Source organism: Tenrec ecaudatus, chromosome 18 (genome assembly GCF_050624435.1).
Source record: "Tenrec ecaudatus isolate mTenEca1 chromosome 18, mTenEca1.hap1, whole genome shotgun sequence".
In the NCBI taxonomy this organism is placed as follows: Eukaryota; Metazoa; Chordata; class Mammalia; order Afrosoricida; family Tenrecidae; genus Tenrec; species Tenrec ecaudatus.
This window is the reverse complement of record NC_134547.1, coordinates 64,070,337-64,300,711: the sequence shown is the minus strand read 5'-3', so window position 1 is coordinate 64,300,711 and position 230,375 is coordinate 64,070,337. Positions and strand designations below refer to the sequence as shown.

General features: G+C 50.6%; 8 protein-coding genes and 2 non-coding genes across 16 annotated transcripts; 5 read left to right on the top strand and 5 right to left on the bottom strand.

The window, feature by feature from the left end:
• The first annotated feature begins 15,253 nt into the window (after window positions 1-15,253).
• Window positions 15,254-53,769, top strand: PDPR (pyruvate dehydrogenase phosphatase regulatory subunit). Its single transcript, XM_075537743.1, has 18 exons — window positions 15,254-15,411; window positions 22,460-22,748; window positions 27,818-27,951; window positions 33,136-33,217; window positions 33,311-33,474; window positions 34,132-34,253; window positions 34,907-35,024; window positions 35,842-35,991; window positions 36,817-37,009; window positions 38,412-38,536; window positions 41,643-41,798; window positions 42,002-42,135; window positions 42,479-42,627; window positions 44,517-44,629; window positions 45,440-45,534; window positions 46,672-46,761; window positions 47,820-48,002; window positions 48,534-53,769. The coding sequence occupies exons 2-18, from the start codon at window positions 22,525-22,527 to the stop codon at window positions 48,936-48,938; spliced, it is 2,637 nt and encodes an 878-aa protein (XP_075393858.1). The 5' UTR covers window positions 15,254-15,411; window positions 22,460-22,524; the 3' UTR covers window positions 48,939-53,769.
• A 12,954-nt stretch (window positions 53,770-66,723) lies between these two features.
• LOC142431781 (C-type lectin domain family 18 member A-like) lies at window positions 66,724-77,595 on the top strand. Its single transcript, XM_075536736.1, has 12 exons — window positions 66,724-66,844; window positions 67,299-67,390; window positions 69,082-69,321; window positions 73,510-73,607; window positions 74,013-74,134; window positions 74,320-74,427; window positions 74,907-74,999; window positions 75,307-75,413; window positions 76,062-76,191; window positions 76,334-76,433; window positions 77,053-77,144; window positions 77,558-77,595. The coding sequence occupies exons 1-12, from the start codon at window positions 66,724-66,726 to the stop codon at window positions 77,593-77,595; spliced, it is 1,341 nt and encodes a 446-aa protein (XP_075392851.1).
• Window positions 77,596-78,808: 1,213 nt separating this feature from the next.
• On the top strand, window positions 78,809-89,375 carry LOC142431850 (uncharacterized). 2 transcript variants are annotated; one of them, XM_075536816.1, is made up of 6 exons: window positions 78,809-79,154; window positions 84,591-84,666; window positions 87,539-87,586; window positions 87,669-87,814; window positions 87,896-88,009; window positions 88,211-89,375. In XM_075536816.1, the coding sequence occupies exons 1-6, from the start codon at window positions 78,914-78,916 to the stop codon at window positions 88,375-88,377; spliced, it is 792 nt and encodes a 263-aa protein (XP_075392931.1). In that variant the 5' UTR covers window positions 78,809-78,913; the 3' UTR covers window positions 88,378-89,375. The 2 variants fall into 2 exon arrangements, with proteins under 2 accessions (XP_075392931.1, XP_075392930.1); XM_075536815.1 differs by having other exon boundaries at window positions 87,536-87,586.
• Window positions 86,404-86,474, bottom strand: TRNAG-GCC (transfer RNA glycine (anticodon GCC)). Its single transcript has one exon. It is a non-coding gene; the product is annotated as a tRNA-Gly (tRNA).
• Window positions 89,376-90,041: 666 nt separating the features above from the next.
• On the bottom strand, window positions 90,042-91,308 carry EXOSC6 (exosome component 6). Its single transcript, XM_075536333.1, has one exon. The coding sequence runs from the start codon at window positions 91,263-91,265 to the stop codon at window positions 90,447-90,449; it is 819 nt and encodes a 272-aa protein (XP_075392448.1). The 5' UTR covers window positions 91,266-91,308; the 3' UTR covers window positions 90,042-90,446.
• A 933-nt stretch (window positions 91,309-92,241) lies between these two features.
• On the bottom strand, window positions 92,242-109,447 carry AARS1 (alanyl-tRNA synthetase 1). Of its 3 annotated transcripts, none has more exons than XM_075537719.1 (21): window positions 109,352-109,447; window positions 106,449-106,612; window positions 105,997-106,185; window positions 105,530-105,675; window positions 102,920-103,111; window positions 102,042-102,186; window positions 101,575-101,720; window positions 100,886-100,994; window positions 100,614-100,764; window positions 99,517-99,641; window positions 98,881-99,025; window positions 97,848-98,026; window positions 97,183-97,296; window positions 96,264-96,470; window positions 95,713-95,897; window positions 94,604-94,712; window positions 93,989-94,102; window positions 93,482-93,601; window positions 93,317-93,403; window positions 93,108-93,221; window positions 92,242-92,786 (listed from the first exon to the last, which is right to left on the bottom strand). In XM_075537719.1, the coding sequence occupies exons 1-21, from the start codon at window positions 109,362-109,364 to the stop codon at window positions 92,601-92,603; spliced, it is 2,940 nt and encodes a 979-aa protein (XP_075393834.1). In that variant the 5' UTR covers window positions 109,365-109,447; the 3' UTR covers window positions 92,242-92,600. The 3 variants fall into 3 exon arrangements, with proteins under 3 accessions (XP_075393834.1, XP_075393833.1, XP_075393835.1); XM_075537718.1 differs by lacking the exon at window positions 109,352-109,447 and adding an exon at window positions 109,239-109,335; XM_075537720.1 differs by lacking the exon at window positions 109,352-109,447 and adding an exon at window positions 108,613-108,765.
• A 4,909-nt stretch (window positions 109,448-114,356) lies between these two features.
• Window positions 114,357-141,541, top strand: LOC142431439 (ATP-dependent RNA helicase DDX19B). Its single transcript, XM_075536372.1, has 12 exons — window positions 114,357-114,559; window positions 123,781-123,829; window positions 125,240-125,293; window positions 126,197-126,332; window positions 128,885-128,977; window positions 130,571-130,673; window positions 131,234-131,348; window positions 137,251-137,428; window positions 137,835-138,072; window positions 139,620-139,782; window positions 140,191-140,382; window positions 140,671-141,541. Exons 1-12 carry the CDS (start codon window positions 114,386-114,388, stop codon window positions 140,730-140,732), a joined length of 1,557 nt encoding a protein of 518 aa, XP_075392487.1. The 5' UTR covers window positions 114,357-114,385; the 3' UTR covers window positions 140,733-141,541.
• Window positions 124,173-124,293, bottom strand: LOC142432943 (small nucleolar RNA SNORA61). The gene has a single exon (XR_012781021.1). It is a non-coding gene; the product is annotated as a small nucleolar RNA SNORA61 (small nucleolar RNA).
• A 4,809-nt stretch (window positions 141,542-146,350) lies between the features above and the next one.
• Window positions 146,351-160,724, top strand: LOC142432428 (ATP-dependent RNA helicase DDX19A). Of its 2 annotated transcripts, XM_075537631.1 has the most exons (12): window positions 146,351-146,512; window positions 147,460-147,508; window positions 148,461-148,511; window positions 149,957-150,092; window positions 152,494-152,586; window positions 153,368-153,470; window positions 153,729-153,843; window positions 156,573-156,750; window positions 157,119-157,356; window positions 157,712-157,874; window positions 158,282-158,473; window positions 158,762-160,724. In XM_075537631.1, exons 1-12 carry the CDS (start codon window positions 146,456-146,458, stop codon window positions 158,821-158,823), a joined length of 1,437 nt encoding a protein of 478 aa, XP_075393746.1. In that variant the 5' UTR covers window positions 146,351-146,455; the 3' UTR covers window positions 158,824-160,724. The 2 variants fall into 2 exon arrangements, with proteins under 2 accessions (XP_075393746.1, XP_075393747.1); XM_075537632.1 differs by lacking the exons at window positions 146,351-146,512; window positions 147,460-147,508; window positions 148,461-148,511 and adding an exon at window positions 150,415-150,475.
• ST3GAL2 (ST3 beta-galactoside alpha-2,3-sialyltransferase 2) lies at window positions 150,118-184,031 on the bottom strand. Of its 3 annotated transcripts, XR_012780887.1 has the most exons (9): window positions 183,932-184,031; window positions 176,304-176,617; window positions 173,249-173,442; window positions 170,160-170,339; window positions 168,446-168,491; window positions 168,116-168,235; window positions 166,627-167,417; window positions 152,568-152,711; window positions 150,118-151,731 (listed from the first exon to the last, which is right to left on the bottom strand). XR_012780887.1 is itself a non-coding variant. In XM_075537633.1 (7 exons), the coding sequence occupies exons 1-7, from the start codon at window positions 184,014-184,016 to the stop codon at window positions 167,244-167,246; spliced, it is 1,113 nt and encodes a 370-aa protein (XP_075393748.1). In that variant the 5' UTR covers window positions 184,017-184,031; the 3' UTR covers window positions 165,104-167,243. The 3 variants fall into 3 exon arrangements, 2 of the variants coding, with proteins under 2 accessions (XP_075393748.1, XP_075393749.1); XM_075537633.1 differs by lacking the exons at window positions 150,118-151,731; window positions 152,568-152,711 and having other exon boundaries at window positions 165,104-167,417; XM_075537634.1 differs by lacking the exons at window positions 150,118-151,731; window positions 152,568-152,711; window positions 183,932-184,031 and having other exon boundaries at window positions 165,104-167,417; window positions 175,288-176,447.
• Between the last annotated feature and the right edge of the window lie 46,344 nt (window positions 184,032-230,375).

Here is a 230,375-nt window from a genome sequence, read left to right as displayed (position 1 = left end):
CTGTTCCTGTCTCGTATTGAAAGCACGAATCGAACCCCCAGGAAACAAACAGCAGCCAAGCCAAACTAAAGAACTGGCCTGAGCTCGAGCATAAAGACAGGAAGACAGGAGACCCAACTGCAAGGTATGGCCCTGGACGAGAAAAGGTTTTCTTGGTCTGCTCTAAAAAGTAGGAAAGGACAACTGGTGAACCTGGAGTGAGATTGGTAGATTAGGAAACATTGTACCCGTGTTAATTCCCTGATTTTGTCCAATGTCATATGTTTGGGAAGAACCTACTTCCTAAAATACTTAGGGATTGGAAAAAAGAAAAAAATAGCAACATCAAGAATGCAATTTAGAGTTTAAAAAGGACCAACATAGGCAAAGTGATCAAACTAATATGCTCTCATATTAACATTTGGGGAATCTGGGTACAAGGAATGCAGGAATTCCTTGTCATATTTTTGTAAATGTAATATTTCTAAATGAAAGGTTAAAACAAAATCAACAATGAGCAAAATGGCCACCAAAGGCCTCCAGTATTAGGTCACTAAGAGACACACTATCATGTATGTCCTGTGGGGTGTAGTCAGAACACCCTAAGCTGAACGCAAACGTCTAGGCACCTGAGACAGACCAGGTGAGGAACAGTCTCTAAAATTCCTGGCCTGTATGTTTGTACAACTGTCCACGTCCCAAGAGACAAAAGATAAGGAAGCGTCCCAGATTAAAAGAGGCCAAGGAGACATGACAACTAAATACAGTCTATAATCCTGGGCTGGATCCCATGCCAGGGAGGATTTTAACGTCCACTCCGGGCTAAGTACAACCAAGCATCCATTTCAGCTGGATTACATAGCAACTTTTAGAAGGTAAAACAATAAAAGTTGTAAGAGGGGGGAAATTCTTTATGTGTGTAAGATAAAGATTTCTTAAATACAACGCCAAAAAGATGAACCCTAAAGGAAACCAGTAGCTGGAATGACATGGAAATCAAGCGGCTAGCTTCTGTTCTGAGGGTGGCACGAGTAGCTAGTGGAAAGATGGTCGATAGCTGCAGTGACCTGCTGAGGGCTTCTATTTAGACGGAAATGACCTAAGACTCAGTCAGGACAGGTCGAGGAAACCATAGAACGAAGGAGTTGCACAGGCCTCCACGAGGACAAGCCGGTCCACCTTTCCTCGTCAGGAAAAGCTCTGCCACGCGAGACGACAGTGAGGTGAGCTACACTCTGCAGAGGCTAGCGTCGGAAAACCATCCCTCGTTTGGGCAAAGACGGAAAGCAGCCGGAGTCCTCATGCTCAAGGGAGCATGGTCTTTACATTCCAGAGTCTTGGAAGGAAATACATGAAACAAAGTAGCCTGAGGATCCAAGAGATCTAGATTGCAATCTCCCCTTTAAGTGCTCGCTTCCTGTGATAGTAGCCCCATCAAATGAATGGTTTTGCATTTTTTACATCAGCCCCTGCACCCGCCACAGACAGACACCAGGCCCTTTCAATGGCTCCTCCCCATTCAGCTTCAGCTGCTTGGACTTTGGGCAGGCCTGACCACTTGCTGCCCAGAGCCTCCTGGCTTTTCTCCAGACTACTCTGTTCTCAGCCCCTCCAATGGCCCAGTCTTAGTCCTGGGCCCCTCTCCTGGGACAAGGGGCAGCTGTTGGGTTTCTCTGGAACAAGCGCCATTCCCTGTCTTCAGGTCTCAGCAGCCTGCGCACACACGTGACGCCTCTCCTCAGTCTCCCAGTCACGCACTCAGCACCGAAGCCACCTGAATGCCCCTTCAACCCTCTGACTACTTCGGACCCCCTCCTGCCTCCTCCATCCTACCTTCTCCCAGAAAGGACCGTCTTGCCCAGAGTACCATTTTCCCCAGGGCTTTAGTGCCTCTTCTGTCCACAGGGCTCCATCATCCCTATCCTGGCTCCCACACCTTCCGGCTGTGTGAGTTTAAACATATTATTTTAGCCCGAGGCTGCTGTGTCCTGACCTGAAAAGTGTGGAGAATCAGTCCTACCTCAGACTCATTACGGATGAAAGAAAACCGTGCCTGCTCCTGGTGACAACTTCATCCATCATACTGGACACCACTGCACTGGGGGGTCACCACCACCTTGTCCCTGTTGCTGCTTCTCTACCTGTGTAGTCCTCCCATCCCTTAGACTCCCTTCTTAAGTCTTCCCTGTCCACCCAGGCACCACCCAAGGGTCCTGGCCAATGAAGCTGTCCCCCTCGGATCACCCTCCTGTGCTCTTCATGGGGGACACTGCCTGTCCTGGAGCCCACGGCCTCTGGTCTGCCAAGTATCCTCCCCAGCCTAAGACACCCCTGTGCCATGGACTCCAAAACCAGAATTTGTCTATTGGACATCCCCTTTCTCTGGTGTGTACACCCACACACACCCCTACTTATGGCCAAGGAGAGCAAGACCTTGGGTCTGGAGGATGGGTGCAGGCAGGGCCTTACCTGAGCCCACAAGCAGCAGTAGGGCCCAGGCAGAGGTGAACGCTCTGGCTGCTCTCAGAAGCCTGCTTTGGGGGCCATCTCCGTGTCAGCCCAGGACAGAGGGTGCACCACTTCTCAAATGGCACCCAGGATCTAACTCTTGGTGTCAGCTTCCTCGCTAGATGTGGATGATGGGGGACAGATGCAGGCGCAGTGCATTTGTGAGCCAACCCCAATATCTGGGTCTCTTGGAAAGTCCCTAGCTTCTGGGTGGGAGTGGCCTCTGGGTGCCGAGATGAAAGCAGAGGACCCCTTCAGCTGCAAAGAACAGAAACCCACCTGCCGCATTTATTGACCCTGGAGAGCCCTGGAGATCTGGCTTCGGACATGGCTGGACCCCGAGGCTTCAACTGTCAGAAGCGCGCCCCCTTCCTGCTCTGCACTGTTCTCCGCTATTCCGGTCTCGGGTGGGCGCTGCGCATTGGGTGAAAAGCTGTCTACCAGGCCCTTAGGCCTCACATCCGTCCACTTAGCCAGCTCAGCAGAGAGCAAAGGACCCAGGCTGCTGTGCACTGGACTCCATGCTGTGCCTGGATCCCGTGTGAGCCCCTAGGTGCGCAGACTTACCTGAAAGAGACGTCCTCAGTGCAAGCCAAGCCCTGGTCAGAGGACTGGCCCAGCCTGCTCACTGGTGCCTCTGGCGGGGGTGTCAGTGGTTCTCTGTGGACTCTGAGATGCAGCCTGGCGGTTCCTAGGGAAAGGCTGGAGTAGTGTTTCCAAAGAGATGCTAGACAGGACAAATGCAGGCAGGAACACGGGGTCACCAACTCCCACCCAAGCAGCAGGAGGAGCTAGAGCCCCTGTGCTGGCCCCTCACTGCCTCTCCATGTTGTTCTCCAAGGGGTGCCTCCTTCCAGAAGTGGGAAGCCCCCGGCCGGGCCGCCAGCAACGATGTTACATCCCTGAGGTCCTGGTCTGAAGGACCAAGTCTTGATGGCTCTGTGCTAAAACTGGAGATGAGAATTATGAATAATCGACCAGCTCTTCACCCTCCCTGAGCTCGCCATGTGGGTGACAGCACCGGATCAGCATGCGCTCGGCGCAGTGTGCCCAGTTTACTGCTAACATTTGAGGTGAAGTAGACTGTGTTTTCCAAGACGGCCACTGCACTAAATCCCCACCCACGTGTGTTTTGTTTTTTCACCCTAATATCTGATTTGGATAATTGAGGTCTACTTAAAATATGGACGTATACAAATAGATACATTTTGGCAGGTGCAAATGCCTGTCAGGTGATCACAACCATGAAAATACGGAATACATCCATTACTCAATGTGTTCTCCTGCCCCTCTGAGAGCCTCCCTATCACCCCACCCACCCCCAGGCAACCCCTGGTTTGCCTTCCCTCAGTGGGGGTTCATTTGCATTTTTCAGGCATTACTCTAAGTTGAATTATACTTTTCTCTTTTTTTAATTATGAGACCATTTTATAGGGGGCTCGTACAGCTCTGACAACAATCCATACATCAATTGTCATCAAGCATATTTGTACATGCTTGCCATCATTTTCTAAACATTTACTCTCTATTGAGCCCTTGGTATCAGCTCCTCTTTTTAACCTCATCCCCCCTCCCCAAGCTCCGTGACCACTTGATAAATTATAAATTATTATTTTCCTGTCTTACACTGACCACTGTCTCTCTTCCCCCACCGTTTCTGTTGTCACCCTGGTGGGTGGGGGAAGGGGGGCTATGTATTGATCACTGATTGGTTACCCCTACCTCCCCTTCTCTCCGCACCTTCACCCTACCCTCCTGGTATCGCTACTCCCACTCCTGTTTCTGGATTCCGTAGGTGGAGAGCTCCGATCTCTTATCTGTACCTCTGCACATGCTCCTGTCTGCTGAATTAGTTTTCAGTCTGGCTTCTTTGACGCAGCATTAGAGTTTGGGGGTCATGCGGGTTGTGGCAGGCATCCACAGTCCATTCCTCTCTATTGCTGAGTCATATTCCGTTGTGTGGATGCTCATTCGTTGACCTTTTGATGGATATTTGAGCTGCTTTTTTGTTTTGATTGGTTCAAGTAAAGCTGTTACCAACAGCCCTGGGCAAAGCTTTAGATGGACATATGCTTTCATACCTCTTGGAGAACTATCTGAAAGTTATATGGCTGGGTTGGATGATAAGCATATGCCTAGCTTCCTAAGAAACTGTCAGGCCATTTTTCAAAGTGGCTGTATGACAATATACTGGACAGACAATACAGGGTCAGCCAAAAGCAAACCCACTGTCCGTGAGTTGATTCTCGTGATGCTACAGGACAGAGGAGAGCTCCCGAGAGAGCTCACAGACTGACCACCACAAGGCAGACATGGCGCCCTTTCCTCGTTGCCCTGCTGGAGAACAGAACACAGGGTTTCAGGTTCTACCGCTGCCTGCTGCCTGTGCTGCTTGTTGCAGCTGCTTGTTATCAAGCTAAGAAGTTGCCGGTTCTTGAACTCGCCGGGCCTCAGCGGGTGGTTATGAGGCTCATAAGGGATGCAAACAACCTGGCCAACTTGGCCTGGCAATTACTCCTCCCCTTTCTGTCCCCTCCACCCCCACCCCTCTGTGATGGGTAGGTTTATTGTGCCAACCTGGCCAATAAGAACTTGTGGGATTATTAAGGCCGCAGTTTGAGTGGAGGGCAAAGAGATTAATGGCTCGGCAAGCCTCACTTCTGTCTCTCTTGCTCTCTGGTGATTGGACTGGTGTGCAGCTGCCTTAGCTAGTTCTCTGCCTCAACTTGTGAGCTACACTACCTGTGGGACACCCAAACCATGGATTGTGTCCCTAGACTTGAAGTTCCTTTAAGGCCTGCTTTGTCACGCTGATGGTGTATATATCACTTGAGCTTGGGATTGTTGGATCCTGTTGTCTGGCTGACTGTTGGAGACCCGCCCTTCTGTTTGCTGCCTGTGGCTGGACTGCCGGCATTGCTCCACAGAAGACTCAGCTGTCTGCATCCTTGACCTTGGACCCAGCAGCCCTCTAGAGTTGAAGGACTTCCAGTATATCAACTGTTCCACGAAAGTGAGTTGAACTGAGCCCTCTGTACTGCTGTGTGGACTAATTAGCTGTTATATTCCTTCATGCTCTATCTATCTATCTTTATAAAATCATAAGTGTCCAGATTTTGTTTCTCTAGAGAACCCTGTCTAACACACCCTCCAGGCTCACCTGTGCAGCTTCAGGGGTAAATGAGAGGGGTGACTGACTATTCCAGGAAGGTTACAAACAGGGAATCATTTGGGTTTTCCATCTCGGCATTGCTCCTGTTAAGTGTGGATTGTCAGGCTTCCCTGAGCCTGCTTCCTGCTCTCCAGGACAGGGGTAACACTGACTACCATGCAGGGGTCAATGCAACCCTGTAACAAGGCTCCATCCTGGCACTGAGTAAGGCCCCGATACATAGGAACAATTAATATGCTGATGTCCTTTGCCCAGTGATGGAGCTGGTAACAGGCACTCTGGTATTAGGTCCTCAAGTGCTTGAGGAGGACACAAGGCACAATGGTGGAAGGATGGTTTTCTTTATAATTTCAGAACTTTGAATGTGAATGTCCTTCTCAAAAGTTAAATTCAAATGTTAATTGTAACTCATTTAATACTAGTGAGTCAACTCATACATAAAATGAAAATGTTAAATAATATATATTTTTTCAGATAAAATTTTCTGATCCGACTTTATCGATGAGGAAACTGAGTATCAAAATAGAATGAGCTCCTTGGGATCAGAGGTGGCAAGAGCCGGGAATGGGAACAGCGCCCAGATTTTCTTCCTTGTCCTGCCCTGTGCCGGCGGCCTGGTTGATGGTTCAGAGCACTGTGGCTGTCAGGAGCAGCAGCCATGAGAGGGGCTTCTGGAAACTGGTTTCCCTGGGTGAAGCTGGCCCATGCTCCACGCTCGCAGACTTCTGAAATGGGGTACCCCTCTGGAAATCTCCCAGCTGGGTCCTGGTCTCTCCCTCCCAGTTTTCTCCAAGGGGCCCTCACCCTGAGGCAAAGCTGAGGGTCAGGGAGGTGGCTTCTCCCGGGACACACCTTCAGTCTGCAGTAGCAGCTGTTCCTCTCCAGGTCTCCCTGAAGGTCCCATTAAGTGTGAGGCCCAGGCCTCAGGCAGGGGATTAGAAAACAGCTGCTAAAATAACCGCTGCTTCCTGGGCCTGGGGCTGTGGCCCTTCCTGCCCCAGGGCAGAGCAGGGAACCCAAGTTCACGCCTTAACAAAGCCCTCCACGTGTTGTAGGAGGAGCCCAGGCTCCAGCCATAAAGGATGTCGCCTGTTTTTACAACAACACAACAAGAAGTGCATTCTTTCCAGATAGGGGGCCTGGCACCCAAAGAACACAATTCCCTGCCTCTTGGCCTCACAGACTGACACCTAGTCGGTTTAACAGCTCTACTGAGCTATCCTCTCGACACCAGACAATTCACCCCTTTAAAGTGTACCAGCCAATAGGACATAGATATCTTCCAAGTTGGGCAGCCCTAACCACATCCATTTTAGAACAGCGTCCTCATCCCAGAAAACACCCCGGACCCAGGGAACAGTCACTCCCATGTCTTCCCCACCACGAGCCCACTGTCTGTCGCTCGGGACGGTCCCGGTCAGAAGACTCCTAAAACATGTGGTCTTTTGTGACTGACTTCTTTGACATTTTCCAGCTTTGTCTGTGTGGTAACCTGTGTCCGAACACTATGCTTTCTTTAGTTGCTAAATAATCTTGTGTGTGTGTGTGTGTGTGTGTGTGTGTGTGTGTAGATAGATATCCTGGGATCGACACACACAGAGACCACATTTTAATTATTCATTCATCCGTTGAAGGATAGTTGGCTTCATTCCATTATTGTCAATAATGCTGCCGTGAACATTCACCTACAAGTTTTTGTTTGTTGGTTTGCACATACAAGCTTGGGGACCTGGTGTTTTAATCTGTTTGCAGCTGCTCTGTGACTTAATGCTGTTCCTGCCAGGGAGCGGGTTGAGTCACAGTCAAGCACACTGCTGCCTGGCATGCTGCCTGGCATGCTGCAACTCCCTGCCCACAGGCAAGCTGGTGAATCAGCTTTCCAGGAAGCAAAGAGAATGCATGGAAAGGCTTGCTGACAGCTCACTTCAGAAGTTTTCTGTGGCTTTTACTCTGCTGTGGAGAAAAAGGAAAACTAAAAGCAATTTGTAGATGGATCCCAACTGTGAACTTGACAGAGCCTCCAACAAGAACTCTCTCTCTCCCAGTTGCTCCTTCACCAAACACCAGCCAAACCCACCTACCACCATGGAGTCCATTCTGACATGAGCTTCCCTACAGGACAGAGGAAACTGTTCCCTGGGGTGTCCGAGACTAAATTTTTAGAAGAGTACACAGCCTCATCTCTCGCTCTCTCAGGGACTGGGGGGTTCAAACCGTGGACCTTGAGATTCGCTGCCCACTGCATAACCCACTCTGCCACCAGGACCCTTGAGCTGCTCCTTACGGATTGTGAAAATGCCTGTCAGCTTGCCATTTCCCAGACACAGTGCTGCTTGGATTTCTTTCCTCACTTACTGTTCTTTAGAGTTAGTTGCCTCTTATAAGAAAACATACACATTTTATCAAGCCTCCTCCTGCCCCGAGAACAAGTCATCAGGCACAAACTGACCAATGGACAGACCGATGCGAGATTCAGCGAGTTTGAAGTGTCCACCCAAGGATCTGCGGTGTTGTGATGGGGGTGGAGGGAACAGAGTGTGTTTCAGATATCCTTGGCTGGAGACAGAGTGAGGGGGTAGCCGCAAGGCAAGCTGGAGCTGCTGGTGGGGAGCGTGTCGGATCCAGGGCTCGGCAGGAAGTGGCACCGGTGCTTGGCGATGCTGTCATGAAGCTAGGTACTGAGTTTGGATTCGGAATTATTTTCGCCTTTACCTTCTTTAAAAGACTCTGGCATGGAAGTGGGGATGGCCTGCTCCAGGTGTCAGCACGATTTCCAGGCTTCCTATCTTCTTCATGGAAAATGTGTCAAAGAGCAATGACCTGAGACCATCCCAGTGGAAAAAAAAAAGAGAAATCATGTTTATTCCTCCGGAATATTGGAGTGCCCTGGAGTCAGCTGACATTCTTCCGAACAATGTGATCAGTAATGCTTTATACTCCAGCACACGTTTTATGCCTTTGAAACTAAGTCTGTTTCTTGTTTTATGTTTTCTCTCTGGAAATTGCAAGGAGGTGGTCTTTTGATCTCAGAGGAACAAAACAAAATAGGAAGCGAAAAAGAAATAAATAAAATAGGGTATTTCAGCAGTATCTGAGTCATCTCAAAAAAGGTTAGAGCTACTTAGACATGCACATAAGAGACAGGAGCAGACACATAGCCCCCTACAGCTTGAGGATTAAGAAAAAGATGTTTGGCCTGGTCCAGACTAGGCAGCCCCCATCTCCTCTCAGGCTTCTCAGGAAGATAGAGCTTCAAGGCCCCGATTTCCAGCCTCTCCAGAAGATAAATGACCTATTGAAGTCTGCATCTTCGGCCTCAACATTCCAAGGAGCTTATCTCTCCAGACTCAAGGTCCTGCAGTTGCAAGCAAAAAATCTCCCTTCTTGTGAATGCATACCTCCCTAGCTCGAGCCCTAAATATATCCCAGCTCCGCACCGACAAACTGCGATTTCTCTGACTTAACTTGTTGAGTCTCAGAACCTACCCAGGAGCTCAAGATGCTCCTGTCCCTTTCTCTGCTCTCCCTGCCCTCCAGGGAGCTCTTTCCCTGCCCTCATAAAGCAGCTCTGAACCTCAGTTCTTTGTCTCAGTTCTATCTCTGTTCAGTGTCTCAGTGTTGACCTCTCAGGTGTCAAGTCAGCTGCAAGTCCTGGATCTGTGCAGGTATCACAGTGGATCTGTGCTCTTTAAGGTTGTCAGAGACGGGTGTTTTTGTTTGTTTGTTTATTTTGTTTTATAACTCTGTAAGCCTAGCTTGGCTGGACTCAAAGGAACCTCCACACTTTCCTTTCCCAGTCAAGCACGTAAACCGGTTGCATGCCACTCAGGGTCTCCATCGCCCTGCGAAAGGAAGGAGCTGCTTAATACGAGTGGGCTATCCGTTCACTGATGGGAGCTGGCAACTTCAAGGCAGAGGCCCCCGACCCCCCCCCCCCCCCCCCCGATTTTATTTAGTTACAGGACATCAGCAACGCTGTCAGAGTGCCCCCAGGTGCTCGCAAGAGCAGCACTGAGAAGGATATTCTGAGAAAGGACCAATGCCAAGTGTGAAGAGGAAACCCACAGCCCTTTTAACCGATCCATGAGCAGACAGAGCTAGAGTGGCTTAGTGTAAACACTCCATTAGAAAGCACGCAGCCAGCCCCGAGGGAGGGGAAGGAGAAAAATAAGAGAGAGAGAGAGTAAAGTTTTCATTCTTAAGTAGGCTGATCGTAAGAGAACCAAAACCATACCTATTGCCAACAAGTCGATTCTGATTCATAGCAAGCCTAAAGAGGGCTTCCAAAGCTATAAATCTTTACGGGACTGGAGAACCCCAGGTATTCTGTGTCTGAACTGCCCACCTTGCAGTTGACCAGCCCACGGTCTAGCCCACAGTCCTACTAAAACCAAACTCACTACCAACTAATTGATGCTGACTCATAGTGACTCTATAGGACAGGGTACAGCTGCCTGCTGGGAACTTCTGAGTTGCATCTTTAAGGGAGTAGAAAGTTCTATCATTCTCCCGAGGAGTAGCTGGTGGTTTCGAACTGCTGATCTTGTGGATCATAGTCCAACTCACAACCGCTGCTCCACCAATACTATCAGGACTCCTTATTGTAAGCTCAGTGTTGCCAAAATCTTTTGTATTATAATGGAAATGGTATACTAAATATTTGTATTTTTATGCTCTACCCCCCCAAAAAAAACAAAAACAATAAGCAAATGTTTAACTCTAGTTAATGATATGAAAGCTTAAATATATGATCAGTGGAATTACCCACTTCCATTAGGGTGAGGAACACTACTAATAAACCATTCTCCCCACAAATAACAATTATCAAGCTAATTCTTTGAAAAGATCCACAAAACTGAAAATCTCACACTAGTTGATCAACCTAAAACAGACAAAGCATAAATCACCAATAGAAGGAATAAAAGACACTACTGCCACAAATTATAGATTCAAAAGACTTAATATGCACAGCATTATGGAACAAATTAAATGATTTTTATGAAATACACCAAATCCTTAAGAGATACGATAAAGTGCACTCCAGAATAAATATTGCAAATAACCTTAGTTATTAAAAGGCAAAAAAAAAAGTAGCTCAAAATTTTCCCACAAAGAAACAAAACCAGAAATTCCAAGCCCAATGGCCTCACTAGCAAATTTAAAGAAACATTTGAAGGAAAATAATGCCAATTCTGCATAAACTTTTAGAAATTAGAAGAGGAAGAAACATTTCTCAACTCGTTTTATTTGTGGACTGGTATCAAAATCACTTCAAAAACTGTGTTTAGGGGAGGTGTGCTGATGCTTGTAATTTTTGTGCCAAAACCAAGATGGATAAATGCTGGCTATAGGAAGATCATGAGATTGTAAATAAGCTTAGGTGAAGAGTCCTAGAATTTGGGTGTTAGTATATGGGTAGTCACTAGATAATTACTGGTATGTCTATTTTGCTGTTTGGGGGAAATGAAGTATGGTACCTGACTTATACTGAGAATAGTATTTACACAATTAAAAACAATGAATACTGATTTAACAGCAACAAAAGGATATAAAACCAATGAGAGAATGGCTGACGGGTGGGAGGAATGCATGTCTGTCTGTCAGTAGAGAATACCTGACACTTAAAAACCAGGAGTAGTACGGCCTTTGAGACACCCTTTAAGCTTAGAAGTGAACTCACCCCTGTGGCTCAGCTTTTAGCCAGACTGTGAAGTGAACAATAACACAAGACAGGTTTACATTCTTTACAACAAACAACTATAAGAGATCAAAAAGTCAGCATCTGCCCGGGGAAAGGTTCAGAAGGCCAGACAGGAGAGATGGAAACAGTGCACACAGTAGGGAGAACGCTGTCACATGGTAGAGAATGCAACGGCTGTCACAAAACACATGTTGTTTGTTGCATGTACACCAATCTGCCCTGTAAACTTTCATCCAAATCACAACAAACGAAACAAACACCAAAAGTAGCAGAGTAATACTGAAGATACAGCCCAGGGAGAGGGGCAGGACTGCCCAGACCACAGGGGAGCAAACCAAGAAGGAAAGAGAGAGAAAGGAAGAGAGAGAGAAAGAAAGAAAGGACAGCATTCTGGACCACCAAGCTTTTAGGATGACATTACCTCTCAGAGCAGCCAATGCACAAAGAGGACTGTAGGGTTGGCCTCACCAGGAGACATGACATCCCCTTACTGACCCACAGTGCTGGTGGGGGTGGGGGCGAAGGTTAGCACCTGAGACAGTGTGGGAATTGTGCTCAGTCTGACACCCCACCCCACTACCCTACCCTGCCAGGGCATAACAAGAAGGGAGCGCAACAGAGCAGCAAGGGGAGCAAAGCAACAAAATCCCCAAGGGATTCTGGAAATAGACTTTGGACTCATGAGGCAGGGTTTGGCACTGCATTAGACCGATCAGAAAACATTCATAAGGGTCAGCAGACAGACCTAGAACTGTTCATGGGCTCCCCCACTTTTTTCATGTCCATGTAAGATAAGCAGAATAAACAATCCTGAGGAGACCGATGGTTCCAGGGGCTCCGGGGAGAGGAGGAAGTGGGAGAAAGGGAAGGGGGAGCCAACAAACCCAGGGACAAGGGAACAACAAGAGATCTAAAATCGATGGCAAGGAGGGCATAGCATGCCTGGTGGGATTGGATCAAGTGCAATGTAGCCGACAGGAGTTACTGAGATCTGAAAGAAGGTCGAACATGACAGTGAGAGGATGAAAGTAAGAGGAAAGAACAGTGAGGTAAAAGACATTTATAGCAGTATAAACATAGGCAAGTACATATGTACATATATTTATAGGTTAAGTATGAAGGTAGCAGACAGACAGTGGGTCTTAATCCAAAAACACTTTGTTCTAATAGACTGGCATTCTGTGACGCTCACCTTCTGGACACATTCGCTGAAGACAAACCGGGTGCATAAGTTAACGTGGTGAAGAAAGCTGATGGTGCACAGTTTTTATAAGACATAGCATTGGGGTCTTCAAGGCTTGAAATTAAACAAGTGGCCATCTAGCAGGGAAGCAAACAAGCCCACATGGAAGCAGCACACCGACCCGTGTGATCACGAGGTGTCCATGAGATCAGGTATCCCGTTTCAATGTGAACAAAGCAGGTCAGAATGGAAACCCAAAGCCCATCTGTAGACAATTGGACATCCACTCACAGGAGAGTCACAAGGAAAGGACGAGCTAGCCAGGGTGCAGTGTAGCACCAAGGAAACACACCGCTTCAGTTCTTTCCTGCTTCCTTCCCACCACCCCACTATCATGACCCCTGCCCTTCACTGGGTTGGATGATTAGCTAATAGCCCATAGTTGCCAAAGCTGGCTGGCAAGTCCCTGCTATGTCACCCTCTAGACTCTACAGCAGTGGTTCTCAACCTTCCTAATGCCGTGACCCTTTCATACAGTTCCTCATGTTGTGGTGACCCCCGTACGTGGGTGGACCCGCTTGGAGAGGGATAGAGGATCAGTGTCTTGGTTCCTAAGACCATCAGAAATATGGTCTTAGGTGGTCCCTAAAGGGTCATTCATCCCCCAAAGGGGTCTTGGACCACAGGTTGAGAACCGCTGCTCTAGAACCTCTCAATCTTTTTCCTGGCTGCGGGCTCTGGAGCTGTATCCCATCTGCTTCTCTTGCTCCTTTTAGCTCCTGACCAGCTGGGCAACTGGGAGACAAAAATCCCATCAACCTGCCTAGAAGAGGAAAACATGGTCTGGCTCTCCAAAGAGACTGCACACCTTGGGTGAAGTGTGGAACCAGACATTTATGAAACATTGTTTTAATTAAAAGATCATTTTACAACTTTTTAAAAGATCATCCTAACAATCCATACATCAATTGTGTCAAGCCTATTTGTACATATGTTGCTGTCATTCTTTTCTACTTTTACTTTCTATTGAGCCCCACCCTGACCCCCGTTATCAGCTCCTCTTTCCCTCCCCCCTCTCATGACCCCTTGATAAATGATAAATTATTATTTTCAGATCTTACACTGATTGCTGTCTCCCTTCCCATAGGTTTCTGTTGTTCATCCCCCTGGAGGATGGGGGTGTGGTTATGTGTCCATCATTGAAATCAGTTCTCCCTCCTCTCCTCCTCTCCCCACCACCCCCTACCCTTTAGGAAACATCTGAGATGAAAAGGCAGAGCAAAAGCCAGCCAGAGGGCTGGCGCGTAGCTGATGTGGAGAGGAAAGTGGGAATCTGACTTTTCACTGCCCAAATCCTGGTGCCCCACTGGAGCTGCCACTGGGACATCCCCTTCCTAAATTCAGGAGTCAGGAAAGGGTATGAAGGAAACAGATTTTCTCCCTGTCTTCCTTAACTGCCACATCGGGGCATCAGGAAAAGCTTCCTCGAGGTTATGCTTCAGATCTGTTAAAGTAGCGGTTCTCAACCTGGGGGTCAAGCGACCCTTTCAGAGGGGTCACCTAAGACCATCAGAAAACACTTATTTCCAATGGTGTTAGGAACCAAAGGCACCGCTCCTCTATCTCCAGGCGGGCCCGCCCACATGCAGATAGGCCCACATTCGAGTGCCCGGCTGAAGACTGTTACCCATGCTACACCATGCTTCGAGACAAAATTTCATTTGTCATTAGAAATAAATATTTCACAATATATAATGACATATTGTTTTGTGATGAATCACTATGCTTTAATTATATCCAATTTATAACAACGAAAATACATCCTCCATGTCAGATACCTACATTATGATTCCTAACAGTAGCAAAATGACAGTTATGAAGTAGCAACGAATATGTTATGGTTGGGGGGGGTCACCATCACATGAGGAACTATATGAAATCGTATTAAACACATGCCTCGGACTTTTATGTGTCAGAATAGCAAGCAGCAGGTGGCTAGGGAGGGGGCACCTGGTGAGCGATGTAAACCCGATGGAGGCGGCGGGTTGGCATGACCACTTCCCGAGGGCAAGTAGCCTGTCCTGCCTTGTGTACTGAGGGACACCATGCTGCTGGCCCCCCGGCAGCCAGCAACGAAACACGAGGTCAGCTTGAGTGGTGAGACAGGCTTGAATCTAAGGAATAACAACTGGGAGGCGGGTGCAGAATTTCCCGCCCGCTGCGAAGGTGCGGGAGCCGAGCCGGGCCGCGCGGGCGGAGCAGTAGACACCTGCCACCCGCGCCTGAGAGGCCCGGCCAGTGCGACTTCCAACTGCAGCGCAACTGCCGGTCCCGAAGCGTTTGACTGGAACGTGCCCCGGCCGGGACTCTGAGGGACAAGCGCCAGCCAACGGCTCCGCGGGGGGCGAGAGCCCCCCACTCCCGAGGCTCCGGCCGCCCGGTTCCGCGTACGGAACTCCGCGCCGCGCCGCGGCCCGGGCTCTGAGAAACGGCCTGGAGGGGTGAAGCGGCCACGCCGCGCCGCGTGGACTCAGGCCACGGGCGGGGGCCTCGGCGAACCCAACCGAGCCCACGTGCCGGGGGCGGGCCGCCGCGGTGACGTCACGCCGCGCTCACGCCGGGCGCGCTCACGCGCCGCGCGGCCGTACCCGGGCTGGGGGAGGGGCCGTAAAGCGCGGAAGGTCGCGGACGCCGCCTTCCCCGGAACTTTGACGGCCATCCGCCCCGCCCCCTTCCCCATCCCGGCGCCCGCACTCCCCTTCCGGCGCCGGCGACGCCCCCGCCCCCGCCCGACGACCGTTGTGGCTGCGCGCGGGCCTCGCCTCCGCCGGAGCGTTGCCGAGCTCGGAGCCCGGGGGTGAGTGCGAGGTAAGGAGACCGTTGCTGGGCCGCTCCGGCCTCGCGTCCAAGCGGGCCTGCGTGTCCCCGCCGTCCCCTCGGCCCCCTTCCGCTTTGCGCTCGCCCAGGGGGGCTCCCATGGTCACCGCCTCCGCTGGTCCGGCCTCGTCGTTTCGGCGAGGTGCGTTCGGGCTCCCGGGCTCGCTGGCCCAGGCCAAGACGGCCCCGCTCGCCCGGCCGGCCGCCCACCCTTCTCCGAGCCTGTTGCGTCCGGGCCAAGGGGACCCTCGCCCGGCCGCCCGGGGCTGGCCAGCTGGCTCTGTCAAGTGCCCGCAGTGCCGCCTGCGCGCTCGGGGCAGTGCGGGTGACCTCGCGTCGGCTCCCTCGCCCTGAAGTGGCACCTGCCGCGCTCCGCCCGCTCCCGCTCCCGCTCCGTCCGACCCGGCCGCCCTCCCGGGCCGGTGGAATTGCTGCCCCAGCGCCACCCCGCCCGCTGCCGGCTGCGGGCCTGCAAGGTTGCCTTGAAGAGTCCTTCTGCAGTGGACCCCGTCCCACTCAGAGCAGCCACCGACCGCGTTCCCGCCGCCTGGCCCCGCGCCATCCTTACCCGCGTCAGGTGTGAGCCCCCTGAAAGTGTTCTTTCCCCCGTTCTCTCTGGACGGCGATGCTCTTCTCCAGGGACACGTCTGTTTTCTGGTCATGTGTGAGTATTTGACACAAAGTCTCACCGTCCTCGCTTCTCAGGAGCATTCTTTCCGGCTGCACTTTGACCAAGACACAGGTGTTCATTCTTTTGGCAACCCGTGGTATATTTAATAATCTTCTCGAACACCATAATTCAAAGGCATCCTTCAGATTCCTTGTTCGTTGTCCAACTTTCATATGACAGGAGGTAAAACAGACTCACCTTAGTCCTCGGTGACAGCTTTGCCTTTTCAACGTTTTAAAGAGGTCTTTTGCCATAGATAGCAATATGTCATTGGTTTTCTTGATGCCACTGGGCCCATGGGTGTGCCCCATGGATTCAGGTAAAATGAAATCCTTGACCATGTAAGCCATTTCTCTGTTTGCCATCATGTTATTTGGGTTCAGTTGTGAGGATTTTTGTTTTCTTGATGTTGAGGTGTAGTCGGTACTGAAGTGTCACCCAGTGCGTCAGGTCCTCTTCCCTTTCTGGAAGCAGGGTTGTGTCATCTGCACGTCTCAGGTTGTTAAGGACGCGTCTTCCCCCAGCCCTGATGCTGTGCTCTTCATAGGGGGCTGCTTCTGGACTGTTTGCTCAGGAGACAGACGGGAAACATCAGCCCTGACACGTGCTCCTCTTCTGATTTCAAACCAGACAGACACCTTTATTCTGTTCAAACAGCCACCTGTGCATCTATGTTCAGGCTTCTCAGGAGTACCATGAACTGTACTGGAATGTCCATTCTTCCCAAGGTTACCTGTCGTTTGCCATAATCCACAGGATTGGATGCCTTTGCACGGTTGATAAAGCACAGGTAAACATCTTGCTGATAGTCTCTGCTTCCAGCCAAGATTCATCTACTTTCAGCATTGATAGTCTTCCTTCCGAATCCTCTTCTGAATCCAGCTTGAATTTCTGGCAGTTTCTCGTTAATGGACTGCTGCAATAATTTCTAAATTTTCTTTAATATAATTTTACTTCCATATGATAGTAATAATCTTATTCAGTCATTTCCACATTCTGTTGCTCCACCTTTCTTTGAAATGGAAGCGAACATGGGTCTCTTCCAGTCAGTCGGCCAAGCTTCTTGGCACAGACAAGTAGATGCTGTGCTGCATCCACTGGTAGTCTGTCCATTCCTAGAGTCTTGTGGTTCAGTGCAGCTTGGACTTCTTCCTTTGTTACCATTGGCTCTTGACTCTATGTGAACTCCTGAAATGATTGAACGTCAGCCAGTTCTCTTTGGTAGCGTGACTCTGTGTATGCCATCTTCTTCTGATGCTTCCAGTATCATTCGGTGGCTTGCCTGCAGAATCCAAGAGGAGCTAGCAGCTAGCTATTCCGGTCTGAAGTTCCGTGTTGATGTTTGTTAGTCCATCAGTCACGGTAGAGAATGAAATTCAGAGAGAGAATGTAGTACTCACACCCTCTCATAAGAGAAGCTGGCCTCAGATGGAGTGCCAAGCAATAATGACACGTGGGTGATCAGAAAGACCAGAGAGAGGTCCACAAAGAGTTAACTAGGGATGTAGTTGTGAAAACACAAACAAGCTTGGGAAGAGAATGTAAAGATGATCCGAGGTTAGTTATTAACTGCTCCTGGGAGGTCAGAAGAGATGGTGCCTAGAAATAAGAGCATAGCGCTCTGGACTAGAGGGTCAGAGGTAGGGTTAGGGGGGAGCCCGACGACTGCCGGTGGCTCGGCAGAGAATAGGAGGGAGTAAACATGGAAAGCGGAAAACATGACCAACTCTTTCATCACATGAGTAAACCAAACTGCAGCCCATCAGGTCAGTTCCAATTCACAGCAACCCCCCAGGACAGAGCTGAGCTGCCCTTTCGGTTTCTGAGGCTGTAGGGGGCAGAGAGCCTCATCTTTTTCTTGCAGAGAGACTGGTGGATTCCCACAGCCCACCACAGCGTGCTCCACTACACCACCAGAGCTCCCCAGCGCCTGCCCTTTGAAGTGAAAAAGACAAGTTGTGAAGTAACTGTGTAACAAATTTTTGTTTGAAAACATGTTGACCATCGTTTTGATGTTTAGGATTTTATAAGTTAAGATGGCTGTTTGAAGAAAGTTGTAGCGTTAGTATTTTAGTTCTTAAATCATTTGGAACTTATACTGAAGTATGTTAAGATGTTGGTGAAAAAAAGCCACAAGGAGAGAAAAGTTGAAGGATAATTGGGGGAGTTAGGTTCAAAAGAAGGAAGGCGGGAATTGGAACGAGCCACCTGGGGAGGACTGGTTTTGAGCAGGTGAAGGGTGGAATGTCAGGGGTGCGATGAGGCAGGAGGCTGGTTTGCCAGTGTGGGTGATAGCGTCCCCTGCAGGGTGCTGGAATGATCCAGGAGGTCGAAAAAGCAAATACCTACACTTTATCTTAAATGATGGGCTATAGAGCAAATGTTTTTCATTGCCAGGGGGATGCTGAGTTGTTTTTCTTTTTGTTTTTCCTTTTTTTTTTTTTCCTGCAAAGGGAGTGGTGGTAACCTGCAGTCTAGAATGAGGGCAGTGAGGAGGTGGTGGTGGAGGTTGAGAGAGGGACAGTGTGGTAGCCCCAGAACTTGAATAAAGAACTGATTTTCTTCAATCACACGTAGTAGTCTGGAACATAGAAAGAGGGGTGGTTAAACCACAAAGGAGCAGGATCTTTTAGAAGTGTAACCAAGTGCTGGTGATGCTTTGGAAGCAAGGAAGATGCTTTTCTTTCGACCTCTCTTCTTTCTTTGTTTCTTTTTTTAAAATCATTTTATTGGGGGTTCTTACAGTTATCATTCCATAGTTAAGTCACATGAAGCAGTTAAGTCATAGTTAAGTCACATAGTTAAGTCACATGAAGCAGTGTTGTACAATTGCAACCACAATCAGTTTCAAAACATTTTCCTTTTCCTTGAATTCCTTGATAGCAGCTCCCTTTTATCCCCTCCCCCCCCCCATGTCTCCCAGGAACCCTTATTCCTTTTTTTCTTCTTCCTATAATAGGGTTTTTGGTTGGGTTTTTTTTTTTTTTTGTTTTGCCGTACCTTACACAATCCAATATATCCATTCACATACAGTTCTGTTGTTCGATCGCAGATCCCATCGAGTAAGGTTATACAGCCATCAAGCTCCCCATTCCTCCTATTACTGTTTCTGATGGGTTATCTATCTTGACTTGCATGTACCGAACCATCTTAAATATACAAATGAACATATGTAAACCTAACGTGATTAATGAGATAAAACAAATAAAAACCATAATAGCAAGGGGAGGAAATACTAAAGAACTAAAGGGTAGCTATGTGGTTCATGCTTGCCATGCCACACCCTGGCTTTATCATCCCTTCTGTGGTGTGGGCCTTCTAAGAGGGACTGGCTGACCCTACCTCTTGGGGTCTCTAGAGCAAGGCTGAAAGAAGAAAAGTTGATTCCATGAATACGATGCAGAAAGAACTAGCTGTGGGTGTGCTGATGAGCGACCTGTGGCAGGCAGGGTTAAGTCTTGTTACCTGTATGACCCTTCCTTGATGAACCTAGCCTCTCTCCTTTTTGTCTTTCTCTAGCTTGTCATGTTTATTGTCCCACAGAAATGTGTGCTTGGCTGCATTCTCCCGTGCGAGAGCAATGAACCTGAGCAGATTAACAGGCGCCTCCTCTTGTACTTGAAAACCTCCAGCGCAGTCCCTGTTGAAGTGGGAGGCATGCATTACTTCACCGAGATTCTGCATCCCACCTCTTCTTTCCTTCCCAGGGACATCCTTCTCTGAACCCTTGCCTCTCTATCCTAAGTCTGGACCATTCCCACTGGCAGTCAAATAGTCCTAATCTCCCCCTTACATATAAAACAAACCACTTTGCTTCATACCCCAGTCTTTAGATTTTCCCCCATCTTTCAGATCCCCTTCAGAGCAAAATGTAGTTTGCTGTCTCGTCTCCCTCGTTTCATGCATTTTCTGCAGTTTGGTCTGCTCTGTTTGTCATCCCTACTGCCCTCCTGAAAAACATTCTCTCCTAGGTCACCCAGGATCTCTTATGCCATTAGAGTCCTGAGGACATTTGTTTGATCTCATAGCACTGTCTGCAGTTGACCACTCCTTTTTTTTTTCTGCAGTTTTATTGGCACATAATCCACAGATCATGTAACTCAATAGTTCAAGCATATCAAGAAGCGTTGTAAAAATAATTACAATAAATTTTAGAACATTTTCTTTTTTCTAACAACAGTGAGTCAAAAGGGAGATCGAGTGATAAGGTGTTAAATTTTAACCTAACTGCATCTGCAATAATCCACTTCCCAAGGCACTCTGAATGGTGGCGAGACTAGTCACATCCCTGGTCTTTGTCCAGGGCATTCCCTGAACTCTGTGTTTGCCCTTCTCTCTTTCTCTCTCTTGATGGAAACAACTGTTAAGTGGGTCAAAAAGGAGATTAATAAGATGATACATTTTAACCAAACTACATCTGCCATCATGGACTTTACAGTGGTCTCTGTGTGGTAACAAAGCTAATCACATCCATGGATGATGGTCAGAGGGGACTCACCTGAGGCTTAATCTGTATATGGACCCTGTAAATTATTTGAGGCTTCTCTTGTCATCCATAGCCGTCTACAAACCAGGTTTCACACGTTAAGCTCTAATCCCCTTCCCTCCTTCGGATCTGGGTTTTATTGTTCACAATGCTTGGCTCACGCGAGCTGGTGTGCCTCTTGCACATGGATTTGATTGGCACCTCAGCAGTTAACCACTGCTTGGAAAGCTTTGCTCTCCTGGTTTCAATGCCACGCTTGCGCATGGCTTCCTCTCTGCCTCACTGGCCACTCCTCTGTCTCTGTGACAAGTTCTCTAGTGGGGTGTCCTCTGCTGAACTGCCCCGCCATCTGTCCTGATCTTGCTTTCCATTAACAGCGCATGAAAGGAGGAGGCCCCACTGGAATAGACTGAGGGATGCGACTCCAGCTCTGAGTGCCTCAGATGGAGGGGGACACTGGACAAGGACGGCTTGTGAGTCCAGGCAGAAAGGAGACCAGCATGCTCACAGCACGGCAAGGCAGGGGCAAGGAGCTGAAACCGAGCTGGACAGGCAGTGGAATCCAGGGAATTCACCACAAGGAACTGGCTGTGGAGCAAAGGCATGAGATGGTCAGACAGGTTTTTCCACCAGGAGTCTGGTTCCTTGTGACCAATGAGCAAAGAAGTGGAGCTGAGCTCGGATGCTTACTGCTGTCATCTGGAGCGGCTCAAGACCACAAGACTTGACGGAATTGCAGTTGGAGGTGGAAATGGCGGTCTTCCTTGACATTAAATGTTAAGGTAAAGGAAAAGGGAGAAATACAAGGATGCTGTCCAAAACCAATGAAGTGACACAAAGGCAGTCTTTTTTAACAGATGGCACTGGCAAAGCTGGATCTCTGCAGAAAAATGAAGCAAGAGCCATCTCTCACCATCCACAAAATGAACTCAAGGAGCAGCACAGACCTGAATGCACACCTAACTCTGTAAAGCTCATCAGAGAAAAAATAGGAGCAAACTTAGGGGCCCGATACATAGCATAAATATGACCAAGCATCCAACAAGCAAAACAGGGGATGCCCCTTACAACCAACAGAGGGAGAAGACGGGGGTATGTGTTTGCACAGAATCAGACTCTCCAAACCCAGAAGTGCTACGTGAGCTATCTGCTAGGAGTCCCAGGGAAAACAACAGGCAGTAGTTGGATAAACAGGTTTGAAACCTGGGGAAGAGGTTTGCAATGTGGTAGATGGATGGACAATATCTGCAGCCCTGCTTTCAAAGGAAACAAGACTCTGAGGGTCCCCACCATTAACAGCTGACGAGTAAGATCAGGACAGATAGCGTGGCAGTTCAGCAGAAGACACCCCACTAGAGAACTTGTCACAGAGACAGAGGAGTGGCCAGTGAGGTAGAGAGGAAGCCATGCGCAAGCGTGGCACTGAAACCAGGAGAGCAAAGCTTTCCAAGCAGTGGTTAACTGCTGAGGTGCCAACCAAATCCATGTGCAAGAGGCACACCAGCTCGCGTGAGCCAAGCATTGTGAACAATAAAACCCAGATCCGAAGGAGGGAAGGGGATTAGAGCTTAACGTGTGAAGCCTGGTTTGTAGACGGCTATGGATGACATTGTATTGAACCAATGCCCCTAGTTGCTCTATGACATTCGCCTTGTCTGTTTTATTTTTGTATGGGTCACCCCCACCCCACACACTAACTCGCACAGGCAAATGTAAAGGCCGAGATCGCTCCTGTGCTGCTCTCGACACCTGGCAGCGTGTCTGGATCTAAGTAGGTCCTCAGATAGATGTTAAATGATTACTCTGCCTTGTTGCTCCCTTTCACCAGTAACCCTGGGCACCAAGTTAAGTGGAATTAAATATGTCCGCTTCTCTCTGTCTAGTGTGAATTCTTGGAGTCTCCCTTGCCGAATGTGAGAGCGCACCTCCCGAGTCGCTGACGGACGGGATGCTTTACCGGCTGCTCTCCATCGTCCGCCAGCAGCAAGCCCGCCCAGGATGGCAGAACTGGCCCTCAGCACGAAGCAGCACGTCAGCGGCCGAGGCGCATTCCATCACGCTGCCTGCCCAGGCGCAGGTGGTCATCTGTGGTGGTGGAATTATGGGCACCTCTGTGGCCTACCACCTCGCCAAGCTGGGCTGGAAGGATATCGTGCTCTTGGAACAGGGCAGGTAAGGAGCTAGACACGTGGCATCCCCTCATACCCCCTCCTTTCGGTGATAGTGATGCCGTCCCAGCCACAGCCACCATCCTTGAGCAGGCCACTGCTGTTCCCACCTGTGCCTGTAAAGAGATGCGGTTGCTGGGTGATGTGCACACTGACTGTTTTCTCAGAGGGACTTGCCTTCCTGCCAGGCCACGGGGTCGACCTGTATGTTTTCTGTATTGGTTGCCATCCCCCTTCACCCACGTATTACAGATTCAGGCTTGTTCTGGTTTCCCTTTCTCAGTCATTACTGAACCAAAAGAAGTAGTTCAAGACCCTGGTTAGTGTCCTATATGATGTCCTCCGTTGGCTTTGAAGCGACATCTCTCACTTTTAATCATACAGAGATTACATTATAGATTAGTGCTTGACCCGTGCAGCAGTCTCATTTCTGTTGATTTCCTCTTGCTGTGTCTGCTATGGTTGATTTCATTTTCCTATATACTATCATATCAGTGTTACTAAAACAGTCATTTTAAAATTGTATTAGAGTAATTGCAGCTTCACAGAAGAGTTTCTAGAACAGCACACGTCACGTGTCCCTTTGGCCAAGAGTCCCCCGTCCCGGGCCCGAGAGCATCACCCTTACTCCTCTAGTAAGATCCTTAGCTGCAGCAGTTTGGCTGTTCTGGGAGCACCAGTGAGTTCTTGAGGTGTTAGCCCGAGTCTGTGTACTCGGACTGGGCCAGGGCTCCAGCAGGCCTCCACACGGTGCAGCGTCTAAACTCTGTTAGCTCTGATAACGGATGGATGGATGGGTTATGATAAGAGTTGTACAAGCCCCCAATAAAATGATTTCTAAAATAAATAAATAAAAATTGAAAATTGGTTGGCTCCACACTCCTCAGAAGCTACTCTCTGCCTGCCTTCTTGAGTCTGGCGCTGCATGTGCACCGCTTGTGACATGGCCGAAGGTTCAGGAGAACCACCCCTCAGGCAGGTTTTGTGGCTCCCTCCCTCCTCAGGTACCTTGCTTAATAAGCTTCAGCTTCTCTTGCAATTCTCAGCTCCAATTTGGTTTGTCTTATTTGCTTGGTTATCACGTCCCCAAGCCGTGGTGTGGAAGATGCATCCAATGAAAAGCTATGAGAAATATGTAAGTCACTTGGCTATCAAAGATATAGTATCTGGGGTCTTAAAGGCTTCAAGCGACCGTCTAGCTCAGAAGCAACAAAGCCCACGTGGTAGAAGCACACCAGCCTCTGTGATTACGAGGTGCCAAAGGGATGAGGTATCAGGTATCAAAGAACAAAAATCATGTCATTGTGTGCTCACTTCTCCAATACTATCGCTGAAGACAAATGGGTGCATAAGCAAATGTGATGAAGAAAACTGATGGTTTCCAGCTACCAAAACATACAACGTCTGGGGTCTTAAAGGCTTGAAGGTAAACAAGTGGCCATCTAGCAGAGAAGCAACAAAGCCCACATGGAAGAAGCACTCCAGCCTGTGTGATCACGAGGTGTCCAAGGGATGAACTATCAGGCATCAAAGAACAAAAAATCATGTCACTGTAAATAAGGGGGAGTGCGGAGTGGAGACCCAAAGCCCATCTGTAGGCAACTGGATATCCCCTCACAGAAGGGTCTCGGGGAGGAGACGAGCCAGTTGGGATATAGTGTAGCAGCAATGAAACATACAACTTTCCTCTAGTTCCTAAATTCTTCCTCTCCACCCACTATCAAGATCCCATTTCTACCTTACAAATCTGGCTAGACCAGAGGATGTACACTGGTACAGATAGGAACTGGAAACACAGGGAATCCCAGACAGATGAACCCCTCAGGACTAGTTCTGAGAGTGGCGATACTGAGAGGGTAGAGGGAGGACGGGGTGGAAAGGGGGAACCGATTTCAAGGATCTACGTGTAACCTCCTCCCTGGGGGACAGACAACATAAAAGTGGGTGAAGGGAGATGTCAGACAGTGTAAGATATGACAAAATAATAATTTATGAATTATCAAGGGTCTATGAGGGGGAGGGGGGCTGGGAAGGAGGGAGAAAAATGAGCTGATGCCAGGGGCTTACGTAAAGGGGAGCAAATGTTTTGAGAATGAGGGTAACTAATGTACAAATGTGCTTTACACAATTGATGTATGTGTGGATTGTGATAAGAGTTGTATGTGCCCCCATAAAATGGTTTTAACAAAATTAAATATATATATTTTTAAAGAGAAAATGGAAGTCATCATCTATGTTTTTTCACACTGTCCTATGGCCAAATCTTACAAATAGCCATTTCATTCCTTGTGTCCAGCTTCGCAGTTTCCATGGTAGGAGCTTAAGTCTGTCGCTGCACAGGCATCAAGTCCTAACTGAAGCTGAAGTGTACCCCCAAAGACCTGGCCACTAAGATGCTTGGTTTTGTTACTGTTTCCGTGTGCAAGATGCCCATACTTAACTTTTAAATGATCTCACTTGTGCCTCGTTTTCTCCAAACCAATTTATCATGAATGGGAAGATATGTATTACAGCCTTATAATGGGTGTTATTTCTGTCCTACAAATGTGGAGGCCCAGGTTAAGGACAGGATGCAAAGCCACTTGCCCTTATGTACATCGCAGTCCACAGCAGTGGGTCAGCTGTTCTCAACCTGTGGGTTGAGTGACCCTTTCACAGGGGTCGCCCAATTCATAACAGGAGCAAAATGACACTGATGAAATAGCAACGGAAATAATGTTATGGTTGGGGGTCACCACATGAGGAATTGTATTACAAGGTGGCAGCATGAGGAAGGTTGAGAACCACTGGTCTAAGACATTTTAAATACGGTGGATGTGAGGACTTCCCATGGTTGAGTGTAGCCTAGCAGAACACAGCCCGGAGAGCTAAATGCCCTCATCGGTTTAGGTGTCTTTTCTTCAGCGTGTGAGCTCAGTGGGAAGGTCATTCTTTACTTACCAGCAGTGCCTGTCCTCTGCTCACTTTCTCTGCTTCCTTTTTCATAGTTTTCTTTTTACAACAAGTGTTTAAATTGAGAGCAGAAATAGGAATCGCAGGTTTTTGTTTGTTTCCTTCAAAGCTCCTTCTTGTTTAGGGGGTATATAATTTAACATTTAGAGATTTCTGTTCCTCTTCTTGGCCCCATTCTTGGCTCTCTCATAGATTAGTGATTTCTGGCTGCTTGTAAGAATCACTTGGGGAGTTTTTAACAATTATCTGGTAAAGCTAGTGACCGTAGAAAACAGAATAGAACTGCCCCCAAAGGGTTTCCAAGACTAAATTTTTATGGAAGCAGAAGCCTGCTGAGTGCTGGTGGATTTGAACCTTGTTTGTTTTACGATGCTTCCTAGGATCTGTGAGATCCTAGCAGTGGATGCACTGTGCTCAGAGCTCAGTGTCATAGGTACCCACAGAGACACCCATCCCCAGAGCCTGACCGCCATCTGTCAGTGGCAGTGGTGAGGAACAGAGATGATAGGAAAGCCTCCATCTTTAGGGAGCTGACACTGAGACACTGAGTACAGGAAATAGACAACAGAGTCAACACAGGTACCGGTAATTGGAGTGTCCGGATGCTGACAAAGGTGACTATCTGCTTAGTGCTAAATGATCTGGGAAATGACCTGCTTTTGAAGGCTGGCTGCCTCTGTGCACAGCTGGGTCTTTGGGCCTCAGTGTTTCTGAGCATTTTTGTTCCTCTGTTGTCAGCAACAACTTGGAGAACATGTAAATTTTTAAATTGCATTTACATTAAAAAAATAACTATTGGGTGCTCTTCTAGCTCTTACAACATTCCATTCATCAGTTGTCTCAAGCGTTTTTGTACATATGTTGCCATCATCATTTTCTAAACATTTACTTTCTATTTGAGCCCTTGGTATCAGTTCCTCTTTTTTCCCTCCCTTCCTCCTCTCTAACCCTCATGACCCCTTGATGAATTATAAATTATTACTGTTTTAATATCTTACCCTGACCACTGTCTCCCTTCACCCATGTTTGTGTTGTTCGTCCCCCGGGGTGATCATTGTGACCAGTTCCCCCTACCTATCCCCACCTCCATCTTTCCCTTAGTCTGCATTTATTTTTTTAATAGATAATACATTTACATGATTCAGAGTTGAGACTGTATCTTTTACATATATTTTGTGTGTTGATATTTTATTAATTATAATCTACATAATGAAGAGCCTTATATTTGTTGCCTTCCACAGATATGTGAATCTCTCTCACAGTGTTTGGTATACAGTAATCTTATCAAGATCGGTGTCACATGGCCCCTGTACTTCCTCCCAAACTAGACCAGAAAGAATCCTTAGTCATATTTGTTAATCCATTTCAATCACAAATAATCTCTGATACATATATTTGTAAATTACTTAGATGCAATATTTCTCAAATTACATGAGTACCAACAAAATTGTTTTTAGGAACTTTTTCTAATGCTGAATTAACATTAGTTACAACATTAGTAACTGAGCAGAAAGTTTTAAAATTTTTCTCCTTCTCCTTACAACTTCATTCTTTAAAAAGTTATTAATAATACAGTCACAAATATTACTTATCACTGTACACTAGCTGAAACACTAGAAAATTTGACCCATCAGTGACATAAGCAGCACCAAAACCAACAGTGTGCTTCTAGCCCTTGCAGATGTACCGCTGTGATTTGAAGCATCACTGTAACGGAGCAATGGTGACAGCTCGGGGCACATCAGAAGGTTCATAAAATAAGTTAGGATAGGGTTCTAGCCTTACGAGTCTGTCGACATATGTCAAGTGGGCTTACGAAGAATATTTCTATTGTTGTAACTAACTACAAGTGATTATTTTAGTAATGATAAATTTCTATTGAAACACTCTGTAGAAATTATATAACCCATGGCCGCTGAATTGATTCTAACTCTTAAGGCTGTTTGTAAAACCTTCTAAGAACTGCCCCTGTGGGTTCCCAAGACTAAGTCTTTTTGGAAGTAGAAAGCCTCCTCTTCCAGAGTGGCTGGTGGGTGGTTCTGAACTGCTCACCGTGTGGTATCACCCCTCTTGACAGTGTTGCCTGGTATGGTCCACACTGCCCCATTCCATCTCTTCTAGGCTGGCCGCTGGCTCTACGAGGTTCTGTGCTGGCATCCTGAGCACTGCGAAGCACTTGACCATTGAGCAGAAGATGGCAGACTATTCAAACAAACTCTACCAGCAGTTAGAGCAAGAAACAGGAATCCAGACAGGTAAGCATGATCTGCCAGGAGCTGATGCTGGCTCTCCAGACTTAGAATCGGCACTTTATTTGGCCTTGCACCAAGCCTGCCTGTTGGTTTGGTGATTAAGATTAGGTGTTAGCCTGGTCTCTACCACTAGCTTGGGTGTGCCCTTAGCCAGTCATTTAGCTTGTTGAGGGGTCGTCAGTTCCCCTGTCTATAAATTGAAGGGATTTAAGCAATATTCATGACCATTTCTGATCATGCCATTCCATTCTTTAATGATGAGAAAGTATCCCAGGGCCATTCCCTATACATTTCACTCATTTGAATATAGTAAGTGACAGTTCTTACTGCCTACGTCAGCAATTCTCAACCTGTGGGTTGCAACCCCTTTCGGGGTCGAACGACCCTTTCACAGGGGTCGCCCGAATCATAACAGTAGCAAAATTGCAGTGATGAAGTGACAACGAAAATAATGTTATGGTTGGGGGTGGGCGGCCTTAGGAAGGTTGAGAACCACTGTCCTAAGCAAAGAAGAGGGGCAAACTGTCAGGTGCCTGGCAATTGAAACTACCAATTGCTGTTAAGCATATTTCTTTTATTTTTTAAGCATATTTCTGGGTGTAGGACATAAATGTGTTTTTCTCCTGGTCTGTGTAATTGGGAGGGAAAGGACACAGAGCATTGTAAACCAGATAGTATTGGGCAAAGCTGAAAATAAATGTTCCAAGAACAGGAATCCTGATCTATACCCTGACCTCATACAATAACAAGTAGAAAGTGCTTCTCTCAAGTCAATTGCAAAGGGGTAGATTTGCCTGGAGTCTCAGAAGAAGAGCTGACCGCCCAGAATTGAGTCCGATCTCACACGGACTTTTAAGAGGGGTAGCAAGGCCCAGTGATGAAATGCAGGGCACTTGCTTACATATGAAGGCCGTGCCGAATTGAAATAGCAAATCATTGGCAACTAACCGTGAGAAAGGATGGTAGCCCTTTCGTCGTATGAACTAAGCTGACACTGCTGCGTGTCTTCATGCAAACACAGTTTATAGTCTTTGGCCGGCCAGCTTGGGGATTCTTTGACACTGGAAAAATTGTAACAAAGATGAGATTTTAATTGTTTAAAATGTGATCGTAAAATAAGGTTTTATACCACATCTCCATGTTACAGCGCTCTTGTAACTAGAACTTTATGTAGACATGGAGGTGGAAAGGGGAGATGCCAGAGGAAACTGCAGGCAAGGAGGAAGAGTGCTTGGTTTGTGTTTTGCTGGAGACTAGAAGGAGAAAAGCCGTCTTGCTTGTTTAACTTTTTATTGTGATTTACATGAAAGCGGACATAGCGGGTCATCAGTTTTCTATGTGACAATTCATACACATTTTGTTTCAGCTTATCCGTTGCAGTCCCCTCAGTGTACCACGTTACCCACTTCCTCCCAATGTCTTCTTTCCTTACCCTTTGTCCATGGGTAAATGGTGCCCTTTTGATCTGAAGTGGCTTTTAACATGGAGTGAGTTCCATTCCAGACCTGCAGGTTAACTAAGGGCCATGGTCTTGGGGAGTCCCATAAGTCTCTATTGGATCAGTCAGCCTGCTCTCTTATCATTTTGAGTTCTGTTCCACATTTTCTCCCACTCTATCCAGGATCCTCTAATATATTCCAATTCAGAACAGTCAATAATGAAAGCTGGGCACCATCTAGTGCTTCTGGTCTCGGGCTTGTGGAGAAGAGTTTACATAGCCCATTAGTCCATCACTCTCCTTTCCCCCAGACAGCGAGGGGACCAATGTTTGCTCCTTAGATGGCTATTTATGAGCTCTTAAGAAAGACCCCAGTTAAAAAAAAATTTTTTTTAAAAGAAAGACCCCAGTTATCACCAAAATAAGAGTAGAATAGTATCTTGTGCACTGTTAGACCAGTTGACCTTAATGTCCCCAGAGACTATGATCCTGAGCCCCCAAACCCAGTCACTCATTCCCGCAAAGTGTCTGCTCATCTGAGAGCAAGTCAGATCTGGGAGACAAATCTTTTAGGGTAGTGACACCTTGCTTGTGCTCTGTAGGAACCTCAACGTGCCACTGGACTTAGCTAGGCTCCCTTTTGAGAGACTCGTGCTCACCCATGGAATATTGTAAAAGCGGTGCCTGCTGTACCTATCCTGCTCCATGCAGCACAGAGGGGAAACAGTGCCTGTGACTCAATTTAATTTAATTTGATGGCAACAAGCTTCCTGGCTCTGTACTTGTCCAGGGACTGAGGTAGAGGAGAGTCCATACGATATGCCCAGAGGTGGACCACTCTCACGTGGCCCAAAGGGTAATAACAAGTGCTTCGCTGACTCCTGTAGCACTATGCTGGTAGGCTCCAGAGGAATCAGGGTTACAGACTTCCTTTCCAAAAGGTACGTTAGCTTTGCTTTAGTTCTTTCCAGGTCATGCATGCTCCGAGACTTTATTTGGCCTGACTTCTCTTTGTGGTTTGTGAGGCATGGCCCTGCATTTTCAGGGAGTGTCTACATTTTCAGCCAAAAGTTTGAAGGAGTCCCTAGAATGAACTCTGGCCTTGGGTTGAAAGGGGAAGCGTGAAATCACGGTGTTTTAGTAAGGTGGCAGGGCAATGCCCCCCTCATCCTCCCATGTTAGTGTCGAAGGGCATTCTCACCTAAAAGAAGCTCTTCCGAGCTTCTGTAAGAAATGGCTCATTTCTGGCTGGCGCTGGGAAAGGACAGATGAGTGAACCCCGAAACATCGTCCTCTGCTTGAAAGTCAGGGAATGGACTCAAGAAGGGCGAGCACATCAAGAGAACACCGGAGCCTAGGAGGCACGCCCACTGACCAGATCTTCCCAGCTGAGAAGTCAACAAAGGAGAGTGATGGATTATGGCCAATCGTGTCGAATATAAATGTGTGAGGAAAGAGGGGCCGTGGAATGCCAACATAGGTGTTAGAGCTGGTGGAATTAGGAAACTACCTTCAGCCGTCATTCATAGTAATTATGATTTCAGGTAAGAGTCACCAAGAGAGATGTTCTAACTCGGTGAAGTTTGAAGAGGAAACAGGATATTGAAATAGTTGAAATCTTTTGCCTACAATTACTTACTACAATTAACTTCTCCACTGGGGATATCTTGGCAGACACACCTTACCCCAGTTACTGTCAGCACTAGTGGGACAACCTGTCTTCATGATGCAGCGAGACAGAAACATCATCCCCTGGGGGCTATTCCTGCCAAAAATGTGTAACCTGAGTCTAATCATGAGGAAGCATCAGACTTGAAGGACATGAAGACATTCTGCACAGTACTTATAAGTACTATGCTCCTTAAAAATGTCAAGGTCAAAAAGGCAAAGAAAGGTTGTGCAGTTGTTTCAGGGATGACTGAATGCCTTGTAGAACTCGAGGTCAACACAAAAATAGAAAGATACCCGTTAGGACAATTGATGATATGAGTAGGTTAGCTAGTAGTGTGTCGAGATTAAATTTTCTGCTTTTGATTTGAGATGGTTTTGTTCTTGGGAAATGCACACTGAAGTATGTAGGGATATGGGCACAGTGTCTCCTTTTCAAACGGTGTGTGTGGGTGAGTGGTTGAGTGTCTGTAGGTGTGACTAGAGAGAATATGAATGGTGATAAATATAAGCAACGGCTGAATCTGGGTAGAGGGTATCTAGAGTGATTTGTCTAGTCTTCCAATTTTTCTGAGTTTGGAATTATACCACACACACATGGCCCCCGCCCCCAAAAAATTATCCAGGGAGCTTTAAAACTAATCTGCTTATAACCCTTCACTCAATGCACAATGAACAGTTGTGGGTTTGTTTTTTAATCTATTTCATGGCTCTGAACCAACCTGTAGCCATGCAAATTACTCTCGCTTAAACTTGACAAGCTCTGTAGGACGAGAGTAGGGTTTTGAGCTTGTTACTGGGTGATTTGTTGAGCTTTGATAGTATGTAGTTGTGTCTTGGAGGAACGTGGTTTGAAACGGTGCAGCTATTGTCAGATCAGTTCTAACTTAAGGAAACCCCATGTCTGTCAGGGTAGAACTGTGTTCCATCAGATCTCAACTGACCTTTCGGAAGTGTTTTGCCAGGCTGTTCTTCCAGAGCCGCTCTGGGTGCGTCTCAGCCACCAGCCTTTTAGCTGGCAGTTGTGTGCTTAGTGGTCTCTCCCATCCAGAGACTCTCCTGCGCAGTCGTGACGTGACCTACTGTACAGATACAGACACATTGCCGCTCTCCGTCCACAGATTACCTATCAATTACAATAGGAACATAGCACCTTTGCATTGGAGAGCTCTGGCAGACACAACCGTAACCCAGTGACTGTCACCACTGATGGGACAATCTGTCATCACGTATTCAGAAGGAACCATCATCCCCTGTGAGCTGTTCCTGCCAGAAATGTGTGACCTGAATCTAACATTCTCCTGTAGGTAATCTTTTTTTGTGAAGTAGAAAATAGCTGCTGAGCTTTTTTTGTCATTTTTGAGTTAAAATTCAGGGTGTGATTGGCCCACAGAATTATGTGCCAGGATCACCTTACTCTAAAATTTCATTTATCCAACCCATGTCATGCCAGTAAAGGGCATATTTTTATATGAAGATTTCAAGAGAAATTTTAAAATTTCAGTTATCCTATTTCTTGTTAGTATTTATTTTCCTAACCTTTTATTGTGAATTAGGTGATGGCTTACAGAGCAGATCAGCTTTCCATTCAACGAATCATTCACATTTTTTTCATCTCGTTGATTGCAGTCCCTACCATGTGACATCGCTCATCCCATTTTCTCCTTTCTCCCTTTATTTCAGTCTCCATTCTTCCTCCTTTCCGAAGCCGCCTTGCCATCTCTACTTTGTCCTTACAGAAATGCTGCCCTTTTGATCCCAAATACTTGGTTAGTCTAAGGCAGTGGTTCTCAACTTTCCTAATGTCACAGCCCTTTAATACAGTTCCTCATGTTGTGGGCCCCCCAACATAAAATTATTTTCATTGCTACTTCATAACTGTAATTTTGCTACTGTTATGAATCAGGTAACCCCTGTGAAAGGGTTGTTCAATCCCCAAAGGAGTCTCGACCCACATGTTGAGAACTGCTGGTCTAAGGCATGCCTGCCTCCCTGTTGTTGTTCCCCACTTAGACCTGTCTACTGTTTGGCTGTGCTTTCCATCCCTCCGCTCTGAGGACTCATTCTGATTGTTCTGACAGGTTACGTGAGGACGGGCTCCATCTCTCTGGCCCAAACCCAAGACCGGCTGATCTCCCTGAAGCGCATCAACTCTAGGCTGAAGTATGTATGCGGCTAGAAGCTTGTCCTGAATTTGCTGTTGAACTGACCGAGAAGGGCCAGCGAATGTCTTTGTCCCTTTGTGTTCTGTGGCAGTGTTATGGGCATCCCGTCTGAGATCATCACCTCCAAGCAAGTGGCTGAACTTCACCCCCTCCTCAATGTGCATGACCTAGTGGGAGCCTTGCATGTCCCTGAGGATGCCATCATGTCCTCTTCTGATGTGGCTCTTGCCTTGGCAAGTGCTGCCTCCCAAAACAGTAAGCGGGGGGCTTAGGGCTTGCTTTTTTAAGGTGGGGAAGGAAGGAAGTGTCCCAACAAGCAGTGATGCCAACTTGACTTTGAAGAAATTATTCTCATTGGGGTATCTGGTTTCTAGTTTTAAACGCTAGATCTTACATGGGTTGGGGGCAGAGATTCCCATAAGTATTTTCTCTCAGTTTTTCTTAATTGCAGTTTCAAGAACCCTCTCTCAGTGCTGATTAATGCTCTCCAGGCTTAGGGAGTACTTTCTCCATGGAGCCTGCAGGGCTCCAGGTTTGAACGTGCCTGAGGCTCTGGGCGCACAGCTGAAACCATGCCCCAGCATTGAGCTAAGTAAGGGAGGGGGAGCGTATCCAGGTCCAATTGTTACAGCTTTTTCAGATGGACTTCTCTTCTTTAACCCTTTCATGACTTCTGGCATTTAATTGTTCTATACCAAAACGATTTTTTTAAATTACCTGCTGTAAAAGGGAAAATAACTGTTTCTATAGTGTCAGGGATGTGATTGCTAGGGTTTTTCTGTATTATTATTATTATTTTAATTAGGGCATTGACTATGTTTTCCCACTGCTGCTTATGGGCTGGGAATTGCTGCAAATGACTTCATTTGGAACATCAGCTGACTCACCAGCTCTTTGTTTACTTGGAAACAGATGTTCAGATCTATGACCGGACAACTGTTCTTCACGTAATCGTAAAAAAAAATCAAGTCATGGGTGTGGAGACAGATAGAGGACCGATTGACTGCCAGTATTTTGTCAACTGTGCTGGTCAGGTAGGTTAGCAACAACTCAGGGTTGCTGGTTTTCTTCTTTAACTTTTGTCTTCAGGGAGTACACTTTCCTCATTTTAATCGGGGGAAAAAAATTCAGAATTCTTGGACTCTAAATCAGAAACCGTTACTTATCTCTTAAAGCAAATATATGTTCCCATTTCTTTTTTCCCTCTGGGTAAACTTGTGCCGCCCTGACTAGGAAGGCCAGGACAGTCAGCCATTGACGGCGAGTGTTTCCACAGTGTTAGAGTTCATTCCACAGCTTTGCAAGTGAAATCTCTAGCTCTCTCATGGTATCAGGGATTCCATTTGTAGAACACTAAGCTTCATCTACCTGGCAAAAACTTGCCATGTGAAGTTCATGTAACAATTGGCTTTTGGAGTCTGTCATAAAGACTGGGCATGTTATTGAAAACTCCCTGGTAAAATCTTATCTTCCTGTGATCTGACAGTAGTTTATGGTTTCACATGGACCGTGTTGCTCCCACCCATACAACTGAAGTACCCCAGGCTGCACCTTGGCTTCCCTCCCATGAGGTGGGAGCAAGAGTGCACAGAGGCCACTTGAAACTAAACATTTTTCAAGAGGCTGAGCTTGCTCACTTGTATTTCTGTTCCTCTTCCCACCCACAAATCAATCTGTCCATTTGTAGTGGGCATACGAGCTGGGTCTGTCCAACGAGGAGCCGGTTAGTATCCCGCTACATGCCTGCGAACACTTCTACCTCCTGACTCGCCCCTTGGAGACCCCTCTGCAGAGCAACACACCAAGTGAGGAACTGCACTTTTTTTTAAAATCTTGTTTACTTGCCAATATTCTGCCCTCAAATGGAAGACTTTCTGCTAAAGACCGACTGTACTGAGAAGTCTTTTCTGGAGCATGTTACAGGGAGGTGGACCCAATGCTAAGTTTCCTTTTATAAAGAAGATGGCCAGAGCAGGCATTCTGCTTAAGGGGGAAAAAAGAAAGCAGAATGTTTTGAAAGCTAATTTTTGTCCCGAAGCAGAGGTCATTGAGTATGTGCGGATAGGAAGCATTTTGGGCTTGAGTGCTATAAACAAGAAATGTCGTAGGTAAGCTATAAACCGATGTGGTGCAGTTGTTCCAAATGCCATCAGACAGAATTTTGCAGTCATTTTGGAGTCTGGTGACATAGGGGATTGCAAGTCGGGCTGCTTTGCGGGAGAAAGATGAGGCTGTCTGCGCCTGTACAGATTCACAGCTGCAGAAGCCATGGGGCAGTTCTGCTCTGTCCATGGGGCCGCCACGAGTCAGGGTGGTTTCGGTGGCCCCCAGAATGGGCGCTGAGATCCACCGTTTCTGCCAAGTCTCACGCTTGGCCCGTTGACAGCTATACTTGGGCTGTGAGGACTAATGTTTCTCCTCTGTGCATCTGAGGAGGAGAATCATCCCTCCGCTCTGGACCAGTATTTGAGAGCTGTGTTTACCAAGCGCTCTTTCAATAACAAAGCCCTTGACAGGTGTTTTGGCTTGTGTCTTGGTTTAGTCCGTTTAGAAAGCTGGCTTGTCTTTAAACCCACACTTTTTCTCTTCTACTCCCCACTCCCTTCTCATTTCTTTCCTCAGCTATTGTAGATCCTGATGGGAGGATTTATATCCGCAACTGGCAGGGTGGCATCTTGTCTGGGGGTTTTGAGAAGAACCCAAAACCAATTTTCACTGAAGGCAAGAACCAGCTGGAGATTCAGAATCTGCAGGAAGACTGGGATCACTTTGGTATGTATACTAGATTATAACACTTAAAGTCTGATATTGTTGGACATTTTTAAATTTCCAAAGCCGTTGTGAAGGATAATTCCTTCTTTGATCTTTATAGCAATCCTGTGAGGTACAATTGTGATCACAGTGAACATTCTGTAGTACCAGATGCAGCGAACTAAAATCAAAGTTGACTGACATCTGAGTTATTAGTCTTCTCACATTGAATCATTGCTGAGATTTTAAGTGAAATCTCTTTTTGATAGAACTTCATGTAAAATCGAGGAGATCTGTATAAAGAATTGTTTTGTTAGTTTTGGCTTTTACACTATCAGAGAACCTGTAATGAAAATTTTATCCTTTGTGGAATTTTTTCCCTCAATAAACCTTTTTTTAATAAAACTTTTATCAAAACTTTAAAACAATTAAAAATGAATAAAATAGTATAAGGACTCCCCAATCACTTGGTACAGCTACGAATTTATCTGGCTCATTCTCCTAGCACTCTCCCCCTGGATGCTTTAAGACAGGTGGGAGCTGTCTTTCACACTTGGGCCCTTGGGGAAAATAGTGCCCTTTGTTGCAGTCTCTAAGAGATTTTTTTCTGTTGGTGTTGACCCCTTAGAGATTATTCTGTACTGTGATGCTTCTGTGAAGAGAATGCAGTTTTCCTGCCTAGCACTTTGCACATGTGCTCTCTCCTTCCATCAAGCACTTTCTGACAAATGGCCTAGTTGGCTCTTAGAAAATCTCTCTTAAAAGAGGCGTGCAAAGAGGCTTGTGAGTGTGAAAGCCTTTGTATTCCTTTTTCAGCTAAGGGCTCCCTTTTGTTTTATTGCTCAGAGCCTCTGTTGAGTTCCCTCCTGCGGAGGATGCCAGACTTGAAGACTCTAGAGATCCTGAAGCTGGTGAATTGCCCTGAGACCTTCACACCAGATATGAGGTGCATCATGGGTGAATCTCCAGTCGCTCGGGGCTACTTTGTCCTGGCAGGAATGAACTCTGCTGGCCTGTGTTTCGGTGGAGGAGCCGGGAAGTAAGTCCTCTTTGTTAGAGTCAACAGTGGACATGATGTCAGCTTGCTGAGCTGCTTTCGTCTGGTGCCAGCAGGGAACCTTCTCTCTGGCAAAGAGATTTGTCACAGCATTCCCAGCCCTCCTGGTCACACCCTTCACTCACCCCCACCTCCCGTGATGGCTTGTGACGTTAGCTGACATCGACTTCCTGGGCCAGACGTTCCCCACCCCTGGTCTAGAAGTAGTTGTAGTTTGTGTTGTGTGTAACATAGTGCGTTAGTAATAATAAGGTACGTGAAATTTGAGAGTTCTCACCTTCCAAGTACTACTGTAAAGTAATACCCCCACGTTCCAGAAATGCCTTTGTGCAAAATGCTTTTGGAGTTAGTCAGTGCTTGTGTCAGAGAGCGTTTTATATGAAGGGTAAGTGCACATCAAGAAAACATCCTAACCCAGTGCTGTCTTAAGACCACAAGTCCAACATTAACCCATATGTCCAATACCAATTCACAAAGTTGTCCTCCATCTCACAAAACACAAGCAATGACGCCGACTTCAGGAGGAAAGCCTAGTCAGTGAGCGTGTAAGCATCTCAGCGCTGGCAGGGGTCTCCACACGGGTGCTCCAGCACCTAGGGCTGCACTAGGGTAGATCCATGTGGCTTCTTGGAGATGTCTTGCAGGAAGTCAGCCTTGCAAGCTGAAGCAGGGAAATGCAAAGGCAGCTGTACCCTGGTGTGACCATCACAAAGCAAGAGACCCAAGAACTAGAAAGGCGAGGCTCACCGAGCCATTTATCCCTCTGCTGTATTGTGAACTTTGGTTATTGATACAGATGTTCAATGTTCCCAAACAGAACAGAGTCTGCCACTAAAGGAACATGCTTATCTCTTCAGAGTACTATTTTGATAAGGATGAGCATTTTAAAAAGTTGGCTTCCTAAAAGTGGGGGAAGATACAGTCATCAAGTACCTGGTTTACATGTTTTCTTAGGTGAACTTAGCCTCAGAATGAGGGGAACAAGGGAGGACACCCCCCTCCTCCCAGAAAAATGACACTGGAATAAGTTACAGAAGTATTGCCAAAAATGTCTGGAGTAAAGGAATTGGGAACCTCCCAGGGTGACTTTTATAAAAAACACACTTTGGATGTATAAATTAGAATATATTTTTGTGGATTTTTGTTTTATTTCTTTTTAAAGTTTGTCTTACTCTAGGGAATCTCATCATTAGAAATAAAATCTTTTTGGTGGGTTTGTGAAAGTAATAGATTATTCAGATTATTCCTTGTTTGTTTTTTCCCCAAAAGTTGGTTGTTCACTTGGTTAGTCTGTGACATGGTTGGAACACTTGATTCTGTTGACGCTTGATTCCCAGTCCAGTGCTTTTGTTTGGATGGCCATTGGCTTTACCCTTCTCCCCAGGTACCTCGCTGAATGGATGGTCTACGGTTACCCCTCAGAAAATGTCTGGGATTTGGACTTGAAACGTTTTGGAACCCTGCAGAGCAGCCGTACATTTTTGCGCCACCGAGTCATGGAAGTCATGCGTAAGTGACGCTTCATCCAGCTCCTCCTTGGTGCAGATGTCTTTCAGAAGGACAGACGTCTCAGTTTTCTATTAACTCCGAGTTTTCTTGCAGATGTTTGACTCAGGCCTTCTGGGAACAGGAGAGTAGAATAATATTTACAGATGCTAATTCCTGGGAAGTTCCCGGCACTGCCTCAGAGTGCCTGTTCTCTCACTCCTTGCTTGGTCTTCGAGATCACTACTTGCTTTGCAAGGCAGAGAATATGCCGAGTTCTCAAAGCTGAAGACTTCCGTAGTGACAGGGGCTCCATTTAATGACTTCCCATGTTTGTACAAACCATATATGCATAGGAACTCATCTATGTGTAAGAGGGAGCTTTATATAAAAGAGCAATTGTATATCAAGAAAACATCCCAACCCAGTCCAGATCGTCCCTGAATTCAATATTAGCCCTGTGTCCGATACTAGTCCATAAATTCCTTTTTAGACTCAACACAGCACATGCAATGATGCCAAACACAGGAAGGACACAAGCTGTGGGTGAAAAGTTTTGTGGATCCAATGGCAGTGGGCACATCTCCAGGGCTCTGGCTGCCATTAGCATGGCTCCATGTGGCTTGTCAACAGGAATGTGTAGCAGAGAGAGAGGCAAGTTCCACCTCCAGGCAGGAAGAGAGGAAGTTCCCAGAATCCTCCTGAGAAGGCCACGCTCATAAGGAGGCATCAGGCTGTGACCTGATTAAAAGGCTAGACTCCACCCCTTCACTCTTTAATATCCTCGAGTTGACATGAGATTATGTAACTGCCACACATACTTTCTTCCCCTCTTGCCCCTTGCTTGCTCTTAGTTCCATCTTCACTTAACTTCTTTTGCTACCTTTCCACTAACCCCATAGGAATAAATGGCTTTTGTATTAGGAGTTGAACCAAAACATGGAGGCACTAACAGGTTGCAGTTTCCCCTATTCTTAGGCTTCACCAAATGTCTCTAAATACTTAGAGTCTATTTTTGCTCCAAATTAAATGTATACATTGGTAAGCTTTGTTGGTTAAGAATGACCTACCGGTTCTATAACTGGATCACATTCATAAGAGACCTCTGAAGAGTCTCTAGCATCTGAGTACTTGTCTTTGGCAGAAAGCGTAGCATCAGTGGGAGGTGAAGGACCTGAGGCAGTTTATGTCTCTGTAAGGTCCTTTCTTTTTAGCAAACAGTTTCGTTTAAACATTAAACCATATTGTAAATCTAGACTTCACTACCCACAATTACTTTATAATCAATGCAAATCCTAAGTGAGCTTGAGCTTTTCCGTAGTGTTGTGTCACTTTGGATGACCGCCTGCTTCTCACAAGGCAAGGCAACATTGCAGACATCCTGGAAAGTGGGGGAGGGAAAAGGGAAAAGTAGCGCCTGAAGTACCAACAGGCGCTCAGTCTTCTTTGTCACTGGCATGGTGGCTTCCTTCTCTTTGGCCACCTTCGTGCCTTTGGTGTGGAAGGGCATCAAGCAGATCTTCTCTTTAGCAGGGACTAGTGGACACACCCTTTCTGGCTTTTTTTTATTATTATTATTATTTTTTTTTTTTTACTGACTGCTGTTCCAGATTGGACATTCGGAGAAATAGATAATGACCTAGTTTCAATAAAGTGAGTAATGTTGCTGGGACTGTTCAGTGTAACTTCCAGCTATCAGCCAGATACAAATAGGCTAGATAGGTGCCTTTCACTTCAGCACAGGCACGACAGAGAAGCCCATGCCCGCTTTTCACACTATGGAAATGGCCGTGTCTCACCTTCATCTCTGAGGTGGAGCTTAGGATATTTTATTTTATGTGTCTGTTTTTATCATTTTATTGAGGGTTCATACAGCTCTTACTACATTCCCATCCATTGTGTTAAGCACGTTTGTACATATGTTGCCATTATTTTCAAAACATTTTCTTCCTACTTAAGCCCCTGGTATGAGCTGCTCTTTCCCCCCCCCTCCCTCATGAACCCTTGATAATATATAAAAAATATTTTTTCGTATCTTACACTGACCAATGTCTCTCTTTACCCACTCTTATGTTGCCCATCCTCCTGGGAGGGGGTTATATGTCAATCATTGTAATCGGTTCTCCCTTCCTCCCCTCCCTTCCCCTTTCCCTCCTGGTATCGTTACTCTCATTATTGGTCCTGAGGGGTTCATCTGTCCTGGATTCCCTGTGTTTCCAGCTGTACCTGTGTACATGCTCTGAACTAGCCAGATTTGTAAGGTAGAATTGAGGTCATGATAATGGGGGCAAGGAAGCATTAAAGAACTAGAAAAAAGCTTTATTTTTCATCGGTGCTATCCTGCACCCTGACTGGATCGTCTCTCCCTTGTGGCCCTTCTGTAAGGGGATGTCCGGTTGTCTACAGATGGGCTTTGGGTCTCCACTCCGCACTCCCCCTCATTCACAATGATAAGATTTTTTGTTCTGGGTCTTTGATACCTCATGATCACACAGGCTGGTGTGCTTCCATGTGAACTTTGTCGCTTTTCAGCTAGATGGCTGCTTGTGTATCTTTAAGCCTTTAAGATCTCAGACGCTATATCTTTTGGAGCTTAGGACAATTTTTTTTTGCTTAGGCCATTTTTTAAAAACATTTTATTAGGGACTCATACAACTCTTATCACAATTCATACATACATCCATTGTATAAAGCACATCTGTACATTCTTTGCCCTCATCATTTCCAATGCATTTGCTCTCCACTAAGCCCTTTGCATCAAGTCCTCTTATTTCCCCTCCTTCCCCGCTCTCCCTCCCTCATGAGCCCTTGATAATTTATAAATCATTATTTTGTCATATCTTACCATGTCAGGTGTCTGCTTAGGCCAGTATTGAACCATGGCCTTTGCCTCCTGGTTTGGAAGTCTGGTTGTGGATGGAGACCTTGAGTTTTTAGGTGACTCGTAGCTGTAACACTTGTGGAGGATCATGCCAGCTCTTGGAATAATGCTTCTCCTGGAGCACGCCCGTTATGTGTGATAGTATTTGGCTGTTGGGCCACTTTAGCATGGAAGGTTGGAGTAGATAGGGAGGATTCAGCTTCAGATGCTCTCGCGTGGACTTTGACAGACGGTTCTCATCTGTTCTAGCTCTGATGTATGATTTGAAGGTTCCCCGTTGGGACTTCCAGACCGGGCGGCAGCTACGTACATCTCCTCTCTACGACCGCTTGGACGCGCAAGGAGCCCAGTGGATGGAGAAACATGGGTTTGAGAGGCCAAAGTATTTTATTCCACCTGATAAAGGTAAGAAGTCACAGTCTCACTTTGGTGTTTGCCTTCTGCTTTGTTCGGAGAGTTAGTAAAACTTATTTTAAAAATATGTAACTAGACTGTATTCCTAGAAAAATAAGCCATAAAAACCGTTGCTACCATATTAAATTCTAGAAGGCGAGGCCCAACTGTCAGCCCCTCCCCTTCTTCCTCACTGTGATTTTCCCATTCCGTAGACCTCCTGGCACTGGAGCAGAGCAAGACCTTCTATAAGCCAGACTGGTTTGACATTGTGGAGTCGGAAGTCACATGCTGCAAGGAGGCCGTGTGTGTCATCGACATGTCCTCCTTCACAAAATTTGAAATAACAGTAAGTATTTGGAAGCCAAAGTAAGGAATTAAGGAATTTTTCCTATTTATTGAATTCCACCTGTCCCTTCAAAACTGGCTTAGTAAGAACTCCAGAATGTTTTAGTGCCTCGTCTGTAGTATAACATTTTTCTGAATTTTGAACGCTGGCTTTGAGTTTTCATTGGCGTCGAGAGGCCCGTTTACCAGCAGAAGTACTAACTAACCTTTCCTGAGCTGCTGGCGGTGGACTACACCTGCAGCTGACGTTGCCTGGGGGCTGGCGAATGCAGTGTTCTCATTGCTCTTCAGGCCACATGACCCAGACTTGTGCTCACTCTCTGCTCCTTTCCCTAACCCTGCAGTCCACTGGGGATCAGGCCTTAGACACTCTGCAGTACCTCTTCTCCAATGACCTTGACGTGCCCGTGGGCCACATCGTGCATACTGGCATGCTCAATGAGAAGGGCGGGTATGAGAACGACTGCAGCATCGCACGGCTCAACAAGCGCAGGTGAGTTGAGCCTCCACCCTGCTCTGCTCCCTCAGCACACGGCATCTCTCAGGCACTGTAGCAGAGCAGAGCCGCTCACTCCTTGTCCCAGCAAACCATAATTAGACTGAGCACAGAAAAAGACACCACTGCGTTAATTCCCTCCCTGTTCACTGGCAACACAATGTAAAAATACATATATTAAAAAGAAGAAACTCATCAGGTTATGTAAAACTCACTGTAGAAGAATTAGTTGTTCTACTAGGAAAGATGCTGAATCTCATGTTAGGGAGTTTGTGCAATTTTTATCACTAACAGGAAACTAGAATCGTCTACTTTGTCATTTTATTATGTGGGAAATCCCAGAACAGGGCTCCCAGCCCTCCCTGAAACCTAGATCATTTGCCGCTGTTCTGTTCATTGCTTCAAAATAGATGACACCACTTGCTATAGGTAGGCTACCTTTCAATCAAAAGAGTAAATTGGCTTCTAAAATAAATAAATCGCTGTTGTCCCCTAAACAAATGGTCAGCCTGTACCCAGGAGCAGAGAGGAGGCAAGGGAAGAAAGGAAGGGAAGCAAGAGCAGTGGGCGCAGAACACAGAATGGGAATAATGGGGACCCTGACGCTGTGTGCAAATTGTGACCAATTTGCAAAGGGCAATTTAATGAAAATTGTTACATAGAAACCGACTTTACTGTATAAATTTTCATGTAGAAGACAATAAAATGTTACTTTAAAACTAGGTGAGGACCCACATATCTTAGGCTAGTTTTTGACACAGGTGCAAAGTCTATCCGGCAGGAAAAGGAAAGACACCAGACTGCGAAGTCAAGTCAACAGGACGAAAGGCCTGGTGTGTGTGTAAAAGGAGAGAATTCTTAGAAGAAAGCACAGGGGTTGCACTGTGGGCCCAAGATTTCAAGAATGGATCGTCTAACATAGTAAAAGCACAAGCAGTAAGGATTATATAAAAATTAAAATCATTTATTAAAAAAATAAAAGATTATATTTTGTTTAAAAGATTATATTTTGTTTTTTAATTTAAAAAAATCATTTTGTTGGGGGCTCGTACAACTCTTATCACAATCCATACATACATATATACATAGTGTCAAGCACAACTAGGAAAACAGAAAATATGAAGATATATTCCAGGCAACGGTGTCTTAAATATCTACATATGCACAAAAAAAATGTGGCATATTGGGAATCAATAGTTTGCTTTGACTCCATCCGTAGGAAATTTATAAAATGCAGCTGGGATTGCTTGAGCCATCAATGAGGCTAAATTGATAAACCCATTTTACATTTTTTACTATAAATTAATCATTTTACTGGGGGGGGGGCGTCCATCATCCAGTTGTATTAGACACACTTGTACATATGTTGTATCAACTCCTCTTGTTTCCCCTCCCATTTTTACATTTTTGTAGCCTGACTTCATAGTTATGTAAAACTGCTTCTGACTTGAATCCTGTATGAGAATTGTGCAGGATTGACATAGTGCTCCATTTGTTTGTCAGTTTGCCAACCAATGACTTCTGTCTTCTCCATGAGCATCATCTGTTTCTATAATAAATCTTCTCTCATTATTTGTCATTTGAAAAAAAGTCTAGTCTTAAGATCAGTCATGATGTGGAATCAAATGGACACACAGCAACTGGAAAGATGGCGTTCATGCTTATAGGGAAGGACCAACTCTGAGAAGGACGAGAATGGTTGGGAAATTAGACCTGTCGTCAGTGTCGCTGAATTATACCTGTAGAAATTGCTGAATTGGTGTATGCCCTGCTGTGTATAGTCAGCTACAACAAAAATACTGTGTTTTTAAACTTAGTTGAAAATGGGATTGCTACTTGACTCTTTTTGCCACCTGGTTTTGATGCCTCTTGGGTCTCGTTTTCAGTTTCTTCATGATTTCCCCAACTGACCAGCAGATCCATTGTTGGTCCTGGCTGAAGCAGCACATGCCAGAAGACAGCAACCTGGTTCTGGAGGACGTCAGCTGGAAGTACACTGGTAAGGGGCCACCAGGCCAGCCCAGCCAGCAAAGGCCAGTCCTCCCAGGTTACTTCTTCGTGTGCAAGAGGCTCTCTGCTCAGAGAGAACCAGCCTCTCAGACGGCCTCCCTTTTACTTTCACCTCCCTCCATGTAGTATTTAGGAACTCAAATACTTGTTGAATGAGTAGCAAATTGTTTTCAAGGAGTTTTCTTCAGACTGACTCGATTTCCTGCCTCAAGCTACCTGCTGGGCAAGCACCTCTTTCTCCACCTCCATACTCCCTGACAGCTCCTCCCGCCTACTCCAGTCAGCTCGCTCCCGCCCTCTGCCTTCGCCCTCTGAATTTCTGTTCCTAGACCATCAGTTTCTTGTAGTTGCAGATGTGATTAACTTCTTACTACTAGATTGGCAAGCTACAGACTCTTGTTGGGCAAAAGCAGCTTTCTAGGACTAGCCGACACCAGGTGGTGGTGTTAGGTGCCATCGAGTGGATTCTGACCCATAGCGACCCTGTGGGGGTGAAGGACAGCCTGGCAACTGGCTCATATCCCATTGGCCAGAAGTTGGTCTCCTAATCCCACATAAACTGCAAGTGAGGCTGTGCATGCTGTCTTGCTGTGTCCCCAACCAGGCCCTGGCAGCCAGCACCAACAGTCACCATGGTTATAGCCTGCTTGTGGAGTGGTGACTTGAGATGCTGAGCGCTGTGCAAGGATGCTTTCGTGGTTTTAGCACCCAAGCTTGGCCCTAGGCCAGCAAGCCCAAAATGAACCTCCCATCATTTAGCGCTCCACCTGGAATATAAACCTTGTTGTTTTCTCTTTAGCCCTCAATCTGATTGGCCCCCGTGCTGTGGATGTTCTGTCTGAGTTGTCTTATGCCCCTATGACATCTGACCACTTCCCAAGCCTTTTTTGTAAGGTGAGTGCTAGTAAAGTTCTTTTTTTTTTTTTAAGTTCTGTTTTTTAAATCAGTGGGGAAGTTTTCTTTCACACCCATTATTCACTTATGGTTAGGTAAATGAAATTTATGCAAAAACGGAGAATAGCCATTTCAGATCCAAAAATGAGGGATGGCTATATCATTACATAGCTGCCAAATTATAGTATCTTTCACTTAATGTTGTGAAAGGAATTATAACTTAGTGAAGGAAATGCAAACTGAGCACTCTATGAAGCAGCCGATTGAGAGGTCCAACCTCTAAGGAGCCACTAGTTACTGTTAGTTGCTCTCCGAAGTGCAAGCCAAAGTTGGGATCCACCTACAAATTGTTTTTACAGTTTACCTTTTTCCTGCAGCACACAGCAAGCAATAGGAGACTCTTGGTGGTCATCAGCCGAGCCTTTCATACAGTCCTCTGCGTCATCATTCATACGCCCACCCCGGGGAGGGCCACCTTGTGCCAGGCGTCCTAGGGAAGGCGTTTGCTGTTGCCCTGTCATAGCCCTCTCTCTTATTTGGACTGGTGGTTGATTCCGGAAGCTGAGCTGGGTTTTGGACTTGAGAAGCTAGGTCTCTGAGCCCAGGTGATTCATAGGCCTCAGGCATCGGCTTTGTGCGGCAGGTCCTGGGATCGGTCTGCAGAGCCCTAGGCCTTTGTTGCCTGATCACCCTGACTCGGTCCTTTGGCAGGACTGTGCAGAGAGATCGTTATGCTTATCAAAGACTTTGCCTGTGCTTCCTCCCATTGGTGGTCTAAACCTCTCGTGAAAGCCAAAGCCCAAACTGACCCCGTTGCCGTGGGATGAGCCCAGAGGACAGTGTCCAAGGCCGCACTCTTCGTGGAAGGAGACTGCTCCATCCATCTGCTACAGAGTGGGTGTGAGCCACTGCCCTTTGCGCTAGCACCCGAGTGCTTTCCCCAAAGCCCTGCCTGTGCTGCTCACTTGGTGAAAGAGAATACTGGGAAGGCAGACTGAGAGTTTCCCATACGGTGTCTCTCAGGCGCAGACATGATAAAAGCGGGTCACCGTAGCGTCCATTCCTTCCGCAGGTGCGACTTGAATCTAAATCCCTAGGAAGTGGTTCCGAGGCTGACTTCTCCCTTTGCTTCCTCAGGAGATGAGTGTGGGCTATGCCAATGGTATCCGGGTGATGAGCATGACCCACACAGGAGAGCCGGGCTTCATGCTATACATCCCCATCGAGGTAGGTGCCTCCTCCTCTGCCCCCACAGTCCCCGAGAGGGGTAGGAGCTGTGTCCCACGTGGCCTTTGTGATCATTGAAGACGGTAAACATGTTTACCCAAGGTCTTTACACTTTTTTTAAGGTAATATATTCACATTTTTTAAAATTAATTACTAAATATTCGATACTGTCTGACCATTTCCCACCAACCACCACCACTAGTGATAGCTTTTTGCATGACTTTCAGATTTTCATGTCACTAGAAGCAAAATTCAAAGACATTCTAATCCTCTCTCCCCCCCCCCCCCCAGTATTTATCTTTAGTGAAAACATACATGGCTGAGCGTAGACATGCCCACCAGGCTCTGCATGCAGTTCAGTGACGTTGGCTCCATTCTTGATGCCGTGTCACCATCTCGCTGTCTCCTCACTCCCCGCCCCCTGCCCCGTGTTGTTGCAGGACCAGTGACGAGACTCAGGCACTGCGGTCAGAGCATTTGCACAGGCGCACACGGCTTAAGGCTCTTTCGCAGTTCATTCTGCTAGAGTGTGCTGAGTTTGAAGGCAACCTCCGGGAACAGTCTTGGCTCAAGGCTCCAGTTTTTGTCAAGGCAGCAGATCCAGGCTTCCAGCTTACCCCTCCTTTTAAAAACACAAGTGGAAGCCAACTGCTGTTCCTCATTGGGTTTTGTTAGACTAACCATTAATCTTAGACGTCCTTCCATGTTGGTACCTAAAGCGAACTTCCCCTTTTTTTTGTAATCACTGACCTGGTATCCTCCCTTCAGAGGGTTGTGTCTTAGTGAATGAACCAGTGTGGCGCTCAGAGACACTGGCCCTTTGCCACGATAAATCTGCAGTGTACGAGGTTATCTCTTAGCTCATCATAAGTACCACACAGAGCTGTCGGACTTGACGCTCTCTGCCAGCCGACAAGGGGACACCAGCTCACCACTCCTGGGAGAGACATCGTGGGAAGATGACCTCCTTTGTCTGTGTCAACAGTGTCCCTCTCAGTGACGTCCCGCATCCAGTGCTGGGGACGTAGTGGGGACTAACCTTCCACCTCTCTCTGCAGTATGCCCTGCACGTCTACAATGAAGTGATGAGTGTTGGGCAGAAATACGGAATCCGGAACGCAGGGTATTATGCTCTCCGCAGTCTCCGGATTGAGAAGTTTTTCGCCTTCTGGGGTCAGGATTTAAATACCTACACCACCCCCCTGGAATGTGGACGGGAATTCCGGGTGAAATTAGAGAAGGTACTGTGTATATACCCTCCCTCCACACTGCCCTTCTGTCTCCTCAGTGGGGACATTGGCATTAGACTGGGAGGGGGAGATAGGGATGTGAGCATCAGGAAGCTCAGGATGACCGGGAAGTCCTCAGGCTGAATTTTTCACTATGAGGTAAAACCAATTAATCAGAAAACTTACCAGATAAATGACACTCATCTGCAGCCCTGTGCTCTCTCTAGGTCGGGAGCTCTCTCGGGAATGCCTCTGAGTTGATTGTGGTAGTCCATTAGCAGGCCATGAACATTGGTCATCTCGCAGTCAAGCTGCCCAATTTTTTGCATGTTTACAAAGTAATACACGAACATGGGTTTTTTAACATCATAGTTTGAGAGAATGTGCAGAGACCAGTGAGTATGTATAAGCTCTGTGCCCCACCCAGTCACCTGGCCCCTTTGCTGGAACACCCAGCTGCTGCTCTGCCCGAGTGTCAGTGCGTGCAGATGCGTAACTGTGTGACTCCTGCTATCCCATCCCAGCCTTCCCTTTCTTCCCCAGGGCGTGGATTTCATCGGCCGGGAGGCCCTGCTGCAGCAGAAGCAGAACGGGGTGTATAAGCGCTTCACGATGTTTATCTTGGATGACCATGACACAGACCTAGACCTCTGGCCTTGGTGGGGCGAGCCCATTTACCGAAACGGGCAGTATGTTGGCAGAACCACCAGCAGTGCCTATAGCTTCACCCTGGAGCGCCATGTGTGCCTGGGCTTCGTGCACAACTTTTCCGAGGACACTGGGGAGGAGCAGGTGGTGACGGCCGATTTCATCAACCGGGGAGAGTATGAGATTGACATCGCGGGTCACCGGTTCCAAGCCAAGGCCAAGCTCTACCCCTTTAGCTCCCTCTTCACCCTTAAACGCCGAAAGGATGACGTGGAGCTCAGTGACTTCCATGGGAAATAGTGGCTTCACCTCCTCCTCCCGTCATCTCATGCCCCGAGGAGGACACCTGAGAAGTGGCTCGCTCCTCCTTCCGGCCCCTTCCCTCTTCTGACCTCCGCCTTCCGTCTCTGTCCGCCTTGGTAGAATCTTAACTTTGGCTCCTTTCAGTCTTGTAGTTCTGCAGCCTCTCCTTCCAGCTTCTCCCCTTTTGTAGTTCCACACACCCCGTACCCCCAGCCTCTCTCTGGGCTTTTCTTCCTGTCATATCCTGGGGTGGCAGGAATATGTCTCATGGCCGCGACGGGAGCGGGCTCCTGGTGGAAGTGGGATAGGTAACAGGCTGCCTTTAAACGCTGTGTCTCCGAGCAAGCAGGACCGCTGTAGGTGTTCCGGCCTCAGGGCACGAGCTCACTTCCCTTGGCTGATTTTGGTGGAGTTTCTAGAAGTCAGCCTCGGTCTCGCCCTGTGGAATAGCTTGTGCCTTTTAGCCAGACAGCATGCTCGCGCTCCTGTTTCATTGTGCTGTGAGCGTGGTGCTCCGACACCCCTAGCAAGAGGGTGATCATCTACCTCACTGAGAAGAGGCTTGGGAGGGGCATTACTAGGCCTGCATCAGAGACAGGCAGTTGACTGATCCCATCCTCCACCCTCCACCTCCCTGTGGAACCTTCTGTCAGGGATTTGGGCAAGAGAACACTTCCTGTCGTTTCCTATCTCTTGTTAATCTCACTAACAAGTGATGATTCCCTCTAGGGGAACAAACAAGCCCCATGGTGGGAAGGGAAAGCTATGTTGCCTTCTGGTTTGCTTTTCCCAGCCGACAGGCCCGACTTCAGAAAATGCACACGACAGAGTTGGGTTCCTGCTGTCCGGACAGTGCTGCTTTCCTTTCACCTCTTCAGAGGTCAGGAGTCCCACCACCGAGTTCCTCTTCTCTAGGTCATGTCATGTGACTTCACCAGGTCAGCCTCACCCGTCTGCTCTGCAGCGGACCTACAAGCTCAGAACTGGCAAGGCATGCCATTCTGTGGTGTGATGAAACCCTGAGTCCAGAGTTTGCCTTCTGCAACACGGAGCTACGGAATCCATGAGGTGCTCCCTCTTGTCCCAGGCTGTTTCTCTTCTCATCTCGGAGCTCCCACAGCTCCTGGACTAGAAGGTTCCCTAGAGCACCACGGGAGGACCCTGCCTGCTCTTAGGCATGGTCTGTTTTCTGACGGTAACGACAGACAACGCAGGCTGTTGCCCAGTCCAGCAGTTCATTTTCTCCTGGGTGGAGATGGCTCTCATATGTCTTCTAATAGGTTTTGTGTAAACACATTGCTGCTAGAGATTTTCATTGAGTCATAGCCTTGGTTGGCTTGATAGCTCACAAGCATTAGCTCTGCTGGGACTGTAGGACATTATAGAAAGTCCTTCAGGCATCTGCTTTCTCTGGGGCCTCAGCTTACCCACTTAACCAGGCTGGCACCTTGTCCCTTCTAGACACTTCTTGCCATTTCTCCAGTGAGCTCATTTCTAATTGATGATTAACTCTGATGTCCACCCTTTGGGGCAGTCTTGGTTCACTTGTTGAGAGGACGTTTGACTAGAGTTCGGGGGTGGGGAGGCTTAGCTGTTTTGGGAGCACCTGTGTATTTAACTATCTGAGAGAGATGCGACTTCCAGGCAAGGAGGAGCAAGGCAGAGCAGTGTCACTTCGCCAAAGGGCAGAACTGATTACTCCGGCAGCTGTGCAGGGCTCTGGAGAGCAGGAATGAGCACGTGGCCAGATGCAGGTGCTGCCAGAAGATGGAAACCAGACATGGAGGCCCAAGTGCCTGTGACACACCAGGTGCATGGCATTTCTCCATCCCGTGTGGTCTTTATAAATGAGAGTTTGAGATGAAATCCAGAAGGAATGCTTGATATATACATAGATCTTCTTCCCCCAGCCTTATGTGGGGCAATATGTGTGCTGTGTAACAGTAAGAAACCTAAAGTCCTCCCCATAGTTTAAAATTGGGGAACGCCATCATCACAGTGCACTATTTAAAGGGAAGTGTTACCAGACATATAGTTACTCTGGAATTTTAAGACTTTGGATCTCCTTTTTTTTTTCTTTCCTATACTTGTCAATCTCTAACGGTTTCACTGATTCATTCTCCTTTCTCCGAAGTAGGCGTCAGTCTGGTGAACCCGAATTACTGGCCTCCGGATTCTTACCGTCTTACTCTTGCCCCTGGGAGCCAGCAGAACCATGCTGCTCTTGCCAGCAGGACAGGACAAGGGGGACAGGCACTTGGATGGTGCTTTGAAAGTGTCTGGTTCTTAAATAGGTGCCACAGTCTGATCCCTGGCAGGTTCTGACCGGGGCAGCACTTGTTTATGGAAGACCCTGAAACATCCGTCTCTCCCTTATTCAGTCTTTTGGCTCATAGGCAGTGTGGCTCTGGATTTGTGTGGCTTTGGCCCTCGTGCGAGCTATTTGAAGGGGAGGCTCTCTCCTGCCTCTGGCAGTGTGGTATGCACCTTAGATGGCCACCTTGCTGACCCAGTGGTGGCATGGGCGAGGGCCGGGGGTGCTGGCTGCACTTGCAGCACATGAAACACCGTCACTTGTTTGGTGTCGTTTCCTTCTCTTGGGCAACAGGGCACAAGTGTTTGCCTGCGTGACCACTGCTTTCCCTGCAAACAGGAAGGGCTTTGCACCTCCTGAATGGGTGGCGTAGCTGGACTCAAACGTCCGGCCCCTGGGCACTTATCCCTCTATGAAATGGTCGTTCCTCATTTCTTCTTCCCTCCAAGGCAGAAGGGACTTCCTCCTTCTCTTCTGTCTTGTCAACGTATTCAGCTAAAGAATCTCTCGAGCCTAGACACAGAAAATAGATTGTCTCAAGCAGATGAAGACCCAGAGTTGCGGCCTACTGTCAGCCTGTGTCGCTGGCCCCGGACTCGGGCCGTGTTTGAGGCTCGTTTCTGAACTCTGCCGGAGCTTGCACCAGAAAGCGTCTCTTCAGCCAAAGTTGAATGAGTGTGTGTGTATTTGGCTGTGTGTCTTTTCACCAGAAATGAAAAGAAAGCACTCCCTTCTCTGCCACTAAGTAGTGAAGACATTCAGAAAGGTCACGGGGCACCAAGGGACCCGCACTGGCTCGACTCACCGGGGCAGCCTGCCCAGCCTGCAGGCACAGACATGGTGCTTTTCTTCGTGTCTCTGAGGCCCAAACCTCAGCGACACAGAACCGGTTAGCCTAGCCGACACCACAGATTTAACTTGGGTCTCGGGGACCCTATTTCTGCAGGAGTCAAGTCTAGTCCCTTCTGTTTGGTTTTCCTCAGGAGGAGTAGAGGACAGACAGTGGCTCCTTGTGAAGTCCACCCGTCGGGCCTGCTGCCCTCTTTTGCGGAGCTGCCTCAGCTCTCCCAGTGACTCTGTCTTTGCATGCACTTGAAATGTTAACCCCATCCGCCACCACCACGATGAGGGGTGGGCGGTAGGAGAGTGAGAATAGTTATCGAATTGGACTGCCTGTCTGGAGGTGATTTCTGGCTCAGGACACGTGGGTCTTCACCATCCTTTGGGAGTCTGTGACTGATGAATGGAATCACCTGTCCTGGCCACTGTTGAATACTGTGTCCTGATAGAGCAGCTGCACTCGCTGCTTAGCCGCAGCCTCACGTACATCTCTCTCTGTGACCTCCTGACCAGTAGCGTGATCCAAGCTCCCCCATCTCCCAACCCAGTATCTGAGATGCAGGTCTCATCAGCAGTTGTTAATACTGAAGAATGTCTTTTTCATTCCCTTGCTGCACCCGAAACCCTTCATAAACATTGACGTAAGCAGTATTGTATCAACATGGTCAGGGGAAATTTCCTCACAAGGAAAGAATGTACATCCTCGTATATTTGTAGGCCCGTGGATTCAGGAGAAGCACAGCTGAAAGGAAGAAATGATAGCTAAACAATAGCCATATTCCACGTGCTTCCGGTCAGGAATGAACCGCTGTGGGTCAGCCTCCTGTCGATCAATGCCGCCTCCGCTTAGGGGCTGAGTCGTGAGGCTCCTTGATTGTCAGCACAGCTTGACCATCTGCAGTCCTTATCGCCTCCAATGCTTGCTCTCCAAGGGGACGAGTAGGTGTGGGTGGGTGTCTGTCTGTGTCTCTGTCTTCCCTTGCTCCAGAGTTGTTTCTTGTACCATATGAGTCATGGCTTCTCTTAGAGAAGTAAGCATTTCTTCACGTGTTCTCTTCCTCATGATATTTTTATCCATTGCTTGCTTAGTTTCCTGTCTCTCCAAGACGGCGATTTCAAGAGGCAGGGAGGTTATCTTTCATACCTGTTTTCAAAATATCTGTGCTAGGATTGTCTTTGCACACCGAGAACCAGAGCTTAGAGGCCCTCTTTTCTCTGAGCCAGGTTCTAGTGCCTTACCCTCTGGAATGCCCAATGGCGGGAAGAGGCAGCACAAGAAAGCAAAGGCAGTAATTTCATTTCAGCCTGTGGGGCGGCAGGGGGGTGGGCAGAAAGCTCCGGAAGCTGTGACTCGGTGATGGCTTTTTGAGCAGCACAGTAGACGTCGACTCTGGCACCGTGTAACTATTGTAAAGTACTGCAGCTCGTTCTTCAGAGTTTTTAAAAGTGACGTTTGGCTCAGCCCCTTTCCGTTCATGTTTTGCATTGGAGTGTGGTCCTGAAGCCTCCCGAGGCACTTCAGCAAGTGGAGTCTTCTCCGGAGCAGAGACTGTTGACACAGAGGCTGGCCGAGCGATTCTGCCCTCCGTGGGCGTGTGGCTAACATTGTGCACTCTGTTCCTATTGAGCTAGGTAACTGGGTTTGTAAATGAATAAACAGGCGTTTGGACCACCCTTGTCATGCCCATTTGTGAATTGTTCTTTATCTGTGGAACCTGGGTCTCTGTCTTTGCCATCACGAAGGAGAAACCTTTTACATGACCGTTTTCCTGTAGTACAAGAAGGAATTTGGAAGCCAACACAAAGAAGTTGCACGCACTTCTCTTACCCTCAAGCAGTGGTGGCACAGCTGGGGGAGAAATGTTGCTGCCTCTGGATTGGGCATCCTGCCTGCAGTGGACATGGCAGTCAGGACCTGTGCCTTGACCTGCGTCCCACGTGCATCCGTGGGAAGAGCATGTCAGAGAGCAGCAGCCTTCGATCTTTCAGTGCACCGCACATCTGGCAACCAATTTACTCAGCACTCTTCTGCTGACTCAACTGGGAATCCCGTGCATAGGCTAAGACGTCTCCACAGCCTGGTCTTCCCAGTCTGCTCCTTTCATTTCCTGCTTCATGAGTGGTCAGCTAACCCAGAAACCTGGGAGGCATCTGGTTTCCCCACTCAACTCATCCACCTCCAGTTCATCACCCAGCCCTGCATTCAGTGGCCTCGCTCGCCTTAACGACTGCAGCTGTCATTCCCAGTTACTGTCCCCTCTTTGGATATTCTAGATGATATCCTGCCTCCTAAATGTCATCCTGCCCGCCCTCTACCTGGGTTATCTTTCCAGAACACCCCATCACTGATAGCCCCTGACTTGGAGACCTCCAGGGACTCCGTTTGTTTGTGGGAAAAGCCAAACAGGATTTTGTGGGTGACCTTGGCAGAGGTGCCCCAAGGAGCGAGGTCCTGAGTCCTGGTTCCTTCTCTGGCTGTTTTCCCTTGGTCTTGAACCTCGCTGGGGACTTCCCATCCTCACCCTTTGCTTCCTGAATGCCCTTCTGCCGCCTGTCCTGCTCTGTTTGTGCATTCGTGTGCTGAATTTAGAATCGTGTTCCCTGACCCCTCGTCCCCAAGATCACCACTCAGCCCAAGATGACCACCACATCCTCAGTGAAGCATCTCTCTCCCCAAGTGACTCTGCCACCTTTGGTATCTCCACTGTCCCCTTTCAGAGGTGTCCACTCCTCCCCCTACAGAGTCTAATTCCCTCAGGGACGGGAAGGCTATTTGTCAACCTGTAAGATGGGCACAATGCTGAGTTGCCTTCTAGGTAGGGTTAAAGACAGATGGCATAACCTGTCACAGGATGTAAGAAACACACCTGTGAAACTTCTATGGACTGTCTGTTGGGCTGTGAACCTCAAGGTCGACGTAGTTCAAAGCCACCAGCAGCTCCACAGGAGAGAGAAAGGTAAGGCTGCCTGCTCCTGTAAAGATTGACTGTCAGAAATCCTTTAAGTCAGCCCAGGAGAATCACAAAGAATTGACAGCACGGCCGTGAGTTGGTCCATGACAGACCAGTAGGTGGCGCCTGGTATGAGAGTTCAAGTACCTGGGTATGCACCACTCTTGGTATTGACAGAAGCCGGAGTCAGGCTAATCTCCACGAAAGTGGGTGACAGTGGCCATTAGGGTGTATGTGAGGTTGAAAAGGGATGCCCCCATTTTGTCCAGCTGTAGATGGATTCACATGAGAGGATCTGTACAATTAAGGAAAGGACCCTGGTGGCAGGGTAGTTAAGAGTCCTTATTGGACTCCTAGCCGCAAGGTCAGCAGTTTGAAACCATCTGCAGGAGGAAGACAAAGACGAGCTTTTCTGCTCCTGTAAAGAGCGGCAGCCTGGAGTTACTATGAGTCAGAATCGACTCCACTGAGGGTGAGTGAGTGAAGGGCCTTCAGATCTGGGAAGTCATCTGATGCAAGCCTTTCAGGAAGCCCAGATGACAGCATGGGTCATTGAAAGCATGACGGTGCTGGCCCAGCCTTGTGCTGATTGCTATCAGTACCACTTGGTATATGACTTTGTAGGTTATTTCCTAAGCCTCCATTTACTGGCCTGTAAAATGAACAGAGAACAAGGACACTGAATATTGTGCAAGACTTAATGCATATAAAGCACCTGGCTCATTGCCAACATCTTCAAAACATCGCAGCTGCTTTCAAGGCAAACTAGCCTGGCAGATTTGGATTTTCAAATTGTGGTGGGAGATGAGGAAATAGAGACCCAAGAGGTTAGGAGACCTTCCGCTCAAGGAGCAAAAACCCTGTGCTCAGACCAGTTAGCCAGCTGCTTGTGGGCAGAGGTTAACAAGTCTCAGTGGTGCTGATGTCTTTTGACTGAGACCGTGTCTAGTGCTTGCTTAGTTCTAAAACAGCGGTGCTCAACCTGGGGGTCAAACGACCCTTTCACAGAGGTCACCCAACTCAACAATAGCAAAATGAAGTAGTAACGAAAATAATGTTATGGTTGGGGGGTCACCACAACATGAGGAACGTAATAAAGGGTTGCAGCATTAGGAAGGTTGAGAACCAATGATCTAAAACTAACCACTTGAGCTTGCTGCACATTTACCCTAGAATGTATCCTGTGACTTGGCTGTAATTGTGACAGCCCAGTGAGCTGTCTTTCCATGTCAAGGGTGTGTTCCTCTGACACTACCTGTGAGCCGATGTACTCAAGGCTCGGGTGACACTGAACATCTGTGCTTACCAGTTTCTTTAGATTCACTAGTTCTTTCCAAGAACAGCTGGTCCCAGTTTACCTGGTGTAGTCTAAACCTACTCCCTGGGTGGCCAATTTGAGTCCTAGCAGCAGCTGTAGAGGGCTGTTTGGCATCTTAAGTCTCCATCAGCCTTTTTCTGCACAAGACCAACTCCTACAATCCTTGAAGAATACTTTTCCAAGACTCTTAGGCAGAAGAAGATTGAGAGAGTATCTTGGAAAGAGTCTCATCCCAGTAGGGGAGAACTTGTATTCATGTTCCTCTTGCCTTGCCACCTGTCAGCTTGAAAAACTGCATACTAAAATAAGCATGGCATAGAATAGCCTGAATGGCAACAAACCCTGCAGAACTTGGGTATTGGAGAAATAGGGTCTATCTGGGTAATTGGGAGTCTTAGAAGAGAGAAGGGACAGACAAATATCTCAGGATATAGTGACTGAAAAACTCGTATATTTGGTGAAAAGCAACATACACATCCATAAACCATAAAGCTCAATGAACTCCAAGTAAGACAAATTTGAGAGATCTATACCTACACACAATAATCAGAAAGTTATGAAAAGCGAAGCGAAAAATTCATACAAAAGAAAATACGAGAGCAAATGTTTTGAGAATGATGAGGACAATGAATGTACAAATGTGCTTTACACAATTGATGGAGGTATGGATTGTGATAAGAGTTGAACAAGCACCTAATAAAATGATTTAAAAAAACAAAGAATCTCAAAGTGATTAATAGCTGACTTCTCAACAGAGCCAAGTAGGACAACATACTTAAAATGCTGAAATAAAAGCAGCCAAGAATTCCATATCTAGCAAAACTATCATAAAAATTAAAGTGAACTATATTGCCAGATAAAAGTCTTAAGAGACTGCCCTGGTAGCAGACCTGGATATAAAAAATATTGACTTGACAAAGGGATAAAATGGCGATAGAACTCAAATCTTTATGAAGAAATAACACTGGTAAAGTTGATTACACAGGAAATGGAAGCCATATAAATATGCTTCCACTCAACCGATTTTAAAAGTTGCGCAATATAGTGTAAAACTAATATACAATAATGTAAAAATTTGTGTAGCATACAAATGTATAGTTTGCATGAAAATAAGACAGGTAGACAGAAGGAAGAAAGTATGTTGGAACAATATTTCTCAAGACTATAATCTCCAGAGCAACCACTTAAAATATAACTAAAAAAAATAGTTTAAACACAAAGTAATTGAAATTGTATACAGGAAATTCTTCAGTGAGAGAAGGTATGAAGATAAAAGCATAGAAAACAAATTGAAAGACATAAATCCAACTACATCAATAACTACATTAAATTTAAATGAGTTAAACATTTCAATCAAAAGACAGAGATGGCCAGAGTGGGCTTTTGAAAAGTCAAGAATTAGCAACATGTTGGCTATAAGAGACACAGTAGGTTGAAATTAAAAGACTAAATGGAATGCTATGGAAGTAGTAACTATTTTAGTCCAGGTTGACTGGAGAAACAAACCGAGAACCACTCATATATATGTTAAGAGATAACTTTAAATCAAGACATAATTATGCATCAATACAACTTCCCAGTCCCCACCCTACCCCAACAATCCCAGCCCAGTCCAGATCAAGTCCATAGTTCAATATTAGCCCCTAAGTCTGATATTAGCCCACAAAGTCCTCTTCAGACTCACACAGCACATGCAATGATGCCGAATGCGGGATCACTAGCTGGTGGGTAGACGTCTTGTGCATTCAGTGGTGGTAGAAGCATCTCCATGTGGCTCTTCAGCAGGAAAGTTCCCAGAATCCTCAGGAGAAGGCCAGGCCCACAAAAAGAGATCAAGCTGTGACCTGATTGGCAGGCTAGACTCCACCCCTTCATTCTTATTTATCAAGTTGACATGAAATTGTGTAACTATTATGTAGCCATAAGATAGCTGGGTTAGCTACTCTAATATTTTGCTAAAATGAAAAATATCGCTAGAAACAGACATTTGTCAGTGAATCAGGGTAACACCGGAACAGGGGCACTTCAACCCAGTATGCTAAGATGTGAATGCAATGTGCCTGCATGAAGCAGCAAACCAATAGAGGCTCCAATCCCAACTATGTAGCCCTCCCCCGCTGCTCCACCCCTCAGAAGAATGCACATCAGAGGGCAGCACTGAAGCTACAGCTCAGGGAGAGGGCACACAGGGAAGGAGAGTGGAGCACATCCTGGCCCACCAAGCCCAGAGGACGATATCCCTATTCAGAGTAGCCGGCCCCACCACGAGACACCAGACACAATGTCCCTCATTGACATGTGGGAATGTGCCTGATCTGAACCCCACCACATGGGCGAAACACTAAGGGCGTGCAACAGAACAGCAAGGGGAGCAAGGCAAAGAAGTCCCTGGGGGCTTTGGGAGTAGAGCATTGCACCCCATCAGACGTCACTGGAAAACACTCCTAAAGGCCAACAAACAGACCTGGTACTATTTATAGGCTTTTCTTTTTGTGCGTTGGCTTTTTGTTGTTGGTTTTGTTTTTTTTCTTCCTTTTGTTGTTTTGTTTTGCTCTGTCTTGTTTTTGTGCTTTTTATTATTATTGTCTCTGCAAATGGGATAAAGAATCCGGAGGAGAAAACAATGGGACCCATGGTTCTGGGGGTTGGAGGAGGGGGACACGGAAGAGGGGAAAGTCAGGGAAAGGAAAAGGTGTCAACCAACCCAGGGACAAGGGAACAAGTGATCTAAAGTTGAAGGTGAAGCGGGTATAGGATGCCTGGTGGGCTTGATCTAGGATAACGTAGCTGAGAGGAATTACTGAAATTCGAATGAAGGCCGAAGATGATATTAGGACAAAAGGAAAGTAAATGGAAATAGAGGAAAAAACTAGGAGGCAAAGGGTATTTGTAAAGGTCTAAATACAGGCATGTGTATATATAAATATATTTATATATAACCATAAGGAAATATATCTATGTGTATATATTTATGTTAAGTATTAAGGGAGCAGATGGACATTAGGCCTCTACTCAATTACTCCCTCAAGGCAAGAACATTTTGTTCTATTTGTTCTAATAACCCGGCATTCTGTGATGCTCACCTCACCGACACAATCGCTGAAGACAAAGCGGGTACATAAGCAAATGTGGTGAAGAAAGCTGATGGTGCCCAGCTATCAAAAGATATAGTATCTGGGGGTCTTAAAGGCTTGAAGATAAACAAGCAAGCAGCCATCTAGCTGAGAAGCAATAAAGCCCACATGAGAGAAACACACTAGCCTGTGTGATCATGACGTGTTGATAGGATCAGGTATCGGGCATCAAAGACCCAGAACAAAAATTGAGAATGATGAGGGCAATGGATGTACAGATGTGCTTTACACAAATGATGTATGTATGGATTGTGATAAATGTTGTATGAGCCCCCAGTAAAATGACTAAAAGAAAAGAAAATGTATTGGTGTTAAAAAGCTGTGTTCTGCTCCTTTTGAAGCCAGCTTAGTGGGCCAGAGCCGTGGGTCTGACAACACACACGCTTGTTCGGGGCTAATCTTTCCCTCATCTTTAGAATGTGTCAGGACTGCCAAGTTCCCAGATCCTCAGTCAGGCTAACACGACTCTTCAGCTCATAAGGCAGGCCCAGACGCCACATGATCTGGTGCCCCGCCTCACTGGGACGGGCATTTCCTTTCCCTAGCCAGTGCTAGCTTTTCTACTCCAAATGGGCTTCTGTTTCTTGCACCAGCCGATCCAAAAGCGAAGAAGAGCAAGAGGGGCAGAGTAGGCACAGCCCTAGAGCCTCACAGCACTGAGGCACGGGCAGAATAGAATGTGGGCACTGTGGAGGGTAAAAGGACCTTCCCTCCAGCATGCCCACTCCCCGGAGAGGCACTCCACCAAGAAGCAGCCCTGACCTAGGAGCCAACCTCGGACTACAGTGACCTCCTGCCTGACTGTCCAAGCGACTTAAAGTCCTAGGATCTGCTGATTAGTTTTCTTAAGAGCTTTACCATTGGCTTTTTGTGACTGATAGTTAGGATGAAGTTTTCCTTTTTATCAGAATGATGTGGTTGTCAGTAGTACTGCAGGGTTTCAGGATAAACAGCATTTCTCGGATGCCAACACCTGCCTCCCCCCCCACCCCCCACCGCCGCCGGCCCCGGGATTACCACTCTGGTCTCTGATTGAAATCATACGCCCCCAGCCACGGAGCCCTGATGGAGCAGTGAGTTTGGAGTTGGGGGCCGAGTGTAAGGCTAACAGCGTGGACCCTCAGCTACTCCACAGGAGAAAGATGAGGCTTTCTCCTCCAGGAAAGACGGATAGGTTCAGAAATCCACAAGGGCAGCTGTTTGGGGTCCTAGGGCGTTCTGATGAGCCGGCACCAGCCTGACGGCAGTGAGCTTGATTGGCTTTTGAAACGGTTAGTCTTGGATGTTGAGTCGTGACTGACTTGGAAGAGGATTTGGCACATTTCCCACACCTGCCACCCATTCCTGACCTTGGTTTGAGCTCCTTTGGTGGGGTGGGTTGGGGTGGGGGTGAATCAGTATTGTGTTAACCATGTAACTATTATTCTCAGCTGAGCCATATGAGCCGATGCCCTTTCCCCATCGTTTTATTGTTAAAATTTTCAAATTTCCTTCATCTTGGAAGAGTTTTGCCATCAGCACCTGAATAAATACACAAGACAACTCGAGTCCACCATTCACGTGTTACTAAGTTTCCTTTTTCACCCTTATTCATCCCTGTACCACCTGTTAGTTCATCTGCCTTTGATGCATTTCAACCTAAAGCGGTCGACAGCTACCCTTCACCCTAAATACTTGGAATATCTTCATCTAGTTTGGTATCTCCGTAATGCTGGACTCATAAAATTAGTGGGCAAGCTTTTAGAATTGTTTAGCGATTTTATTGTGCCTTGAAGTTCACCCCTGTGTGTAAAATTCCACGACTACATTTGTACAGCTCCTTCATCCCGACTGCATAGCATTGGACACCACACAGAGCATCTGTCAGGACCTGGGCCTTCAGCCACTTAGTTCTCCCTCTCCTGGATGCCCAAACTGGACGTGATGGTAAGTCAGCAGAAGCTGCTTCCAGGCATCCACGAAATGTGGTATATCCATCCTGTGGAATCTACTCAGCCATAGAGAGAAATGAAGTCCTGCATCTTGTGGCAGACCACACTCCAGACGGGCCTGGAAAACATGCTGAGCAAAATCGGTCAGTCTCAAAAGCACAAATACTGTATGACACTGCTTCTATGGAATAAGCAAATATGTAGACAGCTGAGATTACTAGTGTTTATCAAAGGGAGGGTGGAAAGGAGAATTTTTGCTTAGTGAGCTGTGAGTTTATGTTAAATGGTAGTGGAGTAATTTTGAAAAAGTATAGCAAAAATGGTTGCACAACTTCAGGAATATAACCAATGTTACTTTAATTATACAGGTTGAAATTGTTGAATTGGAATATATTCTGTGGTACACATATGTGCTAGTCTGGGTTGACTATGGAAACACATTCATTGACACTCATGTGTGTAAGGCAGAACTTTATATCAAAGAGCAATTGTACATTAAGAAAACATCCCAGCCCAGTCCAGGTCAAGTCCATAAATCCGATAATAGCCCATATGTCCATTACCAATCTATAAATTCTTCTTCAGACTCACGCAGCACTTGCAATGACAACAAATGCAGGATGAAAGATCACAGGCCGGTGGGTGGAAAGTCTTGTGGATCCAGTGGCGGTGGGAGCATCTCAGCGCTGGCAGGGGTCTGCATGTGGCTCCTCCAGCCCCAAGGCTCTGGCTCCATCAGAGTAGCACATGTGGCTTTTCTCCCACCTCCAGGGAGGAAGACAGGAGTTCCCAGAATCCTCGGGAGAAGGCCATGCCCACACAGAAGCCTCATTGGCTGTGACCTGATGGACAGGCTAGACTCCGCCCCTCCACAACTTGACAGGAGAGGATATGATGATATAACTGCCACGTCACTTTAAAAAAAAAAAAAAGGAAGTCGCTTCACTTGAAGCCCTAATGTGTATTTGCTTCCCCCTTGTCCCATGTGCCCGACATCATGTTGTGTGGACAAACGAGTCATATTTGTATTCAAAGCCCAAGAGCAGACATTGGCAGTTTTATTACCCAGTCCAGAGCCCAAACCCCAAATCTACTGCCACTGAGCCAAGGCTCTGGACAGAATCCCAACTGCTCCTGTGGGTTTCTTTCTTTTTTTTCTTCCTGTGGTTTCTGAGACTGTAAATCATTTTTTTTAGGGGCTCATACAACTCTTATCACAATCCATACATACATCAGTTGTGTAAAGCACATTTGTACATTCATTGCCCTTATCACTCTCAAAACATTTGCTCTCCACCTAAGCCCCTGGCATCAGCTTCTCATTTCCCCCCCTCCCTCCCTGCTCCCCGCTCCCTCATAAACCCTTGATAATTTATAAATTATTATTTTGTCATATCTTGCCCTGTATGATGTCTCCCTTCACCCACTTTTCTGTTGTCCGTCCCCAAGGGAGGAGGTCACATGTAGATCCTTGTAATCGGTTCCCCCTTTCCAACCCACTCACACTCTACTCTCCCAGTATCGCCACTCTCAGCACTGGTCCTGAAGGGATCATCTGCCCTGGATTCCCTGTGTTTCCAGTTCCTATCTGTCCAGTGTACATCCTCTGGTCTAGCCAGATTTGTAAGGTAGAAATGGGATTATGATAGTAGGGGAGGAGGAAGCATTTAAGTTGTATATTTCATTGTTGCTATATCATACCTTGACTGGCTCATCTCCTTCCCAAGACCCTTTTGTGAGGGATGTCCAGTGACCTAGAAATGGGCTTTAAGTCTCCACTCCACACTCCCCACCTTATTCACTATGCCTGATACCTGATCCTTCGACACCTCGTGATCGCACAGGCTGGTGTGCTTCTTCCATGTGGGCTTTGTTGCTTCTGAGTTAGATGGCCGCTTGTTTACCTTCAAGTCTTTAAGACCCCAGACACTATATTTTTTGATAGCTGGGAACCATCAGCTTTCTTCATCACATTTGCTTATTCGCCCGCTTTGTCTTCAGCGGTTGTGTCAGGAAGGCGAGCATCATAGAATGCCAATTTAATAGAAGAAAGGATACTTGCATTGAGGGAGTACATGAGCGGAGGCCCAATGTCCTGCTACCTTAATACTAAACCTATAAACATCTTAATACTAAACCTATAAACATATGCACACAGATCTATTTCCCTATCATATGTACATGCTTTTATTTAGACCTCTATAAATGCTCTTTGCCTCCCAGCTCTTTCCTCTATTTCCTTTGACTTTCCTCTTGTCCCACTATCATGCTCAGTCTTCATTTTGGTTTCAGTAATTCCTCTTGATTATATTATCCACGATAACGCCCTACCAGGCCTCCTACACCCTCCTTACCACCGATTTGGATCATTTGTTGTTCCCTTGTCCCTGGGTTTGTTAGCACCACTACCTTTCCCCCACCTCCCCATCTCCCATGTCCCCCTGGAACTGCCTGTCCCATTGTTTTCTCCTCCAGATTATTCATCCATCCTATCTTATTTAAGACCTGCAGAGATAATAACATGCACAAAAACAAGACAGAGCAAGACCAAGCAACAATATACAACAAAACAACAACAAGCCAATGACCAAAAAAACAAAGCACAACAAGAAAAGCTTGTCGTTAGTTCAAGGACTGTTTGTTGCCCTTTAGGAGTGTTTTCCAGTCCAGTCTGTAGGGGCACCACATCCTGGCCCCAAAGTCCACCTTCAGCATTCCCTGGGGACCTCACCGCTCCATCCCCTTGCTGTTCCGTTGCACCCCTTAGTGTTTTTTTTCCGTGTGGCGGGATCAGATCAGGTGCAATTCCCACACTGTGTCTCCGGTGTTGACCCCTGTAGGGATATGGGTCAGTGAGGGGTGTCATGTCTCATAGTGGGGACGGCCATGTGCTTCTCTCTGTGGACTGGCTACTCTAATCGGGAGCATCGTCCTCAAGGCCTGGTGGGCCAGGATGTGCTCCACTCTCTCCTCTTCCCTGTTCATCTGCTCCCATGTGCTCTGATTAGATACGTCCCTCTCCCGGAGCTGCAGATTCAATGCCATCCTTTGAAATAAATTCTTCTGGGGGAAGGGGCAGGTGTCCACGTAGTAGTTGGGATTGTAAATCTTTCCCGGGCAGGCAGCCTCTTCTTCCTCCCACAGAGCAAGCAGTGGGTGAGAACTGCTGTCCTTGTAGTTAGCAGCGCACTGCTTAATCCACTGTCCCACCAGGGCTCATCTCAGCATCGTGCTCAAAACTCAAAAACTCTAAATTCACTACCATTGCTCCTCGCAGTGACCCTCTCCAAGACAAGTAGAACTGCCCCTTTGAGTGTCTGAGAGAGGAAATCTTTACTGGAGCAGCAGCCTCGTCTTTCTCTCACAGAGAAGCGGGGGGAGGGGGGCAGGTGGGGCAAGGGGGAGCCCTTCTGATCCCTGACCTTCTGGTTAGCAGCTCGATGCAATGGCCCACTCCACCAGGGCTGTGAAAACGGACAGCTCTGGATTAAAGGAGTGGGAGGATGAAGGCAGAGATTCTGGATGAGTGACCATTGCGCGGGCACTGGCTGGGTGGCCTTAGACTAACAGTCCCTTGGATACACTGAGCCCTGGTTACCTTGTCTACAAAATGCCAAGCGTCTGCTGCAAGCTACTGTAGCAGTCAGACTAGGTGTTTGAAGGGTTGTGTCACCCTAAAAGCAGAAGCTATCTGAATGTGGGAGTTAGATTTTATGCCCACTTGATGGTGCTTGTGTGGGGGGGTGGAGTCCAGCCTGTCAATCAGGTGGTAGCCTGGTGATGCCCCCCCGGGGGGGTATGGTCTGTTGTACAAGAGAGACAGTGAAACCTTCGCTGGCCCCTCACACTCCCTGTATGCCCTGGACTCTGTTTCTGCCTCCAGGGCAGAGACCCTGAGAGCCCCCTGCTTCCCCTTTCTGTATGGGGGCCTGCAGCTGTGTGTGTCTGCAGTCGGCCCGGCTAGCATTGGACCCACGACATGAGTGGGTCATCATTACTGGGACTGGGCCGGGCGCCTTCTTGATCGAAAATTACTTCCTATACAGAGCTTCTTATCCCCATAGGTAGATGTCATTGGTTCTGTGTCTCTAGGCACCCAGCTGACAGTAAGCATGGATGGGAGTGGATGTGGAGAGTGTAAGGTCGCGACACTCTTCCTCTTGAGGTCGAGAAACCCCCTGAGGCAGTTGAGTGTGGGGGCGTCCATGTGCCTGGCCTTGCTCAGTGCCCACGATGATATTCCCCGGACACCACCCACATCTCATTAGGGTTTCCAGGGAGTTGACACTGGACTCTGAGAGGTCAAAGGTCATGCAAACTCCTGCAGGCAGAAGTAGCTGTCCTACAGAGAGTCCTATGGAGGGCTGAATGGTCTTTGATCTGCGCTGGGAGGAAGGTGGGCGACTGGTTGTGGTCTGCAGAACAGTTCCTACTTCTCTAAGAAGTTCAGGCCCGGGTGCAGGTCTCCTTATGATCGCGGTCTTAAGGAAGCAGAGCCAGGCCCTGGAGCAGAGCACTCTGGGAGCTGCTGCCCTCCTGAGGTATCTGTGTGTCTGCTGCAGACTTGTTCCCAGCCAAGGGCAGCAAGTGCGCTCCTCCCTGCCTGCCATGCCCCCCAGTCAGGTGGGTGAGGGTAGGGTGCTAGGGCTGGGTTCCAGTGCCCCACTGTGCCCACCGAGATGCTGCCTTCCCCCGACAGGTACAGCCCTAGTCCCCTCCCCTCTACATGCACCACCGGTTTCCCGATCAGAGGCACCTGCCTGGTGTGCTGTTACCACCTGCCCATGTTTAATTCATGGCTGGGGGTTGGAAGAGCTCCCCCAGAAATGGAAGAACTCCCCTGAGGGGTCTTGCCCAGTCCCTGCCTGCTCCGGGGCTCGCTGCCAAGGCCCCAGCCTCTTCCCCAGGCCTGAGGCTGGCTGGTGGAAAGCACCAAGGGGCTCAGAGGACAGCCACCTCTCACTAATCCACAGGTCTGGAATGTCTGAGACCCAATCAGCAGGGTCTCTGGGCTCCCCCAGGGTGCTGATAATCCTGCAATGATTAGCAGGGGCTGCAGAGTCAGTGTGCACCGCTGGATCTGCTGGGGGCGGGGCGGTGGGCAGGCCAGAGGCCACTAGAGGAGGGTGAACCCAAGAGCTGTCTGTCTCCTCCCATGCCAGCCCCGATGGGAGGCTGTTTAGAAAGGATCACTCAATAGCCTCCCCCTTTGTCTGCCAGCCCGGGCCAGCCTGACTCCTTGAGGGTGTGAATATCTCTAGCCCACTGGCCCGCAAACCAACTGGATGTCCAGGATGCTGCAGCCAGCGCCCACCCCGGAGCCACTTCTGCCTGTGCTCCTGGCTCTGCTGGGCACGGCCTGGGCAGAGACGTGGCCCTTGCGACTGCAGGAGAGGCCGGCTATCCTGCTCGGAGGTGAGGAGCGGTGGGGCTTGGGAGCTCCGTGGTCCCCAGGCCTGAGCCCTGGGCAGTGTTGGTGACTTTGTGATAGACCCACTAGACAGTCAGTCCAGAGCTGGAAGGGACAGCTGGTCCTGGGGAGGGGGAAAGCATGGAGCCCAGAAAGGGGGCGGTGGGGGGCTCCCAAAGCTGCAACCAGACCGTCACCAGCCAAGTTCCTTCTCTGGCTCCTGCCCATCCACCTGCCTCATCCTCCTCACCGCCATCATCATCATCATCATCATCACCATCATCATCATCATCATCATCATCATCATCATCATCATCATCATCATCATCATCATGTCCCATAGTCCTCAGTCCTGGCTTCTTCAGGGCCTGGGTGCTTATGCGGCTCTCCCAGTCACCCCTCCCATGCTCCAGGGCACAGGCCCTGTCCTGCTGCTCATGAGCACCCCCCACCCCCTAGGCCTGAGCAGGAAGGAGAGCTTCCAGCTTCTCTCCCTACACAACCGCCTGCGCAGTCAGGTCCACCCACCGGCTGCCAACATGCAGAGAATGGTGAGTGAGGGGCTGTGCGGCCATGGCCATCCCCCTGGCAGCTGTATTCCCAGGCCCACTCGGGGGACATGGTCCTTGTTGCTGGGGCGCTCTGTGGCTTCTGCCTCCCCAGGGTGACTCCCAGTGCGGGAAACTGGGCCCCTGGCCTACACTGGACTGAAGAGCAGAACTTTGGGCCTGCCCTCCGGATCCCGTTGCCATGGAGGTCAGGAGCTGTGAAGGAGGCCAGCTCCCTCCTCCAGAAAAGAGTTTCACAAAGAAGGCCCAGCTGGACTGGCAGGGTGGGAGCCTGGGAAGGAGATGCATGTGCAGGGATGGCGGGGTGGGCTCTGGAAACCCGGTCATTAAGAGGGGGTCTCTCCCAGATCCTGTTCCTGCCTTGATTCATGTGGGGGGCGGTTGGTTTCATCCTGGGGCTTGCAAACACTGTCCCCCCTCTCCCCCCCCCCCCCGCCGCCAGTCCAGGATCCCCCGCAGCCTGGGCTGCTGCTGGCAGGCCTGGGAGCGAGAGCGGGGCGGCAGGTTCCCCTTGGCTGCCTCCCATGACCTCCCCTGAGGCAGCAGCAGTGTTAGTCAACCCTGAGCGATCTGGGGTCAGTTTCCCAGGACCGTGGTGAGGACGGGATGGGGGGTGGTCCCTTCTCCCACAGTTCTGCCTCCTCCTCAGCCCAAGCCCACACCCAAGCCCGCTGCCCACCTTCCCAGCTGTAGCACCTAGTGCGGGGTCTCATCTGGAACCCTCGCAGACAGGGGCCACAGATGGGATCAGCTGGCTAGCAGTTTGTATACTTCGGCCTTGTTAGGGCCTTAGAAAGCGACATTCAAAATAAGATAGAAGCACCCTCCCCCCTACCCCCCAGGCTCCCTCACACCAAGAGCCTCAGGCTCTGGGCTCTGGGCACCCCTACAGGCTTCTCAGATACCAGGGAACCCCTTCAGGCGCCCGGGAGGTGTAGGGCCGCTGAAGGCCCAGCAGTTCCTCACCTGAGATGCCACCGCAGCACCAACCCAGGCCCACTGGGGGCCAGGACCAACTGAGTCCCTCATCCCTCCCTCCATGCCTCAGCCAGCCAGCACCCTACTCCACAGGCGCCACGTCTGTGGAGTCTAGCCACTCCTGGGGGTCACACAGCCTGAGGAGGTGGCTGAGCTGGATGGTGTGCACGCTCCCACACGTGTGTATGTGCACACACACATGCAAGCACAGTGGGGTCCCCTTACTGTCAGCAGAGGTCAAGACTGCTGGCGTGTGTGTGCTGGAATGGTCCACTGATATGTGGCTCAGAGAGTCCTCTAACATCACTTCGCCCAGCACACGCTACGGCCACGGCTGGGGCCCCTCCAGGGCAGGAGACACACCTTTCTGACAATGGCCTCAGCCAGCTTCACCCATCTGAAAGGCCTGGCCACTGCCCCAGGCTCACCCCACCAGTGGGGTCAAGGACAACAGGAGTCCATCCCATGTCTGGGCGAGGCGTGCCCACAGCAGGGGTGGGGAAAATGGAGCCGTGTTTCCAGCACACAGAACACTCACAGGTCATGTCTGACCCTCACCGGCCCTGGGTCGTGAAGGGAAGTCAGCTTAGTCAGGTTAGGTGATCTGTCCAGCAGGATACTTGAGTGACAAACCTGGGCCACCAGTCTCCTCCCCTTCACTCAGGGCCCCTGCTGGTGTCTGTTTGTGCACCCAGGACTGGAGTGAGAGCCTGGCTCGACTGGCTCAGGACCGGGCCACCCTCTGCGGGGCCCTGCCATCGAGCCTGGCAGCCAGCCCAGAGCACCCTGGACAGACGGGCTGGAATGTGCAGCTGCTGCCTGCGGGCTGGGCATCCTTTGTCGAAGTGATCAGCCTGTGGTTCGCAGAGGGGCAGCAGTACAGCCATGCCGCAAACGAGTGCACCCGCAACACCACCTGCACCCACTACACACAGGTGAGTTGTCACCGGTGGGTGTGAGGTCCTAGTTCCTGAAGCCCTGGAACCAGGCTAGAAGACATTTGGAAGGGGAAGGACTGAACCACACACTTGGTGTGCCCACCAGCAAACCAGTTCCCGTGTCCCGGTCCTGTCAGTGTGAGATGCCATCTCCCTCCTTGCTTCATCTGGCGCCCAAGCGGGCCTCCCGAGCCTCTTGCTCCAGTGCAGGCTCCGATGGTGGTTCGAGGCTTTGCATAACACTTCTGGGTTTTTCAGGAGCCCTGGTGGCATCGTGGCATCTTCGTACATTGGGCTGCTAATGGTAAGGTCAGCAATTTAAAACCGCCAGCTGCTCCGAGGGCGGAAGACGGGCTTTCTGCTCCTGTAATGAGTTTCCGTCTCAGAAGCCCACAGGGGCAGTTCGACTGAGTCCTACAGGCTCACTTGAGTTGGAATCGGTTCGATGAGTTTTTTGGCTGCTTACTTGCGTGCCGTGGAAAGCAACGTGCTGTGTGGCATGCGTGTGCGCATTTCAAACGCGCTCCTCGATTCGGTTTGCTGAACGTGAATTATTTCACAGCCAGCTTGGCTGCTGAGTTTCCTCGTGTCTCGGGCAGCTCCCACCTGGCTTGGGGAGGGCGTGAAGGGCTGCGGCTCATTCTGTATTCCCGGAAACTGCTTCTGTAAGGTTTCCCACCACTCGCCTGCAACATCACTCGGGCCCTAAGGGCTAGGGTTTATGGCGGTGGTTTTGTTCGGTAAGCATGTGCAGGCATGAGTGGATTTTTAACTCCTGGTTCAACTTTTAAAAATTGCTATAGGTCACTTCCAGTTTTCTATTTTTGTTGAGACAGTTTGGCCAAGCTCCATTTTTTCTAGTAAATGATTCCTTTTTTGTGCACACTTTATTCCAGTTTATTGGGTATATTGGTTCATTACTTGACAGATATTTAAAACTAGAATAGACTTTTTGAAATATATGTTCTTTTATTGTTACCCATATCCCATTTTTCATTCCCCAAATTGTTTGTATCTTCTCTCTTGGGCTGCTAACTGCGAGATCACAGTTTAGAAACCAGCAGCCACTCCGTGGGAGAGATGAGGATTTCGACTCTCAAAGAGTCGCCGTCTCAGACCCACAGAGGCAGTTCCACCCTGACCTGGAGGGTGGGCATGAGTAGAGATCAACTGGATGGGAAGGGGTTTGAGCTGTTTTCTCAATCTTCCTAGTGGTTTGTCTGTTTTATTAGTCATGTCAACAATCCTTGTTTACTTTTATCCCATTTTTGCTCTCCCTTTCATTAATTTCTACTGTTGTTATTTATTTGGTTACACTTCTATTCCTTTGTATCTGTTGACACAGAACCTCAACATTAAGCCTCCATTTCTACTCTATGCATTCAAGGCTTTCTGTTTTCTCTTCAACTTCTTCAGCTGCATCTTCTTAAAGCAGTGGTTCTCAACCTTCCTCCTGCCGCGACTCCTTATATGGTTCCTCATGTGGTGGTGACCCCAACCATAACCCTATTTTCCTTGCTGTTACGAATTAATCGTCATGTAAATATCTGATAGGCAGGATGTGTTTTCAATGTTACAAATTGAACATCATGAAAGCATAGTGGTGAATCACAAAAACAATATGTCATTCTATATTGTGAAACATTGATTTCTAATGACAAATCAATGCAATTTTGTCTTGAAGCAGGGTGTAGTTGCATGGGTAAGTCTTCACACTGGGTACTCGTATGTGGGCCTATCTGCATGTGGGCAGACCCGCCTGGAGATGGATAGAGGAGCGGTGTTTTGGTTCCTAAGACCATTGGAAATCTGTGTTTTCCATGGTCTTGGATGGCCCCTGTGAAAGGGCCGGTCAACCCCAAAGGGGTCCCGACCCACAGGTTGAGAATGGCTGCTCTGGATGATGATAATCAGTGTTTTCATTCACATTAAGTCCTAACATTTCCAGCTTCCATTATGAGGCAGTCTCTGATTTGAAGTCTAGATTTACTGTCCAAATCATGTTTCTCTTGCATTTCTTCTTGTTTACCTTACAATTTGAGGCGTTGCTCCGTGGGATGGGACATGCAGAATACGGAGTCTCTGGTATTTGTTGGAGCTTGCTTCCAGGCTTGTTGGTGCTACTCAGTGGGAGCAAGCTGCTTCCAGGCTTGTGGGTGCTGCTCGGTGGGAGCAAGCTGCTTCCAACCTTGTGCACACAGAATGAAACAGTGCCCAGCGCTGCACCAACCTCACCACTGTCACTCCCCTTTGAGCCCACTGTGCAGTCACTGTGCCAAGCCATCCGTCTGCGGGGCTTCACGTTCTGTCAGTGAGCCTCTACTAAACATGACAGGCTTCTCCGAGGGCGGTGCCTCCTGATGGCATGGCCAACGTGCATGAGGCAAAGGTCTTACCAGCCGGCCTTCGAAGGAGCATTCTGGCTGCTCTTCTCACAAGACAGATGTTGTTTTTCTTTTGGCCGCCCACGCACCCACTGCCATTGGGTGTATCCCAACTCAAACGGACCCTAGATAGAGTGTCTAAGCCTGTAAGTCCTTTTGGGCGCAGACAGCCTCATCGGTCTCCCAGTAGCTGGTGGGTTAGAACTGCCGACCCTGCCGTGAACAGCCCAATGATTACCCGAGAGCACCATGAGGGCTCGTTTGGCAGCCCCAGGTAATTTCGGTATTCCTCGCCTACACCATCATTCCACCGCATCTGCTCTCAGGTCTTCTTCCCCGTCCAGCTTCTGCGGGCCGGCGGAGCGATGGAAAGTGCCATGGCAGAGTTCAACTGCGCCTCAGGCCCCACTCTGAGGGGGTCTTTGCAGCGGACTGCCCAGTGCAATGAACCATTTTATTTTGTGACTGCTGCCTCCATGAGCATTGGTCGTGGATCCAAGTAAAATCAAGTCTTTGACAAGTGGCTTCTGTTCTCTGTTTATTGTGATGTTTATTGGTCAATTGTGAGGATTTTTGTTTTGCATCATGGCTTAGTCAGGACTTAATATTTTGTGGATTCCTAAAAAAATACGTAAAAAATACTTTAATTGTTGTGTGCATACATAGGACTATATGTTCATATTTCTTAGCACAATTCAGGCTTCTGTTTGCCATTTTTGGTGGCTACTGGTTTGCTTAGCTGTTCCTTTGCAGTAAACAGGTGTGCTGTTTCCATACTGCCATATAGTCTAAGACCTTAAATCTAAGTTTTAAATACTACTCAAACTCTGTAGCCATTATTGTTGCTTGGTTTGTTTTTCTATCCACTAGCCATTGCTGCACAACAAACTACTCCAAAGCGTAATGGCGTAAAAATAGCAATTTCTTTAGCTTATGATTCTAGGGGCTGGTGATTGCTGGGAGGTTCTTCTCTTCAGTGGGTTCATTCATGCAACTGCAACCAGCGCGGTGTTGCTTAAGCCAGGCTGCCTAGAATGCCCTTGGCGGGTTCCTCTCTGCCCCTCGTGAGGCTTTCCAACCTCTAGCGGGCTGGCCGGAGGACGTTTCTCTGGGAGCTGCTTTATGAGAGTGAGCAGAACTGGCTCAGCACTTTAGTTCATCCTGTTGGCCAAAGCAAGTCACATGGCCAGCCCAGATTAAAGGATTGGCGAAGAGAGTCTTCCTCCTGATGGGGTAACAACAAATTCACATTTAAAAGAGTGGATTTACAGGAAGAAGAAGGCCATTGTGGCCAGGCTTGTAAGCGATCATGCGGCCATGGGTCTTCAGGTCTTTCTTTTGCCACACTGCCCCCAGTCACACCCTCCCCTCCCTTCAGATGTCCGCTGAACCCGCCCCTCCCCTTCTCCTCCCATGAAAGCCTTCTGAGACCATCCTACCTGCCTTCTGAGACCAGGCAACCTGCTGTCCCTGAGGCCTGCAGCAAGCTGCTTGTCTACTTGGTTTACAGCAGGGTTTCCCAAGGCGGGAGATGCATCGGAACTGTCTGGAGAGGCTGCAAAGGCAAATGTACCCCCCGCTTCATCGTGGATCATGGGCTACAATCCAAAAGCTTTTCATTGCTGGGGTGGGGTGAGGTGGGGTGAATTATTTATTTCCAAAGGGCCTGTACATTTGGGAGCCTATGGTTAACGGCAAACGCTGTGTCCGCCCTCCCCAGGAAGCGTCCCCTGGGCTGCTGGCCCTGGCTAGAAGCAGGGGTGGCTTGTGTTGGGGTTCTGAGTACCTGTGTCTCTTGCAGCTTGTGTGGGCCACCTCGAGCCAGCTGGGCTGTGGGCGGCACCGCTGCTCTGTGGACCTGGCAGAGATGGAGGCCTTTGTGTGTGCCTACTCCCCAGGGTAAGCCCCCATGACTGGGCGGTGGGGGCGGGCGGTAGGGACCACTCCCTTCTGCTGGGCCGAATGCAGTAGGGGTAGGCTGAGATGGGATACTTTCACCCTGAGTGAGACACTACCCGCCCACTCATGCAGAAGGCTGTGACCATGACCCCCCTGGTCTGAACCCTTGGTGGACAGGGAAGAACGTGGAAAGGGAGAGGGTGCGGAAGCGCCCAGGATTCTGACCATGCCGCAGGCGGCTTCCTCCAGAGCTCCTTCCTGGCAGTGATACCTCATTTTCAGGGGGTGTGCCCACTCTTTGGAGTCACCCCTCCGTTCTCAGGAAGCCTCCCTCCCTCATACTGACTGATGGCCATGCTTGCCCGTGGCAGGCCCTTCCAGACCTTCTGTTGCTCGCTCTCACAGAGGCAACTGGGAGGTGAACGGAAGGCTGATCGCCCCCTATAAGAAAGGCGCCTGGTGCTCCCTCTGCACAGCCAGAGTCTCCGGCTGCTTCAAAGCCTGGGACCACGCTGGGGCGCTGTGTGGTGAGTGCCCCACCCTGCATGTCTCCTCCCAGGGCAGCAGTTACATAGAGTAGGTCTGTTCATCCTAAGTGGGTGAGCAGCATCCTGAGGGGCTGTCCGGGAAGTCCTAGTCCAAGAGCCCCTGCAGATGCACCTGCCTGGCTCCTGGAAAAGTCCCTCCCAAAGCACCCTCTTCCTCTGCCCAGAGGTCCCCAGGAACCCGTGCCGCATGAGCTGCCAGAACCATGGACGCCTCGATGTCAGCACCTGCCACTGCCACTGCCCCTCTGGCTACACAGGCCGATACTGCCAAGGTGAGGGACACCTGGGGCCTGGAGAACCCCGTGTGCGTGGGCGATGCTGGCAGCCACTGAAGTGGGGAGGAGGGAGACGGAGTTCACATGTGCACACACATGCGTGGGTGCTGTGCCCTGGACAGGGGCTGGGTGTACACACACAAGGTGCCTACACCACCGTCCTGAGCACCTACTCTCGGTAGGCCCTGATTTGGTTTTGAGCCTCTGGGGTCGTGAAAAAGTATAAAATTAGGTTCTTGCCCCACTGTCTCCCTGGCTCTGTGGCCCTGGGCCTGTGACCTAAGCCTGATTTGCTTCTCTCCACACCGGGCATCCAACCCAAGATGCCATGGGCAGAGAAGTCAGCTGACCGCCCTCTGGGCTCCATCCTAGGGAAGGGCTCTTGATGGGGTTGGCAGACCCTGTGTGTCAGAGCCAACGAGGGGTAGCAGGGCCGGTGACAGCCGCTGAGCACTGTCCTCCTGCCTGTCGCGCAGTGCGGTGCAGCGCGCAGTGTGTGCACGGCCGGTTCCGGGAAGAGGAGTGCTCCTGCGTCTGTGATGTGGGCTTCGGGGGTGCCCAGTGCGCCGGTGAGTTGGCGGCCATGGGGGTGGGGGCCCTTCCTGAGCATCTTCCCGGCTTTGCCCTCAGCCACATCACAGTGGCCGCTCAAAGTGGGCAATGCTACAAAGAGTGCTTTTCTCTTTAAGGTCACGTGTTACAATTACCCAGTGACACCTCCTCCCCACCCCAGCACCCACCACACACATACTTTCCAGGGAAAGCAGTGCAGAGAGGAAGGGGGTACTCTGAGCTCAGCTTCTATGGGGGGGGGCAGACGGGGGAAAGGGAGGCTTCTGAGGTTCTCTCTCTCCCCCCTCCACTCTCTCACTCCAGTCAAGGTCCACTTCCCCTTCCATACCTGCGACCTGAGAATCGATGGGGACTGCTTCATGGTGTCCTTGGAGGCAGACACTTACTACGGAGCCAAAATGAAATGTCAGGTGACTGTGACCTCCTGCCTTCATGGGGACCTTCAGGGTCTCAAGTGAGGTCCTTGCTGGCGGGACCCTGACCTCTCATTCCTCACCAGTGTAAAGCAGGAACCACGCATTCAGACACCCCTGAAAGCCAGCAGCCCTGTAGGGAGCTGAGGGACCCAAGGGACAGAGCCCACCCAAACCCACCGAGGGGATCCATCCTACCCTGACTCAGCTCCTGGCGCAGGAGGCCATGTAGGATGGGGGTTCAGAGGGGCTAGAACTGGACATTATTCAAGAGCTCCAGAAATCAAAATTCTTCCGGGTGCCTGTTGACTTAGTCACGTGACAACCAATTCAAACTCATGCCAGATATGACATGGCGCAGGTGACACAGAGCCCCACCGCGTCAGAGCCCTGCCTGGGTGCTGACTGTCTGGGTCCCTGTGCCTGGGCACAAGGGAGAGGAGACAGGCTGACGGACTAGAGAGATGAGCAGGGACTAGGAAGCACGGCCTCTACTCCAGGAAGCAGGGGACCAGCCAGGCGTCATAGTTTTGAGCCCCGCTGCCGGTACAGTAGGCCCACTTCTCCCATGATGCTGAGGAGGGTGGTGGGGAAGGCTGCCTGAACTCTGGGACCCTGCTTGCCTGACCCCGGTGGGAATTTCAGGGAAAGGGTGGCGTGCTCGCCCAGATTGAGAATCAAAAAGTGCAAGACATCCTCTCCTTCTACCTGGGTCGCCTAGAGACCACCAACAAAGTGGCTGACAATGACTTTGAGACCAGGAACTTCTGGATTGGTGAGTGCTGGGCATGTTGGGAGGTGCCCTGGATGTGGGCATCCACAGGCAACCATAGCAGGGTGAGCAATGGGGCCAGAAATGCATGAAGGGAGACCCTGGGACTTGAGTGGTGGAGCCAACCTGGGCTGCCTGGGCCCAGGCCTCACCTACAAGGCTGCGAAGGACTCTTTCCGCTGGACCATGGGGCAGGACCAGTTGTCCTTCACCAGCTTTGCCTTCGGACAACCCGACAACCAGGGGTGAGTCTGGGGTGCCCTCTTCCTGGGACCACATTCTTGCCTGGCCTACCTGGTTAAGCCTTCAGACTGCCCTAAGGAACTGAGCCCTGTTCTGGGGCAGTGCTGGGTGAGGGAAATAATAGAAAGCAGGACTCGGGCTCCTGGAGCTAACTGCTAGAGAGGGGGACCTGAAAGGCCACCTCTATCCTCCTGCCTCCATCAGCCCCTCAGCACCCAAGGCTCAACCTGCATCAACACACTGGTGCCGGCGTTCTGCTAGCCCCTCTCCCCGCCCCCACACACACACTATGTCTGCACCCAGCAACCACCCTCTGCTGTGGCCCTGCCTTCACTGCTAAGCCCAGGGATGCCGGGGTAAGCAGGGCAAGGTTGAACCTGGATAGGCAATGTGGTCACCAAAGGTTTTAGATATCTTAAGCCCCACTTTCCTTCCTTGCCAGCCCACCAGGTCAGGCAGTGGGATAGGTGGGGTTACCAGAGGGTGGGAGTTTCCAGAGATCTTTGGTTGCCCGAGGCTAGCTGAAGAGGTGGGAGAAGCAAGTGGCCACCGCTGTGTGGGGGGCACGCGAGCCTCTCCTCTCCCCTCCCCTTCCGGGCACCTGGAACCTTGACTTGGCAGGTTTGGCAATTGTGTGGAGTTGCAGGCATCGGCTGCCTTCAACTGGAACGACCAACGCTGTAAAACCCGAAACCGATACATCTGCCAGTTTGGTGAGTGCCTTCCCACCATTGCCCACCTCCAACCTCTGCCCCTGCTCACAGCACACTGGCCAGGGCACCCTCTGGTCGCTGCATACTGGTGGGGGTATCCAAAGTGTGTTTGAGCCCAGCAGGCTGCTGGGGACATCCTGCCCAGAGGGCAGTGAGGCCCAGTGTTGCATAGCAAGTTCACAGACACCAAGAGCCCCTGGGGTTTCCCCCAGGCCCCTTTACTCCTCCCATTCCTAAAGCTGCTGCCTGGGACCTGCCTCACCCTCTATGATTCCCAGGAGTCCTGTGAACTATGTCTGGGGGGCCCAGCACCAGCTCCTAGAATTGATGGCTGGAATGGGTGGGTACTCCTGGGCTGGGAGCAGATGGCTTGGGCTGTCCCGACCCTTGATCTTTTCTGCCTCCTTTCCCAGCTCAGAAGCACATTTCCCGGTGGGACCCAGGACCCTGAGGCCCTGCATCTCCTCTGCCAGCCCTTGGGTGCACCAGCCTTGCTTCCCTGTCTGCCCACATGCCTGGAACAGGGGCCAGGCTAGGACCACATGCCCAACATCCAAGGAAATCTCAAGCTAACACAGAGAGCAGGGTAGACGGTGCAGTAAGGCCATGGAGGGGCGGAGGGCCTGTGAAGCCTGACTTGCAGCCTGCTTTGGTTGGGAAGATGGGGCTCGGCTGGGCCTCGCTGCAGGAGGCAGGCCCAGCTGTCAGAAGAGGCCTCTGGCATCTGGGGCTTGCCCTCCACCCAGAATGCACTCTGCAAAGGATTAAAGGAAGTTATGGGTTGACCAGACTTGTGAGTGGTCCTTCTCAAGGGGAATGGCAGGTCCCAGGATGATTCTGGGGAAAACTAGGGAGTATGGTAGGCTTGGTGGTGCTGTGCCTCCAACTGAGAGCGCTCCCTGTGCTCCAGGAAGTGTGGCAGAAGGTCACGGAAGTAGTTGTGGGTCTGAACTCCTGGGCGGTGGTGTGTATGCCTTTGGAAGTGCTTTCCCAGGGGGCACAGCCAACCCTATAGGGCCCCACCCCTCATCCTGCTCCTCAGACACAGGGGGGGGGGCTCACAGCCCATGTGTCAGGCACTCTTAGCAGCACTTGACACCTACCATCACCAGCGACCGTGACCTTGCTGAGGGAGTAGGTCTAAGTACTCTCACCGGTCCAGTTTGCATTTGGGCTGAAGAAACTGAGGCAGGTGTTGAGTCATTTGCCTACAATCCCTGGAAAGGGGCCCTCCTTTCCGCTTGCTTCGGGCGGTTCAGCCCGTCCGTGGGGATGGGGAGAGGTGAAGTTTGGGGCGCTCACACAGCTGTCCCCAAGGAACTCAGCCACTTCACCTAGGGAAGAGGCTCAGGCCCCTGGGGGGAGATTTGCCTAAAGTGGCCGCCAGCAGGTTCAGATTAGAGCCTACGGCCTCCCGCCTGCTGGAAGCCCTGCTCTGCAGCTGAGTCCGGGCGGGCAGACTGTCTCCTGCACACGCGAGGCCGCCGGTGTGGCCGAGGCAGATTCCGGGAGGCACACCGAGCCGGGATGCGCAGGCTCCGTGGGAGCCATGTCCGCGCATGCGCCGTTGCAGGGCCCGAGACCTAGGCAGCCTCACGCGACGCTCCGCCCTCGACCCGAGGAGCCCCGCCCCCGCACGACAAACCACGCCCAGTCCCCGCCCCTCGCCGCGAGAAAGCCCCCCTCCCCACCTTCCCCGTGAGCCCGCCCCTGCGGCCAGGTCCCTGGCTCCCAGGGGACGTGACCCCCCGTCCCGTTCGGTCGTGCCGATGTCGCCAGGCCCGAAGCCCTTCCGCGGGCCGCCCTCTCCGGCATCCCGTCGGCGCTCGGCAGTCCGGGCCCCGCGCCTCATGGCCGCTCCTGCCGCGCCCCCCCGGGCCCGCCAGGGCGCTGGCTCATTCCGGGGTCCCAGCGCGGGCCTGGGTGGGCCCGGCCCGTGCTGGCCCCCAGCTGGCCCCCCGCAGGCGGCCGTGACGCTGCTCGGCAGCCCGGAGGCGTGTCGGAGACGTAGTAAGTGCGCCCCGCGCCCCGCTCGGTGGGGGAGGGGTGCGGGCGGCTGGACTGCGGGAGGGGGAGGGGACGGAGAAGGGGAGGGCAGGGGGGCGGCCGGAGTCACCCCACCTGGCGCCACGGGCGCGAGCGACGCAGGCGGTGTGGGGGCCGGTGTCGGAGCCGGCCCACTTCCCGGCTGGCAGGTGTGGACGGCGGGGCGCTGAAGCCCGGCTTCCGGGCCGCCCTCTTCGCTGCTTCCTCCGAGGCGCTCGGGGGCTGTCACCCCGCCACACCCCGGAAAACCGAGGGGGCACCCTGCCCCGTGACCCCTGTGGTCGCCCGGAGCCGGGGCTGCCCGAGTGGGGGGGGGGGAGACCGCGAGCAGCGGGTGGGCAGAACGTTGGGACAGGTGACGGGAACGTTGTGCCTGGGGCGTCTTTCCTCGTCGCCCCTTAAGGTTTCCTTCCTGCGACGACGGGCACCCCTGAGCCTAACACCTCCGAGTGGTGCCCCAAATCCGCCAAGAAAATCCATTCTATTAAGCCAGTCCTCCCGGGAGGCAATCAGAGAGCCAGGACTTGTGATCTCGAAAGAGCCCTCTCCTGCTAGGCCTCTGTGGAAAGTTCTGGAAAACTGGATTTACAATATTTCTATGCCTCTGGAGTTTGATCCTGGGGACTTATTTGCCTTGATGTGGTCAACTTTTCGAAACCAAGGTGTGGATTTCCCCCAGAGGTTCGTCACAGCCCGAGATGCGTGTACCGAGGGAAGCAGTGGGGGGCACAGGGCCTTAGCCTTGGCTCTGGGAAAGCCCCCACCGCCTCTGTGTGGCTTCCCTGGGCGGAGAACCAGGCCCAGGATGCGTACCAGACCACGTGCGTGCAGGATGAGGGCGCAGAACAAGTGGCCTTGCTTCCTCGGACGGAGAAAAGGCCCCTTGGCATATTTTTTGCTTTAAGAGGCATTTTACAATGTGGTTCTCGAAGGCGGAGTTTTTCTTGGTCACAAATGTGACACCCCAATCCAAACCCACTGCTGTCGAGTCAATTCCTATTTGTAAGGACCCTATAGGGCAGAGTAGAACTGCACCTTTGGGTTCCCAAGGTTGTAAACTTTTACAAGGGTAAAATGCCTCTCCATCTCGCATGGAGCAGCTGGTGGGTTCAAACTGCTGACTTTGTGGTTAGTAGTCCGATTTATAACCCACACTGCCAGCGGGCTCTTGTTAGTGTGCGGCAGGCTCTGCAAACAGTGTTGGTTGCACACCCCTTTTTGTGAACATGTGAGCAGGAGGCACCAGTTCCTGGGTGGTGCAGTGGTTACACGCTCGGCAGTGTGGGTCCACGCAGAAGCACCTGCAGAAAAAGGCCTGGAAATACCCCTTCTGAAAAGCAGGAATTGAAAACCCTCTGGAGCCCAGTTCTGCTCTGCCACACGTGGGGTCGCCACGAGTTGGAGTTGACCCAGTATCAACGAGTTTTAGTTTATTAACATGAATAGTACATTAAAAAAAAAAGAGACCCTCAACAAAATGGAGGGACACGTCAACCACAATGAGCTTAAATGTAGCGACGCGCGGAGGGTGCAGGACCGGGCGGTTTTTCATTCTGTTGAACATAGGGTTGGTGTGCGTGGGGGCTAACTTGACTGCACATTATGAAAGGGAGACAAATAAAACATTTAAAAGGTAAAAATAGCCAGGTCTGTAAAAGCCCTAATGTTTTCATTGTGCACTCTACTGGGACCCCTTGTGGTACTGTCACTTGGGGTGTGGTCACCCCCTCTCTGGGGACTGCTTTGAGGAGAATCCAAGCTTTCACAGCCTTGGGTACCCGAAGCCCAAGGCATCCAGGGATTGCCACTGTCTGACTTTGGCCAAGAGTTCAGAACCGCTCCTGGATAGCCTCGGGGTATTTAATGAGAGCCAGACACACATGGAGCTATTAGTTCAGCAGAGTAGGGCATGTGTTCACCAACCCGTCTGGCCTGTGGCTATCCTGTCAGCCAGCATCTCTGATGGACATCTGCAAAGGATAGTTGTTGCCTGCACACACTGACATTTCAGAAACCCTGTTATTTCCTGTGTGGTGGTGGTTAGGTGACCTCAAGTCGGTTCTGACTCCATAGTGACCTTATGTACAGCGGAACAAAATGCCGCCTGGTCCAGTGCCACCCTCACAGTCATTGAACCCATTGTCCCCGCCTCTGCTGCGTCAGTGCATCTTGAGGGTCTTTGTACTGACAAGGCGTGATGTCCTGCAGGGCCAGCCGCTCCTGATAACATGCCCAGGGGCTCGCCATCCTCAATTCTAAGGAGCATTCTGGCAGTACTTTTTCCAACGCGGATTCCATTCGTTCTCCTGACAGACCATGGCACAGTGAATAGTCTTTGCCAACACCATTATTTAAAGGCATTGATTCTATGGTCTTCCTTACTCATTGCTTTCACAGGTGTCTGAGGCAATGAAAAATATCCACGACTTGGGTCCCAGTCTTCAAAGTGGCACCTTTGCTTTTTAACCCTTTAAAGTGATCTGCGGCAGATTTGACCAGTGCAGTATATCATTTGATTTCCCTTTGCAAGGGACTCCTTCGGGGCAGGTGATTTAAGGAGGTGCTGGCCGTTGGGAATGGACCGCCCACGATTGTTATGGCAGAATGCTATTCCTCACCCAAGGGCACTGGGGGAGATGAAAGCCAGGCTGTCCAAAGCCCATCCACCTGCAGCATATGGCTGCCCCGGTCACCCAGGGCATTGCCATCCAGGTGGTAACTCAGGAAGCAGGAAAATGGAGGGTCACTCTGGTAGGTGCTGTGGATCAGGCCCAGAAGTAGCGGTATGCCTCCCACCCAGAGCCATGACCACACCTGGCTGTGACGGAGGCTGGGGGACAGCATCTAAAGGAACACCCTCTAGAGCAGTGGTTCTCAACTTGTGGGTCGCCACCCCTTTGAGAGTGGAACGAACCTTTCACAGGGGTCACCCGATTCGTAACAAACAGTAGCAAAATGACAGTGATGAAGTAGCAATGGAAATCATTTGATAGTGGGGGTTGGGAAGGTTGAGAATCTGCTCTAGAGGAAAGGAAGGTAGGCTCCGCAGATAGTCAGCTGGACTCTGTCACCAGGGTCTTCACAGTGATGAAGAGACCACGGTCCCGTTCTCATTGTCCCTGGAGGTCACGCTTTACTTTTCCCTGACAAGAGGTCTGCTAAGTGTGAACGCTCTGCGATGTGGCTTCAGAACTATTGGATCAGACTTTTTAGTGTCCATCTGGTTTACTATTTTTTTTAAATGTGTTTTACTTTCTTAGCTCTTAGCTGCAGGATAAAAATCCCTGTTTTTAGCCATGCCTTGAGTCAAGAATTCGGACGGTTAGCTTGTCTTTTATTTTCCTTGAAGTTGCTCAGCGCTATTAGGACAGCCACCTTGCCCAAGAGCCTGTGTCTTTGGCCTGATCATTATACCCTCCTGTGGCACGGGGCCCAGGGGCCCTGAAAGCCTCCCCCTTTGATGGGTGCTTTGTTGTGGGGACCATGGGATTAACTGTCTCAGTCTGGCATCTCAGGGGCTGCTGGTGGCCTGTCCATTAATGCCGCCAGATTTTCACTGTCCCTGGCATTTACCAGCCACAGATTGTCCCACTTCCCGCAGGACTTCTTGCTTCATCCACACCTGGTGCCTATTTTTACATTCATCAGGGTTCTCAGTTTTAAGCAGCAGAAACGGATCCTGGTGACTCTGAGCAGAAGGAATTTGTTGAAGGTACTAGTTCGCTTCAGAAGCTCTAGAAGGAGGGAGACATGACTGGCCAACAGAACTTGGCAGCTCTGAGTATCAGACTTCTTGGGGTCATGTGGGTGTTAGGAAGCAAGGCACTGAGATTTCACCCAGCCCCTCTTGTTCCACAAGCCCCAGGACCCATGCGGTAACCCTCCTGTAAGATGTGGGTCCCAGTAGCGTTTGTCTTGGGAGGCGTGAATGAGACAATGGATGTAACCTTTGTAGCACAGCTAGCAGGAGCTGTTAGACACTGGCTGCCATCTTTAGGTTGAGGATACAAGACCCCTCCCCTTCTTCCTGGGAACCCAGTGGGAAGGAGTGAAGCATACTGCATCTAGCTGATGGGTTCAGGGTGGACTGTGGATACTAGTTGTTCAACCTGTCCACCCACCCTCTCCCTCATGTCCTTGTTCAGAGCCATTTCCCTGACCTCTTTCATTCTGCTTGCCTGCCCGTCTCCCCTGCCTTTGACTCATATGCTGTCATGACTCCCATCCACCAGGAAGGTGCCCAGGAGGGTGCCACACTGGGTGTGGTTTGCTGTTGGTGGTGATGGGTTCTTTGGAGCTGCTCAGACCCTCCGCCAGCCCACTTCATGATGGCGGTCTTGCTTCCAGACTGCCAATTAGGCCTCGGGGTAGTCTTCCTGCTCAGCCCAACACCTGGCTCTGTGGTGAAGCCTCGTGAGAGTGATTCGGGTTGCCTGCCTTCTCCTTTTACTGAGCAGACACTGCTCGGTCTGTGAAGGTTCCGCGTTGGTGCATAGTGCTGTGATGAACATGGGCATGGGTGTGCTATGTTCTGGATTTCTGTGGGCTATGTACTCTGAAGCGCACCGTTGCCCGGTCAGTTGATTTCTGCTTCTCTGTGTGATGAAACAGGTGAGACGCTTTTCCAAATGTAAACATTTGGGGAAACCTTTAGCAAGTCCCTTGGTTCCATTTTTCCAGCAGCATGTGGTCAGTGCATGTTTCTATGTCATAATATGGTCATTCTTACAATATTTAAAACTTTGCCCATCCCAGAAAACCGAACCCTCTGCCCCTGAACCAACCCTGGAGCATAGGAACCTTATAGGACAGAGTAGAGCTTCTTGCTAAAGTTTCCGAGGCTGTAAAATTATGAGATCAGAAACCTCATTTTTTGCTCTGAGCAGCTGGTGGGTTCAAACTGCCGACCTCTCTCAGTTGGCAGCTGAACACGCAGCCAACTCCGCCACCATGGCCTGACTCCCCTTGCAGTAGACAACAATCAACATCAACTGTTACATGCCCTGGAAAACCATGAAGTCCTGCAACTGGGAGGGTATTTGCTTCATTGTTGCCGTTGGGACCAAACCAGAAGCCTCTCAGAGGTGGGCCTGGAACTCATGCCCTCTTGTGTCTGGCAGACTGTCCATCTGACGGAGGGCTGCCATTCTCTGCACTACGAAAGGACTTTGTAAAAAGTGCTCCCTCGGCTTCACCCTCTGGCTGCCTGGGCTCTTTGAGATGCAGCCAGGCAGGGGCTTAGCCGAGAGGCAGGTGTGGGGCGTGGGCATGGCATCGGGCAGGTGGGCGGGTAGAGGCTATGTCCGGCCCTGCCCCAGCGGGCAGCAGCAGGACGCCAGGAACGATCCCAATCACCACTCACATCTCACCCTCGGGTCTGCTCTCCTGCTCTCGCTTTAGATCTGGACATGGCCCGAGAGCTCAGGCCCGGCCAGGCTCGGCCCGGCCCGAAGAGACAGCGTGGCACCGTCTTCTGGTGAGTCTGTCTAGTTGTTTGGGGGAGATACCTGAACCTGACCCAGCCCCTGCCAGCGAGACCGGCTTGTTTGGGGCTCTGCGCTTCACTGGGGTGCCTGAGCAGAGCCCTTGTCCCCTGGCTCAGATGGCACTCTCCCGTGGCGCCTGCTAGCTAACATCACCCGGTCACCATCCCCCTGCCACAAACCCAGGGCTTGGGTCCTCTGGGCAGCCTTTGTCCAGTACAGACATTTGCGAAGTAGCAAAGGGAAACTTTTCTGGATGAGCTCTTGGCCCTACCTTAGGAAGCAGGATGTCACTCTCAAGAAATTAAGAAGCTAATTGAACTATAGGTTGTAATAATATCTGTAAGAGCTCCTAATAAAATGTTAAGAAAAAGAAAGAGAACTCTAGGAACATTTTCAGAGAGCACTGCTACAGCTACAATAAGGGTGTAGAGGCCGTCTATTGGCCCCTTACCGCGCAGCTACTACCAGCCCAACTTCGGGCAGTTAGATCGTTTCTTTTGGGCTGTGGGGGAGGCAGGGCAGTAGGGCCCAGGGCTGTGCTGGGAACAGACTTCCAGAAGGGCGAGACTGGGCTTCTGCTGAGTGTTTGCTGCGGCTCTTCTCCCTGGAAAGGGGGCTGACGGCGCCTGGTGTAGGCAGGTTGGCAAGTCTCTATCTCTGGTGGCTTCAGGGGGAGCTGAGGTGAAATCTCTCCCTGGCAGCTGCCACCTGAGCCCACGTTACCTGAGATGTACCTGTGTGTAAACCTTTCCCTGGCTTCTGTGAGGGGTTGATTGGTGGAGGTGGACCCGAGGAGACCCCTTGAGGGTGACTTGCAGTCCTTCAGAGATGCACCTCTTGAGTGATGGAGAGCTGAAGGTTCCCATCTCAGGGGCGAGGCTCTGGCCTAGGCGTCTGTCTGCCCGTGCCATTTTTGCGAGTTTCTGTCCAATGGCCACCAAGAGGTTCTCTCCCTGTGTTACCTCATGCGTTTGTTGAAATGGCCACGTTTTCAGGCTTCGTGAACTCCAGCCTCAGTCATTCGTACCATCCTTGCTGGGGGGGGGGGGGGGCATGATTCCATGCAGCTGGGCATCCAGGGCCTAACCCTAACCCCCCTCGCTCCAAGTGACTTGGTGGGGATCAAGCACTCCTCCAGAGGCTGGGGCTGCAGTGAGCGGGTCCCTTGGGCAGCGCCAACACAAGGGAGGTAAGGGTGGGCTCTGGGGGGCACTGGTCTGCTAGGGGAACCCTCCAGGAGAACTGCTCAAAGTAGAATTTGCCACATGGAGGAAAAGGTCCCGGCTCGCCACCCTATAACCGGGCCTTGGGGACACCTGAGAGGGTAGCTTGGCCCCACCCACGGCGCCCTCCACCTGTGTCCCTGGCCCTTTCTGTGGGCAGCCGGCTGGCAGACTGTACTCATTAGCCGAGACCGGGGGAGGGTTGCAGTCGCTGACCTGCCCGGGGCACAGACCTCAGGAAGGCCAGGGAGGCAAGGCACCCAGGACGTGAGCCGGCGCTGTTGGGCGGCGGCGCATGCGCCCTGAGCCCAGCGGTTTCGGTCTCGGCCGTGTCTTGTGTTGGCAGGAGGAAAGCGCAGGCTCAGTGACATCCCCTTCCTTTATGTAATTCATCTGACTGAAAGAAAAGTAAAACGAGTAAAAAGCAGAATAGGACAAAAGGTTGCTTAAGTCATTTGGGGGCAAAATAAAGAGGAGGGGGAAACAAAAGGCAAAACGGACGTGTGCATTGGCCGGGAATCGAACCCGGGCCTCCCGCGTGGCAGGCGAGAATTCTACCACTGAACCACCAATGCTACGGCGGCTTGGAGCTTGCCGAAGTGGTCTAGCAGGCTGTTGCTAAGCGCCTTCTCAGCTGCTGATTCACCTGGGGGCGGAGCAGCAATGCAAACGCGTTCAGCAGGAGCTTAGCTGGGCGGGCCAACGGGCTGTGCTCCTCAGGCCTCCCCTCTCTAGCCATTGGGTGGACCCTCGCACCCTCTCTACGGCCTTGGCTCATTTTCCTTTCTCAACGGCTGGACCTCCGACACCAGATTCGGCATCCTTTCCAACTTCATCAGCGGGGGGCGGGCGGTGAGGGGGTCCTTTCCTCTCCCATTTCTTCATTCTGCTTCAGGGCCCTGCTGGGGTGCTTCAAGAGCTGCTTCCAGAGCTTGGGGGAGGTCTCTGGGTAACCCTGTAAGTGCTGTTTCTGCATCTGGCCCCCACACACAAAGCCTTCCTGCCCAGGCCAGGACCCTACTGTCCCTGTGTACCCAGAGTCCTCACCTTTACAGTCCCCAGAGTGCTGGATGTGGGAGAAGGGCTGAGCAGGTCTAAGGACCCCAACCCTTCCACTTTGTCCTTTCTCCTGAAGCTGGAGCTGGACCGGGGAGGTGGGGAGGGATCTGAGCAGGGGTAGAGGCCTGAGGGAGGCTCCAGGACTGGGGCCACACAAGGATTAGCTCGTGCACATGCCACTGTGGCTTGGGCCGATTTCGTGATCCTCTTCATCCTTTGCCAGGCCCAGACTTAGAAGGTCCGCAGTGCCAGTGAGGGCCTGGCTCAGGCTGGGTTGGCCCCTGGTGTGGTAGGCTGTTGCGCCTGATGTCTGCAAGCCTGAAGTGGATGACTAATACCCGCTGCTGCTGGGTGCCCTTCATCAGAGATCAGCTGGGAGAAGCTGAGAGGGACTCCCAGGCAGCATCTTATCCTCAGTGACCTTGGGCCAATCCTTGGGGACTCTTTTTTGGGGAGCACCCTGGATTTGGAGGCAGAGCTGCTGCCCCTCAGTCTCCCGAGCCAGCCTGGGGTTGGTGAGGGGCCCTGGCCCTTGTTAGTGACTCATTCTTTCTCTGTGCCTCCTAACTCCCCTCAGCAGTAACTATGACCTGGACTATGAGCTGTACAGGGAGGATGCCCCCTACAGGTGAGTGAGTCCTCCCCTTGGGTCTTCTGGGCATGGAGCTGGTGCCCTGGGGTCTTGACTGCTGCCCTGCCTCACCTCGTAGGATGAGTGAATATCAGAGAATCCCTCCACTCATCAACCGAGTGCCAGTCAAGGTCCGGAGGACTCACGTGAGCGGGGGGCTCAAGAGCAGCTTCAGCCCTCACAGGGGCTCCAAGAATAGCCACCTGCCCCAAAAGCCAATAAAGCGTGAGTGAGGAGGGCTGCTCCTGGGGGGTGGGGATGGGGCGGGGAGCCCAGGCAGCAACCTGGCTGGCCTTTCCCCTGTAGTGCGCCCTGAGGAGCTACAGGTCATCCGAGGGGAGCTGAGCCAGATCAAAGCCCAGGTGGACAGCCTGCTGGAGAACCTGGAGCGCATGGAGCAGCAGCGAGAGCAGCCCGCAGGTCAGCCGCCAGCAGTTTGACCCACTCTATGCCATGCCAGGGACCTTGGGGCCTCCCTTCCCTCTTCAGCCATCCTGTGGCTTAGGAGCCTTGTTACCTGGGAGCTGCCCCATCACCCCAGCCCCCTCTCGCCCCCCTTTTATAACCCAGTCAGCCAGCTTCTCCTGACTCTAATACTTACCAGTGACTCTTTCTGCACAGGACTGAAGGACAGTGAAGAGAACAGGGGCGCAGGCAATGAGGAGTCCTCCTGTGCAACAACAGAGCCCCCACAGGACCCTGGGAACAGAGAGCACACCGAGCCCCAGGGCCAGAGCACCGCTGCAGAGGCAGCTGGCTCCCAGAGCACAGAGCCAGAGGAGCAGTGAGTAGGCTACCCTCCGTCCACCTCTCCCTGCCTGTGTTTCAGCCTAAGGCTGCTAGAGGTGGTGGTAGTGGAGCAGTCCTAAGAAAGGGCAGCCCTGTCTGCCTCTACCCTCAACTCTGGGCTGGGCTGAATAGGCTCACCTGGGGCTGAGCTACTGCTGTTGCTGAAACACCAACTCCGACTTGGGCACCTGGGGCTAGGTGGGGTACCTGAGCATTGCAGAGGGGGAACATCCTGTCACAGGTGGACTTCATGGCTGCATACCCTTTGCCTGAGAACCACCTGGTGAGCTGGTTAAAGCTCACATGTCTCCCTTCCCCCATACTGTCTGTTGGCTGTGGCACCCCGAGTTCTCTGGAGGCCAGCCTGGGGAGGGAGGCAGGCCCAGTCAGCAGCTGATCCTACCTTCCCGTCTCCACCAGGTGAGGCAGCACATCTTAGACTAGGAGGGCTGCTGGTCAAGTTTGGAACCCTGCCAGGCTTACGGTTCCCCTCCCCGTCTCTTGGTGGTACCCATTTGGGAGCTAGGGTAGAAGCGGAGGCACAGCTTGGCCAAACCAGTCTCCCAAACAGAACTAGCAGGGCTGATGGGGAGGTTGGCCTGGGACCAGGTCACCGTCCTCAGGAAGCCAAGGCCACTGGCAAGGGGCAGCTGGACAGGTCCAGCCCCCTAAATGCAGCTCAGGCTGCAGCTGCTCTTCCCCCTCCTGGTGCCCCAGCTGTCCAATTGGGTGTCACCTTCCCCTCACAGCAGGGCACAGGAAAACTTCTGTCTCCTAGGCTCCTCCTCAGTCTCCAGCAGCAACAGTCATGTCCGGGGAGTAAGTCACAAAACCCTTTTGGTTCCAGACTCCCACCCACATGGCCAGCCTTGAGAACCTGTGTATTTTTATGTACTGCCTCTGGCTGGTGTGATACTATGTATTTCAGATCTGTTCTGGAAAGATGTATTATGTTGGAAGGGAAAGAATAAAATTTGTATTTTTTTCTGGTTAGGAATTCTTGCTGTAGTCCTAGTGTCTTATTCTGGGCCAGTCTTCCCAGGAGAAGCACAGTATTTCCCCCAACCTCCCTAGAGTGGGAGCAGAGCCATGAATCTTAAGGACTGGCTCAAGGGCTTCCTCCAGTCCAGATGTAAGCTCACAGCCCTCGGAGCCACCGGCCCCTCACCACCACAGTCCATAGGTTGCCTGTTCTGCTGGAATTCAGAGGCTTGGTCCTGGTCCTTGACCTGCCCAAGCGGCCCAGGACTCTACTTCTTACCATCAGGGGAGGTAGTGGTGGGCGAGGGAGAGATCTGGCTTCCTCAGAGCAAGGCCCTTTCCTGCTACCTAGCTCTGCCCTCAACACAACCCGGGATTAGGGCATCCACAAGGCAGACTCTGGGGCCCCGCACAGCCCTCCTGACTGCTGCTACCCCTGCGGACTGCCCTACTCTGCTACCTGGAGGCTGGAGACAGCTTCCAGTGCTGCTAGAGCATCTCTTCACATCAGCTCCATTTGTCGTTGGAGGTATTTCAGCCTGTGCACATTGGCTCAAGGAAGGAGCACACCTAAGGGGCATCCCAAGAACCTCAGCACCAGAGGCCCAAGATCACTACGCGTAACCCAGAAGAGCCTTGTGTGTTTATGTCCCTTGACAAGAACGACAACAGAAAAGGTTGCTCATATACAAAAACTTTTTTTAGCCCATTTGTAAGAAAGGACGGCCCCTCTCGAGTTGCAGTCCCAAAAGTTCGGCCCGTGTGTACAGGGTCCACCTCAGATAAGACACCAGCTCGATTTTCCAGTAAATCCAGCTGAAGCCCTACCCAACTGGGCGTCAGGCAGAATCACGGTTTTCCTCAACCAGAATGGTGTGGGAACCAGCTCAAGCAGCAAAGTTTTTCTTCTGAAAAGGTTTTTCACCATAGCTGTTCAGGGCATCATTTCGGTGTGGGGAGGGGCGGCTGTGGCCAAGGCACCCCTCCTCCCACAAGATCTTCTCCGGTGCTTCCCAATCCTCATTCAATCGGCGCCCAGTGGAGAGGCACGGGTCCGGGTCTCGAGTCGTCTCCGCTTCGCTCGGGCTCAGGACTGGGCAGCGGCGCCCCTCCGGCGGGCTGCCCGCAGCAGGCACTGTTGCAGCACGGGGTAGAGGCGCTGGCAGCCCTCGAGGCCCAGGCGTACGGCCTCCGCCCAGCTCTCGGTCGGGCCGCCCTCCCCGCTGCCCAGCAGTCCGGCCACCTGGTTGAGCACCGGCATGAGCGCCACCGTCAGGCCGGCGGAGGCCCGCTCCTCCTCCAGCCGCGTGGGGTCCAGCAGCCAGCCGGGGGCGGGGTCCGGCGGGCGGCTCAGCCCGCAGCCCACCACCAGGTCGTACATCTCCACGCCGGCGTCGGCCAGGGCGAGCGCGGCGGCCGTGAGCGCGGCGGCCAGCGCCGAGCCGCCGTCCTCCAGCAGCAGCGCCGACACCTCGAGCTGCGCGCGCGGGTAGCGGCCCAGGCGCACGGCCGGCTCCAGCGCCTCCTGCAGCGCCAGCGCCAGCTCGCGCTCCTCGCCGCCGCCCGGCGGGGCCCGGCGCCGGCGGCCAGAGAAGGGCGCGCGGCGGAAGTCGCAGAGCAGGCGCCCGCGCAGCGCGGCCGGAGCCTCCCCGCCCGCCCCGGCCGGGCCGCCGCCGCGCTCCCCGCCCTCGGCCTGCCGCGGGCCCGACACGGAGCACAGCACCTTGGTGCTTCCCGCCTCCAGGTAGGCCGAGCCCTTGGCCTGGCTCAGCAGCCCGGCGCGCGCGTACACGGGCCGCAGCCTCGTCGGGTCGCGGGCGGCGGGCGCCTCGTCTTCGTCCTCCGCGTACAGCTGCGGCGGCTGTGACTCCTCGGGCCCGCGAATGCGGCGGTGATCCCCCGGCATGGTGGTGCCGGGCGCCCGACCTGCTTCCGCCCGTCGCTTCCGCTCGCACGCCGGCGCGCTTCCGCCCGCTCGAGGCCCGCGCCCGCGCGGGGGCTGTCGGGAGAGCGGCAGCGCTGCACTGCCCCCTGCTGCCCCGGGAGCGCAGCCTCCCCAGGCCGGGGCAAACCGAGTTGTGTGCTCCCGAATTTGTGAAGGCTTTAATTACTTTGTAGAGGCCAAGGCCTTTCTCAGCTCCCGCCTGGACCCTCTGCTGGGGCGTAGAAGGAATGGAACGAGCCCTCAGACCGCCCCGTGGTCTTTGCCCAGCACCCTTTCTGCTTGCTTCTCGGCCTCCGGCAGCAGGGGCCCAGACCAGCCTTCCCTCAGAGGCCACAGGTGGTCCCTGTATTTACCTCCCCTCACACTTGAGTGAAGTCACTGAAGTGACCTGAAGTCAGGCCAGGGTACCGGCCCCATTGCTGTTAAGCAGCGAAACAGGGACGGGTTACCCCTCTCCTGCCTGCACAGGCCCCCTTCAGGAGGTTGGGAAGAGAATCAGGAAAGCATTAGCCATCCATGAAGACTTTTAACTAGCCATGCTCCAATTCAGGCACCCCACCCCCCACCCAGTCATACCTGGGCAGTCCAAACAAGGCCCAGGCTCATGACTCCAACCAGGTGGGCTTTCTTCAGCCAATAGGGTCAACCAATACCATCAACAATGCCTCCCCAGCCAGAGGCTTTAAATACCTTGGTGGCAGGAAGGCAGGCCCCTTCTCCCCTGGACCCTCTTCTTGCACCCACTTCGCCTTACTGCAGTCTCTCTGGCCTCACACCACGAGGTGGCCCGTGTTCAGTTGAGACTGTAAAACCTGAAACTTCTGTCCTTTACAAAAACCCACTTAGATTAGAAACCAGGCTTCAGTGTGAAGGAAGCCACGGGTTGTGGATGGGGGCACCTGAGGGCGAGAAGGGTGGACCACAAGGCATCAACGGGTATTGCACATGAACCTTTTATTCTCTGCAGCAAGAATGACTCCAACCTGCAGACCCCAAAGGCTTGGGTCTGGGACAGCACACCTCAGAGGTATACCCAGGTCAGGACGATTACAGACTTAGTGGTTCTGGACAGATAGCGTGGGCTGTAGGGCTTGGGGTGGAAATGTAAAGTGGGCACCCAGTCACACGGCAGGGCGGCCCTGGCTGTTCCGTTCCGCTGGGCTAGGGCTGACGGCACTGTGCATAGGTCCAAGATGCCAATGTCCCGTGGTAGCTGGAGTGCCCGTCTGGACAGATGGGTCCCAGGGATGGGCATGGGTAGATGCAGATGCTTCCCAGGGGAAGCGCCCCCTTTCCTCAGTTCTTCACATCTCCCAGGCGAAGCTGGGCAAAGGACGTGGCCAGCTGCAGTGCCTCCTGCAGGCAGCCCACATTCTTGCCTGTGGCCTGGGCTGACACATCTTTGCCACCACCTTTGCCATCCATCAGGCCTGACACCTGCTGTACCCACTCGCTGGCCTTCAGGCCTCGGTTGGCAGCATTCTGGAAGATAGGAAGGAGCAGTGGGGGGGGGCAGTTTTATCTCAGGAGAGGACCTAGGCTGCTGCTGGGGTGGGCAATGATTCTAGAACAGGTGCTGGGGAACAGCCAATGGCCCCCCACCATGACAAGGGCACCCCAAGTGAGACAGCCCGGGGACCAGGGGAACTAGCAGAGAGGAGGGCAGAGCAGCTGTTCTAGTGGGGGCGGCTTTGGCAGCTGGCTCCCCACAAAAGGAACTGAGCCCTGGCAAGCAGTGGCGGCAGCCTCTCTCCTTGGTATGGGGTTGGCAGGGCCTGAGGCAAGGTGGCAAGGGGCTCCTACCTGGGGGACCTGACACAGGCACGTGATCTTGCCAGCCTCGTTGTCTACCGTGAAGAGCATGGCGGCTGTCTGAGGGGAATGTGTCTTGAAAAGCTTCAAGGCTTCATTCAGGGCCTGTGGGGAGAGGCTGAAGTCAGAACGGGCTCTCAGCCTCTCCTCCACCCCCAGCCCCCACCCCCGAGCTGCCCTCAGGGGAGAGCCCAGGTTGCCTTGGCCGAGGCGCCGCTCTCCATCTCCAGAATGACGAGGGGCTGGTTGGGGCGGCTGTCGATGAGCTGCTTGGTCTTCTCCAACACCTGCAGGAAGGATGTGCAGAAGTGACCCTCAGCCCACAGGGCACCTCCCCACTGCTCCTGCCGGCCCCCTCCACTCACCCGCTTCTGGACGTCGGCCTTGCTGGCGCGGTCCAGGTCATCCATGACCTTCTTCAGGGCCTTGAGCTCCTCGCGAAGTTCGTCCTTCTGCCACTGAGGGACAACGGCGGTGGCCAGGGCCTGGAAGCACAGCAGGAGGGCATGTGGGCTCTGCAGCAGCACCCAGGGAGGAGAGAGAAGGAAAAGCAGGCACACGAGGGGGTCTGCTTGCCCATGAGGACCCTGTGGCCGAGCAGGGCTGGCAAGAAGAGGCAGTGTGGAGACCTCAGGCAGGAGCCCCAGTCGGCCCTTCAGAGCCTCTCCCCAAGCCTTGCCCCACCTCACCCTGGCCAGGGCCACTGTGCTGTGAGCACAGAAGCCATCAGTGGGAGGAGTTGGTGGGGTCCTGGGCCAGCCCTGCAAGGCGCCCCCAAGGTTCGTGTCTAAGCACCAGGGCTGGGCTGGCTCCAGTGAGTTCTTCCAGGGTACTGCTAACCAGTACGGGCCTGGGAGGGAGGCTGGCCTTACCTCCCCAAGATCGGCTATCTCCCGCTGCACGTCCTTGTTGGGCGACGTCTGGGCCTTCACCTTGGCCTCCAAGACAGACAGAGATTTCTTCATGCTCTCTGCTTTCCTGAGGGCCTGGGAGAGAGCAAGCCATGGTGAGATCAGGAGACACGTGGTAAGCCCCGCCGAGAGGGCAGGCTGGGAAGGAATCCCCCAAAGTACCCAGTGTTTCTTCTTTCAAGGAGCAAACGTGTGCAGCCTGATGGCTCAGAGAGGCACACCTTCCTCAGGCACCTCGGCCAAGAGCAAGGATGGGCCCCGACTCTGAGGCCAGCTTTCAAAGCAGGAGCCCTGTCCACTCAGGAAACGACTGCCTTCTGATTTGGGGCCCAGTGAGGCATGAGCTAGTTCCCGCCCCAAGAACACAGCCTCCCTTTCCCCTCTAGCACATGCACACCCCTACCCCCAGGGCTGGGTAGAAAGTGCCGGGGAGTCCTGCCAGTCGGTGAACTGGAGGGTATGTTTGTGGTATCGTGGGCTGTACCTTCCGTTCTGCCTGCAGAACTGTTTGCACCGGTGGACTCGTGGGAGGGGCCCCTCTCCCTGAGAATGAGTTGAGATGCCTGATCTACTCACCTTCTGGGCTTCTGCCCCCGTGACGGCAACAATCCTGCGGATGCCTTTGGCAATTGCTTCCTCACTCACAATGACAAACGCTCCCGCGTGACTTGAGTTCTGCAGGTGCCTGCAGTGTGGACAGAAAACCTGGGGTGAGGGCAGGCTGCCGCACCTGGGAGCCCCTCAGCAGTCCCTTCCCAGGCCCGAGTTCTTCTCGTGGGAGGGGAGTCAGGGAGTGGCTTGGTTTGGGAGTCGGTGTGACACTGAGCAAACAAGAGGCTATCTCCTGAGCCCGTTTCCTCCCGTCCAAAATGGGGCTCACCCCCTCACAGGGCTGGTGGAAACACAAAGGCAAACACAAGTGCTTTATAATCCCTAAAGCCCAACCCAGACGTTACTGCTGCGAGGCCTCCCTGGGGGCACAATGAGCATGTACCCCTCACTCCAGAGCTAATGATGGAGTCCATGTAACACCTCAAGGAGCCCCTAAGCCAATAGGTCTCTTTCCCAACTTCGCAGGGAACCGCAGACTCGCACTGGCCCACACAGGCATTGGCAGGGAGGGAGCCTGCAGCTGTCTTCTGTGTTCTAAGGCGTGTCATGCCAACTGATGCCAGGCAGCAGTGAGGATCGCTTAGAGGTCCAGTACAGCTAGAACTTGGCCCCTCTGGATCCCACGCCCCCGGCTTGAGGATTGGAAGAGGCCCTAGGTGGGGTCCATGTAGCTTTGCAAACATTCTGTCAGGTTTCCACCAATCCCTTACCCACAGAACTCTAGTGGCCATGAAGGATTCCAAGTTGGCAGAAATAGGTTGCTCCCCAATGGCGGGCCAATGCAGGGGCCTAGGAAAGGCCTCCGGGAAGCAGTGGAGTTCCCTGAGCCAGCCAGGGCCCTGCTGAGTGTAAGTGCCTCCCTGCCCAAGGAGAAGGCAAGCGATGGCATTTCGCCACACCAGCCGTGGAAGGGTTGGCGCCGAAGGGTCTGACAGGATTACAGGAGGTGGGGGTTCTTGGGAAGGCTATTTGGCAACCTTACTTTTATCGCAGGAAAAAACCTCTTAGGGGCTTTGCTTCATCCATGCTCCTGCCAGGGGCCCCCACCCCTTTTGTTTTTCCACGGTACTTACGTGCCCCCACAGAACTCGACAGAAGTAAGGGAGCCGGCCGGACTGGTGGGGTCTTCGAGAAGCTCGGACACTGGGACCCCAATGGAGACGACCCGCACAGGGTCGGGGTAGGTCTCGTCAAACACGGCCCGCAGGCCCTGGATGGCTTTTGCCGCTGCCAGGGCACAGTCCTGGGTATAGACGGGCTGCCGGGAGAGGAGAAAGCCAACCTGGTGGGATGCCGCAAGGAGCGTGTGGCTCACACAGAACTCTGGGCTTCCAATCCTGGCTCTCTAGGTCATGTGCCCTGAGCCCCCTAAAATAATGAACCATGTACAAAGCCCAGGAGACCGAGATGGGATGCTGTTTTGTGATGTGGACGAGGAGAGCTGCAGGTGAGGCAGACGGAACCAGGAGAGGCCGGGCCGTCCCTCTCTCCAGCACAGCAGAGAGTTGAGGCAGCTCTGTGCGCATGGCGGGGTAAGGGACCAAGGGTACAGTGGCAGGAACTAACTCAGGTGGCTCCAGGAGATGGCGCCCGAGAGCAAGTGCTTAGACCCAGCTCAACCCACCTTGGCTGCCTCAATCGTCTGATTGGCAATCTCCTCTGCCTCCTTTATCTGTTGAGTAGACATGGCGCCCTTGGCCGTGAAGTCAAACCGCAGGCGATCAGGCGCAACCAGGGAGCCTTTCTGGTCGGCCTCCCCAAGCACAGCACGCAGGGCGAAGTTTAGGATGTGGGTAGCCGTGTGGTTGCTCATGACGGGCCTGCGCCGGGTCTGGAAAGGAGAGCGGCAGGTGCAGAGGCTGCAGGAGACCGGGTCTCCCTTCCCTCCCAGCTGCTCTTGCAGCAGAGCATGGCTGTTCTGGTCAGTGGACGGTGAGAAGGGCACTGCCCACCACGGGGGCTGGCAAATGCCAGCGGTCCTGTGCTCCTTTGTAAGTGGTGTTTGGGTCCATTCCAGCGCTGCCTCTTATGTGCCGCTTCCGGCTGCTCTCTCAACAGCGGCAGAGCTAGTAGCCGTGGTGTAGACCGCGTGCTCAGCAAAGCTGCAGGTGCTAAGTTTGCTGAGACCTAGCCTGGGCCATGAAGACCAGGGCAATGGCCCAGGAGGGACGGGGAAGCAACCAGGGAGAAGAGGCTGGGCCCTGCACTGTGGGGTGGAGCTCCTTGTCAGCACGGATGCTTGGGGGAGAAACACTTCTGTATGTGACTGCAGTTTGGCTTCCGTCAAAACCAATTTCGGCAGAACCAATTTCTGAACGAGGATCCTTGGCCTCCGAGTAACCTGGAGAGCGGCAACCGACAAAAGCCAGCCTGCGGTCTCAAGCGTGGTCTGACTGGGAACACGACGGAGGCTTCACTCTCAAGTACGTCACCCACCACCCAGATGTCCCACTCAGGAGGGACAGCACGGGGAGCCAAGTTAGAGGCCAGGACAGAAGCAGTCACCAGCCAGGTGCAGTGCTAGGTGGCAGGGTGCTACTCACCTCGTCAATGAACAGCCGGACCTGGTCCCCCACTTTCAGGTTGCCGTAGATGGTGCCTATGTGGAGCACGTACCCGCCTCGCACCTGAGCGTTCTTCACCGTGAACTCTGTCCTCTACGTGGGGCCAAGGAAGACGGGGAAGAACGCACGCCTGTAAATGTGCACGCTCCCTAAGTGTCCAGGACCCTCAACTGACGTGCGTGCGGACACGTGTCATTATGTACAAGTTTGTGCAATCATCCATCTTCTCACGGGCTTTGCAAGAGCCCTCCGCCCCATCTACACACACACTGCACACACACACACACACACAAACACACACCCCGAGTGTCCTGGAGAATTCCTAAGGTATAAAAACACCGGAGGCCCAAGGAGACTGGCTCACTCGTCCCAGAGGATAGTGGGAGCCAAGCTCTCGCCAGGCCGGCGTCATGGTGAGGAAAACACAGAGGGATGCAGATCAGCCCAGGCCCTGGGTTCCAAGCCACCTCCCAGCATGAGAGCCCCACCATCTAAAGCGCGCCCTCACCTCCGGAGGGCTGGCAGTGCAGCCCCATGCACAGATGTGCCTCCCCGTCCCCCGCCCCACCAGCCTGGGAGCTGCGCCACGAGGACGGGCCCTGCCATTGGCCCAGGCTAATGAGCAAGAGCAACGACTGGCTCACGTCTTCGCTGTTGTCATCAAGCTTGACCAGGTAGCCTTCGTCGTAGATCTGGCCCCCTTGCTCGGCATAGAAGCAGGTCTTGTCCAGCACGACACCACACTCCTGGCCCGTGGCCACCTCGTCCACGAACATCTTGTCCATGCGCAGAGCCATCACCGTGGCCACCACATTCTCAAACACTGCTCGATGCAAAAGGCAAAGAAGGGGGAGCGGCCTCAGTGGTGCTGTGTGCATTCCCAGCCCTTGTCTGCAGATCGACTCCACCAACTCTCCCTCAAGCCCATCGGAAGCCCGCCTTGTAACACCATGAAAGAGCTCGGCTCCATGGTTTGTCAGCAGAAAATGCCATCCCCAGCAGGGACCCCTGTCCTGCTTTGCTCCGTACTGGACTTCTGGGGCAGGGTCGCTATGAGGTGGAACTGACTCAACAGCACCTAACAGCAACAACGGGGGGCTTCCTGGGACAAGGGCTGTGAAGGAACTGGCAGAATCTGAGTAGTGAGCAGGCCTCTCCGAACAGACAATGCTAACCGCAAGGTCAGCGCACAAGGGGCCGCCAGCTTGGCAGGCGAGTATGGCTAGATTGAGGATCTTGGGATCGCTCCTGCAACAGCCAGATTCGAATCAGGTGGCATGAGCTCCACCGTAGCACTGCTACCGTGTGGTTGTTGAAGTTAGGTCGTCAAATTGGTTCGAACCGTCACATAATGCACAGAACGCTCCCAAACTCATTTGATGTGCTGCCCCCTACTCTGAAAACTGAAACCAAACAGTGCCCTGCCCCCAAATTCAAACCCTGTGTACTCTAGCCCCGAACCCGGGACCAACTACAGGCTGCTATGGCAGCCCCGAAGGATCACTCTAGCGCTGCCCCCGGGCGGTGTTTCCCACTTTGGGAAACTTGTGTGAAGGCACAGAGCATGCCCACGGGACTCTAGGAGCTACTGTCACAGATATAAAGGGCATCTAGTGTCTTGGAACTCGTGAAAACCAGGGTCAGAGAGCCCCCAGGGCGGGGAAGCCAAGGACGCACCATAGCTGCCGCTGGGCTCCGAGCGGTAGCTGTACTTCGGGGAGTCGTCAGTGGCCTCCAGGCCCCTGGAGCGTAGCTCTTCGATGGCATAGATGTCCAGCATGATGAGGTCTTCCCCGCCGGCTCCCTTGCCTTGTGATTTTAGCTGCAAGAGAAATATGCACGTTGCCGTGTGGTTGGGGGGGTGCCCTGACCCCCAGTGGCCTGGCACGAGCGTGGAACTGCCCCGGAAGGCTTGTTGAGCAGGTGGGTTCAAACTCCAGACCTTGGGGTTAGCAGCCCAGCACCGCAGCTGTGCCGAAGGCTCCCAGGGGTAATGTAAGTGACCCACACAGGAGGGAGGGGGCCGGAGGGCCCCGAGGGGTAAGTCAACCCTGGCAATTCTGACCCTTGGGATTCTTTGGGGTGGCTGGCCTGGGGGCTGCAGGATGTGACCAAGGAGGCCAGGAGCACTCCGCTCCCTCCAGACAAATGCCCCCTGGGGGCAGCACTGCGCCCAACTGAGAACCAGTGGACTTGAGAATGGGATTCCAGAGGCTTCAGTGGAAGAAAACAGCTGTCTTCACCGTGAGTACTGCTTGACTGTGACACCCCGCCCCACCCCGCCATTTCCTCCTTGCACCCTCGATCTTGTACCTGAGCCAGCTTCCTCTCCTCCTCAAAGCCCTCCATATCCACTGCCAGGCCCTTCTCCTCAGCAATGAGCCCGGTGAGGTCCACTGGGAACCCGTAGGTGTCGTAGAGAAGCCATGCTGTGTCCCCTGCGGAGGAGCCAGTGCAAACATGAGCGAGTTTTCCCAGGCGACAGACACTGAGTGTGACAGATGAGGCCACTCACTCCTGACCTGGGCCCCTGTCAAACCCCACTGCCTTTAGGAATCAACCTGGAGGCAGCACTCAGGGCCCCCGGTGAACTGCCTTGATCTGACCATGGAGTGTCCCTCTTGTGCAAGCTCATCAGGCTGCCCCGTGAAGGCAGTCAGGTCAACTCAATGAACTCTCCTGCCTCCTATCTTTCTGACAGCAAACACACCTTCCACACCCACCTGGTGCCGTCAGGTTAACTGTGACGCTGCACATCCCTGAATGACAGCACAGAAGTTGCCCGGAGCAGCTCACTGCTCAGTCGCTGTGCCACCAGGGCTCCTTAGGTGGACACCCACCTTGCCCTCACCCCCACCCCGCCCCCAGCAAGTGGCTACAGGACTGAGCAGAGCCACCCACAGGGTTTCCATGGCTGTAAACCCTTATGGAAGCCAGCCTCCCGTCTTTCTCTGGTGGACCGGGCTCATGGGTTCAAACTGCTGACCTTTCGGTTACCAGCCAAGCGCTTCATTGCTGCCCGTCAGGGCTCCTAGTGCACAGGAAGGCCTGCATAGGAGGGAGCTCCAGACAGTTGGTGGAAACCCTGTTGTCTTTTAGTTCTACTTCGCCACTAATTTGAGCAAGCCCCTTTGTCTATCTGTGTGAATAGAGAAAAGCCCTCAATGTAAAAGTTGTCCCTAGAAAGTGAGTTTGGGAAAGGGGCTTTCCATTTTTAACTTCATGTCTTTTGCTTTGTTGGAGTATTTTTGCCACAATGACCTGGTTCCTCTGATAATTTTACCATAAACCCCGCTTTACACGGAAACCCATTTTAATCAAGCCACAGCGAGCCTCTCACGGTCAGACACTGGAGTCAGCCCCTCCCAAGGGAACAGGAGTTGTGAGCAGGGCACCCCGCCCCCACTCACCAGGGATGGTCTGGCTGTCTCCCAGGCTCTGGATTTTCCTGTCCAGGATGCGTCGCCCTCTGCTGAGCGTCTTGAGGAACTGCACCTCTTCCTCATTAATGATGTCCTTGACCAGGTCAGGGTCTCTCTTCAGCTCAGGGAAGGCTTCTCCCTGGCAAGGGGATAAGGAGCCAGGAGCCCAGTGAGTGCAGTGAGCGCAGCATGCCCCCACCTCGTAATCCTCCCCAGTGTGCACTTCCCATGCTACGCATCCTACTGCAGAAGGGACCTACCAGGGACTGGACCACGACATCTACCAAAGTGGCGAAGAAACCCCTGCTGGCGCCGAGCTTCTCGTGGGAGTACCGGACAGCGCGCCGGAGAATCCGCCTGAGCACATACCTGTGGAGACAGCGCCCAGCCCCGCTGAGTGCACGTGGCCTTTTGACGCACGCACACCCACAGCAACGAGACGCCCGCGCCTCTCTCCTCTGGACACCTTTCCCGCTTTGCTTCTACATTCCCCGAGGCCTCCTGGACAAACTCAGCAAATGCTCACCCAGGGCAGCTCACCATGATCCTGGGTTGCTTTCCTCCTCTCTGCTAGTCCGGAAGGCCAGCCCAGCCAGAGTACTGGGTCCCTGCCTCTTGGGGATTTTCCAAAGCGCAACCGTACCTGCTCACCCCGTCCCCCGCTAGCCTTAAATACAATACTCACCACTTTGACCTCAGCAACAAAGACTTAACAAGGTGGAGCCACATCATCATTAAGGGAGCTCACACTCAATCCCTCAGAGGAAAGAGCCCTTCAACTCCCCGAAGATGAGAACCATGACAGCGCGTGGCTGTGAGAGTCAGTCAGGGCAACGCACAGGGCCAGTGCGACCCCCTCCACAGCAGGGGCTGCATTTGTCAGTTTGACCCCCTAAAGCCACAAACCTTCTGGTGCTTGTCTAACTCCAACCCAGCGTGACACACTCACCCCCGTCCTGTGTTGTCAGGTCGGCCGCCGTCAGCCAGCGCCACAGTGATGGTCCGAGCATGGTCGGCCAGCACCCGGTAGGCCATGTCAATCCCATCGGCATCATCAGCACCCACTTTCCCAGTGTACGGCCGGGCACCTGTGCCCTACGGGGAAAACCAGGAGGCAGCCATCAGTTTGCCACAGGAGGGCCTGAGGGAGCAATAGCTGAAAGGACAGCCGCCTGGCTGCGTCCTCCAACCTCCAGGAAGGTGACAGTGGAAGCCCTCCAGGGCCTCCAGCCAGTCTTTCTGCACTCCCACCCGTACCCTGCACTCCCACCCGCACCCGTGCCTGCTCCAAGCCCTCCGGTGAGAAAGCGGGCGGCAAGTGGGCCCAGGTGCCCTTGGTTGGCAGAGCCCCTGATTTTTAGGTCTATGATGGCACTGCCAAGAGCCCGGCTGGGGACAGTTCACGAGGACCAGTACCTTCTGAATGGCTTCGAAGTAAGGGACGAAAAGGTCCGTGTCATAGTTGGACATCTTATTCTGCAGCACCGACACCAGGCGCTCCAGGCCCATCCCGGTGTCAATGCTTTTCTTGGGGAGAGGTTTCAGAATGCCATCGGTTTCCCTGCCGGAGCCAGAGAAAGGAAGAAGCTGAAACAGGGACAAGGGCAGCCACCTGCGAGTCCCCGGAGATGGGAAGTCATTCAGCAGACCTGGAGCTGGTGCAGTGGGAGAAAGGGCAGGAGACGACTCTGGGTGCAGTGAGGCTCAGCCAGGGCAGCCCAGGGCCACTGAGGTCCAGACCCCGGCAATACAGTGAACATCACAAAGCAAGTCACACAAATGGTTATGATTTCCCAGTGCACAGAAGCGTGACGGTCCCCCTACCCCCTGGCCGAGGAAACACGCAGTCCCCTGATGAAATAGTCTACGGAGACAGGAAGCGAGCACCTGTGGGTGGACAAAGCGGCGGCGACGGACTTGCTTACGGCAGGGTGGTCACCAACCTTCCATGTCTACAACCTCCGAATCGCAACGTGTAATAAAATGAAGTGTGTGTGCCGGTTCCAATGCTAGCAAGGACATTGCAGAGCCTTCCAGCAGGCTAGTTTACCAAAGAATGGGCTCCGCCTGGTCCCAGAGAGCAGAGGTCAGATGGAAGCAACATCTCAAGAAATGGGCCAGTGGGTCCCTGAGGCTGTCACAGGCTTCTTTGGCGCTGCCCTGCTGTCCCCAGAGACGAGGACAAAAGGGCGCCGTTAACGGAGAAGATGGCCAGGCAGCTCTGGCTGATGTTCCCTGACTTGGCCCGGGGAGAGGGACTGGGTCAGCAGGAAGGGGCAGGACCCCAAGGCTACCTGTTGTACTGGATGAAGACGAGGTTCCAGATCTCCAACACGTTGGGGTCGTCCTGGTTGACGAGGTGGGCGGCATCCCGGCCACCAATCCGGTCATAGTGGATCTCACTGCAGGGGCCACATGGGCCCGTGTCTCCCATCTCCCAAAAGTTGTCTTTCATGCTGCCAGGGAGGATCTTGGCTTCGTTGAGTCTGCACAGCGCAGGGAAGGCAAGTCGAGTTATAGCTACTGACTGGGGTCACCCCACGTGTCATCTCCCACAGTAAGGCATCTGTGGGGCTCACATGGACAAAGAAGCCAGTTCTTCGGCAGACACAGCCTGGAGGCAGAGCTGGCTAATGGGACGCCACATGATTCTTCTCAAAGGTGCGGCTAAAGAATCGCACAGAGAACAGACAAGCAAAAGGGAAACTTGCTAGGAGACCCGGTGTGACTTAAAATTGAACTAGGACCAGAATTTGAGGGGAAAAAAATTGGGGGAGGGGAGTGTGGCAAATTTCTTTCATTAAAAAAAAAGATGTATTACATCAAACTATGAATGTTATACAGGGGCTGTTTATTTCCAGATACTTCTCTGCACCCCAATGGAGTCATCAGTCCTTTACTTCCAATTATACCACAAAGCATTTCAGGTGATGAAAACAGACCAAACGTCTGACCTTGCTGAAAGAAGTAGGCAGCGGAGCTCAGAAGATGGTTCCCCAGAGAGCAAATGCAGACCGTTAGGACACCAGGTGGCCCAGGCTTTCCAAAGGCTGGGTTAAGATGAGCTCTTTAGGGGAGCTGGCATCAGGAGCTCAAAGGGGAAGAGAATGCTTTGAAAATGATGATGGCGGCATATGTGCAAATGTGCTCGAAACATTGGATGAATGTATGGATTGTGATAAGAGATCAGAGTCCCCAATAAAAGTATTTAATTTAAAAAATGATTACACGATCTCAGGAACAACAAATAAATGCTCTTGAAGTTCCGCATGTGTTAGTCCTCAAAACGTGCAATTAGACTAGAGTCTGACCAAGTAGGGTTCAGAGCAAGTGAAGGAGAAGGCTGAACCGGAACACAATACCTAGAGTCAAACCGAAGAACTCAGAAAAATGTTTTCTCCTTTTTTCATATGTACTAAAAAGCCAAGCACTAATGGGTGAAAGGGTTTATTAAAAACAAGAAAATGAGACAAAGGCATCAACGATCCCCGCAATGTAGCAGGTAAGCTCCCTGTGTGCAGTGCTTTATGAATCCAAGGCACAGAATAGATGTTAGTTATCATCGTAGCTTTTAGGCTACATGAATAAAACCTAATTAAAATAATTTTAAAACTAATTAAAAAAAGAAAAGCGACCTTCCTCCCCTAGTCCCATCTGTTTGGCACTTCTACATTCCCATCAAAGATAAGGTTTTATATGAAGACCCCTGTTAAAAAGACATACCCAGAGGGCAATAGAAATATGAAAAAGGGCTGGGAAACGATGTAATCAGAAGACATTTTCTACATTTCTATATGGCTTAAATTTTAAAATTTCGGTGGTTATCAGAATTGAAAAACATGGTTGGTTTACTAGGTTTGAAGGCCATGGTCTCACGAAACAACTTGGTCAACGGGCATATCCGAGTTTGCAAAAGAAACATTCTCCATCCGGGCTGGATGAGGAGGACCTGGGGTCTGAAAAGGGGTGAGCAGCCTCCACGATAAAACTACCGGTCTCTGCTTGCCTGGACCAAAACAGAATGAAGGAAGCCAAAGACTCAGAGAAGACACTAGCTCCCAGGAATAGGAGCTCATCAAGCCTGAGACCGGAATGCGCTGGTGCCCGGCTAGCACTGCAGGTGGTTCTGACCAGGGACACAGTGTCCTGGCTATGGGGCGAAAAATGTACAACAAACTCACATTCCTTACAAAGGCGAGGATTACTCGGCCGACAGAGACTAGGTTAGCCTCAGGATTAACCCAAAATATCCTTTGAGCTTGGAACTGAGCCAGGGAGTAATAGGCTTTCCACAACCACAATCACGTAAAGACGGAGGGAACCGTAACTGATCAGCTCTGAGAGACCAAATGGGCGACATTCACTCTCAGGCGAAGGGGAGTTGCTAAGAGGAGCAGGGAGGCCGGACGAATGGAAGCAGAAGAGCGAGAATGGAAATGAGACTCGACACGTTTCAGTTTCAAAAGATACAAGCAATGTCACAGGACAAGTTGCTTAAAAAAATTGTGAACAGGAACCTAACTTGCTATGCAGATGTCCACCTAAAACACAAGGTGCTATTTTAAATAAATCAAGACTGACTGCTTAAATCGGAGCCCTGGTAATGCTAGTTACCCACAGGGTTGCTAACCACCAGGTCAGTGACCACCAGCCTGTCCTCGGGAGAGAGAGGTTGCGACTCCCGTCAAAAGTGACCATCTGCGAACCCCACGGGGCAGTTAAACTCTTAGGGTCACAATGAGTTGGCCTTGACTGGATGGCAGTAGTTTGGTTTGGTTCCGGATTCCCCACTGCCATCTCACAATGCATGCTCCAAAAAGGGGAAAGCCCTGCAGCCCAAATCTTAAGGCCTATTTAGGCGCCAAGTTGACTCATTCTCTTCCCCCACTTACTCCTAGTCTTACCCCAAATTTTGCCAGATCTGTTTGCACTCCAGATCTGGTTCCAAGCCAGCAGCTTCCTCCCCACCAAAGTAAGTCACGTAAAGTCTTTCGACTGGGATGCCAAACTCTTGGGTCAGAAGTTCCAGCGCCATCTTACATGCCAATTCCTGGAAGAAGGACAAAAGGAAAGAGGTGGAACACGGCCCAACCAAAAATCTACCTGGTGTCCACAGAAAAGGCCCAGATCCTGGGAACACAGGTATGGAAGTGCAATAACTGTACTCTATAAATGCAGGCCAATGCAGGATCACATGAGACTCTTAAAAGAAATGCAACTATAAAGGAAAACTACAGACACAACTCCTGGAAGTCTCAGATTTGATAAGTCCCAAACCTCCTGAAAGGATGACATGCAGAATTAGAACCCATCGCTCACCATAAAAACCACCAGTTTGCGGCGAACCCGGACAGCTTTGCTTCATGTTTACCTTGAAGTAATCGCCAAACGACCAGGAGCCCAGCATCTCAAAGAAGGTGTGATGGTAGACATCCTTGCCGACGTCGTCCAGGTCGTTGTGCTTGCCCCCCGCCCGGATGCACTTCTGGGTATTGGCAGCTCGGGTCAGCTTTGCCATGGGATGGGACGGGTCAATAGTGTTCAGGAAGATGGGTTTGAACTACAGAAAGGAGGGGCACATTTCAGCGTCCAGTGTCACAGGTATGTCCCGCTGTCACAGACTTTTTCTCAGGAAGCCCTCCAGGCAGGCACTATTCTCATCCCTCATTTCACAGAGGAACAGAAGTTCAATGGCAGAAACGTCCCCAAGGTCACAGAGCAGTGACAGACCAGGGATTCTCTCTGACTCCAGGAGCTGTGTCTTTATCAGCTCTGCTGCCTCCAACCGGAACCGACAGGCAGGAAGAAAGGGAAAACCCTTACCTGGTTCATGCCTGCATTGGCGAAGAGCAGAGTGGGATCGTCCAAGGGGATGGTGGCAGAGGAGTGGACATAGGTGTGCGCATTCCTCTTGAAGAAAGCGATGAATCGCTGCCGGATTTCACTCGCCGTTAGGGTCGAGTCCATCGTGAAAGTCACCCACAGAGCTAACCGAGAAATGAAGGACAATTAGAGAACTGGGTCTCAGAGATAGAGAGGCGTTGCATAAGTCTGAGCTGCTCAAGCCAAGTAAAGCGGGACACAGGCAGCTGTTTGATCCGAAAACCTCTAGGTTGTAAAGTTCAAGGCTAAAGTCGTTATCAAAGCAAAACCAGCAAGCAGCGGCTTGAGTCCTTCCACCAAGTGCTGGCCATGAGTTAAGGGCAGTTCAGTACACCAAACACACCACTGGGTGCTGGAGGTCATCTGCTCACGCGTGCATTTGCTCAACAAGCCACACTGAGCAGCCACTCTGGGCGAGCTCCCTGGGCTAGGAATGAAGAAACCGGGACAACGACATTCAGAAACCCTCCAAGACAGCAGACAGCTCGCAGGGGAGGCGCCCGGACCTGTGCTGCAGTCCTAGCTCCACGTCGCGTCACTTCATGTCACCAGCCAGGCTACACGATCTCTACGGCTTCGTCCAGCTCTGTACTAACCAAGGAGCCTAGAGATGGGCACAGGCCCGCTCTCTCCAGAGCCTGGGGATCGAGATTTGGACAGACGGACATCTCTGCGAGGCTGCTGTCAGCAGCAGCAAACCTATCAGCCTCCACCCACTGAACTGCCTAGAAACACCACTGGTTTATCTTCGCAGCAGATTACCAGGGAATGAGCCTGCTGCAGAGCCATGGAGGACGCAGGAGGGAGGGAGTGTGTGAGTAAAAAGACTGAAGAGGCGTCAAATGGGAAACTGGAAATACGACAGAGTTGACTGTCTCAACACTCTTTCACATCGATTACTATTTCTCTTAGGGGAAGGGCCAGGCCTTGGTGCTGGGTTCCTGTCACTGGCCTGGGGGTACAGTGGTAGCGGGCGCAATGCCAACCACCTCATTCTCAACATGATCTTCAGTCTCTCGAATTCTAGACCCAACTTTAACCTTAAGCCACTTTGTCCTGAGTTTGTTGCCTTTTCAGGGGTGTGGGTATACGGTGTACCTCTATCTGAAATATGCACCCTGCCCATATACGGTGTACCTCTGTCTGAAATATGCACCCTGCCCATATACGGTGTACCTCTATCTGAAATATGCACCCTGCCACTCCACCAAGGTGCCGTGAGGGTTCAAAGTCCTCCTCCCGCTGGATAAAGAGCGAAAGGAACAGAATGGATACAGAGGACGACCAGCAGTCCCCCAACTCTCACTCATTTTTTACCACACAGTGTCAATCAATCTATTCACAATTCGGCCAATTCGCTAGGCAAACAAAACCCTGCTGGGCACAAAGATGGTGAAACACTGGCTGTTAAGTGCCAAAGGGCGGACTAAATTCTCAGATGGGCAGTTGGTAGTTCATGGTCAGAAGTCAAGGCTCGGAGGAAGTTCTTCACACCACACTCTTCCTGGTCATCATGGCTCTTGATGAAACGTAATAATGGCAGAAATGAATTTACAGCAGCGGAGTGCAGCATATGTCTACAGAAGTTCATTGCTTTACCCAAGAAAACCAAAACGGACCTCCTCATCAGGTCTCCAGGGCTGCCTCTCTGTGGAACGGGTGGTGGGCTTGCCAACGGTTTAGGTGCAACAGAGTGCTTCAGCCACTGTGGCACTAGGACCGTTCTACAGTTGAGGTTAATATATTAAATTCCAAAAGAAGCATCCCACTTTCAATTTTAGCTTATTCATTCGCTATACTGAGTGCCTAGATATGTGATAGGAGTAAGAATGAATAGGAGAGCCTCTTTCCTTAAAGGGAAAGACATACCGACAGAAATAATCAGAGTATTTTATAAAAGAACCTAGTCATGCACTGACTACCAGCCCCGAGGAGGCCACAGTGTTAAAAGCCGTGTCCCCATTCCCGTCGTTCATTTACTCGGTGTTCACAGTGAAAGAAGGCTGTATTACAGGGAGGCAGCGGTCTCACAAAGGGTCCCCTCTGATCCCACCTCTGGGCAGCATCTGGAAGGAGCCTGTGTACCTGACATCAAAGAACACACCTTTGCGTTTCTGAAGGTTCCCGTCACAAGACCTTTGCGGGTGCCTGTCCGCCTCACCCCTGGTTTTCCCTCGTTCCAGTTAACTTCTCATTTGTCATGCCTCAGTTCCAAAGACACATTTACATCTTCAGCATCTCTCACAGTGCTTTGTTAAAGATCGGTGGATTAGGTAAGGCATGTAACTGTGTTTCCGCAGTAAGCTCTGAATGAACTCACTTCAACCCATAACGTCAACCCAGGTCCGTGTGAAGAGAGTAGTTGAACACATGACGGCGCGGCTCGAGTTCTCCTGGGTGGACCCGCACCGGAGACAGTCATGTCGTTGTTTTTAAGAAAATGGGAACTCCTCACAGCGGGACCCCACCCATCTGGGCCACCCTGTCCCCTCCCGGCGTGTCCCTAAGGGTTGGATGAAGCCCGTCGGGGCCGGCAGCCCGTGACAACCGCGGCCCTCCCAAGGTCTCCCTTCCCGGCAAGGCCCCGCCAAGCTGCTCGCGATCAGCGCCTCAGGGGGGCGAGGTGAGGCCACCGAGGCCGTCTCGGCGGCAATCCGGACTCCCCCCCGCCCCCCGCAGGCCTGGTTCCCAGGGGGTCGCGGGGCCTGCCCGACGGCCGCCGCGCGTTACCCGGAAGGCCCGCCCCGGCTCGCATGGCGCCGCAGAGCTCTCCGTGCCACCCTCCTCCGCGCGACCCCCGGCCAATTCCGCCCTCGGCGCCCACCGCCAAGGCCCGCGGTTACCTGCTCTTGCCATCACGCGGCGGCACCGGCGCCGGGCCACCCCCCGCCGCAACCCGCACTACGCTTTCCAATGGGAACGCGCCGCTGCGAGGAGCCCCGCCCACCTCCATCCCCAGGAAACGTCATTGGTCAGCCGCCCTGCCAGTCAACTAGAGGACGAATCAGCTTGTCCGTCGGCTTCTGGGGAGGCTGCTCCGAATCGGCTGATGCAACGGCGGGGACAGCAGGGACCTAGGCGTGTCACGCGGGAGCGTTGCCTGCGGACTCCTGGAGCCTGCCATTTTTGTGTCTGCGGGGTGCTAGGTTTAGGGACCAAAGGGGTTGCCCCTCCCATGCCTGCCACGGCCCACAGAGGGGCATTGGAAAGCCATCAGGCAGCCTTTGGACACCTCTGAGAAGCCCAGCCTTGAACTTGTTCAAACACAAGCCCAACCCCACGGCCTCTTGGCTCTTGCTCCCTTGCTCTCTTGGTCCCCGGGATCCCCCAGTTCCGCGTGTGGTGTTCTTTTCCACGTGGGTATTTCGTGGGCACACTTTCCTGAAATAGTGCGTACCCTTTTGAGACTAAAACCTGAAACTTTTTGGTTCCTTCCTAAAAACTCACTTGGATCACAAAACGTGCTTCGGCGTGAATTCTTTCAGAGTGCAAAGCCAAGAACCGAGGTACCACCCACTCCAGAAACCTAACAGGTTCCATCTACTGCGCTCTGTTCGTTGATAAGGATGACACGAGGAACGGTGATTGGCCTTTGGTAGACGTCACAGCTCTTGATCCGGCCGTGATCAACACGTTGCAGAATTATAAAACCCAAGAGAATGTAGACTTAAAAGATCCTGATCTGTCATGCCTGAGTGTGCTGGTCCCTATCCGATGGTGGATTTGGTGTCATATCACGGTTGCGAGGGATAATTGGCATATATATACATATATATGTATGTATATATATATGTATATATATATATATATATATATAGAGAGAGAGAGAGAGAGAGAGAGAGAGAGAGAGAGAGAACGCTATCTTGGTGTCACATGCAAGTTTTCTGGGGTTTGGGAAATTTCTAGGACATTTCTCATTTGTTCTGAGCTAAGCAAATAGGGTTGTTAGGAGCAATGGAAAGTAATGGGTTGTTTTGTTTGGGACAAAACAAATAGGGAGTGAGCGCTATACCCATAGCTTGTTTAGTACATATTCTGAACACTAGCGATGTGGAAGGCTACACATAGATTCAGCCTCCTTTAAGTTCTTTCTGGCCATTGTGAAGTTTTTGCTTCAGGCAAAGTGTATTTGAAAATAAATTAGAATCCCCAATAAAAGTATTTTAAAAGTAAATAAATTAATGTACTACTACACACCTAGTGGCTCCGGAGGGGACAGCCTAGCCCTCAAGGGCTTGCCCTGGTGTGCCCTAGATGAAAATTAGTTTGGAATCATACCTGACTAACCTGGTCGCGGAGCCCTGAACCAATCTTGTTAAGGCTTTCTAATCTGCAATAGTTACATATCCCAATCATTGTCCTTTTCTCTTGAGTAATATTGCCTGCAACTGTGATGACTTGATCTGCCTCCAACCCTGATTTTGTGACTTCATCTTATTTGAGTTGTCAAATTTCTGTCAATATGAGCCCTGGTAACCCATTGGGCTGTGACTCACAAGGTCAGCAGTTTGAAATCACCAGCTACTCCTAGGGAGTAAGAAGATGCGTTCTACTCCTGTAAAGATTTACAGTTCAGGATCCCACAGGGGCAGTTTTCCCCTGTCCTATAAGGTCACTATGAGTCAAAAATCACCTTGATGACAGTGAGAGTTTTTTGTTTTGTTTTTTAATGAATCCTTGAACATCATTTTGGCCTCTTGCTGGTCCATCTCACCCAGTGGTTCTCAACCTTCCTAATGCCGCGGCCCTTTAATACAGTTCTTTATGTTGTGGTGAACCCTCCAACCATAAAATTATTTTCATTGCTACTTCATAACTGTAATTTTGTTAGTTATGAATCGTCATGCAAATATCTGATCTGCAGGATGTATTGTCATTGCTACAAATCGAACATCATTCAACATAATTAAAGCATAGTGATTAATTACAAAACTATATGTAATTATATATTGTGAAATATTTACGTGTTTTCCGGCGAGCCCTGTGAAAGGGTCGTTGGACCCCCACAAAAGGGGTCGAGACCCACAGATTGAGAACTGCTGCCCTAATCCTTAATTTGTCTGTCTTGCCTTTGCCTTAAATGTGCCTCTTTCTACATATTGCATTTGAACTTGGAGTCTGTTTTCCTCAAACAAGTAAGAAAAGCAGGTTTGAAATTTAGGTGTTGTGAGTTCCAACTTCAAGTGACCCTATCACACAGCAAGACAAACCACTGCCTGGTTAACCAAGCATTACGACCGTCTCTAGGCACTGGTCTCTCCTGTTGACATGTCCAAAGTACTTCCTGGGATGATCTCTCTATCTTCATTTTGAAGGACCATTTTGGTTATACTTCAAGATAACCCAGATGAATAAACTCTGGATATTCGTGGGATGCACATTCCCCATCCATTTATTCACGGAGGGTCAGCATTAAGAAAAACCCTGCCCTCGAGTAAGTTCCCAGTCGAGGCTGGGAGAGGGCAGATCACTACAGGAAGGGTAAAGACAAAAGTAGAACTTGCGAGCCCTTTTCCAGGCCCCAAGATCGTCCAGTGCGCATGCCCCGGAGCTCTACCACCCCCTCAGCTGATTGGCTGGCGGGGCGGCTTTCAGGACGCAGCCAATGAGGCTTGAGTTCAAGGCGGCGCGCGGGTGCACCTGCGGCCTGAGCGGCGGTTAGACGGGCGTAACCGCCATGCTCAGGGGCGATGGCCGGGGCTTCTGGCCGGATCCGAGGCCGCGCCCTGAGGCGGTTTCCTCTGGTCCTTCCTGTGGGCGACGTGAGTATCCCCGAGGGGAGACGCGACCCCGTCCCCGTCTTCGAAGTGGGAGGGGGCTGGGAGGTAGTAACTGCGTTATTTCTGGAGCCTTCGCCAGACACTGGGCCGGAAGCCTTCGTGTTGAATCGTGCCGCAGTACGCGCACTGGTACAGGTAGGAGCTTTCGACACGTGGAATTCAGGACAGATAAACCCTCAGGAACAACGAAAGCCCGTAGGAACGGTCGTGGGAGCAGGGATACTGTGTTGGTAGAGGGATGGTGGAGGGGGGGGTGGGGAAGGAGAAAGCGGGAACCCATCACAAGGTTGGATTTATAGTGCCCCGCCCTCCCCCCCCCACGACTAACAGAAAGGTTGGTGAAGGGAGACAACAGACAGTATAAGACACGAAATAACACTAATAGATACGTTTTAAAATAATATGTAATTGATCACGGATTCACGAGGGTGGGAGGGGAAAAAAGCTGATCCCAAGGGCTCAAGTAGGAAGAAATTGTTTTGGAAATGTTGATGGCAACATACGTACAAGTGTGCTTAGTGCTATTGAATGATGGAGTTTTCCAAGATTTGCAAGAGCCCCCTAACCCCAAAAAATGATGAGTTAAAAAGATATATTGAATCATGAGCTTGTAGTAACCGAGGTTGCCCAGAGCCCTTGGACTAAGTGCTAGCGAGCATTCAAGTCCACACTCAACGTGACGCCTGTTATGAGACCAAACCCCAACCAAACTCACTGCCATCAAGTTGGTGCCGGCCCATCGCGCACCTGTTGGTCAGGGTAGACATGCCCCTGTGGGCTGACGAGACTGAAACTCTTCACCGGAGCACAAAACCTGTTCGCTCTCTGGAGTGGGTTGTACCTGGGTTCAGGAATTCACGCCGAAGCACGTTTTCTAATCTGAGCCTTCATGAAGGACAGGACAGGTTTCAGGTTTTAGTCCCAAAAGGGTGCACGCGCTTTCTGTAAAGCATGCCAGGCCACACACGCGGAAGCCCTGCTGGGCTTCACAACAGCACCATACCACGTGTGCAGAACTTGGGGAGATCTATGGAGGCCAGAAGCCCAAGAACCCTAGCGCCTAAGACCATGTGGGCCAAGAGGCCGTGGGCCCTAAGTAGTCCCGGAGTGGGCATGGGAGACCCTCACCCTTCACCTGCTGCTGACCAGGAGCAGGGTAAGAGAGAGAGAGCAATTGGCTTTCCTGCAGAAGGCTTTCCACACCCGTCTTGGGGTGGCATGGTTGAAGATATTGGTTGACCTGTGTGATGTACCTAAGGTGGAGGATAGGTTTTACCTGTGCTAAGGGGTCCTAGTCAGTGCATGCTCAGTTTGGGGTCTTCCCATAGGTCTCCAAAGGTTGCCCTATTTCTTTCCAACCTCCTCTCGCGGGGCCTATGCCGTGCGAGGGACAACCCTCCTGTCCCTAAGCTAGCTACCTAACAAGCCCACTACGCACCTGGGCTCCTTAGGATTCTTACACAGGCACAGTCAATTCCAAATGCATGCCCGCATCGTTAAGCTGCTTGCCAAAGTGGCTCCTTTTCATCAACCTCTAAACCCATTGCTCCTGGCTATCTTTCCCTCCCACCCCCACCCCCACCCGCACCCTCGCCCCTGACTGTGGCTGGATTTCCCGTGCTCTTGTCTCTGACGCTCTTGGGAAGTTTCTCCCTGCACCCTCCTGAGTGTGCTTCAGCGCTAACTTCCTATGAATGGTGTTGCCACAGTGCGGTGCATGTTTTTCTTTTTAAGTCATTGGGAAAACGCGATCCTCCACACCGGTTGTCAGCGCGTGGGCCTTTTAAATGACCAGCCTAGCCGCGGAAGAGCCATCTGCTGGCTTTTGGTGATTCGCTGTAAGGCTGGTTCTGATTTGTTGCCCCGGTGAGATCATCTGGGCCACTGTGCGGGCCGGGAGTGCGGTTCTGCTGTTTAGTTTACGGGCGTTGCCGCACTGTAAGGGGACCGCCTGAGGCCGCCCTTCAGGACGTGGGTGCAGAGTGGCCCTCCCAGAGTCGGACAGGGATCGGAACGAGGGTTTGGGCCGGCCGGCCGGCAGCGCGCGCCCTTAAACGTCACTGCGGCGCGCCGCTTCCGGTCCCAGCACGTTAGCCAATGACTTCCCCCGCCAAGGGGTCGGACCCCGGCTCGCCGCCACCCTCGGGACCCCAGGCGCGCGGCTCGGCGGCCGGCGAGCCGCCCCTCTCTAGCGCCCCCCTCACACCCGCGACCATGGCCACAGACTCGTGGGCCCTGGCCGTGGACGAGCAGGAAGCAGCCGCAGAGTCGGTGAGTTGCCGTCCGCTCTGCCGGGGGGCTGCGGGACGGCCCTCACTGGGGTTTGAAAGACTGCCGATTGACAGGCCAGGTGCGAGTGGGGTACTGATGGAGCCTGGCCCCCAGCTGCCTTTGTTTACCCACCTCCCCCCGCTGTTCTATAAGCACAAGTGAGTGGTTCCATGGAAAGACAGCCTCTTCCTGGAGTAAGGGTTGATCTCAGAATGTAGTCACCACCCGGAACTGTTAGCATCTTTTTAGGTTGCAGTCTAACAGATTCTACCTGCTTGGCTCCAGGAACTTGTCTTCCTGGTCCATGGATTGGTGGCCCCATTCCCCTTGCTTATTGATGATGCACTGACTCAGTAGTTTGGCAGCCAGGACGCCATCTCCCCATCCACTTAATGTTGTTATCTTTTCTGTATCAGGCACACATTAAGCACAATACACTTGCACTTTTTTCTTCATCCTACTTATTTCTGTTACCTGAACACACTAAGTTCCCATAGTGCCTTAAAAATCCCAGAAAACGTGTATACTTTATTAGATGAATTTAAATGATTGCAAGTGAATTTTAGGTACTTCTTGAGAACAAACTACAGGAATTTTCTACCAAAGAACAGTATTTCTAGCAAGCAACATGATAAAGATTTAGAACATCCATGAGACAAACTTAGGCAGGTGACAAAGAGTTTAAAACAATACACAATGGCCAGACAAGTGTTAAGAAATACTGTGTACCTATCCCAGCTGTATTGGGTCTGTGTCTTCACAGTTCCACCTAAAATAGTAGCATCCAGCAGTCACTTTTTTAGCATCAAAAGGTTCAAATCCTAACTTTGTCTTCAATCCCCACCATCAGTTTAAAAATGATCCATTATTAATTTCTTTGAAGGAGTATGTTCCAGAAGTTTTGTTTTTGTATAAGTAAACCTTTACAGAATTATTTTCTATAGAAGGCCATAGCTACAGATTCCACACCTGTTGATTGATTATTTTGATGTCTTTTAAATCCTTATTGTGAAGATAGGCTGATCATTACTAATTCTTTCAGACAACTGATCATTACCTTTGTGAAGTACATGAGAGGAAAGTGGAATGTGGGTAATGGGTTAAAAACTTCTTTAGATCAATCACAGCATGTAAATTTGGTTTGGCTCCCATTGTGCTTGGAGCCCACTTCTGTTCACACTTATTTCCATGAGTTCATTGACATCAAGGACCTTGCCTTATTTTTGTAGCTCGCCAAAAACTATTTGCAAATAGCTTAGAGCAGCGGTCCTCAAACTTTTTAAACAGGGGGGCCAGTTCACTGTCCCTCAGACCCATTGCAGGGCCGGACTATAGTTAAAAAAAAAACTATGAACAAATTCCTATGCACACTGCACATAACTTATTTTGAAGTAAAAAACCAAACGGGGCAAAGACACCTGGCGGGCTGGATAAATGTCTTCGGCGGGCCGCGTGTGGCCTGCAGGCCGTAGTTTGAGGACGTCTGGCTTAGAGTATAATAGTCTTAACCAATTTCAGTTTTACCCATCACCAGTCCTTAACCACTCCCCCCACCCCCACACACACCCATTCAAACTGATGAGAAATAACATGCCAGTTTGGCTACTTCTTGAATGTTCTGATTTTGGTATTTATTAAAGGAACCCAGGATGCTGTCGGGTGAGGTTGGTTCAAATCCACAAGCTGCTCTGCGGGAGAATGACGAGCCCTGTCAACCATTGGGTTTCTATGACAGTGTAGGTTGCTGTGAATAGGATTGACTCAATGGCAGTGGTTTGGGTTGGGTTTTAGTATTTATTGGTTTTGGTCCATCTGCTGAATTTCCACGCTCACCCATTCTCCATATTTTCATTACATGGCATTGTTATTTTAGCTAGATCAGTGTTCTGAGTTTATATTATACTGTCTATGAATACTTACACATTCCTGCAAAATTTTTTATATTCCTTGGACTTTACGTGGTTAAGCTGCATGGCACGTGTTGTTATTGCCAGTTTAATTCCAGACTCTGCCACCTGCCTGAACTGACCTAAGAATGTTCAGATAGAAACATTATATCAGGTTTTTAAGCCTGATTCAGTCAGAACTAGTTGCCCCTTACATTTGGAGCCAAGCTGCTGGTTTCTGGGAGGTGGGGAGGATGGGGGCAGATCTCCCTTCCCTTATTCTGGGGATTTCTTCAGCCTTTGTGTTGGATCTGCTCCTGCTGTATCCTTTCTCTTTTTTGCCTTATTCTTTTGTTCTGGGGAAGCCATTCTTCAGCTTTGTAGACGTTGAGTCATTATCTAGGATGTTGCATATCTAAAAACATTATTTTGCCTTGTCATTATGTAATAGTTTTGTTTCATAGTTTGGGCGTTTTTTCCCTGCCAACTTTAAAGGCATTGTCTATTGTCTTTAAAACAAGTTACCTTTGTTTTAAATTTTAACAGTATGATTGATACACATTATACAGTTTTATAGTTTAAACATAGTAAAGAGTTGTGTAACTGTCACCACAGTCGATCTGAGAACGTTTTCTCCTGTCTTGTACTCAATAGCTCCCCATTCCCCACCTCCTCTGCCGTAACCCTACTCAGACGTACTGCGTCCATGTGGATGCTGACACATAGTGACCCTGTAGAAGAGGGTTTCCCCGTGAATTTCTGCCTTTCTCCCATGGAGGTGCTTGTGGTTTTGAACTGCTGACCTTGTGAGTCACAGCCCAGTGAGTAACCACTACATCTCCAGGGCTCCTAAGAAACTATTAATCCACTGACTGTGTGTAGATTTATCTGTCCGGAATTTCATATAAAGAAAAAGATAACAACCCAACAACAGCAGCAAAATAAAAGAGTAATACTGCTATCAAAAGGAAGCAGAGAACTAGAACAAATTTAAAATGGGTGAAAGGGGAGTACAAATTATATATTAGGTGTTAGATTTTAACCGATCGCTGCAATAGCTGACTTCCTAGTGTGCGCTAACGAGCAGGACTATCCATAGCCCTGGTCACTGGTCAGGGGATTCACAAGAGACTTACTCCACACCGGGATTCTGCAAGTGGACTTTGGGCTCTCACTGTCATCCATGGCATTCTGCAAACTGGATGCTCAGAATTTAAGCTCTACTACTGTTCCCTCCTTCTGTCTTGGATTTTATTATTTGCAATCCTTGGATCATGCAGTCTGGTGTGCATCTTCCATGTAGACTTAGCAGACACCTCACTTAGGTGTTAAGACAAGTCTCTAAGACCGCAAACACTATTTTTTCCCCTGATAGCTAGACATCATCCGTTTTCTTTACCACACTTTGCTGTAGTACCCCTATCTTCATGAGGACAAGTTACTGAGGAGGGCCACGCCATAGATCTAATTACCGCATATACTCGTGTGTAAGCCAAGTTTTTCAGGACACTTTTTTAAAACATTTTTAATACAAGAACATTTATTGCGCAACTAAATGTTGAAATCCTTAAGATGAACTTGACTCTGCAACAACTGCCCTCTTGGGTTCAGGAGTCATTTCTTCACGGAATCCATGCCGGAATCCATAGTACGCAATTTCTAGGTGTTTCATTCGAACCCTCGATAATTTATAAATTATTATTTTGTCATGTCGTACACTGTCCAAAGTTTCCCTTCACCCACTTTTCTGTTGTCCATCCCCCAGGGAGGAGGTTATATGTAGATCCCTGTAATTGGTTCCCCCTTTCTACCCTACCTTCCCTCCAACTTCCCGGTATCACCACTTTCAGCACTGACCCTTTAGGATCATCTGTCCTGGATTCCCTGTGTTTCCAGTTCCTATCTGTACCAGTGTACATCCTCTGGTCTTAGCCAGATTTGTAAGGTAGAATTGGGATCATGATTGGGGAGGGGAGAAGCATTTAAGAACTAGAGGAAAGTTGTATGTTTCATTGTTGCTACTCTGCACCCTAACTGCCTCATCTCCTCCCTGCAGCCCTTCTGTAAGAGGGTGCCCAGTTGCCTACCGATGGGCTTTGGGTCCCCAATCTGCAGTTCCCCTCATTCACAATGATAAGATTTTATGGTTTTTGATGCCTGATAACATGATCCCTTGGACACCTTGTTGTCACACAGGCTGGTGTGCTTCTTCCATGTGGGCTTCGTTGCTTCTGAGCTAGATGGCTGTTTGTTTGCCTTCAAGCCTTTTATGACCCCAGATGGTATATCTTTTGATAGCCATGCACCATCAGCTTTCTTCATCGCATGTGCTTATGCACCTGTTTTGTCTTCAGCGATGGTGTCAGGAAGGTGAACATCATGGAATGCCAGTTTAATAGAACAAAGTGTTCTTGCATTAAGGGAGTACTTGAGTAGAGGCCCAATGTCCATCTTAATACTAAACCTATAAATATCTGCGCATAGATCTATTTCCCTGTCATCATATATAAATATATTTGCATATGTACTTGCCTGTATTTAGACCTCTATAAATGCCCTTTGCCTCCTAGTTCTTTCCTCTACTTATTTTTACTTTTCTCTTGTCCCACTATCATGCTGAGCCTTCATTTGGGTTTCAGTAATTTCTCTTAGTTACATTGCCCTTAATCAATCCCTACCAGGCCTCTCACACCCTCCTTGCCACTGATTTTGGATCACTTGTTATTCCCTTGTCTCTGGGTTTGTTAATAGCACTTCCTTTCCATGACCTCCACCTCTCCCATGTCCCAGGAAACTGTAGGTCCCTTTGTTTTTTCCTCCAGATTATTTATCCAGCCTATCTTATCTAGGTAGACCTGCAAAGATAATATGCACAAAAACAAGACAGGGCAAAACAAAGCAAAACAACAACAACAAAAAAAGAAAAGCCTGCAAATAGTTGAAGGTCTGTTTCTTGTCCTTTAGCAGTGTTTTCCAGTGGAGTCTGATGGAGTGCCACGCCCTGGCCCCAAAGTGTATTTTTGGTACTCTCTTGGGAGTTCCTTGCTCTGCTCCCTTTGCTGTTCTGTTGCACTATCTTAGTGTTTGCCTCATTGTGGTGGGGTCACCTGGGGCATAATTCCCACACTGTGCCTCCAGTGTTTTTTCCTGTAGGGCTATGGCTCAGTGAGGGATGTCATGTCTTGTAGTGGGGCTGGCCATATGGGCCAGGATGTGCTCCACTCTCTCTTCCTCCTCCTTCATTTGCTCCCATGTGCTCTAATCAAACAGGTCACTCTCCCTGAGCTGTAGCTTCAGTGCTCTCCTTTGAAGTAATTCTTCATGGAGGAGGGGCAACTGTCCATGTAGTTGGGATTGGGGCCAGCCCCTCAGACCTCTACTGGTTCCCTGCTTCTTGTGGGACATATGCTAATTTTTAGAAAATACTATAATGTACCTGATGGCATAGAATTTTAGCTACTGTTTAGAAAAGGAAATGTATAGGACAGCTTTTAGATGAAAATACATGTATTGTTGACTTGTACAGAATAGAAAGTTACTTAGTTGGATTTTATTTACACAAAAAATGAGGTCTGAGAAAAAAAGAGGACCTGATGTAAAGGGCTTAAGTGGAGAGCAAATGCTTTGAAAATGATTAGGGGAAAGAATGTACGGATGTGCTTTATACAATTGATGTATGTATATGCATGGATGGTGATAAGAGTTGTATGAGCCCCTAATAATGTAAAAAAAAATTTTTTAAATAAAAACAAGAAGCGGGGAAAGCCAATCACCATGCAAGGAGGTAAAAAAATGAGGTCTGGTGATATGGCAAAATTTTCAATAACACTCATTCACAAAAGAAGAACTATGTCTGCTGGACTAAGGTGTAATTTTTTGTAAAAGCAGAGTATGAAAATGGCAAATATATAGTAAGTAGTCTTGGGTCGCCATTTATTGGACACCCTCAAAGCAAGAGATTTGAACCAAAGTCCTGTGACTTCCAGATCCATTAGCCGTGGGACAGTAATGATCTGTTTCTCAAATTAGAGCACTGCAGCCATAAGTCCAAGGGAATAGGTCAGTTCTTTTAATCTGCTACAGCTATGTTTAAGGTATTAAGTCAGTTCACCTAGTGGAGTTTCCAAATCGGATTCTTGTGTTGTGGTTTATGAAGGATGTTGTGCACCTCTGGAGGACATGTGGCATGGGTCACCTGGGCTGGGTAGAAACTAGGTCAAAGTGCCCAATTGGGAACATATTACCAGCCGTATTCTCCCACTGTGGAGTTGGGGTAGGGGGAGGGTCTTTATATGTAATGTTAAGCATTTTTCCTCATGGCGTTATGCTACTTAACCACAACAGATGTGAAATCGTTTTCCCTCGCCCCCTTGAGTTTCCATTACGGCTCCCTGAGCACCCTTGTAGAAGTCTTTGGTGATTTGGGGTGACTGTAGAACAATGTTGAACCGCAGGAACTGATTAGTCTTCTCCCTCTTCTCCTCACCTGAGAAAGTGACCCCAGCTGAGGCAACCCTCCTCTGTGGAAGTGGGTTTTTTAATGTACAAATAGGAGGTGGTACATGGATTTTGACCACTAGGCACACCTCTCATTGCTTAGGAGGCCAGATTAGAAGATGACATGCCTTAGAACACATTCTTGCCTTTGTCTTGTTGATCCTTCGAGTGCTGGTTCCATACAATAGCCCCCCTTTTGTGATGGACTAGCTTCACTCAGCCTTGTCGTTTCCAGGTCTGTCCACGTTGTGAGGTGTTTCATAAAAACCAGTGGCCATGTTTGTCAGAGTAGAACTGCTCTGTAGGATTTTCAGTGATCTTTCAGAAATGGAGTGCCCGGCCTTCCAATTCACCTGTCATTGGTGTATTCAAATGGAAAATCTTGTGAGCAGCCAGGTGCATGGATCATTGGCACTACCCAAGGGACACCATACTGCCTTTCGCTCTCTGTCTGTATTGTTGAGCTCTCTGGCACCATTCCAATTCCCGATGTAGTCCGTCTTTCTGTGTTGCTCCCTCCTCCCTTGTGAAGCTGGAGAATCTTATGTTCAGTGTCCAGAAATTCACATAGTGATGAGTCTTTTCATTCATATCCATGCTGGTCACTGAGTGGTCCTTGAAACCTGGAAAACTTTTGTCCTTAAATCATAGTAAATTGTCTTGAAAAGTATCATTGTTGATGTATCCCCCACCCCACCTCCTTTTTTTTCTCCAGTGTTTTCTTTCCAGAATTCATTAGTTGGTAGATAAATCTTTTAGATTGATTCATCTGGTTCATGGGACAGTGGAATTTGAAGATGTTAGAATTTTCCACAAACTTTTGAAGCCCAGGCGTGTACTTTTATGAGCGCCCCCACAATTAAGATAGCGAACACTTTACCCCCTCCAAAGTTTTCCTTGAATTCCTTTGTAGTCATTCTCTTCTCACCCATCTCTCTCTCTAAGCAACTACTGATTTGTTTCCTGTGAATATAGTTCTATCTTTTCCAAAATGTGAGATAAATAGGATCTTATAATATGTAAACTTTGAGGGAAACTGGCTTCTTTTACCTCTCATAATGCATATTTTCTCGTTTTTGACCATTATGAATAAGGTTTAAATGAACAGATTTTTGTATAGATGCAGGTTTGGATTTCTCTTGGGTAGATGCCCAAGAGTAGTATTTGCTGGATTATGTAGTAAAAATTCATATGGGTGTTAAAACATATTTTCAAAAATGACCAAATTATATTCCAAAGTAAGTGTGATATTTTACATAGAAGTTTATGGTTGTATGACTTATTAGGAGCCCTTGTGGCATTAGTGGGTTATCCTGTGGCTACTAACCGCAAGGTCAGTAGATCAAAACCACCAGTCAAGGGAGAAATGTAAGGCTTTCTAATCCAGTAAAATTTACAGTTTTAGAAACTCATGAGGGCAGTTCTCTGTCCTGTAGGGTCGCCATGAGACAGAACCTACTAGATGATGGTGAGTTTGGTAGTTTTTTGGTATATGTAGGCTTTTTTGTTATTAATGTTGAGAAAAATTTTATGTGCTTCTTTGCTGTCCTTATAACTTCTTTGAAGTAGTTTTTCAAATCTTTTACCCATTTTTAACTTGGGGGTTCTTTATTCTAGTAGAAGTCCCTTATCTTTGCATATTTATTCTTACAGACTGAAACTTTTTTTTAAGTACCTTTTGATGAACAGCACATTAAAAAATTTGGTCAATTCTGATTTACTAACTTTTTAATAATGCTTTTGTGTGTGTGTGTATGTGTGTGTGTGTTAAGAAATTTAACTTACTCAAGGCTGCAAAAGTTTTCCTCCAGAAGTTTAATGTCTTATGTTTTACGTCTGTGTCTATCAAATTAACTTTATAACTCCGTGTTGGGTATTGACTTGGATTCATTTTTCCCCCTGTAGATATCTAAATATTTTACCACTACTTACTGAAAATAGTTAAATTGATCTTTTTTCTATTTTCAGTCTTTATCTGTTTTCTCTATTTTCTGGGAGTTTTTCCCAGTTACCTTCTGACTCCTTCACTAACTGGTTGTGTGACCTTGGACAATTTATTTAACCTTTCTATGCCTCAGTTTCCTCTGTAAAATGGGGGTACTAATAATAAGACCTACTCCATTGAATTCAGGACATGGCATGGTGTGTTAAACAGCTGCTGCTGCTACATATCATTACAGGTTTTTTTTGTTTTCAGAAATCTTTTAAATTGTCCATATTATGCAGAGTAATTTAATTGAACCTGGGTAAGGTTGACAAATCTAACCATGCCTAGGAAAACATAATAGATCAAACGAAAAATCAAACCCACTACCGTTGAATTTATTCCAACTCTGGTGGCCCTCTGTAGGCCTTCCAAGAGTACACGTGTTTTCTGAAGCAGACAGCCTCGTCTCTAACCCTGCCCATCCTCCTGCAGCCTGGCTGACTCCTCCTCACAGGTGCTGCTCAGGGCAGTCCTCCCAACCTCCCTGTATGTTTCCACAGCTCTGCAAAATCTCTATAAAATCCTTCTCGCTTGGCATATGAGAGATAGGCCAATTAAATGGTTTCCTACTGTGAGGATTTGTAATCACATTAATAGACATTTATCTTGTGGGCTTGTAAATTAGGTACGGAAGCTCAGCTGCTGGGTAATAATTTTTTCTATTGGCTGAATGTATGGGAAATGTTTATTCTAACACAAACATTTAGCAGACCAATGGAGCTAATTATGAACACGTCTCGAAAGGGGCTCACTTGGATCCAGTGTCACAGGGAAGGCTGGGGAAGGCTCTATGGGTTGACAATGTCCTGAGTGATTTACCTGACACTCTTCTTCTCATATTTTCTATTTAGTTGAGCAACTTGCATCTTAAGGAAGAGAAAATCAAACCAGATGTCAATGGTGAGTAACTGAAAACTAGTTTTACGTTTTCTTTTAGTATTTGTTTTGGCATAACAATTGCCTGGGGAAAATTCTTACATGTGCCAGAAAGGCAAATGCTGGCGGTTGGTTTATTCAACCAGTTAAATTGTGGGACCAGAGTTTGATTGATCTAAAGGATGGGAGTGGCTAAGTGGTTTATAAATGACTCTGTTTATTACTAGCCATGGGAATATACTGCCAAAAATGATTGTTGTTTTAATGGTCTTCAGTTAGCGATGTGATGCACAAAGTATAAACAACCTAAGACTATGCTGAAGTCACAACTATAAAAAATATAATTTTTTTTTTTTTCTTCTTTTGACCCTGTCTGAAACTAGCCCAGGCTCCAAGAGCACTGAGGGGCAGGCTTCAATGTTTCTTTTCCTCCTCTTACGACCACCCAGACCAGTGTTTTGATCCGATGGGAAAGGGAACTGGAGGGTTAAAAAATATAATTTTATTGATAATAGCTAGTATTACAGAGGAGAGGGACGTAACATTTATACCACTATGAATTTGCTTACAATCTTTTTTCTATGCTTTTCATATATTTTTATATAACTATACACTTGTGTTACACTCTTCAAGATATGGTCCAAATATATACATATGTATTCATCAATTTACAGACAGACTTTCAATGACATTAAATTGTTTTTCTATATGATATGTGTGTTAGGCCAGGTTGACTACAGAAACAAATCCAGAGACACACACGTGTGTAAGAGAGAGCTTTATATCAAAGAACAATTGTGTACTGAGAGAACATCCCCAGTTCAGCCCAGATCAAGTGTGTAAGTCTGATATTAGTCCTAAATTCCTCTTCAGACCCACACAAGCACATGCAGCAGTAATGTCGAATGCAGGAAGATCACAAGCCAGTGGGTGGAAAGTCTTGGGCTCCAATGCTGGTGGAAGCATCTCAGCACGGGTTCCTCCAGCTCTCTGCGTGTGACTCCTCAAAAGGGAGGTGAAGCAGAGAGTGTAGTCCACCTCCAAGGAGAAAAAGAGGAAGTTCCCAGAATCCACCTGAGAAGGCCATGCTCACAAGGATTGACAGGCTCGCCTCCACCCCTGTACTTATTTATCAAGTTGACATGAAGTTATGTAACTGCCACAATATGCTTTCTTCTGTTTGGCCTCAGTGAAGGTCCTGATCATTCTGCATTAATCCTCTTTTTCTTTGTAGAAAGATTCGTGTTGTGAAGGAAATAAACATTTTGTGGAGTAGGGTGAGAGAACCTGGGCTAGGAATGAAATAAGCAACAGTATTTGCTACTCTTGTTGGCTTGGCAACAGGAAGGCCTTGTGTGTTGTAGAGCTGGAATTGGCTCAGCTGTTGGGTATGGTTTGTGGTTTTGAATGACGGCCACTTTGTATCCGATAAAGGTGCTGTCGTCAAGACCAGTGCTAATGCAGAGAAGACAGATGAAGAAGAAAAAGGTAACATGGACTGATTGCTCCGTGTGAGAGTCTAGATTCCAGAGAAGAGCTGGCTAAAACATTAGTCAATAGGTGAATTCTGTTGGTTTGCATTTTTGAGAAATTTCACAATGAAAAACCGACGAGTTTAAGCAGAAGCAGGAAATATTCTCTTGATTGCTTACCTTGTACAGGACAAGAAATGTTAAAGCTGCTTGCCTGTAGTTTAATAAAACAATACTTAATGATATGCACCCAGACTCAAAGTAAGGACAAGATGTATACGGCTTACATGGTATCAAGATACAAACTTTGTTCATTCTTATTTTTTGCTTGTTACCATGTGTTCAGCGGTTTTAGTTTATATGGAGTGTCAGCTGGGACGGAAGTACTGGCCTAGACAGGAGCTTTCCATAAGCTGAGAGCAGGAGCACTTGAAGGACTAGTCCACTGCCATTGAGTTGCTCACCGCATCGCAGCTCTGTCCTTGGAATAGTCTCTGGAAAAAGTTGAGGCCCAACAGTGATGTGTGGGTATCCCAAGCTCTGCGTTTGTGACCCGCACTGCCTTAGTGGGAGGAGCACATCCAGGCAGGAGAGTGGGCGTGGCTGCACCGACTCCCAGTGCCCTCCATCCCGCCAACAGTGCCTGTGGAAAGTACTGGCTTGCTTGTATGTCCTGCTGTGTATATTCTCAGCAACACAGAAAATACCATCTTAAAAAAGTATTGAGTAGAAGAGCCATCTCTTCAGTTGAGAAATACCTCAAACCATTGCATTATATTTATTAATCAAATGTGTGGGGTACCTGGAATTAGACCCAGTCCAAATATACATTATTACTTAAAATTATCGTAGCAATTGAATTCCGGAGAGCTCATTGCGGACCTCATGGACTGACAGCTCTGCACTTGTTTTCTGACAGAGGACAGGGCCGCCCAGTCCTTACTCAACAAGCTGATCAGAAGTAACCTGGTCGATAACACTAACCAGGTAGAAGTCTTGCAGAGGGACCCAAATTCACCCCTCTACTCTGTGAAGTCTTTTGAAGAGCTCCGACTGTGAGTACTTTTGTATGTAAGCAGAGATCCAAATAAGCCTCTTAGGAAGAAACCCTGTGGAGCAGATTAGGCGCAAGCATCTCTGCTTCTGTAAAGACTTACAGCCTGGGAAACCCTCCAGGGGGCAGTTCTCTGTCCTATAGATTCGCTGTGAGTTTAAATGGACTCAGTGGTAGTGGGTGAACACTTTATATATATACCGTATCTACCCGAGTATAAGCCAACCCGAATGTCAGCCAAGGCACCTAGTTTTACCACAAAAACTTGATTAAAAATATGCTGGAACTTGAGACACAGTGGGGGATATGCGACTGAGCTGACCTCACCACACTGAGGCAAACACTGGGGGTGTGCAATGGAGCAGCTGGGGAAGCAGAGCAAAGAGATCCCAAGGGAGTATAAAGGATGGACTTTGGGGCCAGGACGTGGCACCCCACAAGACTCATCCGGAAAACACTCCTAAAGGCCAACAAACAGACCTTGAACTAACAATTTTTTTCTTTTTTGCTATCTTTTTTTTTTTTTTTTTACCTTGTAAATTTTGTATGTTAGTGGCTTTTTTGCCTATCAGCATGTCGGTATTGTTGCTGTTGAAGCCATGTTCTTACGTGCCACTTTGGGCGCTGTCAAAGCCATCTGCATTTGTATGCACATATTACTATATGAGCAGGTCCACCTAGACAAGATAGGCTGGACAAACAATGAGAGAAGAAAATAATGGGACCGACGGTCCCGGAGGGACATGAGAGCGTGGGAGGTAGGGGAAGGGAGGAGGTGTTGGTCAACACAGGGACAAGGGAACTAGTGGTTCAAAACCAGTGGAGGGAGGGGGTGGGAGGACTGGTAAGGAGTGACCAAGGGCAAGGTAACTGAGAGGAATTACTGAAACCAGAATGAAGGCTGAACATGGTAGTGGGACAGGAGGAAAGCGTAAGGAAATAGAGGAAAGGAGTAGGAGGCAAAGGGCATACAGAGAAGCCTAAATACAGACATGTACATATGTAAACATATTTATGAATATGGGGGAAATAGACCTATGTGCATATATTTATAGGTTCAGTAGTCGGGTAGCAGGTGGACATTGGGTCTCCTCACGCACACTTCCTCAATACAATAGGACCTTGCCCAGCTAAACGGTCATTCCATGATACCTACCTTCCCGACATGATCACTCAAGATAGACGTGTGTATAAGCAAACGTGGTGAAGAAAGCTGATGGTGCCCGGCTATCAAAAAAATATAGCATCTGGGGTCTTAAAGGCTTGAAGGCAAACAAGCGGACATCTAGCTCGGAAGCAACAAAGCCCACAGAGAAGAAGCACACAGCCTAAGCAAATACAAGGTGTTGAACGGACCAGGTAGCAGACACCAAGGAACAAAAACAATCAGTGTGTGATCACCCTCCTCACATAAACGCTGAAGATGAATGTGTGCATAAGCAACTGTGGTGAAGAAGGCTGATGGTGCCCGGCTATTGAGAGATATAACGTCCGGGGACTTAAAGGCTTGAAAGCAAACAAGCGGCCATCTAGCCCAGAAGCAACAAAGCCCACATGGAAGCAGCACACCAACATGGGTGATCGTGAAGGACAGAGGAGACCAGGTCTCAAGCAACAAAGGCAGTGGGGGGCGGGAAGCACAACACCGTGAATGGGGGGAGTGCATAATGGGGACCCAATGCCCATCTGTAGACAGCTGGACATCCCTTGCAGAGGGGTAGTGGGGAGGAGATGAGTCACTCAAAACCTTCCTCTAGTGCTTGAACGCTTCCTCCCCTCCCAATTATCATGATCCCAATTCTGCCTTGTGGACCTGGTTAGACCAGAGGATGTACAGCGGTGCAGTAGGGATCTGGAAACACAGGGAATCTAGGACGGACGAACCCCTGAGGACCAGCGGTGAGAGTGGCGACACCAGGAGGGAAGGGGGTGTAGAAAGGGAAAACCGATCTTGGAGATCTATGTGTAACCTCCTCTCTGGGAGATGGGCCATGGGAAGGTGGGTGAGGGGAGACGCCGAGCAGTGTAAGATAAGATAAAATAATTAGAATTATTAAGGGTGCAGGGGGAAAGGGGGAACAGGGAGGGAGGAGAGGAAAAAAAGGAAACCGAGCTGATTCCAGGAACCCAAGCGGAAGGCGAATTTTGAGAATGACGAGGGGAACGAATGTATAAGGGTGCTTTACTCAACTGATGTATGGATGGATTGTGATGAGTTGTATGAACCCCAATAAAAAGATTTATTAAATTAAAATATATATATATGCTGGAAAACACGGCTCATGCGTGAGTGTATACAGTACTTTCTCCACACAGCAGACCTTTTTAGCTGCAACAAGCTTAAGGAAAGGCTCTGTTAGCTTTGTGTTCCTCATTAAGTAGAGGTTCCATGGACCCTGCAAAGCACACTGCTAAGTTCAGCATGTCCGTAACTCAGTTACTCTCTTCAACTCTGTAACAGCAGTGAAGGGGAGGAAGCCCCCCCCTCCCCCCCCGACATTGTCCTTCTCTCAGCAGCGACGAGACGATGACTTTCATCTTCCACTTTTCTAGGAAACCACAGCTTCTCCAAGGGGTCTATGCCATGGGCTTCAACCGCCCGTCCAAAATACAAGAGAATGCCTTGCCGTTGATGCTCGCTGAACCGTATGTACTGGGCACCGCTCTCTTCCAGCTGTGAGCTTCAGCATTTTAAAATCAGTAACACATGCTTCTGAAAAACTAGAAAGTAAATCCCCTATGATCTCCCTCCCCCTCTACACTACGAACATTGTAGCCAGCTTGCCAGGTTTTTCCTACTTAAATGGATATAATTTTAAATGAAATCATATGTGTTGTTTCGTAGGATTAGTTTCTTTTATGTAATGATCATCTTTCTGTGTAGATAAGTACACGTTTTTTATCGTATACTTTGAATGACAACCTTGATTTCATTATATGAATATTTAAAGTGTGTTTGTTGGTCATGGTGGACAAAAAATTCAAGCCTGTGTCAGGAGATACAGATATTTTGAGTAATAAGGTTCTTCTGAAGCATGAGAGACTCTTTGTAGAAGTCCATGTTCACGTTATATATGGTTATATTAACATGGCATAGAATCCTAAGTGCTAAATCACTTCATTATTCATCTGAAAATAGATATGTCAGGATTGTATTTTCTCATTGTTTTCTTTGTTCTGAATTAAAAACTGACTTTTTAAAAGATGGGTTGCATTTCTCTTTACGTTGTTACCTTTGAGCATACATAAAGGTATCAGGTTCTCATCGATCATTTGAATTAGTGGATCTCAGTGCTTTCATAGACCCTTAGACACGAGTGTATACGGTGTATTGTGTGATAACCAGGCTTAGTGCTATAGGGAAAATAGAGGAGTTGCAATTTTTACCCATGAAGTTTTATTACACAAAATTTCAAGTATAACATTGCAAGAACTTGGTAGTGAACCCACATATTTATCCCATACAGTTCTACCTCCAGTATTTTCCATTATGCTTATTCATTTATCTGTCTGTCAATACATCTTGGATTTCATTGTTTTAAAGTAGGCTGCAGATAGCTAATTATAGTGTTAAATCAAATGGCTGGGGTGGGAGTTGAATAAGTCATGATCTGAGCAGGAGTCTGGAAGAGTGGAGGGGTTAGTCATGGACTTGCTTGGGGATAGTTGTTCTCAACTTTCCTCATGCCACGACCCTTTCATACAGTTCCTCATGTGGTGGGGACCCCCCAACCATCACATTATTTTCGTTGCTACTTCATCACTGTCATTTTGCTACTGTTAAGAATCAGGGGACCCCTGTGAAAGGGTTGTTTGACCCCCTAAAGGGGGGTTGTCATGACCCACAGGTTGAGAACCACTGCTCTAAACAGAAGGCAGACCAATGCAGAACACTCTGGCCATGTGTCGAGCCCCTGGCAGAGTGAGAGAGCAAGGAAGAGAGCCGCATCAGGTTGGGCCTTGACGGCCACTGAGAGAACTTTACCTTTTACTCCTGAGTGAAATTGGGAGTGAGTGGCCGATTTGCAGCAGAGGAGTGGCACGAGCTGGTGGCACAGGTCCAAAAGATCCCTGTGGCTGCTGTGACGGACGACCCACCCTCAAGTCTCTCAGCAGATGTAAAACTGCTTCAGAATCCAAAGTGCCCCGCGATAAGGGAATTCTGAATACATTCTTCTTTTGGTTAAACTTTATTCTTTATTTTTATTAAGCTCAGAAAAAGTTTCCTTCCTTCTGCAGCCCCCAGAACCTGATTGCCCAGTCTCAGTCGGGCACTGGGAAAACAGCTGCCTTTGCATTGGCCATGCTCAGCCAAGTAGAACCGGCGAACAGATACCCACAGGTAAGGACTCAATGAATTTGGGTTTTCTAGTAACCTGTAGCTGGAAGGGGAATACCATTTGATGGGTGATTTCAGCTATGCATTGCGTTTGGGAAGACAGCTATGCTAATGGTTATACCATCGAAGCAGCACTGTGTCACTGTCGACGTAAACAGAGCTCTTCAAGTCAAGCGCCAGCAAGATGGTTGAATTTCCAGTAATAAAAGCAGTCCCACCCCCCCCTTGTATGCATAGCCAGTTTGCGGTACTGCTTGCTGGGCCTGATTTCTTCACTTGCAGGAATGTCTCCACAATTCTCAGCCACTAGAGGGTTCTGAGAACTGTCTAAATAGGTGAAAAAGCAGTTAATCTCTAAATGGAGTTTTAGACCCTTGTTCATATATGGGTATTTGTACTCAGGTGGCCGATAGCTGTTTTCTAGTGTCTCTTTCTGAGCCAGAGTTAAGAGCCACGAACCTAACAATCTCCACTTGTGACCGTGCGCCCTAATCGACACAGCCTTGCCTCTGCCTCGGCAGTGCGCTCTTGTCCTGACTCCCACCCTGCACTTTCCCCATCAGTGCCTGTGCCTCTCCCCAACATATGAGCTGGCCCTTCAGACAGGAAAAGTAATGGAGCAGATGGGCAGGTTTTACCCCGAACTGAAGCTGGCTTATGCTGTTCGAGGCAACAAATGTGAGTATAAGTTTATATTCTTTATCATGAACCTCAAGTTACTTTTTATTTTGAAGGATTTAGATCCCTTCACAGTTGAAATAGTTCAGTGGACACATGCATTCTTTACTTAGATTTAAAAATGTACTGTTTTGCCATATTTATTTTATTTGGTAGATGAGGAGACTTTAAAAATTTGGGGGGACAGGGGGGAGAATGAAACTGAAGGATAATGGCATTTTCCAGGCACTTTGTGAGATGTGGCTCCTCATAGCTATAGATGTTGTTGCTCTTGTTGAACCATTTGAAAGTAAATGGTAAGTAGACCTAGAGGCTTGTTGGCTGTCCCTTCATAATATGGACATCACCCACCACACCCACAATGCCATTTTCCAATCAAAACATAAGCCTATTCCCTAATATCTAACATCCGTTTTCATTGTCCTCCCGTCATCCCAAAGATGTTTCGTATCTGCTATAGTTTATTGTGCCAGCCTGGCCGATAAACACATGCAGGATTAACTGAAGGGCAGAGGGATAAATGGCTCGGTGAGCCTCACCTTGGTTGTTCTGTGCCTCAGTTTAAAGGGGTACACTACCTGTGGGATGCCTAGCCTGTGGACTGTGTCGCTGTAAGTTGAGGTCCCTTTAAGCCCACACGATTGGAATGTTCATCTCTGGAGCTGGGGGCTGGCAGTTGATGACAGTTGGGGACCTGCCTTGCTGTTTGCTGCCTGGGTATATATAGCCCAGCTCTCTCTACAGAATGGGACTGGCACCTGGCAGCTCTCAAAACTTGAAGGACTGCTAGTGTCTCACTGCTTTATAATTTAACTGTTAATTTATTGTATTATCTATCTGTATATTATTTAACGGTTTATTTCTTGAATTATATATCTATCTTTATAAATATTATTTATATATAATTACTAGCAATCTGGTTTGTCTCTCTAGAGAACCCTGTCCAATACAGTATCTTTGGGCTCTTTTGCGTTATATTTGGTCATTGTATATCCAAATTTCTTTTGCTCTGGGCGCTCTCCCACCTTCTTTTCCCATGATCATGTTCACTTTTGGTGCAGAGAGGCTGGTTGCTTATAAAATGTTCTATGTCCCATCAGTTCCATGATAAACTGCTTTTTCATGTTACTGGGAGAACCCAGAGTGTTCGTGGTTCTTAACTCTGGAGGGTAACTCTTGTCCTCTGCCTTTATTCATCTTGCCTCCGTTCCTTGGTAAGATTAAATCTGGAAGTCAGATGGAATCTTCCAGATCTTTAAAGCAAAATTATGCTTTGTTACTCTTAGAAATCCGCTCTGCATGCAATGTCTTGATGTAAATGTGAAGGCCATTCTAATGAGAAAAAGTGAGATCTGCTGAAAAGTGATCACGGACACTTACCATTTTGCCGTTTAGGCATCAGGTAGAAGGGCAGAGAATTCTGAAAAGATGGGTTTGGGAGTGATTAGGGACAAAGTAATTGATTTAACTGAAGTAAAAACAGTAAATGTGTTAACTTGTCATTGATTAATCGTTCACATTTGGAAACATTTTTCTGATTGGCTAGAGCGAGATTGTGTCTAATAAAGGTTGTAAGTCTTATGGTGTGATATGTGAAGTCAGTCAGAACCTCCTGATGGACAGCAATGAGCCAGGTGCTAGTGCCTGCTACTTGCCGGGATCTTTTCGGTTCTGGAGTGCGTGGGGCTGAGAATGTGCTGTGGTTGGTCACGCCTGCTGGGGTGGGGGTTGGGGGTGGCATTTCCAACACAGGCAAATTGTGTTTCTTCAGCAGAGAAGAGAGAGGCGGCTGGTCATCCGTGGCATGCCCTTGCTGACAGATGATCGTGAATAGGGAGGGATCTTTGAGATAGCAGGTGCCAGTCTAGTTTGAGGGAGCAGAGTGCAGTGGGAAAAAATAACTGGAAGATGTGCTCATGAGGAGCTGAACATCCTGGTCTCTGAAGAGTGCCATTGAGAAGGAGACGAAGGGTGTCGGATGTTTCAGATAACAGTGAAGACAACAGACAAGGTTTTTCATTGTTTTGTGTTTTAATCATTTTATTAGGGGCTCTTACAGCTCTTATAACAACCTATAAATTAATTATATCAGTCACATTTGTGCATTTGTTGCCATCATCATTTTCAAAACATTTTCTTTCTACTTGAGCCCTTGGTATCAGCTCCTAATTTATTTCCCTCCCTCCTCTACCCTCCTACCCTCATGACCCCTTGATAAATGAAAAATTATTTTCATATCTTACATTGGCCGCTGTCACCCTTCACCCACGTTTCTGTTTGTCCCCCTCAGGGTTTGGTGGTGGTGGTGGTGGTGGTGGTGGTGGTGGTGGTGGTGGTGGTGGTGGTGGTGGTGTGTGTGTGTGTGTGTGTGTGTGTGTGTGTGTGAGATACCTTGATCATTGCTATCGGTTCCCCCTTTCTCCTCCTCCTCTGCCCACCTTCCCCCTACCCTCATGGTATCGTTGCTCCCATTATCGTTCCTGAGGGGTTATCCATCCTGGATTGTGTGTATTGAGAGCTCTTATCTGTACCAGTGTACACATTTTGGTCTAGGTGGATTTGTAAGATAGAACTGGGGTCTGTCTTACAAATAGTAAGTGTGGGGAGGAGGCTTTAGAACTAGAAGACTGATGTGTTTTGTTGGTGTTGTACAGCACCCTGGCTGGCTCATCCCTTTCTGTGAGGGGATGTCCCATTGATGGGCACCTTGCTCACATCAATCTGATTGTTTTGGGTCTTCTGATACCTGATCCTGTCAACACCTTGTGATCACACAGGCTGGTGTGCTTCTTCCATGGGGACTTCGTTGCTTCTCCGTCCACATGTATTTCTTGTTTCATTTTTTTTTAAACTGAAATACTCTTTAAATTGGTTAGAAAGGATATCAGATGATAAATGGCTTTTGTTTTGCTCATATCTTTTTCTTCACATGGCTCTTGTATACAAGTAACTCTAACCCCACCAAATGACTGGATGAGCCTATGGAGATAAGGGCTTTTACACTCGAGGGGATTGGTCAGTTTTCCTTGCCGCTTCTCTGGCTGGAAGGATGCGCCATCTTGCGGGAAAGAAAGAGAGAGATCCTGGGAATGGGAGGAAGAGCCACCAGGACAGCACAGCCAGGATCTGTGTGAAGTGGCGGAGGCACCAGAGGCTCAGGCTGGGAGACCAGGGAGCAGAACACAGAAGCGCACTGAGTGTGAAGCTGTGAGGCAGGGCAGCAGGCTGGCTTTCTGGCCCAGAGAGGCCAAGGGACCACATGGCTGAGAAACTGAGCACTGGGAGAGACATGGCTCCAGCAGAGGAGAAGGGTCGCTGTAGACAAGTCATTATGTCCTTGCTGGTTACAAATCTTGGCTGTGGCCCCTTAAGTCCCCTAATAAACGCCCATGTTGCTGTTGCTCGACGTCCTTGAGTTGGTTCTGACCCATAATGACCCCCGTCCTGGGCCCTCCTCACAGTTGCTGTGTTTGAGCCCACTGTTGCAGCCACTGTGTCGATCCATCTTGTCCTGAGGGCCTTCCGCATTTTCGCTGCCCCTCTGCTTTACCAAGCATGAGGTCTTTCTCCGGGGACTGGTCTCTCCTGACAGCATGTTCAAAGTACTTGAGACAAAGTCTTGCTATCTTTGCCTCTAAGGACCATTCTGGTTTTACTTCTTCCAGAACAGATTTGTTTATTCTTTTGACAATCCATGGGATATTTAATATTCTTCTCCAGGACCACAATGGAAAATGCATGGATTCTTCTTCAGGCTTCCTTATTCAGTGTCCAACTTTGGCATGTAGATGAGGCATCTGAAAATACCATGCTTTGGGTCAGGTGTACCTTAGTCGTCCACATTTGGAAGGGGTCGTGTGCAGCAGATTGGCCCATCGTAATGTGTCATTAGCTCTCCTGAGTGCTGCTTCCATGAGCATTGATTGTGGATCCACGCAAGACGAAATCCTTGACGCCGTCAGTATCTTCTCCATTCCTCTCACGATGTTATCTGTCAGTTCGGTAGTGAGGATTTTGGTTTTCTTTACAATGAGATGTAATCCGTTCTGACAGCTGCAGTCCTTGATCTTCATCAGCAAGTGCTTCCACTCCTCCTCGCTTTCAGCCAGCGAGCTTGTATCTTCGGCGTGCCCAGTTTGTTATAAGCTTTCGCCCAGTTATGATGCTGAATTCTTCCTCATATAATCCAGCGTCTCTGGTTATTTGTTCAGCATTCAGATTGAGCAAGTACGGTAAGAGGACGCAACCCTGGCGCACACTTTTTCTGATTTTAAGTCATGAAGTATTTCCTTGTTCTGTTCACAAAATAGCCTCTTGATCCAAGTACATGTTTCACGGGAGCATATTAAGGGCTCTGGAATTCCCATTCTCATCAAGGTTATGATACAGTCGAATGTCTTGGCATAGTCAATAGAACCCAAGTAAACATCTTTCTAGTATTCTGTTTTCAGCCAAGATCCACCTGACATCAGCAGTGGTCTCCTGTGTTCCATGTCTTCTTCTGAATCCTGTCCAAGCCTCTGGCAGCTCCCTGACAGTGCATCGCTAAGACAGTTGTTAGATGGACTTTAGCAACACTTTCCTCGCATGTGATCTCAGTGATGCTGTTCCACAGTTTGAGCATTCTTTGGGGTCACCTTTGTATGGAGAGAGTACAAATAGGGATCTCTTCCAGTCTGTTGACCGAGTAAGTGCTTCCAGTCCTTCCTCAGCTTGTTGAAACTTTTCAGTTGGGAGTCTGTTAACGTCTGGAACCTTGTTTTGGGTTATGCGCTCAGTGCAGCTTGGACATCCTCCTTCAGTACCATTAGTTCTTGCTCTTTCGCTACCTCTTGAAGTGATGAAATGTCCGCTAGTTCTTTCTGGGTACACTGACTCTATTCTTTCCACTTTCTTTTGTTCCTTCCTGATGCATCGTTCAATACTTGGCCCTTAGGATTTTTCATTATTGCAACACGACACTTGAGGGTTTTCTAATTTTGATAATTGAAATTTTCTTGAGTTCTTTCATTTTAAGATATACTGAGTATCTTCCTCTTTAAAAAGTTTTTTAACATAAATCACTTTGTTGGAGCTCTCACAGCTCTTATAACAATCAATAACATCAGTTGTGTCAAGCACATTTGTACATGTATTGCCGTCATCATTTTCAAAACATTTTCTTTCCACTTCAGCCCTTGGTATATGCTCCTGTTTTTTCCCTCCCTCCATCCCCCACCTTCCCACCCTTGTGAATCCTTGATAAATTGCAAATTATTATTGTTTTCATATCTCCTGCCACCCACGTTTCTGTTGTTTGTTCTACTTGGTGGGGGGCGGGGTTATACTTTCTCTTTTTTTAGATTTCTAGGTCTTTGCACATTTCATTATAATATTTTACTTTGTCATCTCATTATAATAAGCTACTTTGAAATTTTCTGTTCAGCTCTTTCACTTCTTTATTTCTTCTATTTGGCTACTCTGATTAAAAGTAAACCTGCTCACTCTGGGTGACCCTGCTGGTATTTGAAATACCAGTGACGTAGCTTTCAGCATCACAGGACACACAAGACACCACAGTACAACCACCTAACAGACAAGTGGTGCGTCAGTTCCCTTCGCTGGGGGTATTGTCTGGAAGTTGTGTGCAGCCATTGCAGTGAATCATGGAACCCATTAAGGAAGATGGAGATTGGAGGCATGCCTGGCCTCTGTCAGAAGAAATCAGACGAGGCCTCCTTCCTTTGTTTAGGCAGTATCTTCTGAGGATTTCCTTTTTATGTCTATTGAATACTATACTCAGATCCTCATGTTTAGTGATGTGAAGGTCAAAGCTGTTCCAGTAAAACAACCTTTAGAAATTCTCAAAGGGGAGAGCTGGCTTTCCCATGGACACAGCACCGAAAACATCTTGTCTCCACAGTGGAAAGAGGTCAAAAGATCAGTGAGCAGATTGTCATCGGCACCCCTGGAACCGTGCTGGACTGGTGCGCCAAGCTCAAGTTCATCGACCCCAAGAAGATCAAGGTGTTTGTTCTGGATGAGGCTGATGTCATGATAGCCACTCAGGGCCACCAAGATCAGAGCATCCGCATCCAGAGGTAGGAGTGGCTGCACAGGAGGAGGGCGCCGGCACCCTTGACTTCAGACTCCTCCTCTTGCTTCTGTCCAGTGATTTACTTGCTTGATACGTGCCCTGTCTTTGGCCATTTCCATGTCAGCACTGACCATCCTCCTGAGCCCGGGTGGAGGCCGAATCTAAAGGGAATGTACCACTCCCCTCCTTTCCCCCGCCTGGCACCTCCTGTCGGGTGCACGGGGCACCCTCCCCTTCACGCAGCCTTCCAGCCCGGGGAGGGAGAGCGTTCGTGTGTGTGTGTGTGTGTGTGTGTGTGTGTGTGTGTGTGTGTGTGTGTGTGTGTGAGAGAGAGAGAGAGAGAGAGAGAGAGAGAGAGAGAGAGAGAGAGAAGTGCAGGGTCTTGCCAATACCTGGGCCTTGCCTTGTAGGATGCTGCCCAGGAACTGCCAGATGCTGCTCTTCTCGGCCACTTTTGAAGACTCCGTGTGGAACTTTGCCCAGAAAGTGGTGCCCGAGCCCAACATCATCAAACTGAAGCGCGAGGAGGAGACCCTGGACACCATCAAGCAGTACTACGTCCTGTGCAACAACCGGGACGAGAAGTTCCAGGCCTTGTGCAACCTCTACGGGGCCATCACCATCGCCCAGGCCATGATCTTCTGCCACGTGAGTAGCAGCCAGTGCGGCATCGGCTCTGTTTCCCTACCAGAAACCCACCTTCGCATGGAGGGTGGACTAAAGGGGAGTGGGGCTACTCACCTGCACCAGCATAGAACATGTTCTCAGTACAGGGCTTCAAGACTTCATCTGCTTAGACCCTGTCCTGAGAATATGCCTTTCTTTCCCAGAGATCTGGACTCAGAGCTGCATTTCACTCGTGGTTGCCATGAGACAGACTCAAACATGCCTCCACACTCCATCCTCATTACTATTCTGACACCAACTCCCCCCCCGCCCCCGCCCCCCCCCCGCTCTACATCTGTGCTGGGTCTGATCAGTCATTTCACTGGCCACCCAGAGCTCACAGGCCGTACTCACAGTTGCAGGGCTTTATTAGGGAAACCAATAGGTTACGGCACATCAGGGTTAGAACATAGGAAAGGGTACAGAAAAGTGGGTGAAGGGAGACGTCGGACAGTATAAGTTATGACAAAATAATAATTTATAAATTATCAAGGGTTCATGAGGGAGGGGAAATCAGTGAAGGGGAAAAAAATGAGAAGCTGATACCAAGGACTCGAGTAGAAAGCAAATGTTTTGAGAATGATGATGCCAACAGATGTACAAATGTGCTTGACACAATGGATATATGTATGGATTGTGATAAGAGTTGTACGAGACCTCAATAAAATTATTATTTTTTAATCCACATAGAAAAATCAGTAGGCTTCTTTTAAACTAACAAAGAGCTTTACCCTTTAAAAAAATTTTTATCACTTTATTGGGGCCTCATACAACTCATCACAGTCCATACGCACCTCAGTTGTATGAAGCACATTTATACATTCATTACCCTCATCATTCTCAAAACATTTGCGGCTAGAATTCTTTTTAAATCTTTTTATCACTTTATTGGTGGCTCTTTTACAGCTCTTACAAAATCCATACATCAATTACATTTTGTACATACATTGCCATTGTCATTTTCAAAGCATTTTCTTTCTATTTGAGCCCTTGGTATTAGCTCCGCTTTTTCCCCTCCCCCCCCTTCCACCCTCGTGAGCCCTGGATAAATGATAAATTATTGCTATTTTTGTATCATACACTGTCTGCTGTCTCCCTTCACCCACTTTTCTGTTGTTCGTACCCTTGGGGTGGGGGGCGGGTTGTGAACATTACTGTCAGTTCCCCCTTTCCCCTGACCTTCCCTCTATCCTCACAGTATCGCTACTCCCATTAATGTTCCTGAGGGGTTTATCTGCCCTGGATTCTGGGTGTCCACAGCTCTTCACTGGTGTACATGCTCCAGGCTAGCAGGATTTGTACGGTGGGAGTGGTATATAGCTATAATTCTATTTGAGAAACTTTTCAGTGTGACCTGCTGACTTAGTCTCCAAGACCACGGTAGTAGTAGTAGTATGGCAACAGGCCACATTGGTTGGTGTCGCCGTTTTTCCATAGGTGATGGTGGTGCTGGTTAGGTGCCATTAGATTGGCTTTAAGACCGACCAACCCCTGTTGCAATAAAACAAAAATAATTCCTTTCACTTCAGACGCGCAAGACAGCCAGCTGGCTGGCCGCAGAACTCTCCAAGGAAGGCCACCAGGTGGCTCTGCTGAGTGGCGAGATGGTGGTGGAGCAGAGAGCTGCCGTGATCGAGCGCTTCCGAGGGGGCAAGGAGAAGGTTCTGGTGACCACCAACGTGTGCGCGCGGGGTGAGCAGAACGGGGCCTGCTCGGCCAGCCTCGGGTCTCCGCGCCCTTTAAGAGAAGGCCCTGTTGGTGGTTCCGGGAGACTGGGTGCCAGTCTGGTCCGGTCCGTGGTGGTGCCGTGGTCCAGAGAGACTGCGTGCGTTCCCTCGGCAGGCAGGAACTTTCGGACCCTCCATCCAGGTACCCGCAGAGCTCCCTTACTGAGGTCCTCACTGGGCTAGCACCTGCCGAGTCCCGTTCTGTTCTTCTGGGTTGTGTTACATGCCAGGGCTGTGTGGGGCCCTGCCCCTGAGCCCCTCTGACTCTTCCCTCCCAGAGTCGGTGGGTCTTTAGTTCACTAGACTTTGGGGGACGGTGGTTTTTGCCTCCGGCGCCCGTTCCGACTCTCCCTCCAACTCCTCCCTCATGCAGGCATCGATGTGGAACAAGTGTCCGTCGTCATCAACTTCGACCTTCCAGTGGACAAGGATGGGAACCCGGACAACGAGACGTACCTGCACCGGATTGGGCGCACTGGCCGCTTTGGCAAGAGGGGCCTGGCCGTGAACATGGTGGACAGCAAGCACAGCATGAACATCCTCAACAGGATCCAGGAGCATTTCAGTGAGTCCCTGCAGGGGTCTCTCCTGGGGTGGGTGTGGTGGAGGGTCCTGTGACCCCGGGAGAGGGGCCATCGCCCCTGACCCTGTTCTCCTCTCTCCACCACCACACCTGGAGAGTCCAGGGCTCAGAGCCTCGCCGGAGCAGGGGCTCTGAGGGTTGCTGTGGGCTGCCCAGAGCCCCATGGCCCCTTTCGGGCCTGCCCTCCTGGGGGGAGGGAGTCCAAGAGCAGTCTGTCTGTCCCAAGTCCACTGCAGCGCCAGCTGACTCCTCTTTGGCTCTTTTCCCCAGATAAGAAGATAGAAAGATTGGACACGGACGACTTAGACGAGATTGAGAAAATCGCCAACTGAGAAGCAGCCCCTGGGCGCGGTGCTCACCCTCGGGCCCCCGCAGGGAGAAGTAGGCGCTTTTTGGCCCAGGCCCCCGCCCCCAGGGACGAAGGCGCGAATCGAGAAAATACCTACCTCATTTTGAATTACGTTCGGACTTAACCAAAAAAATAGTGCAAATGATGGGGAAGGTAGAAAATAATTGTTTACATAATTTTTCAAGATTAGGCATGAATACATAGAAATTCACCTTTTGAGATTCCGTCTTTTTTTTTTTTCCTTCTCCATTGCAAATCTAGCAGCTGTGGCTAATCACTGGTCCTAGAAACCCCCAGTGGGCACACGTGGCTCTTTCTGGTTGCGCGTGTACAGAACAAGCTGCAGCCCCGTGGCAGTGACAGCATAGGGGTGCGGAGGAGGGGACAGGCAGCGAGAGGTCCCCGAGTAGCGCAGGAGCCTGAACGCTGTTGTTCTGGACTTTGGAGGAGACAGCGCCTCTGCAGGGTGCTCTGCCGGGTTCCTCTCCCGCCGCTCACAGCACCAAGAGCTTCCACAAGCTAGGACTTGTGGTGTGCTCATGTGTGTCTCCGCAGGTGAACTTCACACGTGGCACACATGCTTATTGACAGGTCCCGTGGAGAAATCATGTGGAACCTTGGTGGTGGTCCTAGCTCACCACGAAACCTGCTCTCAGCTCCCACCGTGGTCAGTCGCAGGTCCCGGGCTGTGGTCAGATCTCATTCAGAGCTGGGGGTGGGTTCAGATTCTTGGCATATTGATTCTAAACCGTGTTCACAGTGCTTGGATTACAAATAAGTGCGACTAAGGGACTATGTGGCCAGCAGTCATTCGTCTGCCCAAGGCAAGAGTAGGCAGCGAGGCCTGGGTTCCACCTGTAGCATCTCGGGGCCGAGTAGCGCATGCCGTGTCCTCCGTGCCTAGGCAACGCTCTGGGTGCCTGCAAAGTGACAGCACTGCCGAGATGACAGTGCTCGAGCACAGAGTGAAGGCCCAGGCCGAGGCAGCCTCCTCCGCTCCCCGACCTTCACCCCAAATGCCCCGGCTGACCAGAGGGATTTTTTATGCTAGAAACGAGTTCGATCCCAAACCTTCCTTGTAAGCTGTTCAGAAAGGAGGGGCTCGGCTACTGCCGGCCTTCTTCCAAGTGGTTTCCTTTATCTAACATTCAGATAGGCCGCAGACTACCCGCTCTTCACACACACCCAGGGGGGACCTGACTTTGTAGACTCCCCTGGCTGCTTCTGGCCAGCTCTGAACATCTGGGAACTGTCTGAAGTGGAAGAGAAATGCTTGTTTCCCTGAAGTCCTGTGAACTCTCCATGACCTGAGTAGGAGAGGGCTGCCTGCTCGCTCCCTGCATGAGAATCCCCACCTCGGTAGGTCTGGACCCAGAGCAGGGAGGAGGGGAATGGATCTGCTGCACTTCTTGCAAGTGGGAGTCAAGGGCCTGAGAAGCCCTCGTGGCTCCGCCTGGCCCCTTGTGCGCTGCTGTGAGGGGGAAGGGCGAGGCCATCTGCTCCCATAAAGATGTGTGAGGAGCGAGAGGGCGGCGTGGGTCAGAGACCAGGCCGTGTTGGGTGGTAGACATGTAGGTCGGCCCTTCTCTATCCCGGGGTTGGGCCCCTGAGGATTCAATGGATGGGCTTCCTGGCCTCCGTGAAGCCCATCTAGTTTAGAGGTGAGAAGCCCTGCCTGAGGGAGGCTTCCCAAAGGTGAGACCGTCAACAGAGGGGAGACAAGGCAAGTCTAGTCTCGCAAACCTTAGACCTTTCTGCTGTGGCACGTTAGCTAGCTATTCTTTGGAATCAACTCGGGACACCATAGACAGGCTAAATTTAAATGTCAAAAGTGCCTTGCTTCCCACCTACAGAAGGCAGGGCATTATCTTAGGGAGTTGGGAGGAAATGCGGTTTTCATTTCCTTTTAGACGAAAATTTTGAGTGTCAGTTATCTTACGAGATTTGTTGGACAATAGCTTTTAACTTTGTATTTAAACATGACTTAAATAAAAATGTTATCTACCCAAAAGTGAGGCCACTGTTGTAGATGCCCAGTGCCATTGTAGCTTGTTCTCGACCTCGACCGTTCATTCTGCCAGTGCCTGGCTACGGGGCTCAGTGCTCCGCAGGTGCTTCTGTGAGCCGACACGGCCCAGAGACAGTGGGGTGAAGTGCACTGACCTTTGGTGAGCTCAGGTCCCCAGAAGAGGTGGCGTTCTGCCCGTTTAGTGTTTTCCTGTACATGGTCTAGCTAGAGAAGCGGCCTTGGCAAAGGGAATTCTGGTCGAGCGGGAACACCTGAGTAGGTACCCAATTCATAAACCGTGAAGTTTGGGGGTGGGGGGTGGGGTGTAATTCACTGGCTGTGTGCGTAAGAACTAAGCATTACAATGTTTGTTGGTAGACGAACTCAGTTATGAAGGGTGAATGGATACAAGGACACAGGTCACCTCCCTCCCACTTGTTTTTGTTGTTTTGCTGCTACATCAAGCGTAGACCACAGGTTCCCAAACTTTCCACTGCTGCCGACTTTATTTTTTTTGCCCTACTTTAGAAAAAAATTTTTTTAACTTGGTGCTTCCCTAGCAATTAAAAACTGGTAGCCGTAATTCAAGATAAAGTTTAAGGATCTTCTTTGGCAGACCCTTCTCCGGATCGTCCCAGTGCCCCCTCCCCCAGGGGATGTTGCCCACATTGGGAACAGGGGTGCAGACCATCTGAGAAGACTTTGTATTTCAGGGCCGACACTACTTGAACAGCTGGAGTGTCTCCATTGGCCACAGACCCTGTTCAGACGTTAGAGGGGTCCTCAAGTGTCCCCCCCTAAAACACAGAGACGGGTAAACCAACGGCTGAGGATGCCAGCTTACTCGTCAGGGGAATAAAAGGGAGGAGGAGGACAAAGGATCAAGGCTAGTAAAAATTCATACCATACACGGTTCCTCTCGTGTCATGAAAGAAACGTACCTAAGGCTTGTGGTGGGTCTTCTCCCTTGATCTCTGTCACTTCATGCTCTGCTTTAAAGTGAAGATCATCCCAAACAAAGTGCCACCGTGCTTCGGGAAATAAGTGTCACGAGCCAGTAGAACATTTCATGAGTGAATAGACTTTGTGTCTGACAGGAACGTAGAATTCAAAGCAACAAGAAGCGGGCGCCAGGCAGGGGGAGAAATGAGACTGCAGCTAGTTCAGCAGGACAACTGCATTCTTCCCCTTCCATGGACCCCCTTCATGGAGAGATCATGAGGGGAAAGGAGCTGTCGGAAGAGTGGTTCGCCTGCCCGTTCTCCACGCCCAGAGCAAGCACAAGCAGCCCTGTGCTCAGAAGGAATGATGCCATTGTGGCCCTGGTGTCAAAGGTGTGATGGAAAGGGATATTTGCTGATCCTCATGCTTCGTGCACGCGTGAATTCAGTTGTGCCATTTTGAGACGAGCACTGAAGAGGCCCATGGTCAGCAAAACAGGTAAGATCTCCAACCAGGGGACAGTTGAGTGATGATGACGTGCATGTGACAAGGCCATTGCGTACACAGTGTAGGTCAACAGGCCATGTTCTAGGGCACTTTCTGGTCCAAAGGGTCAGTTTGATTCAACCTGAAGAAGAGCTGCTGCCTTCCATGGACTGGTGAGCCTGGAGCAGTGGGTAGGAGGGGCTGCATGCAGGAGTGCTCTGTGAACGAGCTGATATGCAATTCGGGAGAGTCTGACTGACTGGGAGGGAGCAGGCAAATACGATTATTGTGGCGGTAAGGAGATGCTGGCTGGAGTGTTTAAAAATAGCAAAACATTGGAAACTGCCCGTATAACCCTCAAGAAGAAACTTTGGGCCCTAAGAATTTGTTGTAAGTGGTTAATGCTGTATTACATTATCATTTATTTGTAAACAGTTTCATTGGTACATAATCTACATGTACAATTCAATCATAGAGAAGAATTGTATAATCCTTACCATAATCAATTTTAGTATATTTAGTACAATCAGATTTAGTATATTTTCTTGTATTCATTGTTAATGTTCCCTCCAGCTTTCCCTGCTGTACCCCAAGAACCATTAATCCAGTTACTATATATACACACACACCACTATTTAATGCGTAAATCAAGACACACACACAAAACAAAACAACCCTAAATTGTATGTTAGTTAATCTAGTCAGGCCTAGCTGGGAGACCCAATGTACAGCACATGGCCTGGGGTGCCGCCATCTATGTAATGCTTGATTCTATTGCCACGGCCTCGGCCTCGGCCTCAGCCTCAGTCCATCTTGACGGCTTTCCTCGTTGTCACTGCTCCTCTCCCAAGCATGATGTCCTTTTTCAGGGACGGCCCTCCTGGTACTGTGCCTCATAGTGCATGAAATCAAATCTAACCTTACTTCCAAGACAAATTCATTCTTCTGGCACTCTGGTATGAATTCAATAGTTTTTGCCAACAAAATTCAAATCCATCAATTCTTCGATTGTTCTTATTTACTGTCCAGTGTTCACGTGGCTGTAAGGTGACTGAAAATGGCTTGGGTGAAGCACACTCAAAAGTGTTTAATAATTGCATACTGTGTTGAGGATTGTGTGAGACCACAGTGCTGTTGAAGCATATAAACACAGAATAGAAGGAAGCAGGAGAAAAAGGAAGCGGGTGTGTGTGTGGTTGTGTGTGGTGGGTGGTGTGTGTGTGTGTGTGTGTAGACCATAGAATAGAAGGATCCAGAAGAGAGAGGAGGCGGGGGTGGGGTGGAGTGTGTGTGTGTGTGTGTGTGTGTGTGTGTGAGAGAGAGAGAGAGAGAGAGAGTGTTCTGAACTCTGAAGATGGCATGGTAGAATAGAGGAGTGTGACAGCTTTGTGAAAGATGGGCATTGGATAGGAAGACTGAGGAAGCCTTGATTGCTTGAATGATGAAGTCCCACGGACTGCAGAAAGAAAACAGAATGCTGCTTAGAAGCAAGGATGGCAAGACTTCCTCTTAAGAAAACTTTGGATGGCCAGACTTAATGACTTTGGGCATGTCAGAGGAGGGCCGTCTTTGAAGATGTCATGCTTGGCAAAGGGGCCCAAAATCGGAAGGCCTGTCACAAGACGGATTAGCAGGCTGTAACATGGGGTCACACACGAGCAGCTGTGAGGAGGGCGCAGGGCCGGCTGATGCACGGGGTCAATCTGTGTGGAATCCGACTCGTTGGACCTAACACCACAAAGATTTTTAAAAGCATCCCTGGTGGCGTCGTGGGTTACTTCTTGGGCTGCTGGCCTGACCGTGAGGTCCGCAGTAGTGCAAGAAACATGAGGCTTTCTGCGCCTAGAAAGAAGCGTGGCCTGGCTGACGGCCGGGGCCAGGTCTAACGGCCTCTCGGTTGCTGTGATTATTGACTCCGGTGTTGGTGAGCTGTTCTGAGTTTTGAAAGGTTTTAATACTTAAACGTTATTGTCAAAACCTGGCATCACATGGTATTTTCCTCCACGGGCTAGGCCGTAGTTTGATCCGACTCAGCAGTGTGGAGGCCGCGATGTACCGGAGACAGGTGCAGGGCCTTGGAGACGCGGCGAAGCAGCGCCCCTTAGCGGCGGGGCAGGACCGGTACCGGCGCGCTCCGGGCGGAAGTGACGTCGCAACGCGCGACTGCGCGTCCCCTGTGAGTGACGTGCGCGTGCTGGCGGCAGAACCCGGCCGGGCTTGTCGCGTGCTCTGTGTATCTTCCCGCGTGTCCGCCGTCTGTCCCCAGGATTATGGCCACCGACTCGTGGGCTCTGGCGGTTGACGAGCAGGAAGCGGCTGTGAAATCGGTAAGTGGCGTCGTTTACAGCGGCAAGGGTTGCAAGTCTGCGGAACCGAAAGCCTCGGGTTTCCCCCGAGAGGATACAAAGGGGCGCAGTTGCCAGCAAAACAATCATCTGATCATAAAATTGCCAACTCTTCGCTGTCATGAATACCATTTTTCTATATTAGCATTTTAGTTGACAATAAGGGGCGATAGCACTTGTACAATACTGCTTGATGTGATTGAATTATGCAATATATCTAACGCCCAATAAAATGATGTTGGTGGGGGGCAATATTAAGATGGTGTTATCAAGGTACGACCTCTGGGTCGGGGTGCCGTGGGTAGAGCACTAGGTTGCATGTCACTTCGAACGCAGCAGCTACTCCATGGAAGACAGATGTGCCGTCTGCCCTGCTGTACAGGACCGCGTACCCAGGGTCGCTGTGAGCTGCAATCCGCTCAAGGGCACCGGATGAATGGGCGGGTACAGAAATGTCAGGTTGTGAGAAATACCCAGAAATGCGGTGTTTCGACACTTCCATAACTTTCTCCCTAATTTGTAATGTAGGTGGTGAATAAGGGGGATAAAAAGGGACTAATCTGTTGCTGATGAATTGATTTCAGAGTGGATTTTTTAATTGTTGAGAGGGACAGGATTGGCACTTCCATCTCAAGATTTTGCCAAGTCGTTGGGAGTGAAGCAGAGGGTTGAGACTTGACATTTTGTTTTTCTTCCTATTGCTTGTAACTGAACTCCCCTCCTTTGTTCACCCCAGTCTGGTGAAGAGATGGGAAATGTTTTCATTCGGGCTTTTGCAGTTTTGGACCGAGCACAGCAAATCCAGCCTCCGACTGTGGGGGTTGGAGTGGTTCCTGCTAGACTTCACTAGACGAGACTTTGCCAGCGTTGAAAAGGCTTCCTCTCCAGGGTCACTTGTCTTAACTCTGCCCCCATTGCTTCTCATCCAGATGAACAGCTTGCAGATTAAGGAAGAGACGAGCAAAGCAGACACCAACGGTGAGTCACGTAACTACAAGCTACACGTGGGCTTCTGCTTTCCATTCACAGCTGCAGTGCGAACCAGGCCTGTCGCTTGGAAAGCTTTCACATTTGGCAAGTGACAGAGAAGGCAGTACAGGAGGCTTCGTGGTAAAGAGGGTGTGTGGTGGGCTCATGATTTGATCTAGCTTCTGGCTCCTTAAATCTAATGATCACCACTGGGGTATTGTGCTCCCTGGAAATTGTTTCTGTCAGTTTCTTATGTGAAGCAAATGAAAATATAGATCTCTATTCTCTCAGAACTAGCTAATACAATATCATTTATTTCTGAATATAAAATTCACATATAATATGTAGTTAAGTCGCTATTAAAAAGTTTTATTTACATGATCGAAATCCGTTCTAGTCCTCCTAAACTCATTCCTTATCTGCTCCCCAATCTCCCTTATCCTCTACTCCCGCCCTCCAGTCCTCCCTCTCCCTGTTAAACCATCCATCAGTTATTGTCTCTGTTCATCCACTCCTCCGGTGCTTCATAAACTGGGAAACCTAACAGAACCAGTAAAGATAAATATTAAAAGTTAGAAAGAAAAGACCACCAGCACTATTAAAGAAAAAAAGGGAATTTCTGTTGTGGCACAAGCGAGAAACAGACCTAGCGCAGATTCGGATTGGGTCAAGGGGAGGTCATCTGAACTAGGCATGCAAGGCTGTATTTTAAATGAGGGTAAGTCAGAGGGGACATTCTGATCACTGTTAAAATCAGCCAAAGCTTCTGGAAATTTTTCTTGTGAATTTAAAAACTTTCTAACATTAAAAGTCCATTAATCATAAAGAAATGCAAATTATTTCTATTTTGAGTACTTAAATCTTAGTTGTGATTGTGCCACCTTTTTGGGTTTTTGCTTTTCATTCCACTGTTTTGTGTGGGTTTGATATCTGCCTAATTGTGACAACTTTTTTTACATAGGAGTTATCAAAACCGATGCTCCTCCAGAGAAAACAAATGAAGAAGAAAAAGGTAATTATTCTGTGACGTTATTGTGGCTTCCTGGAAACCAGAGCCACCCTGTGTCACTGCAAGATCCAGGTGACAGGAGACTCAAAAGGAAACAGAAGAAGCAGTCAGCGAAATAAAACCCAAACCAAAAGAAGGTTGTCCAAGAGAAGCCAGAAGCACAATAATTTTCCAAAGTTGGAAGGTCAAGTGTAGCCAATGAGTTGATGAGGAGAAAAGCTGAAAAAATTGACCAATTGATCAATTAGGCCATGTGGAAGCTATTGGTGAGCCTTATGAGCAGAGTGGAGGCGTTCATGAAAAGCCTCCAGAGAGAGAATGGAAGACAGGAAGTGGAGACCACGCTTTGAGGGATATTTTATAAAGGGGCCAGGGAAAAGGAGCAGGACTTGGGTCTGGTGTGGACAGGAGGAAACAGATTTCTGAATTTAGGGTGAGGAACATCTACGTTATAGAACAGGGAACATTGGGGCAGTGCAAGCGAGGGTCACTGTTGTGAGAGATACCCTCGTCGGCCTGAAGGCCCGGGCTCTGTCTGTGGTAAGGAGCAGTCGGATGTGCGCCCAGGGGGAGGGGAAGGTGGAGAATAGGAACAGGAGCAAGCAGCTGGGTGGGCGTGGTCGGGGGCTCAGAAACACTCCCTACTGTCCAGTCAGTGCTGACGCGGGGACTGTAGCACAGGTGGGACTGCCCCCGTGAGTTTCCAAGAGTGGAGCCCTTTACAGGACTGTAGAAAGCCCCGTCTTTCTCCCAAGGACCAGGGCAGTGGTTTCGAACTGCCAGCCTTTTGAGTCACCGCCCAGTACTAGGGTAGGGCTCCTTGGTGGTCAGGAAGTGTATGGAATTGCTTCTGACTGCTGCTCCCCTGGTGAGAGGCCTATGGTCAGTGAGAGCGTGGAGGGAGGGGGTAGGGGGTAGGAGTGTTGAGGTGTTGGTGGAAGTGGAGAAGGAAGGAGTGAACAATGGAAATGGACCGCTGAGCTGCTCCGTGTGCCTTTGGGTCTGGGGGTCAGATCTTTAAAGCGAGGCCTGTAGATGTGACTGTTTTTCTCCGGCCTTGCTTGGCTGCCCAGGTGCTTGTGCCTAGAGGTGGGTCGCAATCTCACGAGGGTGGGGTTAGCCAGGTGGGTCTGAGGCAGGGCTTGGACCTGGGAGGGAGGCCGAAGAGAGGCATCGTGAGCCATTTCCGGAGCGTGTTGCTGGAGACTGGCTTGCTGGAAGGCTGAAGAGCAAGACTGGTTCAAAGTGGCGTGGCCATTTTGAGTAGGACACTGTTCCTTCCTCACGCTGCCAGGGAAGAGCTTGCTTGCTATGCCATGTGGATACTGCCCTTGCATTCTAAGAAGGAGATTCCTAGCAAGGCATCAGCTTGTAATTTTTCCCATTCTGCTTATTCTGTTACACCCACTTTTTATAAATTTGGTTCATACTGGTTTTCTTCTTGCCAGAGGACAAAGCTGCCCAGTCCTTACTCAATAAGCTCATCAGAAGCAATTTGGTCGATAACACAAACCAGGTGGAAGTCCTGCAGCGGGACCCGAACTCTCCCCTCTACTCTGTGAAGTCTTTTGAAGAGCTCAAGCTGTGAGTGCTCACCCCCACCCTCACCCCCACATCGGTTCCCAGCCCGCCTGTCCGTTCGCCCGCCCCTGTAAAGCTTAGGGTCTGGGATACGGGGCAGTTAGGGGTGTTTTTCTTGTTCTTGTTGCTTTTTACATCTTGATGTGTTGACTTCTATTGAGGTAATGAGCCACATGCTTCAAAGTCAAAAAGTGCAAAAGCATTCTGTGGCTTCCCTCCCCCACTCGTCTCTTGGCTGCCTACTTCCCCTCCTCCTGGTAGGGATTTTTAAATGCCACGCATTTATTCCTCATAGCTGAAAGTCTTTTTTCTTTTATGCTCTTAGAACTTTCAATAAAATATTGGCTGACAGGTGATTTCTGGATGTCAGGAACAGTACTTATTCGGTAAGCCCCTTCGTTAGACTCGAGGGTCTGCAGTTCTAGTCACAGGCTTTTTGCTTTATGACGTCAGCCCAGGACCCAGAGTGGAAAGATGCTTCAGAGAGTTCTGGAATCGTGTGTTAAAAACCGAAACCCAGAGTTGAGGCTTCCGGGTCTACATGGACATGGCATTGTGCCGAGAATGACCCCTGACCTGTGAGTGGCTTCGCAGCAGAGGACAGGACTTAATAAGAGATGCATTGGTGAAAGGGTGTGCCTGATTCCCGCCCGCTTTCCTCAGCACGTGACTCGGGAGGAGTTTATGGGAGGTTGGCTGAGGCACATGCCACTGAGCTGGGTATGATGGGGCCCACTGTGCAACAAGACGGGGCGCACGTTGTCACAGTCGTCGCTGACCGTGACCGCGCCGGCATAGGTGGCCTCTTTGCTTTTGTTTAGCAAACATGTGCCATGTGTCTGCTATGGGGAAGTGGGGCGACATTCCTGCCAGCCGCCACCACGGTCTTAGACTGAGACCTGTAAAATGGTGAAGTGAAACAGTAAAAGAGTAGCTCGGAAGCAGCCTCTCTTAGCTTTGTCTTTTCAGTTGTTTCTTTTCACTTTTCCAGAAACTACTTTTCTCCATGTGGTTCCTGTGTGGAGGGCTTTAGTCAGCCAATCTGCCCCCCTGTTCCATGTTCATCCCCGTGCTATGTCGGAGAAGTGTTACAGCTGTGGTTCTCAACCTGTGGGCCGTGACCCCTTTGGGGGTCGAACCCTTCCACAGGGTCGCCCGATTCGTAACAGTAACAAAAAGACAGCGATGAAGTAGCAGTGAAAATACTGTCCTGGTTGGGGGTCCCCCACCTGAGGAGCTGCATGGAAGGGCGGCCGCGTGAGGAAGGTGGAGAAGCGCTGTGTGAGAGGTGCACAGCCGTGCAGGGCCAGTGGCTTGGGGTGTCTTCTGAATTCCTTTCATTTCAGTAGCTTGAGCGGCTGCTCCCGCCCCAGTGGCCCGACCTCTTTGAAAGACAGGTTCTCTAATGTGGTCACTGGGAGCCAGAGGAATCCTCGAGGTCACTGAATGGACTTGGTTTTGAACTTAAAAGATTTGAGTGTATCTGCAAATTGAAAGGAAAAAAGGGGTCCCAGGAGGCTCTTGGGTCAGCTGGCCTGATTTGGCAACAAGTCAGAAGCTGCAGAGCTTACAGCCTTTGCCCCCACACGGAAGACACCCCGGGTTATGTTCTCGGCCTTCTTTGTATCAGAGAACCAACAGGCTAGAAAGGAAAAATAAAAACAAACACACCTTTTAGAGAATCTGTTCATTACCACCGAGGCTTGACCTGCTTTGGCTTTTTTACAAAACAGCAGTGCGTGCGTTTTGTGGAGAACCCCGAGGGGGGCTTACTGTAAGTGGGGCTTCCTGTAAGAGCAGCTCTAAAGGATGCTTTGTATGAAACGCTGACGTTTGCCCTAATTTTGACCAGTCAGTGTGAGCATGTGTGAACGCAGCGTCACGGCTGGGCCCCTCTGCGCACCATCGATGCACCGGAACCAGGCCAAGCCCCGTGTGCTCACCTGTGGGCGAGCGTCTGCACAGCTGGGTTGGGCGGACAGGGCACCTGCCAGGAGACATTCAAACCAGAACCCCATTCTGTAAAGAGATGTCTGGGTGGCCTAGAAAGCTGTGTTTGTTTTTAGATGTGCGATGAATAATTTATCTTGTGCTATGAATTAATGATCACCACTCTTGCTGTGCCCGGGGAGCACTTGGCATCCTGGGCTAACCAGATTTGTGGGCAAACCGTGAGCACGTTTCTCCAGGAGAGAAAACCGTTCTGTATGTTATGATGGACAAAGCCCATGCGGGCTGAGATTTGGTCAGAAAGGTAGCGGTTTGGCTCCACGTGGTGTTTTTCAAACCCAGGAAGTAGAGCGGCGCTGGGAAGCGTCCGTCCTTGCTCGCTAAGGGGAGAAGAGAGCCTTGAGGACAGTCTAAACCGCTAAGACTCCGTCCCCTTTCCCACTGGGCCTCTTAGGAAACCACAGCTTCTCCAGGGAGTCTACGCCATGGGCTTCAACCGACCCTCCAAGATACAAGAGAGCGCCTTACCCATGATGCTTGCTGATCCGTGAGTAGACCAGAGTTTGGTTTAAGTTCTTCCATAGACACTTGGGACTGGTCTTGAGAACAGGGTGGCCTGTTTGGACTAAAATTACTTCTCTAGGGAAACCACTTGGTCATTAGTCTTGAGACCTGTAGAAAGCAGTGAAGAACAGGACTAAGGAGACCTCTGGTCTCGGCCAGCCAAGCCACAGTGTGGTGCTCCCCGCCCGCCACCTCTGCAGGAGGAAGCCCATCCGGAGGTCCCCACCCGCTCCCTTTTCCTTGGGACCGCAAATGCGTGTCCTTCAGGACCTAGCGAGGCCCCTGCCTCACAGACGTGGCAGCATGCCGCACAGAACGGCTGCCTTCACCTAGCTTTACCATTACTCTCCATACAGTGCCACTGAGTCACAGAACTCAGCTCCTGGAGTCACCTGGGGCTCCGCATGACCCCAAAGGACAGGGTGGAGCGGCCCTGGCCCGTGGGCTCCCTGGGAGCACCTGCTGGGAATCTTGGAGGGTTCTGACTCACTCAAAAGGCCGCGTCATCATTGGCCCTAAAGGGCCTCATTTAAAACGATGCAACTGCAGTTTGCTGGGGGTTTGATGGGCTACATTACAACCAACCTGCTGCATCAACCTTTATCTTTGTGACTGCGTGTGCGTGTGTGTGCGCACATGTCAGAAACATGTACCAGAACATTTACTATTTGAGCAGCCATCACCAACCTTGTCCAGTCTGTCCCTCGTAGTGGCATTGCTTGGGCAGCACTTGTTTTCATCTCTCCCCTTCCTCGATGACCCAGCCCACAGAACCTGATTGCCCAGTCTCAGTCCGGTACTGGCAAGACGGCTGCCTTCGTCTTGGCCATGCTCAGCCGAGTGGAACCAACAGACACGTGCCCCCAGGTAAGGATTTGAGGAGCCCAGGGACCCTACCTTGGGCAGGGGGGCAGCGCCATCTGGAGAGGGTGGAGTAAGGGGGCGCCTGGAGTGGTCTGAAGGTTTCTGGTAGCTCAGACTGGCTCTGGCACAGGGTATTTGAGTTCCTGCCTGAGTAGAAGTCTGCCCGGTGGGCCTGCCCAGGGCTCCTAGCGCAGCTCGGGGGGGGGGGTAACAACAGTGTTCAGTGGGTCCCCCAGACTCATCCTTTGATTTCCCCATCAGTGCTTGTGCCTCTCCCCAACTTATGAGCTGGCTCTTCAAACCGGAAAAGTGATTGAGCAGATGGGCAAATTTTATCCCGATCTAAAGCTTGCCTATGCTGTTCGAGGCAATAAATGTGAGTATCGAGGGGTGGGATAAGTGACGGGCGGGAGGGGTCTTGGGGGGCTTGGATTTTGAAGATATGGTGGCGATGATGATGTTCAGCTTTCTAGTTCAGTTTGACCCCAGAGCCCAACTGCGTTGTCTGTAGCAAAGGTATTGCACGACTTGTATGAATAGTTCTCTTTGGTCTTAAGGTCAGGCTTTCTGTTGTCAATTCCCCACATGGCTATGACTTGGTGTGAATCCACTGAACTTGGCCTCAAGTTCTGGAGGCTGCTTACAAGAATGGGATCAGCAACTCCAAGGACAGTAGGTTAGGGACAGGCCCCTCTCCTTCAAAAGCACGCAGTTCAAGGACATGCATTGGAAACCCGCCCCCACCCCACCATCGTTCTTCCTTCCATGTGTTCTACAGCGTGGAATGTAGAGAGTGGGGGGGGGGGTTGGGTAGTTTTCATTAGAACATTATCAAACCATAGAACACTCCATCGAGAAAAAGGTGGGCAATCTGGTAAGGAAATGGAGAAGAGGCCCAAGTGTGCAGGCAGCCCGGGCAAAGGGGGACTCGGCCAGTAAGCACGCAGAGCTGCTGAGCTGTCCGGGCACTGGCAGTCTGCAGCACCACTCGGATGGGCAAGGGTGACCCAGTCTGGTGGAACCAAGTGGTCCTGGAGGGTGGAGGAGTGTGCCTTGGCACAGTCACTTTAGGAAGCAGTTTGGCACTACCCTCAAAACCTGGAGAGCTGCCCTTTGACCAAGGAGCCCTGGTGGTGCCGCTGTCGTAGGCGATAAGCTGGGCTGTTAACTTCAAGGCCAGCAGTTTGAAACCACCCGCCGCCCGCTCCGTGGCAGAAAGGAGGCTGTGTGCCTATGCAGAGGCACAGCTTTCGGTTATGCTCTCCTAGAAGGGCTCTGTGGTTCGGAACCGACTCAGTGGCAGAGGGGAGTTTAGGATCTCTGATGTAGCATCTGGAATTGCTGAGCAGACTCGTTGTTATGATCTCACCACTTCACACGCTCCATGACTGGGTGGGGGTGGTACCTGCGGTGCTAACAGAAGCCAAAAGCAAGCAGCGGAGACCTGCAGCATGGGAGTGTAGGGAGTGGGCAGGGACACCTGTGGCGCAGACCTGGCCTGGCTGCCCTGGGGACCCGTCTTGCTCACCATTTCCCTCGGGCCTCCCTTGTCCAGCAGATTTCTGCCAGCCTGGGTTCAGGCTTCCTCAGGTTGGACTGCCTATTGAAAAAAGTGCTATTTCAAAATTGAAAAAAGAAATGGCTTAGCATTGTTACACCTTTTGAGAATGTTTGTCTTATGGTGCGTTCATCGCTGTTTGTTTTGTGTGAGGCAGATGGAGAAAGCGCGTCTTGAGCTAACTTGAGAGATTTCTTGATGCTTTAGCAAAACGTGATCAGTGGGACGGAGGCGTGATGTGGTTTTCTCAAGGTAGAAGAATGGGCTGACCCTCCTTGTTAGTTAAAAAATCCCTTGCTCTCACACTCTGAATGGCTTTTTTTAAACCAAGTGATTTTTCTCATTTCAAGCTTTGGTCATTTGGAAAATATTTGAGTTTTCCAAATGTTGACACATTTATACAGCATGAAAAATGACAAGTGTTAATAACGTCCCCAGTGTCACCGATGTACTGGTTCAGAACGCTGTCCAGGACAGGACATTTAATGCAAGTTTCCCTAAAGTCTTTACCTCCTGAAAGAAGAAATGCCACGACAGTTTCCAGTGAAGAGACTAGCTTTTCACTAGTGTCCCCTTTTCGAGGACACTGAGGAGCTCTGTTGGGTGAGTCGGCAGAAGCACTTCATCTAGAGGTGATCAGGGTGGGTCTCTGTGTGCATCTGGTGCCTCACTGAAGTCAGATACCTGGATTCTGCGGACGGCAGGTCTCTGCTTCGGACTGTGGGGACGGGAGACGTGTGTGTTCTATGTAGTCTCTAAACTGTATGTGTAAAGTTCCCCTCTCACTGGCCCTGGACACTGGAAAGCCACATTTCAAAAGTTCACTTACCACTCTGCCGTGAGTAGATGAGGAGCCCCAAAGAAAGGCCCTTGCCCCTCAACTTCTGCAGTGACCTGAACCAAGAAAATGCCACTCGTGTGCCTCAGAGAGGTATACGCAGGTGATACGCATAGAACACCTAATACATTTTACAGGTTGATCCCTAACAGCTCCTAAACAGTTTACTTTCGCTGGCGTCACCCCAGTGCTGGTGTCATTTCCAGCTCTCACTAGAGAATAGCACCATGCGTTGTGTTCTTTCCCCCACAAAGGAATATGTATATGGGAAAGCTTTCTTCAGCAGAAAGACTACATACCAGGTGCTAAACAGTATATGTGCATACACATACGTATACGTGCATATGCACACCCAAGGGAACTTCCAAAAGTCGGTGGGGAACTAACCTATTATCTTTTCAACATCTCCACCCCATGTTGCTGCCCCTGTTGTACCACTGTGCCTGGCACTGGAGGGTGCCACACTGAAACCCCGGGCACTGACCTCATGCAGCCAGGGGGAGAAGCAAGGCGAGCTCTGTGGCTGGTGTCAGGTTGCAGGAGGAGGATTTATTGTGTGAGATTTAGAGTAGAGGGGAGGCTTGGCCAGGGCTAGCGTGTTTGGAAAAGTGGAATGAACTTGCGATCTGACAGCTGGAAGGAAGCATGGGCTTGGATTCCAGAGCTCCCTTTCAATGGACACAGCACAGAAAGCATTTTGTCTCCACAGTAGAAAGAGGTCAAAAGATCAGTGAGCAGATTGTCATCGGCACCCCTGGAACCGTGCTGGACTGGTGCGCCAAGCTCAAGTTCATCGACCCCAAGAAGATCAAGGTGTTTGTTCTGGATGAGGCTGATGTCATGATAGCCACTCAGGGCCACCAAGATCAGAGCATCCGCATCCAGAGGTAGGAGCGGCTGCACAGGAGGAGGGCGCCGGCACCCTTGACTTCAGACTCCTCCTCTTGCTTCTGTCCAGTGATTTACTTGCTTGATACATGCCCTGTCTTTGGCCATTTCCATGTCAGCACTGACCATCCTCCTGAGCCCGGGTGGAGGCCAAATCTAAAGGGAATGTACCACTCCCCTCCTCCTTCCCCCCGCCTGGCACCTCCTGTCTGGGGTGCACGGGGCACCCTCCCCTTCATGCAGCCTTCCAGCCTGGGGAGGGAGAGCGCGCGCGCGCGCGCGTGTGTGTGTGTGTGTGTGTGTGAGAGAGAGAGAGAGAGGAAGGAAAAGTGCAGGGTCTTGCCAACACCTGGGCCTTGCCTTGCAGGATGCTGCCCAGGAACTGCCAGATGCTGCTCTTCTCGGCCACCTTTGAAGACTCCGTGTGGAACTTTGCCCAGAAAGTGGTGCCCGAGCCCAACATCATCAAACTGAAGCGCGAGGAGGAGACCCTGGACACCATCAAGCAGTACTACGTCCTGTGCAACAACCGGGATGAGAAGTTCCAGGCCTTGTGCAACCTCTACGGGGCCATCACCATCGCCCAGGCCATGATCTTCTGCCACGTGAGTAGCAGCACCGCCTAGGGGGGCAGTCCTTGCACCACCCCAACCCCCCTTCTTTGTGACCTAAAATTTGGAAGAGAGCCTCGTTGCCCTGGAAACCCACCAGTTGCTCCATGGAGGCCTGTGAAGACTTGGCTTCAGGAACCCCCGTCTTAGAGGGGCCCTGAGTCAGAGTGAAGCCGTGGTGGGAGGAACACGGATGTCCTTCTCGTGATCTCACCCAGATATGCGTGGCCCCGCATCAGTGACCATTTACGCCTTGTGTTTGCTAATACGTTTGCTTATATTTCCAAAGAAACATTTAAGAGCCTTCAGAGTTCTCCACTTTATTTCATCCAACGTGTTCTCGCTTCAGACGCGCAAGACAGCCAGCTGGCTGGCCGCAGAGCTCTCCAAGGAAGGCCACCAGGTGGCTCTGCTGAGTGGCGAGATGGTGGTGGAGCAGAGAGCTGCCGTGATCGAGCGCTTCCGAGGGGGCAAGGAGAAGGTTCTGGTGACCACCAACGTGTGCGCGCGGGGTGAGCAGAACGGGGCCTGCTCGGCCAGCCTCGGGTCTCCGCGCCCTTTAAGAGAAGGCCCTGTTGGTGGTTCCGGGAGACTGGGTGCCGGTCTGGTCCGGTCCGTGGTGGTGCCGTGGTCCAGAGAGACTGCGTGCGTTCCCTCGGCAGGCAGGATTTTCGGACCCTCCATCCAGGTACCCGCAGAGCTCCCTTACTGAGGTCCTCACTGGGCTAGCACCTGCCGAGTCCCGTTCTGTTCTTCTGGGTCGTGTTACATGCCAGGGCTGTGTGGGGCCCTGCCCCTGAGCCCCTCTGACTCTTCCCTCCCAGAGTCGGTGGGTCTTTAGTTCACTAGACTTTGGGGGACGGTGGTTTTTGCCTCCGGCGCCCGTTCCGACTCTCCCTCCAACTCCTCCCTCATGCAGGCATCGATGTGGAACAAGTGTCCGTCGTCATCAACTTCGACCTTCCAGTGGACAAGGATGGGAACCCCGACAACGAGACGTACCTGCACCGGATCGGGCGCACTGGCCGCTTTGGCAAGAGGGGCCTGGCCGTGAACATGGTGGACAGCAAGCACAGCATGAACATCCTCAACAGGATCCAGGAGCATTTCAGTGAGTCCCTGCAGGGGCCTCTCCTGGGGTGGGTGTGGGGGAGGGTCCTGTGACCCCAGGAGAGGGGCCATCGCCCCTGACCCTGTTCTCCTCTCTCCACCACCACACCTGGAGAGTCCAGGGCTCAGAGCCTCGCCGGAGCAGGGGCTCTGAGGGTTGCTGTGGGCTGCCCAGAGCCCCATGGCCCCTTTCGGGCCTGCCCTCCTGGGGGGAGGGTGTCCAAGAGCAGTCTGTCTGTCCCAAGTCCACTGCAGCGCCAGCTGACTCCTCTTTGGCTCTTTTCCCCAGATAAGAAGATAGAAAGATTGGACACGGACGACTTAGACGAGATTGAGAAAATCGCCAACTGAGAAGCAGCCCCTGGGTGCGGTGCTCACCCTCGGCACCCCCGCAGAGAGATGGGTGCTTTTCCCCAGGGACAAAGCCGCAAGTAGAGACAGCTACCCACCTCGTTTTTAATTACATTTGGACTTAATCATGCAGGTGAGGGGAGAAGAAAATGTTGGCATTTTAGACTCTCAGCCCTCCCCTCACCAGCTTACAGTGGACTGCTGCTTTCAGGAATCCCCAGCCTGCTGCCCAATTTTCACAAGGGTTGCTGGCAACCAGCTCCAGCTCCGAGTCTGCCTGGCTACCTGTGAATTGGGGAGGCTGTGGGCCTGTGTCCTTCCCTGCGCTGTGGCAGAAGCTAGGTTGTACCTCTCCTCTCCAACGGTGCCTGTGCTGTGGGGAGCTGTTCTGCATGGCTCCTGGGAAGACAGACCTGGGCTTCGGTCTCGGACCTCCTCAATCTGCGCTCCTGGAATGCTCGCGGTGTCTGGAGTCCTCCTGGGCTAGCTTGTGAGCAACCGGTTCATTGAGAACATGCGACCAGGTAGAAACTCTATGTTGTTCAAGCAACACAGCAAATTCCATTGGTTGAATTCATACAATATTGGATTAGGACTTTTAAATTATAGCTTTATATAGCTATCCCCATCACTCCTCGTGTTGAGACTGAAGGATTATGAAATGCTTTCCAATCATGACTTCCCCCTGCACATAGACCAGCGTCCGCTCATTAAAGCTATGGCATGCAGAGTGCTTTCTCCCCGCCCCATCACAGTGCTCACCACAATCGGAACCTTCTCATGACGGTGTTGTCCTGAACACCTGTGTCCACCTCTACCTGTGTGGGTGGATCCCAGCATCTGTAGTAGACCTCCAGCAGGCTGCTGTCACCCACAGTGTATCACTTCATGTTCCCAGAAGTAGACTGGCGTCTCAGAAGGGAGCTGTTAGTGTACTGCCAGTTTGGCCAGCCAGAAACTTTTTACCAACTTGTAACTGCACAGACATGACAGTGACACATAAATGTAAACCACAAAATGGTGCTTACAACAAAATTCTAGCAGCCAACAGACACTTGATAAAAGCCAATGATCACTAGCCATCCAAGAGATGCAAGTGAGCAAAAACACCACCTGCCCCAGCCCTGCTAGCAGAGCCTTGAAGGGCAGGAGCCAACTGCCGCGGAATGCGGCAAGGGCGAGTCCTCCCGCTGCTAGAGGGATAAATAGTACAGCTATGGGTCTATGCCAAAAAGGAACAGGTCCACACCATCCCAACAGCAAGGTGGATACAGCACAGATGCCCGCTGGAAAACTGGCACATACTACACAACATTACAGAAGACTGATGGGACAGGACATGCTGAGTGAACTAGCCAATCACAAAAGGGCAAACAGTGTGAGAGACTATTCGGTAGCAAGGTTTATGAACAAGTGGACTTGTGTCCCTGGTACCTGAAAAGGCCCACAGAGGGAGTGGAAAGAAATCAGGCAGCCAGTGGACACCCATGGGAAGACCCAAACAGCAGGCAGAGACTAGACCTAGCCAGTTCCTTGGGCACAGCCACCGTAGGTGCATCGCACCAGGGGGCTGAACCCAGCAGCACCTTCAACCACACTTCCCCAGCCCGAGGTCTTCCATGCCCAGCTGTGGGAAGGCCAGCTCTCTCGCTCTGGTCTTGTGGCAGGTCAGAGGGCAGCGGTGCACACAGACTGGGGCCCACATACACTTGGCCTCTTGGTCCCCGGCTCTGCACATGGCGGTGTTCTTTTCCCTGTGGGGTTTTTGTGCCCAGCTGTAAACCCCAGGACGGCTCCCACGCAGCTTGGCATGCTTTCCAGAAATAACGTGTACCTTTTTGACTGTCAAACCTGGAACTTTTCCTGCATAAAACCTTACTTGGATTACAAAACATGCTTCAGCGTGAGTTCTTTCAGCAAGCAGAGTCAAGAACGAGGTAAACCTGCGAGGTTTTAGAGAAGGGGTGAAAGGCAGGAGATAAAGACATGGGTATTCGTTAACAGGTTTTATTCTGGGAGAATGGACATTAGAGATCCGAGGGAGTAAGATCAGAGGGATTACAGTAGGACCTGCCCTGTGGGTGGAAGAGCTAAGCCCTGTGAGGTGTAGAGGCCACAAGAGCCTCAGGTGCAGGAGAGAAACAGATGGAATGCAGACACTTGCAAACTAGGGGCAGCCAAGGAAAGAGTTAATGGCCCCAGTGTCACAGCAGGTGGCTGTGGATGATGGGAGGGAAAGTACAGGAAGGAGTCACGGGTTGGGAGCACACGGTGCAAGAGCGCGGACAGGCTGTTCTCCGTGCCCGTCTCATCCGGATGTCTATGGATGTTCTGAACCGAGGCTCCCGCGCATCTTCCTGGTTGGGTCCTGCCCCCTGGACTGATGCCCCCATCTGCAAGCTGTGACAACGGCTGCACAGGTGAGATGGGGAGCATGGTTTGTTTGTAAACAAGCAGCGGAGGATTAAAGCTGACTGTAAACAGTCTCCAAATAGTCTCGCTATTGGACCCTTTATCACCACTCCAGAAACCTAACCGAACAAAGACCCCAAAAGAAACCAACTGGTTGGGAAGGGAAATGATAGGCTAGAGGGGGCACAAGTGTTGCTTGGATGAAAAAGGAGAAGATGCCATCCAACAAGAGGAACAATGGAAACCGGATAACCATTAGGCAGCTTCATTTTTAAGTGCAAAAGTTACCTGATCTGTAAACTCTCACCTCGTTCACAATAAACAGTTTAGAAATAGGTTCCTTACAGGTTTGGGAGTTAGAAAACAAACAAGGCGGTGAGCAGGGCTGGAGACCAGAGCTTGATGCATGCAGGGGTTGCAGGAGAGTTAAATATAGTTAATTGGTTGCCCAGATTGATTATACCTTTGTCCTGGGTTTCTGGAAGTGTAACCTTGCCATTCCCTGCTTATTGCTAGACCAGACCTGACATGATGGTGATGAGGTGATTCAGATGGGGCTGGTTAGGGCAGGAAGACACCCACCCACCCCCGCCCACAGCAGCTGAGGACATGACTCAATCAGGCCTATAATGAACGCCCCCCCCAAAAAACAAACAGGGCAGGCACTGGGAGGGCAGTGAGTGAGCTCCTTCTGGGGATACGGGACCCTCTCGCACTTGACCCATGTGCCTTCTCATTGGGATCCTTTGGGCTGTAAGAGCAGTCTCATCAGAAATACAGCGTTTTCAGGAGTTCTGCGAGTCACGGGAACGAATTACTGGGCCCACAGAAGGCCCCTCTGCGCAGGGCAGACTGTGTTTGCCAGAACGGGGAGCAGTGCTCACTGCTTGTTCTCCGAGGACTGCGCTGCCCTCGACGGAGCACGGGGACCCTTTCCTCCAGCATCTTCGTGGTCAGAAGCAACCCAGGCACAGACTTGCCTAGGAAGCTGTGGTTTTCGGGAAGGGTAGGGTGGGGGCGCGTGAATGCTTAATTCACACCCAGGAGTGATTGCTTCATAGTTAGATGGAAATGTATAGTTTCAAGCTTTAATCCTTCCCCTCACTAGTAAGGAATGAGGCTGTCTAACCTGACAAATACACCGCAAAGGGCAATTCTGAGCTTCAAGCTGCTCGCATAAATGGGTTAAATACCTAGCCGCTTCCTCCTTCTCCCTCATTTCTGCAGGAAGCCCACCAGGTGCATATCCCACCCTCCCAAGGCCCCCATGGAAACCCAGGGGACTGTCCCCACAGAGCCCGCTGGGCTTTGTGTCACTGCTGTCCCCTCTTGAAGGAGGCCTGCGCTGTCTGGCGGAACAGGCAACAAGGGAATGAGAACGTTTCCCCAGAAGCTTTAAGAGCCAGGCTGTGCTTCAGCAGGCTCTCTGTCCCTTGCCTCTGAGATCAGAGTCATGTCAGCGTCAGCACCCCCTGCTCCCCGAGACCATCACAAGCAGAGCCCTGGGCTGTGCATGTGGCCTGAGAGACAGACAGACTCGTTGTTTTAACCCAATGAGCTTTTGAGGCCTTTTCCTACTTAGCTCACCCTAAGCACACCTCCCTCCACGACCAGCGCCAAGGGCTGCTTCCTTGGCTGCCCATGCTGGTGCCATCCTGGTGCCAGTGCTGATGTGGCAAAGCCCCTGCATGAACACAACCGCCGCCATGCTGAGTGCACAGCTGGGAATGGATCGGGTAGTCTTGGACTCCCGCAGAAAGAGAACAAGGAGTGAGGAGAAACAGAGAGACCAATTCCTTCTCCTGACGGGAGCAAAGACACGTGGACACACAGCCACTGCAACGCAGCCAGCTCACAAGCAGACCAGACAGGCTCAGGGACACGTGAACCATGGGAGGGAAGCAGTTGGTAAACTGGGCTCCAGACTTCTTCAAGACACCAGGAAGACCATGAAAAAGGCACGGTAGTTGTAGGAGCCCCAATAAAATGATTTTTAAAAAAGATTTGCAAGAGCCCTCCCCCCAATAAAATGATTTTAAAAAGAGAAAAAGGCACGGTGTAAGAGGAAACATTTGTGATACACATAACTGACAGGACTCTCATCCAGAAAGTATTTGAAAACTGCCTGTAAGTCGGTCACTGAGAAAGCACAGCAGCCTTGGAGAGAAAATTGGCAAAACCCCTAAGGAGGTACTGCACCCTGATGGCCGGCAGTCCTAACAGGAGCTGACCTGCCTCGTGGATCTGTCGTCACACAACCACCAGGAAGAGAGAGGTGCGATCTCACACAGCACCTGTCGCTAAGGATGTACAACAAGCAGAAGTTGTGGAGGAAGGTCGAGTGGGAAAGCCATTTCGGAGAACTAGTTGGAGATTCCCACGCTCTGCGAATTCACCCCTGCAATCACCCATCTTTGAGGCCCAGGAAACCAGAGGCGCGGGTGCCCCCGGTGAAGCATGCCCCACAGAGGAACGTCCCTGGCGGCTGTATTCAGACTCTCCAGCTAGATCCCAACTCAGTGGTTCTCCACCTCCCTCATCCCGCGACCCCCAACCATCAAATTATTTTCGTTGCTACTTCATAACTGTCATTTTGCAACTATTATGAATCGGGCGACCTCTTGAAAGGGTTGATCGACCCCCAAAGGGGTCACGCCCCACAGGTTGAGAACCGCTGCCCTAACTTATGTGGCCTACTGCCCCTTTTCAAAACAAGGCTTACTAAGCGTTCCCACGCCCCCAAAGTAAGCCGTTTGCACGACAGCCAACAATCCAGGACAAAGCAGTTCCTCTGCACCCTCCAGGAAAACTGACACGCAGTGAGGAAAACGGTGGGTGGTGGCAACGGTGGTGACAACCGCGTTACAGACAGCCACGTACAACTGCAACAGCATGGGTGGACCACACAAATCAAGTGGCAATGCCACACACATCCCCAAAAATGTACACCCAAAGCATCACGCGGCGGGACCCCTCTGACACAAAGACCAAGCGTCAAAAAACGAAGCCATCGCGCTGCGAGATTATGTAAAGCCGTCCTCATCGCCCATGCAGTCAGATGACAAACATCTACAGAAAATCAAGGGCGGAATTACCAGACTGTCAGGACAATGGATACCTTGGGGCTGGCGGGGGGGAGGGGGTCCGAGCTTTGATGGGGGGGGGTTCTGAGCTGCGTACATCCCCTGCTAGCGGTTCTGTAGGTATTTGCCTTAAATTCATTAAGCTCAGCCTTTTCTTGCACATTTGTTTTTACGCTCTTCGGTAGGTGTGTGACACACCGCCGTAAGCAGCAATATTAAGGACTAGATTAGGGATGAGGACACCAGCACCGTGGCTGTCCTTTGGGGCTCCTTGATTTCAGACACCAGCCTAGCAAACCCAGGACCACTGAGGTGCCCAGAGAAGGTAGGCACGCGTGCGTGCGCACACACCCCCAACCAAGCTACAGCACAACAGCTAGCTGACCACCGGGGTCCTTAGAAATGACGTGGGCAGCCTAAGGTATACTGCTGGCGGTAAGGTAAGCCGGAGTCACGGGCCTGGTGGCTTCTGGAGCCCACTTGTCCAGAAGAAGAGGAAACGCCCACTGCCCAGGTCAGAGGGGTCTCAAAGACCCACCATGCCACTGTTACGAGGAGGAGCTCACGTGAGGCCGGTGAAGGTTGGACCCTTGGTCACGGGGTCCTGTGAAGCACAGGGTCAATGTTTTAAGTTGAGGGTGTCTGAAGTCATTCCCCAGCCCCGTGAACCTTCCCCACCCACCTCACCCTGGAACATTCTCAGCCGTTACTGAGACACATCGGCCCTTTCTCAGAGCCACCTCCCTTCCAGGATCAACTTTGTTTCAGAACAGAAGACTATGTAGTTTTGTTGTTGTTGTGTTTTTAATTCAGAGAGAGAGAGAGAGAAAGGGGAAGAAAATAAAAAATATTTGTTTAAATAACTATTGCTGAAAAGGAGACCTGGGGCTGGATACTAGGACCTATCTCTTCCAGAATAGGGGCATATTAATAGTCTAAACAAAAAAGAAAAAGGAACCCCAAAAAAGAAAAGGAAATAAATTATTCTGCTCAATACTGTTTGGCATCATTACATTTTGTTGTCACTTTCTGAATACTCAAAACATCCTCTTCTGGAAGCACTTCAAACTGGCAAGAATGGCTGGTGCCTTGACTCTCTAAAGTGGTGGGGAGTCCTGATCGGCATTCCACTAATGGCCATCCATACCACCACCACCCCCTTTCTTTACTCCTCTTCTGGGGACTGGGAAGAAACAGGCTCAAGCACAAGTTCTCAGAATGCTAGTTTCTAGGGGTGCCCACTGTGCCCCAAGCCTTCTCTGATAAACTACTCCCCTGCAGGTATGCAGCTCCTCAATCAACTGCAGGAACTCAGGGCCAGGAGATTGCTTGGTGGTAATATCTTAAGAAATAGGGGAGACTCATGTCTGTCACTGATGAGAAGGGGGGTCTTTGAAGTGACTTGGATGCTTCACAGAAGCCCTTTCACCCCTCTAATGGTCCCCAGCCTTGAAGAGTTGAGAATACCATCAACAGCTTCCTCTGGGGGGTTAAGCCATGCAAACAAGCTTCCAGCTGTCACCCCTGGTGGTGAGCTTCTCAGCTCTCTCAGAGCTGGAAATGAAAAGCAGGTGCGGGAGACCATCAGGGGTTGGGGGAGGAAGCATGCAGGGGGGCGGGGCAAGTCTATCCCCCCCTCCCCGCCCCCCTCAGTCAAGCTCCTGACTAGTGGAAAGGCCAGCTGGGAGTTATCTGCTGGGAGTTATTAGCCACACCTGGCAATCTCAGAGCAAGGAAATCAAGTGGCCAAAGCAAATCCCACCCGCAAGCAAGAGGCTTCTTACTCTCCTCTTTGGGATGAAGGGTGAGAGTGCATGCATGCACCAGCCAGTTGGCACCTTATCTTCAGTGTGCGGGGCAACCTGTGCCTCCTCCCCAGAGCCAGCCAGAGGCGAGTGCAGGTGCGGGTGGGTGCGTGCGTGCGTGTGTGAGTGAGTGAAGCAGGGGCTCAATCTCAGGGGTTGATCATTTCCCAAACAACAACTAAGGTGGGCAGGTGGCTGAAGGAGACACACTAAAAAGGTCGTGGGTGAACAGCAGGGGCTGAGGGTACACGAGTGAGAAGCACCTTACATGTGATGTGACAGGTTTCTGGTCCCCTGCCCTGCTCCTTCCACGTATGTTCCAGAGTTAGGCCCTCAGCGAGCTCTCGAACCCCAGCACTGGGGCGACTGACACTCCCTCGTGGTCCATGGAAAGGCCATTCCATAGGGTGGCCAAAGGCTGGGTGGGCGAGGGAGGCCCGAGGGACCCACGCGCCCTCCGGGTTGTCCCCTTGACTGCGTTTCTTTGGTGGGCTGGCACTCACCTAGCTGGCCTGATAAATGTGGAGTCGGACATCCTCACCGAGGCCTGCAGGGACCCGGGGGCTCCAGCTCACCTGGGGCGAAGGCGCCCTTACCGGGAACCGGGACCCAGCCCGCGCCTCACCGGCTCCACCTTCCACCCGCGGGGAGGTTCTGCCCGAGCCTGCCCGGCCAACGCCGCCGCCTCACGCGGACGGGGTCACGTTGGCTCGCGGCTCACGCCGGAAACTACTATCTGAACGTGGTCGGAGCAACGCCTCCTTTAAAAGCATTTAAAAAACCCTATCCAAAAGCGAGGGAGGGGGAGGGGACTGAGCGGTCGCCGGACCGCCTCCAAAGGCCATTGATTGGAGGAGACGGGAACCCAGCGCCGGAAGTTCTCCTTGAGTTGCATGATTGGCTGGAAGAACCAACGCCTCGCCTCTCGACGGCAGCGCTGATTGGCGGCGGGCCCGGACGGCCCCTGGAGTCCCGTGATTGGCGGGGGCGGCCGGCGCCCGCGGCTCTGCGGCTTCGGCGGCTCCGGCCCGCGCCGCGCTCGCACCGGGTGGCCTGCGGGGCAGCGAGGGTGCCTCACGTGGCCCACGGCCCGGGCCGGAAGGGTGGCGGCGAGGCCGGCTCAGTTGCCCCGGTAGACCTCGATCTTGCTGGCTTTGGCCAGCATGTCGATGATGTGCGCCTCGAAGTCTGCGTCGTGCACACCCGTCTTGCGGAATTCGCCTGCGTACCGATTATTCTCCCAGTAGTGGTGCCAGTTGCCCCGGCTGTCGGCCCCGAACCCGTACACGTTCACCTGGGGGGAAGCGTCGGTGACTGGGGGCTGGGAGCGGACGAGCCTCCAGGCCCCTGCACCTGACCCACCGCTGCCAGCCCCTCAGTCCCCGGAACCCAGATGCCCACAAGGTGCCTGCTGCACCCCCTTCCCCTCTCCATCCAGAAGAATGCGTTTGGAGCAAGGATAGCTACCCAGAACTTGCTAACTTCCTGATTCCTTGTCATTCAGTCACATGCCCAGTGCCACACACGGAAGAATTTACTGGGAAGGGAATTTGCTGACGCAGGAGCTCTGCCCACGACCCGAATGTTCCCATATGCACAGACCAGTTTGTCCCAGAGTGCCAGTCTGGGGTTCCAAGTGAGGCCACAATCCCGTTTCTGCCTGTTGCTCACAAAGAAACCTCTGCCCTGGGGTCCTTCGGAATCCTTGAGACACATGCAGCTTTACTGACCACATGTCTCCCAGGGGGAGGCTGGTGGGGATCAGCCGCAAGTTAGCAGTCTAGAACCACGGTGCCACCAAATCACCTGGCAACTGTGGAAAGCAAATTTAACTTTTTATGAAGCGATTTAGGGTTGGAACAATCGTGGCAGTGGTGGTGTTTGGGAACTGCTGATCTACCTCGACTTGACAGCCTCAAAATGGGGAAACCAGGGTCCTGCCTCCAACCCCACATTCCCCTTGGGCTAAGAAGGGCAAATTTCCCCACTCACCTCATCACACACGTGCAGGGCGAAGAAAAGCACCAGCATCCCTGTGGACGGGTAGCGCCCATGGTGCTCTGTCCACCGGTCGTGGATGTACTTGAAGAAGGCTGGGTTGTAGATCTGGACCTGGAGCAGAACGTGTGGTCAAATGTGAGGGGCTCTGAGCGCCCGGAGGCCCAGGTCAGATTCTATCAGGGGGCCTGTGCCTTTTGTGGCTTCTGCTGGGGCCAAGCATGCCAGCAGATGGGAGTCTCAGAAGGTTCTAGAAGGAAGCCCAGGGGACCTGACCACAAGAATCAGACCAGCACGGTTTCCATCAAGGGAGCGGGAGCTTACCTTTTCTTTGTCCACTCGAAGGAAGGACTTCACTGGGGCGTAAGTGCTGCAAGCAAACAGAAGGGTCACACTAGGCGGGTCCCGCGGTGGTACTCCTGGATGCCTTTCCTCCCCCTCAGGCCTCCCTGTTTGCAGGGCTCCCCCTCAGCACCCTCACCACTTGCCCAGAAACTCATGGCTTCCCAGGTCGGTCGGCCGGGGTGAAGAACGATGTTTCAGACAAGAGCCTCCCATCATCTGGCCCCCACTTTGCTTCCCAGACTCTGCTGTGAGCGCTCCACTTGAGTCAGCTGATCACCCAAAGCTACCAGGTCTGTGCTTTTTCCCTGTTCTTCCCTCTCTCTGCCGGGGCTTGAGTCAGCCATGTCCATAGTACATATTTTGCCTTATTTCCCCCAAGCATAAATGAACATCCTGGGGGGAACGTGTATCTTAGAGTTTTTGTTGTTGTTTTTAATGCATGGTAAGACAGAGAGTAGGTTCCATAAAAACCCCTTCACTGCCATAGAGTCGATTTTGACTCATACAGACCCTCTGGGCAGGGAGAACCGGCCCTGTGGGTTTCTGAGCCTGTAACTGAGGACGGGAAGAGAAGGTCTCATCCTTCTTTCTCCTGCAGAGCGGCAGGTGGCTTCAAAATGCCCACCGTGCAGGTGGCCGCCCAAACGGTTACCACTTCGCCAGCAGGGCTCCTAAAAAGCAAGGCAGTGATAGTCTCGGGTGGGGGTGACGGCTAAGAAATCTGGGCACATGTCAGTTTGTGTGGCTTGGGTATTGCCGTGATGCTGGAAGCTGTGCCCCCAATATTTCAAGGACCAGCAGGGTCACCCACGGTAGGCAGATTTTAGGGGAGCTTCTAGACTAAGATAAGAGTAGGGAGAAAGGCCTGGTGACCTTCTTCCAAAAATTAGACCATGAACACATGATGGATCACAACCAAGGGAGCCTGCCACCAGGGAGGATCACGCACTAGAGGAGGACATCTTACATGGTGCGGCACAGCGTCGCCAAGGGAGGCTCTTGGCGAGACGGGCACGATGCCCGCTTGAGGATGTACACATGCAGACGTTACTGAGAGTGGTCTGGGGCTGGGCAATGTATTGTCCGGTTGTACACACACAATAAGGTCCCCATGGGTCACAGTCAATTCACAGGCAGCTCACAACAAAAGGACAGGGGTGTGGAGGAGGAAGTGGGGGTATTGGCTAAGCCAGGTGGGGCGATGGACAGGTCCTGAGATCAGCGGGAGAGTTGCCCAGAGTAGTCTGTGAACACACTAAAAGCCATTCAAGTACCGGCTTGAAGTGGGTGAATTGTGTAACATGGGAATTACATCTCAATCAATAAAGCTGTTAAACAAAATGAATGGAGAATTGGATTGCCCGTGGTCCCAGCAGTGATGGAGTAGCTGCTCCCTGAAGAAAGTGTTCAGAAGGCAGTGTTCCCACAGTTAAGAGCTACCGGCTGGAAAGGAGACACAGATAAGATCTGTCCCTCCCTCGGCTTCCCACCACCAGGATGCTGATGAGAAGGAAGCGGCAAGGACCACGCTGTGTCCTCAGATCACCCACCATTCTGGGCCCTCCGCCTCCCCCATCTTGGCCAAAGGCCATCCTAAAGGAATTCTCCAATCCAGTCCCAGGAAGACCTCTCCCCGGGGGGGATCTTTTCCCACATATGCCACTCCCAGCAAGCAGAGAGGCTGCTCACTCACAATCGGATCTGCCCTGTGGACAGGGCACTGGCGATCCACAGAAGGTCCAGGGCCTTGAAGGGCACCAACACGAAACTGACGTTGGCGGGCAAGTTCTTGGCACTCTCTGGGTACATGAAGTGGTGGGTAGTGCGGCTGCCAACATCCTGCTCAAAGCCCACAGTTGGCGCCTGATTCATCCTGCAGGCACAAGAGGGTGTGGGTGAAAAGAAACCACTGGCGAAGCTGGTACAAGAGATTCCAGGGACAGTTTGGTCCTGTCCATCGATCATCTAATCCGGTGTGCACCTTGACCCAGCAATGCCGTTTCTAGATCTCTGCCCTATAAAAGCATCTGCAGGTACTGGGAAGTGCCAGGTAAGCAACAATGCTCACCTCAGTATTGTTTCTAACACTGCAGAATGCTAAATATCGACGGGAAAGAACTCCGGGCTGAAGTTACAGTAATTAAAAAAACAAACAAACGTAAAAAACCCACTAGTCAATGTTGGCACTTTCTATTCCTAAGGGACTATCGCATACCCATGTAAAAGAATGAAGTAGATTTACAAGTGCTAGTAAGAGTCCTGGTGGTGTAATGCTTACGCATTTGACTGCTAACCTGCCAGCCGTGAGGTTGGCAGTTCAGAACCACCAGCCACTCTGCAGAAGAAAGATGAGACTTTCTACCCCCTTGTAAAGAGTTACCATTTTGGAAATTGACTGGGGGAAGTTCTATCGGGCTCTACAGAGTCTCCACGACCTGACTTGATAGCTGCGAGTTTGCTTTGGTTTTGTCTTGGTTTAGGAAGGAATTAGGTCCATCACGGCCGAGTCAGTGGAGTCTGAGAGGAACAGAGCAGGTTAAACAGGAAGCCTTCTCAAGGTTATGGTGCTGGGGCCAGTGGGAAGATGCCTCCCAGCGCCTGTGATGAGAAAGGGGTAGCAGGAAGTGGAAGAATTGGACCAGTGACACTCAAGTTGGCTGAGGCCTGGGCTGGGAGCTACAGACGAGGCTCATTCTAGGGAATAAACCTCATGTCACTTGAGATGGAGACGACAGGCTAGTCTTGCAGGTCAAGGTCTGATCCCCCACACACACATGGCTTCTGAAGACCCAAGAACTTTCATGAGGTCCTTTCTCCAGCCAACTTGCCAGGACCACTCTGCTTCCAGGGACTCAGGAGGCCCTGCCACGGAGTCTCCCCCTGCCCCAGCTCTCTCCTACTTGCCAGGCGTCCACCAGTTCCCAGGGGTGTGGGAATGGATGGAGTGAGCGGTCCAAGAGATCTCACACAGCCTCCAGGGGAGCGCGATGGCGCGCGGGCTCTCTTCTGGGGCCAGGATTTTATTTTGGGCTCTGACTCATCTGGAGACACCAAGTCCTGGAAGGCGGCCAGAGCAGGACGGAGGACAAGATGGTCTTCCAGACTTGGGGCAAAGATTCCAGAAGTCTAGTTGCCCCTGGCCTGGTGGCACCTGATGGCAGGGCAGGGTACAGATGCCTTTTGGTCTAGAATGCAGTACCTCGTTACCTAGTCCCTTTCTTCACGCACATAATCTTCTAGCGTATCTACTGGAGACCCTGGTTGGTGCAAATGCTTAACCTGCATGGCTGCTAAGGGGAAAGTTGGAAGCTTGCATCCACCCAGAAGTGCTTTGGAACAAAAGCCTGGCAATCTACTTGTGCAAAGCCAGCAGCAGAAACCCCCGGAGAGCAGTTCTTTCTACCCTGTCACCCGTGCAGTCACAAACAGTCGGTGTGATGGCCGCTGGTACCGATACTGTCAGTCAGGGGCTCAGCGGAGGTAGCAGTGCACAGAGGGCGTACAGGTGGGAAGAGCCATCGACTCACTGTTGCCTTAGCTCCCCCAGTGTGTGCAACGTTGATCCTGCTTCTAGGACCCGGAAATAATACAGAAAGAGTCCCTTTCAGTGCTAGCTGGCTTCTGCTAAGGCGCACCAGGCAATCGCCTACCCTCTGAATCACACGGTTTCCAGAAAGCTACTCTGGGTCCACGCTCCCTCATCTCTCAGCACCCAGATCCTGCAAGGGAGCATTGTGGCAACCAGGCCAGGTTACCACCAAAGCTGCTAGCCCTGGGGCTTCCGGCCACGGCTGCCCAGGAGGGACAGGGGACGCTCCAACTCCGGAGGCAGGCAGGTTCAGGACGCGGGGCAATCTCCTTTTCCTCGGCTTCCCAAATGTCTCAGGGGCTGCACCAGCCCATTGGAAGCCTTATCCCCCAGGCTCAGCCTCCAGCTCAGCTCCAGGTGGAGAGTCACTGCTCCCCTTCTGGAGGCCAGCAGCTGGAGGCTGGGGGAAATCTCAGGTGGCTCCCAGAATCCTCCTCTCCACCCACCACGCCCTCATCCCCCTCCCCCAACACCCCCCCCCCCCCACTACTCTCACTCCACTTCCCAGCACAGGGAAGGTTATGCAAGAGGAATGTGAAAGCCGCTGAGATACACTGCTGCCTGGGTGTTGCTATGGCGACAGCAGCAACAGTTTCTAAGACAAAACCCTTCCTCCCACCTCCTGGGAAACCTGGCCTTTCTGCAGTGCTCCCAGAGAGATGCTTAGAGAACATGGGGGGGTGGGGGTGTCTCTGCTCTTAAAGCTCCTCCTCCATCACAAGAGTGGGAAGGGAAGGGTCCTGCAGTAGTATTTCCTGTCTCCAGCCAAGGGGACACCGGAAGTCAGAAAAGCCAGCGGTGCAGAAGCAGAAGGAGCTGCTTACTTCCTGCTCCTGCCCAGGGCCTCCTTGCTCCGAGCCTTGGTCTGGAACGAAGGCCCTGCCCCTCTAACCGGGGAGACACGGGCAAGGAGCAGCAGGCCGGACCAGGAACGGGACACACAGCACCCTCTTCTGCCCCTGCCCGGGCCACTGTCTTCTGAACAGCATCGCCTGGCAGGGAGCAGGCTGGCAGGAAGCGCCTCTTCCCCCAAGAGGCTATTCCATCTCTTTCTGGAGGAATGCGGAACTCAACTCGGGCTCCATCTGCAAAGTCTACAACTGCACCTCCACCTCCGCCGCCTTCCCAGACAGACCAAGGAGGGGACGAGCCTCTGGCGAAGGATTCGTAATCCTGAGGCTACCGAGACTCACCTCATGATGAAGTGGTGCCCGTCCACGTCCTGCCCATAACCCGAGCCCCGCAGGTTGCCCGAGTTCCCCACCACGGCGCAGCGCCGACACTGGCGTGGGTCGCGGAAGCGGTACGGGTTCTCGCCGGGCACAATCTGGAACAACTTCTCCAGGACCTCGTTGGTGTTGTGTGACTTGAACTGGGGCTGCAGCATCTGGGGAGGGGAGGGGTGGCGGGTGAGGTGGAGAGAGAGAGGGGAGAGACAGGGTGAGCAGGGAGAGTGGCAGGCTGGTCTCCCCCACCCTGAGGCCCAATCTCTGAGGGGTGAGAGAGGACTTCTCTCTTTGGGGTCAACCTATCCCCACCTCTTTCAACAATAGTCTCCAGACTCTTTGTCTAAAGACCCCACACCTTGGTGCCCTGGGGCCTCAGTGGGCAGTGGAGGATCTAAGGATGAGCTGCTACCTTCCCATTCTTGGGGGAGCTGCTGCCCGGAGTCTCAAAGCAGGGAAGCGCCCTAGGATAATCCTGCATGCAGAGGCCCCTGCTCTGCTGGGCCCTGGGCAGTTCTAGGGCACAGAGAGGGGCAGAGGAGCGTTCCCCATCTGCCTACAGGGGTCCCCCTGGGACTCAGGAGGCTGGCACTGGGCAAGCCTTCTTAGTGATGCCTGCAGCCATTCTGCACCCTGAGGATGAAGAGGGGTATGGGAAGAATAACCTGCCAGCATCCAGCTAGTCCCCTGTCTTCTCACCACAGTTTGCCTGGAATGGACTCTGGAGAGGGGCATGGCTCTAAGAAAATTCCTAAGTCTGTGGCAGCAGGGAGGAGCCCTGGTGGTGTAGTGATTTCCAACTGGGCTGCAATCCGCATGGTTGGCAGTTCAAAACCACCAGCAGCTCCTCAGGAGAAAGACTGGGCTCTCTGCTTCCATCCACAGTTGCCATCTCGGAAACCCACAGGCGGTTGCTATGAGTCAGCATTAACTGGATGCCAGTGAGTTTGGCTTTGGTTTGGGGAGTGGCAGCAGGGGGTGGGGGTGGAAGCAGGGGTGAAATAGGGTTCTGTTGTGTATCTGCCCAGAGACGCACCTGGATTTGGATCAGCTGCTGCACTCCTGTGGGCAGAACTGAGTCCTGCCCTGCCCTCCTTGACCACCACTGAGACCATAGAGCAAGTCTGGACACGCTCTGACCCTTGGCTCCCCCCTACAATGAGGGCTGTGACTATGACCCACAGGCTGTCAGAGGGCAGGATGGCAGGGCTCCAGCCACCTCTGCTCAGCAAACTGCCCAGTCCAGAGAGCAGGTTGTGTGGAGTTGCTCCGTGAACCTGCCAACAGCTGTCTGCAGGTGAGGAAGAGGTGGAGGCGGCCGGGGACCACAAGCTGCCTCCCAGGGTTTCTAACGGGTAATGCTGGGAGCCAGGTGCTGCTCCACCTGCCCTCCGGCGCCTGACAAACAGCTGGTTCTGGCAGAGGCTGGGGAGGGATGCTCCAGGGAGAGGGAGAGGTGGGGATTGGAAGCCCAGGGCGGGAGCACAGGTTTAGGTTCCCCTGCCCCTTTCTCTGCTCCCAGTTGACAAGGTTTTCACAGTCCTTTGAGTGAGTGTCCCTGGGGTCCACACTGACGGTGAGCCCATGTTTACAGAGTATAACATTTTCCCCAAAGCCATCTGATTTCCAGCTTCTTGGAAAAGGTCAGAAGGCCCTCGGAGGCAGAGATGAGTGGCATCCTTGCACAACAGCGATTGTTGGGCACCAGGCAGAGGTGCCCCCTTTACACAGGACAGGGACCACTTCCCATGGGCCTCCCTTCACACTGCCTCCTCCCTCGCTGTCTGTGTCACCTACCTGGCCCTGCAAGCATTTCTTGTCTACACTAAGCTCAGTCCCTCCGGGCTCCAGGAACTAACCCTCTCCCCAGCCAGGCCAACGGCCGGCTCTGCCTCTCACTGCCCCTCTGTCATCCTAGTCCTCTGGTCCAACGGGCCTCAGCCTCAGGGCACAGAACAGACAGCAGGCATATAACAGGGGCTCCAGAGGAGGGGCCGGGCTCTCACCATCCACCACCTCTGCACGTCTGGGGGCAGATCCATGTTCTCTCGGCTCCAGACAGGGGAGATGTTGCTGTCGAAGTGGCTGTCAAACCAGCTGGAGGCCCCGGCATCACCCACGCAGTGGCGACAGGCACAGCTCTTGCCCAGAATCCCCTCCCTGCCCAGGTGCTGCTGCGGGGCAACGGAGCCGGGCACCAGCTTCAAGGGGTGGGAGCCCCCCAGGGCCCCGGAGTCCATGTAGGGCAGGGTGGCCAGGCTGTGGTGCGAATAGGTGAGGAGCAGCGACATGATGAACACCAGCAGGAAGGCCACAGAGAGGAACCAGACCCGCAGGGAGCACTTCATGGTGCACAACGGCGGGGGGCTGGCCCACCAGCCCGGCGGGCAGGCGGAGGTCACCGTGGCCACTCCTTTCCCAGCCTGAGGTGGGGCCAGCCACAGAGTAGCCTGTGTGCACAGGGCATAGGGGCACAAGCCGTGGCAGGGCCCACGCCACTTGTCCCTCAGTGAGGTCGGCAGGAGGAGGCTTCCCCTGTCCCTTCCCTCAGTACCCTGAGCCACTCCAAGCCTTGCTGTGGCTTCACTGGTCTCTCCGTCACTAGCTGGGCCACAGAGGCTCTGCTGTGCCCGCTGCCCCAGCCAGGGGGAGGTCAGTCCATTTCAGCCCTCTAGTCCCTTGGGGTGGCTGACTGCCAGCTCTGGGGGTCCCCCTCTTTGGCGGTTTGAAATGGTCCAGTTTGGAGCAGTCGGGGTCCTTGTGGTTCATGAGCAGACACCAAGGCGGCCCTTCGCCCCCTGCTGTGGGGACTCTCTAGAACCCAAATCCCAGCAGAGAGCAGGCGGGCTGCCCAGGGCCTGGATTCCATACAATCGCCTTGCCTACGGTGGCCTCTGCCTGGCCCAAGCTCTCTGCCGGCGGGGAGCCAGGCCCCAGCACCTAGAGGGAAAAGCCAGGAAGCGTGGGGCTGTCAGGACACTGCTGCTGCTGGGCCCAGATTCCGCTTTGTGCTAGCTCCTACCCGCCTGCGCCCCAGCTGAGGGGCTGGCTCCTCCTGACGATCAGAGCCCCTCTTCCAGCCACGTGGGACCCTCCAGGGCCTGCCGGTGAACAGCTGCTGCTCAGAGGTCCAGCCGAGTGTGCCCGGGGCTCCCCGCTGGGGCTGCGGCCTCCTTCCTGGTGCTGCTGGCAGAGGCTCCACCGCCCATCCTGCTCCCCAGACCAGGCCGCCGGGCCTGCCGGTAGGGTGGGTGTGCTGGTTCACTCGCAGTAATCCCCTGGCAGGCTGCCCCTCACTTGTCAGGCGCCACTGGCTGCTACAGCGTGACCCTGAAACTGCAGAGAGGAACAATAATGTGCAGATAAATCCCACATGCACACCTGCTCTCCCCCAGCTCCGCCTCCAAATCCCAGGGGGCACACATGCAGCTAGCCAGGAGAGAAGACGCCCACTTTGGCAAAGGGTGGACCAAAGAAAGAGCTCTGCTCTCTGCACCCAGGGGGCGTCCCAATGGGACTAGTCTGCAGCCTCACTCACCAGCCCCCCAGGTAACTAAGGCTAACGGGCTCCCCAGCCCACCCCCCTCCCCACACCGCCCCGGGGAAGGGCCTGTCAGTGTATATTTGGGTTGTTTCAGGTGAAACCCGGAGACTACGGCTCAGGGGACTGTGCCCCTTGCTCTGTGGTCTCGGTCTCAGCTCCTCCACGAGCCAGCCAGGAGGCCTGTAGGAGAAGCGATAGCCAGGCTGGTTCCTGTGCCCTTGGTCCTCTTCCCTCTGGGTGGTGGAGGACAGCTGAGGCTTTTCAGAATCAGCTCATGCAGCCACTAAGAACAGCCCAGCTCTGGTTCAGGGGACAGAACCTGCATCGGGAAGCCCTGGTTACTGGGCTCAATACCACCTGCCAGTCCTCTGGGCCCTTAGGTCCCCTCTTCTCTGTATTAGCAACTCAGTGAGGCCCAGGGGCCCTGGTGGCGCCAAGCCTGAGGCTCCCCTGGAGAAATGGCCAGCCACAGGGGAGGTCTGAGGACTAGCCCTAGGGAGAGAAAGAGAGGCCAAACTGCAAGGCCAAGGGAGCTGGAGCAAGCAGGGCCCTGGATCCAGGTTGCTGGATCCTGCAAACCTGGCTGTGTCTCTGTACATTCAGCCTGGGGTTGGATCTGGCTCCTGGACCTCCCAGCCCACCTCACCCACCGCATATCCTGGTTGAAAGTTCCCCCTGGTGCCAGCCTTCCCGACTGGTGCTGCAGCCGCACCAGTCCCTCCAGCTCTGTGCTCCAGGAACTCGCTGCCCGCCCTCTCCATTCCTGGCAGCTCAGCTTCCTGGGGTCAAGCCAAACCTCAAAGCCACCCAGGGGCAAACTTGGCATGCTCCCATGAAGAGCATTCTTCTGGGTGCAACACCAGGCCCAGAGATCTGAAGGGACTTGACTCACTCAGGTCACGACCAGAGGAGCCTAAGAAAGGCCAGGCAATCTACTTTTCTTTCTTCTTCTTTTTTTTTTTTTCAATCAGCCACCAGAAACCCCCTGAAGCACCCTGCCACTCTGGGCGCCCCATGAGTAGGAACAGTGAGGGGGACAGGGAAGGATGCAGAGCTACTGCTCGGGGGCCCTCCATCTAGCTGAGAAGCAACAAAAGCCACATGGAAGAAGTACATCAGCCTGTGCGATCACAAGGTGTCAATGGGAATCAGGTATCAGGCATCAAAGACCCAGAACAAAAAATCATATCATTGTGAATGAAAAGGAGACAATTGGACACCAGCTAGATGGCCTCTTGTTTATCTTCAAGCCTTTAAGACCCCAGACCCTATATCTTTTGATAGCTGGGCACCATCAGCTTTCTTCACCACATTGGCTTATGTACCTGCTTTTTCTTTAGCGATCGGGTCGGGAAAGTGAGCATCACAGAATGCCACCTTATTAGAACAAAGTGTTCTAGAGTTGAGTACTTGAGTAGAGGCCCAAGGTCTGTCTGCTACCTTGATATATGTACACAGATCTATTTCCCTATTGTTATACATATTTACATATGTACATGCCTATATTTAGACCTCAATAAATGCCCTTTGCCTCCTAGTTCATTCCTCTATTTCCTTTGACTTTCCTCTTGTCCCACTATCATGTTCAGCCTTCATTCTGGTTTCAGTAATTCCTCTGTTACACTGCCCTTGGGCAAGCCCTACACCTTCCTCACCATTGCTTTTAGATCACTTGTTGTTCCCTTGTCCCTGGGTTTGCAAACACCCACTTCCTTTCCCCGCCTCCCCTCTCCCATGTCCCCAGGAACCGAGGGTCCCCTTGTTTTCTCCTCTGGATTATTTATCTTATCTAAGTGTTCTCCTCCTGGCCTGCCCCTTGTGTCTCAGCCAGTGGGCCTGCTCTCCCTTCCCTTTCAGTAGCTTCCCCTGAGCTGCTCTGGCTCCTTGTCCTGCCGGTTAGGCCTGCTCAAGTGGGTACTCTGATGGGCAGAGGGCTCTGGGCAAGAGAGAGGGGCCATCCCCCTTTCACCTGGGGTCACAACGAAGAGACGAGCCAGTCAGGGTACCGTATAGCACAGAGGAAACATACAACCCTTCCTCTAGTTCTTTAATGCTTCCTTCCCCCCACTATCGTGATCCCAATTCTACCTTACAACTCCGGCTAGACCAGAGCATGTACACTGGTACAGATAATAAGAGCTGGAAACACAGGGAATCCAGGATAGATGAACCCCTCAGGACCAATAATGAGAGTAGCAATACCAGGAGGGGAAGGGGGAGGTAGGGGGAACTGATCACAATGATCACGGTGAACATGGAAGGCATTCCCATCCAAAGCATCACGGACAATCCCACTACCCACAGCACGCCAACCTCACGCACACTTGAAGGCAAGGAGCACTGCGTGAGACACTGACCCTTGGCACGACCTCACCTTCCTTTGGATTCATTCCATGAAAAATGAAATTATGGCTGTACCAAATATAAGGACCATTTCCTGATGGTGATTCAGAATTCAACAGAATAAACTACTCGGCTCCTTAGGTTAATCCTTAACTTAATCCCTCTGCCCGTCCCCCGCCCCCCGTGTTAATCATGCCAATCCACGACAAATGGAATGGTACACTCGAACCAATCCAGTGACCAAGGGAGAGCTGCTGCCTTGCCCACCCCACCTGTGGAAGGAAACCCTCTGCCGCACCAATGGCTGCCAAGGAGGCCCCGCTGCAGGGACTTCTCCTTCCAGGAGACCCTCCCATGGCACCTCGGGGTCGGGGCAAGACCTGTGAGGCGCCCCCTCCCTGCTTCCTCCTGACCTTCCATTCACCTGTCACCCTTGGAAAAGCCCGTTTTTCTTTCCCTAAAAATAACCCAAATGCTTACTTAAAAAAAAGAAGACATGAAAAAATAATAACCACTTATAAATTATCAAGGGTTCAGGAGGGAGGGAGGGCGGAGGAGGAAGGGAGAGCAAAAAACGAGGAGCTTTACCAAGGGCTCGAGTACAAAGAAAATGTTCTGAAGATGATGACGGCAGCAAATGTACGAATGTGCTGGACACAACGGATGGGTTGTGAGGAGAGCTGGAAGAGCTCCCAATAACGTGATTCAAAAATTTAAAAAGTTAAAAATATGTAAAAAGATTACAATATAAAGAAATAAGAGGCAAGCACCAAGGGGGCAGGTCTCCCTGGGTTTGTAAGCCCCAAGGCCCGCCCAGGGCTGTTGTGGAGGCTGCATCCTCCTTTCCAAAGGAGGTACCAAAAGAATCTAGTTAAAGAGGACGGCCAGCAGGCCTCTGCTCAGACAGCTGGCAGCACAGCTGGACACAATCTTCCTGAAAGGCAGAAACACCCATCAAAATAAGGCCCTGTGCTAGGCTTGGGGAGGTAGGGGGAGCTAGGGCGGGTGGGAGGGGGACAGGGGTGGGAAGAGCTCCCAAGCCCAGAACTGAAGGCATGCACTCATACAGCCTGAGGCTGTGTCTCGGGGCTCTTTCTAGAAGTGTCCAAGCACAGATTATGGCGATTCCGATTACATGCGTGTCCAAGGATTTTCGGGAAGAGTGCCTCATCTGCTATTCGCAGAAATCCCAAGAATCCGCACACAAGGTCAGCCTGCAGGAATGCTTTCATGTCTCTCCAGATCTGGAGGCTCCAAGGCCAGGGCTCCGGCACAGCTGCCTGGCCACACCAGGAAGGGGAGAACCAAGGAGGGCTCCTTCTTGTCCAGATCTCCCACAACCTAAGCTGGGCAGCAGCTGGCCCTCCCTTACCTGACACGCACGCCTGCTACGTCCCTACGGAGTGCTGGCTTTACTGACCTCATCTGTGTTGCGGCGTCCTGGTGCCAAGCCTTGGGCTGGACGCCTCATGCCTTCTCCCTATGGCTCAGGTCCTGCTCACCCCACTTACAAGCATCAGGCCAGCTCCACTTCTCAACCCCGGTCTTCCTTCAAGACACCCACTTCCGGGTGCCATTGAGTCACCTCTAACTCATGGCAACAATATGGGGCACAGGAAAACTGCCCCTGTGGGTTTCTAAGATGGTAAACACTTTCTAAGAGGAGAAAAACCTCATCTTTCTCCCACAGGGTGCATGGTGGGTTGGAACTGCTGACCTTGCAGCTAGCAATGCCAACTCATAGCCTACTATGCCACCAGGGCTCCTTGAGGCCCAAAGTTGCCAGGAAATCAGAAGGTGAGACCTAAAAAAGGTCTCTAAACTACCTGGGAGGTCTTGGAGGTGTTGCTGGCTCAGGTCCAGACCTCTCTGCCTTCAAGCACGTCACACACGGGGGTTTTCTGGTTAGTTCGTTTGGTTCTCGGTGCAGATGAAAGGGATGCTTCTACTGGACTGTCATTGGTGATGTGTGAAGCAGCATTCTGAGAATGTTGGAAAGAGTCTGAGAACGAGCAAACTGTGGCACGGAGGAGCATGAGGTATTGGGGAAAAATGTTGATGGACTTGCAGGACACAGGCGTGCTCCAAACCTGCAATTTGTAAAAAAAAAATCGCAATGTCTGCAAACTGCAACACTGGGCGGGGGGGAGGGACGAGGGACAGAGCGAGGCATGGCTGCTGGCAGCGTGGGCCACCGCTGAGTTGCAAATGGTCAGGCCATTGGTGTGGACCTGCCAGCCCCTCTGAGAGAGGATGAGCAGGATGCCCACGCCCTTAAAGATGGAGTCTCAGTAACACAAAAGGGGCAAGTTCTACTCTGGGGCAATGCTGGGCTCCGGGGCAGGGGGAGAGCTGGGGCCCAGGGACCCATCAGATCCACCACCACTCAACCCAGACCATCTCTGCACCGTACCCGCTCCCTCGGGAGGGACCCCGAGGTGCTGATGTCTTATAGGGGAAGGGAGTCCAAGAATTTTTTTTTCACACACACGTCAAGCAAAGTCTAGAAAAACAAAGTGATCGTAATAGCAAGGCAGGCAGGCTGGGGCTAAACAGTCAGGTAAAGAAGCAAAAGGTGGGGAAAGAATATAAAGTGGCTCCTTTTAAAGCCCCGTGTCCTGCTGACCGATACCCCATGCTCCCACCACTTCTGATTGGCTTTGTATCCAGTCCGATGGCTTTGGTGTGCTGTCCAGTAGGCGAGTCCAACCAATCACACTTTGGTGACTTGAGTGGGTGCTTCTTCCTCTTTATTCTTAGAATTGTTTTCCTTTTGCCCTGACTTCTGCTGGATGGATCCCCTACCCAGACTCCCAGTCCGTCTTTGCCCTCTTGGGCTTGGAAGTCCATTCCGCTTCCTCTAGTGGGCATCCAGCACACGGTTAGCCTACTCGGCCATTTGTCTGACGAAGCCTCTGGTTTCCCAGAAACGCTCTCCAGTGAACAGGGCAGAACCTCGGGGTGGATGAATGAAGACACTCTCGGCTCATTCTCCCTTGAGGAGGTGGCCCACAATTGTAATTTCCCCCTTTTCCCCTTTTGAAATTAAAAACAACCACAAACAAATCCAATATGTGTGTGTGTGTGTGTGTGTTACAGTCCTCTGGTTTGTCAGTGCAGGCACTGTTGGGTGCTGACCAACAGCCATGCCCCCTTCTCCTTGCCCACAGAATCCTGATTTTGTCCAGGCTGGGAAGGGACTTCGTGTTCCGGGAGATGAGGAAGCCAAAGCCAGCCAGCCACCAGCCTGCTCCCTCTCATCAGTTCATCTAAGGATGGGCCACTTTGAGACACATAGGGTGTCTGCTGAGGCTTTCTTGGAAAGACAATCCCCTCGGAAGAAAAGCAGCCTGAGGAGAGAGGGCCCTTCTTCTGGCATCTTCCTGCCTGGGCGGCTACAGGGTGCTGACAAGCATCGGGAGCTGCAGAATCATCTCATCACCACTGGCATGGCACAGCGGAAAGATGGTATGATCTAGCACGCTTTCTGTCCTTCTGGGACCACTGCCCCAAACCCTGGGACGCCAGACTTCTCCTGATGGGCTAATCATATCTATCGGCACTTTTTATTGTGGCTTGCCTGAAGGTTTACGGAGCAGAGCTGTTTTCAATAATTCAGGCATGTTTTCTTTCATCTCATTGGTCACAACAATCTCCACAAGGGAGCTTCCCTTACCTACTTCCTCCCTGTGTTCATCTAGGTAGACTAGAGAAACAAATCCACAGAAACTCATATGTGTGTAAGACAGAGTCTCATATAAAGGGTAATTGTACATTAAGAAAGCATCTCATACCAGTCCAGTCCAAGCCTATAAGTCCAATATTAGCCCATATGTCCGATACCGATCTATAAAGTCTTCTTCAGACTCACAAAACACATGCAATGACACCCAATGCAAGACAATCACAAGCCAGTGGGTAGCAAGTCTTTGGATCAGTGGCAATGGTAAGCATCTCAGCGCCAGCAGGGGGTCTCTATGTGGCTTCTCTGGCTTCAGAAGTCTGGTTGCATCAGGGAAGGTCCATGTGACTTCTCCAGCTCAGGGCACTGGAGTAGTTCCATGTGTCGTGTCAGCTGCGATGTCTCCCAGGGAGTGAGCAGAGAGAGAGATGTATCCCACCTTCAAGGAGGTAAAACAGAAGTTCCCAGAATTCTCCAAAGGCCACGCCCACACAGACATCTCATTGGCTATCTCCGGATTGACAGGCTAGACTCCACCCCCTCACTCATAATCCTCTCAAATTGACGCCAGATTATGTAATTACCACAGACCACCCTTTGTCAGCTTGCCACTTTGACACAACTCTTTAGCCATTCATAATTTTTAAATAAAACAATACAATCATATCTGTACCTAACAGGATAAAGCTAACACACCTCCAATTCAGCATGTGCCAAAGCCTCATGTAAACATAATATTCTATAGGGGAACAGCACAACAATATTCTGTACTTATGTGAACACCTACACCATAATCCTATGAACATAGTCCCCCAACTGTGAAAGTTTGTCAGCCAACAACTTCAGGTCCTTCCTATGGTCCCTAAAATAGAAAACATCCAAAACCCCTGACATCAAGCCAGTCCTGACTCACAGCCTCGCCTTAGGGCCGAGCAGAGCTGTCTCCCTGGGTCTCAAGGCTGTTGCCTTTGCAGAAGTAGGCTGCCATGCTTCCTCCCGTGGCGCGGCAGACAGGCTCCCACTGCCAGCCACTCGGTTAGTGAGCAGCTGAGCGCTTAAGCACTGTGCCACCAGGACTCACCTTTCCATGAGCTAGTCCGTGAACAGCTTCTGGCATCTAATGGTAATGAGCTGTTGCCTGCTATCCAATGACCCTGGCTTTGCATTCTCCCTGCCCCGCCCCGCCCCACATAGTTCTTAACACTTTCAGAATCTGGTCAACAGCTTCACCAAGAAATGTGGCTGTTTGCTATCTGTTGTGTACGCTGCTTCCTCAATTCTGAAACCTTCCACCCTTACTGTGTCCAGCATTCTTCCTTGGCTATTTCCTCTAGAGCTGGGCGGAACCCTTCGAGTCTGCGCTCAACTGCACTGCATGCTAGATGAATTCCTCAGTGCTCCCTGCCAGGTCACACACCCTCCATCCCGGACAGCGGTCACTGTTGAGTGTCGCTTCTAGAGTTCTTACTAGGTGCTTTTTCATAGTCACAGGTGGGGGTTTTTCTTTCCTTCATAACTTCCCTTTTTCTTGAATGGTTTTAGCGTTTCCTAATCTCTGAGGAGCCAAAACGAACGCAAAGACACTTTCCAGTTACACCGCGATTGTCCTTTCTTGCGGGGGGATTTCCTTTTTGAACTGATTCTTTTCTCACGTTTGCTTTCTGTGGGTGTCTTCTGGTGTGCAAGTGGCTGGTGGAGTTCATATGAGCTTTACCTGAAGTCATTTGGCCTTTGCCTCTGGTCTCTGAGAGTGACTGCTTAAGTCCTTGGAATTCCCGGGGTAATTGAGGAGGTGGCTGGGTGAGAGGCTGACCAGGCCAGAAAGACTACCTCTTGAACCAGGGGAGGTGGGCTGATTCAATCCAGCGTGGCCCCACAATGAACCCGACACAGGCTCCGGGCATGACAGCTCTGCGGGGCTTCCTGGTTGCCGAAAGACACAGATGCACCCGGGAGGACACTCTGTCCCTTTTGGAGACCTGGAGCTTCCCTGTGGAGCTAGAACGCTCCCAACCTGCCCTCTTCATTTGTATCCTTCTTGCTCCAGCAAAACTGTAATCATAATACATCAGTTTCCACAAATTCTGCACATCACTCTGAAGCAGTGGTTCTCCACCTGTGGGTTGTGACCCCTTTTGGGGTCAAACAACCCTTTCACAGGGGTTCATAACAGTAGCAAAATGACAGTGATGAAGTAGCAACAAAAATAATCTTATGGTTGGGGGTCACCTGAGGAAGTGTACTAAAAAAGGGTCGCGGCATGAGGAAGGTTGAGAACCACTGCTCTAAAGCACGACCAAATTCTCAGGAGTAGCAGGAGACCCTAATTTTGTAGCCAGCAGGTCAGAAGTCAGGGTGTCAGTGGGACTACCAATCCTGTGGCTGGAGTCAGAGGTCTTGGGCTGATTGGGCAGTCTGGAGGGCTGTGTCCGCGAACTCGTGGGGTCTGTCCCAGCTCCGGGCGGTTAGAGGCAGAGGAAGAAGTGCGTCATGGACAGCTAGTGGCACAAAGGAAGCGTGGGAGGATTCAATTGCCTGGCTGGATCCGTACAGTGTGGTAAGCGAAAGGTGGGGGTTTCCTTTTCCCATACTCTCTTGAACTAAAATATAAACAAACCTCACTGCCATCGAGTCAATCCCAACTCCCAGCACCTCTACTGCACAGGCTGCAACGGTCCCTCAGGGTTTCCGAGGCTCAGATCTGCACAGGCGCAGACAGCCTCAGCCTTCTTCGGCGGACCCACTGGTGGGTTTGAACGTTTGACCTTGTGGCCAGCAGCCCAGAGTGTAGCCCCACTACGCCACCAGGGCTCCCCAGCCTACTTTCAAGAAGCCCTTCCCCAGCTCCTGAGCTCAGGCACTTTGCTTGCTCTGGGTCCATGCTTTCTGTGGAGCACATGATGGACTTCCTACCTCAGATTTCCAGACTCTGGGACCCGCAGGCCTGAAGTCCCCCCTGCTCTCCTCCTCTTGTTCCTGCTCTAGTTTCCTCCATAAGGATGTTTATCTTCTGGGAGAGAGCTCGGTGGGAGTGCAGTTCATTGTTGTATGTATTATAGCTATGTAATTAGAGCATGAATTTACAGGGTCATTTTGGCTGGCTGAGTTAGGCCAGACTCTCAGAGAAGCAGGGATTTCTGCCAACACCATTCCCCTGGGGGCTGGGGAGGGGGAGGGATGTCAAACCGTCTCTAAGGAGATTCAATGACTTCCAGCCAGCGGGCTGAAGGAAGCAGACCAAGAGAGTACGAGCAAGCGTAAGATGTTGCGGTCAATTTGATTCATTAAATAAACTCCAATGGCTGCCATCCGTCAATCCCGACTCACCGTGACCTTATAGGACAGTGTAGCACAACCCTTGACTAAATCTCTATGGGAGTTAGGAAGCCTCATCGTTCTTCCGTGCAGGGGCTGGTCATTTCAAACTGCTGACCTTATGGTTAGCAGCCTGACGTGGAACCCAGTCTGCAATCAAGGCTCTTCAGTTTGACTCACCGTGACCCCAGATGACAGCGAAGCCCTGTCTCACTGTAATCTCTACATACAGAAGATTTTCTCACTGGGTGGCTTTGAACTGTCATCCTTTGGGTTGGTAGCCAGGAGGGCTCCCAGGACGGACGAACTACTGGCTGCTTCATCCCAAGATGAAACTGCAGACCAACATCCTCCATTCCTCCTGAATCAAAGGATCCAGGCACACACCTCATCTCACACCACATCCTATCCTCCGCGGGCCGTGGACGAACTAAGAACCGCACTCACCCAGATCCTACCCTGTCTGTCTGCCTCACTGAAAAGTACAAGTTTCACAACGACAGAAACCATGTTTGTGTTTTATTCATCGTCTGTGTACCCCTAACACTGCCCTACGAATAACTGTTGTTTGGTTTCACCATGTCCGTTCCAACAAAGGCATCAGTAAATATTTATTCCATTAAGCACAGTCTCGACATCTCTGCTCCAGGAAATATTTACTCAGTTGGGTACAGTCTCGACATCTCTGCTCCCCAAAGTGATAATGTTCTGAAGAAATTATGTGTTTTGAAACCATTTTTACAAATACCATACAAGCACGCCAGTGGAAGTGACAATTACAATCTGCACCCCTCCGCCCCCACCCCTTCTTCCAATGCTGACATCGAAATATGGGTGCTTTCTCTAACTTCTCTGGGGCCGCCAAAAATATCAGGAACAAAAGAGTGAGCCAATCTAATCAGGCGATGGGAGAGACAGAGTGTGCGTAGAAGTTATGGAAGCTATGTGGACCGTGGGAACAGCCAAACTTTTCATTTTTCTGCTCTTAGGTTTCGGTCAGCAGGTGCACCAAACAAGACCAACCAACCTGCTTCCCTCGGGCAGATGCCAACTCCCAGAGCCCCTATCTTCAAGAAGCAGTCTCATCTTTCCCCCAGAGAGTGGCTAGTGGGTCTGACCCGCCCACGTGGCAGTGAGCAGCCCAATGCCTGGCCCACCACTGTCACAGAGTCAATTCCTACTCGGAATGACGCTGCATAGGATTTCCCAGAAAGCCTCATTTTTCTCTCTCAGAACAGCTACTGGGTTCAAACTGCTGACCTTGTAGTTAGGAGCCCAACACATAATGGACTACACCACAAGGGGGCTCTCTTGGGTTCCTCCCCTCCACGCCTCGGGCTAGGGGCGGCAGTCCTTCCTCACTAGGTTTTCCAGGTCCCTCGTCCACTGAAAGCAGCCTCCCAATCCAGCTCCCCAAAACTAAGCTAGAATCCACACTTGGGTTTGAGGTCTGGCTTTGCCACTTGCTGGCGGTTAACCATTTAAACGTCTCAGATCGGCTTCATCTTCTCTCTCTCTTTTTTTTTTTTTTTAATTTTTTACAATTTTTTTTTCTTTTTTTACATTTTATTAGGGACTCATACAACTCTTATCACTATCCATACACATACATACATCAATTGTATAAAGCACATCCATACATTCCCTGCCCCAATCATTCTCAAGGCATTTGCTCTCCACTTAAGCCCCTTGCATCAGGTCCTCTTTTTTTCCCCCTCCCTCCCCTTTCCCCCCTCCCTCATGTGCCCTTGGTAATTTATACATCGTTATTTTGTCATATCTTGCCCTATCCGGAGTCTCCCTTCCCCCCTTCTCTGCTGTCCCTCTCCCAGGGAAGAGGTCACATGTGGATCCTTGTAATCAGTTCCCCCTTTCCAACCCACTCACCCGCCACTCTCCCAGCATCGCCCCTCACACCCTTGGTCCTGAAGGTATCATCCACCCTGGATTCCCTGTACCTCCAGCTCCCATATGCACCAGTGTACAGCCTCTGCCCTATCCAGTCCTGCAAGGTAGAATTCGGATCATGGTAGTTGGGGGGAGGAAGCATCCAGGATCTGGGGGAAAGCTGTGTTCTTCATCTTCTCTTTTTAAAAACCTCAGGACACTGATTAAGTCTTAGTAGGCACAAAGAGAACGCAAAGGCAGACGTGTCATCCAGAGGAGGGCAGCCATTCGCCAGAGGTTATAATGGCATCTGAGGGGTCACTGTCGGGAAGCTAGGTTAAACAGGGCCTGGGACAAAGGGAACGGTCACAAAAGCTCAGCTGGTGAAGGATCAATCTGTCCCAGGTGGACTGCAGACGTGTTCGTGTTCTCAGCTGAGAGAGCACACAACAAGACTTCACGAGACTTAAAGTTTATGAAAACCCCGAAATACAGTGCGTAAGGCTAAGAATGCTTCCGGGGGGGGGGGGCTGTCTCCAAGGGCCCCATGGCAGTATGAAGGAAAGTACCTTAATTTGTTTTTTCCTAGACCCTCCAGAGATCCCGCCAGGATAGACAGTTTGGGGTACCTGTTTCCCAGCCATGTACAAAAGAGCCCCCGATCTCAAACGCAACTTCAGGAGAACATTTGGCAGGTGGTAAATGGGTCAGAGAGGATGCGAGGACACTTCATCTGGGAAGGAAGGTCCCCAGGTGTCCCTGCATTTTCTGTGCAGTGAGGTATTACCCCTCCTGAGACCCCGTATCTCAGAGCCTGTGGCCCAAGGTTGGACAAGGTTGAAACCACCAGCCTGGACTTGAGTGACTCTCTCTGGATGAAGCCCGTGACCTTACATGACCATCAGGAGGCCCGGCCCTCAGTCATGCCCACCAGTCCTACCCTGCCAAGAAAGGGAGACCCTGGGACACTGCCACATCCCCCACGTCACCTCGGTGGCAAGTGGGTTGAGCAGACAACGTAGAGATAAGGGCTCTGAATCAGCACCGCCTGCCAGGGCCCTTACCCGCTGGTGGCACAGAGTGGGGGAGTGTCCCTCTGGTGGAGCCTGTCACCACTTGCTTCGGCGACACAGAGCAGATGCCTGGCCTGAACCGGTTCTAAACATGCCCCGTTGCTCACCCCGCTGTGACCACAGGGCAGCAGCCAGATCCCAGAAGAAACAAAAGTTAATAAGGTGTTTCTTCACAGGGCTGAAAGCCTGCAGTACAGGCGGGAGGTCCGTGAAGCTAGAGGTTTGGAAGAGAGCTCTAAGCTCCCTAGGGGGCTTTTATAGGAGTCTGGGAGTGAGAGGAGTGAGTGGTGGCTCAGGGGAAGCCCGAGAAGTCTGGAGAGCTGGAGCATTAGAGGCCCATCTGCCGTGCTACAACCCTGCCTCCCAGGAGCAATCCAACGTGGCCACACTGTCGCTGGCAAGGGAAGGCCCAAAGCACCAAGTGGCCTGACTCCCCTCACTCTACATGATCCTGAACTTAGACCACAGAGAGAAAAGGAAGACTAGGGAAGGCCATGCCTGTGCTTCCTTTGCCTTCTGCACTTGTCTAGCTGTCTGGGGGTGTGCTTCAGCTCTCAAGAGAAAATCGGGTATTTATTGATCCACACCAGGAACGGCAGACAGTACTCTTTCCTCCCCGTCAGGGCCGAGTCACTGCTCCGTGACAAAGCCCTTCTCCCCAAGGACTATCTCGGCTCCTCTTTGCAAACAGTTCAGCCGGCTTCCTGCTCTGTCAAGGTGCAGAGTCTTGCGGTTCCTGTGTTCAGGATGCCCTTGGCTTTCCCAGCCAGCCACGTGTCCACAGCCGGCCTTCCTCTACGGGGGCTGCCCCGCCATGCGGTATACCAAGGAGCAGCTGACCTCAGGGAACAGATTCCAGGTCTCAATGCTAAGCCTTTAATTTAAGGAGGCGGGAAGGAGCCCTGGTGGTAGAGTGGTTATGCATCTGGCTGCGATCTGCAAGGTCGGCTGTTCAAAACCACCAGCAGCAGCATCTCAGGAGAGACACTGGATTTCCTACTCCCATAAACAATTTGTCTATTCAAAAAAGTGGGAGCTGGTGATGTGTTTGCACAGCCTACCCCCATGTCCTCCCACCCCCACCCCAGAGGCCTTGTTCAAGACAGAACCATGGCAGGAGCATCGCCAAAGGGCTGGTGCTGAGGGGCAGAGGCAGGCCCGACCCTCACAGGATCCCTGGGAGGCGAGGACCGGCTGCCTGGCAGACTCGCCCTAGACAGAGGCACCCCGCCTTGCTCTCTTTAGAAACCCTGTTGAACCTGCTCCTCTTCATCCCCGGTTCCCCAGGCCACAGACACACTGCGCTCCCTGGTTTCAGACCCATTGTCCTCCTCACCCTCTCTGAAAGAGAGGAGGGAAAGAGACTCATCACTTCCCATAGCCTTCTTCGCGCTCCTTCCCAACTCAAGCCCAGGTGGCTGAGAGCCAGACATGGAGAACACCAAGAGAGAAGCCTCCTGGAACCTTCCAATGTCTAGCCAATGCCTTCCCGAAGGATCTGGGCCAGGGTGACTCATACAAGACAGTGGAGACAGGGCGGGCATTCCCTCCCACTCCCAGCCTCCTTTCTCCCAACTCTGGGGCACAAACACGAAGAACTGAATCAGACCTCTCTCCCTCTCCTGAGAGTACGGGCAGGGAAGTACTCATGCAGCTATGGACAAGTGTTCTGTTCTGGCTAGCCTTTCCCGAGCCTGGCCTGGGGCAAGGGCCCTAGTCTGGATTCTCCTCCTGCCCACTCCTCCTGTGAAGCCTGGGAAGGCTCGGGCTGGCTAGAGCCCAGCAGCAGGGGTCTCCATCAGGAGAGGGGCTGAGCTGGTGGAGGGCACCTCTGGACAGGAGAAGTTGGGCCTCAGAAGATTGGCAGGGCACAGCCTTTAGAGCCCAAAATTTCGGCCAGGCCTTGGCCCAAGCTGAGTTGAAGATCCTAAGTCAAAAGCCCAGCATCTATCCCCACATTCTGAGCTGAGAGGGCAGATAGGCGAGTGACAGAGAACCTACCAGATGGGGGCACAGGAAGGAGAGTCACAAAATTGGGGTCACTGCACAATCCAGCAGGAGCCTAAGATCTGGAGCAAACCTGGCTGACACCGGGCTGGACCCAAAGCCGACACCTAGGACAAGCTATAGCCCTGAGAATGCCTGCTGGGATGGGGACACAGGAATCCAGAAGGCAGCAATCTTCGTTCTGAGGCTCTTTGGGGTTGGGGTTCAGGGGCAGCTGCCGGTAGCAGGATGCTGGCAGGGAAAAGCAAGGTCATCTGCCCTCTTAACCTTGGACTGTCCACCAGTGGCTCTGGGGTCAGGGAACGCCATGAGGTGAGGTTGCAGACAGACTCAGTACTGGCCAATTTCTCTAGCGAGGAGCAGGGGACTGTCCCTGACGATGTCCCCTCCTTTCCCTTTCCTAGCCCACACCCCCAACCTCTCTGGGTGAAGCAGTGGTTGGTTCTGGGGTTTTTTTTTGGCAACTCCATCTGAGCATGCGGGGTGAAATGAGAGTGTTGGGCCTGCTGCCTGGTAGACAAACACTCAGGTATCTGAAGATGCCCGAGGTTCCCAGGCCCCACCCAAACGCTAGGCTGGAAGCTCAGCTTTGTGGCCCTTATCAGCTGGCTCCATCCAGACTGGGTAGCCTCAACATGTGGTTTGGTGTTTGTTGTTAACCCAGACCAATCTTTCTCTCCACTCTGCCACTAAAAAAGTTCTACCCTCCGGGCCAACGTCTTTATGTTTCTATTCTTGGGTTCCAAAGGGAGGAAGGAGCCCCATGGGGCGTCAGTTGGCTCCTGCCAAGACCAAGGAGTTGGGAGCCGCTGGTCCTTGAGATGTTAGTGAAGGGCAAAGCTGGGACCTGAGTGCCAAGTTGAGGGATGGGTCATATGACACAGCTGCCTTCAAAGAAGGACTACAGCCACTTAAGTGACAATGCCCTAAGGGAACCTCAGGAAGGAGACCCTGATAAACAGGAGTATGAGACAGGACCACGAGGTGGCCAGGTGGCCTTGCAGGGGATTCATGAAGGTATGGGTCATAGGGGGCACCCTAGGGAGACCGGCCAGCTGCTGGGAGCCAGAGATGGGCAAAAGGGCTTGCAGTAATAAGCCAGCCCTGGAATACCTCCAGAGAGCGCGTAGAACAGGGCAGGACCAGAAAGCCCTGGAAACCAACTAGTAACCTGTATCCTGTGCTTCTTGGCACACCCTATCTTTAGATTTCTGTGGTTCCCCTTTTCTAGTTAGTAGTGGCTTTGGTAAAGGGCAGCCTGTGGCAACTCGGCTGCTGAAGCTCATGTGTGTCCCAGGCTTCAGGCAGAAGAAGAAAGGGAAGTCACTGGGTCCGCCCCGAGGCCCCACCAGGAGTGGTCATGGTGGTGGGGACATGTAAGCAGGGAAGGAGAGCGGAAGTGGCTCCTGCCCAGTCGCTATAGCTCAGGGGTCCTCAAACTTTTTAAACAGGGGACCAGTTCACTGTCCCTCAGACTCATTGGAGGGCCGGACTATAGTTTTAAAAAAAAACCAACTATGAACAAATTCCTATGCACACTGCACATATCTTATTTTGAAGTTAAAAAAGGGGGGCGGGCAAAAACACCCGGCGGGCCAGATAAATGTCCTCGCAGGCCGTAGTTTGAGGACCCCTGCTATAGCCTATGCACAGCCCCTTTCCAGCAGGAAGTGCTTCTAGTCCTGTCTGCCTGCACTCAGCAGGATCCTCTGGGCTGGGAGCCTCGTGGCTGAGCGAGAGGCCCTCGAGTTCAAGCCTACACGGGCTTCTTGCCTTGGATGGGGGCCTCACGGGGCGGTGGGCTCCGTGAGGGCTTCTGAGTGCTTGTGAGGTCGTGTGTGAACAAAACATTGGTGGTCCTGGGAATGAGCCCTGGTGGCCTGGTGATTATGCATTGGGCTGCTAACTGCAAGGTCTGCTGTTCAAAACCACCAGCTGCTCCTCCAGAGAAAGACAGGACTTTCTACTCCTGTAATGAGTTACAATCTCAGAAATGCACAGGGGCAGTTCTACCCTGTCCTGTGGGGTATGAGTCTATAAGTCATATGCGTTGGCATGGACTTGACATCACTGAGTTTGATTTGGGCGGCCATAATCACCAACTCCATGGTGCTGTGGGGTGGGGGTGGGGTCCTGAATTCCTCTCTCACTCTGACCAGCTTTCTTCTGAGTCTTTCCTCCGCCCTTCGGGGATTTGCCACCAACCAGACCTCAATGGCTGGGCAGCCCAGAACCACCAGTGTGGTCTGGCCCTCGTATTCAGCTCCCAGAGGGTCCTGTGTCAGTCTGTTTCTTCCTGGGTCCTCTGGCACCCAGTGGCCACCCACCCGGGTCAAATACCTCTTTTCTGTAGCTCCGGCCTCAGGGTCTACTTCCTCTGCGCCTTCCTCTGCCTCCGTGAGGACTCCACGGCTTCCACTCTCCTGGTTCCTTTCATCTTGGCCAGGGCCCGAGTGGGCCGCCCCCAGCCACTGTGATATGTTTTACTGACCAGGGGCCCGGGGCCCAGTGAGTGGCCATTTGCCCAGAGTTGCACGTCTGCCCAGTAGCAGGGCTAGTCTGCAACCGAGACCTTGAAGTCATAGTGACTCCTGAAGAGCCAACGCACAGGAGGCGCAGGCTGCCCGTGGGCATGCCCTGGCTCCCCAAGGCAAAGCCCTTGAAAGCAGGCCCCCAACTGGCAGAGCCCCAGGTCACCCTTGCACAGCCTCAGTCCTGAACAAGGACCCTCACATCGGCAACCTAAGGAACAAGACACTGTACAGCCTGGCAAGGTTGGGGATGCTCTTTGTCCCTCCCAGGGGCCCTGCAGGGCTAGGTCACACGCATTATCAGCTCCTCACGGAGGAAGAGGACCCACCACTCAGCTCCAGAGGGAAGGAGGAAGACAGATGTGTGCTGGGCTGCCCCCTGTCCCACCTTCCAGAGCCCAGCTTCAGTGACCCCGTGGGACATGGGGGCATGGGCGGGGAGGGGGCTTCCCAAAGCCACCTGCAGGGTCAGTGCTGGAAGACATCTGATGGCACCATGCTACAATCCTCACTCCTGGCTCTGTCAAGCCGGGTCACACTTCTGTACTGTCACAAACTTGAAGGTGAGGGGAACGATTTACAATTTGTCTCTCTGAGCCTGAAACTCCCACAGGATCCTGGCATCCTCTTCCCAAAGAGAAGACAGTGGGGTACTACTTGCTCCTCCTGAGGGAAATAGCCCAGCATGATCCAGAGGGCAGACCAGGCCCAGGCCAGGAGCAACAGGGGAAAAGAGGGACCACGCAGAAAGCCCTGCTGAGAGGGGGGACAGGTAGTGGGTGGAAGCAGCTGCAGGGGAGAGTCTGGGCGGAGATGGGCCAGTGCTTCCTCTGTTCACCGGGACCCAGATGACCCCAAGTGAGGGACCCATTCATCATAGGAGCTGCCAGGCAGGTCATCTGGGGCCAACAGGAGGAAGGGCCCATTGGCCACCCTCGGCCTTGCCAGCTCTTTGTCCAGTAGTCCAGGGGGTGATCCAATCACCTTCACACTGCAGAGACCTCCCAGTCTGTAGGGCAGAAGACCTGGGCTCGGGTCTCAGTTCTGCCTTTGAAACAGAGGATCTTGGGCACAGTTGTTAACATCAACTTCCTCCGGTGCGAATGGAATGACTCAATGACTACTCTAGTTCCACTCTACATTCTGGCACAGGAAAGTCACAGGCGGCCAGGTAAATCCTGACTCACGCGTCAGCCCTTGGAGGTGCTGCAGGTCTCCACGTTCCCAACTGCAACCCAGCACTGTCCACCCCCCACCCCACCCCGCTACGCCATGTCTCCCGGCAGACATCTGTTGTGTTTCTCAGCCTGGCATCCGGCACCCTCTTTTACTGATTGCAGCAGTCCTGATGGGCCCTTGGGGAAACCCATCTCCTCCCCACATTCCCATCTCTGTGCCACATCACTCAGACCTAGCCGATGTCACACAGATCCAAATGACTGCCCAGGGTTGAGCCCAAGCCCACACTCCGAGGGATGCCTAAGAGCCCCGGGGAATACTGGTGGAGGTGGAGGGAGGGGGCTGAGATGGAGTCAATACAGGGAAGAGCACGGGGCGGGGAGGGGAGGGCAGCTTCAGCCCCTCGTGCACCTGGCGAGGGGCCAGTCTATCCTGGGTAGATGACCAAACGGATCCTGTTTTTTATCAAACGCCACGTTGAGTTGGCTTTCTGGCCCGTCCGCGGGATATAATCTTGTACGCACATTAAGCTACTTCCCACTTCACTCAGAAGATTTTTTTAGAAACCACTTACAGTATCATTTATCTGACACAGAAGGGCTTTCCTGGGCTTGTCCCCAGACTTCCATCCCTGGTAGGTCAGCCCAGCTCACAGGGATCCAGCCCACAAAAGCAGAAGTCCAACTGCCCTCAGAGGCCCAGGCAAGGGTACACAGGCTCTGGGGTTCCCTGCAGGGGTTCAGGTCTGGCCAACACTGCAGTCCTTCTTCAGGTACCCTGCGCAAACTTGCAGAGGGCGAGAGAGGCTTTCACTGGCCAGAGACTCAGGCCTCCCAGAGTAGCCTGGGATCAGCATTGCTCACCGGCAGAGTGCCCCAACCCCACAGAACACGCAGCAAGGGAAGGGAGTCGGCTGTGCAGAGCACGCTTTGGGGACTGGCCTTTGCTGCCCGGGCCAGCTGAGCTGAGCTACTTGGTCAGGGAAAGAAGAGATGATCCCAGACATGGTGGGCAGCCAAAAAAAACCAGTTCATTCTCATCTCGTGAAGGATTTCGGGGAGAACCCTTGCCATGCCAATTTCTCAAGCTGGGTTTTCAAATGATGCCGGCTCCTCTCACTTGAGCTGCAGACACATGGAGCACACAAATGTCTTCATCCCGCTGCTTAGATGAGGTCCCCTACAGCATCTCAAACTCTACCTGCCCCAATCCAAACGCCTGCTTCATCTAAGCCCCCAAACCCAACCTTCTCTTTGTGTCCCCAATTTCTGGGAAAGGGACCCAGCCCGTCCATCCAATCTAGAACCTGGGGGTTATCTTCGACCCCCTACTTCCTGTGACCTCCCATCCCCAACCAATTACCGAGTCTCCTCCAGGCTTTCTAATGTCTCTCCTCTCGCCTCCACCACCATCTCTAGCCCAGGGGACTGCCATCCTTCACCTGCAGCACGCGCCTTTCCAAAAAGACGTCCCGTGACTCCTTCTCCACAGGGAATCAGGATGCCCTTCTCAAATGCGAGCCCCGGCAGACTCCCAGATCCAACTCCTCCCTGGGATAGCTTCCCAAGGCTCTGGGGCAAAAGCGGAACTCCATGCAGGGGGCTCCCCTCCACGCAAGGGGCTGTGCTCCCATCTCAGGGGTCAGTCTGGCTTTGGAAGAACCCTAAGGATGCAGACTCCAGGGTGGGAAGAGGCTGATCCTCTCCTCAGTAGCCCCAGGTCAAGCTAGCTGAGCACCAGGTAACCCTGAGACCAGAATAGGACAGGGATGTCGGGGAGCCCTGGCCCCACCCCTCTAGCACCCAGGTCAGGCTTAGAAGCCGCTCAGTCTTGTGAGGATGGACCAACTCCTCCCCCCCCCCCCCCCCCCGTGCAGACCTCAGTTGACCACAGAAAGACAAGCTGGTGGCCAGGCCTGGGAAATCCAGCTGGGTTGAAGCCAGGCCTCTGTCTTTCAGGGAGGGGAGGAGAGAGAGCACAAACAGCCCCACAATGGACTGTCAGTGTCTCGGGGGCTGGCTACAAGAAGGCAGCTGTCCTGAGTATAAAACTCGAGGGTCACTCTTCCCTCTTATCAGACTGACTCTTGGCAGCCTCACATCCTACGGAGGAACAGGGCCATTAACCAGCCCTCCCACTCTGCCTGCAAGCACTATCTTGTGTGGACAGCCTAACCCAGCCCCAGCCGGAGGCCAGTGTGAGAGCCGGCACCTCCCTCCCTGCCAAGGGTTGGGGCCCAGCAATCCACCAGACCCCTCATCCTGCCCCTCCTTCTTGGGTAGTGATCCAAGAAACCTTAAGCTCTGCCCAAACTGGTCTCAGGGCCCCCAACACCCCACCCCTGCCTTCTCTCCTGCCCTAAGAAGCACTACTCCACTCCTTTCAGGCCTCCACGATCAGTCTGGGACCTCATCCCCACCCTGGCTTTGTGCCATGGGTGTCAGGGGTGGGTGTGGGGACAAACCTGGTTATAGCAGAGCACAGGGAGGGAGAGAGTGGGGTACAGAAACAGCATGACGCACGAGTGGCAGTGGTCTAGCCTGGCTGAATGACTGGTGGCCGTCCCTCGGGGGCGCTCTTGAGCCTGGCCTCCTCCCCACAGGTGCCACTATTAGACCCTGGGGGTAACTATGTATGGGGGTTCTGGACCTCACAGTGGCTTCCTGGCCGCCAGCCCTACCTCCCCACTCAGGACATTGTGCTCCAATGTTAGGTCTGCCAGACGCTTGGAGAGGAAATCAAATTCTTTATCCCCAGATCACTAGCCAGTGGGGTCACACTCTGCCTCCAACTACCTCCTATGAGCAGTTAAAGCAGTGAGACCTGGGCTGGGGTATTGGGGGCCTCTGACCAGACGAGGCCCTGGACTGTGAATAGCTCCCAGGCACCCTCTCACTGAACAGGATGCCTCCTTCCCCTTTTGAAGAGCCCAACGGCCAGCCCTGTGCTGAGGCTCGGGGACCCTCCTGTTCTGTGGGGCGACAGATCTGAGAGCAAGTGCTGAGACGGGTCACACAGGTGAAAGAAGTCACCCCACAAAATACTCTACAGGTTCAAAGAGGACCCCAGACATCTTCGGGGCACCCACAGCAGATGCCACCGAGAGAGGCTCCACTTCACATTCACCCTAGAGCAGCGGTTCTCCACCTTCCTCATGCTGAGACCCTTTCATACAGTTCCTCATGTGGTCGTGACCCCCACCCCCAACAACCGTAACATTATTTCCGCTACTTCATCGCTGTCATTTTGCTACTGTTATGATTCTGGCAACCCCTGTGAAAGGGTCGTTCCACCCCCAAAGGGGTCTTGACCCACAGGTTGAGTACCTCTGCCCCCTCCCCCCCCACTGCTTACCCTGCAGTCCCACACTATTCTCCCCACAAGCAAATGCCTTCGGACAGTTGTCGCTCTGACCTGGGGAGAAACTCCCTGCTCTTGCCCCTGCCCCTTCAGACTCTCCCACCTCAGAACCATCTCCCCCTGCCTGGGATACGTGGGGCCTCCTCCTGGGCTGTGCCCAAGATCCCAGGAAGCACCCGGAGCTACACGGGCATGGTCTGGGCAGTTGGAACGTACCATGCGCTCTGAAAGAGAAGGATAAGGGCCGCCTCAACACCCCTCGTAAGCAGTTCTTGGAAACGATGTGGTAGGGTGTGGTATTGTGGATTTTCACCCCCCTGGAGCTAGATATAACATGGAGGTCAAGTCCTGCACACTCACTCCCCAGTGGCCTCTCCCCTTTCTTTGTCCCTGCACCCTCGCTCTCTTCAACAGCTGTTTTGAAACACGGCCCTAATTCACCCGGTGGATCCCAATGATGGGGACTGTTTGTCTTTCACTGAACTTGGATGGGCTTGAGGGCTGGGGGAAGCCTCACTTATGGGACTGAGAGATGTCCAAGTGATAGCCATGACCCCTCCACACCCAAAGGAGCTCCCTGCAGAAGAGGAAGGAGGTGGTGGAAGAGGAGGACAGAGCTGTGGGGCCCCAGGAACTAGGGATCCCCTTACCCGTGCCTCTTCCTGTAACCACGCCCCTCTTCACAACCAGCCAAATTCCCCTCGGACACAGAAATAAATACCTTGTTGATTTTTCCCTCACCAGAGCCCTTCCCTCAAGGTCAGTGGTTCTCAACCTTCCTCATGCCATGCCCCTTTAATAGTCCCTCATGTGGTGGGGACCCCCAACCAAAAAATTATTTTTGTTGCTACATCATCACTGTCATTTTGCTCCTGTGATGAACCGTCATGCAAATAGCTGCTAGGCAGGATGTATTTTCTTTTTTTTGGCAGGATGTATTTTCATTGTGACAAATGGAACATCGTGAAGAATCACAAAAACAATGTCATTACATACTGTGGAATATTTCTTTCTTTTCTTTTTTTTTTTTACATTTTATTAGGGGCTCATACAACTCATCACAATCCATACATATACATACATCAATTGTATAAAGCACATCCATACATTCTTTGCCCTAATCATTTTCAAAGCATTTGCTCTCCACTTAAGCCCTTTACATCAGATCCTCTTTTTTTCCCCTCCCTCCCCACTCCCCCCTCCCTCATGAGCCCTTGATAATTTATAGATTGTTATTTTGTCATATCTTGCCCTATCCAGAGTCTCCCTTCCCCTCCTTCTCTGACATCCATCTCCCAAGGAGGAGGTCACATGTGGATCCTTGTAATCAGTTCCCCCTTTCCAACCCACTCACCCTCTACTCTCCCAGCATCGCCCCTCACACCCCTGGTCCTGGAGGTATCATCCACCCTGGATTCCCTGTGCCTCCAGCTCCCATATGCACCAGTGTACAACCTCTGCCCTATCCAGTCCTGCAAGGTAGAATTCGGATCATGGTAGTTGGCGGGGAGAAAGCATCCAGGATCTGGGGGAAAGCTGTGTGCTTCATCGGTACTACATTGCACCCTGACTGACCCATCTCCTCTCCTATATATTTTGTATGATGCCTTATACCTGGTCCCTTTGGCACCTCGTGATCGCACAGGCTGGTGTGCTTCTTCCATGTGGGCTTTGTTGCTTCTGAGCTAGATGGCCACTTGTTCACCTTCAAGCCTTTAAGACCCCAGACACTATCTCTTTTGATAGCCGGGCACCATCAGCTTTCTTCACCACATTTGCTTATGCACCCATTTGTCTTCAGTGATTCTATCATGGAGGTGTGCAGTCAATGATATGATTTTTTGTTCTTTGATGCCTGGTAACTGATCCCTTCAGGACCACTCGATCACACAGGCTGGTGTGCTTCTTCCATGTGGGCTTTGTTGTTCTGAGCTAGATGGCTGCTTGTTTATCTTCAAGCCTTTAAGACCCCAGACACTATCTCTTTTGATAGCTGGGCACCATCAGCTTTCTTCACCACATTTACTTGTTCACCCGCTTTGGCTTCAGCAGTTGTGTCGGGAGGGTGAGCATCGTAGAGTGCCAATTTAATAAAAGAAAGTATTCATGCATTGAGGGAGTGCTTGAGTAGAGGCCCAAGGTCCTTCTGCCACCTTAATACTAAACTTATAAATATAGACACATCGATCTATTTCCTTATCCTCATATATTTGCATGTACATGTCTTTGTCTAGACCTCTATAAATGCCCTTTGACTCCTAGCTCTTTCCTCCATCTCCCTTGACTTTCCTCCTGCCCTACTACCATGCTCCGTCCCCACCTGGGTTACAGCTATAACTTTTCTTTATGTAACCTTACTCTTGATCGATCATTCCCTATCAGGCCTGCCACTCCCCCCTCACTACCATTTTGGGTCCTATGTTGTTCCCTTGTCCCTGTGTTTGTTAACACCACTTCTTTACCCCCCCCACCTCCCCCTATCCCAATACTTGGGATAGGAATATTTATTTCTAATGACAAATCAATGAAATTTTGTCTTGAAGCATGGTGTATCATGGGTAGCAGTCTTCACGCCGGGTACTTGTAGGTGGGCATATCTGCATGTGGGCAGACCCGCCTGGAAATGGATAGAGGGTCGGTGTCTCGGTTCCTAAGAGCATGGGAAAGATGTGTTTTCCAACGGTCTTAGGCGACCCCCGTGAAAGGGGCGTCGACGCACAGGTTGAGAACCGATGCTCTAAGCCAATGAGCTATTGGCATTTGTTGCTGATTTTCTCCCTCAAAAGGCCTGCAGACCTGCTAAGGATGGAAGGCTGTTAGCTGCCCACAGTGTCGAGACGTAACACCTGAAGGATTCAGGGGAGGAAAGGCAGAGCTGTGAGGGAACCTGCTTTTGGGGGGAGTCCCTGAGTCATGCCCCAACACTTTGGGGTCCCCTGCTCCCCCTTAAATCCTGCAAAGTGGCCACCTCGGGCCAGGAAAGACCTCATTTCCTGAGGAGGTTCTCACACCTGCTCTGCCAGTTGCACCTGCCATGACCACAGAGCCAGGATCCCTGAGAGACTGTGTCACGGAGTCCGTGTAGAAGAAGAATGGTTGGGAACTGATAGCAGTAGCAATTGTCCCATTGTACTTGATGTGATTGAAACATGAAAAGATACATCATATGTATTAAATCCCAACTTATAAAAAAAAAGGCCCTGGGGCACTAACAATAACAAGAGTTAGAAAATGCTCTGAAATTGATTGTGGTGATGACTGCACAATTCTCCTTAATAGGACTGAATAGTTACATACATTGTGTGATGTGTGAAGTATATTCAAATAAAAGCATTGAAAAGAAAGGAGCCCTATCAAAAGATATAGCATCTGGGGTCTTAAAGGCTTGAGGGTAAACAAGAGGCCATCTAGCTGAGAAGCAACAAAGCCCATATGGAAGAAGCACACCAGCCTGTGTGATCATAAGGTGTTCAAGGGATCAGGGATCAGGCATCAAAGAAAAAAAAATCATATCATTGAGAATGAGGGTCAGTGCAGACTGGGGACCCAAAGCCCATCTGTAGGCAGCTGGACATCCCCTTACAGAAGGGTTTCAGGGAGGAGACAAGCCAGTCAGGGTGCAGTACAACACTGATGAAATATACAACTTTCCTCTAGTTCTTTAATGCTTCCACCCCCACCCCACCTCACTATCATGATCCTAATTCTACCTTACAAATCCAGCTAGACCAGAGGATGTACACTGGTACAGACAGGAACTGGAAACAGGGAATCCAGGACAGGTGAACCCTTCAGCACCATTGATGGAGTGACGATATTGGAAAGGGGAAGGGAAGGTGGGTATCAAGGGGGAACTGATTACACGGATCTACATATAACCCCCTCTGTGGGGGACAGACAACAGAAAAGTAGGTGAAGGGAGACGCCAGAAGACATAACAAAATAATAATAATTTATAAATTATCAAGGGTTCATGGGGGGGAGCAGGGAGAGGGGGGAAAATGAGGTGCTGATACCAGGGGCTCAAGTAGAAAACAAATGTTTTGAGAATGATGAGGGCAACAAATGTACAAATGTGCTTGACACAATGGATGGATGTGTGGATAGTGATAAAAAGAGTTGTACAAGGCCCCAATAAAGTGATTTTAAAAAAAGAAAGAAAGAAAAACAGGTGCCCTGATTTGCACGGTTGGGAAAGTCCTGGACTGCCAATCACAAAGGTAAGAGGTTCAACTCCATCAGCCTCTGCTTAGGAGAAAGATGAGGCTGTCTGCTCCGTAAAGAGTCACAGCCTTGGAAACCCTCTGTAGGGTGACTACGACTCAGAATGGACTCGATGGCAGTGGGGTGGGGTGGGTGGGTTTGCCCACATAGAAATGGGGTTGTTGTCTATCATTCTGGCATGTTTCCCCACCTCATCCCACACCTCAAATCTAAGAACGGACGCTAAGTAGTCATGACCATAACCAACGAAGAGCCAGGACAGGAAGGAAGGCTGCCGAGTGAAGAACAAGGCCCCTCAATGCCAAGTCCTGCAGCCCTCACCCTGCATGCTCCTGAACCCGGCCAGGCCAGGGGCGGTGACAATCTCAGGCCTTCCCCTCTCCTTTAAGTGACTCCCCTATCTGCCACTAGAGCAGCAGTTCTCAAGCTGTGGTCGTGACCCCTTTCAGGGTCGAAAGACCCTTTCACAGGGGTCGCCTAAGACCATCGGAAAACACATCTTTCCCATGGTCTTAGGAACCGAGACACCACTCCTCTATCCCTCTCCAGACGGGTCCACCCACATGCAGATGTGCTGACCTGATGAGAAAGAAGCTATCTCAACCTTCCCACTGTCCTTGGGCTTTTTACGCATACTGTTGCAGAATGTAGCAATATAGTTTACTGTTACTGTAAGACTGTTACCCATGCTACAACATGCTTCAAGACAAAATTTCCTTGATTTGTCATTAGAAGTAAATGTTTCACAATATAGAATGACATATTGTTTTTGTGATTCATCACTATGCTTTCATGATGCTCAATTTGTAACATTGAAAATACATCCTGCCTATCAGATATTTACATGACTATTCATAACAGAAGCAATATTACAGTGATGAAGTAGCACCGAAAATAATTTTATGGTTGGGGTCCCCACCACATGAGGGACTGTATTAAAGGGGCACGGCATGAGGAAGGTTGAGGACTACTGCACCAGAACTACAAATATGAATGTGAGATTAACCAGACAGAAGGAAAAGCCCCCTGCTTCCTCCCCAGCTCCCAGGTCTCCGGCTTCAGCTGACTGCACTGGCGAGCATCCACTAACTGAATTAAAGGGCAAAACAAAACCCACTGCTGTCAAGCCATCGCTGACTCCTCATAATCCTATAGGGTAGTGGAGAACAGCCAACAAGGTTTTCAAGGCTGTGAAACCTGAGGGAGCAGACCACCACATCCCTCTTCCACTACGGAGTGTGGCTGGTGGGTTCAAACTGTCAACTTTTGGGTGAGGAGGAATGCATTTAACCGCAGTGCCACCAGAGGCTCTCAGTGGCAAAGTACTGAGTCTACTGAGACACATGCCTCTCCCCTCCAGGAAGATGTCCTGTTCAGAGAAGCCAGGGAGCCTCGCTTGAGTCTTGGCCCTCCTGCCTCCACCCCAGAGAGCAGTGCCTGCTCCCATCCAGAGGGGAGGGGGATGTCCTCGGTTCGGTTCTCGAGCAAGGCCCAAAGCCTCTTCTGTGCCCCAGAGTCCTTGGAGATCTGCGATGGCAACAGGGAAGCTTGAGGGAGAATATGTTGTAATTACACGTGCCCCCACCCAACCCAGCCCACCGCCATGAGCCAGTTTCATAGCGACCCAGTGAGGCAGGAGGACTGCCCCACCCCCGGGGGTTCCCAAGGCTGTAATTTTTACAGAAACAGACGGCTGGCCGCCTTCTTCTCCCTTGGGTTTGCAGCCAAGTGCTTTAGCCACAGTGCCACCAGGGCTCCTTGTAATTGCACATAATGATGTCTAAATAAACAAGACATACTCTGAAATAACTGGTTAGGGACACTCACTGGAGAGACCCTGGGGAGCCCTGCCGGCAGGGAGGAAAAGCCAGCTTCCTGGGTGGCCAGCAGGGTTCAGATCCAGTCTTTGTGGCCAGTCACCTGGAGCTGTTTACCCCGATGGTTATCAATGACTTACTGTTAACCCCAATTGTTATCAATGACTTACTGTTAACAGGTATTCTGGGAACCAAAAAGAGGAAAACCCAGGTTCCCAGGCGGCAGGCCCTCGAGGAGCTGGACTGGGCTTGGCTAGGTGGCAGAATTGGGTGGGGGGGGGGGTGGAAAGCTGGGGCTGGGAACTGAGAGAAGAAAAAGGAAGACGCCAAGTCCCGGCCCTTGGCTGCAGATGTTCCACTGCGTGTGGAGAGATGGGAAAGGCACAGACATGCTGAACCTGGGCCACCAAGTCCAGCTGCTTGTAGGATGACAAGGGCTCCCGGGGCTGTGGCCTCACCTCCCCAGGGCTGAGGCCCCAACCCTCAGGAAGTTTGGGATCGACAGTAATGAGCTAAACAAGGATTCTGGGTACGACAGCAGCATCCCACACGCAGCGCCTCCAAAGCAAAGACACATCTGCCCCTGCAAACTCTCCCTCCTCCTCCTGCCCACTTCACCCACCCAGGCCCTGACATGCCACAGACCCGCTACCAAGTACCTGTCCTGCTTGGAGATACCTACATTTGCAGTCACTCTAGAAGCAGCCCCTTTTCCATTGCCACTGCCAAGGGAAGAAAGACTTCATTTTACACCAGATAACAACCCTATCTACTTGTCTGTGTCCTCTCACCCTGTTTTCATCACCCCCTCCCAACCCAGCTATGCCCTGCCGCTGCCAGTATGCCTGGTGCCTGCTCAAAAACTGGCCAGAACTAAGGACACCCTTGCCTGCCTGCCCCGTCAAGACCTTTTCTAGACTGCGCTCTTACAGTATCCACTTCCTCTTCTGGAGACTTCTGCTGCGGGGTATAGTCTAGAGGGGCTGCGTGTTGTACCACCAGCCATTCCCCTGCCTCAGGGAGGGAACAGAGCTCTAGGGCTGAGCCAACTGGAGAGTTTCTTCATGAGACTTGAGTCGCAAGCGGTGATGACATAACTCCTGAGAGCAGCTGGAGCTTATTAGTCCTGGTGACAGTGACGCCCTGAGGAGGATGGTCTTTGGTTTCTGCTAAGCCCATCCAAACACCACCACCCCCATCCCAAGAGTAGACCTGGGTTCCTGGACACCCCCACCCACCTGATGCTGTGAGCTGCCAAAGCCTTGTAAGGAAAGTGACCGTGTTGTTGTGTCTTATCAAAAGGACCCTACCCTTGCTTTTTGAAATCTGTCCCTTACCCTCTAGCCCCAGCCCACACACTGCAATGGCCTCTGTGACAACCCCCAGACCCTGGGCACTGCGGGAATCCCATGTGCAAGGCAAGGCCCATCCCCAAAAGACTCCCTGGAGCCTCATACAGGGGTGGCTTCCACCTCCTTGACACCTACAAGCCCCTAGCGGTACCCTCTGCTTCTCTCTGACACCACTAGCCTCGCTGACCTCCTGCCTAGAAAACAGAGCCTTGGTCATTTTTGCAGCCTCCACAATACCGAACGCCATTCCAGCCTCCGTAAATTTCATCCGGCTCAGGAGGCAGACAACCCCAAGGGGCATTACATACACAGTATCGGACAAGACAAACTGGTGAGCGGCTCAGAGTCCACGGCCGGTCATCTGACAAACCTGGTTTGAATCCCAGGTCTCCTGCTTATGAGCAGATTTTGCCCAATGCTCCTACCTACGGTCTCAAAGTCAACCGCGAAATACTGCTGGGGGGTGGGGGTGGGGACTCAATACCACGTGACCCCATGAAGCACAATGCCTGGCAAGTAAGTGGTAAGCAATCAATGAACAGTAGCCATTATTAGAACTGCTAGTTGCTCTGATGGGTGTCAGGCAGAATTGGGAGTTAGCGGGCAGGCGGGCTAGGAGATAAAAACTGGTAAAAACACTTCAAGGACACTAAGAGAGGCCAGAACCCTCACCCCCTTTCCACCCCCCCTCCTCTTCTGTGGACTTCAGGATCAGGTGCAGAAGACTAACCTTTACAGATAACTTTGAACTGAACGCTGTTGCTTAGCTCCGGACCCGCAGACAGCAAAGTTGCAGTGGAAAATTCCCCAGCTGCCCCCTCCCCCAGACCCCGCTATAAAACTCTCCACCTCTCAGGCCTGTGAGCCTCCCCCAGGAGCTCAGGATGCTCCTGGCCCTTTCCCTGCTTTCCCTTTCCCTCCCCCACCCCGCACAGGGAGCTCTGGAATAAACTCTGAAACTGTTTTCTACCTTTGCTTGCTTGCTTTCTTTCAGTCGCCAAATCAACCTCACAATGGGGGTACTGGGTTAAAAGTTGGGCTACAGCTAAACACAAGGTCAGCAGTTCAAACCCACCAGCTGCTCCACAGCAGAAAGATGAGGCTTTCTGCTCCCTTAAAGACCTACAGTCTCGGGAGCCCACAGAGGTGCTTCTACTTCGTTAGTAGGGTCACTATGGGTCGGAATTGACTCCGTGGCAGTGAGCTGCTACGGGCTTAGCAGCTGGCTCAGTCACAGGGCTGGAATCTGAGGCCTGGGCTGCTCAGTGACCCACAGTACAACTCTGTTCCTAGGTCCCCTCCCTGGGCCTCCCCTGGGCCCATTAAACAATTGGTAGAGAAGGCTTCACAGAGCAAAAGGACAATGTCCTTGTGCTACTGTACTTGCTGCGTCCTCTGCCAGAGGAACGATGCCTCCTGCTTTTCCCATTGCTGGGAGATTCTCTGGTGCCCCGTCTAGTGTCTGGCCATCATTGGACTTTATCAGGCAGGTACCCCAACCTACTTGGTCTAGGCAACAGGCACAGGGCAGGTGAGGGCCTGACTAGGCATCTGCTTTACCACATCCATGCAACCAACCCTTTCCAAAACTCTGGCTTCAAACTCCCTTTTGGCCATGGGGCCTTTCTCCACGTGACCCACCCCAAGGCAGTATCTACTGACGTCAAAGCAAAAGGCCAGACCAGAGCAAGTCAGGGTGGAAAGTCAGGAGAACAAATCTCTAAAGTCGTTAAAGCTCTCTGGATTCATTTCTCATGCATCCATAATGGTCCCACACGGTGGTTCTCCCAAGGGTAATCGCCAAGGAGCTGGGCCGAAATGCAAATGCTCAGACTCCGTCCAGACTCACTGAATCATAAACAGAGTGAGGCCCAGCCATCTGTGCTTTCCCCAGCTCTCCAGGAAGCATGGAAACACACACACAGTATATGCGGAAGACTACCTGAGTCTTTACCAGAAGGCCCTCTACTTTAACTCAAATATTTACTGAGCACCTACTATGTGGTAGTGAGGACTGTGGTGGTTCCGGGTTGAAATTCTCACCTACCCTGTGGGAGACTCGGGTCCAACTCTCCACCCATGCACTTCATAGGCTCAGGCACCAGCCATCTGTCAGTGAAGGTCTGCATGTTGCTATGATGCTGAATAAGCTTCAGCAGGGCTTCCAGACGAGAGCATACTAGCAAGAAAAGCCTAGCAGTGGGAGGGAAGTGGGAGTATACCGCATATAGACTTAGGTTTGATGGATAGTCTTACATGCCTGTTTACCTTTGTTACACACAAATCCATGACTGTGGTGGCACATTCATACCGCCGGCAAAGCCATGGGAACGTCTCACACATTGCACACTCGCCTATACCCCAAGAGAATGATTGACAGTGTTCTGCTTTTCTGCTTCTATGGGTATTGTTTTCCTGCCTTTAGTTTGTTTTTTTGTTGTCTGCTAGTTGGTTTGTTGGTGTGGGGTAGTTGGTCTTACAGGGTTTGGGTTTTTTCATAATGCGACCGCCAAAGTAAACCTGAGTCGTGCATATCTCAGGGATAAGCAGATGGATTCTGGGGCTCCACTTAACTCTAGTCCCAATCCAAGAATAATTAGTTCTGATCACATGGCCCTGCTCGATAACCACCTTCATGAAATGATCACTAAAGATCAGGGTGCTACAGCAAAGTGTGGTGAAGAAAGCAGATGGCGCCTGGCTATCAATCACAAGAATGTCTGGGGTCTTAAAAAGGTTTGTATTCAAATTAGCAGCCATCTAAGTGAGGAGTCAACTAAATCCACACGGAAGAGGCAGGCCAGCTTGTGCGATCCAAAGACAATAACAAAATTCAAACATGACAATGGGAAAAGAGCCCAAATTGGGACCCCTCAATCGGTAGAAGGTTATGGAGGGCAGTGGGAGCCCCAAACCCACCTGCCAAGTATCTAGTCAGATTAAGCCCCTGGGAGATCCCCTACAGCCCCAGGCACGGGTCTCAAACAACTTTACTATCCCATAGAGACCTCTGTAATTGTGACTACGCTGGATTGAACTTGATACTTGGTCAGTTGACCTCTCTCTAGAACCAACCTGAAATTGTTGCATGTGCAAGGATTCCTTGCTGGTTCCACGACAAAGATTTCTTCGCTGGCCTTTTAAATACTGACGGTGGTCTTTTCTTCCTTACTCATTATTTGTATTTTTATCTTTGTAATACAATTTCATCCCGACCACTTTATTTTGTTTCTGTTCTTTCTTGTTTCCGTTGGGTTTTCCAGTTTGTGCAGCACAGAAGGAGTCGATGCATAGAGATAACAGCTGAGGCAAGGGGTGATAAGGGAGGGAGGGATGGGAGTGGGAGAAAGGGAAGAGGAGGGAGTTGGGGGAGCAAACAATGTGATCAGGAGAGGGGAAGCACCAGAACTGATTGTGATTATACAATTCATTTTAAAAAGCCATTTAACCATGAAAAAAACATAAAATAAATAAAATGTTCTAAAATAGATTGGGGCAACGATTGCAACATTAAAAATTTTTTGCATCCTTCTTAATGATATGATTGAACTATCAAACTGTACGATATGTGGATTCTGTGTCAATGAAACTGTAGAAAAAACAAAACTTATATCAACAGACAACTAGAGGGGTTGTCTGTTGAGGGACGGGGTCTAGGGGCTCAGGACCACAGTCAATGTGGGACATCAAAGTCAAGTGGCATGAAGACCACACTCTAGGCTCTACTTGGGTGAGTAGTGATTGAAAGCTCTTGATTGGCTATCGAAGGTGCTTCTATTGGTCTCTCCCTGCCCCAAGAAAAAGACTGAAGGAAAGCAGACACATGGAAACAATTCATCCAGTGGACTCATGGACCACAAGGACCTCAGTCTCCACAACCCTGCGAGCAGAACTGGATGGGGCGCTGCTGTCACTACCAACTCAGAAAAGGCTCACCTCAGCAAGTCCTGCCGAGACTGGGAGAAGAGGGTGGGACAAGGTGGGAGATGGGGGATGGAAATGGAGGAGATGAAACATAATGTATAATTGTTGCACTCAAAACCCATGACCTGCTCTGTAAATGTTCACCTAAATTAAAACAAAACGTTTTATTTTTTTTAAGTGGAGCAAAACTCAAAATGGTCAGAGGCCAGCAGGCTTACTACTGGCCAGATAGACAGTGGTAGAACTCCTTAGGCTATGGTCCTTCCCATCTAGAACTCAACTCACTCTGTGGTCAACGTCCAGCCAGCAAGTGCACAGGTCTCTAAAGGGAACCACAAAACACACCTTAGAATAATAAACCACTTGAGATCAAAGGGCAGCATTTACTCAAGAACAAAGCTCAGAGGGGGTTAAGAAAGGAGCGGAAGAATAAAGATAAGAAACCAGAGGAAGTGGGATAAGGGGATAAGTGAGGCTCCCTTGTGGGGACTGCAGATGCTTTCGATGAAACAAAATGCATATCCATTGCTGAATGCAAAACCTATGATCCGCTCTGTAAAACATCACAATAAAAAGTTTAAAAAAGGGATGAAAAAGAAAAGAAAGGCCTAGCATTCTATATATTCTGGGAAATCAATGACAGTCCGGTGGCTCACAACCACACGAGGCAACCACATGACAGTCTGAGCCAGGGGAGGCTATTTCAGAAACGAAGACACCATCCAGCATTGCAGAACGAAAAGTCTGGGGTGGGGGGGCGGGGTCCATCCAAATCAACCACACAAATACTGCCACAAAAGGGCAGAGTGTGGTTTAGGAATCCATCCGTGAGCTCTCTCCAGACCCTACCCTTCAGCTGGGCAAAGCAGCATCCAGGGAAGCCGAAGCTGCCAGGCCTCTCCTGCCCACTCAGATTCCTCAGTCTGAGATGGGTAGCTTCCGAAGGGAGACCCTTACTCCCAGTTGGGAGGCTGCAAAGCCAGGTGGGGGGCGGGGAGAGAGCTCTGCGGGGAGAGGGAGGTGGTGGGGGCGGCGGAGTGGTGGGGGGAATGCTTCCATGAGACCACACCCATGGGCTCCTAAGGGTTTTGAAAAGGGCCCTCTCTGAGCACTGGGCTCAGAAAGTTCCTAGAGCCCTGGAGCATGCCACCACAAGCACATCACAGCAATGCATTCCTGGGCAGGGTCACTCCCAGGGGCCAGAAAGTGTGCAGACACCCACGCAGACAGTGAGCGGGGAGGGGTCTCCCTGCCTCCATTCTCAAGTTACAAAGTTAAAAGCGCCCCCCCCACACACACACACCCTATTCACAGCTATGAGGGCGGGGGCGGGGTGGTGGTGGTGCTGAAGCAAATAACCATCTGGTTCAAATCATGACTGCTTCCAGGACCCCCATCAAACCAGCGGTGCCTCCCCCACCCCCACCTCTCCCGGATAGCCCACTGGGAAACCCGGGGACAGGTCCAGGTAGGGGTCACCGGAGGAAATCGATGCCACCGGAGGATGGTGAGGGTACACGCACAGAAAAGCCACCTGACAGGCCCGCCGTGCCACCTTCTCGGTCCCTGGCTCCTTCCCTCCTCTGAATCCTGAACACACTTTGAGTGACTGCAGTTGAGATCACCGCCTACGGACCCCGCGCCTTCCTCCGGGAAGAGCCTGGAGCACCTGGCGGCCCCCTCTCAAAGTTGGCAGCAGGAGCAAGTGAGGCTCAGGGGCGTGGTCTGCCAACCTCCGGGAGCCGCCGTCTCCATAAAAGTGGGAGGTTCCCTGCATCTCAGAGGGGCTTCCAAGCCCACTAGGCAAAATCAGGAGGAGGCTAGACAACTGTCCCAGAGACCAGGTGAGAGCGGAAGTTACTGGCCAGGAAAGAGTGTTTTCCAGAGGCCCTGGAGTCGCCAGAGGGAACCCCCTCGTGGGCTTCTAGGCGCCACCAGCACCTCAGGCTCCCCGGCACCTCCCCACGCCCCCTCCCACCCCGAGTGTCTCTCCTGCGGCCCCTCACGCAGGTGTAACGCAAGCAGCAAGATGGAAGGTGGATGCAAGCGGCCCGAAACGAAATCCAACGGGGAAGTTGAGCCAACAAGGAAAGGCTGGGTGATCCCGAGCCGACGGGGAGGGCAGAAGCACGGATCCCAGAGGGAACCCGGTACGCAGAAGCGGCGGAGGAGCAAAAGGGAGGCGCGGAGCGAGCGCCGCTCAGGATCCGCAGGACAAGAAGTTTGGTCCAGTCACAGGGGAGTGACCGGCCTGAGGCCATCGACGACCTGGGTTCTAGGGTTTGCAAGGAGGGGCATGCACGCGACAGGGCTCCCGACCTAGGCTCAGCCCTGACCAAGTTCCAGCTAGAGCCGAAGCTCGCTCGCTCCAAAGTGGGAAGGAGGTCTAGGTCTTATCAGAGAGAACTGGGGTGCTGCTGGTGCCAGGGCAGCCTCCGGCACAGAGGCGCGGGTAGGGGGCTCCAGGCGGCGAAGAGGCCCCGGGCGCGCCGGGACTGGGAGTTGGGGCGCGGGCAGGGACCCGAGGCTGCCCTCCGGGAGTGGAACGGGCGCGCCAGGCTCCGCCGGAGCGCCTTGATGAGCAGAGGCAGAAGGCAGGAATGGACACAAGAGGCCAAGGCAGGAAGACCCCCGCCCGCGCGGGGGAATCCAGCGCCCCAGCCCAGGGGAAGTTGCCGGGGTGCACGGGGCCGTTCGGAGCCGCAGGGCCGAGTCAGCTGCCCGCGCACTGGAGGTTCGGGGCAGCCAGGGGCCCCGAGCGCCCTGCATCCCGCCCGCGCGCCCGCAACCCAGCCGGCTCACCTCAGTCCACACGGGCCATGCTGCTCCGCCGCCGCGCCCTGGCAGGAAGCCGCCTGCGGCGCCCGGACCCGTTAGCTCCCAGGCTCTGGTCCGCCCGCCCGAGGGCCAGTCCCGCCCTTGCCCGGCCCAGCCCTCCGCTAGCGCCGCCGCCGCCGCCGCCGCCGCCCGGCCCCTCCCCCCACCCCAGCCCGGCTAGAAGGAAGAGTGGGGGGAGGGGGGCGACTGCCCCCTCCCCATTCACATCCTCCCCTCTCCGTCCTCACCACCCCGCCCGCACTTGCATGGGCATGCTAGGAAATGGAGTCCGCCCGGCGCTCGGCTGCTGGGAGCGCACTGTGCCCAGAACTACCACTCCCAGAGGAAAGCGCGCACCGGCCTAGGGATTGTGGACTTTGTAGTTCGGCCGGGACTGCTGGCCAGGGGAGGGAGAAGAGGGAGGGGTCGCACAGCGTAGACGGGGGATGGGAAGGCTCTGTTTCCAATAGGGCAGGCACCGAGCCGCTGAAGAAGAGGACGTGGAGCCAGTGGTACCCTGGCCCAAGGTTCCATACCTAGATCCCCCAGGGAGGCCCAGAGTGGTCCTCGGTGCCTCTCAGACCTGCCTGTGGCCAGCTGCGGCCGAGCCTAGCTGGAGAGGGGAAGCAAACCGCACCCCAGGACTCCTGCTTATGGTCTCAAATAGCCACGACCTAAGTAAGGCCTGCTTGGCATTTACCAGGTCTCTGCCAGATGGAGCTGCCACGGCGCTGCTGCACTCAGCCTCCAGAGGGGAGGCCATCCACGCAGCGTGCTTGGGATTTGCCCCCACCACCGTGAGCCTTGTTTTCCACATCTGGGAATTGGACCGCCTCCCCAACCAGCCGCACCCTCTTCTCACTTGGATTCTTTGGGCCCACAATTGTCTAGGGTAACGTGCTTGCATTTAAAATCATCTTCCATCACCCCTCCTAGCATCCTCTTTCCTCAACTTCCAAACCTAGCGCCAGCCCTTGATGAAGGTCCCCATTGTCCCCAGGTGCCCCTCCCATTCATGCCGAGGGGAGACCTGTGAGTGAAAGTCTAAGGACAAACTCTGGTGTGCACCAGATTGGCCTGGGAGACTGGCTCAGGACCCACAGCCTACTTTCTGATTGTGCAGCTCTGCGGTGAGCCCCGAGTTTGCATTTGGAATCTGCTGAGAACTGGTGTGAGTAACCGCTGCTATGTCGAGATTCAGCCAGAGCTAGAGTCCTGGCATTGCCCTTAGCCGAGTGGCTTGCTGTGGGTCAGCAAGAGCCCTGGTTCTTTTTAATTAGTTTTATTGAGCTATGATTCATACATCGTACACTCTGGTAGTACAGTCATCACCACAATCAAATTTGGAACATTACCTTCCCTCTTACCCCCACTGGAGTGAGAGACTTTGCTCTGCACCCAGGCAGTCGCCCGACAGAAGGCAAGGTGCTGCATCGGCCATCTGACTGCAGCTGCTTCGACCTTGTTGCCAGTAGCTTGTATGGCAACCCCATGCCCAGTGACATGGAGCGATTTGTTGGAAGTAGACACCCAGGACTTTCTTTGTCGTCTCTTTAGTCTGCAATGTCTGCTAATCCCCGTTCAGTAACCTAGAAACACACACGACTCCACTGGCTATGCAGCGGTACATGAAACAGATTGAACCCCGGTCTCTCACAGGGAAGGTGAGCATCCCATCACTGAACACTGAACCACCCACCACTGCCCTCTGTTGCGAACCTTGTGCCGCGGTAAGGTGCAGTTGAGTCGTGCAGGCTCAGAGACCCTATGGACAACAGAATAAAATTGCCTGGCCCCGTGCCATCCTCCCAACTGCTATGTTTGAGTGCATCCTTGCCACCGCTGGAGCAATCCATTTCATTACGAGTCTTCCTCTTGTCTGCCGACTTCCCAGTTTACCAACCAGACCAGTCTTTCCTCACATGTCCAAGCCATCCTTGCTTCTGAAGAGCACTTTGGCTGTACTAATTTTTTTTAAATCATTTTACTGGGGGCTCGTACAACTCACATCCATGTATCCAGCGCATTTGTACATATATTGCAAATACCTAATGCATTTTCAAGTAGCTTTTAAAGCCTATATAAGCATACTTTGTTTTAGCTTTTTAAAAGGTTTTTTTAAATAATTTTATTGGGGGCTCATACAACTCTTATCACAATCCATACATCTATCCATTGTGTCAAGCACATTTGTACATTTGTTGCCCTCATTGTTCTCAAAACATTTGCCTTCTACTTGAGCCCTTGGTATCAGCTCATTTTTCTCCTCCCTCCCTCCCGCTCCCCCCATCATGAACCCTTGATAATTTATAAATTATTATTATTTTGTCATATCGTACACTGTCTGATGTCTCTCTTCATCCACTTTTCTGTCGTCCATCCCCCAGGGAAAAGGTTATATGAGGATCCTTTTAATCATTTCCCCCTTTCCCTCCACCCTCCCGGTATCCCCACTCTCACCACTGGTCCTGAGGGGTCCACCTGTCCTGGATTCCCTGTGATTTCAGCTCCTGTCTGTACCAGTGTACATCCTCTGGTCTATCGGCTGTACTAGTTCTAACAGAGTTGTTTGTTCTGACAGTGCACAGTACTTCCCATCTTCTTGACCAGCACAGTCCTGCAAATGCCCCAGTGTTTCTGTGGCATATTCCCTATTCATCGCCCACCTTCGCAGACCTCATTATTAAGTGCTGTCCAGTCATAACCGTTCTAAATCATAACTGCCCTATGTAAAACATAAAAAACCCCACCTGGTTCTGCACCCGCCTCACAATTGTCCTTATGTTTGAGCCCATTGTTGCAGCCGTATGCCAATCCATCTCATCAATGACCTTCCGCTTGATTTACTGCACATCCACTTCACCAAGCATAATGTCATTCTCCGGGCACTGGAGGATTTCCCGATAACATGGCCAAAGTACAAGAGAGGCCGTCTCACATCCTTGGCTTTAAGGAGCGGTCTGGCTGTACATTTTCCAAGGCAAGTTTGTGGACTCTTTCAGCAGGCCGTGGCACTTTCAGTGTTCTTCACCGGAACCGTTATTCAAACGCATCCATCCTGCTGTCTTCCTTACCCAGCGTCCAACTTTCACATGTACGAGGTCATTGAAAATGCCATGACTTAGATTGCCAGGCACACCTTAGTCCTTGAAGTGACATCCCTGCTGTACAACATTTTAGAGGCCTTATGTAGCCAGTTTACTCAAGGCAACGCATTGTTGGAGCTCTTGACTGCTGTTTCCATGAGCGATGATTGTGTTTTCAAGCAAGCCGAAATTCTATCATTTCAATCTTTTCTCCATTTATCATGATGTTACCTATTAATCCAGTCGTGAGGAGTTTTGTTTTCTTTACATTGACTTGTAATCCTTACTGAAGGCTAAACTCCTTGATCTTCATCAGCAAGTCTTCTTCACTTTCAGCAAGCAAGGTTATGTCATCTGCATATGAAAGGTGTTAATAAGCTTTCCTCCATCCATTTGTCAGTTGATTTGCTCAGCATACAGATTGCATAAGAATGGTGGGAAGATACAGTACTGATCTTTCCTGATTTTAAACTTTGTTCCATTCACACAACTACCATGCATTGTTACAATGTGAGCACAATGAAATATTATTCTGGAAAACCCAGTCTTCCCAAGGCTATGCATGTAGTTGGTTATCATCCACACAGTCGAATGCCTTAGCACAGTCAATGAAACACAAGGAAGCATCTGTCTGGCGTTCTCTGCTTGCAGTTAAGATCCATCTGACATCAGCAATGGTATCCCTCGTTCCACGTTCTCTTCTGAATCTGGCTACAACCCCTGGCAGCTCCCTGCACCTCAACGTACTGCTGCAACTGTTGTCGAATGATCGTCACAGTCTTACTTGCATATGATATTAATGATATTGTTCTTTATTTTGAACATTCTGTTAAGTCACCCACCTTCCTGTGGAATGGGTACAAGCATGGATCTCTTCCAGTCAGTTGTTGTTGCCCAAAGAGCTATCTTCTAAATTTCGTGGACTAGACAACTGAGTGCTTCCGGTGCTTCTTCATCAACTGCTTAAAATGTTGCGAGTGGTATCCCATCAATTCTTGGAGCCTTGCTTTGACTGATGATTTCAGTGCAGCTTACACTTCTTGCTTCAGCACCATTGGTACTGAAGTGGTGGAATGTTGGCTAGTTCTTTTTGGTACAGTGACTCTGTGTATTCTTTTTTTTTTTTTTTAAGGGAAAAGTAAACCAAAGAATTTTAATACAAAAAAAAACACACAAAAAGTCCATTAATAAGGTTTCAGATTTCACACTGCAATGAAACTTTTAAAAAGCCATGCTTACAAAGCAATACATTTGAAGAATATATGTTCACACTTATCTCAAAAAGATATTCAAATATTTCTCCCTTTCCCAACCACACATACAAAGCTCCCTTTCCCAACCACACATTTAAAAGCTTGTGAGGAAAATTCTATTATCTTTTAACTCCACTTTTCCACAAATTTTTGAAGGCCCTCAGATATATGAAACTGGATTTTCTTCATATATTTCAACCACAAACAAGAAAGCATAGTAACCAGTTAAAGCAGATATGAGAATCCAATTGTGTTAACTTATAGCACTTTTTTAAAGACTTTTTATTAGGGGCTCATACAACTCTTATCACAATCCATGCATATACATATATCAATTGTATAAAGCACATATGTACATTCTTTGCCTTAATCATTTTCAAATTAAAGCACATTTTAAAGAACCTTTTAAATATGTAAAAAAATTGATTCTTCTAATTTTCTTTTTGTAAACATGTTTTTTTCTATAAAAATATAGCATGTTAACATTTTAATGAGTTTGCTGTTCTTTTTAAATGAATCAGCATTTTTTATTTCTAAGTTTTAATATATGATACAGTAACTTAATGATCACAGTTGATATAAACGAAAGCTCTTTGAGGATGTCAATCATGTGTAAAAGGGTCCTGATACCAAGTTTAAAGTCGCTACACTAGAGGCACATAGGTAGCACAGAGTCCTGTCCATAAAAAGGGCTGCTTTTGAGATTTTCCAGAGTATCCTGGGACCATACCTGCTTGGCAAAAAATATTGTGTCAAGTCTGGAATCCTGAACCACAGAGCCTGCTGGTTCTTCTCCTGGCTGCCATTTGAAAAGAAAAATTAATCCATGAACTGGCGTTAACTTTTCAAAATTCTCAGCCTCCAAACTCCATATTTCTTCTACTTGGGTTCCTCGACAACCGAATCCTTCAATGAGCTCGGTGAAGACCCCCGGTTGCTTTCCATGGGGCACCATTCCCCGGAATTGGCCGCCATCGTCCCGACCGACCACGAGCCGCCCGCCCCGCTCCACCTCTGGCTCTCAGAGGCCCCCCACACCAACTGCCGCCGGTCACAGATCTCGGTAAACCCCGACTCTGTGTATTCTTTCCATGTTCTTTCCATGCTTTCTGCATAGTTCAAGATTTTACCTACAGAATCTTTCACTCTTAGAGGACCTGATGCAAGGGGCTTAAGTGGAGAGCAAATGCCTTGAGAATGATTGGGGCAGGGAATGTGCGGATGTGCTTTATACAATTGATGTATGTATATGTATGGATGGTGATAAGAGTTGTATGAGTCCCTAATAAAATGTAAAAAAAGAAAAGAGGAGAAAAAATGATTAGGGCAAAGACTGTACAGATGTGCTTTATACAATTGATGTATGTATATGTATGAACTGTGATAAGAATTGTATGAGCCCCTAATAAATTGTTAAAATTAAAAAAAAAAGAATCTTTCAGTCTTTCAGCTTAAAGCTTGGGCGTTTTCCTTCAGTTCGTTCAGTTTAAGATCCACTGAGCAGAGCCACTTGGGGTGCTGTACAGCACCGATGAAACACACAACTTTCCGCTAGCTCGTTGGTGCTTCCTTTCCCTCACTATCATAACCTCAATTCTCCCCTACAAATCAGATTAGACCAGAGCATGCACACTGCTACAGATAAGAGCCCACAACACAGGGAATCCAGGAGAGATAAACCCTCGGGGCCAACAATGAGAGTAGAGATACCAGGAGGATTAGGGGAGGGTGGGGGTAGAAAGTGGGAATCGATCACAAGGATCAACCTGGAATCCCCTCTCAGGGGAATGAATAACAGAAAAGTGGGTGAAGGGCGATGGAGGACAATGTGAGATAAGGAAAAAAATAATCTACAACTTATCAAGGGTTCCGGAGGGAGGGAGAAGAAATGGGGAGCTGATATCAGGGGCTCAAGTGGGAAGAGAATGTTTTGAAAATGATGATGGTGGCATATGTGCAAATGTGCTTGACACATTGGAGGAATATATGGATTGTGATGAGAGATGTAAGAGCTCCCAATAAAAGTATTTTTCTATAAAAGCTATATTAAACATACCCTTCCTTTGGGATGCTCTAACTCTAGGTCTTTGCACATTTCATTATAATATTTGACTTTGTCTTCTTGAGCTGCCCTTTGTTCTGTTCAGCTCTTTGACTTAATAGTTTCCTCCATTTTTCCTTAGCGTCTCTATGATTAAGAGCGAGGTTCTGTCTTTCTTTCCTCTCTTTGAAATGACCTTCTTCATGTATGATGTCCTTGGTGTCCTCCCACAGCTCTTCCTCCATCACTAGTGTTGAATGCAACAGATCTGTTCTTGACATGTTCTCCAAACTCAGGTGGGATGTCCTTAAGGTTTTATTTTGGTTCTTGTGGACTTATATATTTTTTTAATTAAAAAAAGGTTTTATTAGCAGTTCCAGGGGATGGGGAGACAGGAGAGGGGGAGGCAGGGGAAATGAAGTGGGGTGTCAATAAATCCAGAGACAAGGGAACAACAAGTGATCCAAAAGCTGATGGCAAAGAGGGCATAGGATGCCTGGTGGGACGTGATCAAGGGCAATGTAGCAGAGAGGAATTACTGAAACCCGAATGAAGGCAGAACATGATGGTGGGACAAAAGGAAAGTCAAAGGAAATAGAGGAAAGAGCTAGGAAGCAAAGGGCATTTATAGAGGTCTACATACAGGCATGTACATATGTAAATATATGTATATATAGGGAAATAGAAGCTTGGTGAGCACCACCCTCGAGCACAATTCCAGACTCTTCAGCTACAAGGGGGTACCCTCTCATTAGTGCTGATGGCCAAGGCTCCAGCCATCTCCACGCTCACCAGAGACCTCAAGGGGCTGTTACCCTTAGTGGCCAGTAGGCATCAGAAGCTTGGGCCCCGGTGAAGGCTGATTCAGGACTGTTTCTCTGTTTCCCTTCATTTTGGGTCCCCAACGCAGGCTGTAGAAGTTGTACTTGTGATTTGCATGCAGCCTCATGCTATATTCCTAAAATCAGCTCCTGGGACTTTGCGTCTGCACCAGTCACAGGCAATGGCAGAAGTTAAAGGAGCCTTCTGAGTTTGCCTTCATCTTCTCCATCTCCGTTAGCAGATAATTAAAGGAGAAGGAGCATTTATCTCTGGCTAGCTCTCAGCATCAAGAGTCATGCTCACTACCTCCTGGTAAGATAGGGGCTGCATGTGCACCATGATGCATGCTCCTCGGTTTCGCTTGACCTGGCCAGTTGTACTTTACCTGTGCCTCTCCATCAACCCAACTCTTGTTCAAAGTTCACCTTGGGTTTTCCTTCTCCAGAAGACCCTCCCCAACGGTGTTAGTCCCACAGGTACTCACCCCTCTGTCGCACCTGTATTTGCAGCATTCATTTAAAGCCAAGCTCTCCTGGTGAGCTGTGGCTTACAAGAAAGACTGTGGAACTTGACCTGTGAGAGCCCAAGGCCTTGAGGACAGACAGCTACAGCTCCTTTTATTGTGCTTTCCCCCTCCCCCAACACATACACAAAGTGAAGGCTTGTGGCAACCCTGCATTGAGGAAGTCCTATGAGCTTTGTTTTTCCAACAGCACATGCTCATTTCCCGTCTCTGTGTCGGGTTTGGAGCATTCTCCCATTTCAGACTTTTTCATTGTGCTCTTGTATCCTTAATAAACAGAAGCATTCTGGGGTCTTAAAGGCTTGAAGATAAACAAGCGGCCATCTACAACCTCCTCTACAGGAGTCTTTGCAGGCATGGGAGGGACACCCCTGTCCCTAGTTCTGGGTACCTAATGGTTAAGTTTTTATGCAGTGATACTGGAACAAGATGTCTTCCGGTTCATTTTGAAATAAGCCAGGCATCGGGATGGGACGGGGTTGAGTGGAGGGATAGATACAGCAACATTGACAACACGTGTAATCGATGAGACCAATGTGCTGCCTCCTGGAGATTCGCGCTAGGATTGTGAGGTTTCCATGGGTTTTACGGATCTCAGAATGGCGCATCGGCTGTCCACTATTAACGTAATGGTTGGCGGTTCAAACCCACCGCACAGCACCTTGGGGTGGGGGTGGGGGATGTCTGACAAGGACGCAGTGCAGAAAGGTGAGGAAAGGAGGAAGAACAGAAACAGGAACCAAGGAGGGAGTGGTGGTAGGTTGGAGGGGGTGGGGGGTACCTCGGTCCTTGACTTCCCACAGGAAAGAATTCAAGCAGAAGCTTGGTTTGTGATCTGTTTTGTAAAGGATAGAAATGTCAGGTTTTACACAGGCAGCCTCAGGGGACTTCACAGAGAAAAACCAGGACTGGCCAGCAGAGGAGCTGCTGGAAAGAGGGGCCCATTGGGCTACTGATCCTGGCTTTCTAGCCCCCCTTCCTGGCTCAGAGCCTGAATTTGGAGCATGCCCAGTAGACAACCTGGACCCTATTTTGGCTACCGAATGGTGGGATAAGCAATGTTACAGGGAGGGGATTGCAATGGATGTGAAAAGAAACAAGATGTGTATGAATTGTTGAATGTGAAACTGCCAATCTGCTCGGTCAACAAACTGGGAAAAAAAGAGTTATCCCAAGTTGTCTCCCCCAAATATACGCCAAACCCAAGATGCTGCTTGCTGCACATGGTAAATGGCAGTACACTGGGAGGTCAAGGAAAGTGGGTCAGAGGCTGTTCTCTGAAGGGTACCAGCCATCTAGAGCAACCAGACTGTGTAGTCTGACTCACTCTAAGTAGGGCCCACTCCCTTCTGACATTGTTCCCTTGAAGGAGTGCCCAAAGGCAAGCCCGGGACCACTCAAGGATGTCTAAGCTTAGGCTATTGAGTCTAGGGTCCACCCATCTTGCCACATATGTACCCCTATTCCCTCCCTGTATTATTGTGTATAAACCCCTAGATCATCCCCCTCCTATTGCTTGTATTGCCTATGTTACAACCCCTTCTCAAGATGTACGTGTATTCAGAGGGCTTGTGTGCCCCCAAAGATATATAAGCTTTGGTTAGAAATAAAACCTGACAAGAGCTCTCTCCTGCCCACTGGTCCCCCACCACCATGTGCACCACCACGAGGAGCTGAGGTGAGCATGCTACCATGAAACATGTCTGACTTCTTTATTCCACGCTCTCTCCTATCTCCTCTACCTTTCCATGACTGTACTATGATCTTTCTATATCTTAACCATACGATTGCACCTACGGATCTGGGGGCTGGCTACTCCCACAAACAAACCCTCACCCAGTTGTGAATAAAAAGTGTTTTAAAAAGGAAGGTATGGCCACCCACTCCTGTGAGGACCCACAGCCCAGAAAACGCAAGGGGGGCACTTAGCTGTAACACCTGGCTCACCGGGACTCACACTCCAATTGATGACAACTGATTATCGTTGTTTTTCTCACATTCACCTTACCCAATAATTTCATCTTTATCCTAACCTGTTACCAGAATTCTGGTTCTTGTCACACTATCAGATTTCAGGGTCACCACAGGAAGCACTGTTGACCCTGAGCCAAAAATAGAACAATAAGTTTCCTTAAGTCTTGAGGGCAGTGTCAGGATGTCTTTGTTAACTATCGAGATAGCAGAGCCTAGTTTGTTGTTTTTTCAGGACCTAGTTTTTTGGTTTTTTCCCCCTAATCCTTTTGAGGGCTGTTGCAGCTCTTATAACAATCCGAACATCAATTAAAAAAAATCATTTTATTGGGGACTCATACAACTCTTAACACAATCCATACATACATCAATTGTATAAAGCACATTTATACATTCCTTACCCTCATCATTCTCAAAACATTTGCTCTCCACATAAGTCCCTGGCATCAGCTCCTCATTTCCTCCCCCCTCCCCACCCTATGAACCCTTGATAAATTATAAATCATTGTTGTTTTCATATCTTACACCATCTGCTGTCTCCCTGCACCCATGTTTCTGTTGTTCGTCCCCCTTGAGGGTGGGGGTTATACATGGATCATTGCAATCAGTTCCTCCTTTCCCCCCACTAGCCCCTTAACTTCATGGTATCACTATTCCCATGAAGAGTTTAACTGTCCTGGATTCTGTGTGTCGAGAGCTCTTACCTGTACCAATGTATATGCTCCAGTCTAGCCAGATTTGTAAGGTAGAACTGAGGTCATGATAAAGGGGGGGGGGGGAGGAAGCATTAAAGAACTAGAGGAATGTGTGTTTCATCAGTGCTGTGCTGCACCCTGGCTGACTTGTTCCTTCCTGTGACCCTTCTGTGAGGGGGTGTCCCATTATCTACAGATGGGCTTTGTCTTTGAGTCTCCACTCTGACCCTCCTCATTCACATCAATATGACTGTTTGCTTTGGATCTTCTGATGCTTGATACCTGATCCTGCTGACAACTCATGATCACACAGGCTGGTGTGTTTCTTCCATGTGGCCTTTGTTGCTTCCCTGCTAGCTGGCCACTTGTTTAACATAAAGCCTTTAAGATCCAAATGCTATATCTTCTACTAGCCAGGCACCATCAGCTTTCTTCGCCATATTTGTTTATGCATGCATTTGTCTTCAGAGATTATGTCAAGAAAGTGAGCATCACACAGTGTCAGGTTATTAGAACAAAGAGTTCTTGCATTGAGGGAGGGCTTGAGTAGAGGCCCAATGTCCATCCGTCTGCTGCCTTAATACTTAACCTAGAAATATATGTACATAGGCCTATATCCTTATGGTCATATATGAATATATTTACATATGTTCATGCCTATATTTATACCTCTATAAATGTCTTTTGCCTCCTAATTCTCTCCTCTATTTCCTTTTACTTTCCTCATGTCCCACTATCTATCATGGCCGACCTTCATTCGGCTCTCCACAGTGCCTCTTGGCTACATTGCACTTGCTCAAACCCCACCAGGCATGCTATGCCCTCCTTGCCATCAATTTTAGATCTCTCGTTGTTCCCATGTCCTTGAGTTTGTTAGCTCCTGTCTCCCTTTCCTCTCCCTCCTCTTCTTCCATGTCCCCCAGGAACTGTCAGTCCCATTGCTTTCTCCTCGAGAGAGATTGTTTATCTTGCCCATCTTATATAGATAGGCATAGAAAAAATAAGAGAGATGAAAGAGGGGGGGGGAAGGCCTATATATAGTTCCAGGCCTGTCTGCTGAACCTTATGAATGTTTTCTGATTGGGCCTGGTGAGGTGCCAACCCCTGCCCCGCCGAGTCCGAAGTCTATTTTTGAGATTCCTAGGGAACTTTGTTGCTTTGCTCCCCTTGCTGTTCTGGTGCACTCCTTTCATGAGTCACCCCACTGTGGTGGGGGGTGGGGGGGTCAGACTGAGCACTAGTCCTACACTGTGGCTCCAGTGCTGTCTCGTGTAGCACTGTGTGTTACTGAGGTGGTTCATGTCTCGTGATGGCTGGCCCTACGGTCCTCTCTGTGCATTGGCTGCTCCAAGCAGGGATGTTGTCCTCAGGGCTTGGTGGCCAGGATGCTCTCCCCTTAGTTTTTTTTCTTTTTAAAATATTAGTCATTTTATTGGGAGCCCTTACAGATATTATAGCATTCATAATTCAATTAGATCAAGCATAATTGTACAATTGTTATCAAAATCAGTTTACAAACATTTTCTTTCTTCTTGAACTATTTTTCCCCCCACATAAATTGGTTTGTGTTACTGTGTTAGGAGAGAACCACCAGCCTCTCTGTGCATTGGCTGCTCCAAGCAGGGATGTTGTCCTCAGGGCTTGGTGGCCAGGATGCTCTCCCCTTAGTTTTTTTTCTTTTTAAAATATTAGTCATTTTATTGGGAGCCCTTACAGATATTATAGCATTCATAATTCAATTAGATCAAGCATAATTGTACAATTGTTATCAAAATCAGTTTACAAACATTTTCTTTCTTCTTGAACTATTTTTCCCCCCACATAAATTGGTTTGTGTTACTGTGTTAGGAGAGAACCACCAGCAAGCCTGTTTCCCCATGTCCACCAATAAATACAATCCATATCAGAAGCCAGTCTGCCCAGGGTCTTGCAGAGTGCTCCGTCTGTACACCCCAGGGCAGAGTGTGCATTTGGGACATTCCTCCTGTTCTCCAATTGGATGCAGTGCATCCTTGAAGTATGATTTATTTTCCCCTCTGTTCAGTTGTATACCACCTGGAGCCCATGAGGCTGTCGAGGTATGGGGCATTCTTGAACTCTTTGATATCAGCTCCCCTTTATCTCCTCTCTCTGTAATCCTACCCCTGAGGAACCTTTTATTATAATATATATGTATATATATATAATATGTTACCCCCATCCAATATATCCATTCACCTGCAATTCACCTGTTATTCACTCCCTTCTAGTGGGGTTATACAGTCATCCTTGCTTTCATCTCCCCTTTCCCGCCTGTCCCCTCCCCCCTCTTCCATTATCCTCAGGGAATCATTACTCTTGTTACTGTTTCTTTTTCTTTCTTGTTACTGTTTCTCAAAGGTTATCTCCCTCGGCTTTCATGCGTGGAACAATCTTGGTTATACAGATGAACATATGCAGGTCTAACAGGATTGACCAGGCAAAACTAAGACTATAATCCTTTGGGGTCTCCACTTTGTTCACGCTCTTTCTCATGAGCTGAAAAAGAGAAGACTCTCAGCATGATCTGACCCTTTTAGGCACCATCTACATCCAGTCCATTTGCTTTTGAGCAAGGTAGCGAGTTGTAAAAATTCCATAGAGACTGCATTAAGTGAAGGACCTTAGGCTACCAGCATTTTGTAAGGGGGATTTTTCTAACTATATCAAGTAAAATCCACTTGAGTCACATACAGACTGGTGAACCTCCTTCAAGCCAAACTCCCTGCCATTGAGTTGATTTGGACTCTTAGTAACCCTGTAGGACAGAGTAGAACTGCCCCTTTGGTTTTCTAAGATTGCACATTTTTATGGGAGCAGAAAGCCTCATCTTTCTCCTGCAGAGCAGCTGAAGGGTTAGCACTGCTGACCTAGTGGTCAGCAGCCGGACTTGTAACCCACCAGGCCACCTAGGGCTCTGGGGCCCCTTCTGTCACCCTTTAAACCCCTCTCCCTGTGGTTCAATTTTCAGACGAGTAACAGGCCTATAAGGTAAACAATAACACCAGGCTGGTTTGCACCTTAGAACAATCAACCATAAGTGATTAGGGGGAGCAGCATTTACCCAGGAATAGACCTCCAAAGGCTGAAAGGAATAAAAATGGACAAATGGAAACAGGAAACACAGGAAGGAGGTGGGAGGAGTGCCTTACCTTGTGGGAATCACAATGAATGTCACACATGAAAGCGTGTAGAAAGTAATTGTCTCTGTAAGCTTTTATCCAAAGGATAATGAAAATCTTTTTTAAAAATTAAAAACAAGTCAGTAGAATAATGGAAGAAATGTTTGCGGTTGCTCTCAGTGGGCTAATAAGTGTTTCTGCAGATCAGTAAGACAACGACCAAGAAGGTGCTGGGTAATGTGCACGGGAAGTGAACAGATAGAAGAAACACAAAGGCTGGAACGTGAGAAGAGGCAGTGTTTCCCAGGTAATAAAGGAAGGGCAAATTAATCTCAGGGAGCCAGCTATCCATTTTCATTTCATCAGAGTGGCAAAGATCAAAAATCCTAAAGACTGCCGTGGCTGGAACGGGGGGACAGGCATTGCCATCCCCATTCCTGTCAGTGTGACGGGAAACCAGTGGAAATGCTGTGAAGAACAGCCTGGTAATATCTCAAAATGACAAAGGGACACACCATTTGACCTAGCAATTGCTCCCCTGAGAATCTATCCTTCTTGAAGTAACTTAGAGTGACGATTGTTTTTCCTGGTAGGAGCTGGAGCTGGACAATGATCCAAATATTGATAATCCAATTGAGAGATGAAGTCAGTGGCACTGAGGACGCTTCCATGGGCGGTCCCTTCCTTTTGTTTTCATTCCATCCCTAGCTAACACGCTACTGAAGAACCAAGAGAACTGGCTCTTTTAGGTCCATAGACCTTCAAGAAGTTTAAGTTACAGGGAGGGGGTAAAAATGAGGAGCTGATGCCAGGGGTTTACATGGAGAGCAAATGTTTTGAGAATGATGAGGGTAACGAATGTACAAATATGCTTTCTGCAATTGATGTATGTATGGATTGTGATAAAAGTTTTATGAGCCATCCAATAAAATAATTTTTTAAAGTTACATTAATGAAATTATGCCAGGGGAAGCCAGCCCCTAACACATCATTACAGGTCTGGTAGGTGCAATTGTACAGCGATAATAAGTAAAGATTATAGTAAAGTCATAGAGAACATGAGAGATAGAAGAGAAATATTGAAATAAATGGAATCAGGCACAATTCATGGTAGCATGCTCACCTCAGCTCCACTTGTTGGTCCACGTGGAGGGAGAGATCTTTAATGCTAACCCAGGCTTTTATCTCCTCTGGGAACATGCAAGCCCCCTCACTACAAGTCACAGGAAGGGGAATACAGTAATGGGAGGGGTGATCTAGGGGTATCCACACAATAAGAAGAGGAGGGATTGGGGGTATACATGTGGCAAGATGGGCGCATCCTAGATTCAGGATGGCAACTTAACTTTGGATGTCACAGAGCTGGTTAGACCTGTTCCCTGGCTCAACTGATAGAGACCATTATCTGTAGGGTGTGAACAGCTTGGTTGCCTGGCGGCAAGCCTCAGGGAGAAGTAGTTCATTGTCCCCAGCAGCAGGGGGCGGGGCTACCCTGTGCTCTGGTGACTAACTGCCCTCAGGGAGCACGTCTGTAAACATCTGACCTCCTCCCACAAAATTGGCAGGCAGGGATTCAGGAAGGCAAAGTGGCTTATTCAGGATCATTCATATAGCATGTACAAAAACAACAGCGAACGCCACATCAGTAAGAAGCTTGTATCCCTCTGTGCAAAACCCGTCATGAAACAGAATTGGACTCTGCTTTCTAAGAGCCAGCAATCTAGTGAAGCACTCTCGCAGACATTCAAGATACCAAGGCTCTTACTGCCTTGTCAATTAAGTCAATAGAACCCATTTGTTATTGATAGAATGATACTGACCAAAATGGGGTGAGGCTGCCGACTTCCTTCTGAGTGGTGTCTTAATAAAAAGAGAGAGCAGACATGGAGGAAGATGCCTTCTGAAGATGTATCCACAATCTAAGACCTGCCAAGACACACCTGGGGCTTCCAGAAGCTAGCCGAGATAAGGAAGACTCTCTAGGGGAGACCAGGAGAGCATGGCTCTGAGTCCAGACTTCTTCCCCCGGGACTGTGAGGCAATAGAGTATTGTTCTTTAAGGCCAGCCATCACTGGCATTTTGTTCCGGCAGACCTGGAAGACTAAGACGTCATTGTTCTGGTCAGTAAACTGAGGCAAAGACCAGGGAATCAATATCTCAAAGGACCTACAAAAGAGGCAGGAGTATGGTGGTGACTAAAGCAGAAATCACCCTATTTGTCCCCCTGGGAGGCTCTTTCCCAGGGACTCCACTCCCAACGTACATGCGTCATGCGCCAGATGAATCTTCAGTTGGTGTTACATTATAGATCCTGTGAGAACGCCTCGGAGAAGGGTTCCCGTGAGAAGAAAATAGATCTGTCTGCCTGTGTTCAGTGGATCCCCATCTACTCTCTAGCAACAATTAGCAGCATCCTAACAAACTGCTCTTTGGGAAGCGAGTCCCCAAAGCTACCCAGTTTCCATTTGACTCCTTGTGAGTATGCGCTCCTGAGATGCGCTGTGCTCCCAGGCCTTTCCAAGGCTTTGCTCTTCCAGAAGTAGAGCGCCCGGCACTACTGTGTGGATTAAAACCATGAACCATTCCGTTAGTAGCCCAGTGTTTACATGTTGGCTTCCCCCAGGGCCTCCCTTGTTTGAAAATTATCGTACAAGCTACTTGGCAAAGGCGATGGGCAGGGTAGAGGGCCCACTTAATGACAGTAAGTACACTGAATAGCACTCCAAAAGGGCTTATTGTTTGGTTATCCTGTCACGCACATCTGTGTTTGGATTATAAAAAAATCATACTTGTTACCAACCCAGATCTCTCACTTGGCGCGGCTTAAGAAACAAAGACGGCGACTGGGTGGAAGTGAAAGGAGAGAGCTGGACTTTGGTTGTTTACAGAAGGAACAAGTGGGAGGACTGGAGTTGCCAAGGCAAGCCCCTGAAGAAAGGGAATTTGTAGTTTTATAAACATATACCAGGGAGCAAATGATGAATATATAACAGGTATCTGAGGAATGGCCTAAACTATGCACTGGGGCGAGGCTATGATTCTTGGTCAGCAAGTGGCTTGTCAGATTTTAGCTTCTAAATGTTGTTTCAGTTGGTCTGGCGAGGGCTTTCAGGTGATCGGCCGATCCTTGACCAAAGTTCTTTTGTTCTGGGGCCAACTGCAGCGTGTGACGGCCTGTTCTGTGCATGCTGGGTGTGTCAGATCTGGTGACAGGTGGCACCTGCTTGCTGTGGTGGCAGTTTCCCAGGAGCCAAGAGTTCAAAGAAACAGATGCTCAGGAGGGAAAAACCAAATTCTGCCACAGAGTCGATTCCAACTCACAATGATCCCGTAGGACGCCGTAGATCCGCCCCAGTGAGTTTCTGAAATTGTAACTCTGTGAAAGTTGAAAGCCTCACCTTACTCCCAAGAAGCAACTGGTGGTTTCAAACCGCTGACTTGTAGTTAGTAGCCCGGTATGTAACCATGAGGCCACCAGGGCTCCTCCATCAGGAGGGAAATAGCAGGCTAATTCTAGACCGTCTATGAAGTAGGTGTTTCAACATCCTGGGACAATATCTCTTATGCCCTAAGGGTAGGTCCCTTGGGCAAGCTGTGGAATTTACAGCCCTGACACAGCACTAAGTGGTGGTGGGTGGTCTCGCTGTTACTGATTCTAGATTCTAGATCCACTTGGCTCAGCCCCATGGCTACCTTATGCACTACAGAATGAAACCTTGCCCGGTGCGGCACCATCCCCACCATCATGGATGTTTGGGTCCCTTCTTGCTGCCACCTTGTCAACCCCTCTCAGGGCGACATTCCTTCCTGGTCCTGAGCTTTACCAAACAGGACATCATTTTCTAGCGACTGGCCATTTCTGGGGATGTGCACAAGGTAAGCATGACAGAGCCTTGCCCACTTCGCCTTGAAGAAGCCTCCTGGCTGTACTTTCGTCAAGATCAATCTTGCTCCCCTGGCAGTCCACGGTAGGTATGTGCGGCCCTGTTACCCCAAACCACAATCGAAACATTGGATTGTGCGTCAAACTTCCTCTTCTGCATCGTTGTTCAAAGTTCATGTGCAATATCAGGCTGGAGACAAGACCGTGGTTTGGGGTAGGTGCATCTTACTTATCAACGTGATCACTTTGCCTTTTGAAAAAACACTTACAAGTATCTTTTGTGGTACAGTTTTCTTAAAGGGGCCCATCCTTTGATTTCTTGACTGCTGCGTCCATGGGCATCGGTTGTTGATCAAGTAAACTGAAATCCTTGACCGATTCATGTCTTTGCCATTCATCGTAATGCTGTTTACTGGGCCCGTAGTGACAGTTTGTACTTTATTCCTGTTTTGGTGTTATCCGTACCGAAGGATGTCATTTGGGGTCTTCCTTGGTAAGTGCTTCAAGGCGTCCTCCCTTTTGGCAAACCAAGCGCCATCTGCATTATGTCAGGTTGTTCGTGAGCCTTCCTCCCGTCCTGACGCCAGTCCTAATTCATGTAGTCCAGCTCCGTGACTTCGTGGA

Bases quoted from the DNA above. Each gene is read 5' to 3' on its own strand.
- PDPR (XM_075537743.1), top strand. From the start codon at position 22,525: ATGCTTTACCGGCTGCTCTCCATCGTCCGCCAGCAGCAAGCCCGCCCA. The intron at 35,025-35,841 runs GTGAGGAACTGC...TTCTTTCCTCAG, and splicing joins TCTGCAGAGCAACACACCAA to CTATTGTAGATCCTGATGGG. The intron at 48,003-48,533 runs GTACTGTGTATA...TTTCTTCCCCAG, and splicing joins TCCGGGTGAAATTAGAGAAG to GGCGTGGATTTCATCGGCCG.
- LOC142431781 (XM_075536736.1), top strand. From the start codon at position 66,724: ATGCTGCAGCCAGCGCCCACCCCGGAGCCACTTCTGCCTGTGCTCCTG. The intron at 74,135-74,319 runs GTGAGTGCCCCA...TCCTCTGCCCAG, and splicing joins CCACGCTGGGGCGCTGTGTG to AGGTCCCCAGGAACCCGTGC. The intron at 77,145-77,557 runs GTGAGTGCCTTC...CTCCTTTCCCAG, and splicing joins CCGATACATCTGCCAGTTTG to CTCAGAAGCACATTTCCCGG.
- LOC142431850 (XM_075536815.1), top strand. From the start codon at position 78,914: ATGTCGCCAGGCCCGAAGCCCTTCCGCGGGCCGCCCTCTCCGGCATCC. The intron at 87,815-87,895 runs GTGAGTGAGGAG...TTTCCCCTGTAG, and splicing joins GCCCCAAAAGCCAATAAAGC to TGCGCCCTGAGGAGCTACAG. The intron at 88,010-88,210 runs GTCAGCCGCCAG...CTTTCTGCACAG, and splicing joins GCAGCGAGAGCAGCCCGCAG to GACTGAAGGACAGTGAAGAG.
- EXOSC6 (XM_075536333.1), bottom strand. From the start codon at position 91,265: ATGCCGGGGGATCACCGCCGCATTCGCGGGCCCGAGGAGTCACAGCCG.
- AARS1 (XM_075537718.1), bottom strand. From the start codon at position 109,263: ATGCGAGCCGGGGCGGGCCTTCCGG. The intron at 103,112-105,529 runs GTAAGACTAGGA...TGCGCTGTGCAG, and splicing joins CAGATCTGGCAAAATTTGGG to ACTCAACGAAGCCAAGATCC. The intron at 102,187-102,919 runs GTAGCCTTGGGG...TGGCTCCGGCAG, and splicing joins GTCTTCATCCAGTACAACAG to GGAAACCGATGGCATTCTGA.
- LOC142431439 (XM_075536372.1), top strand. From the start codon at position 114,386: ATGACTTCCCCCGCCAAGGGGTCGGACCCCGGCTCGCCGCCACCCTCG. The intron at 137,429-137,834 runs GTAGGAGTGGCT...CTTGCCTTGTAG, and splicing joins CAGAGCATCCGCATCCAGAG to GATGCTGCCCAGGAACTGCC. The intron at 139,783-140,190 runs GTGAGCAGAACG...TCCCTCATGCAG, and splicing joins CACCAACGTGTGCGCGCGGG to GCATCGATGTGGAACAAGTG.
- LOC142432428 (XM_075537631.1), top strand. From the start codon at position 146,456: ATGGCCACCGACTCGTGGGCTCTGGCGGTTGACGAGCAGGAAGCGGCT. The intron at 146,513-147,459 runs GTAAGTGGCGTC...CTTCTCATCCAG, and splicing joins AGGAAGCGGCTGTGAAATCG to ATGAACAGCTTGCAGATTAA. The intron at 157,875-158,281 runs GTGAGCAGAACG...TCCCTCATGCAG, and splicing joins CACCAACGTGTGCGCGCGGG to GCATCGATGTGGAACAAGTG.
- ST3GAL2 (XM_075537633.1), bottom strand. From the start codon at position 184,016: ATGCAAAGCCAGGGTCATTGGATAGCAGGCAACAGCTCATTACCATTA. The intron at 170,340-173,248 runs GTGAGTCTCGGT...TTGTGCCTGCAG, and splicing joins GGGCACCACTTCATCATGAG to GATGAATCAGGCGCCAACTG. The intron at 168,236-168,445 runs GTAAGCTCCCGC...GTTCTGCTCCAG, and splicing joins TTCGAGTGGACAAAGAAAAG to GTCCAGATCTACAACCCAGC.